This window comes from Patagioenas fasciata, chromosome 4 (assembly GCF_037038585.1).
Source record: "Patagioenas fasciata isolate bPatFas1 chromosome 4, bPatFas1.hap1, whole genome shotgun sequence".
Lineage (NCBI taxonomy): Eukaryota > Metazoa > Chordata > Aves > Columbiformes > Columbidae > Patagioenas > Patagioenas fasciata.
The window spans coordinates 42239736-42528093 of record NC_092523.1 but is presented as its reverse complement, the minus strand read 5'-3'; the positions used below and the strand labels follow the sequence as shown (position 1 = coordinate 42528093).

The window sequence follows — 288358 nt, the reverse complement described above, 5'->3', positions numbered from 1 at the left end:
TTTATCCCTTCTAATGCTCTGTGATACTACTTCAGTATGTATTTATTTCTGTAGAAATACCAGAGTGTCTGATGTGTGTTTCCTAACCCTAGCACATTTAATAGCACTTCTGAGAGAAAAGGTTACTGTATGATGGGTATAATATTTTACTGAAGACACAATGAAAAACAAAAGGAACAAAAAGTAATAAAATCCTTAGTGCATCTTAGAATCTTATTTCTTTAATGATGTGTTGCATGATTAGAAGAAAAAAAATGATTAGGAGAATAAATGTACAATTTTGGTCTTCTAATTAAAAATATATCTAAATAATGTTGCATTGAAGCTCCTTTTTTAGAGCTTCGAAGAAGTCCATTGGGTTCTGGTCCCTGAATATTATGCTAGTGCAGGTTTTCCCATTATGGAAGCCCATCTGTACAGCTTTTCGGCCAATAACTATGTGTTCTTTTCTAACTGAAACAAAATGGCTTCAGCAGCGCCTCACTTTCTGCTACCTTCACCCACACACAGGCATGCTGGGCTGTGATAGCATTTGGCAGTTTTTTCAGATGTTTCCCCATAATTACTTGTGCCTATTTTCTTCTAAAGTTTGCCTCTGCGAGAATGGTTTACAATTATGTTTACAGGAACAGTGCTCTGTAGAAGAAACCCCAAAATAATGTAAATGTTATGTTACTAATTTATTAGCATCTATTGTGCATTTGGAGGTAGAGTTAGTATTAGGAGCACTTGTGTAAAGAGTCATGGTTCATAATATGAAGCCTGAAACACAGTTTCTTTAAAGCCCCTAAATCTGAGCAGCACTAGTCAGCTTGTCATGGCAGACAGCTTGGTAGGTTCGACAGCAAGTGCCTTTTAAAATTTTCTTCATAAGTAGGCTAATAAAAACACTCACCTCAGCCCATGCTGAAGCTGTACACTACATTGCTGGTAGAGAAAAGCAAGGGCAGCAAAAAATCACCTCAAACACTAGACAGAGATCAACATCTAGTGTGTGCTGCTCTGCTCTCCTCAGCAGCCTCTGTACAGCTGTGAAATCAGCACTATTGGAGTGGCAGTCCCACCTGGACACCAGCGCTGGTAAACAGTTCACATGGAAATCTGCAAAAAAATAGAAGTAGCCACCCCTTCTCTGCCTTTGGGCTTTCTCTGCAGCAGCTATTGTTGATATGACACTGCTGTGTTCATGGAGGTTGAACAAGCATTACAGGTGATGGCTGGACATCTCTCTGGAGGGATGTGCACAAGAGTGATGTTGAAATATGACCCCTCTGTTACTGTACCTCTTGTCTGAGAGTCTAAAAGTAATCTCTTTTCAATCTTCTGTGTTGTGAAGCATGCAGTCAATATATGACCTGATCAGTGAGCTGCCAGCCTATGTTTCACTTTAATTGTTTCCTCGTAACTAAAACAAGAAAATCACAAACCATCTAATTTTATGTCTGAAGTGGAAAGACTGTTCCTTTTGTAATGCTTTCTCAGCTGAAAATACACAGCAAAATAGATAATAATACATAGGAATCAAAACACCCTACATACACTTCTTTCTCTGCCAAGAATATCAGGGCAAATACATGGTAAAGTGAAGTCATATTAGAACATGGTCACATAAGAATAAATATTGAATAGAAACTACATTTCCCTTCATCACCTTGCTCACCTTGCCACTACCAAGAAATACTTGGTAAGCTTCCCTGCTGTTAAATTCAGAATTCTTTGCTCTTTATCTATATTTGATAAAGTATGATGTTCCAAGGTTTACAAGCTAGAAACCAAGTGTCCTGGGAGACATGCATTTTTCTGGAACAGAATGCAAGAAATAAAACACAGGAAAGGATGTCTCTGGAGTAGAAAAAGATAAAGCTCATGAGGAGGAACAAACAAAAGTGGCAGGCATATGTGGCTGTGTACACACATTCACAAAACTTAAACTCTGCAAACTTTGGTCTCCTTCCCAGAAAACTTGCTGAAAGGGAAGCTAAATTTGAAGTTCAGTTGAATGTGTGTGATAGTGGACCTTGAAAAATTAATATTTCCTGTTCCCAAAGTCGATTAATCTTTTAATGGCATTTGTGCATTCAACATCAGAGATGGCATACTAATGGTTTATAGCCCTACTCAAGCTGTTATTATTGGCATATTTGTCCTGCAATGCATAATCTTCTTGGCAATTTGAGTGTGGCCAATAGTGATTCTGGCTAATGGGTGTAGATGCAAGTGTATGTAGAAAAAGTTCATCAGATAGCTAAAGCCTGGTAGAATTTCCATTACACGTGATTTTGCTGGTAGGGTTTTAAATATTGGTGTTTAATAGTTCCTTTTCAGTGGAAACCTCTCAAGCATCAGTCTTCTGTTTGCAATTAAAACTCAGTAATTTGGGATCTAAAATACAATGTTCCATGATTCAAGTTATATTTGTACCTACACAGTCTGAATTCTTTTTTGTAGATACAGGTTTTGGTCTTGATTTGAAATTTGGTTGCTTAAAACCCACTCTAATTGGCAATGGGAATAATAGTGATTTCCTTATTCTGTGTCCTTTTTTTTCTTCTTTTTTAAAACCCACCCCAAAACATCCAAAGCAACAGTAAGATCAAATTTGAAACCTCAGTAAATGCAGTTTCCAAGTGATTAGTGTATGAGGAAGCCATTCACAGATACTTAGCAAATGGAAGAGTTATGCGAGGAACATAAAGGAACACAGCAATCAGTGGAAATCAGTATCTTTTTGTATGACAAGTAAGGAGTATATCCTTTCCTCCACTTGATCCTATATTCCCACAAGTGGAGATCCTTGCATGCATCTCAGCTGGGCCTGAACTGAGCAGTTCTTGCCTTCAGTAGGCTGACCAGAACAACAAGGCTCAAGGATGTGCTTGGGTTGTATATCTTTAGGGCCTGCTGAGCTCTGCAGAGCTTGGCAAAGCTGTGGGAGAGCCCAGGTAGTCCCCAAAAGTCCCATGTTAGCAGCACAGGATCCAGAGTCATGGGCTGTGACCCTTTAGGCCATCAGCTTCCTTGTGACTCATTTCTGAGGAGTGGGGTGTCAGGAAGGTGGCTTTCCAGGCATGGAAAAATGTAGCTTCTGGTTCAGTGTTGAAATACCCAGAAAGCCCTGGTGTTGGCATGTGGACATCTAGTCCCAACAAAAAGGATCACGGATGATGAGAAGCTGCATCTTTACCACAGGACTTCTTGGAAATTTTGAGCTGTACCCCACTTTTGTCTTATAGCCCTTGCCCTATGTGCCCTGTATGTGACTATCAATTTTAAATTTGTACCAGTTTTGTTCAAGCAGCTTTCATGTGCCAGCTCTGCTGATGTCTGCTCATTTTGCCACTTGAAAATTCTCTTAGAAGTAGGCCTATAGATGTGAACATGGCCCTAGTGCTGAGTGCTTGTTGGGCAGGATTCTGATCGCTGTCAGTCTTGGCACACAGACAACGGTGGATGTGTCTTTTTGTTGCATGCTGCTGCAGTGGAACATGAAGTCAGGTCATGAAAGGGCATAGCACAGCATAAGACACGCTGGCATATTAAGTTTGGTCAGGCTGGAAAAAAGAAATTGCAGTAGGATGTGTTGACAGTTTCTTTATATTTAGGAAATCAGAACATACTGTCTTCTCATTAACATTTACATTTCTTTAACACAATAACTAATTTGCCAGGCAAAAAGTAATAGATTGGTATTGGGTGGCTGTGGGAGAATGGCATGTGATATTCCACTATGACAGCGTAAATCCAGCTCAGAGCTACTACAGCATTTCAATAACTGTTGGCACAGGTGGCAGCTGAACAGTGGTTTCCAAGTCAGCACCTGCAGGATCCTGTCTAGTTTGGTATTGGTTTTTTTGTTTGTTTGTCCACGAGCTTAAGAAAATTTCATAGTTACTAAATTAACGAACTTAGTTTCATCAGCTATTTGTTCTTAATCTGGAAGAAACACCTCAGCAGTCAGACACTAAACATTTTGCCCCACAGCATAGCACAACAATCTGGTTGTATCAGCGGGGCCGTCAGTCAGAGGTAACGAGCCTGCATGAAAAACGTATGTGCCAGGCAGGAACATCAGGATACACATCTGATACTAAAATGGTTCAGATAGTCTCCCGTAATAGTGTATTGTGCACTGCATACATATTCAAAGCATTGAGACCAGGGCAGGCATTCCCACTTCCAATTTTTAGTAAATTAGTCTCCCTATGTTTTGAACAAGTGCAGGAGTGCTTAAAATGCTATGTGTCTTTTGAGGTTTATTGAAATATTTAATCTTATAAAGCATGTTCATTGAAAGCAGATATTGCTGTCATCACTACAGATGCAGTTCTCATCACTATATCACTGACAATTTCACTAAGGACTCATATCTGAATGCTTTGTCCTTACCTCTCTGAGCAGAAATACAATGGGATTCAAAACCCCTCATTCTCATCTTAAATATATTTACTTTTTGCTACCACATTTTTAATGTCATCACATATAAAACGAATAATCTTTGTGACAATTTTCTTTATTTACATATTGCCAAGCTTAGATCACATTTGGAGCTAACCTTATCCTTCAGCATCCAATCCATTTTAAATGTATTTAAGTTTTCTTGATCAGAAGCACCTTGCTGCTGCTCGAGGCATTTATACATTATTCATAAAAACACATACAAAAATTATATTGGATCAATATTCACAAACCAGCAAGGCTTCAAATAACATGTAGGCATTTAGCTCTAAGCTATTCAAGTCTGTTCCAGTTTCAAAAAAAACTATTACTTTTAAATCCTCATAAATCTGTGGGAAATGATAATATTGATCCTTTTATTTTTGTCTTGCTGCACATTCAATTTGTATCCCACAGAGTGCACTATGTAACTTTTCCTGAAGCAAAAGGTACAGGATCATCTATACAAAAAACAGCTATGATATATTGTATATATAAAATAACTTTATAGTCGGACAATGATTAAAAATAAAATGTGCATTGAATTAATCTCATATTTCTGTGTTCCTACACATTGTCAAGAATTATTGAGTAACGTGCTTATCGAGAACTGACAGAGTATTACTCAAACATTGACTTTTTATTGCAGCTTCAATCTGGATTTATGCCAAAAATCTCTGTTATATTGTTATTTTGAGTAACAAGAGGCATTTATAATACATTAAAGTATGAACAAATTTTGGAGGCAACTTTTATATCTCTCTGAGGTCTTCAGTATGCTGAGATTCTGCAGCTGAAGTCTTCCAGGCCCAAGGATTTCTACAATAGTTAGATTTTGTGTATTTTACTTATGAATTAGGTATTTTTCACTTTATGGAGACACTTTTTAGGTACTCCCAGACATTTTGAGATTTTTAGAAAATTCTAGGTTGGCTCAGAAATGGAATCACAGTTTCCTGAAAAACTAAAAATTATACACGTATGCACAAAAAATCCTTCTAAAGCAGAATGAAGTGGTGAAATTTCAGGTGGAATAGGTCTGAAATTCTCTTTTGAAGAAGTCATAGCATTTTTTTCTGCTGCATTTGCAAGCTCCCCACAATGTTGGGAAAACAGTAGCTATCCAGGGAGGATTTGAACACTGGTCCTTCTGAGCACCTCTGGTACTAGAGTGTCCACCTCTTGAGCAGTTCTGGAGTCCCAAAGCTGGAAACTGGTTTTCAGGCTTTCAAATCTTGAGCAATTTGCCAGAGGAATTGCAGAGGAACTCATCACGCAAGCTAGAAGGAAACCAGGTACATTTATCATCAGATCTGTCTGCTTTTCATAGAAATATTGTTGGAATTAACGTATTTTTGAGAAAGTGTTGATTTTAAAGGAACTGGCGGTTTTGTTTAGAAAACCATTCTGTCAGAAAATATAGAGCTGTCTCTAATACCCAGTTTGGCTGCCATCCTTAGAAACAGTTGGGGAAGATCTCAACATTTCTGCATGGAGAATGTTACTGTTTTCCTTTGTAGAGATGAGTTAAACCCTCAGTTGAGCTTCAGTCTCCTTTGCCAGAGACTGCTTGGAGAGACAGGTTTCCTCTGCAGATCACACTTGTACATTTGGAAAAAGCAATTTTTCCCCATATCTGTTGCAGAAAAGACAAGCATGTTGTTAGGCATGTAACTTTATCATTTCAAGCAACAGCAGCAGGAGTCTTTTGTTTTTGTTTGTTTGTTTGTTTGTTTTGTTTTTGGTTTTTTGTTTGTTTTTTTTTTTGTCATGTTTTTGTTTGGTTTTTTTTGGTTTTGTTTTTTTTTTTTTTTTCTTGTGCATGTGTGTATGTGTGTGCAAAGGAGGTGGATAACAGCTTATTCCTCCTTCTCTATTTATATAAATAGTTCCAGAGACACTGATGGCTCTATGCCCTATAGCAATGGCTGGTTTTGATTTTAAATCTGCTGTAAAAATGGAGACAAGTGCTATGCTTTTTAAACACAATTCTCATTTCTAGCAACAGAATTCTGAACAGAAATAAAATTAGCTTGGTATTGCTTCTATATGGGCCTAGACTGGAAAGACAGGATGGCCTCTCTTTTCTTGGTAATTCTATTATCAACTCAGTTGATGGCTTACAGTCATTGCTGTTTTTTCCTCAACACAGCGTTAATAATATCTTGACAAATTTGAAATGTTTTAGACAAAAAATTCTCTAAGTTACAAGGTCTTTAGGCTAGGGCCTACATAATTTTTGTGTGTATGTGCTTGGTGTACTGGTGACATTCAGATAGATAGCAATGCATCCATAATCGCACCCAGGTGATACATCTGTATACAATGTTGTAGCAGACTGTCAAAATTCTGTGCTCTCTCTTTTGAACAAAACACCGTGTAAATACCTCGTTGCAGAGTGGACTGGTCACAAACTAAAGTTCTATACTGAATTCCAGTAAAAAAGGAATAATGGGTTTTGGCATTGAAAATTCAAATGCCTGGCAGATGGAATGTGTTCAGTTTACAAGCAAAAAGAAAAGTATTTTCTTATATCACCAGTACTACAAGTGAGGCTTGTTCCTGAAATTCAAGGAGGGAATATTTGGTTACATGCCCACAGTCATAAAGATGTTGCCCTTTCTGTTGCACTTAAGGAAACATTGATTTTCTTTGGTCTTATTGTTGATTTAAGTAAGAAGTAAGTGAGAACTGAAATTGAAATGGTGAGATCAACTGCTCAGTTTGATCAACTACCTGACTGACCAGTGCCTTCTTCACATAGTCTTTCATTTATTCTATTTATTTATTTATCTATTTATTTTAGATTAATGCTGCATTTTGACACTGACATAGTCATGATTTAAAATTCTGCTAGTGGATGATGTCAATTTTCATAGCTTTTCAGGAGTCTTTTAGTGATAGGAATAAATAAGGAATAGAGAAGGAATACTTCAGGTTAAATTAGGTCTAGTTAGAAAAGTATTTTTTCTCATGGAATAGTACAGTTTTTTTTTTTTTTCAGCCCTACATCTCCAGTTTTGAATTTTGTTTTCCCTTTTCTCCCTCATTTGGCTGTTGAATAATAATAAAAAAATATATGTGTCATCTGGGAATTTAGTGTATATGGTGCCTTTTATTCAAACTTTTCAAAACTTTGTCAAGCTTAGAAGAACAATTATGTGAAAAAGAAGTTTTAAAACCATTCCACTATTTACTTGAAGTATGTAGACACTTTGAAAAGACAAATGGAAGAAGTGAGATATGAACATTATTAATTTTATTGTAGCTAGTAACAAATAAAAAGGGGGGAACAACACAAATTTAAAGGTTAGATATTTAAGCATTTGTGCTTTCAGTGTTTTGAATTTTTTTTGTTGTTTGAAAAAAACCACATAGCTTTAAAATTTGTAAGTATTTGCTAAATTGTTTTGCAATAACTTAAAAGGTGCAGAAGAATGGGGACCATTTTAAGATTATTAAGTATGAGCTTAACTTGGTTACCTTCTCAGCACAGTCTTGTCCAATTTTCAAGGACCAAAACAGACCCAGCAGTGACCTCTCAGTAATGTACCTCCACTTATATCAATTAAGCTATAGGAATCAACCCCAGCTGCTGATCTGACATACATGTAGTCCCTGTCACTAACAGCTATGAACAAGTTTTATTCTTGTTATCATTGAAGATCCTCACAGTTAAATTAGTTCTAACACAGAACACCCAGGAAATGAAATTACTCCAGTGACTGAAAATGTAGCCAAATAATGGCTTCTGAGCCATTAAATAAATCATATTTGATTTCATAGCAGGATAGAACAAGAGACAAATAATTGAAATATATTTCTGCCAGTCTCAAAAATTTTGAAGACACTTTTTTGTTGTTGTTGTTCCTTACAAGAAAAAACCACAAGAAACTATGTAACTTGTCCATGTCTCTTTTTAAGCAGCCTATTAATGTGGTGTACTGACACTTGATACAGCTTTTGAAGTGGAGTTAGCTGCATACTTGGGAGGAGAAAAGCTTTTTCAGTATCTCATTTTGTTTTGCAAAATGCAAATTACTTTCACTGAGGAGTCAGGGACTTTTGTGTGTTGTTTTTAACAGTGATATGTTTGCTTATTGAACTTGACACATTTTTTTGTTCACTTTCTAAAGCTACCTCATAACTAGCTTTAAAAAATTCTGTCCACAGTTAAGTATTGCAATATGGAGTACTATAATAGATTTGTGACACATTATTATGAACTTAAATGGAAAATGAATGTGCAGTGGTCAATATTGACCACTTATGTAGTGCTTAGTTTTGAGTAAAGAAAGGTTTTCCTTAAGACATTCAGAAATGAAAACGTTATTTAAATTGTTGACATGTTTCAATTGTGTTTCTAAGAAGTATGGATCAAAAGGTGAAAACAGCCATAACACTCATGCAAAGTGGTAACGTTTTTCACAGAATTTCAGTATGAGTAAACCTTATTTCTTCCTGTAGAATCCACTGGGTCCATCTTCCCATGCAGAACTAGCTCCACTATAGTGCGAAATCGGTATTCTGTATATATCAGCTCCACCTCACACTGAAGTCCCTTAGTACAGTATTCTTTGGCTGTCATTCACTATCCAGAAGCCAAGTCATCTGTGTTTGTGTAACTTGGTAAAGAGATCTTTTGAAATCTATTCAGTTTAAAGGAGCTTCTGCTTCTGGGTCAGACAGACAATAACTCTTCTCTTTACTGTAAAGCCTTACATGCTGGATCAGTAATTCTAGGCCATCTGAAGAATAATATCTGAACATTATGGTATCATTTATGTTTTCCCAAGGAACTAAAATGATTGCCTAAAGCATATTTCTCAGTCAGTCTTCAATGAGGTTGGGTTTTTCTTTTCCCCAGAATAATTCTCCCTTGAAAATTTGAGGCAACATAAATGAATTACATATGTAAAGACTCAGATTCACATGTCAGCTTATCTCAGCAAACACTTAAATCTCTGTCTACTATCCAGCAATGGACATACAAATGTAAGAATTCATTTGTCAATGTAGAAGACTCAGGAAAAATGTGCCTACCATCTTGAAATTATACATAACTATTTTTGCACTAACTTTCTATAAATAATAGGCATGTATATGATTATTTCAGCAAACACTTGCTAGCACTTTTAATTTAAATATTCATGTTTAATACAAATCAGGTGTTCTTTACGTCATGCATTGAAAAGGTGTTCATCTTTCCCAATCAGAAATGTCTAGGTTGTTCCTGTTCTGTACGGGAATGGAGCTTTAAACCCTTAAATAATTACATTCTTTTTTTACCAGTGATGCCAGTGATGTCATTCTGGTATGTGATCAGGTTACAAAGAAGAAAATTGAGACTTATAAAGTGATCACATGGTATCTGTATCCATGTTATTTAAAATAATTTTCCATAGATTGTATTTTACATAGCCTTAAAATTTGCCTCTAACTGAACAACAAAAAGCAGAGCCTCTGGACTTTGAGGTTGTAAGCCAATCTGAGAACTCTGAGTTTTGCTTTGTAGGAAAGCTGAGATTCATCAGCTATTGGGATTTGAAGCACATGTCCCAGGTTTTGCTACTTAAGAACAGGCACCCAAAACATATCACTGGAAAACAGGAAAAATCGATTCTGAAATATCTACCATCAATGCCTGAAGGAGAAAATGAACAAAAAAAATCTCATATTTTGCAGTCATGTCTAGAGATGTAAAGTGGGTTTTCTAGTCCATTAAAATTTTGCTCAGATGTTTTTAGTCTGGACTGGATAGATGCCAGGAATTTTCTAATTTCTGATAGAAATTAGCCAGAAGTTCCAAGAAAACTTTGTTTTGGAAACATCAGGGCAGGCATGGTCTTTCCATGCCTCTCTGGTTATGCAGCTATGTGATGCAACTGCTCTATTAAACTGGCAGGCTTGCTTGGTTTATCTCTGTGAATGTCATTTGCAATTGACCATAGGAGGAGGTCCTAAAATCTTTCAACTCAAGTCCTGGGTGAGTTCATTCTAGGAGAATTTGCAGCTTGTCCACTGACAAGCACGAATTCTCACTCACCAGAGCTACAGAGCTTTGGGTTGTTCCTGGATTTTTCAGATTCTGAATCTTAGTGCTGCAACAGATAGCCCCAAGTGTAATAACAGGGAAATAAAAAAAAAAAAAAGGAGGGAAGAAGGAAAATTCCAGCTAGCCTCTCAGTGGAGTGAATTAAACTTAGGTGATGCATGATTTAGGTCCTGTTATTGGCTAGAAGACATTTCATTTTTCCTTAAATATTCTATAAATACATGGAAATATTTATCTGAACAGAAAATCCATGTTCACCAGGATGTTACCAAATGCTTGACCTCACTCAGGAAGATTGAGAAGAGTTAGTCACTGACTTAAAAGTAGCAGTTAACCAGGTACTAGTGACAGCATTTCATACAAATCAGTTTATACATTTGGAGTTTTAAAAGGACCTATTTCTCATGCCATGTTTCTGTAAGTGACAGTGAGCATAAATTCAAAAGAGGAAGTTTCATGGGAACTGGCAACACATTAGACAACTCACTGGATACTCAAAAAGACATGATTTCACAGGTATAAAGACACTATGCTGGACAGAAAATAGGCTCTTTGTAAGAAATCGTTAGAAAGGTGCTACAAAATTGAGTACAAAACAAAACAAGTTTTCTGATGAGATGAAATAATTAATGCAAATTAATTTATCTTAAATGTTTAAAAACATGTCTGGCTAACATGAAACCTAAAGACTGATTAATACCAAGACAAGCAGAAGATGTTTTAAAAAAGAAAAAGGAATTCCACTTCTAGATGCAGACAGTAAAATCATAGACTATCAATACAGAACAGGTAGAAATAGGTATTTCTATTCTGTATTTGGAACTAAGCTACAACTTCAAAAATTTATATAGTAGAATCACATTATAAAATAATTAGAAAATTTACATCCTGCAGTAGAGAGGAGAATGAAACAGCATCTGTTTCCCCTACTGTCCCCTGGACTAATAGACCAGGATAAGTAATATTAGAAGAATTAACAGAGCCATATAACCAGCCACTTGTGTTTGTATGCTTTTTTTACGAATCTCATAAGTTATTATACTATTATGTGGTTTATCTTTTAGTCTAGTTTCCGCTTCTACCTATCTTTTTTTTCTTTTTTTTAAGGAGAATTTACTCTAAAGAAATTTTATGGAAAGCTAGAAAACATACTTATTTCGTGGATATATCTATCCCAGTCATTTAGGGATATTGGTCCACATGTTGAGGGGCTGATGGGCAGGGCAGGTCAGTTTCACAAGCTTTTCTTTATAATATTCCATTAATTTTTGTATTGTTATTATTGTCTTCTAGGAATATTTGAGATGGGGTATGAGTTTATACTATTTTCTTTAGTCTGAAGCTGGAGCATTTCCTCCATCATTTCAGAGCTGAGACATTGAGTTCCATTGGCCAGTAGACCGCAACTAATTAGCAGATGTCAAATCACAAACCTCTCTTATAGAAGTCATGGAAGTGCTAAATTGGCAGAGATTGAGATGCAGTCACTGTATTTAACTGATGCTTTGCCTTAACATCCTTCAAGTCCGTGATCAGACATATCCAAATGTATCACGCACCTGCTCAAATATATCATGGCTTAGACAGCAGTATGTTTTTATTGAATCCAGTCCATGCAAATACCCTTCCTAGGGGTAGCATTTTACACAAATTATATTAATTTCTTTCATGAGTTGTTTAGGCAGGAAGTGAAGTCTCCTGTAGGAAAAATAAATATGATCTAAGATCATAGTTTTTATCTATTGCATTTCAGCCAGGAAAAAGATCAAAAATGCTTATTGCGTTGCTGATTAAAATAAATAGCTTTAGGAATATCACTGTCAGAGGAGTCTCCTCTCCATTTGCTAGTCATTTCAGCTAGAAATGTCCCTGCTATGTTGTGCTTAGGTCCTGACCTTCTTGTATTTTATAATAAAAGGATGTTCTTGACATTGAACTCTCTATTCAGCATGAAGAACTACTGTTAAATCTTATTTCCACTGTAAAAGGTTTCTTTTCATGTTTGCCTGCCATGTCCTTCTGAGCAACTGTGATATACTCTGTAACCTCTCGTGGCTCACACTTTATTACCAGAAATAAAACTGAAACAGCTCTTCACCTAATTTTGTCTGATAAATTTGGCTGTATTTCTCTGAGGTAAAGAGGTGGCAAATTTTAGGTGAAGACTCTATAATGAGAAGCCTAAGCTAGTAAAGCCATTTATATTCAGTTATTAGAAGATTATGAAGAGTTCTTTTCATAATGAAGAATTAAAATGAAATTAGATGGTGGGAGTGTCATGAGCTGGTGGGCAGAAGAGCTCAAAGTAACAGACAAGGAAGAGAAACAACCTAAAGATAATACACTCCCTCTCTTGTAAATGCTGACTGGGGATAATAATTCAGTGTTGGCTGCTGTGTGCCAGTTGCAACTTTGGCCATCTCCATGTGGAGCGTGTGAACGTGGTCCATGGGCATTGGTCCTCTGCCTGTAGTGGTGCTCTGTGTAAGGCTCAAAAACTGCTGCTTGCATAAACAGGATTTGTGATAGGTTGCAGTTTCTGAATGCTTTGGAGGCACCTTGCAGCTGCACTTGAACCTAGTTGCCATTTTTGCTTTGCATCAGTCATGTTTTACAGTATGGTGTTATGTGCCATTGCTTTGTCACAAACGAGAAGTAGAAAGTTGTAGGGCAGGAGAAGGAGGTGAGCAGCTGAAGATGGAGAATTAAAGAGTGTAACTTGACAAAGGCTTGTAGGAGGTATGTTGCTGGAGAAATCATATTGTGGAATTATACTCTGAACATGGAATTAAACACAGCTGCAGTGGAGTTTCCCAACCACTGCCAGACTTCCATGACAGAAGTTCACCTGCAACCAGAAGCACCTACCAGCATGGATGTGACACTGATCTGCATGTACGGCTGGATTATGGGAAATCTGAAGGCAGTGATATCTTTCCAAACTGTAGAAGTTATGTGCTCTTCTGCAAAAAGCTATTGTAGAGAGCTATTCTGCTGCAGACAGGATTCTTATCAAATGCTTATATATTATATAATATTAATATAACACTTGATTCCATAAAAGTAAATTGTGTTCAAACTAGTGAATCAAATTATATTAAAAAAAAAAAAAAAAACATGTTGAAAGGACGTTGGCTCAAGAACAAGGTTGGTTGATTATTTAAAAAAGGTTATTCTATTGTCTTAGTTACCACTGCAGAATATGGTGATCATTATGAATTTGCTGGTTTAATGTTTCACTTTAAGAACTTTCCGACAGAGTTGCTTCCTGCCCAACACATTCAGCTGAGTCTCCCCTGGGTTTTTTGATTCATAGGTACAACTGTTCCTCTGACGTGCATAATGTCCCTGGCTGTAGGAAGCTTTGGCATTAACAGGTACATTTCCCTCTGAAGCCCAAGAGATTTCCACTGAAGTTGAGAGCTCGATTTTACTCCTGAACTGGAATAGGATCTAAAATTTCCCCATATAGTGCAGCTGAGAACACATTGTATCTTGAATCTTTGTTTGTCTTATAACTAGAAATCATATTTACAGCTTACTGTGAGTATGGTAGCATGGTATAGGGTTATAATTGAAAAGGAAAACATGATGAATGACCTTGTGTGCTATCTTCACTACTATTTAGCTTTGATGGTTTTACATGTGTTATTACTTTCTAACAATTTAATCTTGTATATTTGCCCTTGAATTTGTCACTAATGTATACAACGTTTGTTGGGCCTTTTTTTCCCCAGATAAGGAAAAACTTTGTTGCAGAACAACAAGAAATTTTTTTTTCTTAAATATAACTGCTTTGATCCAGTAAAAAAAAAAAAAAAAAAAAAAAAGCTGTTGTCATTATTAGCAAACCCAAAGGGACCATAAAATTTTCACTGGTACCCAGATGAAAACATTTGCTTTCCACTCAAGCTGTTATTTTAAATCTGTCTAAAATTTAAATAAGATGTGTTTGAGAAACCTTGTTGAACTGATGTTTTATTTAGATATTTTTTATCTGCTACTGAATACAGATTCTCTCTATAAATTATACTTATGGGAAACAGTTTGCTTTTGTCTCCAAGCTCTTTTGCATTTAGGACATAGAATTAAATCAGTAGCAGTTCTCTTGCAAAATACCTGTTGCAATAAGGCCATGTTTTATTTTCTACTGGTTTTAATAATCAGTGCTTTCAGTATTTAAAAACGTATTTGTAACTTTCAAAGGGGATTAAGCCATTGATATTAATTTAATGAAATCATTAGCCTTTCCATTTAGCATTAGGAATTTAACATTGTGCTTCTGAGAAAGTGACCTCCCTATAAATCGGATCAGAAAGAATCAGAAATAGAAATTCTCTGGAACACAAGGCAGAAAGTAGGGAATTTCTGCCTCGCTGAGCAAATTGCCAAAACCACCCTAAAACAGGATATTGAAGTTCACTAGATTTAAAAACCAAAGCAAGCCCCAAAACTCAAATTAGATTGAATATTCTCAATACTAATTGCTTGGCTTTTACCTGCAGAATATATCTGTTACCCTTTTCTCCATTCACTGTCTATAACATCTCAGTTTTTCCTCTGTCTCTGTAAACTTCTCAAGATGCTGTTTTCAGAAAATGTGTTTTTAGCACATCTTTGCTTCCCAGTTGTGCTCTCCTGTCATTCCCCTGTTAATCTCAAAGACTGTGCATGCATGTTCACATCCAGTAAACTTTTTCCCCAGTCTTGGAAATTTCTTTCAGGCTTTTAGCATGATAAACTTAACCAGAAAACCAGATAGATAAGGTGGGATATTTTGTTGTTTGGATACCATCAGTCATTTATTCTAGACTACAGAACACTTTTTTTTCCCCTCTCCATTTTTCTCTTGAAATGCATAGGGGTCTGCACTAGAATCCTAACGTTAGTCATATATGTGTTCAATGGGTGTCATGGGTAAGGCTGACGAGTAGTGTTTGTTAAACTGCTAGTGAGGAATGTAGCATTTTCATGTTTCAGCACAGACTATGTCTGCTGTTACTAGAGAAAAAAAATGTTTTAATACCAGCTGCAGAGAGATGGTATGCATAGGGCCTGGATGTTATAAATGTTTAGCTCTGGTTTAGTATAGTATCATATATACAAGTAATTCCTGTAAGAGGCAAGAGGTCTTAATTAAGTTAGAGCACATTCCTGAAAGTTAACCTATGCTTTTAAGTGATTTTCCAAGTAAAACTGTTTCCATGAATGAGGGCCTTAGAATGCAGGTCAGTAAATACCATGCTTTTCCCTGCTAATGCCTCACTGCGGAGGGACGAGCGGAACAGAAGGGTCTTTCTCCAGCCTCAGGGAACACTCAGTTATTCTTGCCTCCTTGCCTTGAAGATGGCTGTAGTTAGAAATCGCATGAACGTCCTACTTTATGAGCTGGGACCTTCTCCCAGTTTAAGAGACAGTTTATTATTATGAAAACTTGTAAAGAAAGCGCATTATTTTTCAACATGCTTAGAACTTGGAATGAATTTTGATTATTTTAGGTGATGACACTTTTTCAAGGATATTTCCATGTTGCATTAATATTTTCCATAGGGTATCTTTGTAAGTGCTTGGTCTATTAAATGGTGAAGATATTTTACTGAATATACATCATATGTGGTGTTTCTCAGATATCAAAATCAGGCTTCTCTTGTTCTTGTTGAATTGCCTGTTACTCTTACCACATTTTAATAAGAATTTGTGAGGAAAAGTCGTCTTTGAAAATATGACTTAATGAATTAATAAAGCTTGAGTCAACATTGCTAAATCCTGCCTTCTATTTAAAAAAACTTTTCTATCAAATGTTATTTTCCAGAGGAAATTGAATACAAATACACAGCATTCATCTTCAGCATGATTTTTTTTCATTATGGTCTTTGATGACTATCAGGATTTTCTTCTGGTGATTACCAAAGCCGAAGCTTTAAATAAATCTTTTCAAATAAATAAGTGTCTATTGTTATGTTCAAGTGCCTGTGTGGTGAAACCCTTCTCCTGAATAAACTTTGCTTGAATTTCTGTCACTTATTTATGTGGAATTTTATTCTGTTTGCATATTTCAATCTGATGTTTCCTCCTGATCTCTCACGTTTCAACAAGTATCAAAATTAAAGTACCAAGCACTTCTAATTGCAACTTAAAAATCAGTCTGATATGTGCAGAGACCAGATAAATGTACATCAACTCAGGTTTCTCATCAGCATTTCTGATGCCATATACTGAGGCAGGACAAAAAAAAAAACAGCATTGGCTCTCAGCAGGGGTAGCTTTGAAGAAATATTAGACAACTCTTGGGTCTTACTTTTCAACACGGATCCTCTTCATATACCACATTCTGTGAGTAAAAGAAACTGCCCCAGTAGAAGTACAAAATTTAGTCAACATAAATGAACCTAAATACATTTTTAAAAGGCACTTGCTAAATTAAGGTTCACTACTCTCCCCATCCCTTAGCAACCCAGATCTGTAGGCAAAAATCGGTAGCATGAACACTGCCTAATACTAGTTCACACTGCACCATTTTGCTACTGTCAAAAGTTAGTTACTTTGTAATATCTAACATTTTTCTTCGGTTAGTCTGACCACATTTACTAGCCAGGAGGTAGAAGTGTACCAGTGATTTTCCAGATATACATATTCGTTGCTTTAGATGCTGACTGTGAACACTAAGCTTAGCAAACTGTCTCGATGCAAGAAATGTGTTCTTTTGTTCTAATGTTATCCAGTGATTTGGTTAAAACACAAAGAGCTGGCTAATATTTTTCTAATTATTTTGAATATTTCTTACACTTTGTAACTTTTAAGCTTTTACATGGATTTTTAAAGCCCATGGTTGTAAATTAATATTGATTTGGCACTTAACACTTTCACACAAGGGTTCTGATACTGCAAGTCTTTTCAGAAATTATCTGACTTACAAGAAAGGGTTTACAGAGCAGGTAGCAGGGTTGTTTGATGTGAGAACATCTGGTTTAGTACCAACATAACACAGTCACATGGAAGCAGTACCTTTCCTTAAGCTGGCATTTGGCTTTGTTTTGCAAAATACTTATTACAGAATTTATAGAAGATAGTAAACATAAAATGTCTCTACAGCTTAACATAAAAACTTCTGTATGGTTTATTTCAATGTATAAATTTGTTTTCTTGCTTGTTCTCAAGAGCTTTTAAAACAACAAAGATATGAACCTCTCTATTCAAATATTAATTAGATGTTTCTTTTAATATTGACTGTCAATCAACCCTGTAAGTTGTCTACTGAATTATTCCACCTGTGATTAAAGGGTCTTGGTAACGACTGTTTTCAGGAGTCATGCAAAACAGTCATCAGAGCATAGATGGAAAATGAGATTCCTCAGTGTCCTAGAGATGCTGCTGATAGGAGGGAACATATACCGCAACTCAAGGCCCATTGCCTGAGCCTAAACTTAAAGTCAGACTTCATGGAACAAGTGAACGAAGAAAACCTACTTCACTGACATTTTTTTTTTTTTCTTTTTGGGACGGGGATGGGACAAATCCTAATGCAAGTTTGCTGGCTGATTCCTTTTTCTGAGCTGTCACAACCAAACAGCACCTTTCTACTTTCTCTCTTTCTAGTCTCTCTGGTGTCTGGTGAGGATGTGCATGGACATGCAACAAAGATGTACTAATGAAAGTCTGTTACCCCTTAGATAGTGTCACAATGATTAAGGCTCTCACTGGAGGTAGGAAAGGTTGCTCAAACTCTCTTCAAGTTTCTCTGGCTCAGTGAAGGAAATGAAATAAGACTTTTTGCTATTCTAAATGAGCAACACAATACTTCGACAATCCATATTTCACAGATATTCTATAGTAGTCCTGCAGTATTGCCTTTTACACAGGAAACTGGACACTTAAAAGCCATCTGAAGCTGAAAATCATAATGTAGTATAATTAACCAGCGAAGCTGGCAAAACTTCACTTTCATTTATGGTAGGGAAAGGTGGGCCACTCTCTTGACACTCTCTTGATTAGATTTATGGGCATTGGTTTTCATCTTCAAATTCCTTGTCCTTTTACTTTAAAAAATAAATTTAAAATGCCTCCCTTGGTGTGTGTGGGGAGAAGGTTCTGGATTGCATTTTTAAGGTTCTTTCACTTTTTTTTTTTTTTTTTTCCCTTGTCTGGGGGAAAAAATGGGATTTTCTGTTTATTTCTTTGCTTCAGGCTGACTTAGGATGTTTTCAATTTTCAGTCCAAACACAGGAACAAAAGTCCTCTCCAAATCTGCCTCACACCCTTAGCCCTCTTTCTGTAACTTTACACCGGAACAGAATTATAAGCCAGTTCATATGGTTGATAAGGACAGTATGAAATTTTTCTAGTATTTCACATCACACAAAACTAGTAAAAAAAGAAAGGCATTTTTTCCATTTTAATTCCAAATTAAGACAGAAGAATGGAAAATGAAACCTGTGTGTACTGAAGAGCAAAAACTGACAGGACAGGCAAATAATTTTCCAAGTTTGCATAGAGCAGAGATAAAGCATTATAGCAAAATGGTGCCTTTAAAAATATAGTTCCTTGAACCTTCTTGCTGACTTGAATTTCAGCCTCAGCGAGGCTCAAGATCTTGCTAAAGAAATGTCTTTTCCTTGTTGTTTGTGACAGGAGAAAACAGCACTATTAATGACAAGAAACTATTATATTAAGGGAAATATCTTGGCGTTTTTAATGTAAGAAAGGAAGTAAATCATGGTCATATGTACCTTTTGTCCAGCTCAGATTTATCTCTATCATGTTGGAAGTTTTTATTCGGAAGTCTGTGTTGACTCTTATGATTAGGGCCAGAAATCCTACAGCTGACAGGAAAGTGACCTATAAATAATGGTCTATGATGGACTTGTCATCTAGTCACTAAATGAAATATTCTAGTACCCGTTTCCTTTGTCTCGTTTCTCAGTTTCCGTCTTCTTTAAGCTTATTCCTCCTAACTATCTGGTAGGAGTGGGCTTTCTTGGTCATGTAAATGTATTCCATTTTCACCAGAGAAGTACCACTGAACACATTCTTGGAACAAAAATATCAGTTGAATACAATTGCATACAGTTAGTATGCCAAAGTTAAATTTATATATGTACTTTTAAAATGATTGTAAATACATGTAAGTGTATTTACCTTCCCTCCTTTTTGAAGCAAAGGTGATTTACTACAGGAAAAGGAATTATAAATTTGTCAAAGTGGCTTAGCAGACCAGGTATTTCCTATTGAAATTACACTTGGTTAATGGAATAAATCATAATGTTTTTTGTTTGTAGTTGAATCTCAAGGATAACTTTTTATCTCATATATCATTCAGCTCACTGGTTTTGAGTAATTCAATGCATACACTTTTCATTCTTCACTTGAATCTGAATTTTTCAGCCTATGTCATTTTCTGTTGACCTACAGTAGAACATATGCTGTGATCTGTGCCATGACCATTGTAATGTCTGAAAAATGATTGGAGTGATTAGTACGGGTATTTTAACATTATTCATATGTGCATACTATGCTTATTATCTCATTTGCTTTTGCAAGGTTGCACATCTCCTCATAAAAAGGTCACTTCTTGGACAAGTTGAAAATGATATGTTTCAGCTACAGTGCTGCAGTTCTTTGGCTCATCTGGCTGGTCACAGACTAGCCACACAAAAGAGGAATCATAGCTCATAACTGGAGACAGACCTGTTCCACTCCTCTTTTTCTTTTGTTTAGCGAGCTTCAACAAATGAGAAGATAATGGCAATAGACTGTGAAAGGCATACTTGCAACAGTGCTAATATTAAAAACCCTACAATTACCAATGGTGGATCAACTTTCTGTTTCTTTCCTTCTCTAGTCAGCTGTACAAAACAGTCCTGGAGACTTAGAGTGCAGTAGCTAGAGGAAAGTAGACAGAAACACAAGACAGCTGATATAAATAGTTGCCATAAATGTATATACTGAGGGAACCAGTGGTTTCATACTTGTGCTCCAAGCCTTTGTGTTAATGGATACAACTGTGTCAGATGGAATAAGCTACATTTCAGCAAAACTCTTCATACTGGGGCATTAACCCTTTGTGTCCTATTTACACACTATTACCTTGATAGTCTGAATGGCACATATAGTATTAAAAATAATATTAATATTGAAATAAGTTATTATCACTCCCTGGTGGCAGAAGAAAAAAGCACATGAATATTCCCAGTGAACCAAATGTGTCCTTTCAGACTGTTCAGATGGCACCCACACAACTAAAGGAATCCACTGCATTCAGTACCTGATTTCTAACTCTTCATCCTTTTGCAAACAAACCTCTTCACAATGTGACAACCATCTTGCTACAGTGAAAGCATCCTAAAGGTATAGCTTCTCATCCAGACAGCTAGTGTTTAGTTGCTGCAAAGGATACAGGAAATGTGATGTTAAGAGTACACAGCCTACAATGAAGTAACTTGGTACATGAAAACTTTAATCTGTAAGAAAACCCTTTATCTTAATATTAATTGAAGGAAATACGGCCTTTGGATTTGTCACCATTTGCCTAGTTGAGAGGACCTAAATTTCTTCAAGCCTTGGCTCTGTAGCACAGGATCCAAAATTTCTATAGGAGTACTTGGCTTATTATTCATCTGTTAGTAAACAAGATCTTTTCCAAGTAATGGCTGGGCATTTCCTCATTTGTCCCTCTGCTTTTGTAACCTTTTATAAAAGGATTGGAAAAATCCCTGATTTGTATGCTTAGCTAAGAAATTTGAGATTTTGAACCACTTCTTACTTTCCTTTAGCTCAGGGGTGTCAAACTCATTTTCACTGGGGTCACAGGAGCCTCGTCATTGCCTTCAAAGGCCCAAATGTAATTTTAGGACTGTCTAAAAGTAGGAGTAGTTATAATTAGGTAATCCTAACATTGCATTCAGTCCTTTGAAGGCAAACATGAGGCTCATGTGTCCCCCGTGAAAATGAGTTTGACACCCCTGCTTTAGATGCATCATTTAAAACCACATCTAGTAAGCAGTTAGAAGTCAGTAGCACACCAGAAATATGTAGATTTTCAATGATGCAGAAAATAGAGTTTGAATTTCTTGGTCTTACCATCCCAGAGATTGTTACTCAGCAGAAAATATTTGTTTACAAAAAAACTTGCTTCTCCAGATAGAGTTTCAAGGTGGAATCAGTACAAATAATTTGAAATTCTTTGTCTTTTTAGCAAAACAATTTTAACACCTGATTTTCTGATTAACTTACAGCACTTGTCACAGCTTTTGTATTATTCTTCAGTTCTAATATATTTATTGAAAAGCAGCCTGTGGAGTAATGTCAAATAAATGCATATTTTAAACAAGAGCGGGGGAAATGTAATTTCCCACCCACTAACATGTTGACCATATATTCAGAAGTGGTATTTGGCAGGAGCTTTATTCAGTAAGTTATGAACAGCTGCTGCCCACTGTTTTACAACACCCCCTACACGGGGCTGCAGCAAGAACCTGCAAAGTCTACAATTGCAAGGAGTCCAATATTTGAGATCAGCAGGAGACCTATGAAGCTGGCAATGAACAAGGAAGATGCAGATCTCTACTCAAGACTGAATTAATGCTGTTGTGATGATTTGAAATCAAATTTTAAAAACAAAACAATAAGAGATCTGGCTCTACACAATCTGATATTGCCATGCAGCCTGAGAGCTTGCAACTGTATTACACCAGCATGCTTGATTGTTGTCATTGTGCCAGAGATTTGATACTTCTGAAATTCTAACTGGGAATAAGAGTAGATAATATCTGAAAATAAACAAGAAAATGAAAATTTCTGTGGCAGACGTTCTTTGCCATGTCTTTGGATGGGCAGCTGAGAGACTCTGCAGGTTGCTGAGTATGAATTCCATAAGACAAGAATTATACAGTACTATTAATACTTAGCAATTTTTGTCCTGAAATCTGTACAACAAACTGAGTATTTTCCCCCTACCTTAAGGGTTTAAAAAACAACATGTACAGTGTTTAAGGAGACATTTTGGAAAAGGGTGTGAAAAATGAGTTTGAATCTCAATTCCTTGCTGTGGGAGAAGCCCAAGCCCACATAGGAATTGATCTGGGAAAAGCAAACACACAAACAACAACAACAAATCCAAACCACTGGAAAGTATTCCACTCATTCCAATTGGATTTGAAACAGACCTACAAGTCAGCTACAGATTGCAGAGAGATGTAATAGAACCCTTCCTACATGCTCTAGCTAATAGCCAAAGCAAAACAGTGCCACAGTAATTGCTTCAGACAGGTATAACTTCAATCAAAGGAGTGATCTTTCAGATATTGTAATTTTTCCCCAAGACACTACAAACCATTCTAATATAATAAGAAATATGAGCTGATTTTATGATATTAAAAAGTCCTTAAATGCATGACCTTTTAACCTTAATTAAAGTGGACACCATGGGGATGCTGCTGGAGAGAAGCACCTGCCACAGATATGACTACCATGAGTTACAGAGTGTAGATTCCTCTCTCTCTGGATGGGATATTGCTTAGCTGCAAGAGAAGCTCCTCTGCAACTTTGCTCAGTTGCTTTTGCAATGTCTGAATCTTGAGAACTGTTGTCAATCTGCATGAGCAGCATTGATCTGTGTGTGCAGCCTCCCATCACGGTATTGCTCTGATACATGCTACTGTAATTTCCTTGTAATATTCTATACCTTTTGCAGGCATGTTTTTCTGAAAGTGTTGAAGGGTAGAGTCCTTATGGGTCTGGTGGAGGATGCCAAACTGCAATCCTTCATTTAACAGAACTTTATGAGCAAGGATGAGATGCTGCTCCCTTTATTCCATTCTACTGCTCAGTATTTCACAGCAGACCCATACCCAGGCCAGCAAAATCCACTGGAGGGCTATTTTTCCTCTCTAACTTGTGCAGAAGTAGAAAAACAATAATTAGAAAGTGTAATGATGCCTTCTGAATAGGACTTCTCAGTGCAAAGTGCAGTCCAAAAGACATTGGGAGAAAAAAAAAAAAAATGAATAGTGCTGTAGAGTGTAAGGTAACAGTAGAATAGCATGAGTCTATAGGCTGGTTGTATCGAAACAAACATCTCATTAAAATGAGGCACATTTGTATAACCAGTTTTACTCCTTGTAGTTCTCAGTTTTAACACCTGAGCAAATGAAACAGCCATTTGGGTGAACATCAGTTTGGTTTCTAGTTTAGTGCAAGGCCATATCTAATGCTGAGGCACTGTCAGAAATTCTTTCCTTCAAAACAGTCTTTCATGAAATTACTTCTGTGTCTACAGGTTTAGGAACATCAGCACTGCACTGCTGATCTTTTAGACTTCGGCAATACAATAAAACAATTACAAATTAGGTGGGGTTTCCCTTTTGCTTTAGAGATCTTGAGCACACCTACTTCCATCCTGAAAGCAGCTACTTAACATTCAAACCACATAAGGGGCAGTTAATGTCCTAAGAACAACAGCAAATCCACCCTAAAACATTTTGGAAAAGCAATGGACAGGCTCTAATTGCTTCAGCAATGTCCATCAACCATGCCCCCCCCCGCAATCTACAAAATCTAGATCTAGCCATGCCCTGGCCAGTTGTTTCAAGATTCCAGGGCCCAGCCCATTGAAACTAGGTACATTGTTTATATTTCTATGGTAGTGCATGTTTCAATTCACATGCTAGTTTATTGATGGTGGAAACATGTAATAGAATTCAAACTTATCTGGTATACAGTTGCTTTAAAACTGAGTAAACTATATTGAAATCAAGGAGACATTTCAGGTGAAACATGCTGTTAAAATAGGGTAGCAGAGAAATCCTAAATGAAAATTGCAAAAAAAAAAAAAATTAAAATAGTTTACTTATCTTCAAATTCTTGGTAGTGGTTTGGTTGGCTTTACCTCCCTCCATGCTTCGTAAGAATGACATCTGTTCTTACTGATAGCCTGCAAACTACACATCTGCTATCAGGATTTCATATCGGGTACCTACTGTCTTAATCCTGTCTTGTTTACATACTTCAGGTGTTATGTTTCTTTTTGAATATATAAGCTCTTTGAAGAGAAGTTTGTACAAGATCACAGACTCTCTGGACTTCAGACCCTCCTACAGTGTCTCTAGTTATATCTATATTTGTGTGTAGTTTTGTGTTTGCATATATAGCAAGTTTAAAGCAAGTTACAGAAGCTGAGTCGTAAGAAAATATAAGTGAAATGAACTTAAGATCATGGGCTGACTTTGGGCCTAGAAGGAACTTAAAGCCCATGTCCTGTTGAAATCTGACTTTTTCATCTACAGCAGGTGGTTCAAAAAATTGCTCGTCTAGTACATTTTAGCTTTGAGCTGTCTACTTCCAGAGAGATGCATAAACTTTATAAAACAGATGGCTACACTGACAGCTTGCCAGAAACCTAGGGACCACACTTAGTCTACATAAAATCATGAACATAATCACTATTTATTTCTATTCATAACACCTCTGATAACTGATTGAACAGAACTGCTACTGTTTAAACTCAGCAGTGATGGGTTTTATTGTAAAAAACTGTGGGGGTAAGTGGTGATGAGAGTCCTAGCTAAGACCTTTTCAGGTAGCACCTTAGATAATCCCTTCCTAGTCCGAAAAGATGAGGAACCTTGGTAGAAATAATTTAATCTGGTATGCTGGCAATCCATGCTTCAGTCCTCTGAAACAAGGAAATGGGATTTCCTGACATGATGTGCCAATGCAAAATGCATTACATGCTAATAAGGAAGGCCCTGGTCCACCCAGTGCCAGGAGGCTCATTTAACAGTTTTGTTAACATGGTTTTCAGGGGAAGGTACACTGTTTCTCTAGCTCATTAACCTTTTCTGTGTTCTGAATATGCTGGATAAAGTGGAAAAATATGCTGCAGGCACCGATGTACATACCAGGTGTGAGTAAGACCAATAGTTGCTTCTTTATTCAGTGAGAGTCAAGTAAAAAAATAGATGTAACAACCATTACTTACTATAACTTTCTGCTGACATTCAAAGGCAGAAAATTTTTTATTTCATGTTCCATCTTTGAACCGTTCAGCAAAGCTTGACTATTACCAGGAAGAAATGACACCTGAATCTCAGAGGTATATACATCAGAACAGAGCATATTATAGCTGCTGTTCTTAACAGGTTTTTGAGCAGCTGCTGAAGCTGAAGGAATGAAATATACATTAAACAAATGTAGCATTATAGACCAAAAACTTTTGTCCTAAAAGGAGGCTGAATGCATTGAGTATCATAGAGTGTTTACTCCTTATGCTTTCTGCACTTGTTCAAACAGCAAGACTTCAAGGCAAACAGCCAAGAAGGATTCAGCTGTTCAGATTCCACAAATCCACCATCCTGTCATGGGCACTAGGCTATGCCTTTGCAGAAGAGAGCTTGATTGACAGTTCAGTGTGATGAAGCATAAGCTCAGGGTCTGGATGCTATGTCTATCAGTAGCACAAAAAGACAAAAATTCTTTATTAGTGCATTTTGAGCTACATGAAGCCTCATGTGCAGCCTGACCTAGAGCTGACCCTCTGCAGATGCAATAGAGGTTTCTGGTTAGCTTGTTAGGCAGCAAAGGAATCTGTCTGCTGAGTGAAGCTTGGGGCTCTCATGCAAAGTACTGTCGGAGAAGGAGTCTTTATTAAGCTCTTTTTCCAACTTTGAAATCTGTGTTTGAGAGCTGTCTTTTAATGACTGATGGGGTTTGCAAGGAATCCCATTGCTACCATCCTGGACATGTGTGCAGTCCTGGCCTGCTAAAGTACTCTTGGCTGCAAGAACGGAGTTGATGATAATCACCTGGTTTTGCAGGGTACCACACAGACTAGACAATATTTTTTTTCCTCAGTCTCAATACTACGATCAGTTCTCTACAAGCCAAGACAAAATATCTCTGGGCAATCTTCATAGGTGTCTGAGCCTATACCAGAGAAACATTATTACCATGTTGACGAAAATTAATTGGGCTGGGAGTTACCTACCAGATTTTGCAATACTATAGTTCCTGCCACAAGTGCTGTGACCTCTTAACTCCCAATGCCCTTTAAGCTCTGTAAGTCTTATTGTTAAGGGATTTCCAGCCCATCCCTATTCATTACCTTGGAAACATAAACAGAAGCATTACTGAAAATGTCTAATAATGAATTTAGCCTAAGCACCCTGCTGGGAGGCATAGGAGCATTATTATCCCCATTTTACAATTGAAGAAAAAGTTCCAGACTTCAAGGCTGTCCACCAGATCTCATTCTGCCAAGTCTGTCCTGCCTGTATGACTGGGCTATTAACTTGAATTCCTCTGTTGACCACTAATACAACAGAATCAACTGTCAAGATAGGTGGTCTCTCATGTAATCACATTTGAAACCTTTGAGGCTCACTCTATATTAAAAACAACAGTTTAAATCCTGCCCATAAACTTGCCAACAGTCACTACAGGTTTCTGCAGCATCAGTTTAATAGTCTCTCTGTGTGATACACTACTTAATTAGAAGGTAGAATGAAGCTGCTGGAGCTTAAGCTTCTGTATCATCTCTACAGGCAGCCCCTTTGCAAAGCCCGGACTTGACTGTGACAATTGCACTGAGAGCTGCATCCTTCTCACTCCTTCACAGCAGAGATGAAAAAGTCATGGGTATCTCACTTTTCCATGTGGCTCTGGCTAGCTGGAGAGCCAGTAAGATGCAGCATTCTTACTCTGAGCATTGAGAAATCAAGGCACTGGTTTAAAAATAATGAGATTTTAAACAGATACTACTGTTCTTGTTCTTTGAACTTGTCTTCATGTTTTGTGTGGAGTGTTCATGTTTTAAAGTATTTCTTCAAAAACAAAAGAACTTCAGGTTTGGTGGGTTTCTTCAATGATGGAGAAAGTATTTGTATAATATCTTGCATCTTATTGCATGGACTTCAAGAAAACATCACAATTCTGCTCAAGTCGCAAGGTATGAAAAGTCCTCTCTTGTAAGCACCTTAGCCTCTGAGGAGGTGGCCACAGAAAACCACATATTGCCAATAGCACAGAAATTAAGAAACTATCTCATGGGGGAGAATGAAGAATTTTAAAGTCCATTGCAGCTGAAATCATTTAGCAAAGCATAAGACAAGTGAGGCAAGTTCAAAGAATGCTTGACTCCATAGATTCAAGCAGTGAATGCTAGGCAGAAGGAAGATATTTAATTAATGTTATTTTGTACAGTTCTAGTCTGCTTACTACTTTTCTGTTAACTGAGGCAGATAAAATGATCTGTGAAGATATGATACTGCACTCTAGGCAAAGCGGAATGTAAAAGAGACATTTTGAAAGGAAAAATTCTATCCAGAACCTGTGCTTAACGCAAAGAGAGGTACAGCTAGCAAAGGGATTCACAACATAAAGCTGAACTAAGCTTACTCTGACAATATGGGACTAGACTGTTCAGCATGGTAATCAACACAAGTAACACAAGTCAGACATCTGGAAAAAGAAATGCACTAAATGTGTTTTGTAAACTGGGTATGCTCACCACGAACAAAAAGGACAATAGTACCACCAACTTAGATGAATGCTTTGTAGCTGCAAGTGGATGAAGTTTCAATGAAACATGAGTTGACAACCAACCAAAAACATGTAGGATAGCATTTCCTTTAAATTATAGCATATAACATGACAGCAAAGTGCTGGAGAAACCTCAAAAAATATACAGGTAAATTAAAATTGAGGACACAAGGAGGAAAACTCCCACTAGAAGAGTATGTGAACCACTTCTGACTAGGTATTAGCTCAGAAGACACATACAAAGCTGCTAAGGATAGGAGCATTCAGGGCTGGGTTAGAAGTCCATAAAGCCTTTGATCTCATGGAAAGGACGTACGTGTTAGAGTGACAGACAAATGCAGTTCCTGAAAAGCCTTTGACAGCGTTTTCCTGGGAAAAGGACAAAAATCAAGAACAGAACAGAGGAGTTCAAGCTTCCCATACATTAAATTACTCAGAAAAAAAAAAATAAAAACACCAATAAAAAGAGAGAAACACTTCTGTAAAGAAAAGAATCATGTATGTATAAGAGAAGGAAGAGATCTGAGGACAAGGCACATGACATGTATTTGTGTATACTTGATAGATCATCAGAGCTGTGGTGAGTACTATTTGAAAAAAAATGGGATCCATGTTTGTTCAATGCATCCCTTCTTAAACCTTTTCTTTACCCCGTCACTTGAGAAACAAGGTGTTTCCAAGTGTTTCACAGGAAAAAAAAAAATGAAGACACTGGGAAAACAGTTTCTCAGACAGGGAGAACTAAGTGAAGTGGTGTAAAGGACTATTTTGGAAAGAGTTTGGACTGCTGCATAAACAATGACAAATCCAGGGTGCACTTATAAGGAAAACTAAAACTAAGTTGTTAGCAAAATACATGGATTCTGTGGCATCTGAAAGGGTTCTGTGGTAAACTACGGAAAAAAAAGAGCGCTTACCATACTTACTAAAAGAGTAACCTGAGTGTGCTGTTCAGAATAGATATCTAGAGTACATGAGAAACAATTCTTATTAAAGAGGTTGAGAAATGAGAGTTAATTAAGCTGCAGCCAGGAAGGATGTGGAATATGGTATAATTAACCTTAGCCTATTATGCTTGTGCTGGCAGATAGGTCCAGGAAGAAGGCTTAAAGTGAGAGGAACTGGACAGCTTTAGGAAACAAGAAGCTTGTCTCAAACTAATGCTTGACTGAATCAATAGGTCCAGGAGTTTGTGTACAAGTGTCAGGATGGCCTGTTGCAGCTGTGGGCTTGCTTGTGAAGAAAACCATTGGTTAGGCCAAATATTTATATGAACTGTACTCCTTTTAAAATGTATTTTGAACACTATACATTACAAGTGGGGCTGTATTTTTAACTCCAGCTTTCTGGTGATGTAGCAGAAATGTACCAGAATTCTCTTGAATGGACCTAGAAGCAGCAGGGCCAGATTTGTAACCCTGATCTGTGGGCAAACTGTCCTCTGGGGAAAATGGCTCCTGTTAGAAAGGCACATCCCACCTGAAACACCTGCTTCTCCTATTTCAGCATTAGGGTGGCATAGTTGTTTCTAGTGTTCCAGTCCTAAGAGAAACCCCCAAAAAATAACATGTTGAACTAGAGATGGATTGCTAGTTAGAAAAGTCAAGGAACTGTTGTCATTTCTGTGTTTGCAGAGTTGTATATCTTATATATGAATACTACATTAATAGCATTAAACGTAAGATGAGGAAATTGATGGTACTGCCTGGGACCCAGAAGTGCTGTTCTTGCTCCTTTGTGGTGACATTTACACTAGTTCAGTGAATAAATGTTCATTAAAACAACAGAAACTCACCCCTGACAGCTCAGTGACTTCATCACTTTATGGGAAATTCAGGGTAATAGTTCGCATCACTGTTTTCACCTAACCACCATGCTACCAGGCACTCTGATCTGAGCTTTTCTCAGTCCCTCCTGTATAAGCTCTTTACATCTGCTTTAAAGCTATAAATACTCAGATATACACATGTCTACGGTAGGTAGGGCACCTGTTTAAGTGCTTCGCTAGATGGCTAGTTACTTGGACAAATGAGAGTGCTATTTTCTGTGGAGACCAAGAACACATGTAATCACTGCGGTGACTAGCACAAGTTGAAGCAACAGCCTCTCCCACCCAAGAAGTGAACACTGAACCCTGATCTTCACCCACATTCAGAGCATTTACTTTAGCTTCTCTTACCCCTTAGCTGGAGGGTTAGCCTATCTTCCTTTCTCTTCCAGAAATCCAGTTTCTATAAACCCAAAACTTTTCTAGCTGAAAATTTTCAATAGGTTAAATTCAAACTGATCAGTCATTTGGGATGAACAAAACTATGCATTGTTGGTAAATGAACCACTTGTCCAAGTTACCTGCTTCAATCTGTGTGAGAGCCTCTTACCTGTGTTTTCATCCACAGAGGCAATAACCAAAACTTCCACAATAATGCTGCTCATGAGGTCAAGACCCTTACTCAGGTGGTAATCACAACATGGCTTTCAAAGCTCTGTTTTCTTGAAAGTTGTGTCTAGTATTTAAGAAACTCCTTCAAGCATTTGCAACCTAAAAAACAAACTGATGACGGAAGTTAAGAATGCCAGTCTTTACTCCATTTGAACTTCACTGTTTCGTAGAAGCGTTCTGCTATAAATCTTCTGATAACTGGGAGCTTGGTGCACTGTAAAAGCTGTACTAGGAGAAATGATGATGAATACTGGCAGATGATACAAAGTGAAAGGAATGGAAAGCTCATGGGAGGAAATAATGACAGACAGAGTCAAGAGCAGAGCTGAGAATTTGGCACTTGAGGCAAAGCCTAAATGAATTGTGAAAGTTTCCTACAGTAAAGGATGCAGCTGTCTCATGTTATCCACCTAATCTTCCATCTCCAGGAGCAAAAGATCTTTAATGAATGGTGCCAAACTTGTTCTCCTTGTCTTGCATGTGTTGAACAACACTCATAATCTGAAATCTGTCCAGTATTTCTCTTTCTAAATATCATAACTCAGTCTTCCTCAGATTTCCTGTGGTTTTACTCTGGGGGTAAGCTGTCCATTCGCCAACCTCGTCTTCATCGGGGAAGCTACACGCCGGTTAGGTCTACCAGTATCCTTCATTGTTTTTACGTCATAATTTAAAACAAACAAACAAACAAAAACCAAACAACTGATAATGCATATTCTGTTCTTCCTAATGGCTTCTAGATCTTTCTACAATACCAGCTAAAACTGAACTTTATATAAATCACTAGCAGGACTACAGTCAGTCCTCATCAAATATTCACCTCATTTTTTTGATAGAGTGATTAAAGGGGTGTAATTCAAGATGAGGGTTTTCATGGAGCTGTGGGTACCCTTCAAAATACTGGTCCAACTTTCTTATATGCTGGTAGCTCTTGTTATTCCTACTGTGGTCAAGACAGAATATTTGTAATAACACATATGGTATTCTTTTAACTAGCAGGTTATTAATCAGAGATAAAGAACTGTCTTAAGCTGTACTAAAGAAACTCACCATGTGTTTTCTTGTTCTTGTTAGTAAATACTGGTCTGGATTCTGTCTAACCTTTTGGTCAGTGCTTGGCTCAACACTTGTCTCAAATGGAGGGAGGATGATGTCAAATGCAAATGCAGTTGCCAGCAGCAAGTGCTCCTCTGTGACCTTTGAAAATTTATAATTTTCTTTTTTAAACAATTAAATAGAAAAATGTCCCCTGACTGGGTTTGGGTTTATCAAACTCAGTAATGACATAGCATATAATATTAATATAGCTTTTAATCTTATGCATCTAATTTATTGGTGCCCAGTTTCCTTTCTCTTGACCGTGTACATACATAGTCTAGATATATTGACAGTACAAAAATAAAAATGTTTATTAAAGGTGGTGATCTCCACTTGGCCAGAACACCAAAGCTTTTGCTTGGATAGGTAGGTAGCAAACTTGTGTGAGAAATAGCACATCTATTTATCTACACATTTAGGATATCTATTTACCTTTGGTGTTTGGAAAACCTCATGTAACACATGTAGCCTTAGCATCATTTTTCATTAAGACCTGTAGAGTCAGGAAAGGCTTTGAACACTCATGACAGAACCCTTAAATGACCAACGGAAAGTAAAACTCTATGTGCTTTCAACTCTTTTTACAAGTCTGCTTGTTTTGAGAGAAGGGTTGGCCAGAAAACAAGAATTCTATTTGTAAAACTATTTAAGGTTTAAGATATACAACAGTTTTGCAATGGAACGTTCACATGACCTTTCAGAATTTCTTATAGGTATTGATTCATTCTGACATACTTAATTACTTGTTGTGCAGAAAACTTTTCTTGGAGTATGGGGGATTCCATACTCAAAGTCTCTTTCCTGTAGTATATAACGTTTTTCTTTTCTATCATTTTAAATATACAAACATGTATACGTGTATACATATATACAAAACACCAATATTTGTCCAATGGACAAAATGGTACAGCTCTTACAGAACAGAAAAATTTAAGCCAGGCAGCAGATGGAATCTGGGACTGAGTCACCCTCAATCCCTTCAAGCAATCAGGCTATTTAGCTATTTTGGGTAAGGCTCTCTGATTCTGATCAACAAGTCCATTCTGGACTGAAAATACCTAGCCAGTAGTGCTGACATTGAAACCTGCATGTTGATTTGATAAATTGTCAATACCTACAGAATTTTTAAAGCTTTTCATCAACCTGGCAGTGATTGTCTTCTGAAGTCATAGTTAAGGTAGATTTAAGAAACTGTTAGGTTTTAAAGAACTTCTTTAAAAAGTCAGTCTATTTTCCTTCTAGTTAAACATGCCTCACAAAACATAGAGGTGTAACTATTGCAACCCAAGAGCAGAAATTGATTCAACTATGCTTATAGAGTATGAAGGTACATAATCCAAGACTTATAATGTCTTTCCTTTTCTTGCTACACTTTAAAAAGATTTCTTTCTGATTGTTGATTGGTGTAAGTTTATTGCTGAGAGTGTGAGGAAAGAAAAGAACTACTTAGAAATTATAAACTGCATTAGCTTTATAGTTTATAAATCCTTTTAAACACACTGTAAGCATTCAGTATCCAAAGTGCTGATGTCTTCTGAAAAATTGCCTCAGAAAAAAAAAAAAAATTGGTCCTTAATTGTGGGTGTGGAATACTTTGCAGTTCTGGCTCTGACCTGAACCCCATTACACCTAGTGATACTCAAGCACTGACATATGAATACACTCTCACATCAGCATCCTATTTCTATTTGGCCCAGCCAGCTCTTAGAAAAACAAATATTTCTAACCCAGCATAATTTTCCTTGATTCTGGCATGAAATGAGCAAGCAACAGCATCTGATGGTGTGAAAGCACTCTGCTTTCTCTGCCTTGTCCATGTCAAGCAGCAGTCTTCCACATGTTTTCGTGACACAGTCTTGTAGGAGTCAGCAGAGTGCTGTATAGACTTTGGCCTGAACAGCTGGATGACTGACTGAATCTGCTCACTGACTTCAAATCACATGTTATCAGTGAAACCTTTGCTGCTGTGTTTCCTTTCATTGTGTCCTTGAGCTGACCATTTCCTGCTCATGTCCTTTAAGCAGAGAATATACAGAAGATCAGGGTCAACCCTGACACTGCAAACGCTTCACTTATGGTTTGGGAAGATAAAGCTGTTGTTTTAATAACGTTTGAACAAACATAAAAGTTGCCTACACTTCTTTTTTTTTTCTAATACAGTCACAAAGAACGAATCATAAAAATTTCCTTCATCATCAATTTTTAGCCAATATTGAACGGATTTTTTAAAATGTGGTGTGTGGTTCCAGCTGTGATAAATGCAAGCTATTGCAATCTGTTGGAGGAACCAGAATGTTTTATAATGACCCCGCACTGTAATCTAAGCCAAGCAAATATAATGATTCACCCAGGGAAGATAAATTATTGCCTGGAAAAATGCCAAAGCATTTTAATTTGTAACTCCAACATGTCTCTCTTGGAACCCATTGTAAAGTGTCTGCGATATGAAGTATTTTCCAAATTGTTATATAACTTCATAATTCACAGTGTTTTTTTTCCCCCTTCCTCATCCAGCACACACATACATGTATTTAATTTAGACAAAAAAATGTTTTAAATAGCCACTTGAAAAGCCCTTTGCTATAACCCCATGGGGGAAAAAAAAAAAAAAATTACCATAGTTTTTTCTGTCAGTAACATTCTAGATTTGAAGTTGGAGCTGCAGCAGGTGTCAGAGGGCCACTTGTCACCACAGCTTGGAAATGTGACAAGTTGTCAGAATGGGTTGGATGTCCCAGGCTGTTATTAGCCATCTGTTTGCAGCTCTGGGCAGGTCAGCTGCCTGGACTTGACCAGAGCCACCCCTTAATTATAGAATTTACAATTCCAGCCAATTTAGAGCTGATTTTGCTTATTGTTTATAAAAGGAAGATGTGTCACACAGCACGGCACTGACTTGTTTCTGGGATTTTGTGGAAATTGTGGCGTACAATTTAGGACTTGCCTGCCGGTGGCTCCCCTGAGCACCGAAAGGGTGTGAGTCTGTGCACTGCCTGCCTACCTTCACTTTCTGCGACTGCTTTTCTAACGTCAGGACTTCCAGCTGCGTAGGAGAAGCTCCCGTTTGCCTGTGTATGTTTTGTGTGTGTCATCCTTGCAGTAACCAGACATGAGGTTACCCTTGCTGCTTGTGAGTGCTCATCTTTGTTCCCGTAACTGTTCCCAGAGAAGTCACTCCTCAGAAATGTGCATGGTCATTGACTAAGAGTGGGATACTATTGTGTCCCGCTCCCCTAACAGAATAGTAGAGTTTCACCACGTTCCTAACATTTCCAAGGCCAAGCAAGCACGTGAGAATAAGATAGAGAGAACTGCATTTTGATAGCTCTAGCAGGCTTTCCCTTTTTTCTCTGAAACTCATTTGAAACAACTCTGTAACTAATTAGAGTTACGCTGCATGCCAAGGGAAGTTGTGATGAGGTAAGGTTAAATAAAAAAAAACAATATTTCAATACATTGCACAATTTGTTAGCTATCTAAAATATTTTCTGATGTTAATTGGTATAGAACAATATTAATTATTCTGCTTTTTTTTTTTTTTAACTCTTATTGTACTAATACGTCTTTTAAGAAACTAATGGCACACCTAAAAATCCTGAAAAGTATTGTCAATAATATTTTATTGTACTAGAACAGAAAAACATAACATTCAGTTAATTTGATTCTAACTTCTTGTGCTCTTAGTTTTCTTTCTGGGGAAGAAGTGTGGGCAATGAAAATGACGTACTAAATTTTACGTTCTTCTATTGCTTATAATATATTTTCGTTATTAAGTAATAAAATGGACAGGAACATGTACTGTTTATTGGAATGTGATTCAATCTCACTTTCACATCTCTTTTCCCTAACTGGCCAGCACTACAGCTGTAAATAGCTATTGTGAACCGGCATTACTCTATACTATCACCTTCTCCTTGTGTGATTACAGATTTCAGAATTCTCTCACAGTATATTAAAGCAATATGAATTGACATGTCCATTGTAATTTTGGTTGGAAGATCAGGCAAGAAAAAGCTCTTCTGTTCAGAAATGTTTTATAGGGCACATTTCTATAATAAGCTCAGATCAGTCATTGTACTTTTGCTTGTACTGTAATGCACCTCTGGAGATCAGAGGCATGAAAGTTTTAAAAAAATCAGTAGAAGAACAGTTTATATATTTTATATATGATGTATATCAAAATACAACATGGACACTTCTGACTTCAGAGAGTATAGTTCTATTGAGAGTTTCTGCTAAGATCATGATACCAATCTTGAGCAAGTTGCACAGTTCAAAGAATGTTTAGATAGAATTCAGGACCCTTAGCTGAAGGTACCCAGGTTTTATGTTTACAATTAATGGATTAGATCTATATTCATTGTACACATATGGCTCTGCACATGTCCTACCTACTTCTCAGTGCAATTCTTGGTTTCATGAAACTATATGCAAGATTTGGTGATCTTTTCTTCAGGGGTCACTGTTTTCCTCAGTGAAATTTCTCTTGTTCTCACCTCTTTCTGTGCCACTCATTTTCACCTCCTTTAGCATTCACACAAACAGGTGTTGGGAAATTTCTACTTATCTGCACTATTAACGCTGTGGTATTAGAGTGTGACCATTATGCTATCACATATTAATCCAGACAAGTTTTCCTTGGAAATAAGGTGAACGATGGTTTGAGGAGCAAATGCTGCCCCAACAGCTGGCCACCTGCTCCCAGCCCAGCACCCAGGACGTATTGCTGTGTGCTAGGATGGAGAGCAGAGAGCCAGAAGCTGCTGCCCAAGGGGAGGAGAGATGGGTCTGCACTTTGATCAGTGGTGGATGAGGATAAATTTGGCAACCAGTGGAAGAAGGAGGTAAAGGGCCAAGCTGGACTGGCCTTGCAAGCATGCTGTATCATAGACATACCATGCAAGTCTGAGCTAAGCTGTCTGCTATGTAACAGTGGCTCTCGTGATGGCAGTTCTTGTCAGAGTGATGGCATCATTCAGAACTGTACGCAATGGATAAAGAATGGTATGTTAAGTTGGTGTCCTACAGTACGGATGTCATGATGACATGATCAGCTGTGGGCTGAGTTTGTAGGTGCTCTTAATTTATACTTTCTTGTGGCTTTTTCTGTTTTCCATTACTATAAATTAATTAATATCAGAAACCTTTATGTCCACATTACCAAACTTTTCTTTTTTTCGTGCAAAAGCAAAAGATGAAAGCTAGTTTAGAAAAGTGTAAATTGAATATATTTTGCTATTAAAGTTTTTCACTGTTTTAAGTTTCAACCTTATTGTTCTGTTACTTATATTTATTGTGGGCTGTGCTGTATGGTAGTAGAAAAGACTGTTCAATGAAATTTTCTATGGGAAAAATTAGTTGCAAAAGGAGGTTAGTGATAGGATGAAGCTTAATGGTTTTAAACTGAAAGAAGGTAGATTTAGATTAGATATTAGGAAGAAATTATTTACTGTGAGGGTGGTGAGACAATGGAACAGTCTGCCCAGAGAAACTGTGGATGCTCCATCCCTGGAAGCGTTCAAGGCCAGGCTAGACAGGGCTTTGAGCAACCTGGTCTAGTGGAAGGTGTCCTTGTCCATGGCACATAAGTTTGTCTCGTGTGTGTATGTATGTTAAACTCACTGTATTTCATTCAAAAATGAAAATTTAAAAAATCTTTTTTCGTTATGTATTAAGTAGAAGTATGGTTTCAAAGATCTGTTTAGCAAAAGATTTTGACTTAATTGGAGCAGGGAGTATCCAAAGTCATGTTCTGTCTGCTGAAGGATAACTAATTCATAATACAGTCTTCCCTCAAAGGGAGGAGATTTGTATTTCCTAGTAATAGTGGAATGTCTGGACCACAAAATGAGCCTTACAAGCCCTATTTTGAAGAAACCTCTACCAATACTGGATTGTCACAGTATTGTTTCCTTTTTCTTCTGTTTTTCATGCATTATTTGGAAGGGAGGATCACACAACATAAGACAACAGTGGTGTACCATAACCACTACTGAAAGAACTACAGTCTGAGAAAAAGTGATCACAGGGAGATGGAAGGTATTCAGGTAGGAATTACTGAGAATTTACCCTCCAAAAACTGAATAAACATTCATGTTGGTTTTCATTTTAGTTATAGTGGGTTTCCAGTTGCTGCTGTGATTCAGTATTGCAATTGGATATCCAAACAAAACCAGTTAAATACCTGTTACTACTTGTTCTTTTTATGTGTCAAAACATAGCTTGATCTGCTAGGAGCCCATAAATATAAATATCAAATTTTAAGGCTTTTTTACTCTGAAGTTGAGAGTCTTTAGAGAGTAAAGCAGATTTTCTTTTGAATTGTGGTCATCTAGTTTTACATCTGCGAGGTCCTTTTCTGGGGAAGAGCTAAGTTTCATTATTAAAAGCAATAAAGAGTTCCCCTGTCAATCAAATTAAGCAGGCTAGAAATCAATGAAAAACAAAAAATATAACAGCGTCAAACTACGCCACCAGCATTAAGCACTAATTGGCCTAATTTCTAAGTTACAACTTTTATTGTAACTTGGCTATGTCTGTCAGGCTGGACTGAATGAACACAAAACGTGGCATGAATATGAAATCTTTGCATGGAACTTTTTTTTAATTTTATTCAATATTTTTAACTCTTAAATTTGCAGTAGTGAAAAAGAGAAGGTCAGATTTCATCATTGCTTCCTCTCTTTCAAATAAGATCCATATTGAAGGTTTCGATGTTTATCATCTATCAATAATATGAACTCTAAATATGGATTGACCATAACATAATAAAATAAATCAATGAACAAAAACTAAAGTATTACAAAAGTCTCCATGTGGTGACTATGCTTAACAGGATATTTACATATGAATAGGTCTATCTGTATGCAAAAACATACCTCAAGCTGCACAAATTATTCACAAGTGCATTTTATGAATTGAACCTCCTTACTCAAAATGATATACTGATCCAAAGATGTCTTATACTATATTTTGCTCTTAAGCTCTCTTACTTTGAATTCTTGAATTTAGCAGCCATTGGATATGTCAATTAAGTGCCTAAGGATCAGTAGCACCTCAGATCAACACATATATTTCAGAGCTAACTGTGTCGTGCTACTTCTTGCATGATGGGGAAGACTTTCAATCCTGGAGGTCTTTGTTTTAATGAATCAGAGCCAGAGCGTTCTCCACATTCAAACACAGAATCTTTTCTTCCGCTTTTGTAGTTTAATTACATACTTCAGCCTCCTCCCCAAATATCTAATTTCATTGAAATTGTTAGTAATTCTATCTTGACATATGCAGATATATTGGAGAAAATAGGCTGAATGTCTGGACTTGTTAGTGAATTGGAAAATCTATGTCAAATTTGTCTTTTGAAAGCATGAATTGTGAGTTTAAAGTGTAAAAAGGATGGTTTAAATTGTGTGGTTAATTCAAGTTCCTTGAACCAGTTCCAGTCATCTTGTCATTTTAAAAATCTTTACTAAGATTAAAAGGATTTCATTTAGGAAAGCACTGGGCAACTTTTGCTCAAACTGTCAATAATAGCAGCTGCTTTTCCTTTATGAATTATCTGTAAAGTAAGATGTATTTGGGAGCTTTCAACAGAAGAGAAAACATTACTTGCTATAGTGGCAAGTTCTCCATTTCACAATGTAGCACCACTTAAGGGTCATTGTGTTCCCTTGCAGAAACACATTTGCACAACAATTGTTTAAATGCAACATAATAGGACAGGGACTTCTGTATTCCTACTTTGTCTGAGTGCGATGTAGCAGATGAAATAAGAGTGTACGGGGTGACCAGCTGACTCTCTGTGGAGACAAAAAGTAATCTCTGGACCAGTTATGGATTATAGGCCATGAAACACTGAACAAAGGATCTGTTCATTTCAGCTAAAATTGAAGATTTCTATCAAACTGTTTCAGCTCACTGTTTGCTGCCTAATATTTGTGGTCAGTGACCAGATGACTGAAGAAGGGAAATCAGAGGTTTGAGAAAGCCCTGATGAACATTCCTAGGCGTGAGCCTTTGCACGAGTACTCATGAGACTTCTTGTTTTCTGCAAGCATTTTGGCTAAAAGAATATTCACATATTTTCTGAAAATAAATACAAAAGGTCATAAATACCACTGAGGTGAATTCATGGGTTTTAGTGTAATACATATCTCTTAGTACTTACTTTACTGTATTCACCCACGTCTAAAGAGTAACAAGGGATCTCTTGGAATGCAAATGCTCTTTACCAGCAGGAAAACTATCAAGAAAATGTATCTGTTGTAGAAGGTTTCATACCTCTAGATCTGAATTTGCCATGTATGTGAAAAGATAGAAAACAGAAAAAATGTTGAAGTAAAATTTCACTGTGCCTGGGAAAGGCTGAAGTAAAAGAACATTAAAAGTAAATCATTTTTAAACTGTGCAAAAAACACTGTATAAACTGCTAAATGCTACTGAGGGACTGGATGTGTTACAGCTGCAGCTGTTGATTTGTGATGTTACGGCATGCAAATGTTCTTCTAGGGACAAATACACAAAAACATTAAAATATAACTAATCTTTAGAACGTGTGATATGGTACAGCTATAATTTGTATAAGGTAGAATTCTGAACCATGTAAGAGAAATCATTAGGAATTCTTCACCTAAAGTTGCTGATGTATGCTATCTCAGAAAACTGTCTTCAGAAATATTCATTTTAATAGAAAAGTTGCTGTTAGAAAGTTCCTACATGTATTTTAAATGATTCATCACAGTGCTGCAAGCAGAGGAGGCAAATAGGAGCTCTGGGGACTTGCTGGACCTCATTGACTGAACACTGAACACCCATTTTTTCTTCAGTCTGCCAGATGCTTTGTACAAACTGCTGAGCTGCTTCTAGAAATTAAATTAAATGGGATTTTTTTAAAAAACCCTTTGGTTTTCATAATAAACCTGCATTTCATAAGAGCCTGTTAATACATTCATGTATTATCATTTACACACTTCCATCTATAAATGAGTCTTCTTTTTTCTCTTTTTCAAAAAGAAATGAAAATGTAGCAAGTATTTAAAAGAAGGGACTTGGTTTACAGAGGTGCAGAATGTCCGTAGCTGTTGTATTCTTAATAAATGAAAAGTTAATAAGATGCTTTATAAACCCTTTTTATGACAGCAGAGCAAGTAAAAATTTGCAGAAAATATTTGATGTGATATACAAAATTGGGACTTTCATAGCATTGTGGGAGGCTAAGGATGTTATGCATCAAAATGATTATTCTTAGACAAAGGTTTTGAATTTTTCAGAAACTGACATAATATGGCATTCTTTCAGCTGCAGTCATATACTGGTCACGGATATATCTTCTGAATCTCTCCTTAAAATTTACGTTGAGCTAGAAAAAGTGAAAATTAAAAGCATCAGGGTGATATGGAGAAAATTATTTACACCTTGTATTCAGATAAGGGCAAAATAACCTTTTTCCTTTGACATTCTTACAATTTTTTGTTAATCTACTTATGGCCTGGGGCATTCTTATTTGAACACCCTTTTAACACTGCTCAGTATGTCCTTCAACACATGCACTATTGCTATCAAAAGTTCATTGTTTTAGAAACATTTTATTAAGATTCATAGCCTTTGAACTTTGTATTGTTATCTGCCAAAACAAAATGACAATCAAATAATTCTCACCCCCTTTTTTTTCTGTCCTTCCACTTTTTTTCAACTTCCGTGCTTTTCATTACTACTGTTTCTCTGAAATGACTTTATCGTAGTGGAACATAAACAAGAGATTAGGTATCTCATCTGGATTAGCTTCACAGCCTCTCTGCTTTTCACCCCCAAAAAGCTCAATGACCTGCTGAAGTACAGTATCAGCTGAGTTTTCTTTGGCCAGCTTGGTTCACTTGACTTGACACTAGCAAGATCAAACTACAGCAGACTGTCAGCATAAGGGATATCCTTTGAAAAACAGAAGTTTTTCTTCTTTAGAGTCAGATTTTTCCTCTTTTCTCCTTTAGAGTCAGACTTTTCCTCTTTTCTCCTTTGTATTTTGGATTCCCCTTCCCATCTTCACAGAAAGAAAAAAAAAAAAAAGTGCCTTTGTATATCTATAGTTGCCCTTACAGTGTTGCTCTGCAATACAGCGATGATTATATACTAAATACTTCAGCAGAAATTACAAATATATTTCAAAGACAAAAGTAACATTTTTTTCTGTATTTTAAAATTCAGATCTCAAAATTAAGCCAATTATGCTTTTCAGTTTGCAGTATGTTTAAGTAACTGAAAGATGACTCCAGAAAGTTATACTAGTTTCAAACTCTGATATCAACATTGCTTTTTTCTTAACTTCGTTGTAGGAATGAGTAATTAATTAATTTTGAAATACTGCTCTGCTAATAAAACTAGAAAAAAAACGTGTGCGCGGAAAAGCTTTCCTCAGTAGAAGACAAGGCTCTTCTTTACTGGGGGAAAGCCTGTAGTTACACAACGTGTCTGCCTTTACACATACCTTCAGACAAAAATGTTTGCATGGTTAATGGTTACATTTGCTGTGATAATGACAAGCACAGTAATGTTCTGTCCCTCCATTGAGGATTCCTTCTCCCCCCCTCAGAAAAATGTGTCTAAATATTCTGTTTGGTCCTGAGGGTACTGTGAATTCTGAACAGGGTATGGCTTTCCAGTCAATTCATTTGTTCTGCTCATGCAACTGCACTGATATGAAAGGATTTCAGGGAAGAGCTTAGCTAATGGAACCTGACTGTGATGAAGGTTTGCAACCGTTTTCCACAAATCTTGAGAAGAATTCTATTATGACCTGGTAATTTTTTTTTTTTTTTTTTTTAATTAATCTGGAAATGGAACTCTGTTGTTACCGACTGTAAAACTTGGGACTGGGTAAGATATGAGACTTGTTGAAATATAGATAGTGCTACAGTTCAGAAATTCAGGGTTAGAAGACTAAAAATTAGAAATGGAGGTTGAATGGCTTCTGCTGTTTTAGGTAAATCACATAGATTTTATACAACTGCATAGACTGGGTGGGAATCCAATGGAATTAATAAAAATAGAATATTTTTATTTGAGTTTTCCTGGATGAACACATAATCCATTTATTGTTATCCTGCAAGATATGCCAGCTTTTTCTGTATGCCTTGTAACTTTACAGAAGAATAAGTTGGATACACAAGGAAGACCTATAAATAAACATGTAGCTTGACAAGCTCAGCAGGCTGTCAAAGAATATGTTGACCCATTAATAAGTGAGTGGTATGAATCTTATAGCTGTGATGTCTATGAATTCTCTTCAGTGAGCTGTGTATGACACTATTGTGAAACAGTTATAAAATATTCAAGTTCTAACATTTGGAAGTTTACTGAAAATTAACTTTAAAATAGCAGTTCTTTTAGACTAGTAGATAGCAAGATAGCTGGAAACAACATTGCTATAAAAGAAATTTTATTAGTAGAAGCATAATACAAAGAATTGTGATATATAAATATAGGAAATATGTCTATAATAGCTGAATCTATATATCATGTGTGTATGTCGTTCGAAAGGTAATGTTATATGATCCTAGTTTTTGCTTGTAGGAGACTCTTTTTTTGCTTATAATGATATTTCCAGGAGACATTATCAGCCCCTAAGTAGGAGGACTGGTGATCATTGGTATAACCATTATATATTATGGCATATAAAATTTCAGAGAATAAGTTCCCACTTCTGAATGATGTCTGCAACACTGTTGTAACCGTGCCACTTCGTGATAAGTCTATATGTAGGTGAGTAAGAAATAAAATGGGCAAAATTTAATAGTTACAACAAACCAACTATCAAAGGCTACTGTCCATCATCAACAAGCAGGCACCAGTGGTTGTCTTGAAAATGCCGTGGGCTCAGCTCCTTGCTCTAGTTCCTGATCCTTCAACCATAGCCCCACTCTTAGAGTGTACTATTTCTATCCAGCTTCTGTTGCGGACCACCTAGGCTGGCTTTGCTTCAGGCTCACATATGCTTTCTCAGTGACTCCCAGTGCTGTGCCTATTTTCCCCCGTGCCTGCCTTGGGGTTGTGCTGTTGACTTGCTTTCCTGGCCACATGGACTTCCTCCCTTAATCTCAGACAGCACCCTTATTTTGCCTTCTCACTCCAGTTTTTCACCTTGGTTTCCTGTGAATATAGTACCTAACTCCTGAGTTACCTGGAAACCAGTCAATGCCAGATTCACCTGCCTATATGCCATTGTAAGAAGCTCTGTCCTCTCAGCAAATGCCAAAACCAGCCTTGAGCTCACCCCTCAGTGTCTCACTCTCACAAAGGAAGAAGCTTTTACACAGGAAATTAATGCATGATGGGAGCCACACGGAACAACTTTGCATTTATTTTTCTTAAATAAAACAGAAAAATAAAATTGCTCTGTACTCTTTTTTTTTTTTTTTTCATTGAAATTGGTGCACAGCCTGACCACAGAAAGGAGCTGGAACCAAACATTCCACTTTACTCAGCATAAAGGGTCCCCACGTTGCCCAGGCAGATGGAATATATGCTTCTCTGCACAATATGTGACTTTGTCAGCAGGAATTTCCATCATTTTAAAAGCAATTTAAAATGCATTTTCATATTAAATTCGTTGCCAAAACTTGTATTAGAGATATTTGTTTTCCTTCATGCAGACTTTCCAGACACATCTTTCTCTTTTTGAGATAACTGATACTGGGTGTGAACTGCTAATAAATAATGGTGAGTTGTGTTTTGCTAGTCATATTATTATAGCTAATCCAATAAACACTGAAGTGGCTTGATTTGATTACAATATGCTACATACACAGAAAACAATGCTTTAAAGGAATAATACATTTTGAAGAGGTTCTGTCTGTTCAGTATATCCTCTGAAAAGGCAGCCTACTGAACCAACGACTATTAACATACCTCTCAGTTTTAATTTATTTTTTCTTTTTAGCCCTTGTAAACTTATTGTAAACTGCAAAGAAGCACACTCACCTGTATACAACTTCTGTACAACACCCTGAGTGACCAGTAATAGAGGCAAAAAATCTCCCTCTCATAGGCTACTGCTTCTTAATCTGATCCTGGAAATGAAGGTATTGCTTTAGGGCTATTAAACTGTTGGTCTTCAAGAGAAGAGGAAAAACTTTGCTATGAGTGATCAACTATAGCATGATGGTCACCTTTCAGATGGACAAAATTATTTTTTTACTTGGAAACTTTGTTATTAAGCCAAAAAGAGTCAAATACTCATTCTTGCTGCCCATATTACAGAATGAAGCTCTAGCTTAAGATGGTCAGCAGTTTCATCCTAGACCAACCCAAATAAAATCAAATTTTGGAGTCTTTATGAAAAGAAAATAGCATAGTTCAGATCTGGGGAGAAAATTTTAAGTAAATTGCTCTTGGCTAGTAAAAGCTAAAGCTTACACCATAAACAATCACGAAAATATAAGTAAAACTCATTTACATTTTTTATAAACTCTTAGGGTTGGCCTAAGAACTGAGTGTGTTGATACATTTTTCATTACAGATAATGCAGACAGGTGATCAGATACTCACCATGTTTTCCTAAGTGGTAACGCAGCCCACAAGCTGCATAAGCTTTGAGATGGTCGCATCTGTGGAAGAGTAATCCTCTTTTACAGAAATAAAAATAATAAAATCTTACTCACTTCTGGGGAGAAATATAAACAGTGATAAAAACTGACAGTGTGAAAAATTGACAGTGAGAAAAATTGACAGAGGGATACACTTGATTAGGGGTGTTGATCTGATAGGAGTTCTCTAATACCTGGAGCAGAGGCTATTCATGAGCATAACTGAACAAAATATGACCTCTGTTACAGACGTGTGATATTCTGTTCTCTTTTAAAACTTGAATGGAACTGAGATTTCACCCTCACTTGGCAGAAAAAGATACCAGGATGAGAAAAAAATATATCTTAATACACCCAGGCATTCTCGGATACTCAGGGAATAAACCTATATTTGGAAACAAAATAAGGAAATCAAGTATTTGCTTCGTCTTTGATTTCTGTGGCACTGACTCTTTTAAATAGGCTTCCTCGCTGCCATTCTTAGAAGGGGAGGAGGACAAAATGTAGTAACCATGTCAGATGCTTACCAATGTACTCCTAATTAGAAACTATAGCCAGGGCCCCACATAGTTTGTTGGCTAGGCTATCTACTGGTGGTGCCTACAGGTGACCAACTTATATCCTTCTCCCTTTTTCAGCTATGTCTGTTAGTTACATAAGACAATGCTGAAGTCACAATTTCTAAAAATAGAATTTGATCACCGAGTTAGTGGTTTCATTTGTTCCATTCAGCCACTGCTAGCCTGACACATTTTATTTATTCCCTATTAGATGAATGGAACAGAAGCAGACATTCAAAAGGAGTAGCTTCCTGGATGACAGTTATCCCGGGCTCTGATGGTGCTTCTTATTTTCCAAAAATACCTCACAGATGAGCAGATTCTGAAGTTCTCAGTTTATGTATCTATGTATCTCTTTTAGATATGTATCTAAAAAAGGCTGATTTTATTCAGTTCATGGCACTTTGATAGTGTAAGTTGATAAAGGAATAGAATCCCATTTGAATTGAAAGTACTTTTAATAAACACTGTAAAGTCTGGAAATATTGTAGTTATTGAACCTGAAATAATCAAAATGATGTAGGGATATTTGTTACTGATTTAATGCAGTTTCCTCTTACTTCCAGGCTCTCAAAATGAATATGCAAGTGATGATATACCTGTAAAATCTGTGGATAAGAAAGAGAAGTGTTTCTGATACAGGGAGCCTTTTAATATTACTACAAGCCTTTTATTCATACAGTCATAAGGATAGGTTCACAATCTGTACAGCAATTTAACACTAATTTTAGTTATATTCTAAATACTTTTGCACACAGGGTACTAGTATCCTCCAGTTCTGTGGATTTGTATAACGACTTTTTAAAACTACAGCATAAAAATAAGCTTTATTTTCATTTGTTGCTATTCTTTGCTATACCAATAAGTAAAAGAGAAAACCCATTTCTTGTTCTAATAGCTTTCATTTCTTACAGCCATGTTGATGTTCCAAAGTCTCTATTGCAGACCAAGTCAGATAGTCCCTGGGTGCTGTAGAGCCTCTGTCTAATCCATTTTTCCTTTGGGCATAATGTGACGTCAGATGTACAACTGTTTAACACCAGTTGCTTGAACTGAATGCACTTTCTTTTTGTTCCTTGTAATTCTTGAACATGTTTCTGGGAAAAAACTTTTCAGTTACCAGAGAATTAATTTTACTTACACAATGCTACCAGATCTAATCCTGAAGTAGTTCATTTGCTTACTCTGCCTTTACGAAGCCAGTGGGGATAACAATGGGTTGTAAAAAGCCAATTTCCTGCCCTGGTGCTGACTGACTCTGGTCTCTAACATTAGGCCTTAGTGCGACCCCTCCCTAGGCAAGGCAGTGGAGATCTTTCTGCTGCAGAGCTGTAAGAACATTTATAGTTGTATTTACTGAACAGGTTTTCTGGTAAAATCTTTTCTGCTTTTAGAGAAGAAGAGAAGGGTAGGCAACTTTCATTTATCTGCAATGACTACATATTATGTGCAGATGGCTTCCTGTGCTGGGTACATTTCTGATCATAAAGAGAAAGCCAATGAAGATCAATGAGGATGTAGTTGTGAGAGAGCTGAAGAGTCATTCCTGCCTTCAATTCTGCACCACTTCCTAATGTGACCTTTTCCTCTGTTTTACAGAATCTTTATAACCAGGGTCAATTTCTTGGTGTTTAAGACAAACAGGAAAATAACATTCAGAGGAAGAACCAAGTATGTTTTAAGGCTCTTCTCTGCTGGAAGTGGGAAAAGACAGAATGGGGATTTGGAAATGTCAGACAAGATCTTTGTATACAGAGTTAAAAATGAATAAGTATTACAAAATATTGGTTCGGGATTCTAAAGATCTGCCTGTCTGTTCTCAGACTGAACATGCATGCATGCTTAAAAGGTATGAATTTGCTACTTGTGAAATATTTTCTTTTTTACTCAGTATCACTCTGCGTAATAGGTCTACAAGATATACTTCCATGCACTGCTATTTTGAAATTACACAAGGTGAAATACTCTTGGCAATATGTTTTCCACCCCTAAGCATTAGCAACCCAGCTGAAATCATGGCCAGTCTCATTGCGGTCAGCTTTGTGGCCAGCCTTTTTTCTCTTTCTTCCCCCATTTCCTTTTTATTGTGGAAGAACACAATAGAAGCTTCATAAAGAGGAAAATACTTGTATTTGGGGTGGACCAAACACTAATTCAAGACCAGAGATGACATTCGTACAAATAGCAAGATATAAAAATCATGCTCTTACCTAAAAATATCTTTGCTTGCCCTAGAGGTGCCATGTAGCAAAAGCCTAGGCTAATTCTTTTTCCCAAGTTAAATTATTCACTATAAATGACCACAGATATTTAAGGAAATATTTGAAAAAGTAACAATGTGGGAGGATGCTGCTTATGATACCATCTCATCTTCTACCTTTTTCTCCCTTTTTCTTGCTGTAATCACAGGTTGCACCCAGGCACCAAAGAGTGGAAAACATTCACCCAGAAGTAACAATGGAAGATGTGGGCTTGAAAGCCTCATTTCCTCGGCAGCTTTGCTAACTATTTTTCAAATGCCTTTGCTCAATCTGACCAAGGTGTTTAGGTTAAGCTGAAACAATGTGGTTTTCCAGAGGCAGATGACTGCAACAACTGGCTAAGATATTTTGCTGAACTACTCACTATTTTCAAGGTATTAAATTTTAAATTATTTGGGGCACGTCGGTGCTGCACTGCAGAAAACACCAGGGACAAAAACATATTAAACAACTCTAGAATTATTTTGCTATTTCTAAGGCATGCATGAGCATTGAACGCTTTGATAAAGGGATCTTCCACAAACCACTTCTGAGACAAGCTTTGCATTTCAGTACTGAGATTACTTGCTCGAACACGTTTTCCTTAGGTAAGTGTGTGTGTGTTAGCCTCTGATGAAGTGTGAAATCTCACTGACTGTGTAAGAAAGTCATGAGGAATCCATCATATTTAATAAAGACAGGGTTCCTGGCTGCAGGAATATGCCACTACAATAGTAATACAGGAAGAAAACGCAGATGTGATTTGGTATGGAGTCAGGGTAGCTGCAGGGGACTCTGATGATATTTAGGTCATGAGAAAAACAAGAATTCTGCTGTAGGTAAACAGGGCCTTGAACTCTTCCCAGCTAATGACAGAGTTACTTTGATGCACAGGCAATGCTTATAATGGGAAATTATACATAAAAATCCTTCTTACCTATTAATGTACATTCCTACAAGTTCTGTTCATTTGTTTGTAAAAAGGTGAATGGTCCCATTGTAGCTGTCACTATGGGAAAGGACATGTGTGAGTTAATTAGAACCAGCTTTGTAAGCCTCAGTTCCTATTGCTGTTGCTGCTGTGATCCAAACACCAAAAATACTGTTTTAGGAAGTATCAGTGAGACAATATTTCAAGTTAATTTAATGAGATTTTTTTAAATATGTATATAACTTGTCTTTCTCTTTCTTTTTCCTGTAAAGAAAATGAATGTCTCTGTGGTTCCCTGTGAGTTCTAACAAGGATCCTTGGAAAAATTAAGATTGTGTTTAATAAATACCCATTTAGAAGGAACCATAGGCAGCCCAGCAGCACATATGATCTAGTACCCCAATGGACATTAGATCACTACTAGCATCAAGTTAGTGATTCTCACTCAAACTTAATTTTGTTGCCTTCAAAAACCTCTGAAAAGTAAAAAGCAATTTTAATAGGACCTTGAAACACACAATAATATCCAAATTAGCATTAATTTTGAAGACTGTTGCATTTAAAGAAAAGCTGAAATATTCAGGAGCTGAAGTATTATCCTGTTAAGATCACTTAGTTGAAAAAGAAAAGGACTCCAGAGTAACAGCTGCTTTTGCCCTGATCTCTACATATTTTTCATAGTTTGGGGAAAAGATTTTATTCCTTTTTGCTGTAAGAATTCTGCAGGTAGGCAGTCGACAATTTAATAGAGCAAAAGGAGCTGTTGGACTGGTGCAGTGTCAGAACTGACCTGTACTTGTCTGCTAATCCACAACGAGGTCATTTTAGAGCAAGAGCCAATGCAATGTCAAAGCTATGGTATAACTTAAGAACAAATGTGGAAAGAAGACAACCAACCAGATTGAAAATGAACACTGAAATAATATAAAATCAATCCTGAAAATAAACTCTTTTAATTTAAAGCAGAATTAAATATGCCTGCGATTTGACAAAATGTACAGCTGGAAGAGGACTAAAATTAAAACAGTTTATTCAGCATCTGAGGTTTAATATATGGCACAGGTTATTCTGTAAATTAGTTTGTAAAAGTCAAAGTTAAACTTGTAGATTAAGTTTAAAAAGCATTTGTTTGGTGGATCTAGATGTACTGAGAGGGGTCAAGAAACCTTTATCTCAATGTGAGTATATTATCAGACAACCCTATATCACCCCATGCTGTGACGGGAAAGCAGATAAGGTCTTTGCCATCTGTTCTGAAGGTCCTGAGTTTAATTCTCCATGGGAGTTAGTACATGGTGCTGGTAGGAGGGAAGGAATTCATTTTGGAAAATGTTTATCTTTCCTTTGGAGAAAAAACACTTTTTACTTAGTCTTATTTTATTCAGAAGAGATTTCAACTGATTTCTCTGCTTTCCTGAGGTTTCCCAGTGAATTGTAAATTAAGAATTCCTATAAGAAGTAAACTACTATAGGAGGCAAAGATAGTTATTGAAAGTGCATTTTTATTTTATTTGGGCTTTAAAGCAATGTATAAATATGTTGTTTATATTAATAGTCACAAATTCTACATATGTACTGCTTTCTAGAACTTCATGATGTCTTGATGATTAAGCTCCATTCAGAAAAAAAAAAAAAAAATTCTAATGTCTGAAATGGAAGGAGCAAATTGGTGGTATACAGCAACTGGGATATTCTTCAAAATGTTGTTTGTTAGTTTCTTTGTTTTACTTTTCCTCCAAGTAGCAAAAAAATTTCAACCTGTTCATCAGAAGAAGAGCTCTTTACTCCTAGTACTTTTCTTCCAAACAATGAACAAATATAGGACACTATACTCATCAAGTCTTCTCTTTCTTATCTTTCCCTACCAAAGACATTTTAAACAGATGATCATAGGTGTCAGTCATCTAGGGCTACCACCTGTTGACTTCTTCAAGAGGGTCAAGTGAAGGTTCAGTTAAAGCTGTGCTAAAGACCCTGTTTTCTCACTGTATTTCTACCTTTTTAATTGTGTACACAGACATATCTTTATGAAATACATGTATGCGATAAAGATTTTGCACACAGGTGCAAAGGCTTGGCACTGGTTGGCTATTTTAGAGGCTTTTTAATAACAATATTCTTCTTTTTCAACCAAAGTTAACATAGCCAGAAACACTCATTAATGTAAAGTTAAGCTGAATTTGTAAAAAAATTAGTCTCCCTACTCTCCAGGCTCAGAGTTTAATGACTTTTGCCTATAGGATTGATTATGGGGGGGGAGTGATAATGGTATACGAGGTGGTAAGTGATTCTGTCTTGTGCGTATTGATCTTCTTTGAGAAGACACCTTCACAAGAGAGGCAGGAAAGCAACACAGATGAGCTCATGGAGGAATGGGAAATACAGTTGCAAAGCCCTCCAAGTCTAGAGTTATGCAGCTGTTTCATTCCAGCTGGGAATACAGAGATGAAAGGAGCTCTGTACTCTTAAATGGTGTCTCTGGGGAGAGGGAAGGAGACTGTGAGGGTAGAGGGATACAAGCAGGAATTACGAGTCTGCTGTTCTTGCTGACAGGGTCAGATGTGAGACATGGACATAGATCTCAGGGAGTGCAATATGAAGAAATTAGACTGTTTCCCCAGATTCTGAGGAACAGTAAACCACAGGGAATGATAGACAGTGAATAGATGCTGGACTGGTGTGTACACATATACAGGCACATTGCAAGAAGAGCCAGAAGCCACGAATGCATTGCAAAAAGCAAGTTTTATTTTAGTTACCTCTCTACTGGGGGATCTCCAAAGCCACACCTGAGCTCCCAGGCAGAGGTGACACAGGTGCTGGTCACTTCAGCCCTGCTGGAAGATCACTGGGCCTGCTGAGCTCGCCTGTATTTCGAGGCTTCAGGCAGGCGCAGCCTCCCGCTCTTTCTTACAACAAAGCAGGAATCTCAGACACTGTGATAAGGTGCCCAGAGTTTCTCACGGGCCTATGTTATCTAACACAGAGGTTGTACTCATCAAGCACACAAGGTCAGTAAAACAATTAGTGTGATGTATGTGCTTTTTCTACAGACAGGTGCAAGTCACTTGAGCGTATTTACATTTAACTAACCTCCTCGCCAAATCTTCTGCTACATTCCCATACAACTGGTTTTAAGTTCTATCTTACAGATACTGCTAATTGGGTAATGCTTTGATACAAGGAGTCTGCCAGGTGCCAGTGGCATAGCTCCTACAGGGAGCTGGGATAGTTGTCACTGGTACCAATGACCACTGCTATAGCTTCACTTTCACAAGCTTTGGCTGTGCAATTGCACCCCAAGAGAATTGACAGCTCCAGGTATGAGGTAGGTTGTAGGAAAAGTGAAGTTATTTGGCTTGACTTCCACAAGGCACTATAAAGCTTTTCTTTCAGGAGACAGTGAGAAAACATCCCAGAAGAAAAGAAGACTTATAATGAGAGATCTAAAATCTCAGGAATATACATAGCTATTAATCTGGTTTCCTCATAGTAAACTGGTTTCCCTATACTAAAAATGTTTATTTTCTATGGTTCACGTGTGCAGAGTGACTGAAAGTTGATTACTTACACAAGATATTAAAAAACTCTTGGAATAACTTTTTAAGGTACATTTTCAATTAAATCACTTTTAAATATTATTTCTGTTGGTTCTGATCTTAAATAAATAATAATACTTTAATGACTGTAATAGGATTCAGGTTTATAAATGTATGTAATGTTTTTATTTATATTTTAAAAAAGCCCAGATCCTTACTGTTAAAAGGCATAAATTGAACAGGACCAATTGAAAGGTCCAACACCAAGATCTGTTCTTATAATCAGGAGTGCTTTTGGATAGAAAGAGCTTCCAGAAGCCAAGAAAACATGTTTTGATTCCCATCTGGGTTTAAAGTCATGGTATTTATGATGCTAATTTATTTAAGTGCTTATAAAAAATTGGCCTTTGTGTATTAAAAAATGTAATCATGGGCCAAATACACTCAAAGTTTAGATGTGTCCCTGAGTCTCTTTGGTTTCAAGAAAAATTGAGGACTAGGGGCTTTTGAAAATTCATTTAAACACCTTGTTCAGCCCAAAAGCTGAAGCCTAAGTTTGAAAATTGTGACAGAGTTGTACATAAAAAATTAATGCAAACATTATGGAGCTGGACCTTTGGATAGTTTTGCTTCTGTAACATTAACTATTTGTCAATGCTGAAATAGTTTATTTTGAGATGACACATATTAATGCTACAGGGACTGGTTTTTTTTCTTCTAAAAACAAGGTTTTCACTTTATTTCAGGATAACAACTCTATTTGTTAAAGTTAGCAGGATAAATTACATTACACACTTAAATATTAATTTTTTAAAAATAGGTTTTCTGCCTGTATCCTTTTTATTAAGTGCTCTGCCAGTATGGAATTTTATGAATTAAATAAATATTAATAATTTCATTTGTGATACTTTTCAGTATAGTATTACTGTAACATGAGATTGAAAAGCTGTGATGTAATTTGCATAACTCAAGAAAAAAAAACACAGTGGTTTAAATTAGATTGTCAAGCACCTTTACTTACGTTGGTTTAATTTGTGAAGTTAAGGAAGACAAAGGATAAGGCAGCAAAGGAAAGCTCTGGTGGTGTGGGTAGTGTACCTGTGACCTCTGTGTACAACATGTTTATAGTTACACTCATAGGTGGATTTATTTATACTCTCTTTCACAGCTGCTGAGTGTGAGAGCAGGACATACTGTAACTAAATAATACTACAGCTGCCTGAAGATGAGATGGGCAGATTGACTGCACGGTTTGGATGTGGAAGGACTTGAAAATTTTCATATTAAAATTTTCTTATAAATGACTTTAAACAAGAAAGCAGGTACTGATGGCGAGAATCTTTGCTGATCTGTTTTGGGAGTGGATTTTCTGAAATAACCATTGTCAAAGCCATTGTCAGCTTGGCCTGGTAAGAAGAAAGTTTTCCCATCTTTCAGGCAAGTGCTTTAAGCCTGGGGCTATCAGGCATTTTGAAACAGAGATCTCCTGGGAAGAGACTCATCAGGCCAAGGGAATTAATGACTCTATAGCTGTGTTACAGTTCAAATAATACCTTACAAACATGAAACATCTTATCTGTTTGAGTTCTGTGTCTCTGGACTGACGTCAGACCATTTGTCCTTCTGTTCCCCAACTCATCTTGTATGACCTTTTGAATAACGGCGAAAGAATATTGGTATTGCTCCAGTTTTCTGATGTTGACTCAAGTTATTAAAAACTCTCAGCCGGAAAATAAAAACAATCAGTCACAGTCCTCTTGGAAACTCTTCTGGGACTCCTGTGTGAAATTTAAAAATATTAAACTTTAGTTAGCATATGTTTTTTTTGTGTACCCTGTAGTTACTGGTTACTCTAAAGAAGTTCATTTTCCTCTAAGATGGAGTATCTTATCCTTCTTCCCAGACATAAAAAAGCAGTGCACTGAATAAGCCTTTTCATCCATCTGTACTATTAAATAGTTTCTTTTTGCTTTAGTCAATGCCAAATACACATACTTTCTTGATCTTCTCAGTTTGCTTTATAAATTTTGCCTAGGTTATTAATTTTAATTTATACAGACCTTCTGTATATTTCTTCTGTGTAAGAGTAACACTTTTCAGAATCACAGCAGAGCAGCTCTGCATAGAGATACGGGAACTGCCTGCTAACCTGATGGTTGCAATATCCCTCTGGGAGAGGGAGGCTCTTTTCCAAATCAAACTGACCGAGCATGTGAGCTGCAAGTAACCTTCAGCCATCAGACACAGCCCCAGCAGTTTCTGGACGCACTGATTATCCCTCTCCCTGATTAACCTCTGTGCAAGTCCCAACGTGTGGAGCAGAAGGGTAAACAGAAGGGTTTTGGCTGGCAAATCACTTTGATACTTGGACTGGAAACTTACCTAGAAGCTGAACCTTCCTTCCTGCTGACTGTCACTTGGAAGATGTTGCCTGACACCAGTATTTGCCTATTTTGTGTTGCAGAGTTGGGCCTTTGCCTTTACTAATTCTGTCCCTCATCTGTTCTCCCCCTGAATCCTTGTGCTCTTTCATGTGATGGCACCCATATATTTATATTTAACTTCCTCTATGCGATTCTGGTTTATACAATGGGTCAATTATGAGTTTTGAATTTACTGGAAATAGTGCACACATTTCAGCATGTCATCTTCAGGAAAGGACAGTCAGTACACTTAGGTCTTCACCCATGCTCCAACCAAAGAGAGGAAACAATCTGTGATCCACGCTTTCCTTGTGAGCCCCGGCTACTATCGATTACTGTGCAGATGAAATACATCCTGGTGTCAGCACCTTTATCCAAATAATTTTTTTTCTTTGGATTATGGCAACAAAATAAAAACAAGGCAGGAAGTACCCAAAATAATAGCGGTATGAGTGCATATCATACTACGCCAAAAAAACCTTGGTTGCATATGCAGAACTAAGAACGATTTTGATGGTTTTCTAGAAACAGGCATTGATAGTATATGATAAAGCTAGAGATAGTGTTTCATTTGGTGCAATCAGGAAATACTTTGAAAGTGGAAATATTTAACATGGAAGAGAGGAGACATTAAAGTAATATATTTTTATTGAACAGCTGGCTTTGTAGTTTATTGGTCTGTGCCATGTGGCCCTTTTCTGGCACTTTCTTTAGGTGTTGCAGGGCATGGTATTCTCAAGTATCCTCACATATCAATGATAGTTTGTGGTGTTTTACAGGGGAGAAGATCAAGAAGAGGACCACAACCAGAGCCCATGACTGTCTGTGTTACATAAAAGGAAAGATTCCAGAAAAATATACTTGTTGGATATGAAATAAATTTCATCAGAAGAAATCTGATACAGTAAGGTGTTACATATTCACAGGTAGAGACCTAAGTGGACAAGAGCACGAAACACACTATCTTGCCCTTTCAGTCACAGAGCTGTATTATGGATGTTGTCTGAACATACACTTCTACCAGGAAAAAAATGAGCTCAAATCTACTATATGTGGTTGAGCTGTTGTATTTTCAGGTTTTATGTTAGGATTTGGTTGTGAGTTTGGAATTTTATTATTCTCTTTTTATTACTTGAAACAGTGAAGAGGATGAGGTGTTTGCACTGAAAACTTCTGACGTCTTGCTGCTAGGATACCGCTTCTTTTTTTCCAAGTCTTCTATCAAGGAAAATGGAATATAATAGTGTTTATTTTTTTATTCTATCATGCATCAAAACAGAGTCATGAAAACTGGTGAAGATTTCTTTAAATCCTGTTTTTTTGACTTGCTGAAGCTCTCTGAGCAGCTCAAACTCAGTACTTGCGCATAAAACAATGGTTATGTTTTAGCTAAAAATCACTTGTTTGTCGCTATTTATATTTGGCAGACTACATTTTGATATATTAAAAATAATTAGATCTAACCTGTTTGCACTTTCTAGGACCTTTAAGTCAAATGTGCACTGTATGAACCCCAAACACTCATTTCAAAATCCATACAACCATTTTCTAAGCATTGAACTACTTCAGGGAAAGGGAGTAGCTTATGATTTATTCACTTTTAACTTATATTTATAATACTACAATAATTGTATTTGTAAAGAAAATTGTTTCAGGAATTTAAATACCTAAGATGAGTTGAAGTGATTAATTCAATGCTTTTATAATTGCAAAAATATTTATAAGTAAGCATGTCTCTAGTATAAAATCTGTTATGTTTCAAGATAATAAAGAGAATAATATCATCATATCGAGGAATGATTTGGGTTGGAAGAGACATTTAAAAGTCACCTAGTCCAATCCCTTTGCCACAAGCAGGGACATCTTACACATGATCAGGTTGCTCAAAGCCGCATCCAGCCTGGCCTTGAACATCTCCAGTGAGGAGGCATTCATAACTTCTCTGGGCAAGCTGTTCCAGTGTCTCACCACCCTCATGGTACAAAAAGTCTGCCTTATATCCAAGCTAAACCTACCCTCTTTCAGTTTAAAACTGTCACCCCCCCCCCGCCTGGTCACTATAGGCCCTGGTAAAAAGTCTTTTTCCATCTTTCTTATAATTCCCTTCATATATTGAAAGACCACATAAGCTCTTCCTAGAGACGTCTTTTCTCCAGACTAAACAACTCTAGATCTCTCAGCCTTTCTTCACAGGCAAAGTGTGACAGCCCTCTGAGTATTTCATGGCCCTCCTCTGTATCTGCTACTAATAAGTAAAGTCTACTTTATTAAAAAACAAACAAACAAACAGACAAACCCCCACATTTCATTCTGATTTATTAATCATTAAAATACCTTCCATGCATAACTAATTTTTTTAACTGCTTCAGTATTGTATTTCCTTTGAGTTTGTGTGAGTGCTTTCTAATCAGAATTACAGTTCAATTACTTAACATTCTTCCAAGAGCAGCTCCTGCATCACGAAGAGGACCAGGAAAACACCCATTCTTCAGAGAATTTAGCTCTGTTTTGTAATATTAGAAAAATCTTTTAGCGAAACCAGGGGTGAGGAAGTTGATAATTTTTTCGCTCTACGCCAAACCTTTGGATGAGAAGAGATATTGTTCCCAATTTGTGACACCACATTAATGAACTAACCTCACATGCTGAATGTTTTTGAAAAGTCCATATAAAGAGTACCATTTGTCGCTGGCTGAATGAATCACAAAATGCATGTTTATGAACTTTGGTCATCTTCTCACTTAGAGAGCCCATTATATATCTTGTTTTTTAGTGAAAATATATAAATATATGTTACTATTTTGGAAACAGTCCACTGGAGTAATGGAGAGATGTAAAAATGCTATGAGAAGCATACTTATCCAAAGAGCACTATTTATTTTATGTAAGCAGCCATCTCTTGAATCTTTAACAGTTTGTTTTAATGACTTAATTAAGACTGGGTTTTCTAGTATTGGAATAGCTGTCTAAGTACAGTCACATAAGTCATGACACTGCTTTATTTGCTCTTCAGTCTGAAAAGCAGGGGACTGTGTCTAAGCTTGTAAATCCTGCTTGGATGTGCTTCACAGAGAGGTTCAGAGGGTCAGGTTCTGAATCTCTGAACAACTTTGGGACTATAAAATCTCGTGTAATGCTAGGTCAGAGTGTGAGTGGAGGTGGTTCATGGCTGTCCGCATCTAAGTATTCACACTTAGGAGAGTACAGCAAGTAATATTGGGGGTGCAGTCAGCAGAGCATCCCAATGCTGTACCACCATTACCCCAAGATGATGTGTATCAACTGTGCTTCTGGATGCAATTTCTTGTTATAACAGGGAAACACAGAAGATTTTTGTCATAACGATATTTGTTTGATTCTCTGTACTGCTCTGAGTGCTCAGCACATCAGAGGTCTAGTGTCTCCTGGCATCCATAAGCCCTGTGATATACTTTCATGATGAGAGTTTTCTGATTGCTTTACAGACATTGTTGGTTCTTAAGTAGGGAAAAAGAGCCAAAACACAACTGAGAATAAGACCTGCTGCCTTTTGTATCAGATGTGATCCAAGACATGATCACACTTTCTGATATGAAAGCTTGTATGGCACTTTGTAAGAAAAGGTGTCCTGGCAAAATTAATGAAACAGCACCTTAGTACAGTCCAAAGTTCAACTGATAATGGCACTATTATTCACTATCTGTGCCACATTGCTTTGTTGTGTTGCTGTCCTAGTCATCACCTGTGCTTCACCCTAGATATAACTGTGCAGAAGCTGATGAAAGTTTTCCTACATAGCTTCACGAGAATGTAATAAGCTTTAACTAGCTATTTTTTGCAAGGTATTCTGTGGCTCTGGATACAAAAAGTTCCTTTAGAGATTCAAAACAGTAACATATCTTTCTTCACTGAAAGCTTCAGTTGTGAGCGCCTCAAGTTACAGCAGCTGCTTGGATTTATATGATTTATATGTGAATATTTAAAAAAGGCATCATTTGCAGTATTGTTGGACATTATTCTTAATTTAATAAAGCACCACAATTGTGTATGATCTTCACACTGACAGCCTCAGAGACATTTAAAGTAGGACCAACTGCTGAACACCTGTGACACCTCTGTAAGTTGCAACCCAGAGCTCACTGCCTAAGGAGAAGAGGCGTCTTGAGTTCTCCCTGGGTCCTCTCAGTTCAGAGGATCTTAAATGACAGAAGAATGTGACTTGGAAACAGTTCTTGAAAGCAGAGTTCCAAGCACATATGATGGAAAAACCTCCAGGAGTGAGGAACAGAAGTTTTTACATCCTTTATGTTCTGTTGACTCTTGTTCCCAACATTAATGAGTTCAACTAGAGTTGAGGAACTTGTTCAATATTGCAGTCCCCAGAAGTTTACATTTCAACAAACATAAAATATGAACAAAGGAGACAAACAAAAAGAACAGAGAAAGGAAGGATATGGCTTCAAACAAATGAAGCCAGTATAACTCAAAATACAGCTAAAGAAAGAGAGGAAAAGTAAATCCTTTAAATAAGCAATATTAGTCACAAAGTCCCAAATGGATATGGGAAAAAACAAAACAAATTTAAAAAAAAACCAAAAAACAAACAACACAGCAAATGAGAATTATTCATAGAAGCTCACACCCTCCTCTGAAGGTTGCAAACTACTGAATGTGCTGAGGCTCTGCAGCCCCTGCTTTCATTACTCCATAACTCCAACAGTAACCATAACACTTGTGATAGGTTGAGTGCACTAACAGGCATTAATAGCCTTGAGTAGCCTCACCTGGGACTCTCACCCACACGCCCTCTGCCCACAGATCCTGGAGCTCTATTTAAGCTCAGGCCCTCAGTGTCTTTTTGAGTTATGCTGGGTTGGTCTGTCTGCATGGTGATTTGTTGCTGGATCTTAGACTTACATTGTGGGTAGTTCATTCCTAGCCCTGTCTCTTGGGTGGGCTCTTCTGTTTTATGGTTTAGCTTTATTTCCAAACTGTTCTTTAGCTGCTCTTTACTGGAGTGTTTGGGTGGGCCCTGTTTCCAGGACCCTGTACTCTAGCTAGTGTGGGCATAGCCTTTGCTGAGGTTGTCCTGAGCTCTGGGGCTGGTTCCCCCTTGCAGAGTGGCCCTGCATGTGCTGCTCCCTGAGAGCACTAAACATAAGAGCCCAGGCATGCTGAGGCAGAAAACATGAGGTATGACAGTCCCAAATCTGTTTCTTTGGACCTTCAAAACAAAATGCTTTCGGAGTCTAGAATTTCAGGGAAGAGATGTTTTTCAAAATGATCTCTTTTGCTGTGGAATGGCTGTCAGGACTTGCAGAAGATCCAATGCTTGAGAAGAGTCAAAGAATTATAAACAACCATTGTGTGTTTCAGGCATTCAGCTTCAAAACACATTGCACATGTACCAGAGACTTGATCGGGGGAGGGTGAAATAGTGTCCACTTTATGAGAGATTTAGAAGCTTAACATAGCTAAAATAGAGCTCTCAGAACAGGCTGAATTTCCTTCAGATTGAAATTGCTGTTCTATGTCTTACTTGACAGAGCACCCAGCAGAGAAATGGCTAGGCTGGGAGCGGTTTCTGTAGGATATCTCTGTTTGTCAGGTAGGCTGCTGGCCTGAGAAATGTGGATTAGACTTAACAGCATCCTTCTGGATTGAGCAAGTGTATGAGCTGGTGGGAATCACAAAGCAGGATTTGAAAACAGTTTAATCTGGCGGAATTTCATTAAGATTGAAACATCTCTGGAAAACATTTAAACATTAATGGATAGGCAAATTGAGAATAGAAAAATGTTCAGTAAACACAGCAGTGTTGTTTTTCCCGCTCCAGTTGGCTCTACTGATAATTCTCCTTGTATACTATATAGTAGTAGTTGGTATGGTTCCATGTGGCTGTTTTTTTGGCTTAGGATTTTTGGTTATTTTTGAATGTCTTTGCTCAGGACTGCTGATGGCTATATTCAGAAAACAATATTAAAGTAACTTGTGGTCTTAATCACTTAAGAGTTAAGGAATAGAATTAAGGCTGTTGAGGCCATTATAGTTCAATCCCCATGTACATTATGAGATAGTCTTTAATTACATGATCTCATTCTTTGTTTTCCCACAGGACCCTGCTTCATTCAGTGCACAGGATGAACAGTGCTTGGAATGAATCAGCACAACACAATGAGAGAGTCTGTTGTCTGCAGGACTCATCTCAGTTGTTGAGGAAGCTGGGATATGTGTTTTGAATGATTTGGGATGTCAAGAAAAGAACGGATGGTCTTGTAGCTGAGGAAACTGTATGTTGTCCTTGAGAATGAGTTTCTGTCACTGCCTCTGCCAAAAAAGACACTGTGAGGTACTGTTTTGGGGGTGATTTTTTTCTTAGGTAACCATTAACTGTGAACATCTGATTTTCCTAGAAACTTCAGGGCATAGGTCCACATTCTGTACTACCACAATCAAACAAAATATTTAATTCAGTGAGTGCTGTTCATTCTTGCACTTTGGGGAAAATATCGCGTGCAGTCATAATTAAGAAATGTTTTACAACAGAGTTGTGCTTTTAGTACTTCATATTCTGTGCTCTTAACAGAACTATTTGATGTATTAAAATTACCTGTATATACATACCTAACATTTACTGAACTATTAAACAGTAAACTAGGAAAAGAGACTAATAGTAAATCAGTCTTTAGTATGTGTGGATATGGAATACCAGTGCAAGCTAACTAATATTTTAAGTACAAGTTTCCTAATTTATAATGACAGTCTATGTTTATCTTTGACACTCACCTGTATATCCTACTAAAGTAGCTGCAAACTGTCTGTGAAGGACTTGTTTTGTTTTGCAATCTCTTTGAATAGTCCAGTTTATTTTCAGTTGTAGGGGATTATTTTAAAATCAAGGCCTAAATGAAACTGGTGTATCAGCTTCCACATATTCAACTTGCATCTAATCTGTTCTCCAGGTAACTCACTGCGGTTGTCCATTCCATTTCCATTTTAACACCTATTTTTCAGCATCAGTCTAGCCAATGCTACATTGATGTGGGAAGAATTACATTTTACTTATTCTAGAACAAATTAGAAGCATTGCAGTTGGCCTCTGCTCCCATGTAGCTAGGTCTTACTTCAGAAGGGCCTTATCAATGAGGAGAAAGGTCCACACTGTACTCAGAAGTTGGACTGCAAGTTACAGTCTGCTCAGAGGAGTTGTTGCTAAAATGTGAATATTATTTCTCTAAACCATAGAAACCAAAGAAATAATCATAAGACCAGAAAACAACAGCAAAAAGCCTTCTCTGACATCTTTAAACTATAGCACCTTCAGTAATACAAACAGGGTCTCTATGTTATAGCTCAGAAGGAGATTCTCAGCTTTCCAAGATATTCTGTTTCTAATTGTTGTGCTCTTCTGAAGTAACTGAGCTGGAAATAACTGTGGTGTTTTACAGTGGAGAAAAAACCCTGAGATTTCCAAAATTTTACTCCCATTTTATCTTCACCTATTACATAATGAAATGTAATGGCAGTATATTAGTAGTCTAAAAATATTTATTTGTATGTGAGCACTTATCCCTTCTGTTGTTATTCTACAATTTAGCAGTTTGGTTTAAGGATCTGAATGATTTTTTTTTTTTTTTTCAGTGAGGGTTTGTATTTTGTGTTTGCTGTTTCTTATGGTGAAGAGTGAAGGGAGAGATAAAAAAGGGAGATCACTGACAGTCCTGCTGGATTCTAATTTTTTGTTTTTTGAGTCATAACAGGTTATCTTGCTTTTTAAGTAGTTATTCATCATAGAAGATGGGTAAAATAATAAACTCACATCAGATGTTTTTACTTGAGTTTTTATTCACAGCAATCAACCCTAGTCCAGGATAATAAAAACTGATGAGCTTTATGAGAATATTCCAGGGTTGAGGAGGGTCAGGATGTGGCTGTGATTGTGGAAGTGTGTCTACTCAGCACAGATGGGAAGAGGAATATCACTGCCACTGCAGCACAAGTACCCTGAGCTTCAAAGGAGCAAATCCAGCTGAATACGTGAGGCTTCCAGCCAGGGGTGTTCTCATAAAAGCACAGCTGTGCTGTGTGCCACATTGTAAGATTTAGCTTAAACCAGATTCCTCCAAAGCAACGATATTGGGTCTAGAGAGTAGAGAATGACTTTAAGAAGACTAGTTAAGTCATAGAGCTTTTTCTGTCAGGCTTATGCCTTATAGTAAAGTAACTCCTAACCTTCCCATAATCTTCTGAATCTTATGTTAGAATCAAACTGTATTCTGAAAAAAAAATGGGGCTTGTGTACCTCATCTTCAGCTTCTATCATTAATTAAGAGTAAAAACTATGGGCCATTTCAAATGGTCAGAGCTGTCTGTTTCCTTAAATCTTTCTTTGGATAGATTCTGAGAAGTGCTACTTTGAGTTTTCCTATTTCCTGTATCAACTATAGCAGTCTGTATATTAGGTGGAAAACACTATTTCTAAATCTGTCATGACAACAGAACTTTGTTCAAATAAATTAATGCAAAAATAATAATTAACCTTTTTGGCCTAGTGTTACCCAGAGATGTAGAATACAAAAGCAGAGACTGTGTCACACCAGGTGACATCAGCTTTTCCTTAACACTAATATTAGTAGCAAGCCTGGGGATGTAGAAAGTACTGCACAATTCATTACCGTATTTCTGAATGATCAAATCTCTTTGTATGAGAAAGGCTATAAATATTCTTTCTTTATTCTGCAACCCAAGGGCAAATCTATGATAGAGACAAGATTCTGCAGCCACAGATTACAGAAAACTCAGCATTCTACTGTGCCATTAATAGGAGCTTCTAAGTACTTCTGAGATGATCTAAAAATAAATCAGTGCAGCTCTTCTGTTTCATAGACAAATTTATTAGAGACATGGGGGAAGGGAGCAAGAGAAGAGAAAAATGCATATGCAAACAAATTTTCAGAAACAACATTTTCTGAAGAGTGTGTGTTATGCAAGTAGGCAGGTAAGACTTGGACTTGAGTAAATACCCGATGTCAAATCCACATCTAAATTAAAATGCAGTAACTTGCAAATGCTGATTGTGAGCCAGCCAACACTGAGAAGTCTCTATAGTCAAGGTGCTTGTCACTTGTAGTGAAGAAGGATAATTCTGCTCTAAATAGATTGAGGTTACTGCTCAAAAAATCTCTCAGCTGTTCCTTTTCACTTACGAATAGAACAACTAAAACTGCCTGCAATCTATGGATTGAAGTAGGACTTGACTTTATCAATAGATAATGGTATAGCACTAGGGACAAACTTCAGTTCAAACCTGTAATGCAAATGAAAGATTGAGCTACTGGGACATCCCCGAGATGTGGATTTCAGCACACTCTTAGACAGACAGGTTATGTGCTCTATTTTGAACTGCCTTTGAATATTAGATGGGTTTTCTTCCTTCATTATTCCTCCTTCATGACTGTGTCAGAATCTCTCTCCCGATTTTTCATGTGGTTCTTGAGCAGTGTGTAGCCTTTTTTCCCTTGGGCTGATGCTATATTTGTTACTAAGTTAATTATTTTCCTGTTACTTCTATAGGAAGCTAACATACCCTTTCATGCACTTTTTGAAGTGGACTCTCGGAAGAGGGGCTCTCTATTGTTTTGATCAAAAGAATGGTCAGGATTATATGTATTATTTCAAAAAATGCTAATACATGCTTGAGCTTGTAATAATGTCATCAATGTCGCTCTTTTTTTAACTGGAAATACCTTGCCTCAGTTGCTTCAATTGTATTTCTGTTTCTTGAGCGTAGGAGGTTGATAACAACTTTGACTATTAAATCCATATCTTCCATCACTCTTTGTCTGAGTTTCCAGAAATAATTCTTGTTATTGCCCTTTATTTATGACCTTGCATTCTGTACAATTGATTTTCATCCAATTACTATTACTTTGGCTCCCAAGGTCATTGACATTTAGTATGATAGTACAGTTCCCTTCTGCATGGCCAGTTCTTCTCAATAACATATTATCAGCAGATCTCAGTGGCACACTTTTATTTTGTACAGTAAGTTTATGAACATAAATATTAAATATTTGCCTCATGATGGCTCTTTGAGGACTTCACCCAGAAACCTATAAGAACTTCTGGTTCAGCATTCCTCTACAGTCTGTGTAAAGAAGGCAGATTCATAGTTTACTTAGCTTGACTGAGTTGTTACTCCTTGCAATGTTTGATAAATATTTACAAATGTTCTATGAACCTTGTGTTTACATCAATAAGGATAATATTTATGCTGAAAATAACTGGAATGGAAAAGAGGTTTTAAAACCGAAAACAGGTGCATAGGAAAACAATGCAGGGTTTTTTTCTGCAATTACTTTAGTTGCACCTGTGCAATATAGTTTAAATCTTATGCTGAAATTGGTAGTGAAAAGACAAACTGACAGCAGAAAAATTATCTTTCATCTGGAAAATGACAAGTCTGTGTTTCTTCTTTCCTTGAGAAGAAAAATATACAGTTCTCTACAACAATATAAAGCAATGCTGACACCTACAGAGAATGTATGTAAATATCAAGTTAGAATTTGCATTTTCTGTGAGAATTTCCAGAATTATTTGGTAAAAGACCAAATGATTTAAAGCAAACTTTTATATCTGCTAAGCAGAAGATAAAGATTCATTTTTCTTTGGTAAATAAGATACAACTTTGAACATTAACCATATGCTTTTAAAATGATATAACTTTTAGTAATGTACACTTCCAACTGCTTTTTTTTTTTTTTACAAATTGATTCATACAGCTGTGAAGGACCCAATAGCCATAAACCAAGCCATCAACATGATGCACATTGCTGCACAGAACCTGGTTTACTGCCTCTGGTGGGCTGTTTCCCCTTGCCTCCCTCACTGTGCCACAACAGGATTACATTAATATTACCGGGGTTTGCAGCTTCTGTGCTCGGCCAAACAGGTCTATAGAAACTTCTATGTACTATATTGCCCATCAGTGGAGTAAAGTTAAAGAAAAATTAGCCTAATGTATTGAGAAGAGATTACATAGAAGAGACATAGCTCTTTTATTGGGTATTTTTTCACCAGTGTAGTAGTACGAGTTACGCGAGCTGTTATATTCACCACACTAGCGCAGAAAGGTGGACTCCTCTCCTTCAAAGCACATGATAGATATAGCCTGGACCCAACTCAGCTTGTGAACAAAAGGAAAAAAGTAGGAAGACTGAATGACTTCAGAGCCTGCTTTGGAGTTTAGGGTTGTGGTGTTGTGTGTGTGTGTTGTTTGGTTTTTGTTTTTTGGGTTTTTTTTTGTTTTTTTTACACCCATAGAGAGCCACAAAACAGAAAGCAATACTATTCATTGAAGGCAAGTAATAATTATTTTGATGTAAAAGGCTGAATAAACCCCCTTTGTTCTAGTCTTCTATGGCTGCTTTGGAAATGAATGTATCACAAGGTATTAATAAGTGTCTTTGAAAACCATGCACATTTCATATTTTGGAGTATTTTCATCTGATAGAAAACAGTTCTTTACTAGTCAGATTGTCAAAATCTTCCCATTTGAAAGCAAAGTATTTGCACTGGTTAGTGCGTATTTTCATTTCTATTAGACAGTCAAAACATTAAAGGTCAAGTATGTTTATTTTTAGAATTAGAAATAATCATTTGCATGTTTTATTAAAAAATTGTATGATTGAAAACAGTGGACTTCCTCTTTCATACTGTAACTGTGGCCTTAAAAGTGTGTATACCATGCTTACGTGCATAAACCAATTTGATACAATTTTTTGTATATAAACACACGTATTGCAATGCATATACACGAATACCAAGTTGATCTTGGTTGAGGGAACTGAACCAAGTTAAGAATTACCCTTTCTTCTTCAATAATTGCATGTTTACATTTTCAGCTTTTAATTCATGTATGTGTTTAGAACAGAATCATTGTTTTTAAACTTCATTGTTCTGGTGGATCTGAGCATGATGACAACAGTGAAAAGCTTAGCTTGTAATTTTAAATGCTGTGAGATTAACTTCTCACCAATGTTTTACTAACACTGTCTGGCAAATGAATATTGTTCCCATACTGATTGTTATTTGCAAAGGCTTAGGCCTTACAGGTACATAATTAAGTAGAAAAGCTCACTGAAGCGTAACTGGCAATTTTTTAAATTATTATTTTTTTTTTTGTAACATGCGGAAGATGGATGCTGTCCCTCACTTTCTCCATCCCTTGCTGTGAGAATTTACACATACAGCAGCGTTTTGTGAGGCTGCAATACAATCAGCACATTGTTTCAAAGCACCCAAAGTCAACGCATTATTATGTTTTCATAGTAGCTTGTTACGGTCGGTTAATGGGGAACGGGAAATCGTTGGAGCTATGTTTTGCCCGTGACCTGGAACCAGTCGGTGCCGTACTGGAGCTGCCGGTGCGCGGTGCGCGGGAGAGCCGTGGCGGGGGCGGCTGCTGACCCGGCTGCTGACCGGGCGCCCTTGGCTCTCACTAGGGGTCGCAGGATGCCCAAAAATCGCAACCTCCTGGCGGGGGCAAGGATGCCAGCCTTCCCTGCCGGCTACCTGCAAAGCCATCTCTTGCAGGCTGTGGGTCAGCCTTGGAAAAACAGGCAAATGCCACCATCGTGCCCTCTCTCCTGGTCTCCTGGTGGCTTGCTAAAATCTGAGGGTTGTTCAGGACAAGAAGCTCGAGTCCGGCAAGGAGACAGCATCTAATTGTTATTAAATACATGTGTCAGGTAATCCGTAAGAAAGTCCTAATGCTGGTACAGGTGAGATTATTTTTGTTGCAGAGTTTAATCTGGATATTAACTGGACACTTGGCCAGGCAGTGTTTTCTGTATTATGCTCATTAAATGCTTACTGTTGAAAATTAATAATTAATTTTATTTGTAAGTACCAGTCTTCTTCCACAGTGAAATCCTTGAGGTAGTACTGCTGTTCCAGTACTTCACCTGATTAATTACATTGAGACTATCTGAAGGACTACATTAAAAATGTAGGCCATGGCAACAATATTCCTTGTGGAAGTTCTGGTACTAAAATATAATCATAGGTTGCGTTTCAGAAGGGAGCTTGCTCATCTGGTCTGCCACTGCTTTTTAAACCAAACTTCAGGCATGTTCCTATGTCTTTATTTCCCAAACAAACACATATTCTGTAACTGTGGTGACAGTGAGGATGTAAGTTAGAGAAAGAAGTGTAGCAAACAATAACAGAAAAACCAAATTTACCTATGAAGAGAATTGCCAAGCCAATCTGTTCATTAAAGTAAATGGAATTTGGACAGGAGTAGGCAACTCATTACAAATGTATCAGGCAGCCTTATTCTGAGTCAACTGAAACATGTCAGTATCAAAAATTATATTCAATAAATAGTTTGACACTTGACACCAATTGAAATAATTTCTTACAAAGATAAGACTAAAAATGAACAGTCAGTCTTGATTTCTAAAGAGAGTTGAGTGATAAAGTAATGGCTTTTCAGCATATTTGTGTACACATACAGAGAGAACAAAGCAGGCTTAGGAAGGAGAAGTAGTACTAGATGAGCTTTCCACAAACTGAAGACTATTTGAATCATTTAGAAGTCATGAGTCATCACTTAATTACAGTTCACTCTTAAAGCAGAAGGATTTCTGACTGTTTCCACTCTTAGTAGTTTGTGCAAAATTTGAGTGTTTATGTTAAAAATTTTTCTAGTATAGGGCATCTGATAATATGTCTTGTTGCATTTATCTGCGATGTCTCTCCTGCAAACCACTATACGTGTCACTTGCTGAAAAAGAGGATCCACACAGATATAAATTTGCTTATGGTATACTGAGTTAAGGGTCTTTTTTTTTTTTTTTTTTGTTGGGAATGAAGTGCAGTTTTTACATGGTAAGTATTATTTTTTAACAAGTAAAATGCATGTGCGAACACATACTTAAAAATTTTACCTGTTGTGGCACTTCTACATAATAATAAACACAAGTACAAACATACACCTTGATTCTTATGCTCCATGCTTGAAGATTCTGAATTGTTCATATATACAGTGTTTTAAGACTGAACTCAGAAAGTAAAGGCTTCTTCTTGACTCTTCAGATCTGCAGCACATGCAGAAAGTAACACAGTACTGCTTTTGCAGCAAGACTGGACTCTGTATTATATGCAGCACAGAACCCTGCATGTGTAAGTGGCGCTTGAGATGCCCTTCACCCTTTTCCTGGAAGGCTGAAAAATTTATGTAGAAGGTTGTTACACATTCTAGTTTAATTTTGGAAGCGTTTTGATCTCAGACTATAGTTTGCGTCCTTTATATTATGGATGTGTGTGTGTGTGTGTGCATGTATATGTGTACACAATTGCCAATAACTATCTCTAGTCATCTGTGACGTTTCTAGTATTGCAAATTGATTAGCTTTGAGGGGAGGGGGCAAAAAACTAATTGCAAGGGTGTAGTGCTCTAACTGTGCTGTAGGAAAATTCTCCTGAAATGGTCGTAAATTGAGCTCAAGTTGTAATGCATACATATATTCTGTGTATATGTGTAACTACTGTAAAATGTGTATTATTTACAGCAAATACTGCTTGATTGGTGTTTGCACAAAATTGTCACCTTGGTGAGTGAAAGAGCATCCTTCTTTAAAATACAATATAATTCCTGAACCCTCCAGGTAGAAGTTAGTAATTATCGCTTCATGGTACATGTGTCTTCTTTTAAAAGAAGCTTATGCTGCATAGTCTAGGAAAATGTTCCATTGTAGTAAAAAAAAAAAAAAAATTGATAATAAGCACAGTGCAAACAATTTTGGAGTTGGATAATGTGAATGCAATTAAATTAGTTTTGCCATAAACATTTATGATCTTATGCCACTGAAGATTAGAAAAAGGTACTAGCTAGGCTGCCTTAGGTATATGAGAGTTTTTCTGGATAGCTGCACCATAAAATTCATTGGGTATGATACTACCAGTATTAATGAAATATACATTAGACAATGTTGAAAGCAGTAAAAGATCTCTGCTGTGTGGAGAACTTATGTAAACATGACCACAAATAAAACAAGACTAATAACTGCAGGACAACATTGCTGTCACTGATGGTGCTTGTATAATAGTTTCATGCTGCTTTCTGTAAGACAATTGCCATTCTTCCTCCTGGGAGCTGGTGATACGCCTGATTTATTTTCAGTGATCTGGAGTTAGAAGAATACATTGTGTCTATGTAGAAAACCCAATTAGGGCAGGGTTCCTCTGTTTGATTTGATAGCTTACCTCCAGTTTCAGTGTTACATATTTTCTGCAGTAAGTGCCAGAGAGGTTATCAGAAGCGATAAATTCCAATGTAAACTAAACCAGAGGTTTTTCATCTGAGCAGCATGTGGCTCAAAACAGTGAATCCTGTTCTGCAAGGTGCTGAGCTGCTTCATCTTCCAGGAATGAACAGAAGATCAAAATGCTCAGCAGTCACTCAAGATCAGGCTCGTTAGAGGCTTTTTTCTGTCAAAAATGAGCCACTGACTCCCAGCTATGTGACAGTATGCTGAATACTGGAGGGTAAGATTAACCCTGTACACCTAGTCAGTCTAATAACAAATGTCACTGCTCAGTCTAACAGCAACATTTGTTCATAGATGAAGGCTGAACAGGTCTAGGAGTAGTAATATCATTGTTGTAGTTTATTAAACTTACATTACTATATAGTTGCCAAAGAAACTTATCTGCACCAGCTACGAATGCCTAGAATGAAGACTGGTAAGTGATCCTGTTCAGCTCCTATGCAAGTCAAACACAAGTTTGCTGTTGACTTCGACAAAGAGTAGCCTCTTACAAACTTGAGAATTGAATCCTGAATGTTTTACCAATTTGTAAAAATAAACTACAGACTTCAAATAAAACATCTTATAGCTGGCTTTTTTTGAATGCTAGACAATAAGCTAAACCAAATAAAATCGAGTTGGCGAACATTTAGATGTCAGTTTTCATCTGGCAGTCTCTGTCTTCTGAAGATCTGCAAGCTAAGGTCTATTAAGCTCACAGACTTGGTTTTTTTAATTACAAGGAGGGCAGGGTGCCTCCTAATACTTGGAATGCAGCTGTTTTCAGACAAGTGAATATTTAATATGACCTCCTATACTAACCTCCTCTACCTTCTAGCTTTGAACATTGCTTTAACAATTAAGCTCTTCTGGCCCTGTGTTTAAATAGCTGTCCACAGCTACTGCAAATTGATTTATGGCTTGATGAGGATCAGGGATGCTGAGTAAACACAGAGAAGTTTCTAATTTAAGCGCTGCACCACTGGTTTTGTTGCTTGATTACTTATTTTAACATCAGTAAGTGTTGTCAACATAGTTTTATTCTTTTTTGCAGTTTTTAGAGCATTAACAATGCAGAGGCTGTAACACACATGTTATAAACAGTCTGGTTTGGTGTCTAATACTAAAACTCCCTTACACTGTCTGCTGATAGATGTTTAAGTTGCTTGTAAACCTTTTCTTAATTGTAGAGATTTGCTATGACATTTTCCATGCAAGCTGAGTTTTAGTTTTCATTTCTTGTTCTTCAACCTTTCTTTTAGAATATTAGCTTAAAATATCCAGATATTTGAAAATAAAACTTGCAAATACATGGCTTTGCTCAATTAAAAACCATAGCAATATTTTTAGAAGGGCTTCAGTATGCTTAACTTGTAGGAAAGGTAGTTAAAACTCGAGGAGAGTGTCAGCCCTTATTTCATGGAATGTATCTTTTTTTTCCTTTAACATTACTATGGACTTAAGCATCACCACAGTCAGCCTTGAATATATGCAGCTTTCTTACCTGAGTGTCTCACCTGCATTGACATTTTATATGTTCATCTTAAGCTGTGCCTTGCCTGGATTTGCAACTTAATTGAGAAGAAGTGATTTCACATGCTTAATGCACCTCAGTAGTACCTATGGGATGAGGAGAGGAAAGCTGTCTGACTTGATAGACAGAGAAGAAGAATTGATCTTGCAGCACTGTAAAGTCAGCACAAAGCTCCTGATAAAGAATGAGGAATATGATTAGGAGAATTCAGCAATGGGAATGGTGGACATATTTTGGGACAATAAAATTGCTTGGAAAAGGAAACTGGGCCTGAGAAGTAACAGAGTGAAAGGAAAGAGGTAGATGGAGGATTGCAGACAAGCAAAACTGCCTGAACAGCAATACAAGGGCTGGAGCTAGGATAACTCTGTAACTGAGAAATAAGGTCAAGGAGCAAGACTAACCTTGTGGCACATACCTGGAGTAAAGAACAGACAAGGAAGGTGAATGTCAACACAACTAGAAGTTAAATCAGGTGAGAAGGCATAAGAAAAGGATCAGCTAGTGAAAACAAAACCACAGAAAAATCAACCCTGCACAGCTGAAGGTGAATCTGAGAGTGAGGAGTCCCAAAATAAGATTAAAGAAAAGTGCAACTAGGACAGGTGGAACTGGGATGAAAATCAAACACTAGCATTAAGTAGGTAAGAAAAACAAAACTGGGGTGAACAGCCAAGACTGAAGAGAGAATGAAGGCAGGTTAGAAATAACAAGCCAAGATAAGGCAAAACATGGACATGGGAAGCAAGCAGATGGGAGTGTGCTATTAAAAAACACCCTCTCCCAGAGCTTGGAAGGGATCCCAAGATTCGCTGTCATTCTTCTGCCAGTAATAACTGTGAAATCCAGTGGTGAAGAGAGACACATTTTTTCAAACACTGGGCCAAACATGGAACTACCTACCCGTGCTAACAGGTACTGCGTGGAGGAGCAGAAGTTTCACAGTGGTGGATGAATTATGTGGGTGTCAATAATGACGGGGCTGTTGCTGGCAGGAGTCTGGTCATGTTTATTCTAGAAACTGAAAGAAGTATTGAAAAAGAGGACTTATGGAAAGAGCAATGGTGTCTAAAGTCTCCAGAGAGCTGAACGGCTTGAAATTTGAGTCTTAGCCCTTGCCTCTGCTGCAGCGTTTCTTGATAAAGCTGGTTCAAGGCTTTTAAATCGCACTTCTTGTTATTTGCTTCTCATTTTCAGATGCCTGAAAACTCCAGGCTTTGATTAGAAGTAGTTCTGGATACTCAGTGAGTAAAATTACTGCAAGTAAAACCAGTGGGATCCAGGCCTTGAAGAATTAAGTTTTTCTATAGTGCCGAGTCCTGACAGGCTTACAAGACATTAAACCAGGCAATCTGTAACTGCTTCCTACATGTAGTATTCATATCCCCTCATCTGAGTGGTATATTATGAAACTAAAGCAATTAATATTTTTGAAGCACATGAATACTGTAGCAACAAGCTCTGTAAAAAGCCCATGAGGAAATTAATAACTCTGTATGCAGAGTAGGATCTGAATAAGCGTGTAATGAATAAAGCATGGGGCATGTTTTCAAAAATAAAACAGAAAGCATGACATTGAAGGACTCCTTGTTAATTAAGCACAAAGATCTGTCACAAAAAAACGTATGTCAACATGCAATGAACAACCTTCGTAATAGATGAGTAGATGTGGGAGAAAATGGAGAAATAAGGTTCACAGGTGAGTTTACTGCTGTTAAGATCATGAGGGCTTGATTTTTAGCTTGAAAAGTTTGATTTTAGTTTATATAGTTTACTCGGTATATATTTATGATTGTATATATACCAGTTTGCTAGTGCAGACAGTCTATTTGCTACGATGCACTTTCAGCTTCAGTATTTCCCGACAGAATAACGATTTGGGGAACTGGGAACTACTTAAACATAGTTTCAGCTGTTTCAGAAGTGCACTAGGTACCTCAGAGACAAGGAATGGGTTTATTGGGAAAAAAAGCAGGAAGGTAAGCAGCTCCCGCTGAACTTCACTGTGTTCGCCTTCTGAAAAATCCCATGAGTCCCAGCCCCAGGGAGCTGACCAGCCATGGTCTTCAGCCTTCAAAGCCTTAGGCATGTGCTGAGCTTGACGTCTGTGAATAAGCCCATTGTGTCCACCCACCTAAAACTCCATACGAGATGGAGGCCTAAGCAGGAGACAGATAGCCAAAGAATGAGGAGGAGGTGTGAGCAACGATGTTTCAGATGTATTTTTTCAGTTCTGTGATTGTGTCTGTCTTTCTTACATACTTGTTATTTTTTTTTGAAGCTCTTTTTGTGTGTGTGTGGGAAGAGCAGAAAAGCCTCCAGCTTTCTGGATTAAATATATATATATTTTAATACATTTTTTTATATATATGTATATATAAATAACACCACCACTTTTAACATAACTGCATTCACTATTATGTGTCCCTGTAATATGCCCCAAACCAGGAAATTTAAAGGAAAAGGGAAAATGCTTGGAGTTTTGTTGTTGTGTTCCTTTGGTTGGTTTCCTTCCAGCTTAAGCATTCTGTCTTCCTGGCTATGTGTTCGTTTCTTTGGAAACGGCTGTAGGATGGATTTTTGATTGACTGTGTTGTCAGATGGATTATAAAGAGTTGTGAGCTTTTTGGAATGGTAGACATGAATGTGTGATAAGAAAAAAAATATTTTGTACTTAAAATGTTTCAAAATGTTGCATCATGAAATAATCTAGATTGAATATTTAACAGGTTACTTAAGGTAAAAATTTTGGTGGTGGTTTTTTTTTTTTTTTTTAATGTCAACTTGTTTGTTTGCTAGAAAAAAATTATCTAAATATGAGGAAAGGTTTTTACTAATGTAACTGATCAGAATATTAACACCTAAGCAATTTAGATTAGTGTTTTGCAGAGCTGCAATTCTTTATTTTAAACAGTAATTCTAATGTGTAGCTGTTCTGGATCACAAGCAGAAAACAGCTTTTACCCTGACCTATACACACATTTATTTGTTACAGCACTTATTTGCCCAGATTTCTGCATGATTCCCATCTAGCACTTCGGAGTTCGTTTCCTGTCTTAGTCAGGGCTCTGCAAGGCCAGCTGTCCTCAAGGCTGCAGGCGGCTGGTGCTGCTCTGCTTGTGCTGGTGATGCTGAGGTCGGGGGCAGATTGCTGGCTGGAGGCTGAGGCTGACGTCAGTGCCTACCTTGTAGGGAGAGTTAATCTCCTGCTGGAGAGAGACTCTAATAATCTCCTCACTGGGGAGACTGGTGTGTTAAGGATTGCATGTTGTACATTCCTCTTCTGGGGCTGTAAAACAATCAGCAAAGTCACTGTTTCTAAAGCTCTATTGACAAATACGTGTGCTTGTTAAAGGTTGTTTCTTTTGGGGTGGAGGTGCATAGGGTCATGAAAGAAAATTAATTTTTTTAAAGGTGTGCATGCATGACACAAGACTGAGCAGAATAACAAAACCAGGTAAGAGAGGTGTGATGTGTGAAATAAGCATGTAATTAAAGACACTGTAGGATAAATTAACTCCTTTGTGGACATAAAAAAAGTAATAGAAACTAGATTTTGGATTTAATCAAATGGTTTTCTGTAGCAAAACACAGCCCACCAAACCATGACACTGTGCAAGTGAAGGCAGTCATCAGCCCTGACACTGCTCTGATGGATTGACAGGAAGAATCTCTGATAACTTCCTTGGAGTCGGTTCCAAGTGTTTGGGGTGGATGGTCACAGAAATTACACTGAGGAAGAGAGGAAAGGAACAGGCCAGAAGTTTCTCAGGCTTTTCTATGATCTGGTGTGTGGTGCTTTTTGCAGGCCTTGTAACACACAAGAAACAACTGCTGGGACAAAGAACAGTTATTCCTTACCGAAAGCTGCTGCTTTTCAGTGGCAGCTACTCATTCCTTGACTTTCAACTTTGAAGCAATGAGACTAAGTTGGGAGTAATGTGGACACAACCTGGATGCCAAAAATGTAAGGTAGCACAACACATGTATGCTTCAAAGGCACTGATGTGACTCAGCGCTAGACTTCTTAATATACTGTTACGAAGCTGTTATTACCTCTGTCTTAACCGACCTTTCCAATTTTAATGATATGAACTCTGAGAGCACCTACCTATAGCAACGCTAACCCTTCATGCGCAGGAGGGCAGGGGCAGACGGAACGACTTCCGGCGGGCAGTATAGTTTTTGTCTCGTCTTTACCCACCCCGTTTTTGGGAGCAGCTCAGCTTCGGTAGCAAGCTGTGCCAGCCCGGAGTTTGCGTAACTGCCTTTCGCCGCCGGCGCTGCCCCAGTCTCCCCCCGCCTCCTCGCTCTGCGGCACCTGGGGCGGCCCGCGCCCGCGTAGCGCAGGGCGGCTGCCCGGGAGGCGCCGCGCCCCGAGGCAGCACTTCCCGGCCCGCCGCGCCGCCGGCTTTGCCTGCGCTCCTGGCACAGGCGGGGGAAGGGACTATCTCCGGATTTCCACCCCTGCGACAGGGGGAAGGCGGCCGGGAAGTGCTGCGGCGAGAGCGAGCCTGTGCGGGCTCGGACGTGAGAGAAGGACGCAGCCACTTCTTCGCGGCAGCCCTTTCAAAAGTCCGTGTTAAATGTGACACCCCGGCGAAATGGGAGCAGCAGAAACTCCCCGGTACCCACCCCTCGTCCCCCCATCGCCCTTTTCCATGGAAACTCGTAAAAGGAGGAGGAGGAGAGTTTGCTACGGAAAAGTCTCACCTTGGTCTGAAACAGTTTCAGGCGTTTCTGCAGGATCGGAGCTGCCCCTCCCGGGGGAGGGGAGGAGGCAAGGGAGGGAGGGAGATCTTTAGCTACCTATATATATATATGAAGTTTGTTTTTTTCCCGGCTTGAGCTTATTTTATTCCATCAGCACGTATCTCCACCCCTCATCCCTCCTTCCCCCTCCCTCTCCAGGTTTATCGGCTGAAATGAGGCTTTGCGCGCTGATCCCTTCTCGGGCTTTAAAACAAAACCCGGCCCCGCGCAGGCGGCAGCGGCTCGGGGAGCCTCGGCACTGAAGCGCGGCGGGGCGCAGCAGGATACCGCGGAGCGGAGCGGAGCGGGGCGGCGGCTCCCGCGGAAACTTCGCTTGGAAAATAAACCTCCACCACTTTCCTGGAGATCCACGTGAGAACAGGAAAGCCTGACTGCAAGATCTCAGCGCTGCTGCAATTTTACTTTTTGTTTGCCTTGATTATTTTTTTTTCCTGTTTGTTTGTTTGTTCTTACTTTCATTTTGGAACCGGTTCCCAGCTGCTTGGCTGAACTTGTGGAGACCAATGGACCTTTTTATATTGCCTTCCTCTGTTTTAAACAAACTATGGACGCTTAAACTTTTCTCTTTCCCCCTCCCCCTCGCTCCTTAACCCCCACCCGTCAGCTCATGGGGCTAACACTGCAAAGCAGCCGCAGCAGAGGGAGAAATACACAGCCACTGATTTATTTTCCCGTCTCTAAAATTGCAGTTAATTCTTACCGTCCTCCTCATCACCCGTTCTTTTGAGCTTTTTTGGCTGCCGGGTGTCGACCTGTGCGTTGTTTTATCTGATCTCGATTCTTTTGTTGTTGTTGCTTAAATGTCATGCACTGCTTATCTATAGAGAAAGCTATATGGAGATAGAGGCATATAGTGAATGCGCGTGTGTTTCAATAAGACTATCAAGAGAGCGGATCAGAAGCAGCCCGGATCCTGACCCTGACTGTATGAATAAGTAAGCAGGATGCTGACGACTGTGTGTTAGTTGCCTCTAAGGTTTTCGTAAGTTAAAGGGGGACGGAGGAGGGGGGTGGGGGGCCGGGTGACAGAGCAGAGACAGACCTTAGAGTGTTTGTGCAGAGGAGGAGGAAGCACTGACACTTTTCTCTGCGCCCTCCAGTATAGCTGCTGTCTCCCATCACTTGGGCTCCGCGGCTTGCTTTAGTGCACAATCCCCCCCCCACTGCCCCCCGCCTCCCCCCGCCGCTCCCTTTTCTTTCCTTCCTTCCTTCCTTCCTTCCTTCTTTCTTTCTTTCTTTCTCTTTCCCCTTCTCCCCGTGGTAGTTTGCTGATGTGCAGCCCGGATTCATCTTCTGGAAGCAGCAGCGGGACCGGAGTCGGCGGGGTGTGGGCCGAGCGCGGAGCGGGACGCGGGCAGCGACTGCCGCCGCCTACTCCTCCGCCGCGGGAAGTTTGGCTGGGGTTTGACAGAGGCGAGGGGACGCCCTGACAGACAGGATCTCCCGGCCTGAGTCCACCCCCTGCGCCCACCCACACACCCAGCGATTTCTCCCCGGCGAGGTGGCTGGGGGCAGGAGGGGTAGCAGCGCTCATGCTCCTCACTCTGTGTTGCACTCGTCTGACTGGGGCTACCTAGAGAGAGCAGCGTCTCTCGGAGGAGCCTCCAGGTGGGAAAGGAAAAAAAAAAAAAAGGCAAAACAAACAAACCAAACCCTAAACCCCAAAAAACCTGTGGTTCCTCCATCCTTTACCCTCCTTTCCTAAGCCGGCGTGGACAGCTGAACCGGCCACCTAGTTCATCTGCACCCTGTCCACCACCTTTCGGCCCGAGGGAGGATGAAAATGCTTTGCTGGAGGATGGCACTGTGGCTGGCCGGGTGGACTGTCTGTGGGAAGCCTTCCTCCTGCTCTGGCCTTGATTATGACTACACTTACGATTTCACTGAAGAGGATAAAACTGAGGCGATAGATTATAAGGATCCTTGCAAAGCCGGTAAGTGACTTCGACGTCTAATACAGCTCCCCACCCCCTACCCAGCTGGTGACTTTGTCTCGGCTTTATTTACGGCGATGTGCGCGAGGGGGGGAAGTCCCGGGCTCACCTGCTCCCTCCCGGGGCAGCAGCGATAAGTGGTAGCCGGAGCCTTGCGCCCGACTCCCTCACCTGGGGAAGGTATCCGGGACATGCTTTTCTGGGACTTCCAATTTCCTCAGAGCCTCCGGCTTAGCTGGGATTGGGGTGCGGCGGCGGGCAGGGCTGGACCGGCCGCCTCCGTTCCACGTCCCTGGCGGCGTCGTGCCGGCCGCGGAGCCCTGAGGGCAACCGGAGACGTGGAAGTTTCAGAGAGCATTTCAGCTGGGCTCAAAGGTTTCGAGGCGGGACCGTGCCCCGTAGCGCGGAGCGGCTGGGCCGAACCCCGCAGGCGGTCCGGAGGGTGACGGCTCCTGCCGGGGTCCTGCCAGTTCCCGGGGCGGGAGCGGGTGCCGCCTCCCGCGGGCTTCCTCTCGCCTTTCTCCGGCTCAACCTGTCGCCCCCGGCCAGGCACCCCCACTCCTCGGGCCGGCCGGCCTGGGCGGACCTGGGGCGGGCTCTCGGCTCCGGGCGCCCTATGAATATGTATATGATAAGTGCACAGGCCGAGCGGGAGTAGAGGATGGAGGGGCAGTAGAGGGGAAGACAAGGTACGAGGGCTAACTGACTGCTGGGTTTTCAGCCCTGCAAGTCCACGCGGGTGTATCTCATAAGCCGCGTAGTACGTGGTGACGTTTGGTCTTTTCCAGCCTGTGCTGTGGGGCCGCTGCGGTGCCCCTTGCGAGCTCTGTGCCAGACCGACCCCTTTCTAAATTGTGAGAAGAGTTGAGTTACAGTCCCTTCTCGCCTTGCAGAGCAAATGAGTACATTTCTAGAACGTTTGCCTTACTGATTCAGGACTTCAGCCTCCTTAATACCGAGCACAGTTCTTCATCCTTTAAAGTTATCAGCACCCATCACACTGACCTCAGGAACCGAGTTCACTGGTGTTTCACTAGACAAGTGTATGTTCATAATGCTATTTTCCACCCAAAATGTGTGATGAATAACAGTGGTGGTCCAGTCCTAACAGCTCTATTGTTAACTAAGTACTCAAATTTTCCAGCAGCCTTCTTTGCATTAATTAGTTATTTTATATTCTGAAAACTAGTTCAGCCAAAGGTTGTGTTCACTATGTCTGTGTGGTTTTGTTTAATTTATTGAGGAGAATGTGGTGAACATATATGCCAAATATGCAGACACTATGTTTTTCTAATCACAAAAATATTTTGTTCGTAAGTGTGAATTGTTAGGTCTTACTTGCTTACAACTGAGCAATGCTCAAATTCAAAAAAAGCAGAAGCAACTGCAAACAAGACATTAATTTTTCACAATTAACACTCACGAATATATATAAATAAGTAGTCACAGTTAACGTGAAGTCTTCAGGTCTGTAATTCTTTTGGAGGATTTATGTGCATAATTTCTTATAATGAGAAATGTGTAGTTACTCAGCTGTGGAGTTTTTTTAGTACTTGTTTAACAGTAGGAATAATTAAAAATTATAATTCACGACACTAAGTGTTTTAAGCTTATGCAAGAGAGAAAGACAGGAGGAAGAGACTCTGCAACATGATCAGTGTTAACAATTCCTGACCATAATTTCATTTTGTTTTGTTTGGAGAAAGAGACATTTGTTTGCGAAGTTTGACCCTTTTAAATATTTTATAGAAGCTCTCACTGCTGCTGCTTCTTCATGAGGTGCTTAGATACTACTGTGAGGAGAAACAGGTAGATGCATGAAGAGTTAGTTGTATGTAGTTCCCATTAGTCTCAAAAGCAATCACTTTGAGGTTTTCTATTCAGCAAATAGCCTCCGAGAGTATTTCCCAATTACTTTTCCGGCTAAACCTTCCCTAAAGACTTTTAGCCTGTGAAGTACTACTACCTGATCAAAGGTGATGGGGATAGTGGGTGCTCAGCAGCGTAACCCAAATGTGTGTTCTCCCTAGGTCGAATCTTACTATCTGGGGTGGGTTTTGTACTCTCATCAGTAATTTTACTGATATCTGCCTTTAGGATGCTTTCCACAGTGAGGCCCTAAAGAAGGACAAAGCCAGGCTTCACACTTAGGCGTGTGAGGTGTTCACACTCACATTTGTGTGGCTGCTCTGTGTGTGAGATAACAGGATGAAAAAAGATAATTCTTGTTGAGATTGTGTTTGGAGTATGCAAACTTTCTGTCTTAGAAATAATTAACACCTGCTTTTACTGCATCTTGAGGGCCTACAGCTGAGGCTGTAGAACTGCTTTTCTTTTAGCTGTTCAGACTCATAACAGGTCCTTAGGACTCAGGACTTAGATTCCAGATGTAAGTGAATTTCTACAGCTTAGCAAAATAGGGGGATGCCCAAAGTCAGGGTATGTCGCCTACTCACATGCTTCAAAAATTCCAGTGAGCTCCATGCTGATTTTACAGAAGTGCTAGAATAATATGACCTACTGCAATTTGTGAGGAAATAAAATGCTTCAAAACCAGCCATAACTAACATCTCCCAACTATGTTAATGCAAGATGGATTCACCTGTCTTTTAAGTTATTTGCAGTGTTTTTCTCCAGTGAGAATTTTTTGCTACTTAAATTTTATTCCAGAGATCATAGGAGAAAACATTTATAGTCTTGTGACAGAAAGCACAGTACATGAGGCCTCAAAGCTGTAGATACATGTAGTTATAATTCCATATAGATAACTCTTTATAGATACAGTCATAAGTCAATCAATCTTGAATAATCTTTTGGTAGGTCCCTTTTTTCCTATTTTTCCTTTTTGTAGAAGAGCTGGAGACGTTTACTAGGAACAGAATGAAACAGCCTCTGAGGTGTTATTTATAGGTATTCTGTGGAATTATTTATGGGTATTCCTTGCGTATTTCAACATTTTCATAAGGAACTGATCATTTTAGCATCCCACTGTTCCTATGACTTACAGGAACAGTGTAGTGCAGGATGCTATAGAGACTGAAAAGTACATTTTCTTACAATGATTCCAGCTTTGTGAAAAATCTGCAGATAACAGGAGTCTGACAGATGCACAGTAGAGTTAGGATTTGTTTCTGGAACTGGTATTTCCAATTGCATCTGAACCAGCAGATATTTTATACAAGAGCCCCAAAGCTCAGTCTCAGCAGTGAAGCCAGAACCTTGGGAACCCTGGAATAAGGGCTCCAGGGAAGAGAAGAGCCTGGACAAAAGTTGTGATGGTGTTGAAGAGACAAGTATTGGTAAAGAAGCTATTGACATTGCACAGATGAACTTGAGCTGTGTGGTTTCCTGTGTGTTTGTCTGCAGACCTTTAACCTATGTATGAATTTTGGGTCATGGTATGCCTCCTTATAACAAGTATCCTGGAGTGCTGTAACAGTGGGATATGATGTAACACAGTTTCTGTGCTTCTGATGTCTCAGATATTTCCTCGTGTCTCTCTGCAGGATATTGCCCTCAGTGTTTACCATTGTGAAGTTCAAGTATAAGGCATTCTTAGTTCATCTTCAACATCTAATTTGCTAGAAGATGTAAAACCGGGAATGCTGTACTCAGTGCAATGTTGGGCTTTAAAGAAACTAAGAACATAATCAACATTTGTATAAATCAGGTATTACTCTGAAAAATAAAACACATAGTTAGATTTACATGGGCGCTGTCAAGCTTTTTGGATTACAGCATGCATCTATGTTTATTTGTGGATTCCTGAAGTTTTGTTCTTTCTATTCTTACCACAGCTTATAATATGTTAAGGATATTTGTTGAGAAACATAAAGAGTGAGATGGGTAGGAAATAATTTCACATCCTGTAATACTTGTTCATGGTCTGCACTTAGTTGATATTAAAGTTTTTTTGAAGGCTTTAGTTTTGCTTCCCCAAAACAAAACAAAGAGAGAGAGAGATACTCTGGTGTGATCTTCCAACTAAAATACTGTGAACCATGAGAGATGAGGCAATAAGTCTTAGTTTTGTTGCATATCCACATCACTAAGGACTGTTCCAGCCTCTGAACAGCTGTCTGTCCTCAGATAAGTCAGATAAGTCTCTTGTAGCATTTATTCTGTGAGGTGTTTCACTTCCTAAAAAATCTTGAAGGTTTGGGGAATAGGCTTGAAGTTGAATTCCTTAATCTTTATAGATAGATAGATAGATAAAATATCCCCTGCCATCCGTCTTGTGGGCCCAGAATTTCTGTCTTGCACTGGGAAATTTTTCCCAAGGAAAACTTCATTGAAACTTTCACATTCTCACTGTAGTTAGTTTAGTTAGTTTGGATTACTTTTTTCTTTTTTTTTTTTTTTTCCTCACAAAATACTTCGTTGTGATTTTTTCTTTGTTTCAAATTGTGTATGAGTTGCTTGCCATGGAACAGAAGCTTTTCATTTTTTTTCGAGTGAAGCTAGATACAAACTTGAAAAGGATAATAATGAATATGAACAATCAGATTTACAGCTTCTTAACTTGGAAGCTGGTTAGCTTGCTGTTTGATTAAGAACAAATTCTGTATCTATGTGTGCCTTCTTGAAAGTAAGAGAAAAGTAAGGAAGACCATCCTTAAATTCTCACAGGAGAACCCAAGGAACTCTTTTGGTTCCTTTGCACCTTTATAAATAATTTAAAAAAAAGAGTTTAGATTGTCTGTTACAGGGGCATTAGTATTTCCCACCTTAGTCACTTGTGAAACCTAGTTATATTTCATTTGTAAAGTATCTGAACATGAAAAAGCTAAAAGCAAATATTAAGTATAATTATTATATGGTGTAATCTGTAAGTGCAATCTAACTTGCTTATTAGTGTTGTAGCAGCAACCTTCTATACTGCTAGAGTTGTGTTTTTTGTTGTTTTTTTTTTTTTTTAGTTCATCTTGTGTTCTGGCACGCATATTTTCAACTGTAGACATGCTAATTGTGTAGTCTGGTAATATGAACATTCTTAAAACCTCTCAGTATACATTTTGAATCTGTTGCATGGTCTAGATAATTGAGATCTTTCATCTTTATATTTCAGTCATGCAGTAAATTCCGAAAGTTTTGTTGTGCAGTTTGTACTAATATAGAGGTTCTAGTGCTAATATAACTTGCCAGATTGACAGAACTGTGACTATTCATGTAGTAAATGCATAGTGTAGGCAGCTAAAACAGAAACAAGCTTTTCTGAATAGTTGGTCCCAAATGGCCTTCATCCTGCTGTGGATAAAATTATAGGGTCAATCAGACTACTGAAAAAATTAGTTTTTAAGTTGCATTTCTTTTTCAGAATTCTCCACCATTACTTTATCCATGGTGCCCCTTAATGTGGTGTCTTGACAACTTTGAACGAGATTTGTGTGAACAGACAGCTCTTTTTCTCCTCAGCTTCACTGCAAAGACTAATTCAATAATGAAACTCTGGGAAAACTATATTAAATGAATATATTTGACGTTCTAACTTTGTGAATGTCCTTCCATACCAAAGGCTCAGTTTCACATCCAGACCACTTTCCATAGGGATCTGTTTCTGAATATATTTCCGGTGTGTCAAACAAGTGACCTGCAAGGAGCAGTATTACATCATTGCAAAACGAGCCTAATTGACAAATCTAATTGAGCTTGGAATCAGGTCCCCCAGGCAAGCTCAGAAACATTCACCACACCTGGATGTCTGCCTTATGTCGTTCTTATTGCCCCTCTGGAAAACAGGGTTGATAGGCTTATGTCATAATTCCATTCACTACTTTTTGGAGAGAAATGCTCATGTCTGTGGTGCATGGTATTGGCAGAAGGGCTGTAAAATGGAAGAGTCAACTTCTGGATTTCACAGGCACAGGGGACCTTGTGGAGGAAAACAGACCTTTTTTTTTTTTTTTTCTTCCTGGATGCATTACAATACTCTACATTTTATAACAGTGAATAAACTAAACAACAGGAGAAATCTCTGTTCTTTGTTTAGGTGATCTGTGCTTATCCTTAAACTGAGATAGGTTTATATGGTCTAGCTTTAGACTCATTAAAAATGTTATGGTTATACAACACTACCTTTTTTTTTTTTTCCTTAATTTTCATTTTTCTTTTTAATATACCTGAAGGAAACACGATTCAAAGACTATTCCAGAGCAAAACTAAGCTTTGGGTTTTTCAGTAGGATGGGCAGCATTTCATAGCGTTTTTCAGACTTTTCTCAGCCTCCTTAGCAACTTTCTAATCTGTTTGTTCCAGTCATTACTGAATGCAGTCCATTCCTTCCATTCTTGACCACAAACAACCTCTGTCAACCTCCCTGCTGCATCCCTTCAGAGCTATAGCAACTGAAAGTGTGACTAGGGAAATCTTTGGGTATTTTTAGTTCTCTTTTCTCAGGATATTTTTCTTGGCTAAGAAGGAGCTAATGGCTAATCTGTTAATGTGTTTTAATGCATATTCATTCTTTGCTTGCTGCTCATTTACTTGTTTCCCTGTCATCTCTTTCATTGTTCCTATGACAAGTTTCCTTGCTTCTGCATTTCCCTCCAATGAATGCACTTCCTACTTGCTTTTCAGCTTTTCCCCGCGCTGCCTATCCAGTCACCTAGTTCTCTTCTTTCTTCCCCCCACCCTACCCCGCCTTGACATATTCTTCTCCTGCTTACAATTAGCAGTTATTCCCTCCAAATATAACCTATACCTTGTCATCAGGCTTTTTGTGAGATTGTCTTCTAGTGCTTTGGCAGTTCTGTAGCAAAGCAAGTGGGCTCCTACACTCACAGCTGGAAATGAAGAAAAGAAGGAGGATGGATGGGCTGTGTATAACCACCAGCATGCTATAGAATTGTAGAGTGGTTTGGGTTGGAAGGGACCCTCGAAGGTCATCCAGTCTAACCCCCCTGTAATGAGCAGAGACATTTTCAATTAGATCAGGTTTCTCAGAGCCCTGTCCAGCCTGGCCTTGAATGTCTCCAGGGATGGGGCATCTACCATCTCTCTGGGCAAGCTGTGCAAGTGTTTCACCACCTGCATTGTAAATAGTCTCTTCCTCATGTCTAGCCTGTTCTCAGAGGCCTTGCACTGGAGTGCTTAGTGGGCTGCCAGTGATCTGTTAAACACTGTACGTCAAACCCTGAAATATCAGCTTTAAATATCTATTCAGAACACACACATGAATATTCTGTCTCTGTTGGACTCACACACTTAAATATCAAGACTTGAAGACTGTCCTTGCTGAACAATAAAAATGAGAGTACTAGGAGTACTTGAAGTGTAAAACTTGTATAAATAGTAATGCACCAGCACAGGTTGAGCTGGGGAGTGCAAAGGTGGAGGCTGTGCCATGGACAGATGTAGAGGGTCTGTGTGTGACACTGAATAGGTGTGCAACCCATGTGAGCGGTTGCTATTGCAGACTGCTTTGGGGGCAGTTCCTACCCATATAGATACTCTCAGGTGGCTTTTATTTGGATTTTTGCCTGAGTAATGGTCTGCAGGTACAAATTTTGAGTGGCTATAAATCTGTGAGCATCAAATGTCTGAGAATATTTGAGTACAATCAGATAGCTCTTACAGAGCAATAATGTGTCAAAATGTAGGTTTGTGGGTTTTCCCTTCAATATTTAAAAACAGAGATTGTCAAGATCAAAACACCAAAAAAAATCAATTGTATTCTAAAATAACTCATAATTTGTTTCTTGAGGTGTGTGAAAAATGATGCCTAATAGGATATGCAGTGTGTATTTAACCAGCTTCTTTGCTAAATGTACTTTATTGAGAGAAAGTCTATCAATAATTGACTAGGAATTTATTTTGAATTTCTTTTATTCCTGTTGAGGGTCGTCAATTACATTGCACAACAACATGCTTGGTCTGAGGTATCCTTTCAGTAATTTAAACTATATGAATATTCTTAGCAACAATTTCTGCTACATGAAATACTTAAAATTATAATTTTGTTTAAATATTGTGTAAATTATTTGGGAGGTTTAATTTTAAAATAGTCATAACCCATGCTTTAAAAATTGGTGCTACCCAGCAAAATAAATTCAGCTGTGCCAGGATTGTCACTATCAGTCTAATGGCAAATCTTATTGGGACTCAAACTTTCAGGGGTTTCTAGGTTGGTATTCCCATATCTCATTGACAAAATACCAATTTTTAAATATTATATTAAGGAATAATAAGTATTCGAACTCTGTCTCATCAGGAAATAATTAACAACATCAGGACACAAAAATACAAATGAAAGATGTTTATTTTAAAATTTATTTTCAGTGCATTTAAATCTGAATTTATAAGTTATCTGTCTTGCTGTCATGATGAATTTTGTCTCTTTTCCTACAAATATGGAATGATAGAGATACACTGTGCCTTTGAAAAGTGCTAGTATCTCTCCAGCCGCATTGTGCTCCTTGAATGTTGTAAACTCTATAGTGGAGTTTAAATATCAGCTCTTGGAAGAAGTGAGGGAGCATGGACATCAGCTGAGAGGGATGTATAATATCTAAAGAGCAATGCAGATGGGTTATATTATTCTCATGCTGGTAGCAGCAGTTAAACATATTCCCAGTAGTAATTCTATTTATTGTCAAACAAAAATGAATCTCTTTCGCTGGTGTCTGACATTTTAATAGATGCTAGTTAGGTACATTCTTGCTGTTGTGGGTATTGTATTGCCAAAGACCTTCAAAATTTTTCCACTTCCCTAATAAAGTGAATAGGGCATAGTGATTGTGGAAAAAGTGGCCAAGAGGCACAGCTTCTCTATGTTTCCAGATGATGTACTCAAATAAGTAAAGAAAATAATTTCAAATAGTTCTTATATAATGTCAAGATTTATTTAAACAGTTTGTTTGCACAGCCAATTATATTTGCTTTTGTGAAGAGTAGTTTTAGAACAACTCTGCGGGTGTGAGAACATGATGATGAACTGCCCAATTTCTCCATCTGGTAAAATGTCCTTATATTTATAACAAATTTGCATACATCTTCATTTTTACTTGTACTTGCTTTTTTCCCCCTTACTCAACATTACTTTTACAATTGTGCTTTTTCTTCAGTTTTATTTGCAGGTGAGTTAAGCTGTACTACTCAACAACTTTTTCAGTACTTATAATTGTCTACTTCATCCTGTATAAAGTTGTATATGCATATAGGCAAATTGATAAATAAGGTATTTTGCGTTCAGGCAATCTACTTAGCCCTTTTCTGACTAAAAACATACTGTGTTTCTGTGCAAAACCACTAGGATTATGATGAAGGCATATTACCCATCTTTTCGTGACCTTAATTTTAGTACCAGGATCTTTGATCTGTCCCTCAGCCCATCTTCTTGTCATCACATAAACTGCTCAGTCTTTCTCTGCCTATGCAGCTATTCAAGACAATTGAATCAGGACTAAATTCTGGAATCCTTATTCTGTTGTTTATGATGCATCATAATGGTATTGTGTTCTGAAAACTAATAGAGATTAATCTTCCATGTCTGAAAAATAAATTATTAGGAAAAAACCCCACAAACTCACAACAAACCCTCAGACAAAACAAAACAATAATCACGCCTATAAATAACCAAGGAATCAGATTAATGTGGCTGTTTTATCCCACAAAGGTTAGATTATTCGAAAAACTGTTAATGAAAACAGGGTAAAAAGATGGTCAAGTTTAAAAAGAAAAGGAAAGAGAAGGGACGTTATTATCATGTACAATTTCAGAAGCTATACCAGAAGACAAAAAAGAAAATTTTTGTTTCTACTCAGTCTGTTAAATTCTGAAGTGGCAAATTCAGAACTGAGGCAAGGAGATATGTGGGGTTTTTATGCAACCTTTTTTTTAGATTGAAGTCTGCTAAAGGATTCCACTGAGGCAGTATTCAGATATACGATATGACGTTTGCATAGATAGCGGGGGTATCTGGAGCTCTGATAATTAATAATGATAACGATAACATTTTCAAGTGGACATTAGATCAGTGTTCAAGTCAGTCTTTACTAGCTGGAAACGGGGGTGAACCCAAGTGTGTGGCAGATTACCCTCGTCTACCCACTGCAGACTCTTGTTTCTTTCTGAGAAGCAGCTGGTGGTGACTGCTGTCAGAGACAGGACCTTGGATATAGTCCAGTGTTGCAGTTTCTTTGTTCCTCAGCCCACTCTAAATGCTATTTCAAAAACTCATGTCTTGCAGCATGCCTGAAAGATAAATGCAATTTGGCTGTTTTGGGAAGTGAGTGAATTTCAAAGCTCAGTGTGGCTGTAAATGCATTGACCAACTGTATTTGATGAAAAGGAATATATGCAAGCACACAAGAAGAAAACTGCATTTACCTAATGTATATAGATTCTTATGGGTCCACTGGAGCACTTATATACACTCTTATATTTAAACACGTGTATGCACATGTTCACCTGATTACCTAAGGAAATATCCTTGAAGCGTAGATGCCTGTAGAATTATATGTGTAGGATCTTTAAGGTTGTGTGTATGGGTTGTGTGGGTAACTTTTTTCTTTTTTTTTTTTTTGTTTTTCCTGTACACTGAGAAACATCACATTAATTTTTGTATTAAACCTGATCTAGAGGTTATTGAACTCAGTGAGAATGCTTCCACTTATTTTAGAGATAATATTTATAGATGAATAAGTAACAAAGTGCAGAGCTGACTAATTTACTCCTGTGCACTTGGGCTATGGCTTGCTTGTATTCATGTGCTCACATGCTTTGCAGGCACATTAATGAAGGCAGTTGGATTTTTGCCCCAGTTTCTGTAGTTGTCATCACTAACACAAGAGTATCATGAAATCTTACATTCAGTGACCTTGTGATTGCAGGTTCTTTCTTGCTGGACAGGGGTGTGAAAAAAATCCAGCAGCTTGTGAGAGCATCTGATTTTTTATTTTTTTTTTCCTCTCCCCGCTCATAACAAGCCTCAGGATAAGACTGGATTTAGATTGCTGCAATAATTTCTCAGCCTTTAGAGATAACTTTCTTCTTGTCACAGCTGAATACTTTATTAAATTGTTCAAGCTGATGAATTGCTAAACATGCTGATGAACATGATGGTTGCAGTTGCATATACAGTTCCTTATCTGTGTAATTTTAAAAAATGTAAAGTCAAATTTAATAAGCCATGTGTTACAAGATACATCAGGCACGAGAAACTGGTGTCAATGTAGTTTGTAACAATATCAGCCAAATATGTACCATTAGCTAGAGTTTGACAAACACTGAAAGTCTATTTCAGTAACTTACAATATCCCAAAATTGAAACATTTCCAATCCCAGAGGCTGCTAGAAACTTTAGCTTCTTTAGATCTCTTTAGAGATCTTGGAAAACTAGGAGGAACAGGTGCACTAATATCCCCATTTATTTAATAAGTTTAAGAATTAGTTAAAAGGTAAAATAAAAACAGAGCAGGAAGTGTGTTTTTTTTTCCAAAGCTATGTATATTTTGGATGGATTGCAAAAACTCTAGATTGCAGCGTAGACCTAAGTATCCTTATGACATACCCTATGTGTAAATTGTGTGTTTAACCACGTAGTTTGTTACTTTTGTGTTTTCCAAAGGCTGTTTTCTTTCTGATGTTTTTTCTTCAGTGTGCTGAATTTTAATCATGGCCTGAGTGAGAACTGCAGGTGATGAGTCTAGATTTGGCTGAGGATTCTCATTTGAAGAAAGTCCTTGGCTTTAGTGATGGAGTTTTCTGGAGTTATTTGGCCAGGAAAGGAAGGAGAAAAATCTTTACCTATAATGAAAATATTGTCTGTTTACAGTTTCTAGATCCTTTGATCCCTGAATCGAAGGTATGGTAGAGGGTGTGTGTGGTTTGTTTTTTTTTTTGGTGTGTGTGTGTTTGTTTTTTGTTTGTTTGTTTTTCTCCAGTCCTTTATCTGCATCCTTAAGGATGAAACCCTTTCACACAGGAAGTACAGATGAAAATACAGAAACCCAGTTGTTCAGGTCTTTTGGATATTTTCATTCATAATACCTTAATGTTATAAGAACCTGAATTAAATAGGAATTGTAGTACTGATGGACCACAGTTGGCATATCTGTAGAAGTGAAACTTGGGTAAAGAGAATATATGGAAGAGAGCCAGATACAGTGATGCTTCCTTGATCAGTAACTGTGTTTATGGAGATATGCAGATCTTGAGGGGGCTAAAACTAACACATTAGAGAGAAATGCATACTATTTTATGATAATTTAAGTCAACAATGTGTAGAACCAGTTAAAGTCATGACAATTTTTTCAACGTGGGCACAACTAATTTTTCTTGTCTATTTATTTATATTTTTTTAAAGTGTCTTTTAAATTTGTTTAGGGTATGGTACAGCATTCCATCACATATAAGATATTTTTGCTGATTCATCGATCTAGTCATTCTGAGCCCAAGGTTGTATAGGAGGTCAAAGTTTTCCTGAATTATTTAGAAAGACATGATCATAGTTATATAGACCTTTTGTTTGTCTTTCCGAATTATGAACAAGCTTAGACTAAAGAGTGGCTCTAAGAAAAAAAATCAACAAAATTTAAAGTAAATAGTAATAACTCAGTTCTAATTACATAATTTTATAGAACAAGAAGAGTTATTTGACCCTTGATTTCTGCTCACATACTGTGGCTTGGCTTCATTGACTTCAAATGTCCTAGGTCTTATCAGCAGAGAAATTATCTCTTCTCCTTCCAACAAGCAGATGATGTATCACAGAAATCAGCAAACATGTAGATAAGATTTTGAATCCACTCGCGTGTGTTAAAGAAACAAGTTAATGTCCCCATTCTTACATGCTTATCAATTCTGATTCCTTTTAGTTCTTTATGGCTGTTCTGCTATCAAGATAAACCCTTTCTGCAGCTGACTGCCCACTGGAAAGAAGCGCACACAAGACTTGCTCCTGCACTGATGGAGCTACAGGGACCCCTTGTGCCACAGGGCACTGCTGAACACATACTTCACCTTTCCTTCCTCCTCTTCATAATCGGTCTTGGATTTAGTTTTCCTTCCTGTTTATTGTCTGAAGTGCCACAAATATTGGCATTTAAATTGGATAGGTCAGAAGGAATAAATTGACATTGCAAAGTGCTACATGGGTTACCTGCTAGGGGAAGCCAGGTAACAAGGGAAAAACTGAGATGCAAACAAGAGGTGAATTACCCTGTGCTGAGCCCTCTGCACTGTAGATAGATGGTTTCCAGCAGAAGCTTATGTGAGTGCATTTTGACTGCAGATCAAACCACTCTCTGTATTTAGCTGTTGCTAAGGTAGTAACTTTTAATTAAAAGTTGCATGTGATGCACCTATCAAAATTCCTAGTGGTATTTTGTTCCAACATATTAAATATGGATGAATTGTTTTTGCACAGATCTTTTGGTTTTGCTCTCGTACACTGCTGTGGTTGTTCAGTGCCTCTTCCACCCGGTAAAATGCCATGTCTGAAAGTTTGTTAGAGCTTTTTGTTCTGTAAGGTTGGTCTAAGAATAGATAGTTACTTTCCTTGTGAACTTTGAGTGTCATCTCTTTGGACCATTGTAACTACAGTAGCACTGCCTTGTATCCTGCCATGGGGTACAGCAGATCCCGTAGGTGGGATGTGGAAGAGCCTGCATGAATAATGAGTTACAGACCCTGTGTTGTGTTACATGGACCATGGTATGGACTGTACAGTAGGGAACTATGCCCAGGGCAGGGACACACAGCAGCCAATGAAAGGTTTGGTTTCTTTTTCTTTCCTTTATCATAAAGTAGTGTCCTCATTTTTCATCTGATTTGTGTTTCCTGGCATCTTTGTGCAGGAATACTAAATGCATGATGTTTATGTACTGCAACTTATAAGGCTGAATTCTTCACCCAGGCTGCAGTACCTTTCAGGATCTCTTGTTACTTCTGATGAGATGCATGGTGTTCACCTTAATAAGGTCAGAATTTGAATGTGAGAAAAAATTATACTTTGGGCCACTTTACTGAGACTTACTGGAGGTATGCATTACAATGGAGGCAAGGGGTAACCAAGTAATTCGTGGGTAATTAGCTTTTTGGTGTTTCGTGAGGTTTTAAATATATATGTAGACATTGCAATGGAGGTTTCTTTTCAAAGTGGCATTATGCTAGACCAATTTTTCAGCATAAATAGCTGTTTTTAAGAAACAGTTGTTGTTAATACACCATACAGAAACAAATTATCCGTGCAATTTAACTGGGCCTTTTGAACTGGATGCGAAGGAAAACTCATTTAAAATGCTTTTGACGATTTTCCCCCTCTACAGGGGGAAATTATACATAGAGAAGATGTTGTAGCGAGGCCGAGCGTAGAGGAACTGTTCTGCGCTGTGAGCCAAAGGACATCATTAGGAACACTCCTATTATCTGGGAGCCTGACTTCCTGTCTCAGTTTCCTCGTGGGTCTCAATGAATGGCAGAAGAAATGGAATACTTTCCTGCTTAGCCAAAAACTCTGCTAAGTGACTCCTTTGGCTGTGAGCCACACTGTGCTCGGGAATAAATCCTGCAGCTCCCCCCTGAGTCTGGAGGCCACTTGCTGCAGCTTCTAGGGACCGGTGGAGGGAATTTTAGAAAACTTGGGGTATCAAGACAGACCCAATCTTCCCATGAATGCCGCAATCCCTTAGGTGTCCTTTTGTACATTCTAAAACTTTTTATTTTGTGTGATAAAGAGCAGTAGATGCATTGACATTTGTTAATGTAAACTGCCGTGAGGATTAAGTGATGTTGAAGATGTGAAGTGTGGTAGGGTTCTACTACAATGAAAATACTGTAGTGTGCCTTGCAGAAAGTGTGAAATATACATTTAAAATAAAAATACTTATTCAGTTCAATAAGTTATTTTCTGGTTTTGTTTTTGGTTTTGCTTGTTCGTTTTTCCCCAAAATTCTACTACATGAATCAGTGTACATACGTAAGTTCTTTTTATTATAAAGTATAAAAATAGTGTAATAAAGATTTTTTGTATGCCTCTTCAGAACGAACGTAATGTAAGTTGTAGACATCCTATTAAGTGTTGTTTCCATATATGATGCATCTGCCATCCTCTATGTACAGGAGAGGATTTTTAAATAATTTTTATCTTTTTTATTTTTTGTCTTTCATACATTTTCTCTAACACGCATATTAAAAACCAAGACACTCAGAATCCTATCCTAGCTCTGATTTAAATTAAAGCCACAAAACCACCAAAATTTCTGTTCAGTTGTTACTGTCAACTTCTATACTTCCTATTTTAACAACATTTGGCATGTAAGAAACTCACAGCTGACTCAAAGGAAACTTGGCGAAATGTACACCATTTCCCAGTAGCTTTTCTCTATAATAGAAGAGATACTGGAACAGTATTTAATAATTTTTGGCTTGTTTTTCCGCATGTATCCAGGAGGAAAATTGGTCTTGATTCACTGGAGACAGGAAACGCTCACCATACTTAGCACTCGGTATGTGTCAGCTTTCAAAGGACTCATTCTCAAGCAGCTGTCCAGCTGGAAGTTTTGGGGATACATGGAAAAGAGTACAGAAAAGACTTAACAGCTTGCAGGGCTTTTTCCTGCTAGTTTGTCTCTTAGTTTTTACTGTATATCTCTCATTCAGACTTTCTGGAATTTTAGTGTAAACTTAATTGGTATGACTTTCCTGGAGGACCTTCAGAGAGTGTGATGTGAAACAGCACTTCTACTGAAAGAGCTGTCGGCTTTTTCACCTGCGTGGGTGCAATTGTGCCATCCAGGCTTGACATCGGAGTCACTGTTGCTTTCAGGGAAGCAGGACTGCTGGGTTATGCGCATCTTGTCAACTGGTCCTTTGGTCTGTCTTCAGTCTCCTTTGTAAAGGTGGCAAAGTGCTTTCTGACAGGAGGTCCCCTTGGCTGACAAGCAGTGCTCCCTGTGTTGATACCTGTGTGTTTTGAGGCTTGGCACAAGGGGAGGCAGATTGAATGGCATTTTCTGAGAGCTGGCTACAGAAGAAAGGTGGAGACTGCCATTTTTATGGCAGATTTTTGATATCAAGGTCCTGATTTTGAAAGCTGAAACTGGGGAGATCTCATTTATTCCCATTGTTCTTCCCTTCTGCCCCCCACCCCAGAAATACCACTTTGCCCTTTATGTTGCCCCTGAGGGACGGTTCTCTCCCAGCCATCCTTTCCCATATTTCCTCCTGATTCAGAGGAAGAGGGAGAAAAGGCTCCTGTGTTTGTCTGCTGTTCCCAGGGGACACCAACGTGACACTGACGGCTGTTCCTCATCCCTTGTGTGCATTGCACAGAATGTGAGATTTTTAACTAGCCTATTGGGGAAACGTTGATGTGTAGTGTTAATGTGGTTACATTGTTGGTATCCACAGTTAACAATTTCTGGTTGTTGTAAAAACACATCATATAGTTCCACAGAATAAATGAAAAAAAAAAGCACTTCCTTTGTAAGACTTCTTTTGAGCTCCAAGGAGAGGGAACACTAAAAGGTGCAGAGTGCAATATGAATGTGCATTTGCATATAGCACAAATGTATGTATATTGTTTTAAAAGTGTGTGTGAGAATGAGATACATGGTAACTGAATTTTAGGAATCCTTGTATAATTGGACAGTAAATTTGATCATTAATTCAACATAACAAATTCAAATATTCAAGTTCAGTTCAATTTTCATATATCAATCACAACAAAATAATATTAAAAGCTAGGACATGATTTAGTTAAAACTGCTGCTCAGAGAGGAATAAAAAAAATTTGTTAATAGACATGGAAATATGTTTATGCCAAATATAAAACAATTGATGGGATAGCACACAAAATGTTGCCTTGGACACGGAACTTGTTGGAATACTAAGTTCGCCAATGACACAAAATTGCAAGGAGCTGTTGACACACTTAAGGGCAGAGAGGCCCTGCAGAGGGATCTGGACAAATTGGAGAACTGGGCAATCACCAACCACATGAAGTTCAACAAGAGCAAGTGCTGGATTTTGCACCTGGGACACGGCAGCCCTGGCTGTACATGCAGGTTGGGGGACGAGATGCTGGAAAGCAGCTCTGCAGAGAGGGATCTGGGGGTTCTGGTTGATGCCAAGTTGAACATGAACCAGCAGTGTCCCTGGCTGCCAAGGGGGGCAAACCGTGTCCTGGCGTGCATCAAGCACAGCATTGCCAGCCAGGCGAGGGAGGTGATTGCCCCGCTCTGCTCTGCACTGGTGCAGCCTCACCTGGAGCACTTGTGTGCAGTTCTGGGCACCATAGGATAAAAAGGATATAAAGCTACTGGAGAGTGTCCAGAAGGGGGCTATGAAGTTGGTGAAGGGTTTGGAGGGGAAGCTGTATGAGGAGTGGCTAAAGTCACTTGGTTTATTCAGTCTGGAGAAGAGGAGACTAAGAGGAGACCTCATCATGGTTTACAGCTTCCTCACAAGGGGAGGAAGGGCAGGCGCTGGTGTCTCTGGTGACCGATGATAGAACCCAAGGGAATGGCAGGTAGGTGTGCCAGGGGAGGTTTAAGTTGGACATTAGGGAAAGGTTCTTCACCCAGAGGGTGGTGGAGCACTGGAACAGGCTCCCCAGGGAGGCAGTCACGGCCCCAAGCCTGAGAGCGTTCAAGAAGAGACTGGACAACACCCTCAGATACATGGTGTGAACTGTGGGGTTGTCATATGCAGGGACAGGAGTTGGACTTGATGATCCTTGTTGGGTCCCTTCCAACTCAGGGCATTCTATGAAGTACATGCAGTACAGGTCTACAAAGTCAAAATACCTGTGTTATTCGCACTTCTTGCAGTAGCAAGTCTAACTGTTATAGGAAGAGTCAAAATCAGCTTAAGTATAAGGCCAGGCAGTTTCTGTTGTGTTCAATTGAAATCTGCCCCTGCTTTAGCTTTAGTTAACAAGCATAATATATTGTCAGTGTTTCTAATAATTTTCTGTGTAGTCAATTTTTATGTTAAATTATAACTGATAGAAAATGGTAAGCTTGATAATATTTTCTTGTAGCAAGTACTAGTTTGCTTCCATGTTGTAGGGCTTTCCTCCCCGCCATAGTTTTATTTTTATGTAAGAGAGGCTATTCTCACACTTGTGATCTAAAGTTACTCCTGCAGTTAAATGTAGATGTTCTTTCAAGAAGAAAAGTACAATAAAAATTCTGCAATTGCACGAACAAGCAGGCCAAAATTTTCTCAACTATTTACATGGTCTTCATCGTGACTTTTGAAGCAAGGATTTGGGTCCATTATTGGATATTTAGCTTTCGGTGAGGTGAGTAATCTTTGGTCTGTTATGTTGTACGAATATTGCACATCATCATGCTATTTAACTGTTTAATCTGTATTCAATGTGTCATATTTATCTTATGATATTACATTGCATCTATAGTCTACCTCAGAGGGGTTTGCTTTCCTGATGGTTGGTTGTGGGTTTTTTGTGTGGTGTTTTTTTTTTTTTTTGGTTGTTGTTGGTTTGTTTGGTGTTTTTTTTTTTCCCTTCTCCCCTCCCAGAGAGTTACTAATTTGCTGTGAAATGAATCTTGCACAGAGTATCTTCATGTCAATTTTCTTACAGTCATGCAGGAGGAAGTAGATCTTTAGTAGACACACAGTACTGCAAGTTCATGAGAGAGAGTAGTGAATCTGGCCTATGGATTGATTGATTTTGATTTTTTTGAATATAGGTAGTAATAAAATGTGAAACTTATTGATGCACCCAATGACTTGTCTGTGAGGAAAGCTCATCAGTGCATCACAGGCTGGTAGAAGTCTAATTGAGATAAAAATATTCCTAAGGAGGACTGCCTGAGGGAGATTGTTGAAGTTTGCCCCAACTGGAGCTGTCAAGTTTCTGTTCAACAGTAAACTTAATAGAGTAGTAAGTAACTGGGTAGTTTTAAAGTTATTATTGCAGTTGTTGCTTGTGTAATTGACGTTGTACTTTAATTCTTACATATATGGGTAGTTGTGGCAGTTTGAATTCTTTTTACATCATCAGCTTAGACTTAAGACAGTTACAGTACTAACATATTTTGGTTACAAAACGTCCGCTTCATTTATGCTATTGAAATGAACATACATGGTTACAAGGTGAGACGTTACCCTCAATGAGCTCTACAAGGTCAATTAAAACTGAGGGTGCTGGGACATTAGTACGTTGACACAAAAACAGTTTGATAGGTAAGTTGTAACCTGAAGAAGTGCGTGAGCTTGAGTTTTAATTGTGAAGATTTTGCTAATATAAATGAAAAACTAGGAAATTGCTGTCATTATTTATTCTAGATAAAATCTTGTGGAAGTGTTTGCCAGCTGCTTCACTGGTTTATCAAACAGGCTAATATTAAAATACGTAAAACCTGCCTGGGAGACACTTTTGTGTTTATAGGTGACTTGCCCTAAAAGCTCACTGTTCTATATAGCATGCATATTTTTTCCTGGAAACAAAGCATGTCTTTATTTCTATCCACTTACTCTAATTGCAGAAATATGTTTGTGGTGTAGGAGCTCATTTTATAACAAAACAAGCTATGCCAAAGCGAACTTGCAAGTACACAGTAAAAATGTTGATAAAGGTAATAAGGACATTACAGAAATTGCTTGGTCTCCTGAATATATTGCTTCAGGCCTATTTCTCATAGAGAGAAAATAAACCCTCTGTACTCAGTAGCAGTACCAGTTAACATTTCTTCTGTAGCTTAAGGGCTGAGTTTTGTCCTCAGTTAAATCAGTGGGAATTGACTTAACATCCACTGGCAAATCTGTCTTGGAACTCTGTTACATTAATAGTTTGGATGAGATTGAGTTGACTGCAAGGGAAAAATGAGCTGTCAGCCATATCTCAGCCAAACATAAAACATCTTTATCTAGTAATAAAAAGATGGGTAGTATTGAGCTAATGCATTGATGGAGTATTTTGTGGGAGAATGAAAGGAAATTCTCCAGTGAAGTGTAATATACAGCTGCCTTCAAAACCACATTTTTATTTATCAGTAGGAATGTGTCTGTGCCAAATTGTCTGCTCAAAATTGTAATCACCAGTTCAGATTTAGCAGGCGCTTGAAGTGTATTTGTTTTTGTTTTGATTTTTCCAAAGCACACTGCTTAAGTTACGCACACATCATAAAAGACAACCTCTTTACCTATATATATTGTCCCCACTTTATCTTTTACTTCTGCTTTAAAGCATCAGACAACCACTTTATCAAGGTCACTTTCAACAGACCCTTGTGTGCTCCTAAGTGTTGAATATTCACTTTGAACTGCCCCAAAATCACCCTCACCAGTTGGGCCTTCTGTTTATGGCTAAAAACCATCTCTGGTAGCTTTATGTCATGCAACGTGAAACGGTGAAACAGCTGGTTGTTTCTGTGTCATGTCTGTCATCTAGGGTCTTACTCTCTGATCTCCCTACATGGTTCTTAGCTTTCAGCAGCAGCAAGCAAAATGTCTGCACTGCATGTTGCCAGCACCCAGTGCAAATACTCGTGCTCTGGGGACTCCGATTCTCTGATACATAATGGTGAAGATGGACTAAGAGGGAAGCACTGTAAAGCTGAGACTTGTGGAGGACTCTGAAGGTTTGGTGCTGTGGGAAGATAATTCCTGTTGTTCAGCCTCTCAGCGCTTCGGCATGGAAAGAGTCATGAGGACTGAGCAACATGTTGGGACAACCTGCAGGACAGTGGGGAGCTGGATGGAAGGGAAGAAAAAGAAATAGTGCCTTTGCCATGCAGTTGTTGGGTAATTCCTAAAAAGGCTAAAAATCATTATAACCCAGTTAAATGGTTCCCCACGCGGTTGTTCCTTTTGTGTGCTAGGGACAGATTTTGATACAAATGCCATATTGTAAAACATACAGGTCCTTCCTGATGGTTTGATCACTTTTCCAGTCAGTTGTAGGTTTAAAAGGAAGTGTTACGGTTCCTCACTTTCAAAGATGCATATCTTGTCTTTCACACTGGTCCTCCTTGTTTCCCATTCAGGACAATGTGTAGGTTTGTTGTTGGCTTTTTTCTAAAAAAAAAAAAAACCACAAAAAAACCTAAAAAAAACCCTTTGTCTGTGTACAGACCCTTTTTAGATCTCTGTGTTAAAATGCTCAGCAGAGGTCTTCAACAAATCCTGGGATTTCTGTCCCCTTCTCTTTTAGGGGGAAAGTGCCAGAACTCAACCTTTTATCTTGCATTTGGTGAATGGAAATTTGGACAGACTTTTTTTTTTCTTTTTTCTTTTTTAAATTTGATCAGGCACTCTCATTTCTGAACAGTCCCTGAAAGCTTTTATTGCCCTCCCAGCATATCACAGACATCTTTCTCAAGAGTGCACCTCATGGCGTCAAAGCTGTTGTGCAGTCTGGAACTGGGCATCACCTTTCAGTTTGCCCAAGATGCAGGCTTGGTAATAGAAATCCCAGCCATAAACACTTGAACCCTGACTTCTGGCTAATCAGCTGAAGTTGCTGTAGTGTAGGTCTGACCCTTGCCTTCCATCAGCACAACAAACGCTCCATAAAACAATAACAGATAAGTAACTTCCATCTTACAAGCCACACTCATCTCCACAAAACAAAACTGCTGTTAGCATGTCTCTTTTATATACAGTATTATTTACTTTTTTTCAAATGGACTTCCCTTCCAGAACTTGTAAGTTATAAGGTTGTCTCTGGTTTTCTTGGCTATATTTAGAAAGTTCCAATTATGCTTTTCTTTTATTTTTTTGTTTATGCTGGCTGGAAGAACAACATTAAAATTTTCATCTCAGGTTGAAGCATAATTTGGTGTGATTGCTCAGCTTCTGATCTCACTACCAAGAACGTCTTGTTTTAGGAGTCGATAAAAATATTTGGCTCTGTTTCACCTCAGTCACTCTTGGCAGTTCTTCATCTGCTCTTCTGGGGTTTCCATCTGCTCTTTTATTCTGCAGTTTCTTCTTTAGGCCAGCACCAACAAGTAAGTGAAAAACTCACTCATTTTCTGAGGGTATGGGTTGGATGCAGGTGCTATTCTGCATCTTGGTCAGAATCTTTCAGTAGTTTATCTCATTGCTGAAGTGGAGAATATGGCAATTCCCTGTGGCTTTGAGTGTTCCTTTGTTCTTCCTCCCTCACAGGTGTACAATGATTTAACCTAGAGCTGTGTAGATTACTTAAAAACCCCTCAAACCAACAGATCTATAAAATAAAATATGTCACAAGGGCTAAAGAAAATATTTTTTATCTGATGGTCTTTCTAATTTAAGTCCTTTTAGTTACAGAACAAAGCTTGTGAAATGTTTGTGAACACACGTGAAAATAGATCTATTAAAAAAACTCTTGTCAATTTTTCTCCAGTAATTTCATACTTGTCCTGTTATTTAAACACTGTTAATTAAAAAAAAAAATCACAACTCATAATTAGGGTTATTGATGCTGAATAATCATTTGGTCTCAGCTGATTAAGCTGCTAACTAGCACCCTACACTATATAGAAAAAAAAACCCACACATATACATGACTGTCTGCTTACTTCTGTATTTCGCTTTCAAATGTACTTTCATTTCACTTTTTTTTTTTTACTTCTTATGTTTTCTTTAAGATTTTTTTTGTTTATAGAAAGCACAATCAAAGTTTCCCTTATCATCTTGCCAGTGAAAATGCAATTGTAGTTGTGTAGTGCTTGTGTATAGAAAGGCATTACATCATAGTGAAAACCATATATTCGTTACTTGTAGGAGACAGCTTGTCTGAATGTAAAGCTTAACTGGAAGGTTTAGAAGGTGAAGTAACAGAAGAAGGAAGAACTCAGTAGTGAACAGATGCATAATGAATTGATTCACTCACTGCTTTTCCCACAGTTTTTTTCACCTGCTTTTGTAATGTACGTTTTGACATACTGAGAATTCACTTAACTGTAGGAAAAAAAGAGTCCAGTTTCTTTCTGTCTAGCACTGACATGTATGACAGACTCCCACTGAGTTAGCAGATCCTTTTGTTTGTTTATTTGTTTGTTTTTCTGTATAGAATGCTGACAACATATAATGCAAAGCTTTTTAATAACTTTCATAGTGAAAAAGATTAACGAACAAAAAAAGTCATTGAATACTGAGAAATAAAAACCTCTACTAGAGAGAAAATGTAGGGAGCCTAAAAAGTATTTTAAGCTTTAAAAAACTAAATTTATTAGCATGTATTAGCAAATCAGCTATTCACAGTGTTTCTGGGCGTAGTGATTTGAGCACGGCTGACAAAATCCAGGGAGGAGAAATGTTTCACTGATTCACCTTTCATTCCTTAACCCTCAAATCCGCCTAAGTCAGCTTTTAATGTTTCCCACCGACTCTGAAAGTTGAAGGCAGGTGGTTATTGCTCTCCCAGGTACCTGTGCCCAGTGCGCCTGGGGCAGCTGCTGGAAGAAGATTCTTATCCTGTAAGTCCTGGCAGATTGAGCAGGAGTGCAGGTAGGGGCACTGCATCAGTGCCCAACAGGGCTTGCAGACCTGCTGGCTACCACCGTGAGCCTCTTCGCCAGTGTAGTCTCTTCTCTCTCTCTGTACCTTGCTGCCTAAGTAGAGCTTCCTTCTTCTATCCATTTTAGACTGTAAGAAAGTACCTGTTACATGGAGGCTGTCTGGGATGCTGCCTCTGTCATATTTTCCACAAACAGAAGGGGAAAAAAGATTCTTCCTTTATCAGAGGGGAAATTGGTTCCCAGATTTAAGCCCTAAGGATTTAAATTAAACTTGGCAACATTTGGTCAACCTCTTGTAACAAGAATCAGTTGCATACCCCTACTGCGTCATCTTCTGTATTGAGAGGTGACCCAGTTTCCACTCAGTTGATCATGCCATAAACAGGATATTGGAGACAGGTGCTTCCCATTGCTGCCACCAGTGAGTCCTGAAAGGACCACTGCCTGCCAATGTCATGGTCAGTGAAGGCTGGTGGATAGTCTGTTACCAGGAGGAACTGTAGCTGTAGGGAAGCCAACAGGAGAAGAGCTTTCCCACACCGGTGGCAGGGAAGAAGGGGTGAAATGAAAAGATTTGTTTCCTCGCTTTTTTGGAGGAAGTGTGGAAATTACTTTTTTTTTTTTTTTTTTTCAGTTCCTAAGGACAAGAACTATTTCCAAGTGAGGAAGATGTTTTTGAAGAAGGCACTCACGTGAAAACTGACTGGCTTTGTAGTACAGCTTAATGTGGTAAAACTGTAAGAATAGGCTGAGGAAGCAGAAGCTCTGATCAGAGGTGTATTTACTACTTCAGTTTAACTCTTTGCTTAAAAGCATGGAGAAATTTTGCTGTTGGCTTCTGTACAGCCAGAATGGGTCCTTTGACACTTTTGTTTTACTTATAACTAATGAATTGTTGTCCTAAATACTTTTGTTCTGACTCAGTATAAAAATCTATGGTGCTCAGCATCAGTGTTTTTAATATACTGGGTGTCACTGGATTGCAGTGTAAATCATTATGGACATGCGTATGTAATACTGCCTAAAGGACATTGCTAGGCAGGCATTAAAGTGTATCAGTGGCTCTGTGGGTTTTGTTTTGTTTTTATGATTTTTAGCTAACTTTGTGGTTGGATAGCAAACATTTATAGCTTTGAGGTTATATCTGCCTTGAGTCCAAGAAATTCAGTGTAATAAAATAATAATATTCAGAGAAGGTGCTTGCTTGGAAAAGATTTGAAGGCTTAAGGGGAGAAAAACAGCCTTCCCATGGGCTCTGTTTTTGCTGTGTATAATTTGTGTATAATCTCATCCTAGTTATTTGTTCTACCCTATTCATGCCAGTAGAGGGATAAAAATAGGAGCTCTTCACAATTATTTTGTTTCTAAAGTACCTGAGGGCTTCAAATGAAACGTGTGTTGCAATTTATCTGAAAAAAAGAATCTCTTGCAAACTTTGCCCAGACAAATTCTGTAGTTGTATGGGTAGGTGTCTGGCCTGGGAGATCATCTGTGGTGACTCAGTGCATATGCCGATATGTTGCCATTGACAAAAATGGAAATTCTGCTGCTGCTGTTAGGAGCTGCTTCAGGAGATCTGGCCTTATCAGCAGAAAGGCTGTTACAGTTCTTGTGGAAGTATTCTAGCACTGGTTCTAGGTGGGAAAGTAAGCTTCTATGAAAATTGTGGTATACTTTATTCCAAAAATCTTCACTTCTACTACTGTCTCAAAATACAGCATATACCATGATGCTCACTCAGATACTCAGGTATCTGATATAGACCAGAAAGGTGTTACAAGTTATGTGGGACCTATGGGCAGGTATATTAGTTGAAAAAGAAAAAAAAAGAAAAAAAGAAAAAGACTAACAAGTTTCTCGGTAAGAAAATGATATGTTTCTGTAAAATTGATGTTAATAGCTTTTCAGTTGGCTTCATGAAGTAAATGGAGCTCACATACAAATGTGGTTTTCTGCTTTTATATGCTTGTCTCTTTAGAAAGATGCGTTATGCAAGTTACAGAGCAGGGTTTGAATTTCTTTGTTTCTTTTTTATTTCTCCTTTTAGTCCTTCCATAATATCCAATATTCTTGAAATTACTTCCTGAGTGGCTCAGAGCTCCCATGTCCTCCTCCTGGTTTCACAGAACCTCCTCCTCCCAGTCTTCCTCAGCTCTGAACTTTGCTTGGGAACCAGTTTTGCACAACAACAAACCCCCTTCTGGCTACACATAGACACAAAATACTGTCACAAAAGAAAACAACATGCCACATGTGTGAAATCAAGTGCAAACACAAGAAAATCTGTTATTGCCTAACCCCTTGGCCTGTTCAAGGCATGATGTGCTTATCTGTAGAGTGCCTTGCCCATGTATGGTGAGAGATCAGGTCAAATAAATAAATAAATAGCCCAAACTCTTGAGGTCTTTACTGTGGCAGTAAATTAAAGTAAACGAGAGTTTGCTTATGTAAAAAGCCAAATGAGTATGTCAGAGCAATAATAAGATGATGGAAAATACTTTATCCAAATACACTAGTACTGAAGAGCTACAGAATGCTGATGCCAAACTCTGGATCAAACTGAACGCCTACGACCACAGCTGACACCAGAGACGGGTGTGGAGTTCAGAGAGAGCCAAAAGTGAACTGGGATTTTTCCTTCTAGCAAAAGGACTGTATTTTGCATATATGCTTTATACATGAAATCACACAGGAGGTAATGAAACTTCTACTAGCTTTTCATCTTTTTTAGAAGTTCATTGGATGTCTCAGCTGCAAGGGATAGTCTACAGAGAGCAAGGAGAAGATTTCCCAGCCACACCAGGAAGGTATAGGTAGTATGAAATCTCTGGGCTCTCCCAGTAACAGTTTTGCTTAGTGTTTTGGTTGTTGGTTTTCATGTAGAGCCAAGTAAAGTGCTGGTGTATATGAGGGGAAATTGTGTCTTACCTCTGAAAATCTTTGTTGGAAAGTGAAAGAGGCATATAACACAGGAATGTACTTTTCTAATAAATGGTGTTATCTAGTATAGCAAAAAGAACTGGGATTTGTGCCCATATCTACCTTGTGTGGGTGCTCAATTGTATTTTATGCATCTCCTTACACTTAAATCAGTGTCCTGTTTCCTGAATGAAGAAAGGAGATTCCCTTCTGCTCTTAGGGAATCTAGATGGTTGTTATTGATTACCAAGCAAGGAAGAGGAGATGAAAGGGGAAGAATTGAAGGCAGGAGAGAAAAATCTGTGAGAAAATAGACACAGGTATGGGAGTTATAAAATAAGAAGAAAGGAGAGAAAAATCTCTGACATGTATTGATCTGGATATGCAAATAGGAGTAAGGGAATAGAACAATAAGGGAGAAACCAGTAGATGAGTGAAGCCATGTCTCACATTTTACACTAATATAAAAATATGAAGAAGCTATAGAAGAGTTTGGAAAGGAGCCTGGAAGAAGAACACTATGAGATTCAAAAGGCTAAGAAACTAAAGACCTTCCAGGAGGCAAATGACATGACATGGAGGTGTATGGAGTCCTTTACAAGCCATATGGGTTGTGCAGTGGCTGGCGGAGACAGTGTTAACTCTTCCAGGAGGAGCTGGAAGCCACAGCTCAATGCCCTGGCACAGGGACTGTTGGGCACCTGGTCAGTGAATGAAGTGAGGTGGGGCTCAGCCTTGCAGAATTGTGGTTTTCTCCCAAGGCATTAGAACGGGAGCATGTGCACTGTCATCCACACAGGCTTTTTTTATACAGAAAAAGGCAAGAGCTAGTGGAGAGAAGCTCATTATGCAGATTGCTTGTACGCAAAATTTGTTTTCACAAAGATATTCTTTTGTTCGTTTTAATTAGGCATAAACTGTGGCAAATGAAATCCCTTTTGCTAAGTGTAATTTTTTTGCTGAATAATGATTTTTTTTTTTTTTAAATTTGTGTGTGTTCATGTGGTGCCTGCATAGATTTTGGAAAAAAATATTAGTCTAGCAAGCAGTGGCTTGCCTAAATTACAGTGTTTTAGTTCAGTGTGGTGGCAAAATGGGCATCCATTTCTTCCCATCCTACACACAGAATGGTTAAAAATCTCTGCTTCCTTGTCGTGCAAAGATAACTGTCCTAATAACTGTGAGTTTAGGGCAAGCTGCTTAGTGAGGAGTAATAAGAAAAAACCTTGTGTACCTAAACTGCAGTTCATTTTGGGTGCATGGTCCATCAGGCATTCTTCTCTCAGTATCCTTGTAGCCTACACCTTTTGAAGAGGGTGTGGTAGCACAAAGGCCTTGTGTATACAAGAAAGGTGTAGTGATTAAATTAAGGAGACTTAGAGATCAGTTTAGTTAAATGAAGCATTGCCTTCTTTAGACATTCTTGCTCCAGTTTAAGAGCACCTTATGCTAATGTTTCAAAGTTAAATCAACATAAAACATTCTTAAAACAAAAAACTTCAGCAAACATGGTGTGTAAACAGCGTTAATTAGTCAAATCAGTTGCTAAAACAACCCTCTCAGGAACAATTGAATTTTGTATATGAAGTTACTTCTTCTTAATGCATTATTGTAGACACAGCAGAAGATTATAGATTAAGATAGGGTTGTTAGTTTTGCCTTGATAGTACAACTATCAAGATTTGGCATGAAAAAACGTTTGCCTACCCGTCTCCCCCTCACCTGTCATTGATGCAAAATGCTGAATAAATCTTTATACTTTTATGTTCTAAGGGGCTCTGTGTAGGATGATGGGAAGACAAAGCATCTTAAAAGTTAGTAGGAATATTGATGGTAAACTCGTTACCACTTAATAGCTTAAGCTGAGAGATGAAGAAATATGTAATCCAATTTGATTTTAGCTTGTTTGGTTTGGAAATTTATGTCTTTGTACTCTTGAAAAATGAGGTCAATGTGTGTGGAAATGAGTGACTTAATATGCGCTATATTTTCTGATAGGGAGGATATTTCTGAAATAGCATTTGTGGAAAAACACATTCATTTTTGTCTGCCCAGTTGAGCGAAAAGTAACTCTTGCCAAGTATGGATGAGTCATTGCATTTCTTTATATCTATTTTACTATAAGCATTTAGCTTTATTACTTTTTTTGATTTTAGAACATGTGAACAGTAAAATGCATATTAAACATCTATTGGTGTGATTTGTGAGTTACAATTCTTGGGTGAGCTTTAAAATATTTGAGAGTATACCTACCTACCATTTGCACAAATCAAGGTTTTTTTGAGGATAAGACAAGAGAAAGACTGACTGAATGCTACCATTGAGGTGACCTGAATTGACAGAGTAGGGAACACACTAACACAGATAGTAATTCTGCTGAAATTTAAATTAGTTTGGTTTTAGATAGAGTTAAAGTCTGCCTTATAAAGAGTGCTTCTTGAAATGGGGATATTTTGAAAGCATGCTTACTAAGCACTGATCTGAGCTTCTGTCTAGGTGTCTGATTTTTATCACCTGTGTTTCTGTGTTCAGAATAAGAGGAAACCTGAATAAGGTAGAGCATGTGAAAAGCTAATGAGGCTGAATTGGTTATACAAATTCAGAGAAAGATTGCAAAAAGCAGCCGAAGTATTTTTTTTTTAATTATGAAAGCCTCTTACATTATAAACACAGTAAGCACATGCTTTAAGTTGAATCTGTTATTCCATAGGTATTAGAAACAAGTCTAATCTTTTAAATTACATGGGTGCTCTCAGTAAACCACTAAATTTTTACAGTGAAGACTCTTGTTTGTCAAACATTATTTTATCCAGTTTAGTTGACAAAACAGAAGTCTTTTTGCTGTGAATAAGGGCCTGGTGTGATAAGATGTTTCAAAAATTCCTGTTGCTAACCACTTTAAATGAAGTTAAATTTTTGTATGCTCCCTAAACCAGAAAGACAGTAGCTTGTGCTTGTGACTTGAACTATTCTTCTGCTTGCCCTGTAGCTGTAGTCAAATCATCAGAGTAGCCAAGGTGGACCTGATGAGTGCTGTTGAATAGAAGTGGTAGGCATGGTCCAGTTCCTCTGACTTTCCAGGCCTGTTATCAGTGAAGATAAGCAGATTTTTGTCTTGTGGGCACTTAGCATAAGTCAATAAATAGAGCTTCTGTTGATATCCTTGGCCAGTTCTGTTGGATGTTCTTGCCACTAAATATTTGCAGGATCAGAATTTATCTCAGGACATTAGTTGGATGTGCAGTGTTTGATTCAAATAGAGATTATGCATCACTCTCTGCATTATGCTTCTGAGATCAAGCTTGAAGTTATCTGTGTTTCACAACCTCTGATTAACAACTTGTGGAACAAACTTCTGCAGTTAGTGGAACTATAGAATAAATATTTATGTGACCGCATTTTTAATTCGCGCTTTGTAGGTGTGTATAGAGATCACTCTTTCTGCATAGTTAGAAGATAAAAGTACAGTGACTTTATTTTAATATGTGCAAATTTAATTATTGCAATTATTTTTTTGTTCGATTGTTTTTCATTTAACTTGGAATTAAGCAATGATTTACAGTGTCAGTAATTATGTGCTGTAAATAACTCTCCAGGTAGATGTGACTGATTTATTAAAGATATGTGACTGATTTATAAAATATAGGTTGCAATACTTAGAACAAAGTAGACAAAATTGCTATTCTTAAATGGATTGCAAGGTAACTACTAAATTAAAATATGAAGTGAAAAATGGTCCTAAAATTTCCCTGAGGATCTGTTTTAGGAGAATTTGGTCTTTTCTGTGTCTCCTCCTGTATGCTCTTCTGATTAGGTATTCACTGAGGGATAAACTTGAAAGGATTACTCGTGAACAGGCTAGTGGATGATTTTTTTCTCTTGGATCCACATGATGGATTTTGGCACTGATAATCTGCACAAGTGATTGCTAAGAATATTTTTCAGATTTAGAAGTTGCCCATCAACTGTGATACCAATGCTCTTGCACATCTAAAAGGAGAAATTGTTAATAATTTAAAATCAATAAGATAAATGCTTTTTACCTTTTGGTGAATTTGGATGAAAGTATTCTGTAAAATGTTTTGTTTTTCTTCACATAGTCTCTTAAATACCAGCTGGCAGAGAAGTTGCCAGTTGCCTTTTGCAGAACAGATGATTTTTCACAGCAGTTAACTTGATTCATTCCATAGGTATCATTTTTCAAGGAACAGACTACAGCAAACATTTCTAAAAGTAAGGATTTTCCCCTTGACTCCTATCAACACTGAGTCTGAATTGATGGAAGCTTGCAGACCTTGTTGCTCGCTATGGAAGAGTTTCTGATTTTCAGTCCCTTTTGTTTATCGGTCATCATACTGTTTGCATTAGTGCCCATCTTTTCCCCTCTGCACCCTTCTGTCCCCCTTTAAAATGCATGGTTAAATTCCAAAGACGGCAAACTTCCCTTGTGCTTGAAACTGTAATTTCTCTCCGATATATGTATTATTTTTTCCCAGCTCTTTTCTGTCCCACAGCTGCCGTCTCCATCACCACGTTGTGCATTAATTGCTGGACAGCTCGAGTGCCACGGCAGGCGCCTTTGAGGGAGCACTCGTGCCCTCGCCATGCATGCCTGCCTCCCGCTGACGCTAATGGGACTTAATCACTCCTATTGAAGGGGAAATAAACCACCCAGAGTCTGTGCCACCACTTCCCCAGTGTACCTGATTGGCACAGCGTTGTGTAGGTTGCCCCTGAATGCCTGCCCTTCTGCGCAGAATAGGAACCTGGTGTCAGTTTTGCTGTTAAAATATTGAGGGGGTGTTGATCCTTTATATGCTGAGCTTTGTGACCACGTCTTGTGCTTTCTCAGTTTCAACTAGCTACAATCTATATGCATCTGATTTTGTAAATTCCTTGGGGTTGTGGTTTTCTGGTTTGTTTGGGTTTGTTTGGTATTCATTTCTTTGTTTATTTTGGTTTTGGCCACTGTTTTTATTTTGAATTCTCTTATTCCCGAAGCAGCAAGGATGCTTTGTTGCTTTGAAGTGTTATAGGTTATACCTAGCTTTCCTGATTTTGGTGTTACTGGTTCTTTAAATGTTAGCCCTTTTGTCTATTATGCATTAGTCTATTTGCCTTTCATCTTGACTGTTTCTTTTCAAGGATTTAAAATACTGTTGAGTTAAGGATTCTCACAGTAGATGGTAATGGAGAAATACTGCTAAGTAAGTTTGCTTAAGAGTGCTGATTAAGTAAATGTTTCTAAGTCTATTGCCTTAAGATAATGTTTACAGGGGCTTAATTTTCCTTCTTGTAGTAGAAAATGTAGTTTTAATGAACTTGATTTTCATTTGTCAAGCACTAGGTTTTTCGTACTTGGTATCCTTAAGAAAAAAATAGTGATACTCTCATTGTTCTCAATAAAATAGATTAATAAATTGTGAGAAATTGTGAGATTAGGCATTTTAGCTTCTGATCTTTACAGATTTCAGAATACCCTTACAGAGCCAAAAAAAACCCTCTGATATGCTGGTGTTTCATGCTTTGCTTTGAAGTACTGAGATTCTGGGGATGGATTCCAGGTAAACTAAATGGCTCTTACATACAGAATGTGTTGTTTGAAAAGCTGTCTTCATTAGTAGGAGAGTGAGAGAGTCTTCCTTGTATTTAGGCAAATCAGTAATTTAGTGGGTAGGTTAAGTTATTCTCTAAATTGAAGTCACTGAAGTTTTGCCAATTAAGACTTTGTGTGATATAATAATTTCCATGAGATCTTGTTTTTCATCCAAGGACCTTAAAACATTTTCTAGATGTTAATGAGGCTGTGTGGTGTTTCTCTGAAATAGAAACGAGTACTCAAAGAAGTCAAATGATGCTTTTAAGACTAATAAGAAATACTCTTGAATTTTAAGCCCTGCTTAAACTTTGAGGTAATGTTGCCATTCAGGCCACTTTTCATGAACTTTAACAACTGGAGAACATGTAATTTTCATCATCTTCCAGCTTCGTAGTGAGTCCCAACGTTGTACTTTTAGGACAAATTGATGATTGTGATTGCGTGTGTTCTTTTTGGTTCAAAATATCTAAATAGTGCAAGGGCTGTCCTGTGGTCCACTGAAGTGATGTTTTTTATAGCGTAAGATGAAGGTTGTAGTGGGTATATGGTGCCTGCTCTGCAGCATGTCAGGAGAGAGGAGGTGAGCCTCTCAGGATCTGAGCTGGTGGGATATGAACACTTGTGGTTTGTTGGGAAATGGTCCCTGGAGTGAACTATATTTAAGACCAAGCTAAAATTTTGTCTTGGAAAACAGCAAGCTGGAATAATTTGAAACAGAGTGAGGTAATGAACTAACAGGGAGTATGGATAATCACATGCCCTGAGATCAAATTTGTTTGCTCTGGTCCCTTTTTAATTCAGCAGTGTGAGACCAGAAGTGCATGAGAATGCTGTTTTTTAAATATCTCTGAACCTACTGGGGTAAGTGCTGAAGTTTTTGATAGGGCCTTAGGACAAACTTGTCTAAAGTAGAGAGCTTTATGTATGGTTTAATTAATTCAATTACTTTTTTTTTTCTGTGATTGTTTTTAAATAGTTTAGTGTAGTTTTTATTTTAAGCTCACGTCTTGATTCCCAGTTTGAGTTAGTTCTGAAGCTAACCGTGCTTTTTTTAGACCAAATATTTTTTCATGTTTGCAATTTTTTGGTCTTCTACTCCTTAGGTAATTAGTCTAAAAACAGAGAAGATTCTGTCCCATGTCCAATGTGGAACCTTGTTGCCAAAATTAGTAATTACCAGCAAAAATTATTTCAGGGGACTGTGCAATTTTTTATGAAGATTGAGACATAATTTTGGCAAGCACCTTTAGATATTCACGTTGCTTAGTAGTAACTGTAATTATTAAGGCACGTACCAAAAAAAAAAAAAAAAGAAGAAAAGCATATAAAGTTTCAGTTCGCTGTTAGGTTAACATTTCAAATCCTAGAAATGCCTAAAAAGACGAAACAGAGATAACTATTGTATCATAAAATATGCAGAATTCTTTAATAGGAACTTATTGCAGTGTTATTTTATTATCTCAAATTTTTTTTTTAATCACCTACTCATGTACATCTTTATAGTCTTGTATTTTCTGAATTGCACACACACCATGCTTGCCTGATGTATGAAAGATCAGTTACATTGCCACTGCCTCTTCTGCCTTCAGTGAAGAACGTAATTATACTGCAACAAAGAAGGCACAAAGTTGCATATCCATTTTCTGTATTGCATCTGAAAAATACTGGGAAGGAGATGTGTCAAAGCATTAGAAACACTTAAGGTAGCATTAATCTCCCTTAAGGTTAGTCTTCTAGAAGACAGGTGTTTAGTTTAAGTTGGTCATCTCTCATCCCGCTATAATGAGCAGAAAGAGAGAGGTGGCATTATCAGTCAGTCAGTCAGCGTATTTTAGATGTCTATGTTAGACAGGGGTGCATGAAATGCCAGTTTTTCTGTTTCTTCTTGCTGCAGGGGTGAGTATAGATGCCTTGGATCAAATAAGATGCACTTTGGATACTATTGAGTTCAGAGGAAATATCTAGGCTTCCCAATTAAGTAATCAGGTATTCTGTTACATTAAAACTGTCAGTGCAAATGCGTGTTTACCATGTTAAATTGCATAACTGCTGTTTGATTTAACGCTATGCAGACAGATACAATTTTTCTGAGCCTTTCTTGTAAAGGACAGCCTGTTGGAAGCACAATTTCTGTGCGCTGGATGTTTCTTCACCATTGGAAGCTTGGTGACCCTTTTTTCTCTTTTTCAGTATTCCCTGGTTTTGGATGTTTGGTAGGTCTTGATATTTTCACATTGAATAATGGGTTACCAGAAATAAATTGGCATTGAGACACTGTTTCCAAAGATTTCCTGGTCTGTATTTCCTGATGTTCTTAACTCAGTGGGGAGAAGACCTGGCTCGTGTGCTCTGCAGTCAAATTCACTTATGAAAAATAAACATATTTCTTTTTAGAAACAGGTAAAGCTGTTAAAAAAAAAAAAAGCATTTTAATCATGTTCCTCAATGATTCTTCTATGTATTCCATATTTCTTCTGGGATCTATTATTGACTTCATCCTCTTAGCAAAAGTGAACATGCTCTGGCAAGAGCTAAACTCTTCTTCCTCCCGAAGAAAGGATGGCTGAAAAACAAGAGCTTCTTTTCATAAAAATAGTCAATATTTTATGCTGAACAAGAGAAAACTCAAGACTTTAATAAAAAAAATAGTGTTTAGCTCCTCATCCTGAAAAGCAGCTGGGAAGGAAAGAAGTCTCTGAAACAGCTGGTAGCCCTCTGTAGTCTGCAAGGTGTTTTGTGGTATGGTTGTCAAGGTGGAACTGTGGGGTAACCCTGTTTTTTTTTCAGTGCAGTGGAAGTGGAAAGGGTTCCTCAGTGTTTGTATGAAAACCTTAGATAACGTTGACATGATTTTTTCCTATGAACTTTGCATTTCCTTGGTGTCATTGTGTACTTCCTGGAAGTTAGTTTTTGATCTGCACTTAATGCTATTTTTGTGTAACAGCTAGTAACTGCTGTTTTATTTTGTTTCCAATTTGTTTTGGATTCAAGAAAGATGTTTATTTTGATAATGAATCAAATATATGAGTATTTATATATTTTCAAATCATTCAAGAATCTTAGTGTTCACTTCCACAATCAAGAATAAAGAGTGGATGGAAGCACAGAATTGAGGCATAAAATTAAAACTGTACAGAAAAAAAAAGAAAGTTTAGGACATAATGGAAGCTGGGGAAAAACTACATGCCAATTGCAGTCCCAATTTGGCTTTGCATGTTATTGCTTTCAGTCTTCTCTGAGCATTCATAGCCACATGTCTATCTGTCCATCCATCTACCACTTACCTGGAACACAAGAATCACTTTGGGCAACAAAGACAAATCTGTAAACTCTGTGTGAATTTACACACATTGTGTAAATCACCAACTGTACTTTGTAGTTAGCATTTAGAAGAGAAAAGGCCAAGGAAAGGAATTACAATTCCATTGTCATTTGTAGTTTAAGTAAATGGCAAATATTTGTGAGTTTGTTCACAAAGTTTTTCCTGTTTTCAAGTACATATAATCATATAAGTATGAATGAACACACCCCCTTACCTCAGCATTTTTGTACAAAATTCCTCACAGATAAAATATTAATTACACTATATTTCCAGGTTACTTCCACAAAATATATGGACAAAAAATTTTCTGACTGTAGCTTTGAAATTTTTATTATCATTATTATTATAGGTGTTAGGAAGTGATACAGAGTATTAAGTGCCCTACATGGCAATTTTAGGCTATTGCAGTCATGTTCTGATGAAGGCTTTGATGAACCTGCCAATAAAGCCATCATTTATTTATAGTGCTAGCATGTCTGCTGGATAGTGGGCTGAGCTTCACAAACACACTTTGCATAGGCTTTCTCATAGTTAAATAGTAATGTCAGCCAATCATGACAGGTTTTAGATTGGATTTCAGCTACTGATTTCAGAACAAAATTTGGCTTTGCTGCTGCAGAGGTGTCCCTTGCATTGTCGAGTGCTCTGGTCTGTGTTACAGCATTTGTTTGTTCTGCCCTCTGTGTCTTATTGTAGACTTAATGAATGAGGGTCACAATCCTCAAATGCAAATTCCTGCAAATACACCATCTGTAATTTTATGATTAGAGTGGGTTACTACACCTGTATGTAGACTGTGTATTGTATTTGGTATTTTAAGATTCCTTTGACTTTTAGGGGAGGGCGGGATAGAGAAAAGCTAGAGGAGAAAAGGCCCTAGAGCTATAAAAAACACCTTTTCTTAATCCCATCCAATTTTATTCAGATTTAGTTGAGTTTAAACTGTTCAGACAAACCATTTCCCTTTGCTTGCTTATTTTTCTCAGGAAAATTGTGTCAACCTGCCAAATCAATGCCTGAACGTGGCAGTTCCAGGGAGGGGGTCCCAGGCTGCCACTGAAGCATTAGTCTGCGTTACACTGGGAGCTGACAGAGCAAATAGAGCAATGTGAGTTGGAGGGAAGCAAGTGAGTGAAGTCCTACCTCCTATCCTTAACTACATCCCCACAGCCTCTCATAATACCTCTTGGGAGAAAAAGTTCTCACAATTCCTGGGAACCTTGGAGAGGCAGACAGCCTGGCCAGGCTTACTCCATAAAACCATAGTCTCGGCAACCCTTCTCCCTCCTTTGGGGGCAGAAATATGTGGCATGGATCCCACCTCCAGGGTGGGAGAAAAGAGAGGGATAAATTGGGCCAGGTCTCCCCTGGCTGCTGCTGGAGTTAACACTTAGCTCCAGGGGCCTCTGTGGGGTAAAAGCTTTCCTCTATTGCCAGTTAACGTCTTGCATCTTATCTGACAGAAGTCGGTGCCATAATTTGAGGCTACAAACCGTGACGATGGTTGCCTGGTCCTTGTTGCTGTCCATATTAGAAACTCACCTTTATTTTCACTTTTTAAAGGAAATCACTTTAAAATAGCTTTTACCTGTTTTGTAATGGTAGGTAGTGAAAGCATATTATGTCACATTTCTCAATGATGTAGCAAATTATTTTGTCTTTAAAAACAGTACTATAACAGAAAAGAGTTAAAGTGGCTGTATATCTGTTATTTCTGAATTTAGGTTCTTGTTACTAATGTTGAAAAATAGTTTTGTCCTAATCATCGTACATCATAATACAACGACCAAAATAAGAAGCAATGTGAAGTACTTTATTTTGTGGTAAAACTTTCCTTTAAGATATAAACTTGTGTGAAATATCACAGGAGGGTCTGAAGAGCTTCAGCCCCACTAAAGGGTTTGTTTCAAATGTACACTACAAGTGAAGTTTAGGTAAAACTAAATGTTATCACGAACATTGCTTTATTTGCAAAACAACCTTAGTGTTATATCTGTTTCTTGAATTCATTAGTTAAGGTCTGTTGGCAGACCTTATACAGAAAACCATATGAGTTTTACTAGTGGGATAGTCTTACATTTTAAAGCGATGAAATGTCTCACAATGGCTAGATACTTATCAGTTTTACAAAAATTGTCTTAATGAATTATGCTATCTCTTTCTTTTCAGAAGGAGAACTTTTAAAATTCAATTTTATCTAAATGAAAGGTCATCTTAGCATACAATTCAGAGTAGTTTTTCTTCCAAACAAAACACCATTTAATTTTAGTACTGCCAGATATTCCTGTCCATGTTATTGTGAGGAAAGACATGATGTGACTATTTAGCTGTTAGCTTATCTGATATTATCTTTTCTATTAAAGAGCAGAATGCACATTGCCAACCTTTTGTTATCTAGCTTCCCAACCACGGTACAGTATCAGGTTCTGCCAAACTGGCTTACGTTTTGCCAGCGCTCGCCATTGACTTCAGTTACTTTCTCCTGGTAGTCTGCAACCTGCCTCTTAGCTCTAAATGTCACATGCTCTTCTTCATTCATGCTCCCTATGAAGAGTGATTTTAATTGAAATTGTATACAGAAAGATGCAATTGTGCAGGAGAAATACAATTAAATTTATTCTAGGTATAGATACTTTTGAAAAGACTTTCATAAGTAAAGAAAAACATTCTTGATGTTTGTATGCTATCTGGTGAGTGGAAAATAGGAAAAGTTACATAAGAAATGTCACGATCTAGAGGATCTAAGAAATTATTCTAATGCCTTAAAGCACATTTCAGTATGGACTAGGTTTTTTCCAGGTGTATTTGCGTAACATGTATCTAAATTTAGCTTTCATATTTTACCTGCAGGCATTAGTTTTTCAGATGTAATCTGACCCTTTCTGCTTTAATTAAAAAGACACTACAGAAATAATAGAAATGGAACACAAGTCAGTATATGAAATGCCAACAATTGTTACATTTAACTGGTTGCAGGATATGTTTTTTCAAGTTTCTGATAAGGTGAACTGCTGTCAGATTAAAACTATAGTGTCAAACGCACCATTAAACGACCTCCGTGCTGTTTCTGAATAATATTTTACTATACATTTCCAAGAGAGTTTTGCTTTTTAAAGTGTTTTAGTGCAAGTAAAATCTTGATATATATCCTTGCAGAATACATTATGTACAATTAGAAAAAAAAATATTTTTTTCCACACCAAATGAAAGACAATTTTTGAACTGCTTCCATAGCAGGGTAGAAATTCCAGGCACTCAGACAGAAAGCCAGCTCTCTTTACATTATTCTGAACAATGCAAAATCCATAATATTCAATAGCATAGTGTACCTACATTTGATAACAATGTGCTGTTGACTGCTAAAGAAGCAAGGAGTGTGAGATCCAAGTGTTGGAAAAGATGTGTACATAGCTGCACACTCCAAGTGTACACTAGTGTACTCTAGCTAATACTTGCTGGTAGGAAATTAAACATTTATCTTGGGTAGCTACTTATCACTAAGTATTTGTTATGATTTAAAACTTGACCAGCTTTTTTTCTTATGCCTTTTTTATGGCGACATGACTTCTGTTAAGGGTTTCCTTTTCTTTTTCTCCCAAATGCAAGCTACCTTGTCTTCCAAACAAATTGGACCAAGGGCCCAGTCACGTTCTTTCCCTTTTTCCTGCTGAAGGCTGACATGGGATTTTTGCTTTGTTGTAGTATTTCTCTGTTGAAGCTGAGGGTGCTTCTGAGAGTTGCATTTTCAGTAGATAGCTTCTTCAGTGGTGTGTTATTAATGCCATTTGTACAGTGCTCCATGTTAAATTTCACCTCATTGATTATCATAATACAGAATTGCTTCAGAAGTTTAGTTCTGCCCCAGTGGAAAATACCGAAGATGCCATTCCTGAAAGCTGCTTTTGCTTAACTGACAGATGACTTTGCCAGATCAAATAGTTTGACAGGAAAAACACAAGTGAGCAGATCAAAACCGTTCATTTATCTGTCCATCATTTGTAGCCAAGAGATTTTTGCTTTTCAGATAACTTGACTGCAAGTCAAGTCTTGTTATGCATGTCTTTTTTGTGATTACTCTAAACTCAAGGATCATGAGATTACTGTGAATCTTTACTGTCATTTCCTGTGCCATTCAGAAAAATAAGTCGTATTTCTGTCAAGGCATCTGAACCAGCTGAAACCAGGTGCTAAGGATTTGCCCTGTCTTTTCCATTCAGGTTTCTTGGGGTACTTTGAAGGTCTAAAGTAGAAAGTGGTGTTAAGTATGTTGGTCTTAACATAGAAAAGTCATTCCAGCTGGTACCAAACCTGGTCAGGAGTGGAATGGCTGCATCTTGTGACAGCAGTTTTTGTTGTCAGCTGTAGCTTGCTCACTGACTAGCTGATTGCCACAAATACCTTCACAAGTTTTTAGGTGAAGCTAAGCTCTTCTGCAAAGTGTCAGGCATCAAGGACAGCCAACAGAAGCCAGATCTGTGAAATGTAGGCTCTTTGATGTGTTTATCCTGACCTCTCACTAAGCCGTGAGAATGAAAATGCTTTGTCAATTTGTGTGTGCCAATTAAATAATCCTATGAAACTGTCTCGTGTGACTGCTGGGATTTATTTTCTACAATTGTTAAATGTCATAAAATGTTTTACAACAAGAATTTTATTTAAATGCTATGGACAGTAAAGAGCAGGTTTTCTGAAAGCACTGGAATGTGTATATTTGAGCTAAATATTAAAAAAAAAACTATTGATTTTGCCAAATTTATCCTCTGAAAGAGATGAGAGAGGTTGCATATGATAATCTTCAGAGATGAAGATTATGAGAGCAGTCTGTTATTCCAGCTGCTCATGCTAGGTGCATGTTTTATCTCTAGCTTTCTTGAAATGGAGATGACTTTTCTCTTCCAGAACATTAATAATGTTACTATTTTCTTTGATCAAGAAACTAGTTTAACTTTTGCTGGCTGCTGCTTCTGATAAACTTGTATAAGAGTAATTTTCTTTCTTCATGGTCTCTTTTCCAGATACTGTCTCCTTTGTACTGCCTCCAAGGAGAGCCTTTGCTCTTCTGTGGGGTCTGTAGAGTGATGACAGTTGTTTCTCTTCCTTTTATATCTAGGGACTGAGTTTGCTTCAAATATTTGGGATGGTAGTTAAGTAGGCCATAAAAGGGCTATTTTCAATTTATTATTCTCTTTTGTGACCGTCACATTAAATGTTTATCCCTCCTTCAAACTGCCTACTAAAATTCTATCAATTTCCTTGCTTTCTATTGTCTGAAGATGTCACAATGTCTACTTGCAATTCATTTTTTTTCTAGAGTGCGTAATACAGTCTCATTCTAGGAGCACTTCAGGAATCATGTAGTTAATACGTAAATTCACAAAAATGGTAAAAATCCAGGATAGCTCAGTATTTGTACCCTTCTGCTGAAAAAAATATAGTGACTTGGCAGAGAGTTTCCTTTCTAAACACAAAACGTAATAAAGAATATTTAGTTATGATCTTATTGGTGTTTTGTGGATGCCTTCCTAGCTCCATGATGCATTTTTCCATAATGGTGTGTTATGTGCAGTTTGAATTTTCCTGTTATCCATTTCTATCTGTTTGCTTTGTATTTTGTCAGCTGGACTAAGAAAATTCACACATTGAACAAACTTTTTCTCATTACTATTGATGATCACACCATTTAACATAGTTTCTGTTAAGCTAGGTATACTGACTTCCTCAGGTCTCTTATTGTACTCCTGAAATTCATTTGCACGAATCCTTTCAGAACCTATTCCAGTCTTGTTTGCCAGGTAAAATACTTACTGCACTTATACACCATCCCTCTGTTAAAATATGGACCGCTTTTTGATCCATAATATTGCACTGAAAAATCGTGTTTACCTGGTTATTCACGATTCTGCTAATTCCATGTCCAGCTGGTAAGCGGATAAGTAGCAACTTGTATTGTTTTTCTCCAGCTGCATCCCCAATGTACCTCGGGCTTTTCCACACCTCTCTCCCACATTGTTTCCCATGGCTTGCCAGCTTGATAAGACACCAAGCAGGTTCTGTTTGGTCAATGTGCCTAATGCTTCTCTGATGAGGTGGCCAGAGGTATGCATAGGCTGACAAGGTCGCCAAGAACTGCCTCCCGGTTGCCAGTCAAGCCAAAAGGTGTGTGCTGCTTCTTGGCTGCTGTTGAACCAAAGTGTTGGTTTGGAGGTTATATATAATGTAGGCCCGAAGTCCTTTTGGGGAGTGTGTTTTCTAGGATACTGTCTGGCTTCCTGTAACGTGAGCTACAGTCTTCCCAGGTACACGCATGTTTGTGCACGTATTCTAACATCCACCTGAATTAGATTTTAACTGTGGTTTTGGACTGTTGTGGATTCAATTTAGCAATAAGTCCAGGTCACTCTGCGTTTATGACCTGTCTTTCCCATTGAGAGATTTACGATAGCCCAATGCCATTTGCTGATTTTTCCTAAATGTTTCTATATATTCCTCTAGTTGAAAAATAGTTTTATAGCTTAAGCTAAGATGTAATTCTTGCAAGAAAAAAGATGCAGCTGAGTGATAGTTCTTGTAGTTCATTATGCCTTCTTTTGTCAAAGGCCATTTTTATTAATTTAATATGACCAATTTTATCTAATGCTAATAATATGGAGATAACTGCTTCAGTTGTGTATGGAAGAAATATTTAGTTTCTGACATGAAATTGTAACATAGCTACCAAATTAAAGAAAAAGTTAGTTTATCAATCTTGTATTAACCTAGAGTTTTAAGTCTTAAAGTAATTGTTTTTATCTCTGAGTGTAAAGTTTGTATGATAAGTTAACTCCTGCTGTCATTATGCCTTTCTTTAAGAATCCATTTATCTTCATGACTTTGCTAGAAAATTTAAGCTATAGCTATCTGTATCTTGCTGTGTAGTAGGACTTCAATCATTTTGATTTAACATTATTATTATTATTTGCTAACATGAAGTATGCTATCAGTTAAATGCTCTTACAGAATTATTGCATGATAGGAATTCCAGTAATACTGTCAGAAAATCGTACTCTGTGGCTTGATATATTTTAAACTCATATAGTAGAAATGGACTCTACATTTGCTTTGTGGTATTGGTTTATGAAAACTGAGTGGCAGTGTTAACATATTTTTCAAAAAATACAAGTCTAGAGTGAAGTCAGCAAGGTCAGCTTCAAGTTGGAAGTATCAAAGAAAAAGCTTTCAATAGGAATAGTGAAGGGAATGTGCCAGTTCTTTAAAACGGTCATTGTTAAATTATGGGAAGTTGCATATGATGAAGTTGATGGTGCCACCAGGGTTCTGAATTCGGTAGCTTGACCACTTATGTATTTCTATATTAACAAAAGCTCAGAGTGAAAATTTTATTGCATTGCTAAGTGCTGTGTTGTTAAACACATGAACTTCTGGGTACGTCATGATAATTTTAATTGGATATATGATCAGACTTTTTATTTGGATATGATTGGACTTTTTATTTGTATACTATTGGACAGAGAAACTGGAGACTAATGTGGAAAAAAAAGGTAGGTATGTTAGTTCATAAATTGTGTTATCATGTTTTGTAATTTCTGCTTTCAGCCACTTAGTATTTATGTTTTGGGGGTGAAATAACAGGAAAACCCAATAAGATAAATGAACCAAAACCAGCAACTTTAATTTTACTTCTATTTTGGAGAACCAGGAAAGAATAGGAAAAATCCATTTACCAAATGGAAAACTGTGTAATCATTAAGAAAAGTTATTTTCGTACTCCCATGATGGAACTAATGATATTTGATCCTATACTTGAAGAAAACATATTTGTTGATCTATTGGCAATAGTCTAACATATTAGTGTTTTTGTGTTCCCGCATGAAGCTTTGCTGAGATTGGGGCTAGAGGTTTTCTTTCCAGGCAATGCTGTCAGAGAAATCCCCTGGGGCAGCTCTCTGACAGGTGGCATGAGATGCTGTGTAATACAGTGTAACTCTCTTCTGGGTCCTGGGAGACAGAGTATGGGCTGGTTACTGCCATTAGTTAACTAGTAGTTAGTGGTACTCCTTGTTCAGTACAGTCTGTGGAATTAGAGCAATGGCAGCTGTATTTTGCTTTTCAGGATTTTTGTTAGTACTGAAAGTATCCCTGTGGAGTTAGCCGAGCATGTTATTTCTCTCATGCTTGACCATTTTATCAGGATATTTTTTTTTTTTTGGTGCAAATCCAATAAATAACATTTGAGGCATCACAAATTGCCACAAATAAATTGGATCAGTCCAGTCACTCAGGCATAGATCTGGGAACAGAATTATTCAGTTTAGTGACTCAGAAGCTTTTTGGTATTTTCTTCCAAATGAATGGAGTTGTTGCAGGTCGTATAATACTGATGCTTGTTTTGCAGGTTTTTGTTTTAATCTCCTAAAATCCACACTAAACAGAACTTCAATCTACTGAACTTTCTTGAGATTTGTAGGAGCCTTGCAATCCTTTCCATCTGGTTTTGGACTCTGCAGTTCTAGCTCATTTTCTCTATGTCCCAGAAATGTGATGTTCCCCTTTGCCAAAGCCAAACAAGACATCAGAAAAAAAAAACCTAGTCCCCAAATCCCTTGTGCTAACTTCAGCTCTGATTCCTTAAAAAGCTCCAGAATCCTTTCCTGTCCTGCCAGATGTTCCTCCCATGTTTTGTGAAAACAAATGAAGTCGTTTTAGCACATGAAGATGTCTTCTGTTCTTAAACTTTGGGTTAGGTCATTTACTGCTCTCTGAAGTGTCCCTTGTGCTTTCATGAATTTCTAAGACATTTCTCAAAATCAAAGAGTTTTTAGGATGCCACGAAGACAGTCTTCTGCTATATTCACAATCGAGAACTTGGTTTCTTCTTTTTGTCTGCCATGAAAAAAAAAATCTTAAGTCCTGTAGTACAGTATTTTTTCTCTTTCACATTGTGTCTTGTAGATTACATGACAGTTTTCCATTTGTTTCTATTCTGCCTTCAATCTCTTTAGCTATTAATTAGTTCTAAGGTTTATATGTCAGCTCTGCAGTTGGAAATGACTGAAATTTTAAAAGATTCTGCTGGTCTGTTTCTACTGATTGTATTAAAAAGCCGAACATCTCTAAAATGAGGCTTTTTCCTCTTCAGGGATAGAAAGAAATGTACTTTCAGAACTAGACAACTGCAGGATTAATTTATGTCAGTGATTTTCACATCCATGAAGATGCTTCGAACTGCCACTTTTACAATTTAATTTTTATATGACATTTGAATGAGTTCTCCACTTTCTACATATTCATGTCTATTTATGAATGGTTTGCTCTGAAAGAATAAAAGAATAAAAAAAAGAATAAAGATAATCTAGGAGTTAAGGAGCCTATTATATTTTCTGTTTCCTAAATTCTTAATAGTCAAGGAGTTTTGAAATATTAGAGCTCAGATGCCATAAACTAAATAGCAGTCCTCAGAAAAGAGTGATATTTAATTTGGCAGATTTGTTCTGAATGTTAGCTATATTAAATATTTGTGTTTTTCTCTGAGCTTGAAGTAAGCTTAGTATTTGCAGTATCTTGTGTAATTTCTATTTCCAGAGACATATTAAGAGGTTATTTCAGGCCACCCCTGTGTTGCTGTCAAAAGACACACCCCTCATGGCCAGCAGACCGTGCTAGCCCAGGGTGAGCTGGCTAGAAACATCGTGTTTGGCTCACGTCCTTTGTTCCAGCTGCTGAATGTATTAAAAGCCATCTAAAAATACTCTGAGACTAATTTAGGCAGTAGCATCTTTATTAATTAAAAATCAAAGACATTAAAACCATTAAATACTTAATATCTGTCTTCTCTGTATTCATGCAAACAACAGCTGTAATTAAGACTGTTGCATTTGCAATGAGAGAAGCAATGTCTGTGAGTGGGATGGCATCCATGGTACGCTGTTCCTGCTAACATATGGGCCGCTATTACAAAGCACTTTAAGAAATCTGGTGGTAAGCAGTACATAAGGAGCTGCAGTGGCTTAATGTAAGCAAGTAAAGAAGAATAATAGGCGTGGAGAAAAAGTCAGGGTCTGTTATTTGGGTTGGCTCTTTAGTGTTTCTATTTGACAAAGTAAAATGCCTTTTAGAATGAGGATCAGCATGAGACTGACTTTCTGGAAATAAGAAGCTTAACCAAGGTGTAACTGTTTGCTTTCTTTTAAGATTAGTGAAATTCTTGAACTTTTACATAGCTACCATTTTACACCACAAGATTGTCTGTAATAAAATCCATGAGACTTGTGTTTTTCATTGTTGGATTGCTTTTTTCTGAATTTGCTTTTGGTACGTTAGGCTGATAATCAGTTGCAAACAGGTAGCAAACTCTTAGTCCTTAGGTAAAATACCACTGTAAATATGCACAATTTAACCTAATCAATTTTGTGGCAGCTTAGGGTGGCAAGAGTGGTTGCAGCCTCACAAGTTTGGGAACAAAGGCAGTCTTGCAAAGAAACTGTAGGGACAGGAGAAAGAAGCAACCATGTATTTTCTCTTTATCTCCCTCTCCCCTACCTCCCTGCTTAAGTTCTGTTGATGATATTAATACTCAAATTACCAACAGTGCCAAAACCTAGGAAGTGAGTAAGTTTGGACTGCAACACATATAATTTTCTTCAGAACAGGGTGGAGATTCTGCTGGCTTACAGGAGAGTACTCACAAAAGGCTAATACACTTTATTGTTAAAAACATGGATTTAAAAAAGCTTTCAGCAGGTACGCAGCAGTGGTTTTGTATAGCAGAATAGTTTGTCAAGAGGGAAAAAATACAAAACTGAGATGAGGTTTCATTGTATCAATCAAGAGGCAAAATATTAGAAGAATTGTTTAAATTTTGTCTCAAGCACTATCATGGCTAAAATTGCTCAGAACATTAATCCGTTTAAGATTCAGATGCATGGAGCGTTAAATTCTAAATAATAACTTGATATTGGGCATTAGATAACATCAATGATTTTCCGTTGTACAATTACTGTTGCCTCACTAACTCTGAGGATATTCTTTCAATTTCTGTTTTACTTGCTGTGTCCAAAAAATAATAGGCAGCTGTGCAAAGTCTCCAAGGGGAAAAAAACAAAAGCAAAAACAAAACCCCAACAACAAAAAATGCAACCCAACCCCTTAGATTACAAACGCTGGAAAAAAAAAATCAGTATTCGGTAACAAGCAAGCAAAATAGTTGTGATGAATAGTTTGGGCTCATCATTTCTATTTTAAATCGTGACGTGAATTGGATGATACAGAGTAAAATGATCATGCTTCCACTTTTTAGCTGTATAGGCTAGAATTTGTCCACTGGTAATAAAAAAAATGTGGTAGAAGATGTCTATTGAATGTGTAGACAGGAATATAGAATTACGTTGATCCAACACCCAGACCTTACTGTATTAAGCACAGGATCATTGCCAAAAAAAGCAGCATTAAGAGCTGTTTAGTCCTTTTCCTTGTCTCTTCCGCAGAGCCAGGTCACAGAATGATGTGCTAGAAAGTGAGATGGAGTGACTTAAGTGAGGTTCATAACAAAAGTGACTGAAACAGGAAACTGCAGCTGATAATGGAAATCACTCCTGAAGCCTAAATAAAGGTTTATTTATATACAGTTTAATAATTCTCCATGTTTAAATTTAAGACAGTGCGAATAGAGCGACATTTATTTAATGTGGTATGATGAGAATCTTGATCCTGAATGCCAGATAATCCCTCAGATATGTCCTCTCCTTTCTGTGCCATTTGGCTTTCTGTACAAATCTTTGGTTGCATTTCATGATTATTCAGGGATTTTCTGTTTTAGAGGTGTTACTTTAGCTTACTTGGAATTTTATGTCTGTGAGAAAATGAAATGCATTTTTTCGTTTCCTAAAGATGAGGAAAAGGTACAGGAAGAGACCACGTGCTGCTACATTATAACATTAATGTGACATGCTTATTATATTCTAAGGCAAAGTTTTAAAGAAGGTGTTGCTGTATAAATATGTGGCCTTCTATTGTCATAGCAGAAAAAGTTACTCAGGGAGTTATTTATTACTGAGTTCCTTGTCCACTTCAGTAACAACCTGTAGCACTAGAGGGAAAACATTATGGTTGTGAAATTTCTTGAAGAATGGTATTTCTTATTTCCTAAGTGAGATATCTTAGCTAAACAATAATTCTGCTGCTCTGCAGTGTTTTGCTCTGCCGGTTCCTGCCGTCCTTGGGCTGAGCTCAGTCTCTCTAATCCTTGCATCAGGACTCTTCCAGGAGCACCATTCATATCTGACTTGCCTGAGTGTCTTTGGAAACAGCAAACCCTCAGGAAAACATGCTTGCAAAAAGCTGAAGACCTCGGAACCACTTACCTAAAACACTTCTTCTCTTGTAATGTATATAAATTTATTCCTTCAGCTATCAGAAACAATAATTTTTCACCCTGTGACTTACTCTGTTACTGAAAGTCTAGGATGTTAAATTGAAGTTGCGACCGAAGCTGGCTTGCCCCACATGCTCAGTAATCTATGTGGGTGAATTCTGAGTGTTTTATTATTTTTTTCTTCATCTTTGAAAAGGTTTTTTTTCTTTGAAATCCTTTCTATTCAATAATAACTTTTTTTTTTTTCTTTTACGATCTCGAAAGTTGAAAAGCATATGAAGGATTTTATCTCTGTCTTCTGAAATACAAACATTTAGGCAGAGTCTGAAATTACCGTGATCTCTCCAGCTCTTCCACCTCACTGCAATTTTCTCTCTCATTGAAAAAGCCACACTTTTTCCACTTTATTTTTTTCCACTTTGTAGCTCTCTTCCACTGTGCTTCATTTGATTTGATTTCCTTGGTTCATTCAGCCTCTGCTGCTTGAACCCACGTGCCTTTTCTTAACGACGGGAGAGGAAACATGGACCAGATTTGTAGTCCTGATGGTATTTGCTCTAGAACGTGTATCTCACAGCTTCCACTTGATGTTGGAGTGTTCCCTTAGTACCCTTTCTGTGTGACAGTCACGTGGTGAAAGTTTCTGTGCTTGTTGAGAGGTCAGGGTGCAGATGCCTAAATCCAGATTCCTTTAAAGTTTTTAGTTTGCAGCTAAATAGCCCGTAAAGTGCCTCTGTCCTCACTGGGTCACATGTGGTGTTTCTTTTTTTTTTGTTGTTGTTGTTGTTGGTTTTGTTTGTTTGTTTGTTTTTTGTTTTTGTTTGTTTGTTTGTTTGTTTTGGTGTTTGTTTGTTTGAGTTTTTTTCCTTCCTGAAGTGAGCTTTTCTAGTAACATTGAACCTCACTTATTGTCCTGAGTTACATTAGTATGCATTGGGTTGAACACCACAGCACCCATTCTCTAGGAAACAAAATTAACTTTATTTCCACTGTCTGATGGTTTGTTTGATAATTATACTGCAGTTTCTCATCTTCTAGCAGTGCTGTTACCTTCCTTATCTTCTGAGGCTTCAAGACTGAAGCATCAGCATTGTCAAACTAGAAACTGATTTGTGTTTTGAACAGAGAGTACTGAGTACTACACAACAACACTTCCTCTGTCACCAGATGAATTAATGTGGGTGAATCTATACATGTAAGCTTCTAGGTCCCTTTTTACTTTCTGGTTAGAAGGAAAATGACATTTCAAAACTGCCCAGTAAAACAAGAAAATTATTTTTCCCTTTAATAACCATGCTGAACTGATTAAATTCAGTTTCTGGGACAAAGAAACTAGTACTGTCCTCAAGTAATGCACAGTTTTTTCATGGTGATGAAAGTATTATTTTAATTTAAAAATGCCTAAGTCTGCTCTGAGTGAAAAATGTTGTTAATCATGTGGAAAAGTTGTGAAAGGTATGGCACTTCACTTATAAAATGTAGTTTATTTTGTGAGCCTAGAAAAGCTATTTTGACCTGAAGTTTAGACAATATGAGGAAAATAAAAAGCTGCTAAACATCAGCTGTGTTATACAATATTCTGTATGAAATAGATACAAATGATTAATATGGGTGTATTGGCAAACAATAAACTAGTTTGTTTAATCCTTTGGCTTGTGCCATGCATAATCAATTAGCTTGGTAATTCACTTTGTTTGGTGGTGCTATTCTGTTTTCTTGGTGTTCAAATGAAAATGTCTAAGGCTTGCATCTTTGGGGAGGCCTTGTTGTGGCTGCTGAGTCTGTCTCAGCTCTAACAGCTGTTTCATGTAGGTAGCATCCTCAGACTGACAACTTTCTTTCCAACAAGTGATTTTCTCCACACATCTATATGTAGATTATTTCTAATGTTATCTGTTTTCTCATTCTTTGAGGAACAGAATTCAATTCTGTTCTTAATTTTTATTCTTAGCTTTAAAACAATGAGTTTTGTTCTTTCTAGTTCTAGGTACTTATGTATTTTCTGTATTTTTAAAAAGATTTCACTCTGAGTGAAGATTTTATCTCACGGAGCCTGTTCTTTCTACTGTGAGAAATCTTAGCCACATAATTAACTTTGTAGATCTTGACCCTAAGGCTATTCACGGGATAATGGAGTTTCAAAGTAAAGTGAAGATGACTATTACAGCATTATAGTGGTCATATAGGGCTAACTGGGGCAATTATGACTGTTGTGATATTATAGAACTGAATTTCCCCCCGATGTATTTTTCTAACCTTCTTAATAAAACTAGCTATAGCACAAGAAGTCAGCATTTGCAGGTAACTGGTGACAGCAAAAAAACCCCATGAGCCCTCTTTTACCATGCCAGAATCCACAGCCTGTTATCACTAAATGAAAGATTTGCAAATACTGGAGCTGTGGCTTCTGCGGGGGGGTGACATGCACCCTTCCCAGGAAGAGGGATCAGTATTTCCTGCATTGCCCGTGTTACCCCCATGGCAGAAGGAGTGACAGACCCAGGAAATGACGGTACCTCTTGCATGTGGTTTCATATAAAGCAGCTCAACATTTGTTGTGGTGAGAAAAATTGGTCCTGATCTTTCTGAGAGCCACTAGTTTCTTGGTGTGACTTTCCTTTCAAAGTAGTTGATAACTGCTCTTAAGAAAGGATCATGTTGTCATCTCAAGGCATATCAGGGATAAGAGGGTCATTAGGGGCAGTCAGCATGGCTTTACCAAGGGTAAGTCATGCTTGACCAACCTCATAGCCTTTTATGAGAATGTAACAAGGTGGATGGATGATGGCAGAGCGGTGGATGTGGTCTACCTTGACTTCAGTAAAGCCTTTGACACAGTCCCTCACAGCATCCTCACAGCTAAATTGAGGAGGTGTGGTCTAGACAATAGAGTAGTGAGGTGGGTTGCAAACTGGCTTAAAGAGAGAAGCCAGAGAGTGGTGGTCAATGGTGCGGAGTCCAGTTGGAGGCCAGTATCTAGTGGAGTGCCTCAGGGGTCAGTACTGGGGCCAATATTATTCAGTATATTCATTAACGATTTAGACGAGGGAATTGAGTGTACTATCAGCAAGTTTGCTGATGACACTAAGCTGGGAGGAGTGGCTGACACGCCAGAAGGCTGTGCTGCCATCCAGTGGGACCTGTACAGGCTGGAGAGTTGGGCGGGGGATAACCTGATGGGATTTAACAAGGGAAAGTGTAGAGTCCTGCATCTGGGTTGGGGAATGACCTGTTAGAGAGCAGTGTAGGGGAAAGGGACCTGGGGGTCCTGGTGGACAACAGGATGACCATGAGCCAGCACTGTGCCCTTGTGGCCAGGAAGGCTAATGGCATCCTTGGGTGTATTACAAGGGGGGTGGTCAGTAGATCGAGAGAGGTCCTCCTTCCCCTCTACTCTGCCTGGTGAGACCCCATCTAGAATATTGTGTCCAGTTCTGGGCCCCTCAGTTCAAGAAGGACAGGGAACTGCTGGAGAGGGTCCAGCGTACGGTAACAAAGGTGATTAAGGGAGTGGAGCATCTCCCTTATGAAGAAAGGCTGAGGGAGCTGGGGCTCTTTAGTTTGGAGAAGAGGGGTGACCTTATTAATGTTTATAAATATATAAAGGGTGAGTGCCACGAGGATGGAGTCAGGCTCTTCTCAGTGGCAAACAATGATAGGACAAGGGGCAATGGGATCAAGCTGGAACACAAGAGGTTCCACGTAAATTTGAGAAAGAACTTCTTCTCAGTGAGGGTAACAGAGCACTGGAACAGGCTACCCAGGGAGGTTGTGGAGTCTCCTTCCCTGGAGACATTCAAAGCCCGCCTGGACACATTCCTGTGCGACCTCACCTAGGCGTTCCTGCTCCAGCAGGGGGATTGGACTAGATGATCTTTTGAGGTCCCTTCCAATCCCAAACATACTGTGATACTGTGATACTGTGATGTTTGGTTGTGTGGGTTTTTTTTGTTTGTTTGGGTTTTTTGTTTTGGTTTGGTTTTTGTTTGTGTGGTTTTGTTTGTTTGTTTTTTACTCTTTCTGCAGTCTAAAACTAGAAATAGTAGAAAAATATAATAAAAAAGTTAATAGCAGGATGGATAAATGGATCTTTTTCAGAATATTTTTCTGTAGGTTTGTTTTGTCAGTATCTGGCTTGAGCCAGTATCAGTGATGAAAATTCTTAGAGTAGCTTCTTCCTTCCCACCATAGCATGCAGACACCTTTACTGCTCAGCAGTGTCCTCTGCATTTAGTTCAGCAGTTAACTCATTACATGAGGAATGATTTTTACCAGTTACAAGGTCTGTGTAGTTGATGATGATCTTTCATAAAAGAAAAGAGAATAGTCACTGAAAGTCAGGAAGCTTGCCAGGTTGAACAGTTTCACCAAGAACCAAATATTTCATGGAGGAGTTGTCCCATTGTTAAAAAACTGGTCCTTAAAATACCTTTCAGTATGTTTAGGAGTGAAGCTTGTCCTTTTACCCAAGATTGCAACTTCTGTGAAAGTAGTCCTTGCTTTCTTGAAGGTATTTTTTTCATTTTGTACTAATTTTAAAGGATTATGAAAACTGTTCCTCTAAAAAGGAAATAGAAAAAATGAAATTGAAAAAGTTGCTACTTTCAAATTAAGAACAAAGTAAAAGCTGTACTTAGCTCAGAGGAAATGGATATCTATAAATCAAGATTTATGCTGTGTCACAGAGGAACATCTCTGTCAAACTAGTACCTCCTTTCACAAAGTTCAAACTCTACAAATGCCTCTTGTGGTAAGTGAAGATTTTACCTTCATAAAGAGTGTCACAAATACTCCATTTTCCTTGAGAGTATTGCTTTGCATTGGAGAGGTTTTCTGCTTTGAATATGCCCAGTGCTGCATGCCCTTAACCCATAGCCCATCTGTGCTATGATCTGATTGATGTGTGCCTGGGAGGGGTGTCTGGAACCTGCTGGGTCTGTAGGATGGGGGAATGTCTCACCAGCAGTTATTTCTCTTGTTCTGTCTTTGGCTCTACAGGTGTTTTTTATGTCCACCGTCTGGTCATACCTGGTTGTTTTTATGTCATGGTTGGATCAATTTGGTACCAACTTCCTGCAGAGTTTGGAGAACAGTGCAGAGGAGCTGCAGTGAAATACTATGTACCACAGATGGGGCTCCACAAGTGTAACTTGTCCCCAACAGGGTTGTTGCCTTTTCAGCACCCTACCTATAAATGTGAACGCATGGTGAAAGGAAGGAAGGAAGCTAAAAGCATCATGCATGGGGAACACAGGGGAACTTTCTAAGAGTGGGTGACATGAGACAGTCATGAGTTGCAGGTAATGATGTCAGCAGGGAAACTGCATCATTTAAGATTTGAGTAAATTGCGTTTGTGCTTCTGAGGTGACATTACTGCCATACACAAGCTAGCTGATTTAAGGATAACTTTAGATGTTGCCAAGACATGCCACATTGAAAAAAACGAGGTAATGTACTTCTTGCTGGTTTGCAGTCTGGAGATGTTTGAAGTATTCTACCATAATGATTTTCTTTTCTGATAGACCTGAAAATGATACATTCTTTAGGGAAAATAGTAGCTGTTTGTTTAGAAATTTGAAGCAGGAGTCTTGAAAAATAGAACTGGTATGAGTGTTGATGAGCTTGCTATTTTACATAATTTACTTTTACAATATGTAGGAACATGGAAGGAGCCAATCAGAGGTGTTATATCCCTTTTCAAGTGTGTCTATGTGAGCTTTTTCAAGTAAATTAGGAGGTTTTACTAACACTTGTCATAGTGACGCACAGATTTGAAAATGATGCATGGTGAAATTAATGAAGTAGCTAACTTCTTGTTTAGGTGTGCCTGTGAAAATAGGCTGCCTTGGTCTTCTGTTTAATTTTGTTGAAGATTTTTTTTTCTTTTTTTTTTTTTCCTGTCATATTTTTGTTGATTGTAAAGTCAAACTGATTTGGATGATTATCAAACATTTTATTAAATTAACTTCAATTTCAATTCGTAAATTTCTTTTGAAAATCCTGTGAGCTCTATATAGTAACACAGAAACTTATTACACAGTTATGACTGAAGGTAGCACTTACGATGTATAATGATAGAAAGAGGTTAGGGTATGGCATGCACTCTTATACGTGTGGCTGCTGTTTATTTGCACTGTCTTGTTCTCATTGTAATGATTTCTAAGAAAAATGTATTGCACCTGAAAATCTTGGAAAGGCTGAACAGATTTGAAGACAGTGGGAATACAAAATCAGGTTAATTATAGTAGCGTATGTTGTCTTGCCTGTAATGAGATGAATTTGTTTTTACTTATTTAGCTCTAATTTTCCTTTTTCTGTTCAGAGTTAGAGGCAGTTATGTAAGCCTTTGGATTGTATGGAACAAAATGACTCACCAAGATAGACTATAATGCACATAACTGTGTTTTTACAGGGAAGTACTCAATGAGTCAGCTATAGAAGAGCATACTAATTGCACTGCTACACATGTGGGTTAGATGAATATCTACCCTGAACCAGGGTCACCACACTTTTTGGCACCTCTTGCTGCCTGAATTACTGGTCAGAATTTAAAAAGTGCTGGGTGTCCTACCTCCCATTGAAGGATATTACAGAGCTCTTCAGATTTCAATTTTGCATGCAGTTAACTCTAATGTTTTTGTTGTCCATTCTTGGCAGCTTCTATGAAGGGGATGAAGCATAATCTTCTTGTGCTTTTCACTCCCAGTAGCATATTAAAATCTGAGGTTTTGCTTTTAAAATGTCCTCTAGTATTGCCTTAATCCTTTTGTTGATATCTTTTTGGTACAGGAATAAATTCCCTGTCACAATTCTTCATCTGCTCACAGAACAAGAGAACACCTGTGTGGCCGATCACAGTTTACATCTCAGTTTGAGAAAGTCTAAGAAAGAATTTCTCTCATCTTATTTTCCACAAGTTTTCCCAATGTGGGAAAGCTGAACATTTTTCTAGCCTGCCCAGTCAATCAGAACAAATCCTGTGATGAAAATCATTTGCAGATGGTGGTGGGCTCTGCCTGTGCCCGGCTCCCAGAGCTGTCCTTGGTAGCTGCTGTGCTGGGCTGACCCCAAGGCAGAGCTGTTTTTTTGGTACTAATATCATTAAAAACACCATCAGGAATATATTTTATTAAAAAATGGCTGTTTGTGATTTGAGTTTTAAGCACTAATAATTCTAGAAAAAAATTGTGAAGGAAGTTTGATGTAGATAATTTTGTTATTGCAATTATAAGGAATATACTCCTGTATGTATTTTGCAGACTCACATGCTAATAGATATTTCAAATCCCAGAATGAGCCATCCTAACACATATTGCAGCCCCATGGATTTAAGCACATAATTTCTCCGTTGTTCCATGTACTTTCAAGCATCTTTTAGAAAGTAATAAAAGCCTTTTTTGTCCTGTGCATGCTAATTGATTAATATCATGTACGTACATCCATATACTTAAAAGAGTTTTCATCTCTCTAAAAAAAAATATTTCATATCTGTAGCAACATATTTTATTCCTTTGGAATACTGGATATTTGATGTGGTAATGGCCTTGCTGGAAGAGAGTAGATTAGCAAAGGGAGTTTTGTGGGTGAATCTTAATTATTTATGATAAAATAATAGTTCCTGTTACAAGTAGTAGAATGTAGCTGCAGTTCCTGTGCATGATCTGTATTTTATAGATCATCTTATTTTTCCTTTCGAGTCACAGTACTTGTGTGGTAATACTAAGGTGTGTTTCTGTGGATGGCAGATATCTTTTACAACCCACTTATTTTCCCATTTATTTTCATGCTTGTGAGCTGATTGTTTACATGTATAAAGCACTTTGCTGCTTTATATGGCAGTGTTTTGTCTTTTAATAAAATAAGATCTTTTTGTAGATGATGATTGGCTGAGGGTTGTATGAAGCAGAACTGCATCTGCTAGTGAAGAGTACTTTCTGTTTTAAAAGCTCCACGTAAATCCTCCTCCACTGTTACAGAAAAACTTACTTCTACTGTATAATCACTTTGTGTCCATTTTTCAGAAATTGACGCATGTATTGTGTTAGTTTAATTTTTGTAAATGCATAATGTAGTGGCCATGTAAAAGATAACCCCCCCAATAAAAACAGAGTTGCATGATATTGGGCATAACAGAGTATGTACCCCTTTATCAAGAATTGGACAAAAACATCCATTTTCTTTTTTGTTAAGAACCTGTATGTAATAAAAGATAATTGAAACACTTTCCTCCTGTAATTAATACTGTCTCAGATTTTCAACAGATTTTTATTAAGTTTATTGTCAATCATCTTGCATTTTCAAATTAAATGAAAAAACTGCCTGTAAACATCGAGTTTTCCTGATCCCTGAATAGATGGGTAGGACAAGAGATAATATGAAGTACCCTGAAATAAGTGCAGTTACATTAAAGTTCTGTTTGGATAATTTTGAAAGTTCTCCCATCCTTTTATTTTTTTCCACACTGAGTGAATTGGTTATCAGATTCTTGTTAATTTTCTAGATATTACTTACGAATTAAATATCTGCGAAAAATGAGGGAGGTGAAGAGCTGACCAGGTCAATTCTGTCAGAAGTTCCTTAGAGGGAGCTAATAAAGCTCTTAATCCTAACATGCTCTTAGCGAAGTCTTTAGCATCATGCCTTGCATACCCAAACAATCCTCTGCTTGCTTTCTGTGGTTTAAGATTGGTGTGTGACATGATGAAGTATACAGACTGACTTCTTCAGATAGTTTCAGGCCATAAAAATTTTAAGGCAGGAGATAATATTAAGGTCTTCTCTTGTTACAAAGTAGTTTTACACTTACACAGGCATTCCAGAAAATTAAAGGACAATTTTAACAGTTGTGGGGGACACCTGTTTTTATTTTTTTTTTTTGATAATTCAGATGGGGTTGTGCTTCAGGCTTTGAAGGGCAGAATTTATATTCAGTGTTGACCTTTCACTGGCAAAATAGATGTGTTTTTTAAAGGGCAGTTGTCTGTTCCGTTTTTGTCTCAGTTCCTGATTGTTTTGACTATATTGAAATTAAATAGCATACAGTTACCAGTGGTTTCTTCTGCTAGGTATATATCTTCCTAGTTTCACTGAAATTAATTCATAAAACCACAGGTTTATTTAAGTAAAAGTGGCAATTATTAAATTGTTGCTGAAGTCAAATGAGTTCTATCCAGGTTTCTGCCTTTCATCATGTATGTCTATTACATGTTTGTCTTTTTCTGTAAAACAGAATTGCCTTGTGTCAAAAAAACAGTGGTCTGAAGAAAGCTCTGAACTTTCCATTGTACTTTTAAAAATGCAATCCTATATATTTCTTCAGTGTTAACTCATACTTAGTTAATACATTAGAGAACCCAGCTCCTATTGGTCATGCAGATTACTTGTTTACAATTAACTCAAACTTGCATCATCACTTACTGTTATATTACCACGGTTATATTATTGTTAAACTTAACCTTGCACCTGCTTGCTAATAAAAAACTATCTAGCAGTCCAGATGATTAATTAAAATAGCATGGCTTTGTTTTCCTTTCTAACCCAACAGACAAAGTCACTATACCTCGCCTGAACACTGAGGTGTATTTTATATGTGTGCACACAAATTTTTATGTCAAACAAATTCACAGGGTGTAGACTTTGCTATTTGTGTTTTCATGGCAAAATAAATGTTACCACAGCAATGTGCTAAAGATACATCATCAAGACTAGGGAAGATATTTTCCACCATTTTTTGTGCTACTTTATTATTTTTCTGAAGCTTGATTTGCCTTGGGTTTTCATATTTATATATCAGTACACACTGAAACCAAAAGGATTTTTACTAGTGCATTTCTGTCAGAGAGCTGTTTTTTGCATCATCTGTTGTCAAATCAGAACCTTTCTTTTGTTAACTCTCAATATTACCAGGAAAGAAAAACAGGCTTGTTCTTAAGCTTTAGCATTTCCTTGAGTCTGGTGTGGACAACCCCTGTGACCTCTGCTGGGGCACATCATGTCTTCATAGACCAAAATGTTAAGTTTCTTCTTCTTACCATTATTTGTTCTTGTTATTAAAGTTTGCAGTCTGTCATTGTGCTTGTGCAGTGGCCCCTGTTATGAATTACATCCAAGAGAGATCTCTAGAAGTTGTCTATCATAGTATTGATATTTAACTCTAGTCAGATGGAGACTACTGACTTTCTTTCCCTCACTGTTCAAAACTCTGATGATTTGAGATTTTTTTTCCTAGAAGCTGAAGGAAAAAAACAAAACAAACAAAAAACAAAACAAAACAAAAAACCAACAACCAACCAAACAAAACACATCTAGAGCTGCCACTAGCTCTGCCTCTTGACCTGGTGGTAAAAACCATCGCTGGCGAGAGCAACCTAGCCAGAGGAGAGATGTCCCCAGTGTACTCAATGTGAACATAAGGAAATAGTGACCCTTGAAAGGAGAGTGTTCAGAAATGTGTTGCAAGTGACTGAACAGTTTCAGAAATGGTCTTAAATACTTGTACTTTCTAAGAGACATTTTTTGTGTAAAAATTATATACATGGAAATATTTATGTTTAAGTAAGACATAAGATGTTGGTTATGTTTTTAACTGAAAAGTTTCATTTTCATTTTTGAACTCTTTGAAGGTGATCTATTTTTTTAAGGTGATTTACATGGCAGACCAGAGGCTTTTTTAATGCATTTTCTCCTAATTGCCTTGCATTCGAGAAAAATAATGGAGATAGGAGGAAGTAATGTAATATCTGGGAGTTCTTTAGAAATCTTTTTTCTTAAGTAAAGAGGTTTTTTTAAATGGATTTGATTCAATACTAACACATGTGAGCATCAATAAATAAGAAAAAAGTAACTTTTGCAGCAACGTGAAACTGCTGAGAATATTGTCTGATGAATGGTCTCTACAACATTATATAGTGAACAGACAGAGAAAAACAAGTAGACCAGAGAGAATGATTTGGTAACAGTTGGACTTTGCTGTGGAACTGTATAATGGACAACCAGGCAAAGTTAGTGATGTCTTCCTGGATGGGGGAAAGAAGGGAGAGAGTTGAAGATGACACCAGGATTGAACCCAGGGTTTTTGTGAGTCTGAGGGGACAGATAATAGAGCTATTGATGGAGGCAGTGAAGAGAGGGGAAAGGAAGAATTTGTATCAAGATAATAAACAGCCACTTCAGCTCAGGTTAATTGATATATGCTCTGTTGACTTCATTCACAGCAGTTGAGGATATGGCCTGTTGAGTTCAGCTTTAAGGATAAGTTTAAGTTGACAGGGAGGTCTCAGGATAGAATCTCAACAAAAGTAGGCAGAGATGAAAGACTGAGGTTATAGATCCCAAATTCTTGCAGGTGGGCCTATGTCTTGGTTCATTGAGTTGTGCAGCTTAGGGAAGATGACCTAGCTATGCAAAAGTCAAACAGAAAAAAAATGAGAAAGCCAGAAAGATAAGAGGAAAATAGAGCAGAAGAAACCCACCAAAGAGGTCAAAGAAAGGTTAAGAAGAAGAGAGAGAGGCTGGAGCTTTGAAAAGCAACGTATTTGAAAGAATCCTAATAATAGAGATTATAAATGGCATGCATACAAATCAACCAAGAGGAAAATGAAAGTATTTTTTCACTCAGTTAAACAGAAAATAAACATATATAATTCTCTGAGGCAAACATAATGTAATATGGAATCTGGAACATAATAAAAATTACTTCAAATTCTCATTTTCAGGAAAATGTGAACCAAATGTAAAGGTTGTATTTTCTCAGTGCTGTGTGCTTGAGTTCAAAGGTCGAATGCTAACTTGTTTCAGTGTCCTTTATGCTTTGTTGTATTTACTTTGAGAAAGCAGCACAGATGCTGAAAATTTGTTAATAAATTGATATTACAATTAAATGATTGTGTTTAGGCAATGTGCAAAGAAATTAGAAAGATTGTAGGAGTTTAAGAGAATACTGAAACAAAGTATTTGTCTTTTGCTATGTAGTTTCTTCATATAAAAACACATATCAGTAAGCAAATATATTGGATATAAATAAATATTTGTCATGTATTTTCCCAAGGGTTATAACATGACATTATAGTCATCAGATTGGTTTTAATGTCGAAATAAATTCTTTAATTAAATTGAGCTCTTTTTTATTTAAAGCTGTCTTTTGGGGAGATATTGCCTTAGATGATGAAGACTTAAAAATCTTTCAAATTGACAGGACAATTGACCTTACGCAGCACTCCAATGAAAGACTTGGCCATAACACAGGTATGATATTTCAAGTTTGTTTTAACTTATTTTTCCTGTTATTTACTTCTTCATAGAAGGTGATCTCTGTTTTAAATGTAGAAATTCGGTATAATGTTTTGGGTAGTCTTAGTTCACACTTTTAAAATGTTATTAAACAATGAGTATAAATTTGTTTTAAAGAAAGAAAGACAAAAGCTAAAATTGTAATTTTTATCCTGGTGTTTCTGATTAAAAATAGCTTGCTGAACAGAAGAGCAGAAACTGGTAGGAACTGTGAGTCCACTCTGCAGATGGTCACATGGGAAAGGAAATTGTACAAAGCTTTTCTTTTGTTGCTAAAATTTCCTGATAGCAGACCTCAAATGTCCAATGGAGAACATTGGTGGAATCCTGGAGGCGAGGCTGGGAGTCTTGGGTTATAACCCTTCCTTTTGCTCTGTTTTCAGTTCTTTCCAGATTTGTAGTCAGATATAGAAACATGACAAGACCATGTCATCCTTGCTAGAATTTGCCATGTCTAAAAAGCAACTATTTATCTGGCATTTTAATACATGTTTATTTACTGTTGTTAACATACAGTACATGAGTGCCAGAAGCTGCAATCTGATTAATGCAGGCAGTTGGATATTCAGACAGACAGATAAGGAGATATTATTTATGTGTGAATATATATGTACGTGTGCGTGAGAGAAAACATAATTTGTATCTTCAATGGATGTCTATCTAATGTCTAAAACCAGCTATGCTTTCAGGTTCTGATTTGTAAATTCATAACGAGAATTTGTAAACTTTCAGTCTGTAGTACCAAAAATGGTAAGTTACTTAGGAAAAGTATGGGAAAAATGTTATTAGAAAATGTATAAATGCATAATTTAAATTTATTTTCTGTTAAGCATGTTCTTTATGTTCTTGAACTGAGCTACTATTACCTTGATGATTCCTGATTTGTGGAAATAAGGATCACTGTGAGGAGTGATCAGAAAGGAATTTTTCAGATCAAAGAATCAATTTTCCATTTAACCTTCCAGTATTGATATAGAAAATATTTTTAGTTTTCTTAGTTAGACTATTTTAATGGAAACTTAAAAATGTATTTTGTTTCCCTTTAAAGCCACTTGTTTTTTCAAGGCAGGAACACCTTTGGTCATTTCTAGATCAAGACTGGATCTTAAAATGTTCATAGACTCAGCAGTTTCCCTGCCCCCTTTTCCCCCAAACAAATCGCTTTAATTGGCTTTGAAGGTATTTCAGGCACTACTTGTGCTGAGAAAATGTAGAGAGCAAGGTCAGTCATTTCCACTTAGAGTGGATGCAGTCAAGTGATTTCCTTGGCCTGCTGACTTTCCTTTTTCTTCTTGCTTTTCTATTGTTTTCTTTTTAACTGCACAGCTTTTTTTTTGCTTTTTTTTTTTTTTTTTTTCAATTGCCACAGAAGGAGTACAGATTTCTGAGCTGGTTTAATAATATTTAATATTCTACTTGATTTTCTTTCCTTACCTGTCTTGAGATTCATGCGTTATATTTTCCTGTGGACAGTGTCCTGTTCAGGATATTGAGTCATCCTATTGAGGATTAGTGATGCATTTGGATCAAATTTTTCTGCATTTATTGCACAAGAGAAATCCATGCAACTGAATTGTCAATGCGACTGAGCTTTGGGAACAAACTCTGCTGAAGTTAACTGTAATGGCTCTCAGTGAATCCTCAGCATTCTCAACTTTTCTGAAAAGAGAGTTGGAGAACTCAATTTTACACTTTACATATGTAATTATTTTTCCAAATTTACAGCATTTTGACACAGAAACTAGGAGTTTAGCCTGTTTTTGCAAACTGCACAACCTGCTGTGATCTAATTTACAAATCAGTAAATTGCCAACAAATAACTAGTTGATATTAAGTAGCAACTAGAAAAGGAATTTAAAATGTCTGTAAAATAGAAAACAAATTCACCTTGGCTACAGACACATTGACAATTAATTATGAGCTTGATTTCTGAGCACTTTCTGTTGTTGACCTTCACAAAGTAAAGGTGATGTCAGGTAAAATGGTTAGATAATTGAGTGTAAATCACCAAGATGGAGCTGTGGAGTTGCATTTTTCTTTGCAACTATTAATTAAAACCCCTGAGGCTTAGAGGCTCTGATTCACATTATGTTGACTACTCCTTTTGATGAGGATTATCTACCTGGATTTGCAGGGTCAGATACTTAATCTGTGAGCATCTCAGAGTATAGATCTGTCATTTTATTTGTCATTTTGCCCAAGCAATATGCATAATCATTGTAAACTGCAACAAAGTTAAAGCTGATAAAATTGTTATATACGTATTATTGTGAATCCCAACTGTCAAAAGCAGCCTCCTTCTCCTGCCTCAAGTGTGAGGTGATGTAGCAAATATGACTTTTTATAAATTTTTTTCTAAACTTTCTTAGACTGTGGTCTGGCAAAGCTGTATATTGTTAATGTAAGACAGATTTCTATGTGGCATACTTGTTTACTTTTTCACTAAGTGGAAGATGCAGGCTGTGTTAACAGAGAAATTATAATTTAATATTTTTCTAGAAATAATGATAGTGAAATAGTTCTTTATGTAAATAATGGTATTTTTTCTGTTATGTCTGTGACAGTTGATGCTTTTAAGGATTTTGTAATATTTTTTTTTAGAATCTCCAGCTATTTGCCTTTTTTTTATAAGATGAATGTTAACATAAGAGGCAATTGCATTAATGATGATCAATAAAGGGAATGGAATTGTTATATTCTCTAGTGTATATTATAGTTACCATGTAACTTGATGGAAAGGAATGTGTTGAACTATTACCTCATCTATCTAAAATGTTTTAAAAAATTTGGAAAATTTTTCTCAAGGGACCCAGCAACTATGTGACAGTGTAATCCAAATAATTAGGCACATTGTTATTCACTGAGTATCCACACATACTCACTTGCCTTATATGGAATTTTCTTATCTGTAATATGATTTTTAGTGCTCTTTAATAAATATGTTTTCCACATATGTATTGAAAATTTTTATAGGAAGTTGGGAAGGGTCTTTTTAGTGGCAGTTGGAGGTTTTGATGATCCTTTTATTTCTATCTTTTTACTTTTGCTGCTGTAAAAGTAGTTTGAAAACTCTCTTGTCCTATAACAGATATTGAATTTTAAAATACAGCCTACTACGAACTTCTGAAAATCACAAAACTTTCTGAACAATTCTGAATAAATTTTTTTGACTAGTGCAGTATTATAAATATTATTTCTTTTGGTGTACTCGTGTTTGCAAAGGCACCTGCAGCCACAGAAGGATTATACGTGAAGGGAATATGTGGCAAATGCATCAAATGTGTGCAGTAAACCTAGAAATGTGTTGCGTTTTTGTAAATAGCACAGTAAATATTAAAATCAACTACTTAATAACAGTTTTTCTTGCTCATTGGTTGCTGAAATGAAACACTTATATATATGCCTATGAGGTCCTACTGCAATATGCACCAGTGTATGATGTTTCAAAGCCTTTAGAGTGCATTGGCGTCTATTTGCATGCTGACAAAGAAAATCAAATATTTTACAGTAAAATCAGCCATATTAAGTTTGTATCAGGTGGGTGTTGGTTTTGTGTTGCGGGTGTGTGGTTTTTTGTTTGTTTGTTTGTTTATTTTTTGTGGTTTTTTTTGTTCATTTGTTTGTTTTCTTTCTCCTGATGAAACTTTGGATATTTTCTTTCACAGGAAATTTCTGCAAAAGTAAGGCTTTTAGCTGTCATTCAATATGGCTCTGAGGATGCTGAGGTCACCAGGAAGAAAAAAAAGTTCCAAATAGTAATTAGATGATGTAATTGTCCTGACTTGTCTGAATAACAAAGACATGTTGGCTTACATTCTGGAATGCATATTAGAAATGTTTTCACCTAAAATGTGTTTTTATTTGATTGTCAAGAATACTTGAAGAATTTGTATATGAGTCATCAAAGAATGTTAAACTTCCTTTAAGATGCATTGCAGTTTTCACGGGGTATTTAGGTTATATAGTTATATAGTTGCTGTAGGTGTAAGATTCTATGTTTGTAACTTTTGTAAAATTCCTGAAATCCTTTTTCTTTTTGTTTTGTTTTATTTTTTTAAGGTGGCTTTGGAGAGCATGGAATGTCAAAAAAACGAGGTGCCCTCTATCAGCTTATAGACAGGATAAGAAGATTTGGCTCTGGTATTTTTACTGTTTACATTAGCAGGTTGCCTGATGTGATAATGTATCATGAACATTAATGATGATAGTACTTTAGCACTTTAAAGCCTTTCTGTATTAATACTGGCATAAGCAAACTGTAAAATAAATAGTACAAGAATAGTAATGAAGTATTTGCTCTTTGTTGCATTTTGTTAGAGGTCTATTTCCAGCATCAAATCTGGAAGCAAAAATATGTAGTTTTGAATCTCATATTAAAAATTCCTTAGCCTTTTCATATGGCTGTGTTCACAGTTATCAGCTGATGTCAATACAATGTCTTTTCAGTGCAGGTAGGCTATGCTGCATAGCTGCTAATTTTACCGAGTGTGTTTGGTTTTTTTTTGTTTGTTTGGTTTTGTTCTTTTTCTGGATCCAATTGGGGCATTCTTATGATTCATACTGTGTTTGAAGCATTTATGGTATGTTACACTGAAAGTCCACATTTTTTTACTAATCATTCTTTTGTCAGTATGAACATAATTGAATTCAGCAGGCTATGTAAGTGGAATCCCCAATAATACTGGTGGAGTTTACTCACCGTATTTGATGCAAGCAGATGTCACTTTAAAGCCTTGAAACCTCCACCTCAACAAAGAAAACATGTGAAGCTCCATTGTAATCACACCACATTATGTCTAAATGCATCAATGCCTATCTTGTAAGATTAACCAGAGCACAGTAACTGCCTTTGCAGATGTGCTCTGGTATACAGTCTTCATCCTTTATATGAGAATTACAATTTTTGCATGATTGTTTGTCATCTTTTGCATACAATTTGGCATAAATTTCATACTTCTAGTTCAAAAGAAAGTTGATAAAAATACTTTTGAGTGGTAAAACATCTATATTAACATGCAGTGTCATTCAGTAATGACTGCATTTTAAGCGTGACAACAGTTTTTTTCTGAGGTTTCTGCTTGCATTTTAGACTTCAGTGTAATTCTCATTTATTTACTTATAAGGATAAGTTATTTGCTTTACCTGAGTGTTTTTTTTAACCCTGAAATTTTCTCCATCATGCCTGATATACTTTGTGTGACATGTTAGCTATTACAAAGGCAGGCTTGGCTTTTTGTCCTGTGCATCGAGAGCTTTCTCCCTGCTTTGTGCCATAGCTTCTTCCCTTTCTTGCTTCTGCTGCTCTCCCAGCCCTGGGACTTTGCCAAGATACCATAGATGTGATCCTGCCCCAGAATCCTCCCTGATTCTGACACAGCCATTAACACTTGGGTGGAACTGGTATCACAGGTGGTACTCACAGAGGGAAGGTGTACCCTTCAATGAAGAATCATACTAACTTATAAATCGCTTCAGAAGAAGCACCTGGTATGGTGTGCAAGTCCTTGTCTAACTATTCGTATCCTCTTCTGTTGTCACAGTAAGTTTCAGCTGATTTGGGAAAGATTTGCCTATAATGGGATGAATGGTGGTAATAATATATCTGAAAACAGTAGACACTTGTCATCTAGAGAAATTCCAGCCATGAGTAATACTTATCCATAGGGTTCCAAAAGCTTGTTTACTAAAAATGTACGCTTGCAACCTGAGGAGCTGTAGGGTTACTATGAAAATTAAACTCGTGTTTTCATCTGAAAATGTATCTACTGGTAATTGCTACAAGGGATAGAGATTGGAGGGAGAAATGATCACCTCTAACTTTTTCCATGAGTACACAACTTTGCAAATAGTTTATCTACTTTTTCCTTGTAATTCCTAGTGATAACAGCCGATCTTACACTTCGATAAATTCTTTCTGTTCAGTGTTTTAAGGATGGTCATGCACTTGCTTTTTCTAGATTTTTCAGTAGAAATGAAAGGAACAGTTAATGTCTTGATTACTTTGGGTCTGTCTGAAGTCTTCCCTTCTTTGCTGGAAAAATCCTAATTTATTAAAGAAAAATACACATGGACTGAGATTTTAAAAATTATTATTATTAAATGAGAAAATTTAGATGAAATTATGTAATGTGCCTTCAAGTTGACAAAAATATGTGCGACATGTTGCTGTAGATGTATTTGAAAAATTAAGACTGTTCATTTCAAACATTTATCAGAAAACTAAGTAATAATGAACTGTTGCATAACAGCAATGTCCTACTTTTAAAGGGCATAAAGAAATAATTTGACCTCCTGGAAAATAATTGTTCTCTTTTTTGTGTGTGTGTTCTCATTCAGTGTTTTAATTATCATTACAGGCTTTGAGCAAAATAATACATCTAAAGGAAGAACTACTGTCAAATTCTCAGGAAAAAATGAGAAAAACCGATTTCCCAGAGCTGCTACATCTCGAACAGAAAGAATATGGCCAGGGGGTGTCATTCCATATGTAATAGGTGGAAATTTCACTGGTAAGCTTTGTGCTTTGAATGGGGAGAAGAAATAAGAATTTTTTTTAATTGTCTTTTTTTTTTTTAAAAAAAAGGAAAAAAAGCTAAAGACATACTATGGAGGTCAGTAGAAGAGTTTCTGTTGGATCAGGCCTCAAGTACGTCTGTTCTGAAAATATTAGTCATACTTGAAAAAATTGTTCCCAAAGGCAAGCTACATAATAGGAATGGATAGCTATGTTTTAGAAAGGGGTGACTCTTTTTCTTTGTCTAATATTTCTTGTTGCGTGGTTGTTTCAAGAGCCTAAGTAGCACAAGGTCATGAAATCTGTTTTTTTTAGAAAACGCAGGATATTTAGCACAAGAATATAGCTAATTTAACTGGTGTGATGTATTCTGCTAAACTGATTTCACTCAACAAACTGACTCAAGTGTGTTTTGTAATTCCTCAGTTTGGTTTTCAGATGGGTACACGCAGACATTACGTATGACAAGAAGAAAGACTAACTTAAAAATACATAGAATTCGTAGCAGAAAACTGTAGAAAAGGTTTAAAACATTTGTTATCTGAAAAATGTAAAGGGACCAATATTAGTATGGATGTAAGAGGTAATTTAAAACAAAAAGCGAAGGAGAAAAGCACACATGGATGGGAAAATATATGTAATAATATTTATTGTGCACAATAATACAAAGAATCAAAATAAATATGCAAATGCTCACACATTGTATGCATATGTATATGGAGAAACAACAGCCTTTCAAACTGCCAACTGCAGTCAAACTTTTAGGTTGGCTCTTTACATAGTACTATAACAAATGTGACCTTTGCTTTAGGATTACCATCTTCTGAAATATGGTAGAAAACTAAATGAAAGCATATAATGTTAAATATTTTACCTTTTTCTTAATGAAAGATAAATTCTAAAGCAGGGAAAATATTGTTAGAGATAAAATAAAAGAGCAAGACAGGATGAAATAACCTTCAATTTTTAGGATCTGACATGATTTGATCTTGCTTTTTTATTATTACTTTTTAAAATTATCCTGTCCTGTGACATCTTTGCAAAAGTCTGCAAAGTGGATGCATTTCTGGTAGCAAACTCATGCCAAACAGTACCGTTCTTTGTGGATTTCCAGCTCAGAAGCAATACAGCAATATTCTCAGATGTGGCCTCCAAGTTGATAACCCTTGTCTTTTGAGGCAATGAAATCACATTGCTATATTATCTGAAGTACTCTGTAGTAGCTGGCTTGCTGTTCTGTGGTGAAGGCTGACCTGGCTGCTTCCTCATCTAGAGTACAGTTTTGACTGCTTCTTAGCGTGTTTCTTATTTTTTAAACAAATATGTACGTATACTTAGTGTTGTACCAAATCAAGAATTTCCTGCTTATGGTGGATCATTTGATTTCTGAAATATTTTGATGCAAATAAGTGGAGACTGGTTCCTATTTGAGACAGCACTATTAAAATCAAATGCCTTGAGTGGTGTTCCTGTTTACATGGCTTAGGTTAAATTGGTCTCCAGATTTGAAGGCTGTAGGATTTTTTAATTATTATTATTACTTATTCCTTCTGGCTAGATAGCTAGGATCCAAAATTCCTCTTCCCCCTGATAATTCCTCTTCCACTTGATAATTTCATCTGGGAAATTGCTTAGTAAATATTATGTTAATGCAGGCACATAAGCAACACTATACTTCTGCTGTCTTCCTCTGGTGTAACATAGCTATGCTTTTTATTGCAGGTTTTATGTTTGCTAAAGTGTGTCAGGCACAGTTGGTCCCCTTACAGGCAGATATGTTATGATGAGCTGATAGCCTGAGTATGTTTTAATTGGAATCTGGCAGTACATGGGACTGCTGGGACACAGTATTTCATGATCCAGTGACTCCTTCCAGGCCTATAATTCCTAGTATTAAAATCTGATTTTAAGGAAGAAGACACAGTTAGAAAAGTCTCTTATTTCAACTCATATAATTATTCTTCCAGGCACTCAACGTGCCATGTTCAAACAGGCAATGCGGCATTGGGAAAAGTACACGTGCGTTACATTTATTGAACGAAGTGATGAAGAAAGTTACATTGTATTTACATACAGACCATGTGGGTAAGTGTGTATGTATGGTAACAGATACTTGAACTTTCAGTGTCTGGCCATGTTTGTCAGCTTTGTAGTTCTAAGTGAATATATACTTCATAGAAAAATGAATAGACAGTCACTGCATTTAAATGATATGCGTGTTCTGCTTGGCTTTAAGTTCAGTGAAAGCAGTATGTATAGTAACTTTTTGGTGCTATGCCTCTTTTGTCTATTTCTAGATAAAATGATGTTGCTATATATATGTAACTATGAGACTTTTGTATTTCGCTTTCTGTCAAGTTTTTAATATTTATATGTATTGTTCCAAAGATATTTCAGGCTTATTCTTTGTTTATTTTTAGATTTCTGCATGCCACATGTTTACTGCTGAATTATGTATGGACATGTATCTGTATTCCTTTTCCAGTTTAATTGTTGTTAATTGTAAATTTAACTCTTCTGTTGTTAGACAGCCCTTGCTGAGATGCATTTAACCAGCATATTCATGATCATTTTGCAAATTCCTTCTTCCAGGTCACTGATGTATTAAAGTGAACAAAACAGGTTTTATTACTCATTAGTCCAAGCTTTCCACTAATCACTGTGTTCCATCTTCAGATATTTCTGCTCCAAATGCCTCAGTCAGCTATGTTTATTATTTATTCCACTCAGACTTCTGAATTTCATATAGTGGTCAGTGAACTTCCTGAGTACACTATGTTAGTTTTCCAAGAAGGGCGCTTTCTACCTGTGGAAATATTGTACTTATGGTAATCACCTTCAGTTTGGGTTGTGGGCTCCAGAGTGAACAGCTCTCTATCTTGCTGACTTCTTGATTGATTAACACATTGCATGGCTACTTTTGAATTTTTATGGGATAGGGTTGTGAAAAGAAGTTTTGGGACCTCTTTGGATGGTAGGAATGATCCTGAATGTGTCTAACTATAGCTTATAAAATTACAGATAGACTTTTCCATTTAAATTACCCCAACATTCTTCTTAAGGCATAGAACAATGTAAAAACACCACCACCTAGACTATTTTAAGAAAGGCATCACCTTTGCTTTGTAAATTTTGTGAGCCACAGATCCTTGCAGTTGAGGAACCTATTCTATGGGAGTGCTTGTGAACTTGCCTGTCACATTCTTGTGCTCCCGGAGGTCTGCTGTATTAGACCCCTGTTAGAAATGGTGCTGAGTGAAACGAACTTTTGTTTTGACCCAGCATGGCTGTTATTTTAGTTATTGATGCAGCCTGTAAGATAGGATTCTGGAATACTGACATACAGCTGGAAGAGAAATGCAAAGCAGAGAATGATCATAATTGTTCCCTGTACTTGCAGAGGTAAAAAGCATTGTCAATTTAAACAGAAGAGTGTGAAAGATAGAAGTGGTCTCTGATGCTTTAGAAAGACGTATGGGAATATCTACAGAGGTTTGTTTTTGTGAAAAGTAAATTCTGCAGCTTCAAAGTGCTGAAAGATAAATGACAGAAAATCACTCCAGCCAAAGTCACGTCAGTTCCTTACGCGGGTTGATGCTTCATGAGATCAAGTCACCTTAGGGTGAAAGCTGGATTATAACCCATTTAAACCAGAAGGTTGGAATATACTCAATATCTACCTTCAAAGTCAGCATTATCCTTTACAGTTAATGCTGTTTTATTTGTGGGTACTTTACAAATTACAAATAATTTACAAAGGCTCTAACAAGTTTAAAATAAAAATAAGAAAGAGTGTGGCTATGAACAGTCCACCAGTGATGAAAATAACAAGCTAAATGGAAGGGGCTGTTGAATTACTTTTTTGGGGATCCTGAATCCATGCGCCATTTCAAGAAGAGTCAGATAAATAAGAACACATCTTCTCTGGGTGAATAGGAACCACTGTGTGCCAGAGATCTGCATAGAGTGCTGATGCAGGATTTACTGTAGAAAGAGCCCAGGCAAAAGTGACACCAAACCTATGCAAATCCTTTCTACTACGTGGTCAGTCACATTGAAATTAATCTCAGTTCTCTCCCATAGCACCCTGCTGTGTTGGTTTGCTAGCACGTTGTGTCATTATTGTTTGCAGTACCACGGCAGCTAACATTTACAGATGAGGGAGACTTTATTGTAGTTAGCACTGTTCAAATTAAAAACTAAATGATAAACCCTGCCCCAAAGAGCACACAGTCAAAACATAACACGGTTAATGAAACAGAAAGTGGATACATATATGTGGAAATTGAGATGGCAATATCTACAAAGGTCTCAGGTGACAGCGTTAGCACACTAGCCAGTAGAGTGTTATTGAGCCTTTGTAAACATTAAGGATATTTTGAAGGAGCGTAATGCATTACTTCATGGGATGCTCATCCCAGATGGGCAGTGATGAAAAATACAATATTTGAAATATAGCAGCTGGTTATCAGAAATATATAACCTTTCTAAAGTTGACGGTTTATGTATCAGCAGTAAATGAGAAATAAGTTTTGATTATCACAGACCCATAGGTCTTCAGTGGATCTCAGAAAGATGTCTAATGTATTCTTAAGACAGAAACAGCTGCACCTAAGTCGTCGCTGATACACGCCTGTCTAACGTGTTTCTAAAATCCTGAAAAAATGGATACTTCACAGTCTGCTAGGAAATGTATTGCTTCAGTGTCCTTAATATAAGAAATGTAGGAAGCTGGGGGCAGCATTTTTGGTCATGGCTAAACTGGATATTTTTTGCTGCAATTAAAGTACTTTACCTTTTTTCTTGCTCATCATGGCTATAGAAAAGAAATTATTATTTCTTTTTTGAAGGAATCTATAATATGCTTGGAGATTGTTACTATGTTCACCCTCTGTTCTATTTTCTTTTAGGCTAGAAAACTCTAATTCATTTAGTCTTTCCTGGTAAGTTGTGTTTTCTGGGCCTTTGATCACACTGTTACTCTCTTTGAGATTCTTTTCAACTAATCCAATCTTCCCTGAAATTGAGGACCCCAAACTAGGGCGTGTTTATTCAGATGAATCATTACTTCTGCTGAGCCAGTGTTAGAGCTAATTCATATGTCTTGCAGTCTCTCCTTCCACTTAGGTTACCCAAGCATGGTGCCTTGCTGTTTCTCAACAGCTGCCACGTTTGACTCATGGTTGTGGCTCTGAATAAAGGCCAGAGTTCTTTCTGCAGCACTGATAACTCTGTCACTGGTTCCAGCATCTGATGTCTTTTATGCATCCTGGGACACAAAACAATTCTATATGCCCTTTTTCAGATCCCTAATCTGTTAAAAATTGCTATAAAGTCCAGGCTTGTTTTCATTATATTTAGCAGTCTTTTCTCAGGCTGCAAGTTTTAAGAGCATCTTCTCTAGCTTCACTTCACATAATATTCCAATCAGCTTTATACCTCACTTTATATCAGGGTCCTCTAGTTTGTTTGTGGGCAGCTTGTGTGGAGAAATATCAAAGCTTTACAGCTGGATCTCTCCCTCCTATCAGTATAATTTCATCTGTTGCTGTCTTAAACTATAATTATTTGTCATCATGTCTTATTTATTTAACCTGATTTTGAGAACAGTTAATTATTGAAATATTGTTTCTTAGTACAGCTGAAGTGCTAACTTAGTAGTTTGAAATTTTGTAATTACTGAGAGTCATTTGTACCCATTACTTGCAGATGTGAGAATAAGAATATAGTATTAAGATACTAGTGCTTATCATTCTTCTACCAAAACAGTGTACATTGACATTAATATCTATTACAGCATATATTTATGCAGCTAGTTGATTAGAGCAAGTAAAACTCTAATTTGTAAACAGGTTCAAAAAACTACTGCTTCTCTATCGTTTTATTGCATGCTATCAGATAGGAAGTGCCTGAGGACCCAGTAACTATACTCTGTATGCAAAGCCAAAAAAGGGGTCAGCAAACTGGAATGGCCTCTAGTCACATGCTCTTAATAAATATTACTGAGTACAAGATGAAGCTTCTTTTATACAGTGAGACAAAAAAGAACAATTAGTCATATTGTTCTGGCATCGAACCATGCCTTTGATCTGCCTTCGTGGCATTTTTTGTTCTCCACTAAAAGACTTTTAGGTACTTATTACTGACAAGATTCAGATGACTTATTACAATCACTACTCTGTCCTCTTGTATGGATATTTGACAAAACTGTTTGAGATACAGGAAAATCAGATCTCTTTCATGTGCTTCCCTGAACATTGTAGAAGGAACAGCTTCTGAATGTTTTAATGTTTTTTGAACTTGCTAGTGTATTAAATAGGCAAGCTCCTGAAGCTGGTGAAATAGATAAACTCGTTGCCTAAGGTGAACCTTTTTCAGAATTCTTCAGCTTTAAGAAGGATTACAAGTTATGAAAGGTGCTCAATCACTTCTAAGGAATGAGAAGAAATTCAGAGTTGTACTAAATAATCCGTGGCTTTAGGGCTGACTCATGCTCTCAGGTGGTAATTAGCTCCAGCAGCTGGGCCTCGTCCTGCCCACAGCAGCTGACATGTCTTCTCTGCTAGTTGTGGTGTGGCCTGCAGGATGGCTGTGACCAAGGTGCAAGTGACCGGTTGCCATAGTCTAAACCACAGTGCTTTAACATAAACGGAATGAGGGGTGATCTATGTTAATACACTGGGAGAGGCAGCTAGTAACTGAGGAATGGAATCAGTTGGCTGTTCTTTATAATACTGTGGTAGTCATCTCCACTGAGCAGGTGAAGAAGCACTAGTCACTTCTGGCATCATAATAGGTCCTCTTAGGGCAGTGAATCAGAGCATTTAGTAACCATGATTGTATTGATCCCTGACAATAAGCAAATTCATCGAGCCAGGTCATAGCCAATATCTCCTTTGTACAGAATGAGTTATATTTGTGATACAAAGAGGTGTGTTTTTCTCTAGAAAAAAAATCTCTGCTTTAGTAAGATTTTGTTCATTAATTCTGTGAACATTTTTATCTTGCTTTGTGTTACATGTAGGTGATGATATGCAGTCCTAGAATGCTTATGAAGTTCTGCCATTTTTCATCTACAACTTCACAAAGTCAGTGCAATGGCAAGCTGATGTTGTGGTCTTCGATGATTTTTATATTATCACATGCTGAAGAGTGCAGCTTTTTAACATGTGCAGCATTGACTCTACCTGATTCTCCATATTAATTTAAGAACGTTTTTGACAGTAACTGTAAAGTAGTATTAGTTGAAAGAATGAGTGTATTGTTCCAGTCATTTCACTTTCTCTCTGTCATTTGTTTCTCTTTGCTTGCCATCATTGATCAGCTAGACTGATTAAAGGGAATTAGAGATTCATAAATAGTTACTGTCTCCAACTGCTGTCTGGTGCAATAAAGATTAAAGAGATGAGAAGCTTAAAAAGCTTCCAGTTGACTCAATTTAGGGGGCATGACAAGTGCTCATACATCGCAGAAAGGTCTTGATCTTTTGCCAAACACACCTGGGGTCAATCCCGTGATATTGCAAATTAACACATTTATTTAATTATTTATTTTAATTTTCCTTACCCTTTGACTAAGTGTGATTCTTGAAGTGATCAGAATCTTGTAGCTTAATTGGATGAATCTGGTGTGCTTGACATGACACTCAACCTAGCAAATCCCAAAGACCCTCTGAGTGTGAGTTGCTGCTGTTATTTTAAGACTTGTTGTTAATTCCAATTTTGTCATGTAAAGAAAAAAATATATTTACTTATAATTTCTGAGAGGTACTTGAAATCTGTTAAGTAATCAGTGTAAGTGAATTAACCGTACTCATCTGGCTGCTTGTTTTTAGGAGCAGGCCAGTTTTAAAACATGATTCCCGATGTCCTGGGTTAGAGGTGGTCAGTATTAGACAACTTGGAGTAATACTATGTAAAAGATTCCAGTTAAGTTTTGGTCTTCTGAAAAGAAAACATCTTTTAGATGTGTCAGATGAGGTACCCAAAGTCACTACACACATTTGATAATACCCAAATTATCTTTTTTTTTTTTTTTTTTAGAACAGTAAAATATCAAATTATTTTTGCAAACACCTAAAAATCTACCTGATTTTTGAAATAGCACTAAAAACTTTCAGAGGTGATCTTAAGCACTTCTGTTTTGAGAAACAATCAACTTTTTGGTATTGTTAATTCTATTTGGTAAATTGGTTAATTAAATATTTAAGATTTTCTTGTTAAAGCAAATTGTCTTAAAGTGTCATACTAGCCATTCTGTTGTTCTGCTATTATTGCACAGCTATAGCTTGATCTTTTCCAAGATATAGTGCAAAATCTTGAAAGGTTAAACCCTCTTTTGATTCAAATGAAATAAAAAGGACGGGAAGAGATAGACTGTAGTTAAATTCTTGCTTTATTTTTTTGCCCTTGTTGCGAATAGTGTCAATAAAAGCAGAACTGGAGACATCATAGGAGGCACTATTGGGAATAATAATTTTTTTTTTCAGTTTTTCCTTTTTCTCTCTTTGTCTTCAAAGTATCTATGGAAATTTTTAACCACCAAATGTGTCTTTTCTAGTTGAAGCATGTAATATACATGAAGTCAATAACACAGGCAGGTTAAAACTATTGGAATAGTATTAAATATTCCACAACCTACATTCTTAATAACCTATTGATTTGCTTTAAGCTGTGAATAATTATTAATGTTCTTTAGTTCTGCATTGCAATTTTTCTCTATAGAGTTTCCACACAGTGGTAAACATGAAGAGTCAGCAGGAGTGTTTAAACTGTTTTAAACTAAAGGATTTGTTCTGCCTTTTCATAATTATATGCGGTTATCCTAACTTTACTTTCATCAATCTCTAGCACTGCCATCATATGTTCTATTCAGATCATAGAGGTTTTGAATTACAAATTAAATTCCAGGTTTTAAACAAAAGTGTTTTAAATGTCTTCAGTCTCCAAAGTGTATTTTGCAGGACTGTGAATGAATGGAAAACTAGATAGGTTAAAACTGATTGTGTGGTTGGGCTTAGCGGGTTGTGGTTAATGGCTTAGACTCAGATTGTGACTGAAAGTGCAGTGTTGCAAAGGCATATCCTGGGACCTGTCCTTTTTAACATCTTTTTCAATAACCCACAAAGAGGTGATGACACATGCTCCCATCAATTTTTGCAGATGACACCAAGCTGGGAGGAGCCAAATGGTAGGCTTAATAGCAGAACTGTCACCCAGAAGGACCCAGGCAGGCTAGAGGAACTGACCGACAGGAACCTTGTGAAGTTCAACAAGGGCAAATGCAAAGCCCTGCCCCTGCAAAGGAAGAGCAAGATAGGCTGGGCCCTGCCAGGTTGGGGAGCAGCTGTCTGCAGAGGCCGTGGAGCAGTGAGCTGGGCAGAAGCTGGCTGTGGGCCATGACAGCAAAGGCAGCCAACTACATCCAGGGCTGTGGGAACAGAAGCACAGCTGGTGGCTCAAGGGAAGGAATCATCCCTCTCTACTTGCCGCTTAATAGGTTACAGATAGACACTACATGCAGTTATGGATCCCCAGTACAAGGAAGATGTTAATAACCTGGAAGGGCTTAAGCATGAGGTCGCCAAGATGCTCGGGAGATGGAGTACTTGTCCCGTGAGGAGATACTGAATGTCCAGGGGTTGCTCAACTGGAGAAGAGGTGTCTTCAGGGGGACCCAGCAGCAGCTCTCAGTTCCTAGAGGGAGGATAGCAAGATGAGGGAGCCAGGTTCTTCATGGTGGTGCTTGGTGGGAAGACGCAAGGCAACAGCCATAAGCTGAAGCAAGGTTATCAGACTGCATGTAAGTAGTTGAAACACTGAAGCACATTGTGCAGAGGGGCTGTGCTCTCTCTATCCTTGGAGGTTTTCAAGACCCAACTGGATAAAGACCCGAGTAACTCTGGTCTGACTTCATATCCGACACTGCTTTGAGCAGAAAGTTGAACTGGAGACATCCAGAGGTCCCTTCCAACCAAAATTATGCAAGAATCAGTGGAATTTTATCCATATTTAGTAGTCTGTAATGTGAATTTTCACAGATTATATGCATTTTGGGGCTTTCTATTTTTAAAGCAACCGTCAGGCTTTGTTGGTGTATTTTATCTCTTTGTACAAGTTAAGGTCAGTATAGCATAATTACCATAATGATGTACATGATTTTAGCATGGGTGGGAAGCCTTAAGTCATTGAGATCACCTAATATGGAAATGATGACGTGCTTTCACAGCACATTAATTACTTCGTCTGATTGATTTTTGTGTTTTCCACCATGATTTCCTGTTGACTGCCAAGGCAAATGCCAAACCTTAGTCCCCACTTCAAACTGTTCAAAGATAAGGAACAATGTTTTTCTGAAAGATTTGAAGTCTGGGACCTAGGAACTGTGTTTGATAAATTTTTTCAGTGTACATAATGCTGCTGCCTATGGCAGTAAATTGGGAATTCTATACTGAGGATAGAAGGTCTTTAATGGCTTTTCAAATTAATTACCTTTTCTGAGAATAAAGAGTTACTGCAAATTCTACTGCCTTTAGCTCAGGGTACAGAGAATATACTCCAGCAATCCCTTTTTGATTGGATGGGACAGTAAATAACATTGGTAGGAGGTTTTAAAAAAACAACAAACCACAAAACAAACCAACGAAACAAACCCCAAATCAACAAAAAACGCAACAACAATAAAAACCAAAAACAACAGCAAATCCCAAACCTTCTTTAGTATCCAAGCACTTGTTTCCCCAGGATGAGCATGAGTGAGTAAGAGAGTGCATGAACTATGGTAGTTTCCTTATTGCACAATAGAAACATATTCAAATAGTTGAGTGACTAGTGAAAGATAAAAGCCCAGGTTAAAATTATATTGAAAGTATCTCTAGTGCTTTAATTGTGTTTACATATTCATCTTCCTCTTCACCTGTAGCCATAATATGTATTCTGCAAACATATAGTCTAAAATATATATTAAGCAAAACCATTTCAGTGTGTCAGGTGCAAAGGTGAAATACACTATGGAATCATGAGATAAAATGGTCTAACTGCTCTAAACTTTGGTTTTAATCTTATCTCTGCTATCTGTTGCTCCTTCTTATCACCTGTGTTTTATTTTTAGGACACATCTTAAGGTAGTTTTTCCATTACTATTAATTATGTCAGTGTTTGTAATAATATTTCTCTATTATAAATATTGTAAATAGTAATTCTGTGTTAAAACAGTTTATATAGAGTGAGAGAAATACACAGAGCAATACACATGGAACAGTAACATGTAAACCTTTAACACTGACACTGGGACAGAATTATAGCAGCGAGTCTAAATTGCCAGTGCCTTGAAGAGAGCTATGAAGGGAAGACGCCTTGATAAATTGATTAAACATGATATTGTACAACTCTAGCTGAAGCACTGAGCCAGTTCAGTGGTATGGCCTAAAAAGGTGATTCGTAACCTGTACTTGAAACTGTCTGAAGCAGGAAGAAAATAGTTAACTTATTTTGAAGGTAGTAATACTTGAGTAGTAGTTGAGACAGCAAGGAATTATTGTAATATTAACAATAGTTTTTCCTAACAGTATTTTCAAGATAGTTTTAAAATTCATGATGCAACCCTCCTAGGCTGTACTAGTAATATTTTCCTCTATAAAGTAACTTGTATAGCCTTTATAATAATAAGATATTACTGGCATTTTTGGTATATGTGTCCTTGATTTGAACCATTAGTGCCAAATCAGTATATGCTTAGTAAGGACAGGGATTGTGAGCTAAAATGTCATAACTGCACTTCCCTAATATTAATATTTTAAAATCCTAGTTGCATTAGACACAAAAGTAAATGAAAATGACCAACCAAGACTGATCAGCCAACTAACCAAAGTGAAAAGTCTCTTTGCCACCACAAAACCTGAAGAGGAGAAACCAGCAAATGTTTTCTGTAGAATTTAATCCACTATTGGTGTTGTTGCCAGGGCTTCTCTTCCTTTATTGCTCACAGAGGTGTATGAAGGATAATTCTCCACATTAGCATTAACCTCCTCAAGGACCAAATATATTCTGTTATGTAATTGTTGTATCAGAATACGTTGGCTTCTTTTTCTTTTTCTTTTTCTTTTTTTTTCTTTTTCTCTTTCTTTTTCTTTTTCTTTTTCTTTTTCTTTTTCTTTTTCTTTTTCTTTTTCTTTTTCTTTTTCTTTTTCTTTTTCTTTTTCTTTTTCTTTTTCTTTTTCTTTTTGTTTTGCTTTTTGTTTTGCTTTTGCTTTTTCTCTTGCTTTTTCTTTTTCTTCTTCTTTCTTTTTCTTTTTCTTTTTCTTTCTTTTTCTTTTTCTTTTTCTTTTGCTTTTGCTTTTGCTTTTTCTCTTGCTTTTTCTCGTGCTTTTGCTTTTCTGTGTGTGTTTTGTTGTTGTTGTTGTTTTGTTTTAAAAGAAAAGTGAAGGAGAGAGGGTAGAGGTGGAGGTAATCTGCTCAGTACAATTCTGTTCCACCTGACAGACTGCAGAATTTACAGAGTGGAGATGGGAAATCAGGCTTTTATTAAGGAATATAATGCTGGCTTGAAATATTTAAGATATTCAGAGGTGACAGAGAAACAGCTTATGAAACCTGAAATTGTCTTCCATTTTGGTAGGATTTGCTTTACTCTCCTTTTGCTAACATAGTCAGCAGACTTTTTTTCAAACCGAAAACCAGACATCTTGGATAAATGCTGACAGCGTGAATGCTGAAAGGGGTATCTCTGTTCCTTAAGTTTACATTGGAATCATGAAAGTGCGGTGGAACAGGAATGAAACATGAGAGCAGTTGTGAAGCAGGTTTTTTTAGGGTTGTTTGTGTTGCATTTTTTTCTTGTGAAAATATTACTTTCTGGTACTAAGATTCCTATTGCAAGGAAACAGGACTGTGAGGGAAAAAAAAAAAAAAAGCTCACAAATATCCAGAGCATTCAACCTTCTAATATACTGTTTTCACAAATGACATTGTGTGTTACCCATAGCCAAAGAAACAAAAAATGAGGGGGGATTGCATGGTGGCATCACAGGATTCCGCATCTCATTCAGGATATCTTCCTTCTGTATTTTCAGCAGCATGCTAAGTGAATCTTTTAAAGGGCTACTCTTTCACTTGCATCATTTCTGTACACTTTGTAGATGGAAACAATGAAGTAGGGTGACTTTTCAGATAAAAATAAAGCAAACTTATCAGAATTGAATGACCAAGAGTCTGGTCAGTGCTGTCAAGATGTGCACAGAGGAAACCTTGTCTTCATTTGTTCTTTCTGCTTCCTTCTGCGTGCCTCTTGAGCGTGCACAGGCAAGAAAGCAATGATATGCATAGGTGAGATGGTATTTCCAGTCAACTTCATTGATTCTTTGGGTGAACAGAAATTTCCATGAAATTTTGAGATACAAGCCCACAAGCGGCGATTCTGTTGATCATAGCTAGCATCTTTTAAGAAGACGTTGGGAAAAATAAAAACAAACAAACAAAACAACAATATTCATGTGTCCTGTATTAGATATTCTGAATAATAAGTTGTTCTTGCACTAGATCTAGCGTTTGTGAGACTGCAAAAATTGCATAGTGTATTGTTGTGCTGATTTTTGTAATATAATATTTTCTCATATCTTAATTGAATTTCATATATGGTTTGTAGACATATGCATGAAAACTTTCATGTGTGTTTGTTTTAATTACAGGTGCTGTTCTTATGTGGGTCGAAGGGGAAATGGTCCTCAGGCTATATCTATAGGCAAGAACTGTGATAAATTTGGTATAGTTGTCCATGAGTTGGGTCATGTGATAGGTTTTTGGCACGAACATACACGACCAGACCGTGACGACCATGTCACCATCATTAGAGAAAACATCCAGCCTGGTGAGATATTCTGATAAGTATTTTGGAAATGAAAAAAAGATCTGTTTATTTTTGATGCTTCCTTTATCTGCACAGCTCTCTTAAGATATTAAAGAAACTCTAATTATGAATAATTTGTAGGTCAGGAATACAACTTCTTGAAGATGGAGCCTGGAGAAGTGAACTCCCTTGGGGAACCATATGACTTTGACAGCATTATGCACTATGCCAGGAACACCTTCTCAAGGTTGGAGTCTCAGGTTATACCTTTTGACTTTTAATTCTATTCCTCACTGTGAATGCTAATGCTTTTTTGAGTACTTCAAAATCACTTAAAATATCCCTTGCGATAGAGTATTATAGCAGTCAAAACACAGCTTATTAAAGTCTGAATAATTAAATTGTTTTTAAACATTTTGTTTCTGTTCAGTTTCAAAGCAGCCTTTGATCTTACTTCAGTTCTTTAGATCATAAAACAAGATGGAAATATCTAGAAATATCATTTCACATAGTATTCGTTTTCTTTTTGTCTCCATAAAAATCTAAATTTAGAAAAAACAGATGAGTGAAATGGTCAGGAATTTTATGTGTAACATGATCTGCTCTCTTAAAGAGAAATCTTCTTTGATGCATAATGTCTGAGTAACTATGGATTATGTAGGTAGAACATGTTATGGTATTAAGACATCTGCCATACTAGCCGCAGGCTTTGCTAAGGACTGCAATTGTCCATTTATAACAGTATTGTTTGTACAGATCATTACTGTCATCAAAACCATATAACAAAAATTTCTGTTGGTTTTACTCTGGCCTGTTGTAGGCTGATCCATTCCAAACTCCATAATAACTCATGTGGGGCACACTCTGAAACTCTACATGGTTGTGGGGAGCTGGACAAAGAGCTGTTCCCATGGGTTAGTCCCACTCTGGAGAATAAATGAAGAAGGAGTCCCCGGTCTCCTGTTACGTTTCATACCAAGATGCAGTTCAATTAATTACTCTCTAAAAATACAAAAGCAATGTAAATTAAAAGAAACATTAAAAAAAATGGCAACAAAAAGTGCTAGTTTAAAAAGTTATACACTTACTTTTTTTCTTTTTTTTTTTTTTTTTTTTTAAATCCAATTCATGCATTTTAAGGCAGAAACACTAGACAATCTAAGTCTTTGAAACAGGCTGAAGAACACCAGAAACATCACCAGCTTTTGCCAATTTCTTAAGCTTGTTCTCCTCAACATAAATTATATTATTAAAAAAAAAAATCCTACCAAAGTATGTATTCGGCATACACATAATTCACCCCTGATAGGGCATGGGTATGAGCCACATGAGGTAGATATGAGTCACACCACTTAATCCAGTTACAGATACCATTACCTTAAGGAAGAGATTATAAGAACCTATATAAAATGGAGTAGTTTAACAAGCTGGAACCCCTTGAGTCCTAGGGCAATGACAACATCAAGATAATTTGACTCAAGGGCCCTGATCTCACCACTTTCCAAGCTGGCAAAAACTGATAGTGCCATGAGTAGACATGCCCTGCCCCAAGGTACAAGAGGTTGTTACTCCATACTATTTAAAAACAACCAGCAAACCCTTGAAGTCATGTATTGATTTGTACTGATTTATCTTGAAAGCATGAGTCGTGCTTAGTGTGGCATATTGCCAGCTGTTTGTTGTGAGACTTTACTCACCTGGATAAGTAGTATAAATCACAAAATGTCATAAAGTTCTAGTCACACACAATGATGTTGTTCTTGCTGTATTAAAACTGTTACCAGTTGTTCCCATATTAAAATGTTTCCCATATTTAAGAAAATATTGTTTTCACATTTTTAAAAAAGATGAATAGCACCAGTTTCAGGTTGTACTAAAAATCAGTGGAAACTAAAATCATAATTTGTAGATACAAACACTTTTTAAAATAATGATGTACCTTATTTCTAGAAACTGAATAATGCCATAAGAAGTTTATTTCACTGTTTAGATTAGGGTAACATCCTTTTTGCAAAGTTTCTAGTGACGCCACAAGAAATCTGACTGGGTAAAGAGAGTACTATGTACCTACAATACTAAAAATTTTTCATTTATTCTAAATTTAAATAAAAAAATCTGTATTTATAAGCAGTGTTCCTAACTACAAAATCTTTACTGTTAATCTGGTTTTGGACCTACATTATGCCTGAAAATGTCAATTTTACTTTTCAATAAAAGCCCTACCACTATACGATAGAGTTAAAAAAAATAGAGAGAAAGGAATTAATCTGTTAAATGTTATTTTATAGGATTTAAGGTGTTTTCAAACACTGTAACATGATAATATATTTTGCATCTTGTTGAAAATTTGGGAAATTTTGAATAAAACTGCACATTTGAAACGAGTGTGCTTCTCTATTTCATCTAGTCATTTAGGGCATATATTATTAAAGTCACATGTGGCAAGTTGATATATTTTATTGTAAACAAGCAGAGGGCTGCAAGTAAGCATTTATGTTTCAAAAGCAGCAGCAGCAGCTAGAGTGGAGCTAGATCTGTTATAATGCCTGACAGAATGATTGGCAAGAGTTCCTGACTTTATCTACTCCCACACATTCAAGTTAGACTTTAAGACTTCCCATAAAAACTTTGACCTACTGCTGATTAACAGAAATAAAAAGCTGATATGTTAATTGATGTACTGAAAGAAGATTATTTGTGATAACTTTGTATAAAGTTTGCCAATCTGGGAAATATTTAAGACATGTTTTCTGTATTTGAAGTTCTACATTTTACCTTCTTATTTATGATGCCAAATGTAAATTCTAGATTTAGAAAATAACAGTTTACATTCATAAAACTCAGAGAGTTTTATGGCAGAAACCTGATAGGGTTTTTGGGGTCTATTTTTATTTTTTTTTTTTTAGGGGCATGTTTCTGGATACCATTCTCCCTTCCCGTGATGATAATGGTATACGACCTGCCATTGGCCAGCGTACTCGTCTAAGTAAAGGAGATATTGCACAGGCGAGAAAGCTGTATAGATGTCCAGGTATTTCACCACAAACAAAAACCACATACTAGCAACTGTTTGAGTCGTTGTTCAAGAGGAATGTTAAACTTTTTGAGTCAGCTGCTTAGTGGTCTTTTTCCATGTTGGCAACTGATGTAGGCAGTTCAAGAATTAAATAATAAAAAAACCTTGTAGGTAAAGCTCTCTTGTATGCAAAGCACTTAAGGACAGATAAACTTTATGAAACAAGACCTTTTTTATTTGAATTAAAGCAGAGTGCACAAGGACGACATTGAATTGTTGCAATCAACTCTGAAAACATTACATTTTTGGAAAATTTGACAAATAACAGGCCAGGACAACTAAGTTGTAAACTTTTATGGAGGAACTGGTTAGAACTTATTACAAAATTTCTACGGTTTTAACAGATACATTTAGTATTTGAATATCTTCTGCCTAATTCTAGTATCCTATAATTTCAATGCATATTAATGTTTTATCTCAAAATAATGTTGGGGTAGAGTTGCTGTCTGTCTTAGAGACATGAGTGGCAAGTCTGGAGTAACCCAGAGTCAACCCTGTGTTGCTTGTTCTCTGTTGCTATTTCTTCACTCAGTGTTAGCAGTATGGTGGAAATCTGAAAGCAAAAGGGTTTGCTTTCCTCGCTGTAGTTATGGCTAATGTCAGTTTTAGCTTTTGGTGTCAACTGAAGCAGTTTAGAAGTGACATCTCTCAGCAAGAATTTGCCAGCACGGTCCTTGTGTGAGGTGAGAAGTACCAGCTCTGTGCCACATAGGTTTTACAGCCCTCTTGCTCCTCATGGGAATTGATGAAGTCTTAGTAACTATTTTAAGTCAGATATATAGCTACTTTTTACCACCTAATCAATACAGAAGGACTAAAAAGAGGGATTAGGACTGAAATGATGGAGCTGCTTCAAATTTGTATCAGCAGCCGTGGGATCTACTGAAGATCTGGGGCATCTGATGTGTGTTTTATGTACACTGTACAGCTGATATATGCTTCTCCTTTGTGCTGTAAGTACACTGAATCATAATGTTCTATATACCAAGAACATGCACAGTGCTTCTGGGCCTACCATAGGAGAAACCACTTTAACATATTTTCTTTAACAACTGTTCTTTTTGGAGTAATATTTGCTGTTTTCTTTTGGTACAGAAAGTACTGGAACAATGACATCCTTCTTGGCAGTGGTATTTCTAATAAGAGTACACAGAGAGCAACAATTTAATAAACATAGAATACATTTATATTTTCATAAAAGATGAATTTTGGAGACAAAAGTAATCTATAGAATCAAAACCACCATGAAACTAGCTAGTATCTTATCACATTGACTTAAAACAACATAAGCTTTTTACTGTATCTATAATACTCTAAAATGCACTTTCAGTGAACTGAAAAAGATGCAATGTGATTTTTGAGCTAATGTTCTAACAGTTGTTTAGAGGAAATGTCCTTTTTATATAATTCCTGAAAATGTGTAATGATGAGTTATCATTTCTTTCAAAGTCTTGAAAGTCTTGTTGAAAGTTAGTTTCACAGTACTGTAATCCTATGTTTGTTCAGCAGGAGTGCACACTTTAAAAGTAAGCTATTTTTTGCAGCACTGGTGAACACAGGTTAGCAGGATAATAAAAATGAATGGTGGTTGCAGGATTGTGCTCCTTTTCTGGCACTTGGCTTTGGCAAACTTTGAGACTGAAGATATTTGTTTTCTACCCTTGCTTCGGTAAACCAGTCCATAAAAGAGCGTTTTAAGAGACTGAAAAAGGCAGAAGGTTTTGCTACAAATTTTAAATAGCATACTATTTTTTATGCTATTTTTTCAGTTAAGATTTTTAATAGAAGCTGAATAACTGAATAACACAATGTGAACTTTAACATCCAATAAAGAAAGCAGCTCTCTTAAAATTGCATGGTACTTGTGATCTAATAAATTTTCCAGCAAATAGTGACACTGCAAATTCAGACCTTAGGCTTTTGGATTTGTGAAAAGAATCACGTGATCATTGTAATGTTACAGCAATGAAATATCTGACACTGTGTTGTTTTGAAGGGTGTGCTATATTTCCTATTTTGGACAAAAGTTGCTAATCATGGTGTCTGCTTCTGATAAAACAGCAGTGAATATTTCAAACATTAATATCTGCATTGTTTCATGTGTTTATTTGTACTACCTTAAATGTAATACAATAAAAATACAGAAAACAATAACTTAAATCAGTATTTTCCAGAGAAGCACACATCTTTGATAAAGTATTCTGTGGTATTGTGCATGTTTCCTTTGGACTTCTAGTTATTCCCGCAAGCAGCTTGTGCTCCAAGAAGCTGGCTGCATTTTCTGGGGCCTGTGAAAATGAAGTTTAGCTTGGGAGTACTGGACAATACAGCAATGAGGCAGCTGAGGAGCAGCTCCTGGTTTGTTTTAGCTTGTGAGGATATTCAGGGTCATTATTCAGGAAAGGGCTTAGTGACTGAGAACCAGTTTTGATCTTGGCGAAGACAAGACATGAGATTTGATAACCTGTCTTTCATCAGCTAAGTGCTGGGACTCAACAACCGAGCGGAAACGATTTTGGTTTAACTTTTTCTTAGGAATTTTGTCAAAGGAAAATATAGTTGCTGATAAGGATCTGTTACATTTCAATACTGAGTTACGTTGTTACACAATGGAGTAAAGAAAAAAAAAAAAGGAGAAAACAAGCAACTAGGTTGAGGGTCCTTCCTGTGCCACTCTTATTCTGAACTTTGAGTGTCTTGGCATTTGAGAACAGATCTTGAACTTCAAGGCTGGATGTATTTCAATGGTTTTCAGACTGTCTAATGGAGTAATAGAATATGTTTTCTCCTGGTGTAGCTACTGAAATTTCAACACAGGTCTATCTTTATAGTTTTACCTGGGAATTGTAGTTGATTTAAAATTAATTTGTAGTTTTACAGGAGAAAGAGAATACGAAAGGGAAGTGATGGAGAAGGATACTCTTAGGTAGAAAGAGAGGACAAGGAATAAGTGAGTAGAGTGGAACTGAGTAACAGATGGGAAAGAAGGCTCAGACTGGCAGAAGAAGGCTGTTCAGAGGAAGCAAAGGTAGATGGACGAAGTTCAGCAAATTTATAAATTGCCAGGGTCTGCGACAATGTGGAAGAGACCAGATGAAGGATACCTAGCCTGGCTTGGGTTTTGTGCTGTTCTCACTGTTCCTCAGGCTTAACTTGCTGCAATCTCTATTTTATTAGAAAAGAGTGTTCGCCTTCAAACGTCAGCCCTTATTCACTACTTACGGAGGATTACATTTTCTAGATTCAGATCATCTCCCTATAACTATAAAGGGGAAAATATTTTTTGAGCTCTGTGGCAGTTTTATATGCCATATATGAATAGTTGTACAGACTTGGATCCAAGTAAAAAGTATTAAAGAACTCTCTTTGGAAAAGGGTAAGCTTAAATTAGCTGTATATGACAGTATGTACTTGCTAGTGCTGTGGTCAAAGGAATGAGAGTTGGTTTCCTAAGTGTCCTGGAGAATCTGGGCTTCATCATTTGCAGGTTTCACTATAATCCTTAATTGAACCTGAGTGTGTGTGTAGACCAGCCCAGAGAGGTGTTCTACATAGACTGTGTAATTGAACACTGCCACAGGGTTCACTGGTAGAAATTGCTTTGTATAAGCATACAATGTACCTGCTGTTTGCAACAATTGCTAATCTTCGCAAGGAGAAGCACAGAAAGTCTTATCAGAAGTCTAACCTTCTCAAGATGTAGAACAGACAGGAGATTGGGTTTTCATTGGAGGGTGTGGGGGTGGAGCTAAAGTGACATTTCTGCAAGTAGTCTAGCCTAGTAAAACTGCAATAAGGCATGACATTTGGGAGAGGGGAAGGAAAAACATCAGAGAAAACATTGGCAATGTTAATAATTAAAAATGAAATATAAATGTACAAATGCTTTATAAAGCAGAGGCGTATAAGACAGAAGTTTAATTTCTTCTGACATGAAATACAGTAAGATTAATTCTTAGAAAATTTAAATACACATCCCATACTATCATTTTACTTCTACATTTCTTTCTCAAAGTGGAGCCTATTACTAATGGACTAGATGATCTTTCGAGGTCCCTTCCAATCCCTAACATTCTGTGATTCTGTAACATTCTGTGACTGTCACAAGCTAAAATGTTTATAATATGACATTTTATAAGCCTAATCACAAATAATGCAGTTTGCCACAGTTCAATGATAGAGAAAACCCTTAAATTCTCTAGTGATGGAGTTTTAATTGTTTCATTTACTATTGACCCGTTGCAGAGGAATATGCTTTTAAACAAGAAATGCCAAAATATCACCCTGTCTACAGCAGCTCTGGAAGCCAGCTTGGATTTCATCCCATAGAAAATTAATTCAACTATCGACTGGTATAAGCTCTTCTTGTTACATTTCCCTTGAGTAAACAGGAATTTTAAATTAAATTGTAAATATGGTGAAATACATAAAACCCAAACATATTTTATAAATTCTAGTTATGTTAATTCTTATTAGAAGTTATCCAATTACATTTTTTATGCATCCCTTGAGTTCAGAAATATTTATGAAAATTTTGATTTGTTAGAGAGCTCTCAGGCATTTAATATAGATATAAGTTAAATTGTTAGATTTACCAGCTTTACCCTATATAGCCTTATTCTGTAAGTCCTAGAAAAATAACATGTTCTGTGGCAGCTTTTTGTAACTTAAAATTTGTACTTTTATGGCTGCATACAAGTTCGGACTATAGACCATGGAGTGTTATTAATACTCTGAAGAAAATAATCCTACAGTCTGTATGAGAGAGAAAAATTCTGAAATGTTTTCAAAAATGTAAAGCTCTTGTGCTTAATTCATTGGTGTTTACTTTTATAATGGGCTAATTTAGGGACTTAACACAGTAAGGGGCAGTAATGTCAGGGTCTTCCTCCTCTCCTTTTATTAATTACAGGGCTGCATTTGAACTGATATCTCATATGTCCTACATGCTTTATAGCATTTTATTTGCTTTCATACTTCACATTATGTGAGCATGTGTATTGCATGACTTCATAATCAATTTTTGTGAGTCAAAGTTAATTGAAAAAAATACAATGTGAGTGGAAGAGGTTGGACAAAGGCTTTCTCTATCTCTCATCACGTCATCATCTCAAAGCTTGCTTAGTAATGGTAGTGCTGTTGAAATAGTTATAGCTAGCACCAACAGAAGATACACTAAAGCTTGAGATATGGTTGTATGCCTCTTGTACACTGATGCAGTTTAGTCTCAATGAGCATGCATGAGGAGAAGAACAAAAGAGGGCTCTAAAAGCGGTGAGCAAATACTTGGATCCTCACGGATCTCCAGAGTCTTGTGTGCATCTGCTGCACAGGACGTCTCTTTGGGCTCAGCTTTCCTTTATTCCTGTACAAGTTTACAGTTTTACTGCTGGCCTTATCTTAGGTGCTTTACATATGCACTGTAAGATACGATACAGCTCACTAGCACTAGGGGAACCCAGTACAGTACTCTGCAATTTATTTAAGTTTGCATTCAGTGCCGTGTTAAAAATAATTTGTGGTTAATTATGGGCATAGCCTTTTCACTGAAAGGGATTTTTACAGAAATAGTTATTTAGCACTGAATACCTTTTGTGCATGTGTCATTTACTGTGGCTGCCTGCAATTTTTTAAAGATAAAACCACTTTTTTTTTTTTTTTAATGAGGAGAGGATTTTTTATTTTATTTTTTTCTTTTTCTTCCAAAGGACATGGTGAAGGTGACTTTAGTAATTTTTTTTTTGGCGGGGGGAAGCTGCACCAATCTTTCTTTTCTCTCCTCACCACAAGAACCATTTCAGTGTCAGAGAGCATACTTAATGCCTTGAACGTAGCTTATGCCTGGTATTACAGTGTAGTTGTCAGATTACATTTTATATGCATTTTAACAAGACAGCCTTTACAGCTGTGTTGTCTGTCTTTGTCATAAACAATCTGTTCCTTTGTCCCCTTCTATTTAAAGATTTTCCAGTTCATTTATAATTCATTGAGGTTTTGATGATACAGTAGTTCACCTGCTGGCAGTGGTAGCACTGTAATTTGAAAGCACTGCAGATCTGATTACACTGTCAGTCATGGGATAATATTCTCAAATTCACATCTCATGTATCACACCTGCAAAATCGATGGGTGAAACAACTTGATTAAGGTCAAACAAGATGACTGAGGTATGACACCCAACCAGAATCATTTTTAGTGGTGCAGAATGTCAGGAGGTTCCAATGCTATATTTTAGTGTGAAAAGGAATTATTAATCAGTCTGCCAGCAGCTAGTAGCATGATTGGCAGGTCAAATATGGGTGCTGAAATCATCAATAATAAAGAAAATAAAAGCCTTTGATATTTTAGGACTTTACATTTGCTTTGCATTATTACTCGTGTCTACAAATCACTATTACAAGAGATTTTGTTGAATGTAGAATTTAGTTTTCTATAGCAATGTAAATGAGTGACTTTAGGTCAGATCAGTCTCTTGTGGGCAAAGTACTAAATTAAATTAAACCACTGATGAAATTCCAGCGTGATGCTAATCATGCCGTGCCAGCTTTTGTTTAACTTTTTAGTTCTCAAAGGATGTGTCTGAGAGTGTGGCTAACATTATTTTTTTTTTTTTCCACCAAAGTTATATGTTTAATGTTGTAGTTGATTGACAGCAAAGACATTTTTAAGACGGATGTAATTTGGGTTATGTGAGCAGACAGCACACAATTGAAAAAGTTAATGGAATAAAAACATCCTGTGCAAAATGGAATGAATCTCAGACTGGCTTAAAATTGTTTTGAATAAATCATAAAATAACTAGTCTGTTTTCCATTCTGCATCTGCAGTGAGTTAAATGTATTCTGAGTAGATATTGGAAAGATGCATTTTTCTCTTAGGTGCATTCAATTTTATATTTTTTACTCTATTTTATTTCTTTCAGCCTGTGGAGAAACACTGCAGGAATCTACCGGCAACTTTTCTTCTCCAGGATTTCCAAATGGTTATCCTTCCTATACACACTGCATATGGAGGATCTCTGTGACCCCTGGGGAGAAGGTACTTTAACATTCCCTCAAATAAACTCATAAACAATTTTTAAAGTAAAGCGTTGTGTTTCTTTAGCTCTTCATTTAAGTTTAAAGCTTCCCCATTAACTGAAAATGGTGGTATGCCATAGAAAAGTCTCTTAAATTAGACCATGAAGTGTGCGCCATTTACTTCACTTTGGTCTGTGGCATTAAAACCACATCTATTCAGTGGATCTTTGTGTGAAATGAAGTCATTATTTCAATCTGCTATGTGTTTGCATCATGAAATATCTTCAAAACTGGCTTCTAATTCAGTTGGTAGCTGGGTGGAAGAGAGAGTGCAGGCTCCTGGAGGGTGTCTTCTCCAGCATGGGCTCAGGTGAGCTGACTGAGCTGTGGGGAGCTGATAGCCAGGCGCTGCCTAAGGAAGATCTTAGTATGCTGAATGAGGTTTTTTCTTTCTTAAATGAAACAGTAATATAACAGGGTAAAGAAAATGTCATTTTAGGTATTCCTTGGTATCATTCCAGTGCATATACTTTTACTTTCTGGGCATCAATTTTAGGGGAAAAAGTGGAAAGAAAAATATTGGCTTGGTGAGAAGGTTCAGGGAGAGAAGTGTGCCATCCTAGTGAAGGCAAAACCAGTTCTTCTTGTGTACATTTTCAAAATGTGCTAGCTGAATCTTGTTTTGCATTATTGGCTCAAATATTAGCCTACCTCAAAATAAACAAGGGTAGAAGGAGTGATGAGAAGTTTCACCTGAGACAAAACATATAGGACAAAAAAAGAGTTTTTTTGCAAGTGGTGGCCAGTATTAAGCAAATACAACATAAGGACAGAAATATATAACCCAGCACCAGCCTCAGTACTGCACAGTCCAAAGAGGAAAACCCAGCATTTTCCTCCAGATATTTCAGTCAGTTTTGTCATTTGTTTCCCAGTCCATTCTGGACATAGTTTTCTTCTGATTGAATTACCTTGTTCTATGTTTCTTTCAGGTCAGGGTCCTGGTAGACACCAAGAATATATATTCTTGATGTACTAATAGATCCTGAGGAGCTCTAAGAGCATATGCTACTGTGGGAGAGGAAAGCAAAGTCACTTGGAAAGCATTTGCCCTTCTCTGGGCAAAAGCCAGACACAGGAAGAAAAATAAACACATTCTGTGCTGGGAGGGTGTGGGTGGCTCTGCAGGTTGGCAAGGAAAAACAAATGAAAACAGATGAATAAGAGAAGGTTTGCGCAAAAGATGCAAATTAATCTAGATAGGTAATATCTCCATTGTTTGTGTTTCTTCTTAGACACTACTGTGAAAACAACAAAAATGCCTTAGCCCCCAGCCATTTATTTAACTATTCCTTAGTTAAAAAAATTAAAAATGTAGTGTTCAACTACAATTATTATTGGCTTTTTAAAACAATATGTGAGTTGGAAAATGGTTGGGCTTAGGTATTCATAGCATATTCCAACTTCATGTAAGTTTATCTCTGGCTATTAGTGTAATTGTAGTATATTTGTAAGACTATTATGTCTTGAGATTGTAACCAGTTCCCTTCTCATCCTACCTCCCATCCCAAATGGGGCAAAAGACTAAACACAATTTTCTAATTGAAATTTGATGTGCCAAGTCATGTCTACAGGGCACTGTTCTAACCTGCAGTTCTCATAGTCTCCATATACTTCAGTAAAAATTACGTAAATTATATTTGTGCTAATGTCAAAAAATCTATTTTGTCAGTGCTGTTCCCATAGAACATTGTCTGTCTTGAGGTGAAGGACCCTATTTGCAGCAAGTACTTAATGTGAATAGGAGATAGCAGAAATGACGTCTAAATCTTAAATAATGCATATCTTAAGGTACCTTGGACACATTATGCTCAATCCCAAATTTTCTTAATAAATGATGATAACATATTCATGTTGTGAAGGGAAAATAAAAACACATTTAATTTTTTATTGTTTTGTTTGCTGCTTTGACCCTGATAGATCTCAGGAATGTTGTGCGGAGGTTAGAGTATGTCTGAGTACATCACATCATGTTCTGAAACATCAGTGAGCACTTCAGTCACCTAAAAATAAACTGAAAAAGCATCAGTCCAGATTGTCTAGTTCTCATCTCTTATTTATTGATATTTAACGTTGTACTGTTTGAGCATAGTTTAGAGGACTTCTGTTCTATCCATGCTGCCTTCTGCAAATACAGACACTTCTGATCTTTGATAGCAGAAAACTCAATGAAGGACAGGACTTCAGTGGTATGCACTAGCTGCAGCATTCCTTTTATTGGTAGACATTGTAAATTGCCAGCCCAACTTAAAATGTGTGCAACGCTATTATTAAAAAAAGGTAGTTCACTAATATTTTATTTTCTCTCAAGGTTTAAGACTCTATGGTAAACATCTACACACAGTATATCTATACACAGTAAAATCTCTAGAGGAGGATGGTGTTAGTAATACTGTATGCCCTCTGCCAGGGTGAATCCTGCCTTCTGGTGTGTAAAAATTTTGTTGGCTTAGGGAGTTGCAACTATGCCAGTGTTTTTTTTTCGAATCTGTGCTTTTCAACAGCTTACATTACTTTCCAGTTTTCCTTAATGTTTTATTTAACCTGAATAATAAAATAGGACAGATAAATCCTTGGTTGATAGGGGAAAATTGCTACTTACAGAAAACTTAGTTAGTTCTATGTGGTGTTTGCTGTATATTTTGTGCTTTCTTATGCCAGGTAGTAGTAGGTATGATATATTCTCTCTGAAGCTGCAGCATCACAGTTGAATCTACTGTGTAATCAATAATTCCTTAATTGTGCTGACTAACACCCATTGATTGTTTTTCTCATGAAGACTCAAACATCCTGTCCCCTTGAACAAGCTCTGCCTTGTCTGTAGCTCTGTTTAATACCTTGCAAAACTGGAAATCAGAATCTTAAATATATTTGTACTTGTTTGGTTCCTGACCAGAAATCCTGCTGTGACAGATTGAGGGTTCTGCCTATGTACAGCTAATGAATTCTGGTCTATGTTAAGGAATTGCTGTATCATGGAATACCTTGGCATGTCAAAGTGAGAAAAGGTTGTGAAGGTTATTTAATATAGTTTCAAAAGAGGGGACCATTAAGGACAGTGATTAAATTTTAATGGTTTCCATTCAGATAGCAGCACTTTGAGACAAATGGCATGATCACATTTAAGTAAAATAATCCTTTTCCCAACTCTATTCTGGCAAGTAAGGTTTGAAAAAAGACAAATTTCCAAAGGGAAAAGAGAGAAATCTGATGTTTCAGCTGTGTCATGGAAAATGGAAAACTTGAGGCTGTACTGGTGACAGACCTTCAGGCTCTACACAGCTGAGCCAATGGAGGAGGTATAGGATGTGGCTTCCACAACTTGCTTGCAACAGAGCCAGCTGGGTTAGTTTAAGCAGCTGTGGAAGGTAGCCTGACCTTAACCCAGCTGTCTGCATCTCAGCTGGGGACAGAAAAAAGCTCCTTCTTGTGAACCTCTTCACAACTGGGGTGAAGTAAGCATGGGTGGAAAAGGACGAGGAAACTGCTGAGGGCAGTAGGGTTTGCAAGTAGTATGGCTGGGTACAGAGATACCTACCTATGGTCTGAGAAACTCAGCAGAAAAGGGTTGCATTTCCAAAGCATCAAACTAATGTTGAAGCAGACGTTCGTTACATATAGATCTGAGACTAAATTATTGTCTTCCGTTGTGGCTCTAAAATGACAGAAGGAAGGGGCCAAAAGAGAGAGGGCAGACTATATTTGTTGCCTCTGCTACGCTAAAATCGTACGAAAGCTGCTTATAGGGAGTTCCTGTGGAGAACACAGTGCTAGAGGCAGACTGCTGTTTAAGAAACCCTTTTGCAGGCTTTGTGGATGTGATAGCAGCTTGTGGATGTGTATGTTTGGCCATATTCAACCATCAGAACCGGTATGCATTTTGTCAGTGTTGTCCTGATGGGCCTTGGCATGCTTTATGTCCCATAACTTCATACCACAAGGCTGTGGTTGCCAGCAGAATGTGCCTCACTGTACAGGACTCCTGGCTGTTGTTTATGTGTAGCCTTACAGATTTTTTCCGTTTCCTACAGCATCATGGCAGTAAAGGTGAAAGCTGAATAGAATCACTTGTGAACTTGATCTTCCAGCCAGTCAGTAGTGTCAGCACTAAGGGTTAACAGAAGATACAGCATTTAAGATTAAATCAGAAAGTTTCCCATTCTCCATTAAAACAAAAGAGATTTTTGAGAATGTAGTTGCTCATATGGATGTATTCAGTTATTTTTTGTGAAAAGTAAGTGAAAGCAAAACCATTGCTAACCTAATATTAAGACACATAGTGTTTTGCTATGAAAGAATGTCTCCAGTTTGCATTGTTTGGAGAAGAGCCTTATTGTGACTCTACCAACTAACCTACACACCCAAACATTTTTGCCACTGTATTATATTTAGATTAGCTTCATCCAATAGCTAATAGTTTTTATCTTCTCAAAATTCAACAGTTGGAAAAAGTTCTGCCTTTCTGGTTTAATATTGTGCTATGTTGTGGTTGGAAACACACATGGTACCTTCAGAGGAGATAGAAGTAAACCATCTTGTCTTGACAATCTGGGCCTGTTGTTTCAGTTATGGTATTATATTTCATTCTTGCAGCTGGACTAAGGGTAAATTCCTCTCCTTTCAACTGACACGCACAGCTGCTTCATAGGCTGCCATTGAGATGTATTTTTGCAGTGTGAGGTATATGCTACTGTGGAGCAATTCATGTTTACTTTATAATAGCAGGTTTCAGTTGTGAGTTCCCAAGATCACAGCTAAAAATAAAACCACTTCTATGCTAATATATGAATAAAGATTTTTAGTTAGGTTGAAACATTTATTAATTTACACTGAGGAACTGATCTGGGAGAAGATAAATTCTTTTTCCAAATACACCTAAATCTAATGAAAGGGTATGATTTAGAAATTATTTAATAATACAAAATATGAATGATTTTTAATCTTCTTGTTTGGACTAATCCCTGAAATTGCAGGCCATGTTGCTAACACTGTCCCAGTCAGTCAGGACCCAAATTGTAGCTGTTGTGTCATCCTGTGGTCCAGGACGAATCCTACTCCTTTGTTAAAAGTGTAAGTTTATGGCAGTTTAGTATCAGTATTTCTAAACCAAAGTGGGCTAATGTAGTGACCTAGGGTAGGCCTGATATTATGTATTGAAAATATGCCTGTTTACAGATGTGATCAGTAAAAGTGAGAGTCCAGGTTCAAAAGTTCTCAGATTTCTCTATAAAAAGCTTTATTTCAATTTCATCAAGAGTCATTAAGGGACTGTGTACCATTTGTTTTAGTGGTATTGCTTTCAGCATTCTGGTCCGCTTTTGTCAATATTTGACTTGTCTGAAAGTAAATTATCAAAACAGTAGTGGAAGGAAACAATAACCAAAATAAAATTATAGTTTTCTTTTTACACCTGTCAGTACGGATTATAGACACAATGGAGTGGACGAAGAATTGGCAAGAGAATTATCAAATAACATACTTAAAATTATATTAGCACATTATTTTACCTTATTAGCATTCTCAAACTTTTTTTCTCAGTGAAAAGCTCCCTGTAAGAATGAAATGTGAGTAGTCTGTCTTGAATCTGCTCATATACTTAAGATTAAGTAAAAAACCTTTAATGTTCCCAAACAACTTCTGCTTACTATAAGAAATAGTTGAGGAGAGGCTAATGAAGTGTCTAGGCAGTTGAAATCCTATTACGGGTGACCACTATGGCTTCAGCTCTACAAAATGTTGTTGAGATCATTTTGTTTTATTAACCACAAGTGATTTAATTAGGTGTTCTCCTCTGCAGATTGTTTTAAACTTCACCACCATGGACCTTTACAAGAGCAGTCTCTGTTGGTATGACTATATTGAAGTAAGAGATGGCTACTGGAGAAAATCGCCTCTGCTTGGTATGCAACTGTTGAATGCCGCACTGTCCAGTTACCACAGTCACTCAGTTCAGTGGACTTGCTTGCTGTTGAACTCACAACAAACCTCTTGGGTGTTAGGTGTCTAGAATGTATGTAAACTTGGGGATGGGAAAAACTCTAAATGGCTTCCAATAAATGGTTTATTTGACTTCAGTGCTCAAGCCTTCCTTTCATTGCAGCTTCCTATGTGGAAAGGTGAAAACTATAGAATGTGCAACCTTTTGCTTATGGTTGTTAAAATATGAAGTTATCATAGTTTTGTTCACAGAAATGGGGAAATAGTATAGAGACAAATCTGTAGAGCATGTGGTGGGAAATCCACAGAGCACATGATGAGCACCTGCACTGTGGCTGACGGCACCCATTGTAGAGTTGTACTTATCAGCTCTGTTCCTGTACTTTTAAAATTATGAATAGAAAATTACTTCAATTACTTATTTGCATGCCCTTCCCTGCTCTTGCAGAGAAAAGATGTGCAAAGTAATGATGAGTTAAGTCTCAAAGTTGCCACTAATGTGCAGGAAGCTGCAGCCATTCCTAATTCAGAGGGCTGGTAGGAAGATTTCATGCCCTGTAATGCCACTGCCCAACCCAGAGGCCCAGTTTGACACCCTGTGATCTTCTGTGATGGAAACTGGGGATTTCACACCGCAGGAAACATGAATGTCTCCACCTTCTGGGGTCAGCTTTGTTGTTGTTTTTAGAATGAAGATTAACACTATTTGTTAGCATCTTAAGAACCACAGTTTTAAAACAGCAAGAAAGAAAGAAGGCAGTAGATACATAGGACAACTTTCTAACACTAGTGCCTATTTTCTCAACCTTAAAAAGAAATGAAAAAACAATTAAGACCAGATGGTAATTGCCTTTCTTCCTGTTGTCTTCTCTGTTACCTAGATAAACAGAAATTTCACCTACATAGGCTGAATTTAAGAAGATAATATAGTCTAGGGTCATTTGGATGCTAGTTTTTAAATCTCTTTGGTCCTTAGACACAATGTGTGGTATTACTGTGACCTAGATTATGTTCCTCTCTTAAGGTTAGTACTCACTTTCCACTTCCAAAATGCGTGGCTTTGTATGTATAGAAACAATCTATAACAATGATTTTTCTGCTCTAGTTTTTTACTTAGATTTGTGAACCTGACTGCAATGAAAGGAAGTGCTGAAAGCTTTATAATAAAATCCTTGTGTATTAGATCCTGATCTGTAGAAATAAATGTGTTTAATCAAAAGTGTGTGAATAGTTCCACTGAGTTGGTTATGCTACTTCTGCTTATAATGTTAAACACTTGTATAAACGTTTGCAGCGTTTGTCTTCAGAAGTGGCAGAAAATGCAGTTACTGGTTGCATGTTTTTAGGCAGGTTTTGTGGTGACAAACTGCCAGAAGTCCTCGCATCCTCCGACAGCAGGATGTGGATTGAGTTTCGCAGCAGCAGCAACTGGGTTGGGAAAGGTTTTGCAGCAGTTTATGAAGGTAAGCCTCTTACAGCCGTAAAAAATAACTTGATTATGGAGGAAAAATATTAACCATATACCTTTGGATATTTAAAAAAAAAAAAAAAAAAAAGTCAGAAATAACCTCATATGAAATTGGTATTTTATTGCTAAAAGAGATAGTAGGTGTTAACTTAGCAGACAGTACATTTTGAAACTCTTCCTGTGATCAGATTTCAAATGACCTTGTTTCTACAGACACCACTGCTGATAATCATAATCATTTTTACCAGTCGCTTAATTAACTAAATGTGAATGTTCTTGTGCTTAGTGCGTGGGAAGCTTTCTTGAGTACTTTCTGTTTATTCTTCAGAAAAATCTGACTTAGGTTTTCCATATGCTCTGGGATTACTTAATAGAGACACTCCCACACATTGAGTCTATTAGCAACTCAACATTCACCTGTTTAAAATAGAACCTGTTTTCTTAAATATTGAATGTGTGGTAGTAAACTTGTGATTTAGTTGATATTCACAGACTTTTATATGGTTATCAGTGTGGACCCTGAAAAGTGCATCTACTTTTCATGAAAAATTTCTGAAAACTGTAGGCATGTTTGGAGCTATTGGAAATGCAGGATTATATTTGCTAACTGAAATACGTATAGTGGTTTAAATGTATTGTGTTTTCAAGAATTTGGCCTTGGTAGACTTCTAACATCTTCTTCAGAATAATCTTATAATTAGTTTTAAAAAATGGAGCATAAATTGTCGATTTGGGCGTGGGGAACAGAAAATGGTGTCATTTACAATATGAATTTTATGCTTTTATCAGCTATTTGTGGAGGTGAAATCCACAAAAATGAAGGCCAGATCCAGTCTCCAAATTATCCTGATGACTACAGACCAATGAAGGAATGTGTGTGGAAAATAACAGTGTCAGAAAACTACAATGTAGGATTAACCTTTCAAGCATTTGAGGTAAAGCCTTTTAACTGATCTCAGAAAAGCATCTAGTGGATAAGTGACAATGACACATAAGGGAATCCTCATTAAACCTGTGAATTAATTTAAGAATCCTCTATGAAAAATAATCTCCAGAATCCAATTCTACTCTCCATGAAACCTTCCTTTCTCCAAAACTTTTCAAGACTAAAGGTTTTTCTAGGCTATTGGAATGTTTATTGACAATAATCACAGTTTAAAAAATACATAATCCAGTTCAGCAAGGATGCTCTAATATTATGTTAAACAAGAAAGGACTTTCTAATCTTTACTAAAGCTTACTGTTAAAAAGGAATGTCTATTTGGAAAGAAACTACTGTGTTTTTTGGCTTGTCTTTTGAGAAGAAAGAAAGAAAGAAAAAACCTACTTAAATTCAGTTTCCAAACCTATATTTAGAGAGGAAAGAAAAAAGCCATGATGAGTCATACTTATGTGTCTTTAGCGTACATCTCTCTGTGTATAACATTGCTAAACAGTGGTAAACAGTTGTATAACAAGGAAAAGTAACAATTCATATGTCTTTTTTATACATGCACAGTACACTGGTTTGAAGTTTGTAGATAAATTTAGTAACATACTTTAAGTTCACTTGTTTAATTTGAATATGCCTCAGCAGTAATGGCATAAAGAATGTGTTTTTTTAATCTAAAATTTGTTTGCTTTACGGTACACATAGATATAAACACATATATTGTAAATATAGATATAATTTTCAACCTGTAATTATAGTCTTTCAAACAGAGTTCAGGGGTATGGCACATTTTTGCTATGGCTGATGAAATGTCTGAGCATGAGATAAGAAGGGTTTATGAATATAAACAATGGAAAATTTAATAGTTTCATAAATTCTATATACTTTTCCTTTTTTTTTTTTTTTCTATCCTGAATTAATGTTGGATCTAGTGTAGACAAGATCAACTCTCCCTGCCCAAATGCCATTCAGACTCTGCATGACCTGGCTCAAGATTGCTTAACGTAGCATGTCAGTCTCTCTTTTTAAGCACTGTTGAAAATGAAAAATGTTTTCAGTAACTTTACATAATTTACTGAGTAGATATGGAGCTTTTCTAGTCTGCCATTGGTGCTCAGTATTTTTTTATGTGATCCCAAGAGAAATGGCACTGTGCCTCTGTATATGAAACTTGGTGCAGTATTTGATCTCCATGCAGATGCTCAGCATTGATCTACACGCGTGGTACATTATTGCTTGAACTGACCTCAGTTCAATATCACCAAACAATGGGTTATTTGCAAGCATGAAGATGGCATGTTCATGCCTCAACATACAGAAAATAGAAGCAAATCACCAGCAAATGAGAGCACAATTTAGTAGGCTAGTGGTTAAGGCTATAAGAATTGTAGAGTTTTCCCCTAGACTGTTTAGTATTATGGCACTCTCTAGAGGTGAAATGTGTGGACTGATACCTCATAACAAGAAAGGAAATTGAGCAGAAGTATAGTTGACTGGTAGTTTCAAGTTAGTGCCTCTTCTTGATGTATTTTCCAAAAAAAAAAAAAAATAATAATTCCACCAGTGGGGACTTGAAAGGCACATACTTTTCCAGGGAGAATCTGTGTTATGATTCCAGAGTGGCAAGAGACCCTTGAGCACCAAATTAGGTGTCCCAGAAAGGCACAAGACTTCTGTTAGATCTGTCTTTGTGGTGTTTCTTATTGGCTCATCCATGAGGTTCCTCACTGAAAGTGAGATTTGCTTTGGAAACTGCTCTGCAGTGCCTTGCCTAGACGTTTGCTGCTGGATCTGATTTCCATTTCAGGTCCAAGTGCCTGAACGTAGGTGTTCTGTTTTTTGGTACTAAGTCCCTCTCTGGACAGAATCCTTGGTGCATTGCCCAGTAAAACAAAAAGTTGTTTAAAAATCGCAGTTCTTCATGTCAACTGAGATCAAAAAAAGTAGATGTCAGGCCAAAGAGTTATTGCAGCGTGTTTGTGAGAAAATTACTTCTCTGGCCTTTGAAAGGTACAGTTAAGTAAGAGGTATTCTCATTATCCATATGTAATGCTAGAAAAAATAACTGTATAAATAACCTTCACTCTGAAATGAAAGCACTAGGGAAGCTGAGAATTTCAAACTGTATCAATGAGTCATCTTGTTTTGCCTGCTGTGGGCAACGCATTTTCTGCTGGGTGTGTGATTACCCTTTCTTATTTGGCTACCTGATGGGCAGCTACACTTCCCAGTATCTAGATGACAGCAGAGATGTTGGGACTGCTAGCTTCATCTTTTTACTTCTTTGTTATAGTAACCTCAATTGTCTTGTTCTCTGAAAATTAGTGCCCCAAATCAATCAATCCATCTATCTATCTATCTATCTATCTATCTATCTATCTATCTATCTATCTATCTATCTTTTTTTTAAAAAAAAGAACTTTTGTTGGCACACAGTCTCCTAAACTGAGACAATCCAGAGCGTTTGTAGAGCTGAGCCATATTAATCTTCCTCATTTGAGTGGCCCTGTTAATCTTTGTGCAGATAGAGTTCATTTAAATTATTCTTATATAAGTCAGGGAATAAACTTTATCTGATATTCTGATTCCACTAGGGATATATCCCAGCTTTCATGACTCTAACCTCTATGACCTGACTCAGGTATCCTTTCAAGTACTGAAATTTGACTCTGTCAATAAATAAATTAACAATGAAAAAAAAACAATTGGAAGATTTTTCCTGAAATATGATTACTACCAAATTTGCTCTTGAAATCCTCTACTCTTATTTTTTTCTTTCTTTATATTTTTTCCCCTATTTATTTTTTTCTATTGGGGGAAGACTACAAAACAAAGGTAGTCTAGAATTTTTGAACAAATACATTTGCGTGTAAAGTTGTTGTTTCTGGTTTTGGTTTTTTTTGTGTGTTTGTGGGGGTTTTTTTGTTTGGTTTTGCTTTTTTTTCAAAACCGAAACTATGTGCAAGGAATTTTCTTTTCTTTTTAGAATGAATGTTGAGAACATACCTGGCTTCCCATTTGACCAGGAGATTTCTTAGTGTGTTCTTGTGCTTATACTCCGGTCTTAGGATTTTTTCTGGCATTTTCTCAACTTAATTCTCTAATGCCATTCAAATTCTGGGTTTCCTCTGAGTGCTTGATGACCTGATGGTTTCTTTCATTCTCCTATACGCAGTGCATTTTTCTGTAAAACTTGTTTATTTATGCTTTTTTTTTTTGCATTTGCTAACGTTTTGCATATTCTTTCTCATCTGCATGTAATATCAATCTTGTGAAATTTTAATGCTCCAGTAAATAAGGTTTACAGAATCAGCTCACTTACAACTGAGAGTCGTTTCATTAACTTGAGAAGATTTTCTCCCCTTGTAGTAGGAAGAAAATGAGGCTATTTCAAGTGTAATAGATCTTTGTATGGCAGTGTTCCCAGACGACAATACCACATCTTAAAACCTGAGGTACAGATAAGCAAAATATGTTCTATACTAGTTCTTTTTCAATGGTTACCAAGTGCCTCCACCCGCAGTTTTCATTTCTCAAAAATGCAATACTTATCTGTTATAAATAAATGTAACAACTTAATCTCTTAATATAATAATATTGATAATTATAATAACATCACTTGCAGTAGCAGTACACTAAAAAAAATGAATATGGTAGAATGGCCACCTTTCTAACTGTTTTGTTGAGCACTTTCTAAGTTGGCTGATTTTTATAATCTTAGGAAGTTTAGTGACTTACTGCTATGCAAAATGTAGTTTTAGCTGTTGTCTTCTGACAAAGATAGAGTGATTCTTAGAAAAGAAATTAGCAATTCACCTCATTGGGAGTTTGGTACAGGTAACTTAGAGCTGCACTTGGCTTGTGAAAAATCAGATTTTCCATATTACCCCACAAAACATGGAAAACATGAAAACATGGAAAACATGAAAACATGGAAAAAGATGTCAATTAAAAGTCTTGAGTAGTAAAAAGACCACAAACACATGGGGAAAATACACAATTCCTTCATTGATAATAATGATCCTTGGACCAGCTCACTTCTTTCTGCATCAGAGTGCCAATGATTTTTATTGAGATAACAAGGCAGCATTTGTTTCAAATTGGAATATGATGTCATGTGTTTAAAATGTATTACTTAGATTAATGAAAACTTGGAATTGGTATTACAGTGTCAAAAACTTATCAGTGCTCAGGTAGGCACGTGCCTGATCAAATTAGTTGGAAACGTACAATTGCCATTGAAGTCAGCAATGAGTAGTTGCATCCCAGATCTTCTTGACTTTTCTCAGTCATTTCCCAAACTCTGGCCCAAATCAATTCTTGAGCAAACAGCTAAGAAATCAGAGTAAATGGCAGTATGGATTGTGTCAGAGAAGTGAGTGAGAGAAAATTGCATATGTAAATCTTGAAGAATTGGAAAGTTGGAAAGAAGACAGACAAATTCTGTGTGTAAGTGCTATATTTTGATGCCATTAAAATGAAATAAAATCGAACAACCTCTTCCCCCAATTTTCCCTCTTACGAAAAAGAAGCTGAAATCCTAATGTGCTAAATGAAATCTCCTTAGTCTGTGATGGTTACTGAGCTTAGTCTTGGTCATAATGCACAATTAGAGCAGAGTATTAGCAGCCACTTGTACTAACTGTGCAGCTTACATGCAAATAAACCTCTGTCTTGAGATAAGATGTTGTTTTTTCTGGGTTTGGTTTGGTTTTGACTTCTTAGTCATTTTAATAGAATTTGGATGTGTTGAATTGAATTTGAGGCTTCTGCAATGCTTTCTCCCTGACTATGGTCCTGTCTGCCCCCCAACCCTGCCTCATGGATTCAGCCACTTAGTTGAACAATAGTTTCCTTAGAGGGTTTATTTTTGAATGCTTGGATTTAGTTAATTCTTTTATAGCTAAGATGCTATATTACTTGAGTAACTTGCAGCAATCCTGTAGTAAAAAGGAGCTTTTAATTCTGTTGGGAAAGATACTTTCTCAATAAAGACAAGCATCATAAATTATCTGTGTTTCAGATAGGATTATATTCAGGCTTCTACTGCTTTCTTCTTTGTTGCAATTCCCACTCTGACTAACTCTGTAAATACTATTATGTAAAGAGCACAAGACTTGCTACCCAAATAGAAACATACACATCCACTCACATGCTGGTCTATGTTTGGATGTTATCTGACAGGACTTTTAAGTGAGAGGTGCATTTTCAATTGTTCTGGTTTCAGTAGATTTCTCTATCCAAAGATTCACTGAAGTTAAAAGAAGACACTTAAAATCAGGAACTGTGCATCAGAAATCAGACACATCAGCTGCAAAAAAGTAGCGATGATACTTTCGTCATCTGTTCTACTGGCTAATTAATGGCTGATAATTTTAGAAGTGTATTTGGATCTAATTCTACAGATGCCCCAAACCCTAAATGCACTGAAATTTTTTACAGTTACCCTACAACATAGTGGATTTTGGCAAATGCAAAATTTTGCACTGTGTTGAAGAAGAAGGAAGAAAATAAAATATTGATCATCACCTGAAACAGTATAGGTTGATAATGTCAAAAAATGTTCTGGTATTAAAATTTATTTTTTTAATATTTCAAAACCAATTAATATTTCTGACCTGGTTAGTTGTTGAATCATTAATTTTGTATACTTGAGTGTACACGAGAAAAGATGACTTTACTTGAACTAAGAGTAGGAATTTGACAGAACATGGGGAAGCTTAGAGGTGAGCGGGTGCTTTTTTAGTTTCATTTTTCCAGTTAGACTGTTGTGTTCAGTGTAATAATCTCAAAATTATTTATTCTTCTAGAAAACAAGTGTATTAAAAACAGTCCAATGATACTTGTTCTTTTTCATATCTTCCTGGTGTTTGAACCCTAGACAGAACGCTAACCTTAACTTCGAAAAAGTTCTATTCTGTATTAGCTGATTGATATTTGATATTTATGGTCAAGTTCAAGTAGGTCACTTCAAAAAATATTTTTTTACAGATTGAAAGACATGATAACTGTGCATATGACTACTTGGAAATTCGAGATGGAACGAATGAGAACAGTCCTTTGATTGGTCACTTTTGTGGCTATGACAAGCCAGAAGATATTAGATCTACCTCTAATACCCTGTGGATGAAGTTTGTTTCTGATGGAACTGTTAACAAAGCAGGGTTTGCAGCTAACTTTTTTAAAGGTAAATGTTAAAGCATATTTTGGGACCTGTGAGTTGATTATCACTTCTTTTTGAATGAGAAAAAATATTATAGGATATGAAAAATATTTTTCAACCTACTTTTTCTAAAATCAACTCTGTCCTGTCTCCAGCATATTTTTTTACCTGGACATGAAATTTTATCAAATCAAAACAGTTGAGGTATTTCTATCTCCTTGTAAAAGGTCCAAAGATTGAAGGAACGTATTCAGTGCAATTTCCTAGATTCTTCAGGCTCAAATAATCGGCTTAGTTTCAAAACACCTTTGAAACATACCTAATCCTATAAAAAATGTTTGTGGTGTGGGTTTTTTTGTTTGTTTTGGTTCTGTTTTAATTTTATTTATATTTGTGTTATCAGATATAAATTTAAATAGCATAATCGCGATAGAGGCAAATGGGTGTTTTGTCTGAATGTTGTGGTATTTTTCTGATCCTTTTGCTGCATTAGGCTGTTTTATCAATTTATTACTTCCTGTGAGCAAGAAAAAAAATACAGCTGAGAAATGATACAGTGGCTAAAGGCCTCACGGTCTTCCTCTGTTTTGGGTGGGCGGGATAAGGGAGGTGGGACAGGTGTAATGCGATTGCAGATGTACCTGCAGCAGTTGGTGCATGAGGAGGTTGTAATTCCTACCCTGTGCTACCTTTGGCTCAGTAAAAGCCACTAGCAGTGGTGTGGCCATGGTGACACCTGAAATACAGGTCATGCCACAAGGAGAACCTTTTTGCTTTTTTTGAAAAGCCACAAGCTGAGGCTTTTCTTACCCTAACTGCTAGTTTTCAGTGTAGGTAATCGTAACCTTGAAGGCTGTAGACATGAGTGGGAGCTCTGTTTTATTCTGAAGAAACTACTTGTCCTGGTATAAGGAAACGATATTTTAATGACTGAGGAATATTTTAACAATGAATCTCATGGGTATACTTCAGAGCTACTACAGATAATACATTATTCCTTTCCCTCCCCCATCACTGATGTATCTTCTTCCCTTTAATATGGGTAGAATGAAAACCTGGGATTTGAGGATTCTGTTAATCTGTTTTTGAGTATGAATTCAGGATAATGCACAAATTGATTCTGTGGGAGATAAAGTGCCCTTCAAGTGACCCTGCTGTGGATTTTCAGTCTTTCTTTCAATACTTTATAAAACCTTTAGATTACTGCTGCCTGAATTATTGTATGCTGCCCACAAAGTACTTATAAATTAGGTCTGCAGCTGTCAGTAGGTATTGTTGTAAAAAAACCCACCCAAATCCCACAAAGAACAAATTTTCATTTTCTTCATTGCAGGTCTCCTTAGCATTTGAAAATGCTCTAGTCAGCAACCACAGTGTGCTATGTAGTGCACCTTAAAATGGCATGTGTACAGCTTTCTGGGTTAATATTGATCCAGCAATTACAGCTGAGGAAGGTAACTATTTAACACATTTTTGCATTCTTCCCTGTCTTGGCAGAGGAAGATGAATGTGCCAAACCTGACAATGGTGGCTGTGAGCAGCGCTGTGTAAATACTCTGGGCAGTTACCAGTGCGCCTGTGATCCTGGCTATGAACTTGGTCCTGACAAAAAGAGTTGTGAAGGTACAGTGTGTTGCTGTGTTATGGGCTCTTAAAGCTCATAGAGTGCCATGACTGAAACACTACACCTTTTGTATGCTCTGTCCTAGCAATGTGAGACCTGTGGAACCTGGCCTGGAAAACCAGTGCTCCCTTTTAGCAATGGTGCCAAGAGTAATGTCGGTCCCCAGCAGTCGTCTTCATCTGATGTCTGTCACTAATTTAGCTTTACAGGTGGTGCTGTTAGTCGATTGGGAACAATGCAAAGCAGGACTTCGTACCTTCCCAAACCACTCATTACATCCTTCATGTTCATTAAAGCAGTCTTCCACCACGTGTAAGGAGACATTTATCAGCAATGTGCCACTGTCTCAGAATTAGAGTATTTAATGATCCCTCTGACCACCTCTGACAGGGGTGTGACTGGGAAACTGGCTGATTTGAAGAGCAGAATCCTTTATTCCTGCTCAAGGCTCAGGGAAATCCTCCTCACTCCCAGTCAGATTGTGGACTTTTCTTGCTGGAAACAAATTCTACATTTCAGGGTGAGCAAAGCATGTTCAAGTAATCATTTGGAGAAATGAAAACCTGATAAGTGGAAGTCTGTGTAAACATGGGATTGGACTGAGATAAGATTTTGCATTCCATACATATTTCATATCAAAGGAAAGAAGGAAAAGCTCTTAATCATTACGTGCCAATTATTGTTTGATTTTTATTCATAAATATCACCAAACTCGGGGATAGCACAGATAATTCTTATCTCAGTTCATCTGTTTATTTCAATAATGAGTGGAGTTTGAAAATTGGAGTGCTTGGAACTACAGTTTTCTTCTGATGTGATTCACTGGCTCTCTTCCAGTTTCCCAGCTTTAATTCAAAATTTGTCACAATTTGGGGTAGTTTTGCTTAATTTCTTTGCACTTCTTGTTCTTTTGCTTCTGCTTCTGAGGAGCTGGTTTTGTTTGTTTGGGGCATGTGTGTTTGTGTGATGCAGTGAGAGTCCTAGATTTCAGGTTTTGGATTCTGGCTACAATCAAGCTGGTTGGTTTTTCAGTTGTTTCTTCCCTCTCCCTCCTCCTTCCCTGCTTCTTAAATAGTGAACACTTTGGAAAGATAATTTATTTAGATGCCTGCATATTAAGCAGTATGCAGAAAGTAAGGTTAAGCTAAGCTAAGGGATCCATGAAGACAGAGGTTTAATCTCTGGGCCTTTGATCACCAGTCCAAATTTATGTAAGGAATCTGGTTCAGTCTGCCTGCTGACCTGAGTCAGAATGTTAGGGAAGAATACCAGTCTTTCACAAGACTCTTCCCTCTGCCTTCAGAAGTAAAGAAGCAATGCTTCCCCATGACCCAAACAGAAAAGTAAGTCTAGCAAAAAGAGGAATCAATACAGTGCAGCATGGAGCAAAAACACTGAGCTATCCCTAGAAGTGTATATGCAGTTGTTCCATATGACATAGCATGCACTATGTGTAGATACTACTTGGGACTGCTAAATTAAAATCACTGTGTAGTCGCAGTGAACATTATGTCTTTGTTATAGTTTGGGAATTTGAGGAGTGACCTAGCTGAATTAATTCACACAATGCCAGAGTAGAAGCTTCTAACTCAAATTCTGCCCAATGCTTCATTGCAGTGTTGACATGCACAGAAAATTACTTCATGCTGGTCATATCCAAATCTCGCCTGCTGCAGTATATTGGAAAGCTTTAAGGTTTTTTTTCTCAGTATTTCCACTTTTTCTACCATCGCCTCAAGGAACAACAGAGTGACATTGATAAGCAGAAACTGAAAACTAGCTGTAGTTGTCCTGACGCAGACTGGATCCTTTGGGAATATAGCTTGTGTCATCTGAGTGAAGTCTCTAAACCTGTGCCTGTGGTTTTTTTGACACATTGATGTGTGACCCAAGGTCTTAGCCACCCCGCCCCACTCAGATTACCTATATGTGTCTTCTGCTTGGAAAGCCAGCTGCCAGGAGGAAGACTGGTATGTGTCTGAATCGCTCAAATGAGCCCTGACACAGAAACTGGAGAGAGTTCTCCCAGTTGTGTTGGCTGAAGTAAATGCAGTGTGTGAGACCTTCAGCTAGCAGGAATAGCCAGTTTTTAAAGCAGTTAGCATTGGTGCAGAGCAGTTGGAAGAAGGTGGAGCTCCCCCGCAGCCAGTTCTTTAGATTTGTGGATGATTTCCAGTGCTGTCACAGTGCTGTAATGGTATGAATGGAGCAGAGAGTGATAAAGAAACCCTGCAAATCCTATTACTTTCCTTTTTTTTTCTTCTCTCCCTTTTTTCTTTTTCTTTTTTTTTTTTTCCCGCAGATGGAAAAGGTTTATATGTTTATCCTTAGCTATCTGAACTGCATTCACAAGCATAATACAGTACTGTTCTGTTGTATGTTATTTCCAAATATATGAAATATATGCCAAATAGGTATTTTCTCTATTGCTTCAACATCCATACTTCAGCAAAAGTAATTGTGACTGAAGAGTATATGACTGTTATCCCTAAGAAGTGACCCTCTCTAGTAGGTTACAGGAGACGTATACAGCTATTTGAGCTGAGACAGGTAGGGCTGATTCTAGATCAATAATCAAGAAGAGAAGCTGGGGAAATGCCAAGTGCATCTTAAGTAGTCTGTCAGAAGAGGGGTGGTCAAGGTCCTGGGGAGGGCAGTGAGGTCAGAGGACTTGCATGGGAAAGGCTGTGAGAGAATAACCAGAGTCTCTGGAGGGAAGGGAAAGGAATGGATATGATAACGCATTGTGTAGTCTTGAAACTTATCTCTGTCCACAAACCTGCAAGCTGTTCAAGATAGGGTCTGTCTCTTTCTCTTTGTTTGCACCAGGCACGATAAAACAAAATTCTGATTAGTCTGTCTGGGCATTACAGCAGTATACTTAATGAGAGGACTGAATCTTCTCAGCATGCTTCTGTTTATGGTAAAACACGGTTGCAGTCAAGAAATTATGCTCTCCCTTTTAATTTTACAGCCGCTTGTGGAGGACTCCTGACAAAGCTAAATGGGACTATAACCACACCAGGGTGGCCCAAAGAGTATCCTCCAAACAAAAACTGTGTGTGGCAGGTGGTTGCCCCAACACAATACCGAATTTCAATGAAGTTTGAGTTTTTTGAATTAGAAGGGAATGAGGTAAGTAACTGTGAACAAATAGCTGCACAATCTGTTACACAATAAACAGTTTCATGAGTGTTGAAAAATAGATATTATCTTATAAAACCTTTGCTGACTCTTCATACGATGACAATAACCACAGATATTCCTGTTTTCGTTTTGAGACTGTTTCTGGATTCTTTCAAAACAAGCATGGAGAGAATAGCTCTCCTTTACATATCATCTAAATGTATATGTATTACAAGAAATTTAAAAGAAATGTTCTCTGCTGAGTCTCAGTTGACTTTTTTTATCAACAAAGTAAAACAGAGCAAATGGCTGAGGCATATTGGAAAGAATTCAAGAGAAGAAATTCTGGAGAAACCAAATCATCTTTTCAGACTATGACTACAAAGAATATACATAAGCTGTGGTTAGTGACGGAGCATTTAAATAACTACAAGTACCTCGGTGGGAATATCTTAAAAAGAGCAGTATTGGAAATAAGGCACAACAGGACTGTGTAGCAGTGTTTGAACTGGGCAGCCGCGGAGGTATGGAGGATCTCATCCTCAGGTGGGGAAAAGGGCAGGGCAGAGAATTAAGCAAAGTGCTGGGGGTTGCAGTGATTTTTGGGTGCAAATTGGCAAAATATTGGTTTCAAAATCAAATTTTTAGCCTCTGTTCTGCTTCCTAGACACCAGTCTGTCATACCATTAAGTCTTCTTGCAGCACTCCAGCTGTAATGTGCTGTAGCCTTTGAGCTTATCTGTATATTCTTCATATGATGTTAAGAACTCAAATCTCATTACATTATTTCTGATTAAACAAATTTGTAGGATTATATTTGATGTGAAGATGTGCCATGTTTTGGACATGAGATTTGAAGTGGCAAAAGCCGGAGTTCCATTTATAACTAAGAAAAAACCCAGCCATGGCATCTCCAAAATATTTCAAATTTTTTTGCAGAGGCAGCAATGTGAGATTTTTTTTTTTTTTTTTAAATAACTTAAGGTCATTACTAAAGTCCATGAAATTCCAGCTTACTTTTAATGATTTATAATATGTTAGATTCATGTCCTGTTATCATCCCTACGAGAACTGCAAAAGGTGTAGTAAAAGTCTTAAAAATCCCAAAGAATTTAAATTGAATTGCCATTTAAACAAATTATAAAATATTTTTCCTGCAGTTTCTTGGTACTTAAGCCAGATTTGCAAGGAAGACACCTGAGGTGTAATGAAGTAAAATGAGTTTTCTAAGATCATGCAAGATACATACCTAATGCTTTTCAACATTTAAAACTTTGGTTTGATCCTCTCTTGTGCTACTAAATCAGCTCCAGCTTTATATCATGAAATAGTAGTAGTAAGAATGGTACCTCTGAAAATCAGAAGAAACACATATAATATCTGGAACATTCTAATATATTGTCAGAGTGCAGACATAAAATGTATTCACTTGGCAAATGATCTAATTTATTTTTAGAGGAACTCCATTTAGGAACAAGTTTAATAAGTCTTTTCCAATACTACAATTTTAATATTTTACGTTTACATTTTACAATTTTAATTTTGCATTTAACTTGTAATTTTTTTCTTAATACAGTGTAGTGTGAAAGGTATTCGACCTATATCTGAAATTACATCTCATTTCCAATCTAAAGCTGTGGATTATCAAAACTAACCGCTGATATATTGCTGAAATTGCAGGGATTTACTAACATTGTGAGCTATATTTGAAAATCATATGCATTAATATGAATTTATCTTACAATTAAGATAAATCAACATGCAGCAGTAACTCAAGTTTTAGAAATATTTTTGTTATATACAGTGTATAAAAGTGGTTTCCACTGAATTAGTTGCTTATCCAACTCTGCAACATATGGAAATTGTTCTAGTGACAATGAAAATTTAATCTACACCTAGAAAGTATTGTATGAAAAAGACCCGGAAACATTGACAATCATTTAATGTTTCATAGGGAGAATAAGCGAAAAAGGCCAAAACATCCTTTTGTGTAGTTCTTCTCCAACTCCCCTGACATCTCTTTTTTTGACTAGAAATTGTGATTTATCAAATACGTCTTGGATTTAATGGATGATCTAAGCTCTGTTTGAATCCCCCTGGCCACTCTTTTCTCTTAATTGCAGACAACTGGGACATTTTTGATTAAATGATTGATAGTTGAGCCTAAGAAGCTTAGAAGTTTTTAGGTAGAAAGCTTTAGGTTGCCCAAAGGATTATACATTGAAAGTATTATCATGAGTAGTAGGTCTTGAATAACGCTTTTTTATTACATTATTTTATGTTAATTTTAAGCTTTTAATGAAAATGACATGCATCAGCCCTCCAAATTATAGGTATGCCACTGTTAAAAAAGATGTGAAAATTAATATTTAAATATTAATATTAAATAAATATTAGATAATTAATATTTAAGGAAAATTAATATTAAAAATCTATGAGGTGCAAGCAGTAGAGGGTTTGTAGGTTCTGGGTATGTGATTTATAGTGCAAAGATAGGTATAATTCTTTGGGTGAATATTTCTAGATATTAGATATTTCTAATTTTTACTAATATTTCTAATTTCTAGATATTTCTAATTTTACTAATTTTTTCTAATTTTTACTTTTTAGATTAAGTGGAACCATTACTAGACATGTTGAAATTTAGATACTAAACACAGAGTAGTATCTATCAAAATACAGTTTTGAATGTAATGCATAGTATAGCTATGCCTTAGTGACCTTAAAATATTCTTACACAAAATCAGTGAATGTTTGTAAGCATTTACAAATGTTTTCAGAGCCAGGGAAAAGTGGAAAAAAGATATTATAAAGCTATTATTAAGCAGCATGTACCAATCTGAGTTCTTGTATTTGTAAGCAACTTTATGCTTTTCTTTCAGTTAACAAAAAAAAAAAAAAAATTCTTTCCTCAGGTTTGTAAATACGATTATGTGGAGATTCGTAGTGGCCTTTCTTCTGATTCTAAACTACATGGTAAATTCTGTGGTACAGAAGTGCCTGAAGTTATCACCTCTCAGTACAACAACATGCGAATTGAGTTCAGATCTGACAACACTGTGTCAAAAAAAGGCTTCAAAGCACACTTCTTCTCAGGTATAGAAAATCACACCTTTGTACCTCTGAATACCTCTGAGTATACACTGATTAGGTAGAGTGGATACTATATTTCTGTATGAAAGTCAGTGACTTTATAGTTTTCCTGGAAGCTTTGAATTTGTTTTATTTATGTAAGCATAAAGTGCTCTCCTGTCTTAAAATACTGTTCTGAGTGGTAATGTCTGTAGAAAATATGTGGAATGCATATATATATTTAAATAAGAGCAGAGACAAATAAATTTTGTGAGATGTGGAGGAAAAAAACCCAAATTTACTAAGTGTTACTAAATTTGAATTGGGTCTAGTTTATCCCAGTATTTTTTTTTCAAATCCCAGTTGTAATGTGATGTGAATTACATACTGTGTACAGATCTCTTAATATAACGCATTAGCTATGAAATTCCCACTTTGTACTACAACATTTGTTTAACATTATGTGTACTTTCTTGCCAAACTTTGCACTTCTTAATGTTTTGCAGAAGAACAGAATTTTAGGCCTTGCTCTTGCAAAAATGTGTGTCTTTTTAGTTACGAATGTAATTTCACTGAGGCAGATCAGAGTGATGGAGGTTTATAACATCTGAGGACATGTATCACTGAGTACAGTTAGACATGAGTGAAGCTGAGGTTGTGAGGAAATATTTGCATAACAGTGGTCTCTGCAGTTACCCATTGGGAGTAGAATATCATAATCTGTCTGTGGCACGATACCACCTGGTGTTAGTAGGGAAATTTCGCTTAGTGTTTTTCTTCTGTGTATATATACACACATATCTGCATAGCTATGTTGTCTTGTGTAAAACTACACAACGAAACAGTCCTGTCCACCCACCTCCCCAAACTGAAAGTCAACCAGCAGCATTTGGCATTTGAATTCTGCCACAGTTTTTTTTTTTTTTTTAGCGTAGCTAAAAACCTGAATCCTGACTATGTTTAACATGTAGCAAAATTTATTACCAGGCACTGTTATTAACATTTGTTTGCTAAAATATTTTATCAAAAGCAAAATGAAATAGTATTTCATTGGTTGGTTTTAATAACAGATAACTATGACCAAGTAATAAGAATCAGTAAATTGTATAAGTGATATGGTCCGGAAAATGAGAAGAATACCTGTCAAGATTCAAGTATATTATATGACATCAATAATGTGTGGGTCTTTTTTTCTTGCATATGATTATTTGCATTGCATTGAAGTACAATACTTTGAGTACGTAACTTTGTACATAACTTTGAATTAAAGATACTTCAAAGTTTCAAAATATGTTCTTCACAGCACTGCTTGTTTCACATCCTCTTGCAGTGTTTCTTTCCCCTAAAAAGTTTCAGGGTTGTGACTGGACTGAATAGATGATAGCATTCATCACCTATTCTTCAGTATTGGGATGTCTTAAGCTGACTTTAGAGGTTTGGTTTCTCGTAAATAACAGTTTTAGAAGTTACACATTTATGATGAGAGAATGTGGCAGTCAGTTACTTTAAAATGGGGCGTCCCAGATTATATAAAAAACAATCTGGAAAAAGCATCTGATTTAAAATAATGACACTGGAATGTTGTATGATGCAATGCAGTTATTCTTTTTACGTGAAATCATTTTTTCCGTGCCTAAAAACCAGTGAGTAGTATTGGGTTGGTTGATTGTTTGCCCAATCAACGAATCAGTTTACTGATGATAGCTAAATGCCTCTTTAGAATCTAACCTTATGACTCAGGAAAAAACACACAGTGTCTAATTAGTAGAACTGTACTATATATGTCTAGAAAATTTAGGCAATATGAGCATCAGTTTAGACTTCTGATCAGTAGTATTATTTTGATTTTTTTTTTTTTTAAGCAATCATGGAAGAAGAAAAAAGGCTTTTCATCTCATACAAATAAATTAGCAAACATTTTACCTTCTTTAAAGCATCTTATTTTTTTTCTAATAATCGTTTCTCTGGTCAAAGTCTTTCAGATCCCTCTGTACATAATTTTTTTTTACTTTTAAATTTGTATTTTACATTAGGAAGACGCTTTCAAGGTCTACGTAGTATTTGTAGTAAATAAGTATATGCACAAAACAGAGTCTACTCCTAGAATCACACAACTAGTCATTTCATGTAGGCCTAGTAGTGCCAGCAGGATTCATCACATATTTTGACTTATTAAAATAATAAGCATTGTCATGTTCTAGTTCTAAAAATGGCCTGCAAATTAATTTTGTTACATATTTTCAGGATCTATACAGCGGTGTCAGACAAGACTGGCAATGATAGCTTTGTATTTTGTGTAATCTCTGTCGTGCAGAAGTTGTTTTGTCAACATGCTGAACATTTATACATTTGTAGTCAGTTACATTTCGGTTTTCTTTAAAGTGATGGTTCATTTTCACATATATATTTATTGTTTAAATGATCTATTAATATTGTGAGTGGGTTCTAGGAAGATATCAGGGCAATGCTGCGTGTTAGGGAAAGACTAGACTATAATTCACAGAGTTCAAAGCATCAGGTTGTAATCCTTCACAACCATTATTTCCCCTTTCTTTTTCACTTCTGAATGAAATGTTCTTCCCTTTCCTCCCTAGGTGAAAACAAATATTTCATGGTAATTTAAAAAGTATGTTTTAAATGACACCATTGATCAGTAGAATAAATTTATTAGGCAGGGACAAGTCTGAACTAATGTGGGTTTTTTTAAATGAATAGAAAGGTGTGATGTGTCCTGGATATAGTGTATATATATAATCCCCTTCAAAGAAACATAGTTTCATATAAACATAGTTTGGGTCTTTAAGTATATAAACTTACTGAATGCTTTATAATGCATTTCCGCCATAATCTCTTCTCTCATTTCATATGAGTTCAGATACTTTGCATTTTATTTTTATTCTTTCTCATTCCTTTTCCAGTTGTTATCATTCTAGCAGATTCTATTCTTCTGTGTTATCTGGCTTTCCCCTTTTGAAAATATTTCCTGATTAAAACAGAAACTTTGTAATGCTTGAGACAAATCAAACTTCTGAACTTAGCATCTAGAAAGAGGTTGTCATCTCTGAATAATTAATCAGACAAAACACTCATGGCTGTCAGAAAACACTATAACTTTCTTATCCCTGAATTCCTTAATATGGACATAATACGCTATTGCTCTGTCAATGAAGAGTGGACTTTGGACTTGAAGGATTTTGACTTTTGGGACTTGATATCTGATCACTGTTCAGCTGATGAAGTGAGGTTTTTGCCTATTTATATACTTGTCTTCAGAATACAATACTTTTACAATGATATCTGTGGAGAAATACTTAGTGCTAATGTCTTAAGATACTTACTGGCAGGCATTTAATAGTTTTATTAATTTAATCACAACAGAAATATGTGTAAACATTTAGTTATAAAGACATACATAATGAAAAAAAAAAAAAAAACAGTAATTGAGTAAAACACTGCATCTTGCAGTCTGTTCACCAGTAAAGGGCATATGCAGTAATCAGGAAGAGAGAGACAGGTAGATAAATCAGTTTAGTTAGAAGATGAGGAGCTGTAGCATCTTCCTCAAGCACAGCTGAATAACTTTTTTTTTTTTTTTTTCACAACTCTTTCGGTGGTGTATTCTGCAGCCACAGCTACAGTTGAGAAAGCATGGCCCAGCTCCAGCTCAGATGACAGAAAGCACTTTTGGGTGGCTGGAACCCACTGTGATAAACTGTGAAAGCAAACAGTGGCACAGGGCAACAGATGACTTGCATTAGGAAGGTATTTATGTTTATATAAGACAACATGTAATTACAATTTTTGGCTGTAAAATGGTGCTAACAGCCAGACAGGTGCTACTGGAAAGTGAGAAAAACTTTTTTTTTCAGCATTCTGGAAATTTTACATTTGATGGGATAATTCTGAAGAAAGCTTGGTTGGGAGCTGTTGCAGTGATCTAGCCTATCTCCAGAGACACTCTTGTATATTTATAATCAAGTTTCTTGGATAAAGAGAAGAATCTAGAGCATCATGTTATATTACTTTTTTAAAACTTTCAATAAAACTTTTTGGAATTGGATATTAGGCTTCTAAATGAAAAGCTTCCAGTAATTAGGTTTTTATTCTTTCTCCCTCTCTCGCTCTTTCTTCTGTTCTCCTCTCTCTCTTCTGCTCTTGTTACAAGACAGTGACCTATTCAGTCTACTGGGCCCATAAGACTAAAGAAGTGTAAAATAACTCCATGATTTTATATTGGGGAAGAAAAAATATAATGATTTTATATATATATTTCTGTGATGTTTCCAATAAGGTAGCCTATTGATTTCTTTAAATCAGTCTTTGTGTAATGGTATGTTTAGTACCCAGTGATAATATGTCACTAAACTGCTTCCGTTTATCATAAGTTTGAGTTACTTCATGATTCTCTGCATGTTCATTCAAAACATACATGATGCTTGTTGTCATATAGAAATGGGATTTGTTGGGACATTTTTGCTTGGATGATGATTCATTGAACAGTTAAAAAGAGAAAGGTAGAATGTTTCTAGCCTTGAGCAAATTTTTTGGAGCACAAACTCATCTCTGGTGCCATCCTGGTACATTTTTTTCCACAGACAAGAAAGCTGCCTGCAAAGAGAAAATTTTTGTTTTTGAATCTTGCAAGGACTTGATACAGGTCCCTTCAGGCCGAGTACGTATTATTCACAGACTGGTGGCCTCTGAGGGTCTCAGAGGTACGACCATTTGTCCTCTGAATGATTCAGCCTAACATTTTGTTAAGAATGGATCTTTCCCTGTTCTGAGTACTGAAGCGAGAAAAGAAAGTATCCATTCAAAACTCAGAGACTCATTTCCATCTGTCAGCATAACAAATGGCTTTGTTTTTACATGGCAAAACATTTGTTCCTATAACTAATACAGACTAATTGTTTTTTTCATGGATTTTGAAACTGGGCAATCAATTTGACAGAAAGTCTGTTCCAAATTGTGAAGTGTGAGGAAGGCTCGTTCAACAGTTGCATCCTTGATTAACCATGTAAAAGTAATTATTGTAGTTCAAATGTGTTCCAAAGCTTTTCCTTTCTACCTTCTGTCTATTATTTTCTCTCTGAGGAGGCCCAATGTGGGACTGCTTGCTTATGCACTTGTCTCTTAAGAGATTATTTTACAGAAGACAACTTTATTTAATGTTGAAATATTTCTCAGTATTTTCACACAGTTTTGTGGAAGGTGAAGATGAACAGGGCTTTTATTTAGAATTTGTGTACCTACTCTGTACTTAAAAGCCTAACTTGAATGCATTTTGAGCTTGCCTTCCATTTATTTTGTTATTTTAGTAGAAAATTAGAAACTAATGCTTAGGAAGGGAAATATTGAAGAGTTTTGTTCTCATTATATCTAATTTCTCATTTGCTTGTTACTATTCTTAATTTGCAATATGGAATTAATTTATGGTAGTGCTTGCTTTTGCAAAGATGGAAGATTATAACTTTTCTTTGAAATTAAGTGGATTTACTACATCAATTTTGGACTTGCATTGCAAGGTGCATAAGCTGTATTGTGGAGCTTTTATGCTTCTTTCACCATCAAAATGACAACTAGTATAAGTCTCTGGATGTAAGATTCTGGGAGCTACCTACGTTTTCTGCTGTCTCTTAACCTTCAAATCTGTTCACTTCTGCAAAAAGCTTCCAAAAACTTTCAGTGCACACAGATTTGAGATTTACAGGACACAATGCAGTGGATACTGAGTTTGACTTGCAGAATTTATCCGTAAATGCACATTAACACCGTGTATTTTAAGTATAAACTGATTTTTATGGAAAGACCTGCAAGTCAACGGATCAAGTGTTGCATACATTTTGTGTGTGCAATCGTAACGCAAACTTCCTTCATTGTGTTACTGAATATGAGTGAGAGTAAAGGCAGTAAATGCATGATTAAAACAATGAAGAGAGACTTAAATTATCCGTAGTGGCTTATAATCTATAGAAATCTTTGCTGTGCCTACTAAAGTCTGAAACATCATGTGTTACCTTTTTTGGAGATAATGCTCATTGCTGCTTTGCGAGGTACATGAGGCTGAAGGAGGTGAATGCTCTGCATTCCAGCCCTGCAACAACTGGACCTCTGGGATGATCGCAATTCCTTCACACTTTCTCCTCCTCTCTTTTGCATGTTGAAATGACACATTTTGTAAGAGATTTTTTTTAAAGATGCATGTGTGTTTATATATACTTATTTTTATATCTCAGGATTTATATATGTGCATCTATACATAAATACAGGTATATACATGTGTATACATACATACGTATGTGTGCAAATGTATGTACATGTCAAGAGCAGTCTAACTATTTTAAATGGACCAGCTTCACCTAAAATGACAGCAACTGAATGACATAGGAGGATGGCAGCTGAGGTCTCTTGGTAGAATGACAGCCAGTTAATCTAGTTTGGCTTTTGTCCATGTGATGAATTTGTAGCTGTTTAATGCAGGTCATATTTCCTCCCTTACTCTCTGCTTTGCTTCTAACACACTAAAAGCTCTTTCGAAGGATTATATGTTAATAAACAGAACTGCATGTTACATTGTAGACCTCCTTGGAATAACTAATGCCAATTTCTTTTGTATGTTTTTCAATGAAATGTTTTTCTTTTGTGGTGTTCTGTAATGTCCAGATTTGTTAAAAGTAAAGCACACTGTCACTCTGCTGGGGAAAAAAAAATCAACTTATTAAAGAGGTTTATGTTAAATCCTTCTTTTTTTACATGTTTAGTGTGCGGAACTTGAAACCCTTTTTGGCCTACATGTTCCTTTCAACATACCACCATAAAGTTGTGGAAGTTGCATGAAGTCAAATACTTTATGTGTTGTCCATAAATTATACTCCTGTTTTTTTACTGAAATTAAGCTTTGAATGGGACATTTATGAAATTTTTACCAGCTAGAAGACTTGAAAGAATAAATGCTGGTAACGGTCTTGTCTCCTTTGATTTAGCTTGTTTGTTTTACTAGTGTTCCTCTCCCTTAGGAACTATCCCTCATTTCCTAGAAAGATGAGACAGACAATTGGTGCCATGGTGCAAGGTTGTAGGCTGTGCAATGAGTAGCTAGAACTAAGGTACCACAAAACTGCCACACTGAGAAGAGTGACTGTGCCCTCTGGACTCAAACAATGTGCTAAACCTTTTTCGTTTTGATAACAAGGACCACTGCTAGCTCTGATGCTCACCCAAACTTGTTGTGTATTTCTTAGACAAGGATGAGTGTTCGAAGGACAACGGTGGCTGCCAGCACGAGTGCATCAACACGGTAGGAAGCTACGTTTGCCAGTGCCGAAATGGATTTGTGCTACATGAAAACAAACATGATTGCAAGGAGGGTAAGTAGTTAGGGATTTGAACGGTTGATTATAGGTAATGCAGGCTTAAACATTTGGGCTTAAACACTCTCCTGCCCCCCTTTCCTGTCACTTCTATCCCCAGAACTTATGTGTGGCTGAGTTTGAGATCCACAGGAATACAGTTTGGAAAACTTGGGATCATTGTTACAGAGTGCTACTTTTAATAGTTCTGTGAAGTGCAGAACATTTAAGCCTGTGATAGAGTATTTATCAAATGCTATATTAAAGACAGGGATAGAGTTTCTGGAGAGAAGCCTGGTAAAGTTGCTCCTATCTGCATCAGTTAGTTTCCTTGCAGTCAGCTTGAAACTGCATCTGCCCTTTCTGATTTTATTTTAGGGGACATATTCAGATAATCTGAATTCCAATCAAGTCTCTATGCATCTTCCTATTTGCTGCTCAAGGTGTGGCTACCTCCAAGTAAACAGTAGTTTTTGAGGACTTAAGCAGAATTTATATTATCTGCAAATTAACCTCAAGCATGAAGTGTCATGTGAGCTACTGTGATTGCTCAAGGCTGTATTCTAGCATGGGTTTAATTTACGAGTAAAGGTGTGCCCTTTGTGAATCATTTGCATTTTCTTTGGTATTGGAATGATACTTGCCTGCTCTGAAAGATTCTTGTTGAATAATTCTCTGATACTTATAAAGCAATTTGAGATTGTTAAAAAAGATAGAAAAATGAAACTAGTTTATTTCTTTCCTTCTTTAAGTTTTAGTTCTCTGCATTTATTCACAGAGATGCACTTCCACCGATTCAATTACAATGTGAATGACTAAGCTGTTCTTGGTACATAGTCACAGTTTAGTCTTAGCTGTTCTCTAGTCGTATAGATGTCCCTAGAAGCTGTGGTCTAGACATCAAAATGGTTGGTCTGTAGCTGCAATAAGAAAATTAGTGAGAAGAGAGATAAATAAATTGTTCAAGAAATATCATTTGAAGTTGGACTGACACGATTTCTCATATGGGTTTTCATACTTACTTGTATGTAGAATAGGGGGAATAGCAAAATATTTGATTAAATTTTAATATTTCTGTATATTCCATTATAATATTTGCTTTCAAAAAAAACCACAAGCCACCCGGAGTAAACAACAGTTTATGTTATGCAACAAGCAATAAACAAGCATACTGGATTAATTGCCATAAAGTATATGCCAAAGGGGAAGAACATGATTGTGCACACTGAAGAGCACACTTAGCTGTCTTCCTAAAGATCCTTTCCATTCAGGAGGTCCCCTGACAAACAAAGAGTAGTTTTCTGGCTACCTGTGAATGCCCAGACTAACTGATGCTATCACTGTTGGCACAGCTGAGTGTGAACAGAAGATCCACAGTCCTAATGGCATCATCACGAGTCCCAACTGGCCTGACAAGTATCCTAGCAGAAAGGAGTGCACATGGGAAATCAGTGCCACCCCTGGGCAGAGGGTCAAATTGGTGAGTTTCTGCCTACTGACTTTTTTCTCTTTTCTTCCACCAAACCTGCTTCTCAAATGACAATTTAATGATAAGAACCTGTTACTAAACTTTACTATCAGTTTGCAGCCCAGAGGTAAACTGTTTTAAAAACCTGTTGACTCCTGCCATTTCCTGACCAGCTGTGGCTACTCAGTAACATAGAGCTGTGAATTTGAATTTGTGGTGATTGTAAATACTCTGGACAGCAAAGGGCAGGATGAATACTTTCCTCCTGTCAGACTTTACTATATCGTTGTTGCAATTCATAAAATTTGCACAGTTTTTTTACAAATATGGCAGAGGCCATTTACACAGACAAAATTAGAAGTTAAAAACAGTCCTCTCCACACATCTTTGGCATTTCTGTTCTGTACTTTTCAAGGAGGAAAAGAAGATACAATACCGAAGAATCTGGACTTCTTATTGAAAAGTGGCTCCAGATTTTAACATAAGTAGAAGAGCAGCCTAAGCAGACTTATGTGACCTTTGGATTCAGCTGGCTGAGGACAGTGCTGGTGGCTGAAGGCAGGCTAGCAGAACTTGGGGAGCTTTGCTGATCTACTGAGGTTACGTAGCCTCCATATGAAACCAAAGGCACGGACTTGCCCAGGGGTTTTTCTGCTTTGAGCTCAGCCCCAGTGTTCCTTCAACCAGAGTACTCAGAGAACAACCACAACAAAAGGTGGCCTTACATATTTTTAAATCTGATAAATAGATTTCACAAATGCTTTGGGGCAAATAAAAAGAGAGATGTTTCTGCTTCAGAGAGGTAGAAGGAAAGCCAATATTGATGCAGGGATGAAAGGAATGTTGCCATCTCATAACTGTTGACCTTAATCAAAAACATAGCCCTGTTACTGGTGCTGATGTGGGATCATGTATTGATCCCTGTTCACCAGAAGTAAAATGGTCGAGCTGTTCTGAAGGGTATGGGGGTGGTGGAAATTGAGTGGTGTGTGTGCTCTGTCTGTTCAAAGGGTGCAAACCAGGTTTTTGATTCAGGTGGCCTTCCTACTGCCACTTCTGAGCAAGTGTTGTTCATCCTGGCTGAATAAACCAAAAATTCCAGCATTCAGATTTCTTCAGTGAAATATCACATGGTCTGTTTTAAAATAAAAGGTTTTAGAACCTGAAATCTACTTTTCTATGCAAGCCAGTAGGGTCAATCTACTAAATTCTGTGTGTATAGTATCTTTGAAGTCTGTCTAGGACAGCAAGATGCCATATCAATAATATTAATAATATTAATATCATGCCTCCCCTACGGATAAATATTTTTTCTTGGACTTTCACACCATATTTAAGTTTGCTCCTCACATTTTACTTAGTCAAATTGAAGAAGGAGAGAACTGATTTCTTCATGGTAACAAACCACATGATTTGTGAGACTGTGCTTAATTTTTTGAGAAGGATGTGTGTACCGAAACTAAACTTTTGTTGTGATTGCTCTCACTCTGATGATCATAGAAAAGTCTATTCCTGAAAAGGCTAAAACTAAGCATTTGTTGTAATTGGGAAGGCTATGAAAAAATGAAATGTATAGATAAAGATTGCTTTGAAAACGTATGTAACAGGGAGAGCAATTTTCATAAGCTAGTCAGCCGGATGTTTAGAAGAGACAGACTCAAGTGTCCCATTCAGGCAGCTACCCATAAGTACCACCAGCGTATCTACTCAGTTGAGTGCTATAGATAGAAAGGACTGGATGTTCAGAAGCTATATGTAACGTTTCTGAATACCATTCCTACTAATGAGATAATCAAAACGGGGGCCATAGTCATGGTGGGGTAGACATTCAAAAGTATTTGTCCCAGGAAGGTGGAGTGTGATTTAATTATATTACCAACTTTGTGAAATCATCTGTGAACACTGTTGGCAGCAACTATTCAGTTATGTCCAACTCTAAGTTTGTGTGAGTTCTCCTCTTTCAAGCCCGTTCTTAGTCCACTCCTGGGAACGGAAAGCTTTTAAAAAAATTGAGATCATCTCTGTGTCCTTTGAAATATCAGGCATTTTGAGCTTATGAAAGACTTGAGATCTGCTTTTCCTTTAAAAAAACAAATTTCTTTGATTCTCTTTGTAATTGCCAGAATCAACTGCTAGAATCGCAACATATTTAGGACTTTTTTCTGTTCTTCTTTGTGGGACCAAATATAACATGTACTGTCCTCCTGCAGGCTTCGGAATCCAAGTGATAATTCAAATATTAAAAATAATAGGTGTGTCTTTCACTTCATGGTATGAAGTACTTCCTAGAGAGTGAATTTTTTGAACTGATGAGAGTGAACAAAATGGATATCATTTTCCTCTAAAAGAAAAAGAAGTTCTGCAGGCTGCTTTTGGATCACATCTAGTGCTCCCACTGATTTCAAGTTGGCTTGATTGAATTCTATATTTAACTAACTCTCTAACTAACAGTTAGTCTCTCAGCTTTCTGTTTTGTTTTTTTTTTTAATCCTTCAGATTTTTTTTGGATATAAATGACAACACGTACTTGGCATCATAAAAGTAGGATGTCTGACTACAATTAAGAGCAGCAGGAGGGGCTGCTGTACAGCTGTTTTCGCTGCCTCCGCAGTTCCAATCCCTTAATTTAAAACCCCCTAACTTTCCAGTGAAATGAACCTACATCCACAGCACCATGCAACTCTTCACTTTTTGCAAAACAGAAGTGTTATTCTAAATATTCCGGTTCTTTAGGCAAAAGACTTTGTGTCAGCTATTTATATTTCCTTTAGGTCAGCTGTTTATATAAATTACCATTACATTTCACACTGACTGGGTTCCACAAGGGATTCAGCAGGTCAGATTTGCTTTTGTGTACCAGATGGAATACATAATTGACACATAGGTATGTTGCCTTCTCAGTGTTGACGTGAGAAGAAATTGCCAGATATTAAGCTTTAGGTTTCTTGATGAAATTTATCCCGGTCAAAAAGTCTTATCTGAAGTCTCTTAGATGTTTCCTTGAAATAAATTTGTTGATACCTGTCCAGTCTTGGAAGACACTATTCCGTACTTGTAAAGCAGGTATTAGCTGTATATTTAAACAGTTTCTGTAGGGTATGGCATACACTTTTCAGAAATGCCTTTGGTTGGACGCGGAGTTTGAGAAATTTTAATTCCAAAGGTTTTTAATAGTAAGTTGGCCAGGCTTTGATCCAAAGGACTTGCAATTTTTAGTAGGCCTGAATTTGTCCTTGCAAGCCACCATAAGCAATGGAGAGACTGAGAATCCCTAGAATCTCAGAAACTATGATAAATGTTTTGAAGTACAGAAGAAACATCACATGTTTGAAATGAAGTAAACTTTGTGAGCCCCAGTTTGTATTCAAACTATACCAGCAATTTGAATTTTCTTGGGAGAGCTGAGGACAGCAAAAGAGTGAAGTTTTGTAATAAACAGTCAGCATAATATTGTTATTTTTCACAATGAATTCACTAGCAAAAAAGTGATTGTAGCATGAAGGGTACAGCCTGAAATATTGTTAGTATTGTAATAATAAAAAATAGATCTCTAGATATTAAGTAGAAAATATAGCCTTCATGAGTAGCCATTCATGTAGAAAGGTTATTCTCAAAGGCTTTAGTTGCCGTGTAAGTTTGGAAAAACAAGAGGGGGGTGCATTATGTTTTGCAGATGTTTCAATCAGTCCTCAACTGTCTGAGGAACCAGTAGTTTCTGGATTTTTGCTGTTTTGATGTTCTGTGAAATTTGGAAGAATCCTACAAACAGTACAAATGCAAAAGAAAAGTGACTGTATTCTAGATTTACTATTCTCTTATGGGTATTTGTTGGCTATAAATATTCTAGTCCCTTTCTATATGAAGAGGAATCTTAAAGTCCACTGTCCTAATTGTTATTCCACTTTCTCAAAACCAGTATGTTATTCAAAGCTACGGGTTTGTAGGGGCAGTAATGTTAAATCTGTCAGTTCAACTACATCTAATATGTATTCTGGAACACACTAACAGTACATATGTACCATAGAAGTACAGTAAGCACAGTACTACATTGAGTCATTTTGCCTTCTTTTTTTCCCCTCAGACCTTCAATGAATTTGAGATAGAACAACATCAAGAATGTGCTTATGACCACTTGGAAGTGTTTGATGGTGAAAGTGAAAAATCACCGATTCTGGGACGCTTATGTGGCAATAAGATACCAGATCCTCTTATTGCTACTGGAAACAAAATGTTTCTCCGCTTTATTTCTGATGCGTCAGTTCAAAGAAAAGGCTTCCAAGCAATGCACTCTACAGGTCAGAAAAATCAGGATGTGCTTTACTAATAATTTCTCCCTTGTTCTTTAGTGGAAGATTCGTTTGTAAGAATGGGATGAGCTAACAGATTAGACAATGTTACAACTGAATCTAATGAAACCTTGAGAACAGCAGGAAAAGTCTGAGATTGCAGAAAGTATTTTCTAATATTTTAGACATTTCTTTCTCCTCCTCTCTCTCCCTCATAGGTAAGCAATTGAAAGACTTTGAAAGAAAATCTGGTAAAAAGAAGATATTGGCATAGACAAAGAGATAGTAGAATTCATTCCACTAGTTTGCAAAGCATTCAGTAGCTTGTCATTGTATTTGTAATGGCAATGCTTCACTGGGGCATGTGATGCACTTCCATTACTTTCCTGTTCTAACCTAAACAAAAGACTGGCTTTTGTGTGAACAGCTATTACTTTCCTGTAGAGCTAAAAAGTAAAAACAAGCCAAAGAAGAAAAAGAAAAAAACAATGCTGAAGACTTTCTTAGGACCTTAAGAATATAATCTCCTTCATATTTACCATTTAATTTTGTTCTTTGGCAGAAAGCACTGAAATTACAAATGGTGTTTTGCAATTGCATTGTTAGATTTCTTGAACCGTTTTTGTAGCATGTGCATTATTTCCCCGATGTTACTTGGCTTACAGTGGCCCCTAGTGCCGAATCTTTAAACTTCCAGTGCCTGCTGTAAAACGAGGGGGTTTTGAGTGGGTTTTTTCATTTGTTTTCTTCTTAAGCCATAATGTCTGTACTCTTCAGAGTTCGTTCTGTATTTGGCAATGAATATTAATGCAAAAATATTTATAAATATCTGTTCTAGTAGATAAGTTTTACTGACAAATAACAGTTATTAATAGAAGATAGTAAAGGTGATTATTCACTGTTAACATCATGTGACATTAACCAGAGTATTCACTAAGTTGATGAATAAACAAATCCTCATATATCAGTGTTAGCATTTTCTCTTTTTTTCCCCTTCTGCTTTGTTAAGAATGATTCTAAAACTTTGTTAATTTAATTTCCCTTTCAGAAAACAACAGTAGGCAGCAGTATTTGAACTATTCACTCTTTATGATCTGGGCCTGGAAAGTGAAAGTTTAGCTACCTGTTATTAAATTTGTTTTTCTTGTGGAAGATCCTATTTTTACAAACATGCTATTGTTTGCCTTCCCTACTGCAGTAAGCCCTTCCCTTAGATGGAAAATCAGATAACAGCAGTAATAATTACTCATTTTTAAATTTCTTCGGGGTAAATAGTTAAAGTTCAGAACTCTTGTTAGAAACAAGTGTTGTAAAACTACCATCTCATTTATTCTTCTCATTTTCAGTTTGCAGAATTGGAGCAGTCACTATGTGAAGGAAATTCAAATGTATATTCCCTAGCTTTTAAAGATTACTAATTATATTATGACTTATTGGATTTATCTGCTGGGTTTTATGTGCCTTAACTGTAAAAACTTTCTTTGCATGCATAACAGTGCTTTTCTGAGAAAATCTGAAGAATAAAATCTGCCCAGTTTTTGAGAATGTTGTAGAAATTATAAAGTTTGCCTTCATAACAGAGGACATTTATTTCTGCCAACTGCTGTTGCACAAACTTTCCACTAAGTTGACCAGCACATGACCAGCATGTGCTTTGAGGTAGTGCTGGGATGAGAGACAGCTCAGATCTTGCAGCCTTTTGCAGCAGTCTTGAGCCAAACACGGGTGCTCCGTGGGAATTTTAGCTTTGCGCTTGGAACATGTGTAAATGAATAGATATCTAACAAGTGTATAGACAGTGGATTTTATTTCCCTATTTCACTTTTTCAAGCAAATAATAATTGACGGTGTGCAACAGAAGTAGGTAATGTTGTGCTCAGTCCTGCGTAGCTGTGCAGACAGGCAGAGAGAGCTGAGGAAGCTGCTCCTTTTGCTTATGACCTGTTGACAGAATTCATTCAGGAGAAGGAAGGACTTGTGTAATATAGCAGCAGTGAAAGAGTAACTGTGTGCTATGCACAAAGGCATCTGTTCTACTGTATTCCTGGCATATTCATGATTTAATGGCCACTTATTCTATTAGATCCTGATGATTATATTGGTTTCCCTTCTGTGACACTTTTTTGGCTTGAAATACTTTCTGAATTCCAAATTTCCATTGAATATTTCAGAAAACAGGATAAAACTGTGGCATCAGAGGCAGTAAACTTTCAAAAAATAGATTGGACACAATCTATTGCTCCGGGTGGAGCAAAACTTAAAAAATACTGGTTTTAAAGTGGAACACAGTTTTAGAAAGAGATCCTGTTATATTTTCCCCTCTCGAAAAAGGCATAACCCATCCGGAAGGAATTTATAAAAATGCTTCTGATAGAACCTTAAACATCATTGTTCAGGGAGTGATTTGGTTGCCCTAATACAGGCACCTAGTTCCCTTCTGGAGGACCTCATTTACAGTACCTGGCCTCCAGCCACTGCTGCAGGAGATTGCAGGTCTGTTGAATGGTATAGGTCCAGTTCTGATCTGTCAGCCCTGGGAGGATGTCTCTGACGAATTTGGACATATCAGATGTCACTCAGTTTAAGACTCTGTGTTACTTCCAAAATGACTGTAATAATTCAGTATGGCAAAGCTGAATCAAATTTATAATCTTGTTTTACTAGTTCCCGTACTGTGCATTTAAACTTTTCCCATCTGTCCAGCTTGTTAAACAATAGTTCTGGTATCAAGCCTGCACAAGCGGTGCTGTGTGGCGCTGCTCTGGTCTGTGCAGACCCATCACAGCCTATCCCACACATCCTAATGCAGCGCTGTATCATGCAGGCTGCATGTAGACTTTTGAAACTACAACTTAGTCCTTAAGAAATTGAAAATTTACTTGTAATTTGTAAAAATGAGACTTAATACTAAAATATAAGACTGTAATCTATGGGAGAAGGGCAGGGGAAAGGGGATTGCCATTTTCTGTGTTGTTAGTATGGCTATAACTCTCCTTTAAGTTCCTGTCCACTGTAGCAAACAGAGAAAAAAAAATGCAGACAGTTCACTAAACATTTTCTCCTTGACAGTTGTTCTGTGTCTGAAGCAGGGCCATGTTGGCAACAGTACACAAAAAAAAAAAAAAATAGGACAGCAACACAAAACAAAACCACAAAGGATAATAAATCAGTATATTAGAATACCAATGAGAAATAATTGTTTGACCTGTCTAACTTGACAAATTTTCTTTATCATGTGCATATTCCTGCTCCGGCAGGGGAGTTGGACTAGATGATCTTTTGAGGTCCCTTCCAGTCCCTCACATTCTGTGATTCTGTGATCTATCTGTTGTTTAAAAGCAAAAAAGTTTTGAAACTTCAGATTGAACAACAGATCATGCATAATGGATTACTCTACTTACATAATTTACATTTCCTGTTTTGATTCCTTCATTTCCTTATTAAGAAAAAAAACCAAAAAACACGTGTTTTTAAAAACCAAGGATTTGGTCATTACTGTCTTCAATTCCCAGCTGAAATGTGGCTCCTCACAATATAACCTTGCAGTTCTTCATGTTCAGTGTGAGTGGAGTCCAAGACAATGTAGCAAAATTCAAATATCCCTTCACTGAATCTTAGAAATGTTTAAGTCTTGCAACTTGTTTCAGGTTATTATAAAATGATCAATTTATAGTATCTACACTTGATGAAAATGCAGATGGATTTATCTGATCATTTATAAAAATTGGATCTACACTTGTTGAGTCCCAGGTTTTGGTTCAAGCTCATTTGCACTTGATGCTTTTATGGGTGCTATAAGGGATGGTTTGTTTCTAATGAGAAAACAAAATTAACTATGCTGTTTTCATTGAAATCTTTGTTCCTGTAAAGTAAAAAAGACTCCACCCATCTCCTTGACACATAACAGACAATGCATTTTTTTCTTTTAAGTACAGTTTTCCATCTGTTGTTGGTTACATTGTAATAGCACTTTTAATTGGCAAATGCATAACATCTCTATATTTAAGTTACTGTAGAAGCTATATTCAGTGACTGTTTAGGATGGAATACTAGTTTTCATTATAGCTGCTGAAAATATTTAGGAAGGGTAAAGTAGTAGCTACTGTGTATGTATATGTGTATATATATATATATATATATGTATAATTTTTTTTTCAGTACATTTCCAGCAATTTGTGTTCTCCAGCAAAGTGGCTAAAGAACAGCTTATTCAACTATACAATGAAGTTAATTCATATTAAATTATAAAATTTTGAGCAGTTATAAAAAAGCTCTAAAGCACCACATACATTTTGCTACTGTGCACAAATTGAAATTTATGCTGAAATAATGGGTTTGAAATAAGGCAGGGATCTCCTGCTCAGGACTTGCCTCAAGAGCAGGTTTTCAGCTACGTGACTTCCTCTGGAAGTAGCAGCTTTCTCCTGGCCACAGTCATTTGCAGAGGAAGACCTGATCACATCCATGAACTATGCAGCAACAAGCCAGTGAGCTTGGCAATGGTGTTGAGTATAGGGCAGGGTGTCCAAGCACCGCATGGTGGTTAAAGCTGTCACTCCTGTGAAACACAAGGCTTTTGCACTTGATTGTTGGCTACATGTGTACTAGAGTTGATCCTCCCATGCCAATTGCAAAGAATGTTGTTAACCCACCTGGAAATGTTGTCACCACCGAAACGTGGATGCCCCAGTTACCGTACTTGCCTTGATGACCATAGGCACCTCTCAAGTGCCTGCACAAGGGACATTCCTTGTAGCTTTGGTGTTCCCTGTCTTCTTGTCTTTCACTTGAAAATTAGAAAATGTGATCAAGTCCCTGTAGTTATAAAACATAGTTTATGTAAGAAAAACTCAGAATGATGAATTTGTATTCATACTGGGTAGTACTTCACTCTATACCTTGTTTGAGTGACCCACTCGTGGCATAAGAATGCACTCATCCTGAATAAGGCCAGGTATCTCTGAAAATAAAATGCTAATTGACACTGACTGAATAATCTTCATCCTTTTTTTTTGCCTCCTTCCATTTAGAGTGTGGTGGTCGGCTGAAAGCTGAAACCAAGCCCAATGATCTGTATTCACATGCTCAGTTTGGTGATAACAACTATCCAGTCCAGGCGGATTGTGACTGGCTCCTGATGGCAGAGCGCGGCTATCGAGTTGAGATAATATTTCAGACTTTCGAGGTCGAGGAAGAGGCAGACTGTGGTTACGATTACGTGGAGCTCTTTGATGGCCATGATAAGACAGCTCTGAGACTTGGTCGATTTTGTGGATCTGGGGTAAGTAACCAGGTACAACAAACAGAATAAGAAAGACAGGGCAGAGGAAGGAAAAGGTCAAGAAGGGGTGAAGTTCAGTTACTACACCTTGTAATGAAGAGAGTTGATTATCTACCTCAGATTATTTTTTTTTTTTTAATAGAAATTTTCAGGCTTGTAGCACAAGTGTTCCCTGGAAATATTTTAAAAAATAAATATTCTTATCTAGTTTTTGACCAAACTATTGTAATCTTATGTTAAGCTTTAGGTGGCTGACAGTGGAGTGTTTTATCGTCATCCAAAAAAAATAGTTAGCACATTTTTACCTTACAGAGAGAAAAATGCATTGGTGTTGAAAATTGTCACATTAAAATTCTTTCAATTTGAATGAAGAAGTCACATTTTACAGGGAGAGGGGCTCTTGAGAAGCATTTATAATATGCTCATCTGTTAGTTAAATCTGATTTTAGGAAAAAAAAGTGCTCTTAAATTGTGTGATCAATATGAGCCTTAAGAAAACTCTGTCATCCTGTATACAACTCTGACACATTTAAACTGTGAGGCATGGAGAAAATTATCCAGGTGACATTCTGAAAAGGATGTATTCTATTTCTCCTATTAGACTTGCATTGTGCTATTGGTGACCTGCCTTATGAAAGCTGGTGCAATGATTCCACAAGTCCTCATCAATTCTTTCTATGTGTGCAAATGGAAGCACACTTACTTTTATGCATACATTTGCCTAGAAAGGATGTTTGAAAGACTCTGCATGAGATGTTAGGATCTTTTAATTAACCAGGTGACACTTTTTTGATTCAGCCACAGTGCTGGATCAAACATCTCAGTTGTTCATGTGACCTGCCTGTAAGATGGCTTAAATACTTTTAGGCCATTTTTGAACACTTAAAGTTGCAAGAAAAGTGCTGTCACTGAACTATAGAGAAATGCTACAAATGAACCCAGCATCTGCTAATTTACACAAAAATACTTTTCTTTGCAAGTTTTCTGGAGAATGGCCCAACCTTGGCTGGATTTTTTTTTTTTTTTTTTTTTTTTTTTTCTGGGGGAGGAGGTGTTGCTGTGTTTTATTGTTTTGTTTTGGTTCTGACAAAATATAGATGAACGGCTTCAGTCACTTATATGACTCCAGCAGAACTATAGAAGGCATCTGGGATGAACAAAAGAACTAAGAGCTTTGTTTTCTTTGTCTCATAAGAAAAGATTACAGAGGTGCTCCTTACTAATTGTCGAAGTTAAATCAAATTCAGAAAGTATGATGCCACATTGATTTATATTGTGTGAAAACATGCCTTTCAGGCCCAGACCTCAAGACTGAAAGCATGCACATTAATAAAAAGCAAAAAGTTATAACAGATAATTTAGAAACTTCTGCCAGCAGATAAAAATTCAAACGTCATGATTTAAGCTGACCTCCAGCTTTAATGAGTTTAGATTGTCATGTCCTCACTCTGCCTCAAAAATTCCTAGTTTATAATTGAGAGCTGAATGAGATAGATACAATTATTCTGTCTGATGATGTCAGATGGCACCATGTGAGACCCAGGGGAATGACATGACAGGGCATAACAGGAAGAGAGAAAAATCCATACCAAAAAAAAAGTGAATGAAGGGAATAAATACACAGAGTGGACAGATAATTTATTTGTTTATTCATTTCTTTTAGCCACCAGAAGAAATTTATTCAGCAGGGGAAGCGCTCTTACTTCACTTTCACACCGATGATACAATCAACAAGAAAGGATTTCATATACGATACAGAAGTATAAAATATCCAGATAGTGTGCACACCAAAAAATAACGCAAGAACCTCTATGGAGAGTGAAAAAGAACGCACAGTGGAAAGGAAGGAAGACGTGTCTCTTTTTTTTAAACTGAAGTTATTAGCACAAATGTTTTGTATGAATTCAGTTGAAATGAAGACTTACAAGAGCAGAGACTGAAATAAAATAAAAAAAGAAATCACCTATCCCAGTGGAATAGTCAAGATGATGATGTGCAGGCTCCACACTTAACTACCTGTGCAACGCTTGTGAAAGGACTTTGCGTGCAGGGAGGATACAGTAGCTTTTCCTAATGGTTTGACATTTGTTATAGATGCGTGCAGATTCAATCAGTTGGATTCAGGGGAAGTGACCCTACAGACCCTTCTTCCTCTGACAATTGTATGGTGTTCAGGAGGTAAAAAAAAAGCTCTTTCAGGTCACACACTCAAAATATTGTCCTTATATCTAGTTGCGTTGACGTTGTATTCTGTATACAGTGTGTACAAGGACTTGGAAGAAGATATTAAATAGGAAGGTCTTCCTGCATTGTTCTGTATTTTTTACAAATTAGTCTGTCAGGTTATCAGTGTTTTCAAACTGGAAAATCCTACTTCTGAAACATAACTGATCTTTAGAGTATTTTGTTTTACTAATGACTGAGAAGTCTGAACTGTTACATTGGTCATCACTAGTTGACCAGTTACTAGTTGACTGAAGTTGAACAGCGTAAGCATCTGAAAATGTTTGGTTTACTGGTTAAGTAAGCTATCTCTGATGATGTGCTCTTATTTTGCACTGAACATAGAAAGAGACTGAGGTGAAAAGGTGTCCTGAATCAAAATCTGTATTCATGAGAAACAGAAATAGTCAAGGATCACCTGAAACTCCTCCAACTGACTTTGTTTTCAGCAGTACCTTTGGAACAACTACTAAGCTTTGGACCCTTTCGTGAATGAGCTAATTGTCTGGCTTAGCTACTCAGAAATGAAGCTGCAGTAGTATCCAGGAAGGAGGTTTCACAAAGTGTTTTTTTATCTGGAAGTTAGAATATCTGTGATGGTGAGAAAAAAAAACCAAAACAAAACAGACCCAGGATTTGTTTGTTATCAGAAGTGAATTCCTATGGTGCTATTCCATGAACATTAAAAACAAAAACAAACTAAGAAGTTTTAGACTTTTGAGCCAATAGCTTGCAAATCATGAATGTCTCACTACGCCTGGCTGCATCTGGAGAAAGAAGGCTTTACTGCTCCAAGGGAGAGTGGGTTGCAACAGCAGTGCTAGTCCTGTGGAACAACTACTATTATTGCCTTAGAATCCTCGCACACAGTCAGACAGATCTTCCTGTAGATACTCCTCTAATTTGAACACTCGGACATCTTAGCATACGCTAACAAAAGGATCTTCAAGCAAAAGCCCCATCTGCAGAATGAGATCATCTGCTGTAAATACAGTGACCTGCTTTTGATGTAGAGATATGTTACGTTTAGAACTGAGATATTCTATGTGCTTTAGGCCAAACATGGCTTTAGTCATAATGTATATGCATTATGTAAGTATTGTGTGAATGAGTGCTCCAGGGGAGTGAGAGGTATTGTATGGATGGAAAATTAAATTGTTTCTTTATGTGCCAAGTTCTATCAGGACCCTGTTTGACTGTAGCAACTTTTCTTTAAAGGCTTCATAGACAGATAATGAGGACTTCTGGTTGGCAAGAATCAAGATTAAACAAAGTATTATGTTTCACTTAAAAGAAATATTATTTTGATATCCTTTGATGTAAGTTGCTACTCAGATTAGCTTAGTTTCTGTTACCTTATTATGAACATACATTGGCACTAATAAATCTGATCTTTTTTTTTATAAAAATAAAAACCAAATGTCTGTATAGGTGTCTTTGGTTGTTTTAACAGCACTATTGCCGCTCATATATTACCATTTTCCTTTCCAGACAGTTTATGTGTGTGAAGTTAAAAAACTGAGTAACTTCTGTGTTTTTGTAACACTGCTCCACTATTCTTTTGTTTGGCTTGTTTTTTTTGTTTCAGGGTGTTTGCACAAAAAGTTAACTGCAAATATTTTCCCCAAGGTCTTTTACTACAAAATTCAGGCAGAAATCTTCAGGCAGAAGTCTTCCTTTTCTCTAAATTTGTTTTTTTTATTCCTCTCAGGGTTACTATGACAGCAACAGGGCTAAGCCAAGATTATTATTTTTGGAAGGGTTAGTTGCTGTTGTTGATTCCTGCAGGTCCCTGTATAAATCCTACTGTCCCATGTTAAATAGTACAACTGGAATAGCCAAGGAAGAAGGTTAGACTGGACAAGCTGAGGGCAAGAATACCATACAGTGTATTTCCAAGACACTGAGGAAGGTGATTCTTTGTGGTCATATCAAAATATTGCTTTTGAGCAAAATGTGTCTGGGATTATTTCAGGTGGAATATGTAGAAGTTGGAAGAGAGTTGTTGTAACTTTGAATACAAAGTTTAATTTTGTTTCTCTAATTGCTTATTCCCTTGTAGATCCCATATGCTTAAGAGTGGTGAAAATGAGGAAGGTGTTCCTAATGATTAAATGATTAATTTAATAATGAAAATGATTAATTATGATAAATGGGACATATGGATCATATCTTTGCATTGCCCATGATCCTAGTCAATGCCTCATGGTGCTGTCAGATGCTATTAAAAACATAGTTATTTGCAAATCCTATGAGGTTTCTCCTGACATAGCAAATGTCACATATTCAGTGAATTCTGGACGTATGCCTTGTAAGTAGCCTAACAAAAACAAAACAATGAAAAAACATTCTAATGAAATTGTGAAAAGCAATGTGGGTTACACCCCAAAAAACCTTGAAATGGAGAAATTTGTTCACAGTGTATTGGGTGAAGATCTTTCCTGTTGAGTAGTCAAAAAACTAAGACAAAAAATCCAATGGGCTGGAGATCCAGCTTTGAGACCTGGTTAAAATGCATTTACTGGCAACACTTCCAGCAAGGTGAAGATGATACTTATTCTACTTCCTGTGTGACATAAACTTTCTTGACTGTGGGTGAGTTGCTGGATTCAAATTAATTTTACTGTAACATGACATGAAATTTTCTTCTCAGATACATAAAGAGTTTCTGATGTGTGCTGAGTGTTATTCTTTAATGTTGTTAAATTCAGCATAAAATGTTAAGTTGACAGAATATGCTGTATCTGTGTGGCTGACTGGCTCTTGAAGAATTTAGGTCTTTAGCAGAGAAAATTCTGTGATGAATACCATGCTCAGATAAGAAGGAAGATAAGTTTGTGAAAGGCACTTCTTCCATCCTTAGAGAAAAAAAAGTATAAAAACCATCGGTGAAAGTTAATTAAAATGTCCTCATTACATAAGAAATGTGAAAGGACTATCTGAAGTGAATGAAGCAAGACAGGTGTACACACAGCAGATACTCTGTTCTTTCCTGGTACTTTTTTATAATCTGCAACATATTAATTTTTGAGTAATCTTGCCTTACTCTGAGAGCCATGAAACAGCAAGTTGGCCTCAGCATGGATGAGAGCCTGATCAGATCCTTAACACAGTATTGCAGCATTACATTTTCATTTAATGCAGATTGCTTTTGAACCACTGCAAAAAACTTTATTAGTTGGGTGGAAGCTTTACCCACCTGGGGAATTAGTTTTGTAATTTTACTATGTTACCAGGGGTGCAAGTGACACACCTAATTTGTTATGATGGAGGAAAAGACTGTTGACCTCACAGGTTGTGTGCTGGGCTAACTCTAGCTGTGCGCTGCACCACCATAGAGTGTGGTCACTGCTGAAGCACACTGGAATCTTTCTTTTATAATTAAGTGGTTCTGTTCTGCCAAAATTTACAGATCTCAGAGTTCAGGGACCTGGTATGAGTATGTAATTTCAGGAAAGTATCCAGTCTTAAAATAGACCTGACCAGTAACCAGAGGAGAATTTTCCTTTGACTTCAGGTCTTAAATTGAGTCCGGATGAATAATAGGAGGAAATGGGTTTTATCACAGTAACATATGTGATCATACAAATTGGCACAACTTTAGCTCTTATTTTGATTTTATCATTGATTATTATGATTTGATTATTAATTGATCAGTCAAAAAAAAAAAAGCAGCAAGAACAAACTAAACACTTGGAAAAGGAAAATCTAAAGATATCACACATAAAACTACATTACAAAAAAAATACAGATGTAATCTCCAAATTCAACACCATTACTGTATTGCTTTCACTTACCTGAAGGAAGAGTTGGATGATGAAATACATTGGTTAGTGAATTTTTCAAGCAAAGAACTGAAGACAACGTAAGGAATTACTTCCTTTTCGTTCCTAATGATGCGTATCTTGAGTAACTACCTGTTTGTGAGAGGGAGTCACCAGGCTATAGCTTTTACAGGGTTTTCTTTTCTCCTCTAACACTCTCAAGTTTTGCTGCTCTAAGATGAATACTTGGGGCAACAGTTTACCTTATTCTTCATGAACTAATTCAACAAATCAAAATAATATACACCTACTTGATACAGTTGTTTCATGGACTCAGGGTGAATGAAGCCTGATTAAAACAAAAAGAACAAAGGAAAATGCATTTTATTGGTAAATGTTCCCATTTCTCCTGAGTTCAAAGTTCAAAAATTCTGAGTTCAAAAAGGAAGCAAGTTGTTGCAGTTGCAAAAAAATATTTAGGGTATAGTGGTATTGAGTGAACAGGGAGAGGAAACATTAGGAAGGCTTGGGTCCCTCTGTTTTGATTCCACCTCTACAATTGTTTTCTCTCACATTTTTTACTTGTAATCTGTCAGATCCCATCCTAATCCAAGATTAAGTGATATGACATGTAGTGATAAAGGTAAGATTTTTTTTTTTTTTTTTCCTTCAGTGTAGATATTCTTCCAGTGTTGTTAGGACACCTGGAAAGGATCACTGAGTCTGGATATATGTTAGTGTTTACCATGTGATAGAAACTTCTGAAATACAAGTAATACTAACAATCTTTAGGGATGTATAGTCTTCTAGGAAATGCTCAATGACCTTTCTCTCCCTCCATGGTAATGCTGGAATTGATGCTTTCTAGGCATATGTCAGGTAAGTGGTCACACAACGAAATGCAATGAAGTTATGATGGAAAAAGAAAAGGACAATTTGGCTCTCACACAGCATGTGACTCCCACAGAGGAGGCTGAAATTGTTTAGAGCATGTTACAAGAATATATGTAGGAGTAAAAGAATGAATTTGAACAACACAGTATATAAGCTGAGTGTGAGGAGACCTTTGCAGTGCTGGAGATGGAATAGTTTCCCAGGGATGACAGTCATGTCTCTCAAGCATGAGGACCTATGTTGTACAGAGCATTGTCTAATGAAGCAGGAACAATACTCGAAGGTGCTTGTCAATTATGAAACTGTGTTCAAATCTGTGCAAAACATTTGCTATCTGATCATTGAATGTAATAGTAATAACAATACACTTCTGTACTTAAAAGACCTGAAGTTAGTGAAGACAAAAGCACTTTTATTATAATAGATAGAAAACAATAATGACTTACATCTGCAACTTGGATATTTCTAGTGAAAATTCTACTGTAGAATCTTAATATACAGCTGGTGCTGACAGTTACTGAGATGCCTATACTACGCTGATGTTCTAAAGATCTGCATGGCCAAAAGCTGAATTCTTTGAGACATCTTGGGATATTAATATGCTTGCCTTTTTAAATATTGTTGCTGTCTCTTTGGATTATCAAAATAGAAATAATTTTCATCAGTAAAATCCTGAGACTTGGCTCTGCTATAGAGGAAGACCAGACATAGGTGAGAATATTATCTATTGTTAATTAAAAATTCTCATTTTTATGGTGTCAGCAAAGGCTGTGATATAGCAAAGATACTGAATAAAACATCTTTTGAATATTTCTAGATAATCACAATAGTAAGTCAATTTTTGACCTTTCAGTGTGAATCTTCCCTGAGATTCCTGCATCATTGACACAGTATTTTTTGAAAGATGCATTTAGAAAGACAAATCCTGAATTTTTGAGGTAAGTTTGACTTGTAGGAGTATAAGAATATTTTATTGTTAATCTGAGTTTAAAACTGTTTAAAGAACGGCTGTTCAGTTATATTGTTGAAAGGATTTTCTAAAAAAAATTAGGTTTAGAGAGCAGTGTAGGGGAAAGGGAGCTGGGGGTCCTGGTGGACAGCAGGATGACCATGAGCCAGCACTGTGCCCTTGTGGCCAGGAAGGCCAATGGCATCCTGGGGTGTATTAGAAGGGGCGTGGTTAGTAGGTCAAGAGAGGTTCTTCCCCTCTACTCTGCCCTGGTGAGACCACATCTGGAATATTGTGTCCAGTTCTGGGCCCCTCAGTTCAAGAAGGACAGGGAACTGCTGGAGAGAGTCCAGCACAGGGCAACAAAGATGATTAAGGGAGTGAAGCATCACCCTTATGAGGAAAGGCTGAGGGAGCTAGGTCTCTTTAGCTTGGAGAAGAGGAAACTGAGGGGTGACCTCGTTAATGTTTACAAATATATCAAGTGTGAGGATCACAAGGATGGAGCCAGGCTCTTCTTGTTGACAGCCAATGGTAGGACAAGGGGTAATAAGTTCAAACTGGAACACAGGAGGTTCCACTTAAATTTGAGAAGAAACTTCTTCTCAGTGAGGGTAATAGAGCACTGGAACAGGCTACCCAGGAGGGTTGTGGAGTCTCCTACTCTGTAGACATTCAAAACCCACCTGGACACATTCCTGTGTAACCTCATCTAAGTGTTCCTGCTCCGGCAGGGAGATTGGACTAGATGATCTTTCAAGATCCCTTCCAATCCCTAACATTCTGTGATTCTGTGATTAGGGTCTCCCTTCGTGGGTGGATTATTAGGCAGGCAATATCATTAGTTCCGCCTTTGTGCTGGTTTTTACCCAAGGAACTTGGATTGGTTGGTGTATTTGATGGGTATTACTGATAAAAATAAAGAAGATACTTGGAAGTTGGATTAAGCTTTATATTGGCTTTATACTGAGGACTACTGGACCAAAGGCAACTGATAACAAAGAGATTTGTCTGAAGTAAGATTATATATGTGAAATCAGCTCTCTTCCTTTTCTTGAGGACAATGTATATTTTGTCTCTTATGGGAAGCCACATATTCACTGCTTTTATCTAAAATCTGGAAACAAATGACCTTGAAAGAGTGAGTTGGAGAAAAACAGTTTTTGAATCTCTAACCTTCCAGTGCTGAAAATTATTTGGGATTCTCATGATGTATCTTCATAAGGAATTCCTGAGTCTGAAAATGTCTAAACAGGATTTCAAACTGTAGAGTAGAACCACTGAGGGAGAATAGAAAAAAGGAAAGTTTGTGATTAAATATGGTGGTATTATTGCTTCTGCAGAAAAGAGGAAACCTTTATTTTTTTATTTTTACTTGTGATTATGATCTTCATGGCTATAAGACTACAGAAAATATTCCAAATGTGTCCTTTAAAATCTCTTCTTCTGGGTGAGGCTGTTGAATGAAGAACTTGAATGAAGAACAGCTGTTTGCAACCTGAGATGAACCGTTCAAGTGGAAAAATGAAAATGTACACTTTGCCAACATCCTCAGTGCTTGATGTCTCTCCAAAAACAAGGGTTATATTTGCCTGTTATGGCACTTAATGAAATACTTTGCTCTGATACAAGTCACCTGAGGAATACTTCAGAATTTATTGTTCTGTTTCCTACTTAATTTATTCAAATGTATAAGAAATACAGTGGAAAATCAGACCTGAGTTCATAGCAAAATTTATGGTAAAATATCGTCAGGACTGCTTAATGAAACAGATCTCTGGCATGAATAGCAGCGTTCTGAAAGACAGCTGCAGTTACCCCAATCTACATTCACATCTTACTTGCTCTGTATTTTGTCATGTTTCTTCACTGAATTAAATCCCCACCCAGAAAATCATCACAATTTTTTTTAAACTTGGTTTCATCTTTCCCTCTTTCCCACCGGATTGTGGTTTTTTTTTTTTTTTTTAGCAAAATGATCTCTTCTAGACAGTTGTAATTAACTGCCCTTAAGTAGGCATGAGGAACAGAGAGACCTTGTTTATACTCATTTCTGCTACATTTTAGTGGGTAGCATGGCATGGGTTTTGACATTGTTTCCTTTGATTATTCCCTTATGGACTCTAAAATAAATTGTGAGTGCTTTGAAGAGGGTATGTTGGATTGACTGAATATGAGTGAGTTTTACGCTGATCAGCTGACTTCTCTTATTTCATTAATGTAGACACATCCGTCCTATTCCTACATGTCTGAAATACATTTCAGTCAAGGATACCTCACCAGCTAAAACTTAATTCTCTAGCGTGTCCCTGTCCTTGCAAACAGAACAGTACAGGTTGCAAGCAGGAAATCCCATGAGCTTATTTGTAGAACAAAGGATCAGATAGATATTTTGAAGATGCTTGAGTACCATTTCCTGATCTGTCTCAATGTACTTTAAATGCTTTCTTCTTCATTTTCATCATTCCTTGCCTTGAGGGTCAAGATTTACTGAGATTGTGGTCTTGCTTGAAGATGAGGGAGGGCAATTTTTACTAGACCTTGCAGTTCAAGTGCTCAAACTTGTTTAGCTTTGGATCATATCACAAAACCTTGTCTGCTTATCTTGACTTTTTCTAATAGTTGATATTGGCAAGAAAAACCAAAATTCTTATGGGGAAATGTGTTTTATTTTAAATGCTAAAATAGATGAAGTTATAGTAGCTGCTGTTTTAAATCCACTTAAAGGTAACAGATATACAAAAAGAAATAATATTCTTTCAGACTCATTCAACAAGTGCAACATTATAAACATGCCAGTCTATCCTCTGTGGAATTTAATGGATGATTTAACCTGGCTAAAATTAATATAATTAGACACACACTTTTCAATATGCACTTATGCCTAGCTCAGAAATCATTTTTTTAAAAAAAAAAGAATGACATGTTTGTGGGGCAATTTGGTACCTTGTCAGTTGACTTCATTTTAATTCTGAGAACTCTTTCACATTTCTGCCAACACAGGCTGTATTTTGAACATGGAGATTGTCCACTTTCTCTACTGAGTTCTGCTTTGATGCTCTTTGGTCAGGAGGATTTCCTGCCTCTAAATTAGTGATAGAAAATGGGTATATACTGAACTTTTCTCAGTTAAACACAGTGTGCTTGGGCCAAAGTGAGTCTCCACTGAGACATTCTTCTGGGCAAACTGATGAATCAAACAATGTATCTTGATGTGCAGAGTCTTTGATCACCAGACGGTGACCAGAAAGCAGAAAAAGGAAATAAAGAACAGGATTATAATGTGGATCTTTCACATGGCTTCTGAAGGAGAAAGAGGAAAAAAAAAGGGGGAGGAGGAGGGAGGGTGGAAATAGAATCAGACCAAACCTAGAAACAGAAAATTAATTACAGGAGTGAGAGAAATCTAGTAATTCTAGAAGAAAACACACAAAAATGACCTATAATTTCTTAATCTAGCACTTTTCAGTTGTGAAGAATATGTGAATGGTAGGATATCTGAGGCTGAGAAAAGCATGAAGGTGTTTTATTTCTTTGTCTGAATCTACATGCAACCAAAGAAACAGAACAGTTAAATCATGACCAGAAACGTGGCAGAGTGCATCATCTTCAATGCTATGTACCTCTGTGGCTCTGTAGAAGAGGCTGACTTTTGCCCTAGTCCGGAATAAGTCCAGTGCCAGAGGACTGATGAAGTCAGGTCCTGAGGAGGAATTATGAAATTCTGCACCAAGGGAGCATTCCAGGCAAACTGCAGATGGAAGTGTTGGTTGTGGCTAGGCACTCCACAAAGTTGCAGTGACATTTGTAGTGGGAAAGGCATTTCATTGAGGTTTCTTTAAGTGGCAGGAATGCTATTCTTTCCCCCATGTTTCTGACAAGATGATCATTGTATATTCCCTTTCTCTATCTGCTTTTGGCTTAGATTGGTGGATGAATGACAAAGCCTGCCAAATTTCAAACAAACTTTATGATCACACTTTTGTTCTGTACAGAATGGATTTAATTCTTTCTACCTTATTTTCTGAAGTCTACAGACTGCTGCAGTCTTCTCATGGTCTGTGCCAGCACCATGTGTCATTCATTTAAGATCATGTGATCAACATGGGTAGGCTATAGTCTGATTTATAGAGCTGCTGATTGCTATTAATGAGCATGGGATTTCTATAGTAATTTTATTACTGTATACCATAACAGGGCCTAATGGCCATATCCACAGTCAATCTCTGTTTTTTGGACATCTGTTTTACATCCTACTACCCTATCCAAAATACCTGTAATGCGGCAAAAGCTCAAAAAAAGAGATAATATTAAGCAATTAATTAAAACTGGGAAAGAACTGTTCCCACAAGTAAAGTCACTGTTACTTTAGTTTGTTACTGTGTGCTGCAAATATGTAAATAACAAATTTCATTTTGTCATGAAATACTATTAGCTTTTACTAATTTATGTGGTAGAATTAACCGAAGTATCATGTGGAATTTTTTTGGCCATTCCTTCAGAAGTCAAATCTTGTTTAAAAATACATAGACACACATACAAGTGGGACAACGCAGTCATTGGGATATCTATGGTAGTAAGAAATGCAACAATAACTATCATTGGATTTCCATATTTGTCATATCTATCATGAAATAAATCGACGGTAGCTTTCCTTTGGAATTTGTGTTGAGAAATCCCTGATAAGAAACTGCTTTCTGCACTTTTTTGCCACTCCACATTGTCTTTAAAGTTGCTATCAGGACGAAAAATAATTTTGCTTGTATGTATACAGAGTAATCTAAATGAACAAACAAGTAGTCGGGGGGGGGGGGGGGGGTGCTTTCATTTATTTACATCAGTTCCTAGCAGGCAAAATTTCAGGTATTTTTCCTTTGATTTTCTATCTTTAAGCCTATCAGTTCACTTTTTCTTTTACCCAAAATGCAGTTTGTCTATTTGTATCGTCAGAAGCAAAAAAGAAATATTCATCTTAGTGGCAGTCAATCTTTTCTCCAATTTTACTTAAATTCGGTTTTCAAGGAAGACATACATTTTTATCTGAAGAACAGTCTTTTCTAATCAAAATTTGGAGCACATTATGATTTAGTGATTTCCTTCTCCCCTGTCTTAAATATTTATTTAATCTGAAGATTTATTACTATTATTCCTTTGATTCTTAAGCCTGCACTTCGCTTGGACTCCAGAAGGCCTTTCTGTTTTTCTCATTTCCTCTAAATTCAAAGATAGTCCATATTTCTTAGAACTCTAGTTCCTTATTTATCTGGCTGTCTATCATTGTGTCTCTTGAGACCCTAAAAAGTCATGTCTTTTTAGTTCTCTGCACAGCTGAAGTAATGAAGTTCTGCTCAAGGGTTGTGCAGGTCAGAATCTGACCCTTGCAGTTTGTCACTCCACATTCTTCCAGAATTAAAAAAATTTAACACCATTTATCTACTTATTTTTAACACCTGGATCAATGCCAATATAAGACATCTCTGAAATTTAGTATAACCTCTAAGTCCTAAAGGAAAAAAGATGGCAAGTCATTTGCAGGAAGCACTTATAAATACATTAGTAGACTCAGAGTAAAATAATCTTTTTTCTTTTGTTCAAAGGAACTTTTCACCTCCTCTATCCCATTCCCCTATGATTCCTTAAATAAGTGTTTAAACTAGTGCTATTGGCTACATGCAAACAGTGTGCTGAAGCAGTCTTGAAGCATCAGTGATGTGGAAAAATAAGACTGAGGTGGGAAGGGTTGTTTAAAGTTTGCCATTCTTAATGGGAAAATGAGAAGCTGTTCTCACGGAGTTTCAGTGAGTTGGACTTGTTTCTTGTTGAAATGTTGCCTACGTTTACTGACTATCCTATAATTATTCTCTTTTTTTTGCGAGAAGTGGAGCAGTGCCTGTATTACGGTGGATGCAATAAGTGAATGGGGTTGATACAGCCCTAAGTTCCCCTTTGCTTCCTACTGCACTGGGATTAGGCCACACAAAACTGGAGCATTGCCTCAGTTTCTTGCTGCCTTTCTGTATCTGGCACATATGCATATCATATACTTCTATATTATAGCCACCCTTGGGTCTCAGCAATATGCCAGGGAAGGAAGTAGAAGATACAACCCTCTACCCTGTCTCTTAAATCAACACCTACAGCAATGGATTTCGAAGTAAGGAGGAGAAAGCCATGTCCCAGCGACAGAAGGGATTTGAATTGCCATACAGTAAGGACCCAAAGGGTTTTTTCTCACAAATGAAAATTCTTTGAGGGAGATTGCATCCGTCTTTCATCTGGGTTATTAGCTGTGTATCTTATTATTTGTAGGGAATCAGCAACTTCATTCAAAAGCCTTAATGAAAAGCTTTTTGCTTTTGTGACCCAGGCCACTGACCTGGGCATTATGTTCCAATGTAAGAAATTTTAATGTCTAGAGGGACTTATGATTGTATCACAACTATATTTGCTTTAATGTGCTGGGATAATGAATTTGTACTAATGAATTGTGATTTGCTATCATTTAAAGTAGCAGGTGGAGTGAGTTGTCTGCTGCTTTCCAGGTATTGTTAGTCCAGTGTGAAAGTACACTCTTTTCTCTTTAAGATTACATTGTGGGGTTGGTGCCCAGTATTGAAAGAGGAAATTTTGTCCCTATATTCCCGCTCGAGAGAAATGGCTCGCTTGTCCTCTGTTGAGGAAGATGGTGAGGCCTTAAATGGATCAACCTTCATTTTAGTGTTATTTCCACCTTGTTCTTTGCACTCTAATGACTGCAGAAAGGGGGTCTTCAACTCTGCTGGCCAGGGGCCTATGAGGCTGCTTCTGCTCTGATGTATTTGGATGAATACGAAAGGAAGAAAGTCTGTCATGAATCACATGCCCACAGGAAAAGACAAATCAATTACTCGACTCAAGGACACAAGTTACTGAGTCAAACATCTGTTTACACCTACACACAAAGCAGCAACCTTGACTTATGTTCATATAGGGTCAGGGTGGGAAGACAGTTGATGATTTTCTCCTGGAGTATGAGATGAACGAACACACACAACTAATGTTCTGTCTAGATGCACTGTATTTAATATGGAAGGCTTAGGTGGAATTTAGGCCACAACACGTAGTAATACTTATCTCCTCCTTGTTCTCAATGGAAGCAATATGAATTTTTCCATTTAATCAGTGCAAAATATTAAACTCAAGGTGCTCAATAAGCATAACTGAGAATACATTTACAGGCAGTCCTCAGATGACTGCAGTCTCCTAATATTTCTCTCATGTATCTTGTAAACAAGATAGCTGACTGAAGTGCAAGTTTATAAACCTTGGCCTGAGGTATGTGATTTTCTTTTTACAAATGCCTCTTTGACCAGTGAAGAAGGAATAGCCTAGGTATTTTTTACAAAAGGACTTGGATGTTTCTGTCTTTCCATCTCTTAACCACTTAACTCATAATCCTGTGTGTAATGCTATTACAAATACATAGATAAATACTTCAGCCTTAAGCTGTATGCACTGTTTAAATAATTTAGGAATATGTTATTTGCCCAACAGTGACTGTGGCTTACAAAACACATACAGAGCTGAAGCTTCCCGTTTCTCTTCATCATGTATGCTGACAGCTTTCGTACAATAAGTGTTTTGTTATAATCTCTGGAGTAGCCAGCATTAAAATGAATATAGCAACTTCTCACTTCTACATCGGAGGCTGTATTGAATGAACTCCAAATGACCTGGATGTCCTGCTGTTCACATCTAATTGTTTTCTGTGAGGAAGGCAGTTTACTGAGGGCATTTCAGGGAAGGGAAGCCAGGAGCCACTGGCTCAATGAGTTTTTCAGTTTTTCAGATGGTGTGTAGATGAGCTAACAGTGTTGGCTGGGTTCAGAAATACGAAATACTGCAGTCAGCTGCTGCAGGCATGGAAGGGATTGGAAGGATTTTGAGAAAAAGGTAAAAACTGTATCTCTGATTAAAAAAAATAGGCTTCTCATGCATTTTGCTAGAGTTTTTTTGACTTCTAAAATCTGACATTGATGGATTAGAGATACAGCAGTGAGCATGTCTACTGAAATTGATTGATATACATCAACTATTTCAGTTGCAACTTCAATCTTACTTTGTCTTTGTGTCTCTTATTTATTAAAAAGTAAAGAATGTCTCTTATTTAAAGCTTATTTTTGGTATTTCACTTAAGACATTTGTATAAAACTTAAAACTGAGATGAAAGTGCTCACAAATTAGATGGTGTTTTTATTATATTAAATCTACATTAAACATGCCTGATACGTGAGAAGAACTGAAAATGTATATAAAATGCAGTGCTGTCTGCTGTCTAGGATGGTTATTTCTGATTAGTACCTACCCAACATTTCAAAAATTGGAGACCTTACCATCTATCACATTATTTTTACTCTACAGATTGTATGAAGAAAACAACCCTCACTCTTTTTTTACCTTCCAGTTGGTCTTCAACTTTGAGCAAATGAATTACTGAACTGAAATAACCAGAGAGCAGAAGGAATTACTGGGGACAAAAGCTAGTTTAACACTTCAACAAATTCTGTTTTAAGATGATTAGCCAGTGGCTTCCTCCAGCTGACTGTCCCTGTTGCCCTCAGAGCAATAGAAGTGCAACGTCGCACACATAGATGTTTTTTAACACATTAACAAACTTGGAACTTTATAAGATTTGCTCTAAGTTCTTTTTTAATGTTGTCTTTTATATGGAAAATACATGTATTTAAAGGTCTATCTTTTGTTTTATAGCTTGTTTACTTTTAAGCATTGTAATAGCTGTTTTTGTACACTGTTGGTACTATTTTTGTCAGTGCTATGTGGTCTGACAGGACATAGGTGCTAGCGTCTCTTTATCCAGAAGTCTTCAGTCTTGCTCTTCTTTTGTAGGGAATGAACACAAGTTTGACTGAGACCTGGCAAGGTTTATTATCATAAGGACAGTCCTTGGATGGTTGTTTTGCAAAGGTGTTAGTGTATGTATGCCTGGCAGAAAACAGTGCTCTTTTGGTTGGTACAAAGCAGCATGATTTTTTGTTCTGTGATTAGAAGAGTGTCCACTGACCTAAACCCGTGCAGGAGACTCCATTTGTACCCCAGCCATCCCCAAGTGCTGCACCTGTCCTGTCTCGTGATCTGCACATTCACATTCCTTCCTTATCCTTGACCATGTACTGTCCCGTGCTTAATAAAACTGTCTCAATTACTTACTTTGACAGGACTGTGTATCTCATAACAGTTTCTTGACCTTGTTAGCACTTTCATCTTATGTAAACAGTTCTGTAAACACTTCTTGTATTGGTCACGCTATATGAAGTCCTTTCTGGTCGACACTTAAGCAAAGCTTTTATTTGAGCAGTGTATGATCTGAGCTATACTCCAGTGAAACTGGTACCTGTGATACAGAAGTGTACCCCAAAAAGAGTGTTGTAGTAATTTAAGATGGTGTAATTTTAATTTAAACCATGGTAAAAAATAATGGTATCTACATGTTAATTGAGATATATATATATATATATATATTTTTTTTTTTTCCTGAAAAAATAGAATGAAACTGATCTCTTTAAAGTTCATTATTTTGTACAAAGGGAGCATCCTTATCCATTATGTATATTGTCGTGACAAATAATATATATCAGGTTTAAAAAGGGGTGCCATCTCTTTTGGATATACATTTTACATTTTACACCATAAGTGATCATCCAAGCATATGCATGCACTTAGTACGTAAATCATATACAAGTCTAATTAAAAGCCTCCTCCCTATACTTCCAAATCTCAGCTGAAAAGACAGGACTGATAATATCTGTTCATCAGAAAATTGTGTAATTGGGTAAATAGTAAAGAAGCTCTCACATTGGTAACTTATTAATTTTATTGGTGGTTGACTGTATGGTTGGCTAAATACTTGAGACATGATCTGAATCTGGTTTTGGAGACAGAAAGGTAATTAAAAGATTTAACACAGTTTTCTAAAGTGTCCAGATAATTCTAAATATTTATACTCTCTGCATGTATATAACACAAATATGTTCAAGTGCATACATCAAAAGAATGCTATTAAGATTGTAGCAGGAAAGAGTAATGGAAAGTTAGAAAACATCAAACTTAACATTTGATTCAATAGTATTGAATTGCCACTTTCCCCCCTCCACCTGCATATGGTTTTTGTTAAATCCTGCAATTATCATGATTACAGACCCCTTCGTATTCAGCGCAAAGAACAGAAAGTCCTCACACCACGTGTGTGACTATTTTATTTCCCCTGTGCAGCTCAACACTTATTTACTATTCAGTTGTTCTCTGAGAAGATTTAACAGGTTTTTACATAATCTATTTTTTTCCCATTTCATCATTTTTGTATTTGGATGGACTTGTGTAAGGATGACTTTCTTTTGGGTACGTCTGCCTTGACAGGAGAAAAAAAATTAGCCGTAGAAGTGAGAAATCATGGTGTGTGTGTCACACACTCTTGTCTCAAAGAATTGTGTTGCTGTTAGTGATTAAACGTAACCAGCAGTCCTTTGGCAGGCCTAATCAGTCAGGGGAAGCAATTACACCCTATTTCTGTTCTTCCTGTCCAGATGAGCAGGTGGTTGTGATGAGATGCAGGAAAAACTGTGAAAGAGGTGTTCTGCTTTTCACGGGAGGGAAGAGGCCATCAGGTCACTTCATGGTTTTGGCAGCCTGCGCTGGGTACACTCAAGACCTTCCCTTTCAGCCCATAGCAACACCCGTGACTTGTGGGGCCATGCAGGACTCAGGGCTGAATTCCTGGCTGTGTTTAAGACAACTGCTCCCTTTTTATTTGGATTTTAGTTTAACTCATAACAAATTCAACGTTTTGACATCTGTGTGTTTTCCTCATGACCAGGGTTACTTTAGATCATCTTACAATAAAATCCAGTAAACACAGAGTATTTAATGAAACAAAAAAGACACCTTTTACAAGTGTGACTCTTGTGAATACTGAACTCGATATATTAGAAATATGATGCACATTATGATTCTTATCTGGGTTTTGTTACTTGTTATTTGTTTATTTGGGAAGTAAGGGTTTGCTCACATTTTTCATGTTGATAGTGACCTTCCTGATTTGATTTAAAAACAAATGGAGCAGAGCAAATTACTGAGGCACCCAAGCATGTTCTCAGCTTTGCCACACTGAAACATTTGTTTATTCTGCCGGGCTTTGGGAAGGCAGCCCAAAGGCTTTGCAAGATTGAGAACAACCATAAAAGATGGAACAGGTGGGAATGCCTGATCTTTCCCTGTAGTAGCTCTTAATATGCCACTGCTGCATCTTTGGGGGATTTTTGTAAAATACGTGCATGCCAAACAAAATAAAAGCAATGCAGACTGTATGTCAATAAGGTGGCAATACAATTACTTCTAGATGATGCTCCACAGTACTGCATCCATCTGCTCCAATTAGGTGAAATGAGATGTACTCCAGTTTCTAATAGTTAGATGACGACAGAACACATGAGTATGCATGTCAGAATTACAGCTTATCAGAGGCATTATTCAGATCATTCCATCTTCTTTTTTCTTACCCATCTTCATTCTTTTCAGGCTTGCTGAATACCACATCACAATTCCTAAACACTGCAACCATGAACATATCTTTTTAAGATAACCCTGAGACATATTCGCACAGGCTTTTCCCAGTCATTTAGAGCATCTTTTAAAAAAAACCCTGTTCCTTGCTATCATTTTTGATATCACTTCAAATGTAAACCACGAAAAGAGAAAAATAGTTTAAGGAAGTTTCCAAAATAATTTGCTATCTAAGGAATATCAGCATAAATCTAAAATAATAAAATTATTAATATGGTTTTGGTACATCTCTCCACTGTTGAATAAGGTTGCTCATCTCCATGTCATATAATAGTTATTACTTGTAACTACTGTTAGATTTCTTATCAAAGAAATTTTAGTTGCTGGACCAGAAAATTTAGATTTATACCCCTACCATCGGTGTAAAATCACAAAAAGTCTGAGAACAGGAGCGTGTATGGATTGTTAATGTGGTACAGGTACACCTTCAATGCATTTTTCAGCTAAACTCTTACTGAGGTTTTAAATCAACATTAAAGCTGTGTTCTTAAATTTTTCATGATTGCACGTTGATATATTTCACAGCATTGCTTGGTGTTTTGTACATACAGTGCAATGTCAAGGAGTAGTCTGGTGTGAAAAGCTATGCAAAATTGTTGATGAAAAATTGTGTTATTCTTCATTTCTTTCCCTACCTCCCCGTGTTTTTTCAACGTTGTGCTCTGTGAAAAAAATGATTTTTTTTTTAATGTGCTAGAGTGGGAATTGCCTCAAATGAGCAAGAGTTTTCCACTGGCCTGTGAAGTTCCATAGAGATGGGAGTGAAAGCAGAACTCTGAACAGTCACCTCAGCTCACTTCACTTGGCAAAGAGCTAATGGAGATGCTTCTTCACTGGACCCGGTAAGTGTGAGCACTTCTGTAGAAGGTGAATGTATTTTTTTTTTAAAGCTTTTGTACTGGAAGAGAGATCACATTTTTTTAACTTCCAAGAACACCTGACCGTAAGTTATCTGTAATATATTCTCAAATTAAACATCTCCCACAGGACTTTCTTGTTAAAAACTCTATTAAAATTAGAATCTAAAATGACAGAGTGAAAATTTAAGCATACCAGCTGGGTATGGCAAAGAGACTTTATTTAGCCTGTTTCTGAGCAATGTAAAATGGCTTCCATACTACCAGGTTGCTGTTGTTAAGTACCCTTTGCATAAAGCTGGTTCTTTCACTGCAGCCCCAGAAATCAGTAAATATCTGTACACAATATCCTTGAATTTTATGAGACTGTACCTCTAAAGTCATGCCAGTGCAGATGTGCTGAAGTAATTTCTTAGAACCAGAGGCGTTAGAAAATCAGCATCAAGAAAACTAAATAATCTGTGTTTATTAGTTACAGTGCAGCAATGCTATGAATGCAGACCTACCTACCTGTTGCTTTTAGGTCCAAACTGTTCATACAGAGTTCATGTTTATCATTTACATATACCAGCTGTATTTACTACAATCATCTGTATCTGTATTCCGTGTCCCGTTGGATAGTATAAAATTTAAATCTGCCATTCCTGTGACTTCTATGTGCTGAGAGGCTGGAAAAAAAGGTGAATGTGTTATGTTGCATATCCTACATACTCATGTCCTGCAAATCAAAGGCCTCAACAGAACCCCCTCTGCTGAAAAACCTTTAAAAGACTTTATTAGAGATCATAGTGGTGAGACTACACAGCCAACAGTTTTTAAATGACAGCTTAGTTGAATTTAGAGGCAATTCCTTATTTTAAGTTAATGGTCTGTAAAACAGCCATGAAAAAAATCACACTGTTTCAGAAATAGACTGCAAATGGAAGAACCAGGCATCTGAAGCATCTGAAGACATGTAACCCTTGTGTAAGGATAGAGAAGCCAGAGCAGTCTCTGAGACTTGGTACAGTATTCTGAGCCCCAGCTGGTGAAGGCGAAGATCACACATGAGACATGAACCACAAAATGCAGTTGCCCCTCCATGTGCAAGAAATATTTTTCCCTATGAAAACAGCTCCAGTTCAGCCAGAGAAAGTACACTGCTGTCTCATATGCAAACCACCTTTCACATTGCCCTTGAATAACGCACATAAAGCTTGGTGCAGATTGCCCAGTGTTTTGTAGGAGAACCATGGGCAAAACTGGAGTTCTTTGAGAAATATTTTATGCCTTAGACAAGCAAAAATCATATTGACAACTCACCCAGGGCCGGTGCTATTATCAGCTTCTCAGCTTCTTGACCGAGAGCAGAGTTCACGTAGGAGTTTGTTAGAGGTGGAGCTGCTGTTACAGTAAATCCCGTGTAAAGATGTACAGTTTTCTGTTAAGAACCAATTCCCTCAAAAGCTTTTCTTTCCTGACTGGCTCAGAAATATGGCAAAAACTTCTTGATCAAGTGGGCTTAAATCCCCTTTTTGATCATGCCAGCCATTTTTCTATTGCAAGTGCGGAGACTCTCAGAGCAGCCCTGTGTGGCTTCTGGGCACAGGAAACCCCATGGAGTACATTTTCCACAAGCCTTTGAAGATGTAGTGAAACAAGTAGCTTTTATAAGAAAAGACTGGATAGGAAGAGGGAGGTCAGTGGGTATCTTAGAAGATGAAAACTATTCAATAATGGAAGATAACTTTAAAGACTATGTGAGGATGAGAGGTGTTTAAGAAATGAAGAAAATAGCAATGTCTATAAGTGTAGTTAGAGGAAAGAGAAGCTCTTCAGATCTTCAGGCATTTGAGGATAATGTTTTGTTTTAATTAGAAGGTGAGTCCATGGAGTTACTGGCAATACCAGGATGATAAAGGAGGACACTGGATATAGTTACTTGCCCCTCAGTGCAACATGAGTTGATGACAGGATTTAAGGAGGCTGTAACTGTGGCAGGAGATGAGGAAGATGCAGAAAATAGATTTGTGCCAGGCAGAGAAATCTCTCACAGTTGTCCAGAAATCCAAATTGTATGTAGTAAGACCATAGAAGTGGAGTGCAGAGATTGTGGCTACATTGTAGGACCACATTAGAGACTGGAAAAGAATGATGAGAGCAGCAGCTTTTTCTGCTTTTAAGGCAGTCAAGTATGTAACCTTAACTATTAACAAACACCATACTTTATGGGAGAGTATACATTTTAAAAATTGTAACAATTTCAGGCACAGCAGGACTCAAAAGTGAAAGCTTTAAACAATCAATTATAAAAGCAAAAAAGTGAAAGCTTCAGACACAGTAAAGATTGAGGGGCCCATGCAAGGCTTCTTGCTTCCTGCTGAGCAGAGCTTTAATGAGTCACGAGCAGGGGAAGGCAGCTGTGGTGGTGAATTCAGGGAGAGGACACTTTGGGTTTAATTTTAAATTTATTCTGAGAGGGAAAGTTCCGGCTGGGGTGTGAGGTTGCTGCCCAGCTGGCAGCCGTGTGTGGGCAGGACTTACCATCCCATCCATGGGAGTGAATGTGTGTTGCACGCTTCTTGTAGCTGCCCTGTGATTTACTACCATTTGCTCAATTGAAAATGTGAGATCTGCTATTGGTTTGGCTTGTGACACCACAGGATTTTAATAACTTGAGTGGCAAACCTGTCAGTGTGTAGTATGATCCTTTCAGTCAGAATATCTACTCTATTATATTTAGCTGGGACTTTCAAAGGCTGTTCTTGTTAATATGCGTTTGTGTTTATAATGGTCCTTTTGTACTTTGAGATTATGAGTACCTGCTTCCTCTTTGAATGTGTTTTTGCTACGTTTCCCTGGCATTGGTCGATTTCTGGAAACAGAGTGCTGAATCCTTGCTATTGACTAGCTCAGGAGGAGGAAGTCTGTCTCCTTTGCTCCTTAGAAAGTCACCATGGTTGACATGCAGATCTTACAGGCTGCTTTGCTTCAAAGTATAAGATAGTCAGAAAAACAGTGGCAAATGATAAGAGGTAAAGCAACACCGTCTGTCTTATTTGCCGGGTTTGAAGGATTTTGACCCAGAACTGAATAACATAACAGAATTAAAAAATGTGCACCCTTCACAAAGATTCCTGGTCATCATTCATCTCTGTCAGACTTACTGTACAGTAGCTCTGACAGAGAAAACCTGAGTCTGGAAAGCCTAGAAATTTCCATGGCACATCCGCACAGAGGTTGAGTACTGTACTCCTGGAAAATGTTAAGTTTACTGCACACACATTGCACAATATATTCACTCATGCAACATATCCTGAAGGCTTTGGATTTACTGCACATATGGAAAACAGCAGGTATTCATATTTTCCATCTGGGAATACACTGAAAGAAATAGAGCACCTTTAGCATTTTTTTTTTCTCTAAAAAGATAGGGTCTCTCTTTCCTTGAACCACAAGGATCCAAAAGGATCCTCAGCAATAAGAACAGTTGAAAACAACCTGGGAGACTGCAAATATATGTGAATTTCTCCAGCACAGGCAAGGCACTTTGGGTAGAACTCTTCCCTGACCAATTGGTATGAGGTGACTAAAACACTGTAAAATCAAAAGTGAGAAAAGACAGCTAGAGTATTTATTTATGTGTAACAGGACAAGATCTGTTTTACATCTTCAAGTAAAACTGATGTGCCTTGTCACTGGTACCAAGATAGAAAAAATATGGGGGCTTTTTTGTCAGAAAATTCAGTGGGAATTTTACTTAGTGCAAGTAATATTTTAGTACTGTTGGAAGTGTCTAGACTTTTAATGGCTAAGGGTTCAGCTTTTTTTTTTTTTTTTTTTTTTGATATTTAGTCAATAAGAATAGAACAAATGTTTTCAGAACATTTAATCCTCTGCTCCAGCGTGATTACAATGTCTCAACTATTGCAACTCCACTCTTCCCACTCTTCACAGCAATAAATAACAAAGTGACATTGTTTCTCTGTTTTCCTCATTCTAACAGAATGTCTAAATACATTTGAACAAATTTTTCCTATTTAGATTTAGAATCCAACGGCATAGTTTTAGTTTTTACAATGCTTGGTGGGATATCCTTCTGAAATCTCTGCAGGATCTGAAATTTAAATACATGTAACTTCCCCATAACCCTTACAAGTGGCATCAAGTGGGCAAACCAATAAGAAGCGTGAATTTTGAACGTTTTAAGGTCATATTTTTTTATATGAAACAACCAGAATTAGCACAATTTATTTGTCTCCCATAATTATTTATTTTTAAATATTCCCTCATGATATTAGATCTACTATTTATTTTCGTGTGCTTTTTTTTCCCTTGTCAGAACATTTTCATTCTCTCATTTTTCTTATTGTCTTCAGATGGCTTGTATTTGTTCCTCTTTTTCTTAGTTTTCTTTTTTCTCTCTGCTGAGCCATTCTCCAGATAACCTTTTCTCCCTTTCATTTCTAGGCACAATATTTTAATTGCCTCCTTAATCTACAGACATTTCCATTTGACTTCCTCCATTTTCTTTGCATAAGAGGTCTCAGAGGTACCTGAAATCAGTGACCCAACTGATAATATGAAAATCCGTGCCAGGGTGGCCTCTTTTTCTTTAAGAACAGATCAGAATCAAACAAAAGTTGTGTTTCTTCATTTGCTGTTTATTCCTCTCTCACATCATAAATATTTATCTTGTTTTGTCTGACCAAGACCTAAGAAATTAATGCCAATCTGATAAAATATAGAATCAAAGCTCATATAGTAAGTTTAGTTTGCAGAAATTTGCTAACAGTGGCTTTTGCCTCAGGCATTTCGAAGCCCTGCCATAAAATTTTGTTGCACTAGATGTCACTGTTATACTTCCTAAAGTACGGTGGACATAACTGCAGTACGACCTCATGTTCTAAGACACTTACAAACCTCATATGTATCAGAAGGTACAACCAGGAGAGCGTTTTAATACCATAGTGCTGCCTGAAGTTATTCTTTTGTTTTGGTTTGTGTCTAAGCCATTGCTCCTGTGTAGAGAATGGAAAATATTTATTCTGTTCAGAGCCAAGGACACCCTAATCACTGTAGATGTGAATGCTCGTCAAATAATTTCATTGCAAATGGGTTATAGTCCTCAAAAGGAGATTTGTAGATGTGAATGACGCTGAGAAATAGTACAGCAGTTGCCAAGCTGGCTAATGAAAAGTAGAAACTTTGCTTTGTCTCTCTGCTTTTTAAATGCACAGAGATAAGCCAAAAGAAATGCAAAACCATTATTTTTATGGAAACTACTAACATACAAGCAGGTCAACAGCCATACTGGGCTTCCTCTTCGGCTAACCTTCTAGCTGAAGGTAAAAAACCTGGTGGATGTCAATCCTGGATAAAAGTTGCTTCCAGTATCTGAGAAAAAATATTAGATGCATATCATATGCAGTGATTGATAAGACTGATTTCTCTTAAAGTTGAAGATTTGTTCCAAGAAAGAGAAAATTTCTGGATATAAACGGAGTTATGACTGATACAAACACGTTTGCTAAGGCTTACCTGCTTCTCTGATCTAGCTTTGCTCTTCTTCCACACACACCTGACACCATGGCAAACTGTTCATCCCTCAGAAATTCAAGTAGATTTATTTGTACCTGAAATAATCCTCTGTTTTCATCTACCTTCTGGTTGTTTCTTCTCCAGTCAGTGGTGTATCTCTTGGTTTTTTTACCTCTTGCTCATTCCAGGCATTCTTTAGTTATCTGCTCATACAGCCTCCATCACCCACCACTTATGATCATTTAAAACCAATACAAAGCCTCATATCTTTCTTTACAGCCTGTTGGATAAGTAGTTCTAATACTATATCTGTTTAGGAGGTGTGTGCTCAGCCATCTCTGTACTTCTCAACAGGTAGACATCAACGAAGTTTGTCATGTCGAGGGCAACATGCTAGGACTAGATACTTGCTGCTATGGAAAGAGGTTGCAAGTTGAATTTTGGAGCTACATGTGGAGCTATATCTGACTGCTTTTGCTGCCTCAAAATTTCTGGTGTTGGCAGTGTTATATACACTATATGGAAAGCCATAGCTGCTCTGTCACCTCTCAGGGGTACACTTCCAGAAAACAGCCTACCTTGCCTATGCTTATAGGCAGTTGAGTATCTCTGTATGTGCAGTATGTATGAGAGAGAAAGGATTGAATGAAAATAAGACATCGATTTTTTCAACAAGGTCTGAAATAGATAGTATTTCAGGTCATTCTGCCTTTTCTGTTCATGCTCTGCACTGCCAGAAAATCAGGGAGAACAAGTAGCTCACATCCCACTTGGAGCAAAATTAGCCCGAAAATATTTTTTAGATTTCTTACATGTTTGAAATCCTACATACAAAGATTTTCATTGTCTTTGTATATGTACCTTACATGAGGATCTCTGATCATTTTTTACGTCTGCTTCAAATGTACCTGGAGCTTTTGCATCTGCTACTTCATTAGCATTTATTAATGAACTGTATTATTAAGCATCACTAGGCTTTTCCTTTGAAATTCCCTTTTCCTTTACAATTCAACATTTTGCATGCAGAGAAAAACACCCTTCAGTACCAACATTAAGTAGATATCCAAACTTAATGCCTAAAAAGAGGACATAATCCCACTAAATTATTTCATTTCACTTAGTTGTTGCATTTGAAAGAAAGCAGTTTGCAGTATTTATAGAACAGTTTGTACATAGAAGAAATTAATGATGTAAGAAACACTTATTTATTTTATTTTTTTGGGAGACTTTCATTGCTTTCAGCTAAACAAAAGCAGGGACATTTTTTGATTTGATCTTTCATCTATGCCAAAAAACTCCAGGAAAACCTAAATGCACTCTCTGTTCCACCTGTTGGATAACTGAATTAGTAATATGCTTGAACGTTATCGCCAGGGAAAGTGGGGTCTTCTCCAGCTAAAAAGCTTCACTTATTATTGTTATAAAAAGTGTATTGATCAAAATTATAGAAGAGATTATACTTAATTGTGCTTGACTTTCTTTAAATTGGAATGACTTTTACTGTTGAAGTTTCACAATATGGTCTTTTAAGAGCATTTTCCATCTTTATGTGCAATGTGCAGCAGAGTAACTACATTCCTAGTGAGAAAAAGACAGCTCTCCCACAGGTATTATGCCATTGTAGCAATTACCCCGAACAGTAATGGGCTTCAGAGAATTAAACTCTGCTTCCTCTGAATGTGGATTCCGAGCTGCATGTCTGAACCATTTAAAAAAGCCAAGTTCTTCCAGGCAGACAGTTTATTAGTCAGCTGAGTGCACAGACCAGGACCAGAGGGCAAACTTTCACTTGACTAGGTCACTTCTTTCCTCTTTACCATATGCAGTGTTTATAGAAGGAAGAGAATTTTTAAAATGACTCACAAATTTCCTAGATTCATTGGCATGTAAGAGATTTCAATCCAAGCTACTCCAGCAGTATAAAATCCATAATTAACTGACTTAAGTTTCTAGCTCCAGTATTCCTCTGTAAGATCTAAAACCTTTTTGGTTGGTGGCTTTGTCTCTGTGTTCAGACATTTCATTTTATTACTTAACACTTTTGTTTTTATAGACTGTTAAATCTATACCAATCTTGCAAACAGTGTAAATTTATGCAGATTTGAAGGTGTGTTTTCACTCCGAATATCATACAAACTATATGTCCTTCTTAACTGAGTCCTGTCTTGCCCCATCTTTGCTGAGGGAAACAAGTTGGCTGTTACTTGAAGCTGCGCATGCTGCTGTAGGCTGTGCATGTCCCTGTGTGTGTGTTTGTTCTTTCCTTATGCCCAGATAGCAGATGGCTCATGCAACAAGCCATTGAAGGAGTTCAGTAATCTTGGTCACATTTAAAGCGGACCGAAGACAACAGCAAAAATAAACAGACTATGCTGTTGTATATTACTGATGAAGGGAACTAAATGTATTTCACATTATAGTAAAATTATTTCCAGATTGTGGTACAAAGCACGATGTCTCACAAAATGTAAAATATAAAACGTAAGTTATCAAAACCCTAACTGAAATTCCTCTATAAAAGGAGATAATAGTATCTTCCTGTCAGCGTACAGTACAGTTTTCAAGTAGTTCAGAGTTGCTTTTACGGAAAGTTTAAAATAATTCTTGGGAAAAATTATGTTTGCTATGAACAGATGCTGCCTAAACTAAACACATACAAACCTAAATGTGTCTATAATATACAAATTTTTGCCTTCAAGTAAATTTGAACTTCTATAAGAAGTATGAGAACTTCTTAGTTCTCAACTTAAATTCCTTCTTACTGGGCTCTTGGATTGGATGTTTGCTGATATGAAAGTACAGCAGACACTGACATTTATTAAAAGCTGTGTCTGCATTGTATCAGGGGTGTGTAAACATTATAGAAAATATGTTCTTCATAACATTGATAAAATAGCGGTATTCCTACATGGACAGAAATAATGAAACATAGGGGTTTTTGTAGTGTTATGATTAATTACAGTGATCTTGGAATTTTTCTCTATAGGTTAATGCACATATACCATTCAAATTTTCTTTTTCAAATAGAAAGTAGTCTCTGAAGAATGCAGTGAAACTTAGGCATGTAATTAAAGCTATGCATACAGGCAAGTACCTTGTCAAGTAGTCATTGTTAAGGTGTTCAGGCCCTGGGCTGAGGTTGGGCTAGCTGAGCAGACCACAAGAAACTGCTGGACACAACATGAGAAACTGCTGAACGTAAGCAGCACAAAAAGAAGCTCACAAAGTTATGTCCTAAAGCCCCTTGCGGAAGGACAGGACTTCACAACTAGTTAAGTGGAAGTGATGTGAGACAGTCACACTCCATGTACAATTTTAGAGGAGCATTGGCGACATTTTGGGGAGTGCAGTCCTGCAAGGCCAACAGCACCTAGGTGTAACCTTGTCAGTAATACCGTGTAAGGCTGAGGTGACCTAGGGAGGGACTAAGGTTGGTTGGGGGAAGAACTAGCATGGAGAAATTGAGAGAAGGGAGGATAAAAGAGGCCTGTGAACTTGAAAGTGAGCTGATGATTATTATGTTAATCAGGCTAAGCCCAGTGCCTGATCACTGTGGGCTTTTCTTCTTACTATTAAGTTCTATTATTCAATATTTCCTCTGTGATTTCACTCTCTATACTGTGCGTGTGCACACACGTGTGATAAGCATGTAAGAGGTCCAAGTGCCGGCAACTGGAAAAGAGGTCACAGGTGCCTTTATTTCTGGAAGCCAACAACCAGAAAGACTGGGGATTTGTGTGTGTTTGAGTCCTCTGTGGGTGCATGTTTTTGTGTAGTATTCTAGGGAACTTCCATGTGCCCTCACTGGTGAGTAAGAGGCAACATGCATCTGGAAAGACCCAAGGTTTGAGCTGGTGACCAGGCAGGGGGCCCAGGGTTTAGGCATGGAAACTAGAGGGAATTAAAGCTTGTGCTATCCATGAAAAAGTGACATGCTTTGTGAATCTAGAGAGGGAGGAGGAGTCTGTCTGTTTTTATGAGGGAGCTCCAAACCTGATCAACTAGAGAGGGGGAACAAGCCTTTGCTATCTGTGCTCATGTCTGAGTAAGACTGGGATTTTCCACAGGTGATGGAAAAGACAGTGCTCTGCCTGTGGGAGGCAAAGTTTGTATTGTGTGTGTGTGTGCATCTGCATCTTGCTGTTGGCCAGACCTGCAGATGGGAAGACCATCACCTGCATCCGTTGGACTGGGTAGCATAAGCCTCCTGGGTCTGAGGGTGCACAGCATTTAGCTCTGGCAGGTTGAGGAGGGGGATGCCCCAGGTCCTGAAGTGCACAACTCAGCCACTCCTTAGCAGTCATGGAGTTTAACTTCAGTTTCATGTTAAATGCATCCTTACCAGGATTAGCTACAAGAGACAAGAATTAAGAACCCCTTGTCACATTGCTGAGGACTGAATAGACTTGCCTGGAAAGGGAGAGGTCTCTTCCTGAATGCATAATATTTTGTGCTACCTTTATGAGAATTTACCAACTCTGAGAAGGATTGATTTTTTTTACCTGGACAGTTACATTCTGTTCTGGAGGGAAGAGCTGTTTGCCTAAGCAGGCAGTCTACCAGAAAGCATTTAGAAATGGGAGAAGTGCAGCAACAGATATTGTTGTTTCTTGTTATTTCTGCTGCTTCTTTGGCACTTGATGATCTACGGTTTTTTTGCTTGTTCTTCGTTCTCTGAGTAACAAATGCTTATTGCTTCTAGCAATCTGCATAGAGAAGGAAACAAGCACAATAAATGGTGGGAAAGAAGACTACAGCTCTTAGTCAGGTTTGGTTGGTCATCCAAAATTTCCTTAAAAGAAAAGGAAAATGGGACCTAGGAAAATGCCAGTGCCCAGTTTTCTCTTTAGTGATCCTTTTTTACTGTTTTTCATTATATTTCATGTTTTTCATACAGGTGTTTGTTACAAACTGATGCCTGTAGCGGAAGACTGAGGAAAAGAAACGGGTGTAGAGTTACAGAACGCATGCACAGTGTATGAAAAACTAAAATCACAAGGTTTCACAGTAGCACATTTCTGTTTGTAGCTGGTGTAGGTAGCTGTGGAGATAGTGGAGACAGTAGAGCAAGCAGGAATTAGTTTCATTGTTGTTTCTTTTGGGTTTGTTTGTTTGTTTTTAACTGAGCTACCCCTTGTTTCCATTTCACATACATCAACAGTTGCTTCAGGGTTTACATTGCAGGACAAAGATGGGTGGTTACCTCAGTGAAACCCATATTTTGTGAAAGAGGTGAGACCATGTAAGAAGAGAGGTATGAATTCACTGTTAATCACCTGCATTGCAAGATGCACAATGTTATTGGGCAATGAATCACAGAAGAATAACTAAAGACAGTGTGTTTTCCTAATGTCATGCAGATTGTACAAAGAAAACAAGATGAAGATGGAAGAAACATCCACAATTCACAAATAGATGTAAGAGTTGCAGGAATAGTGATGAGCTCCAGATTTAAATAAGGAGGTCAAGATAGATGTAGACTGTATTACTTCAGTCTTACCTGGAGCATAATCTAAACCTAATATTATCTATTTTGGAAAAGACACCACTGCAAATGTCTGTAAGACAGCTAAATTTAGGACATACCAAAAAAGCATGTGCCTGTTTTGGCCTTCTCCTGTCTTCTCTAGCTCCTAAACAGCAGCTGTGGTAGAGGAATAAATATCTTAGTAGGCATAAAATGATTCTTCAAGATGAAAATTTAGACCCATTCAACAGTGTCAGTGGCTGATCACAAGCTTACAGTTGATACAAAATACATTGTCACGCTTACATCTGTCAAAACCATAAAAGCCCAGCAAACCTAGATGTTTTGAGTAATGGAGAGGGTAATGAAGCGAAAATATCTAATAGTTGTTGTTTTCTGTTTTCACCTCCAAAACACTAAATTATATATTTTTATTTTATTTTTCTCCATTTAGCTGTCAGTCTCTTCAAGTACCTTTAGGAAGGTGTGCCCATCACACCACACATCTGTCCCTTCTCAAATGTCCTTCTTACCTTCAAAACCTGCTTTTAAAAGACATTTTAACAAGCACATTGTGACACAAGTTTTGAGGATTATTTTTCCTGAGCTTGCTGTTTCTCCACCCAGCAGTTCTGCCTCTCTTAGGTGCAGATACAGTGCAATGGCTGCCAACAGTGCCAAGAGAGATCCCTGACAAAAGGAATGAACTCAGATGAGTCCCGCTAAGACTGGCCATTTCTATGTAGTTTTTCCCATGGGACTCCTCCAGTCTCTTACATATAAGAAGAGAAACCGTTGTGTGAATTGCCCATAGAATGCACAAACTAGGTGACATCTAAAAGCTACAATTCAGTAATGCCCCTTTCTCAATTAATTGTTTATATTTCCTACAGATAAAATTGCAAAAGTCTTGAAGGCTCACAAGGCCTTGAAGGCTCAGGGATTGAGGCTGGCTCTACCATGGTAGCAGAGAATCATGCTGTGGCAAAGAAGGCTCAGACAACCAGCTGTGTGCTAAATTAGAAAAATTAGTGCCTACTTGGTGTATGTACCAACACCTAATCATGCTGGAATTCATAAGCTACATGAAAGCTCTAAAAGTGTAGCTATGAGAATTTGTGGGGCAAATGTGTAAATAAGATCCAGTGTATTCTAGTTTGATGAAGGCTACCTATACTGTAATGTTGTCTCACAGGATATACAGCTATATATAAGGCTCCTTTGATGTTCGGCTAAAGTTTTCCCTGCTTCTTTTATTACTGTGTCTAATCCATATCTTCACTTCTGTCAGCCCACACCCAGAGTTCCTTAAGTGTGTTATTAATTCAGTGCTGAGCTGTGGGAATTAGAAACACGTAATTGAAAGTTCTGCATCACCTGCTGCAGGAGGCCCAGCTCCTGTGCTTGGCTAATTGTCAAAGTGCTAATTGATAATGGCAATACTGTCTAAGCACAATCCAGTCCATGCGGGGGGGCTCAAAAGTGGCACTGTGTACATTTTGCCTATTAAAATGCATTCTCAGGGGAAATATGCTGCTTGTTAAGCTTGTGCATGGGGTAGGGGAAGGAGTCGACTCAGATGAGAGCCAGCATTTTCCTTAATAGGTAGGAGAAATAGGGGACTAAACATTTGGAAACAGTAAAATCTTGGGCTGTATGGTTATAAGCGAAAGGAGATCCTGCTCTCTAAAAATGACTCACACTGAAGATCGGCGCAGTTTTTGAAGAAGTGGTAACATGAAACACACATGGTTATGAACACGTAATCTTGTCACAGGAATGCTTAGGTGGTTTAAGAAATGTTCTTGTTTATTTGTGGAAATAGGAATGACACACAGTAGGGAGACAGATTTTCTCAAGCAGAAACTTTCTGGTTTGTGACATACAATAGAGTCCCAAAGAAAATAATATTTTCCTTTTAGCAGAAGCTTTCAGTGCAAGCAAGAGATTTCTCTTTCATCAGTGTCAACCACATTGTGGCAAAAGCCTTCACTGCCCACTTGTTAAGTTTCCAAAAGGTACCCTTATACATTGACCTATGATGTCCCTTCTACACTGGAGAATTGTGCCATAAATAGCCACAAAACTGCTTCGTTATTTTCCTTAAAATTTCCCTCTACTACTTTACTCTCTGAAAACCTTGAGCAAAATACATTACTGATATAGAAGGTCCATTGTTGTTAATCTTGATCAGTAAAATTCCATTTCTGTCTCATCCAGGAATCATTTCTGTGTTTACCTGGGAAACTGAAAGCTCAATTATTTCAAAATGTCCACTCTTTTTCATTGTCAATATCCACCTGTTGTCTCTTGTCTTGTATGTATGTTATGGAGTCTTTGTGCCAGATGATGTTTTTCTATTTTGTTTTTGCACAACATCTAGCACTTTAGTGAGTGGGTTCTTCACAGAGGATTGTATTCATAAATACAGTATAAGAGGTAAATTAGAAAATAACAGTGTTTCTTTATTTTGTTAGCTCTTGTTTTCTCTTTATTAACTGAGACACTTTGATAGTCTTTAAATACTTTCCACAGTACCTTTCAAACACTCCCAAAGACTTCATAAACCTGGAAAATATTTTTGTTCCTGTTTTACCACTAGAGACAAACAGAGAGAAAAAAAAATCATTTGTATATTCAGCAAAATAATAACAAATGTGGGACATAAATTCTCCTTTTCCAGTTTTTTACATTAACCTTTCTGCCACAGTGCTACTCAAATACATAGTACAAGCTCACACAGACTCTCATTTCACTCTTCAGGCAGCTAAATCTTAGTGATTTTTAATGCCTACAGAATAATAATAAAAAAAATCTATCAGTTAATGTGACCAAGGTAAAGGAGATATTTATTCTTGAAAAGAGAATACAAGCTATAAAGATGTTATCTAAACAGAGAATAAAGAGCTGGGGCAGGATAGGACCTGAAGATGGAGAATGGCAGACAAAATGGTCCTGACACAAAAGTAGCTATGGAAGAAACCTGAAAAAACATGAAGCTTTCAACTCCTTCAGTTGAGTAATCTCGTTTATTGAGATGAAATGGAACTAATATCGAGTTTGGTATGTGGTCCTGCTTGAAACTTGAAGTTTTAGAGGAAAATCTAAGCAGAAAAAAAATCTGTTGTGCAACCTTCTGTACGTCTTTTTTTTTACAGAAACTACCATGAGGATTTTAATAGAGAGCCTGGACTTACACAGAAAACTAAAGAAGGTAAATACTGGGGAGATCATACTATCTTGATGATTTTCCCAACATACTTGTGCTGTGTCAGTGGTGAGAAAGATGCCAGCTGAAGGACCCCTTATCTTACTAAGGGTTACTTATGGTTCGCACTGTAAATGACAACTTTTTTTAGAAATCCATTCCAAGACCTGAATCAACTCATTCTTGAAGAAGGAATGGACTACATTTATTTTTATTTTATTTTTCTAAAAATTTAGTTTTGAAATATTCCTGAGCTGCCAGGAATGGTAGCTGAGCATCCAGACTATATGATGCCAGTTACTAGGCTACCACGAGAAGTTACCAAGCAAAAAGTTAAACCAGCACAAGAGAATGTGCCACATTGATGTGGCCCTACACTTCCCATTGTATCACTCTGTTAGCAGTGGAGAGTCTTGAATGGAGTTAGGGGGGGAGACGCTAAACGCAATAGCAAAATGAGAGAAGAGATACTCGGGTTAGGCCAGCAAAAGAGAGGGAAAATTGCTGTTGCAGGGTTCCAGTGTTAGAGCTGATTCGGGCAGACTGAGTGTGATGTCTTTATTTAGCTGTGCCAGGAGGAGCACACGTGGTATCATAAAAGCTCTGAAGTGTCAGCCTTTGATGTTCAGGAGACAGACTCACCTCTCAAGTGGAAGTACAGAACATAGTATTGGTGGTAGAACATGTAAAACTAGCAATCTGAGGACAGCAATGACAGACATTAAGCGGCATGAACCTTGTTGAACAGTGAAAGATCACTTAGACATTTTGGCTTAAAAGAAGTCTTAGAATGCAGAGTTGATATAACATTCATAGCTTTATTTATATTTATCAGAAGGATGTCTATCCTGAAAATTATAAACAAATAAAGCAGCAATTAAACAATGACATCTTTTTGTTATAAAACTGGCTGCAAACTTCAATGGAATTTGCTGTTTATGCAAGGTATGCATAGTAAGGATGTTTGCCATAAGAAATTGGTTTTTATTCCTAAAGATTTTTTCAGATATGCATAAATGTGTAATAATTCCATGGTAATTCCAGGCCATTGAAAGTTTAATTCTATAATACAGGCTCTTGGAGAGATTATTTCTGCTATTTTATCAGCGTGACCCTGGAATCTTGAACTCTTATATGAGCTTAGTTCTAAATGTAATTTCCTGCTGGCTGCTAGGATCAGTTTGAAAGATTCAGTCTTGTTTCTGTGTCATATTATTTTATGAGCAGTTGAATGTCAAACATCTCTTTATGTCACTAACAGGAGCTGCTCCCTTAACTTTGTGAGAAAAGTAATGACCCTGTAAATCAATTTATGGCTGAATATGTACTGCTGTGTATCCATGCTGCTACCTGATTGATTCTGGTTGTGAAAGTCACAGTGGAAAATACTTAGCTGTCATTATGTATTGACAGGAACAATTGCCATAAACACAAATACCTCCAAGGCCCTCAGACAGTTTTCAGAGAACTGTCCTCATCCTTTAAAAGTAAGACATTTTTAATATCGGGAAAAACAAAAGCATGTCTTTTAAAACAGTTCAAAGCAGTGTTGTCTCCAAACTAACATGAAAGCAAGCACAGACATATTTGATAGTTAAAAGGTATCAGTTAGAAGAGCACATCAGCATTTTTCTGGAACACTCAGCAACAGCATTCATAGGGCATAGGATTATTCTTTTTTTCTTTCATGAATTCAGCATTCGTGACATAAAGAACAGCAGACTAGACATTCAGCAGAGGGCAAAAGGACGGAAAGTCTGTGTAGTGTTTTCTTGAAGCAATGAAAACATATATCACAGAGAGGGCTGATAGGAGTCTTGTTGATGACTAGAAGTCCTGGCACAAATTACCTTGATTCAGAGATCATCAAGGTCTTCAAAAGGGAGAGAAAGAAGAGGAAAATGCTAGTGATATTCTTAGGGCTCTCACTGTCTCTGGTCCCAGAAGCCTGTAGGAAAATACAGATGTTAATCTAGGAAAGAGGAAGAAAGATTTTGTGTAAAGCTATGGTTGTGCTCTTTGATGATGGGGGGGATGGGGATGGAGAGAAGTGTGTTCTGGTGGAACTTGTCTTCTGGGCAATGCACTAGGTCAGAAACTCCCAGCCACTCGCTCAGTGAAGGGTCAGTAAAGGATGAAATGCCAGGAAGGAGAGGACAGGCCAGCACAAGCTGCACTGACTTTAATGATATGGGGGTCCTGGAGCAGACACAGAATATTTCTTGCTTCAGCGTGCATCTGTAGGATGGGGCTGCCAGGAGGACCTGGAACTGCTAGTCGTAGATCTATATGGGTGTGAGCTCTCTACACTGAAGAGCTGATAGCTCTGGTCACCTCAGTTCCTCCACTCCCCTGATGCTGGAGGAGACCTTTCAGCAACACAGCATCCACAAAGCAGACCAATCTGTTGGGAGCCATCACAGTGGAAAAGTCTGACTTTGGGCTGCATAAAAAGATTCTGGGCTGCATAAAAAGATTCTGGGCTGCTGTCAGGCTTTCCAGAAGTGTGAGCAATATGAGTTTTAAAAGAGTGTCCATGGGGTATCCTGTAGGTAGCCCATAATAAGGCTGAACAGAAAGAAGTAAAATATTTAGGGAGATTATAAGAATGTCTGCTGATGTTTAGTTGCCAGTCCTAGAGATGGAGGAATAAGAAGAACGAGAAACACCTCTTTCAGAAACAAAATCTGTAGATCTTTTTTTTGCTGAAACTGTGTGGGATAACTCTCATGCCCAGTATTTTTAAATAAGCATTTTTAAATAATAGATTTTTTTTTGATTTTTTTTTCTTCTTAGAAGACAGACAGTGAGCAAAAGAAGAAACTAGGACTAATCATCCAACTGCCTATTACTACTTGAGTTACTACTGATCGGTAGAAAAGAAACATCAAGGATCATGCATGGCACCCATCTCAGCTGCTGTAGGGTTGTGTCTACTTTCTGGGGCTCCTCCCATGCTGGCCAAAACAACAACCATGCAAATGCCAGTTTACTGATCTCAGGAACAGCAACCATTATGTGTACTCTGGACCTTTCAAGCTTTTGCATGAGAATTGAAAAGCAGGATGTGTCTACAGCTGAACATTACTAAAACCTGCTGATACAAGAAGGTGTGCCTTCCTTCTTGCAGTAGGATCTTCCTATACAGTTCTACTACCATAGGTAAGAGCAAGAATTGTTCAGATTCCTTGCATCAAGTTACAGATGTCAATTGTTGCTCCGATAACGACTAATGACTCCTGAAAAAATTTCAGTATAGGAGAGTCTCAGAAAAACAATGTAAACTGAGGACTCTGGCTGTGTCACAATTATCTTGTATACAGAAGAATGAAACTTTTTAATGTTATCTCTTATAATCCCAGAAGGTGTTGTGATAGAACCATATAGAATTAAAGGAACTCACATTGAATGGATTAAAAGCTGGTTAAACAATACAGCTCAGAAAATAATTATGAAATGTTAAGAGTAAACTATAAAATACAGTAGTCTTATGTTTCTTATTCCTTATGTCCCAAAGAATCTTGTCATGGATGGAAATGTAGCCATTGGAGTAGACAAATATTTTGAAAAACTGTAATCCTACTAAGATTTCAGGTGACAAAGAAATGGTGAAAAGTGCTGGAGAAAGTCCATACATTTGGATGTCTTCACACAGGGGCCCCACCTGACGAACATTAAAGAGGCTGAATGCAAATTAATGTATCTAGGAATTAAGACTGTAACATGACCTTGCAATATGAATTACAGTATCTTGCAGGCTTTAAAGATTATGTGAAATTTATTTCCAGTACACTGATGTTACTAAAACACTTACATAATAGCTCTAAAAAGAAAAGCAGGAGACATAAACTAAGGAGATGACATTTTCTCTGATGATAGCAATATAAATCCCAGCTGTCTTCAGAATAAAAGTTGAAAATGTTATTTGTTTCATGGAAATCTTTTACAAAGCATTCAGGAATGATTTGAAATTTGAAAGACACTGTCCTTTAAAGCTAAGAACTCAGTGGAGTTGATCGAGATATGCACTTTGTAACTGAAGAAGAAATCTCTCATGATATTTGACTCTTGATAGCAAATATCTAGTTGAAAGCTGCAGTTAGAGAAATTCAGACTCCAAATAAGGTGCACATTATTAATGGTAACACTACTTTATTTATCAGTTTACTTAGGAAAATACTATTCTATCAATACTATCTTGGGTCATTAAGAATAGAACACAAAATAGAAGTGCTATAGCTCAAAACAGTATTGAAAAATGTAGGCCTTATTTGATTATTGTGTTGTACAGCATATGAAATGCAGAGGGTTTGATGAGATGGTTTTCTTACTCCTCTCTAGCTTCAACATTTCTGACTCTATAAAAGGTGGCCAGACTGGCAGCCCTGGAGCATGATCATTTCCCTCTATGTGCACAGCAGGTACCACATGAGAAACACCAGTGCATACATCCTCCCTAATAAGCCTGAACCTTCCTGTAGGGTGCAGTTCTGTGGAAAAGAGGATGATTTTCTGAGAGGTGCCCATACTGCAGGGGGACAAAAACGTTGAAGGGGCAACTAACAAAATCTGGGATGCTGTCTTTATCTGTGAAAAGGAATAATTTTATTAGGATTTAGACAGAGGACCAATTCATATAGCCACTAATGGTCAACAGATGGTAATTACTACTGGCTGCTAAAAGCTAGGTCAGATTTGAACCCAATGACCCAGAACTAAAATGCTCCATATGCCATCCCTGTGCTGCCTGGTATGCTCAGTAGTCATGACTCACCCACCGAAATAAGGCCTTTCCCCCAAGCAGGAAACCTTAATATTCTCAGTTAGATGAAACCACTGCTTTGACATTTCTGCTTTGCTGTTGGTTTTAGCTCTTGCTACATGCTGTTTATCACACTTTAGTTTTAACCTTGAGGTGACAAGAGAAAACAAGACACTCTGTGAAAGAGAGGAAGTCATGGAAATAGTAAAGAATCTCTTAGAAGAGAAGCTCTCCTTAAGTCCCAGTCAGCCCATGAACTAGATATTAGGTTAGGCTTTCCTTTTTCTTCTCACAGTGCCCTTCAAGGTCTTTTCCAAGCCCTCAGGTGTTAACCAATTGCTAGATGATATCAATCTACTTGCATAGTACATTTAGTTGCAAATCTTTTGGTTAATTTAGGTTGAAACAGAATTTCATCAATTAGGTAGAATTTGCTAAACATCTAGCTGGTAGGTGTTCATTAACCACACAGTGACCACCAAATACAGCTTTCTGTGTCTTGAAATATACAGGGGTTGCTTACTATTGGGACCTGTAGGATATACAGCAATATATATACCATCTATATGCTCTTCATCACTATGGCATCTTGTGTTTTATACACATTCATACAAATACACAGTGTTTTCAGGCATAAATTTTCTGCAGATTAAGAGTTTGGAGAAGTTACTCTGTAGTAAGGAATAAAATGCTTCTCAGTGAGGTCATAATTACTAGGGAGGGAAGTTTTCTGTGTGTAGGACGCTCTTCAGTTTGCTAACAGTCTCTGCTGCCAAACAGCACACCAGAAGGTCATTAGAAGTCCTGGCCTAGGCTGAACAGTGACTTTTGATTGTCCCACAGTACCAAAGCCATACATTTATTGATGCCTGTTTTTTCCAGTCTTCTCTGGAAACTACTCTGAACTGTTATAATATTTATGATATGCCATCTATGTGATTAAGAATTTCCCCAGTAGGAAACCACATAACTTTTACTATGACTGCAGATACAGGATTTACTTGGAATCAGATCTGCTGAATGCTGAATTTCTGAAAAATAGGTATTGAATCTTTTATATAATTGTGTTTCCTCTACCTACTATTGCTAAGGAAATACCTGAAAATGCATTAGGTGTCTCCAAGCACTGCTTCTTTCTATGACTGCTGCAGGGTAAGCACTTTCATTTTTCTCTGCTGTGGCCTCTTTCTTTACTGGATGGCATAAACCTCAAAAAGTTGAAAAAAACTTGTCTGCAAGTATTTTATATCTGTACTGCTGTATTTTTTTGGTTTTACTATATTTAGAGTGCCACAGCCATGTATTTATCCTTTCCTATATCTGTGTGGCAGCTGAATAGATAATGTGAAACTTCCTCTAATTTTTTTTTTTTTTTTTTCTTAGGAGCTCATCAAATTTCAGCTAAAAGGCAAATATATGTGTTTGGTAGTGAAACAATATGATCCTGCATCAGCAGGCCTTATTTGAAAAATTAAAATGAAGGAAACAATCCAAACAAAAATGTTTTAATACCCAGTTTTAGGTAATGCTACACATGAGAAAGAGCAAGCAAACTGCAAAATCTGCAGCTTTATGTGTGAGAAAGTCAGCAATAAGATAATGAGCCACAGAATTATCAAAGAGAAAAAAAAACAAAACCAATGAACCAAACAAAAACCTCAAAAAACAGAAAAGTATTTTCACAAGTAGTTAACTCTGGACTGCAAGAAGAACTAGAAAGACTTGAAGTTTCCAGCAAAGTAGCATAAAGATATACTGGTTGATACAAAAAGCAGAAAACTCAGAGATACTTGTGACTGTCCTCTTCAGCTGTCAGACTGAAAGGATGAAATTCAATCTTCTCTTGAGTATTACCACAAGGCCTATGCTACTTTTAGTTGCTTTTTTGACACAAGAAAAATTATTTACTCATACTTAATACCAACTAAATTAGAATAGCTAGTTAAAGCCTGTATAATTAAATACTTTTTGGCTGAACAGTTTGTGTTTCACGTAGTCTGTATGGCCTTTATTTAACGCCTGTTGCTATGGATAGGGTCCTTGCTGTCACACATTTTGTTCACCTGTCCAGTGGCAAAGTATTTAGGATAAAACCCTCACTCCACTGATATCAATTAAATACACTTTTTTGGTGGATAGGACTCAGGTCTGATTCTCTTTTCATTTGACAATTCCCTTTGTTTCATAACGCTCAGTACTTAAGCATCTACAGTTGTCTGTACTTAGCATGAATAGGTCTTACTGAGGTTTCTTTTGTTGAAGAAAAGAAACTCCTGAATAGGATTGATTTCTGTGTCAGATTATAATTCTTCACTGAGGCTTATCACAAGTAGTCTGGATGCACCATCCTAATAACAGCTCAGACAATATATTATAATAGTTATGTATGATACTGTGTTTTTATGTAAGGTTGGAGGCTGTTGAAATGAAGCACACTTTTTTTAGCAGAGCTATTTGCACCTTCTGTTAGAATAGTTAAGCACTATTTCCTTCGATCATCAATCAGCTTCCGTTTGGAGAGCAGTAAGTGCTCCTCCTGCTGTCTTTGGTGTCACTCAGTATCTTCTTATAAGATGTCTTGGAGCTAAGCTCTCAAGCAAGGCAATTGTCAACAGCAACCATGAGCCAGAAAGACTTAAAAGCAGTAAAATAAAAGGCTTAATTCTTTGAAGGAAGTTTAATCATGCAGTCACTCACGAAAGAATAGAGTAATTAGAAAAAAGTAAAAAAAAACACCAAACAAACAAAAACAAAACCACCACCCTACATATGTCACTTCAAATGACACATAGAAGATTTTACAATAGACAGGAGAATTTTCCACCTCATCTGCCTTTTTTTTTTCCTTTCTTTCATTTATTTTTTACATACTAACATTTTAAGTAACATTAAATCATTTAATAAGAATGTCAAAGTAATTGTTCTCTATATCTGCGTACCCAAACACTGACTCAGGCACAAAAGATCTGGCTGTCAACCAGCACAACTAAAACACTAATGGATATCATGTCTAATCTTCATGCGCTACAGCTGGGTCAAGTGCTTGGGCACAAATTGATGGTTAGGCTAGTGCTGGATTTCCAGTTTTCAACTGATGTCTTAATTCCTTACGCAGACTGTGCCTGAAAGATAATTACTCTTTTGCATGTCAGCTCATTCCGAAGCTGCCCTGTATTCTGGGACTGGAGAAAACAGGCAGAGAAAAGGGAGGGGGACTTGGGGGGTGCCATGGCTGCTCTGAAAATGCAAAGGTGCTGAGATGAAATTGGGCATCCACAATGGAAAAAATATGACTAGAGAATAATTAAAGATGGCATTTTGGGGTTACAACTGTGGAGTGTCTGTTCTAACCAAAATAAAATTAAATTAAAGCTGAAAGAAACATCTGCACATTAAGCCCTATTTAATATTGATGCTAACTGAAGTATGGATTTGAGTGAGCTTCTTCCTAAGGTCATTGCTTTGTTCCACTGCTTTATTGTATAATAAAAAGGATTTCTACTTAGAAAAGTACAGTAATCACTCATGTATGCTTCTTCACTCTATTTTGAGAAGGAAAAAAAATTATTTTCCCCTCATATGCCTCTCTCAATGATGCCAAAGTAGTCAGAGACCCTACTGAAAATGAAAGTATAGTGCCCCAGCAGGAAAAATCCCCAGTGTTTCAGGAGAATTAATCTCTATTGTTTAGTTACAGCTGATATGTTGAAGAATTATGTTAAAAATGCTTTTAACCAAAGCTGTTTTCTTAGACATATTGATTTACTCCACCCTTTAATTTAGTACACTTAGATGGTTAAGAATCCTGTCCTGACAGCTTTTCTTACTGGAAATCTGATATCCAGGTTGTTAACAAGAAGTATCTTCTCCAGTAGTTACTTGGGTACCAAGTGGTATGTATTTAAATCAGATGCCATGGCTTATCAGAGACCTGCACATCCTCCCTAAAAGAAATTAAGTAGAAGCACTTGGTGCTGAACACAATGAAGCAGATTCCTCATTACTGCAGCAATAAGAGAGGAAATACTGTTCCCACTCTTTTTACTTCCAGGCTTCGCGGAACGTCACCTTGCCTGGTGCTGCAATCTGGTCACAGCCTAATCATCCCAAACATTTTCTTTTCCTTGTCTTCCAAGTTTCACAAAGAAATTCTGAGAGCTGCCTGCATACAAACCCAGTAATATTTGACCACTTAAGGCAAAAGTGCCAGGTTCTTCAATTTTATGTAATTTCACTAAGGCTAAACTCTTACAAGAGTGCCAGAGTGAATAAAGAGTTTGAGATTTGATTCACAGAGGTTTCTTTCAAGGGTACAGGTGTTTTTCAATTAACCTAGAATATTAAGCAATAGAAAGGATAGTGTGACCTATATTTTATGAACTTATTAATTGCAATTCAAAGGGAGGCTATATAAACTCTTAGAGCTGTGTACTAGAAATTCCAGAAACAGGTTTAAGATATACAGACTTATGAGTTACTTCTTTGACATCTAGAAAGCTGTTCCTTTTTTTTTTTTTTTTTAAATCATCATTTCTATGTCTAGTGAAAGCATATTTTATATAAATTTTTCTAACTGAAATACAGGCAATTTTTCTGTTGAAATTTTTGCTGTCTGCATAACAGTTTGACTTCTTATTGAGAAGAAGCATATTCATGTGAGGCCACAATGAAAATTTGATATTATCCATGTAAGATTTTACTCAGATTAATAGATATTGTTGCTTTAGTTGATATTTTCTATGGCTTTCCCATTCTCCCCATGTTAATAATCTGGTAGGACAATACTGGTTGAAGCACAGTTTTAGGTCTGACTTAGATTACTCTCATATTAGACTAATTGATTTTGTAATGACAATGAAGAAACACTTAATTGTATCTGCTATAGCAGTTTTGTTTTGATTAAGGCTGTGTTTTTAAATCTAGTCTGCTGATCGTCTCCACAACCCATGCATTGCTGTCACACCAGGGAGAGGTGGTGAACTGCACAAATTAGATGCCTTCAGAGGAAAATACACCAGAAGTTCTTGTAGAGCAATCCCAGCCCACTCTGAGAGATAACAAGCACTCAATCTATAACACCAGCCAGAGCCCAAATGTGCATAGCTGAAATGATCATTAGCACCATCTCCCTTGTTCTTCAGATCCAATCCTGATGAGCTACAACTCCTGTTAATGTGACATGGATATTGCTGGCATGTCAGCAGCTTAGGCAATCTAGATAGAGTTGCCAATTGTGAGACAGAAAGATGCCATAGATCACTGAAGTGCTGGTGATCCATCAGAAGGTGGGTGGAAAAAAAGATCACACCATACACATCTATTCCCATAACGGCAAAAGGAACAATAAGAAACCATTATTTCAAATTCAGCCTAAATGTTATTTGGTTAAAATAGTGGTAATCAGTATGACAATGCATTAAGTTTGCATTAGTGACAGGGTGTGGGTTTTTTCAGGGAAGTCAAGTAGACTTTGGACTGAAAAACATTTAGAAATACTATTCTTCAAAAGGCTTCTGGACAATTGTCTCATCTTTGCCTGTTCAACATGACCATGAAATCACTGTGTTGATTATTAAGGATGACACTGGCTGAATTTACTGGGAGTGTGAGACAGTATCTGGACGGGAACAAACTCTGAGTGAGGGTTAACTGCCTGCAGCTCTACCCAAAGTACATTTCAATAAGGTTGGTAAATGAAAACAAATAAACAACAACAAAACCAACACAGAAGAGATCACAGCAGTTTTATTCACTTCTGTGAGTAAGAAAATGACTATGCTATTGTGTTAGAGGTTCAGCGCATACTTGTCATCACATGGCTGGCTACAAGTAGACTAGCATGTGCGTATACTTTGCCACTCACAGCTGATGAAGTTTCCTATACAAATTAGCTTTACAGCAAATATTTCTGTTCTGGTAACTTTGGCAGAAGAATATACCTACTTACAGAGAGAATGGTCTTTCTGTAAGGTCCACTGCTAAAATTTTCTGCAGAATCTTTCTGCCTCCTTCTTTCTCCCTGTGCAATGCCAACACACTAACAATTAATAATAGTTCATTTTAATTAAGTTAATGCAATTAATAAATGTTAAAGCATTCAGTGTTACTGTGTCATTGAATATGTTGTTTTAACGATTTGTTTAATGATGTTCTGGCTTTGAGGGAAACTACCTTCTGATTTGTGGGGTTTTTTTCCAAGGTATCTAGCTTTAGGTGTATTTTAAGACCTATTGAAGCTAAAAAAGAGATGAGGTAATGCAAGGTATTATTTCTTCTAGTTTTGCGTTTTACTTCCTTTGAATTCCATTATTCCAATTTTTTGCACTGGTTCCAGATTTTTGAACATTCTTATCAAAATTTTATAAATGAAATACATAATCCAATGAAACAATGAGAATTCTCACATAGATATGGGACTAAGGGTAGTCTTCTGATAATGGAGGTTGGTAGGCTAGTGCTTATATTATGACACTATTTGAATTGTGGCAAATCCATTTATTTTAGATAGTAGATGGAATCCTGCTCCTTTCTGCCCACCTGTGAAATTGACTGTCTCCATGTATTGATATGTAGAGGAGTGCTTACAAGCCTTTCCTTAATCATTTGAGGGAAAATAATCCAGATTAGTATAAAACACTTATTTAAATTGTGAAGACTAACCTGGCTGATTTTGGCTGAGGAAATGCAGAAGAACTCAAGTGTGGGCATGTAATCTTCAACAGCTAGAGAGGAATGATAATAATTTGTACAGTGGACATTATGTTTTCTTTTTTTTTAATAGGAAGTAAAAATTTCAATCTTGGCATGAAATAGTTAGCATGGGCTTTGTCTTGTTTGTGTAATCCCTCTATTTCTTTTATTCTTTGTAATGTGAGTGCTTTCTAATTAAACTGAGGATGATTAGAATTAGTGGTTCTTTGCTTTATTTTTTTTATAGCCAGAGTCAATAACAATGTCCCTGCTTTCATGTTTCCTTTTCTGTCATCTTCGATTTAAAAAAAACCCAAACAAACACACTTTTGAAGGTCTCTGCTCTGATGCTTTTAAGACCAGCTAGAATCATTCAGAGATCTGGTGCTCCACCCACACACATGTTAGAAGAGGTGTTTTGGTTTAGGTACAACTTGCACTCATGGAACATACAGGAGAAACACATTTTGAATGGAATGGGAGTGGATAGGGGTACTTTAATGAGTCAAAGCCATTTCTACCTCCTCTTTCTCAAATTATCATTTTACAGGTAAGCACACTTGAGAGGAACAATGATGTCAAATAAGTGCTAGAAGCTTAAAACCCCTCAGTTGTGATTCTGCCACTATTTGCAATTTGCTATTTGAAATTCAGTGGGTTATTCATGTTTGCTTGAAATTATTCATCCTTAGCATAAAGATAAGGAAATATACAACATCCAACTAACAGAAATATTCCGATATTGAATTAATTGTGCAGTTCTTTCATGAGAAAAGATATTTCTGTATAAAACTCCAAGAATCTATCCCTACCTTGAATTATTGAGAGACACTTACAGACATTCTGTCAAGGTAAATCAAATTAAACTATGACTGAGATGCTCCTATACCAGGTAAGTTCAAGATTTTGACTCTTTTATGTGTAGACAAGCAATAAAAACATTAATGTTCCATGTTTTCTTATATTAAAATGAATTGTAAACAGTTATTTCTATTCAGAAACATCAACGCTGTTAAAAAAAGGGGGGTTGAACAATAATATTGTCAAATTATACTAAAGGCTTTCAATAAAATTTCTGGAATTATGTATGTGTAAGCTAAGCAGAATTCAGTAATTTTTCAAAAACATTACTGAATGGAAACTGAAGAGTCCTCTGGACATTTCTGTATGTGGCATGGTTGTATATGCTATGCTGTGATTAATAAGTGTTTGAAGCAAAAACCTGTTAATCTGCCTTTGCATATGTCTTTCAAAGTTCTTTCCTGAGAAGGAGGTGTCAGCAGGCTTGCTGGAATACTTTCCTCATTAAATAACCCAAAATAAAGTTAGTAGTTACATAGGATTCAGATTCCCTTCCTCTGTCTGCATTTTAGAATAGTTATAAATTTGGGTGAAGAAACCAGTAGCTTATACCTCTCAAGTTCAGTTCCAGAATGAAGTGGTTTTGGTTCTGCCTCATACCTGCCAAGTATTTAGGAAAACATGAGCAGCTCTTCCACCCCAGGTCTTCTGCAGATTAGTCACAGCAGTTGACTGATGATATTCTGGGAAGTCACTGCAACCTGAACGTGACAAATAGTGGTGATAACTAGAACACTGAACCCAGAATTCACCTGTCTGCATTCAACTGCCAAGGTGAAATGCTGATATACATTCTGTAGGTGCCCCTGTGTCATTATGAAGAAATTACTAGACCACTATGACTTGGGATATTCAGAAAGTAGAAACTAAGAGCTAAACAATAGTGAAGAAGTAGTTAAGAACCTACCTGAGTGCTCACAAATAGATTTGGAGATATTAGAAAGTTCAGGGTTAGTTTTTATGCAGAGAAAATAATTACTCTGTCTTCTACAGGCCTTTGTCTGGTGTCAGGTTTCCTCTTCTGTTTCATCCTTCTTTAGTTCATCTACATTTTGGTAATCCATAAAGCACCTTTTTGCACAGGAACTGGTGTTGATTAAAATGTTACATTTTAATCGCTGGTTTTAGGGTACTACATATGTATGGCTTCATTTTCAGTGGTGCTGTGAAATTTCATCTCTGCACACTAAAAATTATTTTGAATATGATTTTGAAAGAGAAAATTTGTAATTTAGGAGAGCGGTTTAGGCCAAAATTCCTTGGACACCTCCTCCTTGAAACATCTTCAAGAATTTTGTGTTTTGTATGAAGATATGTTGCAGTTCCGCATGTAGAGCACTGGGCCTCCTGGGACATGGTTCCCAAACTACCAACCTGTTGAGCACTGAGACATCAGGAGTATAAGGACAGGGAATGCTGAAGAGAAGGAATAGCTTTAGCCCAGCATCCAGCTGTCATTCATTGCTTCTTTGATAGCATGCTTTTATTTTATACATTAAAAAAAATCATTTTCTTCTGCCAAGCCTATGTGTATGAAAACATCTGACATTCCATCTAACAGGGGGCAGTGATAAACAAATACATTAACTAGTCATTATACTCAAGACTGATATTCACTAAGAAGTGCAAGCAACTCGCTTTACACATGGTTCATATTTCATATACCCTAATGATTTATTTAGAAACCCAAATTTACATGTGTTCAGAAAGGTCTACTAGAATGTGCTCTGTACTTTTTAGAAACATTGATCTCTGGTCACAATCTTAAACTTAGTTGCTTCTGTTTCTGCTTATTGTCCAGGGAGAGCTATAGTATACCAAAAGGAGATAGCTTCTGAACTTTTGTCAAGACACTCTCATGAAATTGATTGTAGCGTCTTGTGCTGTATGATATTAACTATGTGTGGTTGTATTTTGCTACTTTTGTCACTGGTTTATGCTAATCTAATTCTTTTATTTGCACTGCAGAGTATTTTGAGATTCTTCCTTGTAGTGTTACAACGTGTAAGGTATATCCTGCCACTGTTGGTTTCCTCAAAGCCTCTTCTGTGATAAATTGAACATTATATCATATCTCAGTTTCACAGTCAGCAGTGTTTCAGTGTATCATTTATCTATTTCTTTCCATGGTGATTTAGTTCATGAGATATTCTTCTATTCTTTCTTAACAGTTGTAAAGAGTATACAGAACATTAATTCAGTTGAAGTGTCTCCTATATGCTTATAAGAGACATTATAATCACAAACTGGGAAGTTCCTAGGGTTTGTTGTGTGTTTTCTGCTTCTGCACCCTACACCTTATACTCCTTTTAGAAAACAGCCATTTACCTTATTTACCTTTTTTTTTTTTTTTTTTTTTGCTAGCTACAAGATTAAATCAAAGTCTGGTATTGTTCTAGGACAATTATCAGAAACAGTTTGAGAATGGGGAGTAACAGATTCTTTTTTCCTGACTGACTTGAATGCTGAGCTTTGGAATGTAAATCTGATTTTATATTTTAGGCTGTAGGGGCAAGTTTGGGTGGTTTAGAGCTGTTTATTGCATTTAGGAACACTTTCATGATGAGCCAGTATAATGTTTGTTTTTGGATGCAGTAGCACAGCTCGGATGCAACTGTCCTCTGGGGCAAGGAATGAAATGTTGTATCCAGTTCAACAGTGCTTGATGCTGATTTTCTGTTCTCTTCATGGTTTGGCAGCTGGCTCTGGCTTGCAAGTCTTCAGAAAGGAGTTATACTGTGTATGAGGGTATCCAGTTTTGTAGGTTTGTGTGAAGAGAAGAGAAAGGTATAGGATGCATTTGAGAGCACTTTTCCCTTTAAAACAATTTCCTTAAAATTTAGGAGGTGAGAAAAAAGGAAATCATTAACTGGCATTAATTATTATGGCTGGAAGGACTGTTATCTGTTCACCTTTGGAAAAAAATCCGTGGTTGCAGCAGCGCTGTATTGCCACAGTGCAAAGCACAAGAGCAGTGCAAAAGTATAAATGGCAGGAAACAACAAACAAATGAATGAACAACATAAAATCCTTCTTGGAAAACATGTGCAGGTTCCTTTGGAACACAATGTATATACTTAGCTCAGTTTTCAGAATTCCCAATTAACATCAAATTAAATATGAGCATTTTCTTCCTCAGAGAGTTCATATTTCCTTTTGACATCAAGACAAAAACTATCACTAACCCATGATGTCTATACAAAAACTCTGTTAGAGACTATAAGCCTCAGTGGGTGAGAGAAGAAAGAATGTACAACACAGAGCCTTTGTCACTTTACTCAGTCTGAGGATGAACAAATATAACATATTGTAACTTCCTTCCTTGCTGCCATTGTTGTGTGGAAAAGCCAGGACTCGTTCTCTCCTACCTACCATAAAAGTACAGCTGGGTTCCACCTGAGCAATAAGTTTGAATTGTCCAAGTTCAGCATTTGCAAATGGAGGTGTCTACTGTGTATTGTAAAGAGGGCTGTCTCTTAGGATGTGTGCGTAGAAACCAGTAGCTCTGGCACTTTTGTTCATTAGCATTTGCCTGTGGGTAGTAATCAAAAGTGACTAACATGCCAGAATGGATATTTTCTGCACTTAAAAAAAAAAAACAAAACAAAACCAAAATTAATGCTTCAGGCATTTTGGAATATTTCTTCAAATATCCTGAAAACTGGATTTTCTGTTGCACTCAAGTGAACTCAATAGTACAGATGTTGAGGCGGAAAAGACATACACTTTATGCTTGCACTAAAGCTGATGATAACGTGCACTACAGTGGATGATAACAGATAATAATTCCAAAGGACTGTCAGTCAGCCTTGAATAAGCGGAACAAGGTATGTCCCAATCTCCTTACCTTCTGGCTGACCTTTCTGCAGTTAAGAACTTCCCCACGCTACAAATTGCCAGCTGGGAAAATTTGATCTAGAAGATGTCTCATTCTGCAACAGGAAAAGGAAATTAAAAAAATACTGTAGTTGCCATCATTTTGACAGAAAAGGTGAAGTAACTATCAAATGGCAACTCAACAGTGATGCTAATTAAAGATACTGAGAATATCTTTGCAAATATTTGCATTAACGGATTGTCTTGTATTATAACAAAAAAAAAAATCTTTACATTGCGCAACCTAGAACAATTCTCTCTAAGGAAATATACCTTTTTGAAATGCAGGCATAATAATGCTAGAGTACTTACTGTCATCCAGGAAGGCAATTATGTAGACTAAAACAGCATGACATATCAGCAGAAGACAAGATTTTCTCTGATAATCTCACTTGACCACCGTACCCATAACTGATCTTCAGTCCAGCTCTTCTGTGAGATGATTGATTAGAAGGGTCAGTGCTCAGTTTTATATTGAAGATTAGTTTGATTTATTGGGCACTCTTCTGTCAGGAAAGAAACAAATGTCTTCCATCCCAGGAAGGTGAAATGAAACTTAGAGTATTTTACTATTCACTTATATTAAGCAACTTGTCATCATTTTGCACAGCTGTATTTTCTGTGTAAGCAATCTGTTTTCTTATTTTTTTCTGTTCCTTTCAAATAGTTTTGAAAACTGTTTTTATGTCTAGGATAAGAAGAATTGTAGGAACAGCTTAACAAAGGTATTTCTCTCTGTTCTCCTCTTTTGTCTTTATCTCAGGTAGGCATTTAGCTACACTTAAACTTTATTCTTGTGCTCATCCATACTTTTAAAGTAGATATGCAGAGTATATTAAAAGGATATGTGTTTCCCTATGTAAAACTTCAAAGGTTACTGCTAAAATGTGCTATGCATTGCTGATTTTTAATTCTATGAAGAGAACCTAAGCAATTAAAAGCTGTATTTTTTTTTTCTTTCCAGAAGCATAAACACTATTCTTGCTGTGTATTTTTTTTATGGAATTGTATTCAGGAGTTAGAAATGTAGGTGGAACTATCCGTTTGATATATCAGACAAATAGTAATGAGTTTTAAGCATGAGTGATATTAATACTGGAAGCAGATTTTTTTGTTTTTCAGAGCAAATAGAAATACAACATGTTTGGTTAGCCAGTCATGTTATGTCAGTTCCAGAGAGTAAGTGTGCAGTTGGCTTCTCTTCTACAGTATCATTGACATGCAGGACAATGGTTACACGAGTTTTAACAGATGTAGGACCTTTTTTTTTTTTTTTCTTTCTTTTTATATATGGGAGACATCTAGAGTCACAGAATATAAGATTAAGCTTAACCATCGAAAATAATTGAGTTACCAATTAATATTCTTATAATGTCTATAATTTACCAACTTTGACCATCTGACCAACTCTAATTTTCTCTTTTCAATGTCAATTCCTCCTCTTTATCTTTGGCCAGTGAGCTCCTTTAGCCTGACACTTTTTCAGCTCTATTATATACTTGTAGCCATGGCTTACAACTGAATGTATATCCTAACCACATTCACTATTCAGTAAACAAAGAGTTGTGTGGGAAGAGCATTTTAAAATTGATTGACTGGGATAAAAGTATTCATTGTTCACAAAATGAAACTCAGCACAGCAGTTAATTTGTGACCAGCTCAGATTCTATTATACAGGCCTATTTAAAATATTGTTATTATCATGAGTCCCAATTAATGGGTATAAATTGTTTGCTGAAATAAGGGAAGCAGGATTTTCAGAAGGTTTAATCTATCCATTTCAGTGGAAAACTTGGTAAATCACATCACCCAAGAACAGCATTTCCAATCCATGAGTGTTCTGGAAATAATCTGTAAACATGATGGACTGTTTTAGTCTATACATAGGCAGATCTCTAGTGAGAAATCATTACCATAATTATTCTGCATATTAGATACCAATTTTCTATTATTAAGGCAGAAATTATGTGTCTGTCCTAACATAATTTCTGTATCAATTTTCAGAATGAAAGTAATGTGTCTGTGCTGATAAACTGACAATATTAAAATAGCTGGAAATAAAAATAATGTATCTGTGACAAAACTTCTCTGAAAACTGTTTCAAAGATTTGTTAGAGACTATATTATTCTGGCATTTTTGTTATGCGTTTAATCACATCTCATCTCTCTAGAACAAAGACTTTTGTTTTCAGTCTATAACAGTAAACCAGTCAGCAGATAATGAAAAACAGAAAAAGAAGTCATATTTTGATGAAGAAAGTGTTGTTGAAGGGTTAATTTATTTTCAAATAAAATTTGCTGTTCCGTAAAAAGAGAAGCCTTCGGTGTTTTTTTAAATCGGATTCTTCCTACTGCTCCAACTGTGCTCTGGTTTTACTGATTTTCTCTAGTAGCCAAATCTGGGTGAGATGGTCAAAGATGTACAACTATTATTACTCATCTGAGCTGTTCCATATACTTAATATTGATACTATTTAATACTGATACTATTTAAAAATAATCAGTCCCCAGTTTTATCTACGTGTCTGGTGGACTTTTGGGTCCTAAACCTGCCTCCACTGCTATTAGTGAATATATATGACCAGACCTCAGACATTTAGCAAGCTGCATTCTAAAAATTAGTCCAGATACATTTGGGTTAATGACAATCCAGTATTACAGTCATGAAATGAACTGGCATAATAAAATAAATGAGTGAAGGTCTGTCATATCTTACTATAATGTTAAGCACATAGTAATCATGATAATTTATGGTACAGTTTAATTGATATTTAGCACAAATTGCCATCTAAAGCCATTAGCAAATTGCATGGTAGCCACCATTAACCTGCAATACATTTCAGCCCTTCCTCAGTGATCAGATATAAATCTGCAATTTTACATTCACATCGATGTTTGTTTCTATCTGCAATCCTATTATTTGAAACACTGCTTTGCACATTTTTTCATTACTCATCTTGCACATGTGTAGGTTAAAAAACCACAACCCATTAAGTTCTTAAAGTACTCATCATTATTCTGTCTGAAATATCATAAAGGCATTGAATTCTGACGTTTGTGTAGTTAACTACAGGAACAATGAAAATGCAGGTCCTAACATAGAAAATAAATGATGACCATTTATTTCAGTATTTGTGCCAGAACATTGCATTTTACTGTAAAACAGACAAACTGTAAAAGCTAGTGGATTGTTTAGTTACTGTTGAAATACAGGAGGGGGGAAAATGAACATATTTAAATGCCCTTTTTCAGATTAATGTCTCAGCAAGGTACATTATGTAGTTAGTAATTGTGCTGAATGCAGCAAGTTCTGAGTTCTGTGTAGTGCTAAAACAAACTATTCAAGTAACAGTAAAAACTCAGAAGAAAATTACACAATCAGCTAAATCAAGATATACTAGCCTTAAGTACCAGTATGTGTTAATTTCAAATTGGACTTAAATTCTACATTATTTTATACAGCTAGAGTTGTAATTAGCATTTAATTCTAAAGTATCTGGCTTTGTAGTGAAGCTGGAAAGCTGGACATGTGTTTTTCAACAAAGTGTGTGCTTTCTTTCCTGGCAAACTGGATCATGTCCCTACTGTGTTCCTGTAAATAACACTAGGTTTTCAGATTAATCCTCTCAAGACTAGGAGGGGCACTCCAATAATATTTCTGATTTATTGTTTTGTGCTGGCCATTATCCAGAGTATTGGGGAGGAAACAATTTGCTAAATGCATATTTATGCTGCTACAGGAAAGGGCAAGTAAATTGGGAGTGGTACACTAACATGTAATTGAGAGAAAAAACAAGATAATAATGAAGATAAGGAAGTTTAAGTTACTAGCAACGGTGAGTAAACGTACAGTGTATGTACATTTAGAAGTCAAACCTAACAGATATATTAGAAAGGAACAGAATAGCAAGCAGAATTGCAAGCCTGGACTTCAGCAGGGCAAACTTTGGCCTTTTCAAACAATTGCTAGGGGAAATCCCATGGGCAAGGCTGCTTGAAGATAAAAGAGCCCAAGATAGTTGGTTAGTGTTCAGGGACTACTTCTACCAAGCTCAAGATCAGAGCATCCTGACACATAGGAAGCCAAGGAAGGGAGCCAGAAGACCTGTGTGGTTAAACAGGGAACTGCTGGGTAAGCTCAAGTGGAAGAGGAGAGTTTATAGATCATGGAAGGAGGGGCTGGCCACTTGGGAAGAATATAAGGCTGTTGTCAGAGGGTGTACGGAGGCAACCTAAGGCCTCCTTAGAAGTAAATCTGGCGAGAGGGGTCAAGGACAACAGAAAGAGCTTTTTCAAATACGTGGCAGATGAAATTAACACCAGAGGCAATGTAGGCCCACTGATGACTGAGGTGAGTGCCCTGGTGACAGAAGATACAAAGAAGGCAGAGTTACTGAATGTCTTCTTTGTCTCTGTCTACTCTGTTGGAGGCTGTTCTGAGGAGCCTCGTACCTCTGAGGCCCCAGAGGAAGGCAGGACAATGGAGGAGTTTGCTTCGGTTGATGAGGACTGGGTTAGGGAGCAATTAGACAATCTAGACATCCATAAATCCATGGGTCCAGATAGGATGCACTCATGGGTGCTGAGAAGGTCATTGCTGGAGCACTCTCCATCATCTTTGCCAAGTCTTGGGAAACAGCAGAGGTGCCTGAGGACTGGAGGAAAGCAAATGTCACTCCAGTCTTCAAAAAGGGCAAGAAGGAGGACCCAGGCAACTATAGACCTGTCAGCCTCACCTCTATCCCTGGGAAAGTGATGGAACAACTTACTTATCCTTGGTGCCATCTCAAGGCATATCAGGGATAAGAGGGTCATTAGGGGCAGGCAACATGGCTTCACCAAGGAGAAGTCGTACTTGACCAACTTCATTGCCTTTTATGAGGACATAACGAGGTGGATAGATGATGGCAGAGTGGTGGATGTGGTCTACCTTGACTTCAGTAAAGCATTTGACACAGTTTCCCACAGCATCCTTACAGCTAAACCAAGGGAGTGCGATCTGGACAATTGGGTAGTGAGGTGAACTGCAAACTGGCTGAAGGAAAGAAGCCAGAGAGTCGTGGTCAATGGGGCAGAGTCTAGTTGGAGGCCTGTAGCTAGTGGAGTGCCTCAAGGGTCAGTACTGGGGCCAGTATCACTCATCAGTGATTTGGATGAGGGAATAGAGTGTACTATCAGCAAGTTTGCTGATGACACCAATCTGGGAGGAGTGGCTGACACGCTAGAAGGCTGTGCTGCCATCCAGCGGGACCTGGACAGGTTGGAGAGTTGGGTGGGGAAAAAATATGATGAAATATAACAAGGGAAAGTGTAGAGTCTTGCATCAGGGTAGGAACAACCCCAGGTTCCAGTATAAATTGGGGATTAACCTATTAGAGAGCAAGGCAGGGGAAAGGGACCTGGGGGTCCTGGTGGACAGCAGGATGACCAAGGCCACTGGCATCCTGGGGTGTATTAGAAAGGGTGTGGTTAGTAGGCTGAGAGAGGTTCTCCTTCCCCTCTACTCTGCCCTGATGAGACCACACCTGGAATATTGTGTCCAGTTCTGGGCCTCTCAGTTCAAGACGGACAGGGAACTGCTGGAGAGAGTCCAACGCAGGGCAGCAAAGATGCTGAAGGGAGTGGAGCATCTCCCTTAGGAGGACAGGCTGAGGGAGCTGGGTCTCTTTAGTTTGGAGAAGAGGAGACTGAGGGGTGACCTTATTAATGTTTACAAATATATAAAGGGTGAGTGTCATGAGGATGGAGCCAGGCTCTTCTCGGTGACAACCAACAGTGGTCAAATTTAAGTGGAAACTCTTGTGTTCCAGTTTGAACCCATTACCCCTTGTGCTCATTCTGGACAAGTTCTGATGCTTGCTTTTAGCACCATTTTATTTCAGTGAAACCCTGTAACAATCATCAGGCAAGGTAGGCTTCTTATGTGCATCTTTCTGGACTTAAAGTAGCTACTTCGATGCTCTAAAAACTGCAGAGAGGTTATTGTTAAGCTATTTCTTACCAGTCTTGAAAGAGTTGCCATAAAAAGAAATCTATAGGAGGAGATCACTGTCACTGTATATACTGTGTAAGATATTAACAGGTTCTGATTAGCACATGAACCATAGAAATATCCATGCATATGTATTTCATCACGCAGAAGAAAATAGATACTTCTGAACTTAGTCATCCTTTTGTAATAATTCATTACTGAACATATTTAATGAAAATATGTACTAGTTAAGGAAGTTCAATGACATATAGCCAGACCAGAGCCTCTGCAGAATACTGTGTAAGCACCTTGAAATACATGGGTGTGTTCACCACACAGGACGAGCAGACTAAGAATATATGTATGTCCTTAAACATTAGTATTTATTATTTGTATACAAGTAATGTTGTGGTGTTTGTGTGATTTATAGAATTACAGTTTTCAGCTAAACATCATCTTGTAGATAAGAGAAGCCATAAAGTGATGGTAAACAGAATGTTACTGTATTAGCATTATTTGTGTCAAAGAGATCACATCTTCGTTGGAAGTATACCAGGAAGATTCAGGAGACTAGATAACATTATGTATCAATTCTAACTATTTCTACTTTATTTTCCTTTTCCCTTAAATCTGCATTGTAATTTACATGCACTTTTAACTCAGTAAGCACAGGGTTTCCTTTTGTTGTTGAATGGATATCACAAAAAGGTAATAAAGAATGTGTAAATTCACTGCTTTCTTTGTCTGAGCTTGAAATGTGGGAACAAAAATTGTTATTACTCTGATTGTGGTATTGGAAACATTTACAGTGTTTATTTTAGCTAAGAAAAGTTGCCATGATTTATGAAAATTAGTTAAGAGAGAGTAAAAAAAAAAATAAAAAAAAATCTGTACAGCTCCTTGGTAATATCTGTATTTGCTAGCTTTCTTTCTAGTCTTCATTTAACATGTATGAAATTTAATCAAAGTTTTCTGGATTAAAAATTAGGCATGAATGAATCTGTTCTGAATATAAGATTCTAAAAGTTTTCCTCTACTGTGAATTATATAAATCAAGCTGGTCTCTTTTTTGCTTTTTCCAGCTCCTACTCTGGGCTTATTTATTTATTTATTTATTTCCTCATTACATTGTTTTAATCACCTTAAAATTATCTTGCCTTCATCAAAAGACTCTAAAATTACTGGGTAAAATGTCAAAGTCTGTAAAAGCTTGGTTTGCTCTGGGTTTTGTGACACCATTACTGCATGGTTTAAAAACTGTGAGGTAAAGCTTCTAACAGGAATGTAGTTCTGATGTTATAAATATGTTAATCTCTACCCAATTCATTAAGATGAGCTCTAATTAAGACCAGCTTTGAAGGTAAATTTAGAAAGGGGACTTGGCTTTCAACTGGATCTCTGCAAGTTTTCTTTCACCTTTCAGTTATTTCTGATAGTTGTATAATCTCTGTGAACCTGCTGTCTGAGTTTCGTATTCGGATCCTGTTTCAGTGCTTTAATTTCTGTCAGTAGACTCCTACCTGCCTTCCGCCAGCCAAGTACTGCATGTGCCTGGAACATTTAGCTCTACATGCTGTTGGGAATGTAGGACTACATTAAATAAGGGTTTAAAAGCCTTGATTTTTCAACCTCAGATAGGAATCCGGGAGCCTAGTGCTATGTTCACCCCAATGCTTGGACGAGCATTTTTCCATTGGCCCTGAATTTCCCCAGATTGATTTCTGCTCAAGATTGACAAACTATTGGCAATGCAGTGTGTCTCTAAACTAACGTGCACTATCAGCAGGCTACTCAGTATGATCCCTACTGCAGATTCTCTTTGCAGCCTTCAGCGCTAATACGAATGGGTGTCACAATGCTTATCTCTCTGCCCCCTTCTCTTCCCTTTCCCTTTCTTGTTCCTTTGGGACTACAGGACCCATGTAAACTAGTTTAACTGTCTGCTATGAAACCTTTTGCAAAAGAGTAGTGAATTGCTTCTTATCTCAAAATATTGATATGGAAATGGAGCCATGAAGACACTAACCAGCAAACTTTGCTCATGCCAATGTTCTAGAAAACAGACAGGACCATATTGCAGTAGATTTCCACTCTATAATGTTTTTGCACAAGGCAATTAAACAGGTAAAAGAAGCAGCTTTATGCTGAACCAGGGACATAATGAGTATTTTGCAGAAATATACCGTAGCAGTAGAAAGTTGATTTACTCTAATAATTTTTCAGTTTGTTCTCTTCCAGTTTTCCTTTGCTGTTTTCCATCTAAATTACATTAGTTGCTATGGAAACAGCAATGTCATTGGCATGGGTCTAAGCACACTAATGTCCACTACTACAATAATAAGCCAATTTCTTTAATGATTTAGAATATACAATATGGTTTGTGAGAAACAGAATTTTATAGTGTAGAATACAATGAAAAGATGGCAGGGGTCATAATTTTCGCTTTGTAAAAAAAAAAAAATCATGATCATTCCGTATTATAGGAGTCTTGCCTGAAATTAAACATTAGATGGAATTAAACAATTCTGTATTCTCCCATTTCCACAGAAATAGTGGCAATACGTAATTTAGCCTGAATTCTGAATTGCATAGTTCCCATTATTATAACTTAGAGCAACAACTTCCAATGTGAATGTTTGCTCTGTGAAGAAGGTATTTTATTTTCTAAATCCTTTGTCAAGATGCTTTACACTTTACATTCTCTCACTTGTATGTTTTTCACAAGACCTTGCTTCAGGGTTTTGAAAGTACTTTACCAGTCAGATCTGTGTTGGCCTGTTGCTTTGAGTTGAAGGCAGCCTTGGAATATTCTTAATGCTATGTGGAAATATAAACGGCAAAAAAAGAAAAAAGTTATTTCCCAAATCACCTGTACAACAATTCTACAAAGAGTCCTTATTGGATTTGTAATGAGACTGCATTGGTTGTCAGTATAAGAATTTTCCTTTCATAAGTGACAAAACTCTGTCTGTTGACAAACACATATTAATGCCACTGAAAAATAAAGAATCATTGACCATAATGTCATAGTGTGTCTCAAAATAACCTCACCAGATAGACTGTATTGCCAGAATTTTTTAGATATTCCAACTAAATTGTACCTGTACATATGCAGTGTGTCTCAGTTATATCTTATCTATGTTTTTACATATAACCCCTTCATTTAGAATCTTTGAATGTTGTTTAGGTTTATCTCTGCATGTGGATATTGTCCACATTGTTTGTTTCTACCATCCTTTAATAGTAAAAGGATTAAGTTTTGATGAATCCTGAGTTTTCTAATATGTCAAGTCAAAAAAAGATGCTTTGGATTTAGTTTAAAGCTTACTAAATGGATAAGAAATTCTATAAAGAATAATAAATTTTCACATCACAATATATAGAGTTTTAAAATGTGTGAAAGAAAAATTGCAGGACTTGTCACTTATATGATGAACTTTGGCTTCACAACTGTTTCCTTGATTTGAACAATCAACACTGTGAACTTTAGTCTTTGCTTCATTTGTATAAAATGCATTTGAAATAACAATGCATTTCATTTGAAAGCTGAACATTTGATATCTTGGTAGGTGACACAGTTCTGTTTTCAAAACTGTTGATCTCTTTCAAGTACTTTCATTTCAGATGTTCATTTGCTTGTAGATTGTGTTTAGATTATCTACATTTCCGTTTTATGTGAGGTGGGGTAAGGATGTCTGCAGTCTAAGCCCCTTAAGCTTTGGAATACAGATTTTAGTTGTTTTTATAACACACTATATGAATTAGAGAGAATGCTAAATTTAAAAAAAAAAAAAGTTTTAAAATGATTTTTAAGCTTGATAACACAATGGAACATTAACACCAATAAAAGCCTATAGACTGCATTTTAGACTACATATTTAATGCAACAAATATTCTGCATTATTGAATCTGAAGTCACGTCCAGCTATTGATCTCATTCAGTCCGCCTTCATTTAGAGTCCTGGAAGCCTTTTCTCTCTAAGTGCAATTATTTAAAAAGTTGTTCAACAGATTACTGGCTACATTTCTGTCAGTTTTTGTTGTTTTCATCTGAGCTATTACTGTTTCCTCTCTCACCTCCCAAGTTCTCATCTCTTCCATTTATGTTCAATGGTATTTCTGATATCTTGTTTCTATTGTGTCTTATTCTATTCTCCATTGTTACAAATCAGGGAAGCCCAAGGCTGTTAATCCTCTCTCTTTGAAAGAATGCATTTATGCAGAAAGGCCGGTGTCAACTCTAAACTTCTGATTAGAATACCTATAATTATTATTTTTTTTTTTTTGTAGAATACCTAGAGCTTATTGAACAGCTGGAGGTCCCTGCCAGGCTGTTGCATTATTTACAGAATAATTCTGTATTGGGACTGCACTGACAATTTTAGAGTGGAAAAGTTTTACATTAGGGCAGTTTTCATTTATGTTGTCAGTAGCATTGAACAGGTGGTCATTTCAGTAAATAATAAAGATACATAAGAAAAGAGAAAACTTTTGTTGTAACCCGAGCTGAGTACCTCTTCCTATGAAGAGCAACTGCTGCAATGGCTATTAAGAAAAGAACATAACAAGCACTTCAGTGGTCAAAGATCAACTAGAAAAATTACTTCAAACCTTATCAGTGGAAGTCGAGGTGTCAAGGTTTGATTGCAGGGTGACAATAAACCATGGCAGATGCTTTGTTAACTCCCTCCTTTTTCCCTCCTGCCAGCCCCCCCCCACTCCCTCCCCACTAAGTAAATGCAATAGGAGGGCAGAGAGAGGGCTTGCAAGTTGGAAAAACGTTAAAAATGTTTTACTAATGCTACTAATAAAATAGAGAAAAGAATACAAAATATACAAAACCAATCCTGAATTCCCCATCAAAGCTCACAACTGCTTCAGTAACTGCAGGACAAACACCTGGAAGTCCTGGGTTGGACTCTGCAGCAAACCAGAACTGGATTCAAGGATGCAGGGCCTGTCACTAGGCCTCAGATTTGCAGGGACAGCAGGCAGGGTCCTTCCCAGATGTCAGCCATAGCTGAAGAAGGGCCGAGACCCTTGTGATCTCCCATTTTATATGGTGTTATGACGTGGATGGGATGGAATACTTAGATGGTCAGTTTTAGTCACCTGTTCAGTTTGCTCCTCCTTGCCCCTCTCACTTACGCAACGTGCATCATTATCAGCGACCTTGCATTCCATTGCTATGTCTACCAAAACATGTATCCAACTTAGCTGAAAGGAAAATTCACTAAAAGATGAACTGGTCTTGTTTTTAACAAAACCAAGACACCAGGTAAACAAATTTCAAGAAACACAAAACTGTTCTTCTCAGCTTCCCTTGCGAGATTGTGGGGTTTGTTTGGTTGGTTGGGTTTTTTTGGTTTGGTTGTTTGTTTGTTTCCAGAGAGGGTAAATTGCTTTTTTTTTCCTCTTATCCAGATAAGGATAGATGGAAGGAAGGAAGGAAGGAGGGAAGGAAGGAAGGAAGGAGGGAAGGAAGGAAGGAAGGAGGGAAGGAAGGAAGGAAGGAGGGAAGGAAGGAAGGAAGGAAGGAAGGAAGGAAGGAAGGAAGGAAGGAAGGAAGGAGGAAGGAAGGAAGGAAGGAAGGAAGGAAGGAAGGAAGGAAGGAAGGAAGGAAGGAAGGAAGGAAGGAAGGAAGGAAGGAAGGAAGGAAGGAAGGAAGGAAGGAAGGAAGGACCCAAATTCTGCAACATATTGAGCCAGTCAGTAGACAGATTTGAGATAATTCATTTTATATGGGTACTTATTTAGAAGCTAAAATTTTTTCTTTTCTACTCAGTTTTCCAGATTCCTTAGATGTGAGTCACTTATTAATGGATGCTGTGATGTTATTCAAATCTACTAGTCTCCTTTTTCATAGTCATTGATTTTATTATGGAAAAAAATCTGTTTATTACATTTTAGCTTTTAAAAAAATAACTCTCACGGCAGACATGAAAATGTTATTACATTTTCTTGGAGTTTTATTTAAAAAAAAATCTATCCATTTCAAAAATACAGAAGCAATCTAGTAAAGCATTTTTGTAGAAGGATAGTTCCTACAAGAGGAAATTATGGGCTTTAACTTGGAATTCTTCTCTAGAGAAAAAAATGGTGAAAGCGAATTCTAAAAAAGTCCCTTAAATAAGCAAGATTCCTAATTGTAAGATCAGTAATAACCAGTTTATATTTTTGCCATTTGCTGGACACAGAAAACACAGAGTTTTCTGGAGTACTAGAAGAGTAACATCAATATATTTTTAGTGAAATTTCTTCCTTCACAGAATGCGCATACACCTTACCAACTTGAAGGTAACACACTGTGACCTTTTGCTCTGTTTCTGCATTGCCCTGCATGATAGATGCACATCTCTCCTCCATTCTGTTGTTGACTCTATACCTCCTTTTTCCTCAGTGCAGCAGCTTTTACTGTAAGAAACCTCCACATCTAGAATTATTTCTTTCAGACATCCTGACTCTCAAAGCTCTGCCTGTGAATTTACTCTGTTTTTATGCAGTGAAGTAAACAAAGCAGCAAAATCACCTGATTCTTGGTAAGGACAGGAGAATACTCTGATGCACATGAGGATGACATCATCAGTTGGTGTGGCAAGTAGTTCTTTTACTGATATCATTCTGCATATTTCCTGGCAAGCTCTTTAGCTCTGCATTTCAATAAACCATGACCAAACCTGGATTAGTCTAGGAGTGAGGGGAGTCAGGGTGTTGTTGAAAGGTCTAGACTGAATAGTCATTTGTAGAGCAAAAATTGTTCTTGTTCTACTGCTTTCAGTATTTTGCATTTATATTTTATTGTGCTAAATATTCTGCTACTATATTTATCAGAGGTGGACGATGAAGCTGGTGAGGGGCCTGGAGCACAAGTCTGATGAGGAGCAGTTGAGGGAACTGGGGCTGTTTAGCCTGGAGAAAAGGAGACTGAGGGGAGACCTTATCGCTGTCTACAGCTACCTGAAAGGAGGTTGTAGCATGGAGGGTGTTGGTCTCTTCTCCCAAGTAGCAAGTGATAGGACAAGAGGAAATGGCCTCAAGTTGAGCCAGTGGAGGTTTAGATTGGATATTAGGAAAAAATTCTTTACAGAAAGGGTTGTCAGATGTTGGAACAGGCTGCTCAGGGAAGTGGTGTAGTGTTTAAAAGGCATTTAGGTGAGGTTCTTAGGGACATGGTTTAGTGCTAAAGTTAGGTTTAGGATATGGTTGGGCTCGATGATCCTGAGGGTCTTTTCCAACTGAAATGTTTCTATGATTCAATTCTATGATTCTATTCTCAGACTTCTGCTCCTGAGTGAGATCTGCTAAGAGTTACAAAGCAATTAAAAATCTGAAAGTTGATCAGAAGAGCTGGTAAAACAAACTATTTGCTGTTTGCTGTGCTATACTGATATCAGTCAGAATTTGATATTGTTAGACTGTGAAACTGTTAGGTAATATGTCTTTGACCAATTTTTTAGTGCTGTAGTCTTCACATCTGGTACAGAATATTGCATTATCCATAAAGCACATTCTTGGAGCCCTTAGCAGTATAAAACACTACTGTGTTCCTTATGTGGCAGCTCTGTCACAGATAACACGACTTGTAATTCACATTTATTGTGTGTCTCAGCAGTGGATTACTACACTATCCTATGTTTTTCTGCAGAGTTTGAATTGCATTTTAAATTTCAGGCATAGGGCTAATGGGTCTGGAAAACCCAGTCTTTGACTCTTGATTCCTAATCTGTAAACATTTCAGATTCTGTGTAGAGGTACTAGAAGTACCTATTAACTATGGCATACTAATTCGTAGCTGTCTATGTTTTTCTGTGTAAATTCCTTAGCCTTACTGCAGCAAGAGAAGGCAAATTCTTATCTGTAAAAGCTGTACTTTACCAGTGACTCCATGTAGGATGCTTTTATGTGTAATGCACTGACAGAGTACAATCTGCTGCAAAGCACAGCTATGCTCATTAGTGACAATGTTCATAAAACAATGTTCCAAATAACATTCTTGTTCAACACATCTAAGAGAAAGCTGAAATCTACTAGCAGCTCCGCAGCATTGAGCTTTCATATCCTTTCCCAGATCATGACTTTCTGCAGAGATTATGGGATCCATTAGCAAGTTAAGGTCTTGCCTCCACATTTAATTGCGTCAGTCTGTAGTCTGGTATTTCAAGAAAATAGGCACCAGCAACTTTTATAGAAATAGTGCTTATGTACATATCTAACCTGATGGCATCTTCTTTGGTTCTTAGGTTATTCCTGTAGCATTTCCAAGTTCATCTGAAGCAAAAATCTCTGTGTTTCAAAGGTTAGTATACTACTCTTAGAGCCTTGATATCTATTCATATTTCATGTGACTAGATAAAGACATATCAAAACAACCAATGTCTATAAACCCTAAACAGGAATTAGAGATGTCTATAGAGGGATGGATGAGCACTAGCTCTTTCCCTAAAGCTTTCCCCCAACTGTCCTGGAGATATTCTGTTATTTCCAGACATTCACACCTGTACTATATTGGTTGATCTATGTCACTAGTATGAGGTCAGTGCCTTGCAATAGTCATGGTCATGCTCTATTTTGACTGGCTACTAACATATTCCTGATAAATCCAGATGTGAAAGAGAAAGTAAAGCAAAACTGTGAAAAAAACCCTATGTGAATAAGGGTAGAACATTTGCTTAGTCTGAGAGTTTTCCTTTAGCTTGGATTCAAAACCCTGCTCTAAAGAATGGTGGTGCTAATCAGTTTCCCTCTAGAAAGTTAAAAAAGAGAACACTTTATATGATATAAATTTTAAGCAGAGTCAAAGAGTTCCAGCAAAGCCCTACAGTAATATCCATATGCCCATACCATAGCGCTGGAATGGCCAAGGTTGGAAATTACTATTAGATTGCTAAAATAAGCCTTCATTCAAAAGATAAAAATTAATTTTAGTAATGTATTAATGATCTTCTGTCCTGTGTTTATATTTCAACTGGTTTTAAATTGAGAAGAAACAGGGATTGTTGCAATTTAGAGGCTCAGAGTTGTACATTACGTTTAATATTAAATTCTAAACTTTCAAAGATATTCATATCTCAGAGATAGTTATCTCTTCCTATTTCACTCTTTGCTCCTATCAAAAGTAATAAAAATGTAAATAAGCGAACAGTGCTATCGACTTTTTCAGTTAGGTGGTTTTTAAGTCAAGATAATCAACACTAGGTTGAATAACTAGTTGAAATCTTTGAATCTTTCTATCTCCAACCTAAGAAGAAAACAAAAATATCAAGGTAATTTCAGTTTGTTTTTATAGTACTCATGACTTTTTCCTCTGATATTAAATGAGAACATAAAACAAAATGTGTTCCTCCACTCAACATTTATTTGCTATATAAAGCTTCTGCAATAATGTGCTTTCCTCTTTCATTCTACTTGAGTTGATTGAAAAGTTTTACATATTTACCACCTCACACTTCGCCTGAGTTCATGAATTATGCAATTAACCATGAATGCAATTTCCTGCATTTTACAGTAATAGCTTTAATTGTGTAATGCAATGCTATATAGGGAGCTCATTCACAAACTATAGAACATGTTAGAACGATTTCTTACATGGGTGAGTATTCTTGGGCAAACAGCTCAGCTGAATATGGTAATTAGTGTAAAAAGCTATTTCTGGGCAGTTTTTATGCAGGGGCAGTATTCTTTAGCTACAATATTTTCAGGAGCACTTTCACCATGTTACATGTGAGAAGTGGACCAATGGTTGTTTTGTACATAAACTGAAAAAAATTCTAGTACCTTCATTTTTCCCTCCTTACAGCTTTATAAATATGCATAGACATTGAGAACATGTGATAGACTATGGTGTCAGTAGATGTTTAGCCCTTGTAATTCTGTTGTGGATCATTTAATGTAGTTATCCTCAGTGATGTCCAGAATATCATAGTGGCACTTTATGCTATGTGTTTTAAGTTATGAACTTAATGAGAAGGAAATAAAATAATGGTTTATTTTTTTACTGAGCAATCCTAATGCAGTAATACAATTAGAAATCATTAGTATTTTGCTTCACATTACATTTAGTTTGAAGCAAATGTGAGATCCCTGAAAACTTAATAGCTCTGAGCATACTGTTTATACCAAATCAACAGTAAGACTCTTGCAGAATTCAGCAGAGCAGAGAGCTAGGCCATTATGCAGCACTGTTGAAAATCTTACCTTTCATCTTTCTTTTTTTCACTTGCAGCCTTTAAAAGAAAATGTTCCTGTTCTACTTTTGGCCAACCAACTTTATTTACATTTAGCTGGTTTCCATTTACTCAGAGTTGTTGCATAATTTGTATCTTAAACTTCAAGAGCTTATCTAATTTGCGAAGTTGCACTTTTATCTACTATTATCTACAACAGGCTTCTCTTTATATCAAAGTGCTCACACACTCAGCTTTTAAATTGTATTTCGACTGATCTTCCAGGTCTTTGGATGTTTTCTACAATTAAGAATATTTGAATAGGAGTGGTTAAAAGAAATTTAGAAACATGCACACACTTGTGCTGTGCTTGGAAAGGTCGAACAGCCATTTCAGGAGTGCTCCTGAGATTGCCTGTAATATTGGGAACAGGGATCTTGAAGCAGTAGTGTTGTTTTTCATCAGCTGGTGTCAGTACAGTTCATCCCACTATTCAGCTACCTGCCAGTGTAGTTTGCGCTGGGGTCTCTTGCCTCACTGAGGAGCTGAGGATCAGACACCCTAGGCAGGGTTCAGAGGCCTAAAAAGAGGCATTTGTTGACATTTAGAATGCTCAGGACAGCCAAGAAATCTGCAAGGACAGGCAGGCAGAAGAGTAGTTACCTGCACCTTTGCAAGTGCCCAGCAGAGCACACCCCAGTGCTGCAGGTGACCCCACTTGCTTATCTGGGGAGAGTTGAATCCCACACATGGGCTCTTCAGGAAATGCACAGAGAGAGGATTAGTGGTAAGGCAAGTAAAAGAGCAACTAAATGGGAAATAGTCTCTGTAAGGCAGTATTTAGCTAAAACCTAGCAACTGTGGACCTCAATTTACAGGCTGTCCGCTGTATGCATCATTCTTACTGCAATCCCTGACTTTAGAAAGCTGGTTCCAACTGACATTTCATTTCCTCAGTCTGCAAACTTTGCTTTAATATCACCCATTATGTTTTAGGTGATTTCACCTTCGTAGCACACAAATTGAGTTGCAAGCACAAAATTTGCAAATTTGCATGGGAAAGAAATCAGCTTTTGTTTATTTTTTACATGAAGTTATTTCTGAAAATGTCATCTCTCTCTTTTTTTTTTTTTTTTTTTGTTTTTCCTAGCCATATCCTGCTTTAATAATGAAGCAACAGTTCCCAAGGAATTTTCTGGTAATTATTGGTTTATTATTTAATGGCCTGAGGGAAAACTGAGAGTAGAAAACATTCTTCTAAAGCAAGGAGGAACTGCAGTAATGATAAATCTCTCTGGTATTATTGCTGTTATGAACCATTTTCAGAAGTTTATGATGCAGATGTGCAGGCTTGAAAGCACTCGGATTCACGTTAATGTATTCAGATATTTTAGAATTAACAGCCTTTTGAAAAGCCCTAATCCTTTCCAGCCTACATTTCAAAACAATTGCTGAAGTATTTCATGTTCTTTCTAACCTGAGGTTGTTAACGTTCTGTATGCTTATTCTCTTTCCACATGTTACAAGAAAGCGGGAGAATCGTAGTAACTAGATAGAAACCCCGTCACCCATTTTCCTAAAGTCTGTCTGTCCTGGCTTAGAAACCTAGACCAGTTTTAAGATTAATGTCAAGCAAAAATCTCACTAGTGGGAAGATTATGCTGATGTATCTCCTGGTGGATGCTATGGTCCCTGATCAGCCATGATGAATTCATACTAGTGTGCCTTCTGGGAGGAGCTAAGTAGGTCATTAGCCAAGGGCAATTGGGCATGGACTAAATGCTAAAGCATATGCTCTCACCCCTGCTTGCAGTATAAATAAGATTTGAGCTATATCTGGCTTTTCTGGCCCATGTAGTCAATACAGATGATATTTCATGAAGTCTCATAGAGGTTCATATTCTTCCACGACCCAAAGCTCTCAGTTCACTATGAATGATATCACACTATGGTATATTGATATATGACATGTTTCATTTGCATGTGCCCTTATGGAGTTAAAACATTTGTTCAGAAAGGTAGACTCTGCTTTGGTCAACACTTGCAAGGATTATGTCTTAGTGTGAATACACGTATTGGTAGGGATAGAAGGGGAGGTGAAGCAGGAAGACAAGTTGGCTGTACAGTATATGAGCTGATACGGCCAGGAGTCAGGCAGGACACAGTGCCTTGAGGCAGGGGAAGCTTTCCTGAGGATCCCACTCTTCCCTGTTCCTTTACCTACTTTAGGAAATTTTATTAAGTCTGAAGATTTATAAAGCTTATTAAAGACATGCTGGTAAGATCACAGATTATGTATAGAGTAAAAGAGACAGAGCAATGCATGTATGTTGTTGTCCAGATGCAAAAGTGGTCCAACCATGGAGAAATTTGCCACAGGCAGTTTCTACGTCTACTCCAAGGCTTTGAGACTTGAATAGACACGAGTCAGCTGGAGCTTTGGCCAAGAAAATAAAGTCCACTTGCTCATGTTTTGCTAACAGATTTGAAAAAGGCTGGTAATCCTTTTGGGAAGGCTTTGCAGGGCCATTTCAGGATCCCGCTTCTCTTCCTTGAGCATAAAGCACCTTTCAGGGAGCCAGAAGACTTTAGCAGAAGCCATTTCATTACCCTTTTGCCTGAGGATGATGAGTGCATATTAAATGCCTGTCTTTTTTTTCTGTAACCATTACCAGAATAGACAGTGCTTTCTTCTTCCTCTGAAGTCTGCATGAAATTGCCTAAGAATTTGCTAAATTACAAAAGCTGCATTAAATTTAGATTTGTCAAACATTTTTTTTTGGATACGGGAGAAAAGGCTATTGAAACAAAAGAAAGATTCCATGCAACCTATCTGGTCTTTAAGCTCTAAATAAACTAACTTGTATAGGTGCAGTCTGAATAATTTCTGGGGATAAATGTTCTGATTAGTTTTGGAGAGTTTCCTCCTGTCTTTCAGAGAAGTGCATATTCACTCATTATTGTGAAGTATTTCACAATAAAAAACCAGCATGTCAGTTGCTAGACTAAAACTGTAATCAGAGTATATTGAAGATTAATTTCTTAAAACAGTAAGCCAGCATTTCATACATGTAAAAAAAACCCTGTTAATTTTAAGGTAAGACACAACATGACAATTTTTCTGAAAACAGTTCATGTTTTCATGGAAGTAGGAAGACTAGTTTGAAAATATGTGTTCATTCTTGTGTTCTCAAATGCAACTCATTTTTTGTACTGATCATTTTTTTCTTCCTACTTCCTCTTTGTTGATTACAATGATATAGACTGTGTCTGTGCAGCAATTGTGTTTCAATCCATGGTCACAACTTCTCATTTCAAGATGCATTTTATTTTTGCTCAACCTTAATGGTACTGATAGGTCATTCTGAACCCAGCTTGCTTTAAAATTCTCCTCTATTTTTGACCCATAGCAAATATGGACTGTTTTGGTTTAAAGTATCCTCTCATCCTTAAGATCTCTGGGAAATATTTTAGTAGCAGGAATGTTTTTGCTATAGACAGTAACTAAAAATTTGTTCTGAGCTGAGGAATTCAGCAAGAACGCTGTATTTGACTGTAGAGTTGTGTCTTCATTCAATTGTTTGTATCCTTATGTCTAATTCCTATGTCCCATTGGTTCATTTTAGTTTGTGAATTTTATGCGTGCCTGACTGACTACACATTGATTTCTAAAATGTTCCCATTTCCAGAGTACAAAATCTAAAAATACCACCATGCAGTGTGAATATAGGTTTTAGACGTGCCTTTTTTTCTTGCTTGTCTTTGCAAATTCTTTCCTTTATGCTGATCTAATGTGGTTTTTCAAAATGTATCAGAAGCTATTAGGGAAAAAGCAGCACAGTTAAAACTGAAATTAATTGCTGAAGACTAATGCTTTTAACATAGCTAATATCAATGTAAGTGTTATTCATTCCTTGTTGGATTGTGATGCGACACAACCTCCTCATACTAGCAGGTCTGAGCCTCATGAGTATTCAGTCAGTCTAGGACTATGCCTAATTTAGATTTATATAATAGATCACTGAGGAAAACATGCTACTGCTGAAAGTGATTTGAATATGGGGAGGAACTTAAGCTAGAGTGCTTGGCTGGTTACCTGTGCCTCAGTGTTATAATCAGACTCTCGGTAGTCCAGAGTTTCTCAGTAATTATTAGACTCCCAACAAACTTGCAACAAAGTACTGCAGGGAACAAGCATTCATTCGGTTATGTACCTTACTGCAACTGACTTTTATGATCTCACATGACAGCTAGAGATACTGTTCCCAGCACAGAGACTGTTTTAGAAGTCATTAAAGTATTTTTATTTTTTTTTAAAGTTGATTAACAGGATGTTGGTGTTTAGTATTCTCAGGGTGGGAAAGAATGTACTTAATTTTATGTGAGTTACAACTCTTGTAGCAGTCATATTTACTACAAGTTGTAATATACTAGAGGTTATTTTTTCAGAAACATTGTGAAGCATGTTCTGTAACAAGCCCTGCAACTGCTGCAATGCAATGTTGATATGAGCTATCAAGAGTGTAAAGTAAAACATGTGCTAAGAAGCAGATACAATCAACAGGGGGAGTCAAAAAAATGGGTAAAATTTAACATAGGGATGAAAATCAGTCACATCAGAGCAATGAGATCTATTGGGGAAATAGTGATATCTTAAAGTAGATTTTACTCTCAATTATGTTATAATTTGTAACACATCTTTAAGCAGTCTTCACTGAGGCAGGATGATGGCACACAGGAAAGGATATGCAAAGATGAGTGAGAAGAATAAATGGGCTTGAGAACTGGATGTTCAAAAGTGGTAGGAGTTTTAAAACCTTGATAGCTGAGACACTTTGTCCATTAGAAGGAAACACCAGCAATTAGACTTGCATACTGTGGGCAAAAAAATCATGAGCTCAAACCAAACAGATACGTAAACAGCTAATAGAAGCAGTGCTAGAAAGTTCTTCAGAAAAACCTTACCAGAGTCCTTCATTCTCAGGGTCAAGAGCCAGAAATGATCTGACATGGAAGAAGTAAAAAATCAAGAGTTTTTAAAAGCTCATCATTGAAAAGTAGAGCTACCCCTGTATGGTAGTCTGATCCACACTTCAGTGTATAGGATCGATCACAACTGTAGAATGCTAGAGACTCAACAAAATGAAGGGCTCTTCAACAGGCAATGATGATATGAACACTAGCTATGAGATAACTTGGTAGCTTAAAAGCATGTAAATAATTCGCATTGAATAATACTCTGCACAGAAGATATGGAAATACATATGAGTGTCATAAAACTGTGAATCTGCTTGGCAAAGAGGCCGAGCAGAATTGTGGAGAATGCTGGCTTGTTAGAAAAAACAATGACAACAAAATACCCCCCAACAAACAAACAAGAACAAACAAAACAACAACAACAAAACAATCATGGTGCCTCTGGGAATTTCTTGTGTCCCTTCACTGAGGCAGGTAGTTCACACTTTCTGGTGGAGCAATTTCAATCCATTCTTACAGGCTCATGACTCCGTGGAAGATTGTTACTACTTTTGTTTAGTACCTTTGCACTTTTTGTGCAGGCCTGTTTTGTTTTTGGTTTTGATTGTTTGGTTTGTTTGTTTGTTTGTTTTTTAAACCAGGCTTTTCAGGCACGGAATTTTTTGCATATTAGATCACCTGCCCTCCTACCCATCCAACTGGCCTATAAATCACCCTTTAAGCTCTGTTGGCTTTTTTTGCTATGTAAGTTAATTTCTTAGAGCTTGATAAAAATTACTCCTAAACTCCTGCTATGTGAGAAAGATTCTGCTCCTTGATTTTTGCCTTAACTTTTCAGTCAAAGCACACTTCCTTAAACACTGAAATAAGTATTCTTGATCCACTTATCTAAGGTTAATTTTTTCTATTCATTTCTTTGATCCTTGGCAACTTTTAGAGTAACAGAATTCTTTAAACTCTTAATAGCTATTTAGCTCTGGAGGGAAATCTCCATGATGTGTGAGTTTCTGACAGAATAATCATTTTCATGACATCAGACTCCGATGTTGTAATATTGTGTAAGTGAGCTGGGTAGCTTGGAAGTAAATTTGTGTTTGAGCATTAGTAAGAAATTCTTCTCGTGACAGAATAACCTCATGTCCACAATTTTCTCTGGTGTGATGTACTGGAATTATTTGGATGCTGTATTGCAAACAGAGTCAGATTAACAAAGATCACACTCTTTGACATGCAGAATTGATATGTTTTAGATCAGTGGATTTCTGATCTGAAGCTACTCCTTTAACTCTGAAAAGTCAGAAAAGAATTGCTCTTTTTTCCACCCATTAACACTTACATGGAAATACTCAGAGTTGCATTTCTGTTATCTTGGCAGTGAGTAGCCAAAGGACTCTGGGACAAGCTTGGTGTGCTGCAGAGTTTAGAAAATGTTCCCAGGTTATTTTTTCCGATAGCATGTTCCTAATGTTTGTTTTTTCACTTGTGGTCTTCCCAAATCTCTTGCACCAGCATGTGAAGATCCTTTTGTTTTGAGATCTTTGCCCCGCTGTAACTTGAGGGGCTCATTATTTCTATCTGCAGTGTTTTGAAATTGATTTCTGTGTTTAATAGGCATTGGAAATGGTATTTCACTGGACTTTCTCTTCTGGAAACAGGTCAATGTAAATGTTTTGAACACAGTTCTAGGAACAAATGTTGTTTTTTTAAATGACTTTATTCTTGTCTGAATATAAACCAGCCCTTTAATGTTAACTCTTTTGCATTTCTCTAGAGTAAACCTGATTTAATTTATGCTAACATAATGTAACACCTGTGTGTGCTGGATAAAAACTAGAGTACATAATACTAGATGGAGAAATATCACATCCTAAGCAGAGAAAACAAGCAGCAAAGCTCTTCAGTGTCTTTTAACTTTTTTTGTTGTCATTTTGAAAATAAGAAATCTCTGAAAACAAAAATCTGTACTACAGCTTTAGCAAGTAATAAATGAAGATTTTCTATGCTATTTTGCAGAAGTATGACATACATTTTTAGCCAGTTTCTCATGTGTACTGAAGTCCAATCCATGCAACGAGACTTAATAAACAGACTGAAAGACAGACAACTAAAGTAATTGGTTTTTGATTACTTCATCAATCTGAGAAGTAGTAAATTGGAAAAGTTGTAAACCAGGGGTATCAAACTAATTTCACTGGGGGCCACATCAGCCTCACAGTTGCCTTCAAGGGGCTGAATGTAATTTTAGGACTGTATAAATGTAATTACCGCTATATTTGTCTTCAAGGGGCCGAACAGATAACTGTGAGGTTGACGTGACCCTGGTGAAAATGAGTTTGACACCCCTGTTGTAAACTATTGCACTGCTCATGTATGAAAGAAATAATATACCAGAATCATCTGAAAGTTCTTGATTTTTCAACTAAGAAAATGATGCAAATCTTTTCAAAGAGTACAATATTTGATATAATTCCATTTGGAAAATTCTTATTTTGGTTGGAAGAGGAAGGGATAAGTGTAAGATCTGCATCTAAGGAGTTAGCCACAGGTTACGCTAACAGTGTAGCTGTTTGTTTTAACTTCCTTTTGTGTTTGTGTTTGGTTGGTTGGTTTGGTTTTTGAGCCTCTTTTTGTATTGTATTTTCTTTTCTTTTATTTTATTTTTTCTTTTTTTTGATGTTGCATACTGTATGTAATTATATTCTTGTATTATCTATATGGGGGTGCCAGAATATACTGCAGGAGAATTCAGTGAAAAACAATGTTGATGGGATAAAATTTCACAGCTTAAATAAGATAAACTATGAGAATTTATTTAAGAGGGGGAACCTCATTAACAAGGAAAGAAGCTTGACTTTCCTAATGTATCTGCAAGTCAGCAATTTGGTCTAGCCTAACAAAAATCAAATATGACCATAAGATATATTGCGTGCAAAGTATCTCTGCTGGAGATTGGAGACTACCACTCCCATTAAAAAGAAAATTCTTAATTTCACTGTACTATTCCTTTCTTAAGAAGAAAGAAAAAAAATTGGCCTGGATTACATGGTGAAATTCAAAGCAACAGAGAGCTGAGTTTGCAGAAGTCTAAGGGAGGTATCATAGATTCCAGAGCTACTACTAATGGATATATATCATGGAGAGGAAAGAACTATACAAGATAAAGAACAAAGACCACGTTAAAGCCAATAAGCATAACAAGCATGTGAACATATGTAGGCTGAAAACTGCAGAAGGATTCTAACCATCAGAGGGATAGAGATTATAATCCCAAATAAGAGAAGCAAAGGCCAAATAGGCTACTTGCTGTTAAGGAGGAGTTAAACAAGCTTACAAAACACAATATGCAATGTGCTTGCCTGTGACAGAAGTTGTCCAAGTCCAGTGCAAGTGAGGTGCCTTCTGGTCCTGTTGCAATAAGTCCACATAATTCTCCAGGCTGCTGTGTGCTCCTCAAAACGAGGGACATTATAATAACACTTATGCGACAGACACTGCAGTTAAAGAGATCTTGCAGTATCAGGAAAACAAATCCAAGTTGTTTTAAAGTGAACATATTTCTTGTGGATTATTATCAGCAGTAGGGAAAGATATTAGTATAAGGAAAATATGAAGTTTTTCCATATATGTAGATTGCAATTTAAAATATTTGATGTCTCCATTTTTTCCTATTAATACTGCTTTTAGAGTTCTATTCTTCGTGGAGCTAGCTGATGATGTGATTCATATCTGCTGTTATGGTGAGTATGCAGACCATTGTATGCGGGGAAAAAAGTTTCACATAGGGAAAAACTGTAATTGCATCTGTCCTTACCCTCTCATCCAGAGCAAGGTTTTATTGTCAGTTTCAATGAGAAGCAGGTGGATACCAAGCTCATTAGAAGTGGGGCTGCATGCAGCTGCTTTGGAAAGGATATGGAGAAAAAAAGAACAGAATAGTGTTGTAAACAACAACCTGAAATATTGTTTGTGTGGGATCAATACATGAGGCTACTGGATCCAGCAATGCTAAGGAGAAACACTGAGATTTCATGTCATGAATTTGAGTAGTTTATCATTCACTTGTACTTCCAAGTGGTAGTAAAACACTGATCAATTGCGCTTGGAAAGATGGACAGAAATAAGCTGGCTTGGCCCAACTACAGCTGTAGGTGGTTGCAGCGATGAGAATGGGAATCTACTCAAAGGTCTGGTCTCTCTCACCATCTGGCCCTTTGGTTCCCTAGTGTGTTGACAATGCAGCATCTTTATGAACCTGCTGGCAGACATCGCTTTGGCTTCCACCTTCCTCCCAGGAACAGTCTGCCAGTTTGCAACAATGACAGGAAAACACAGAGCTGTGTTCTAAAGCCATTAAGCTGTGTTAGGACAATTCGGTTCCTAAAGTACCTCCCAGAGCTCTTGAAATGGGACGTACTTGTGCAGTTCAGTCTACATTTTCAGCAGATGCATGAAAACAATCCTGCAATGCAAGGCTGAAGCATAAAGAAAAGAGAAATATTCAAGTTAAAACAAAGAGCTGAGGATGAAACTGTGGTGTGAGGGACTGTTCTGTGTTACATTTCTTGAAAAAAAAAAAACACCAAAACACCAAATCAAAAACAAACAAATAAAAAACCCCAAACAAACAAAAAATCCCACAAAAAACCTACACCAACCAAACACAACCTGATGTTCTGTAGAAAGAAGAAAAGGAGAAATGCAATGTATTAATCTGTTATGTTGGCCTTGGAAAACAGCGCTGTCTTAATTCATTTGTGTTATGTGAGGAGGATGTTACGAAAAGAGTACAAACAATTAGCAGTTCTCCATAATTCAGGTAATCTGACAGGCATAGCAGAAGTATGAATGCATTCCATGGGAGATTGATGTGACTTTCTCCACACCTGTTTAAATAGCCTATGGCATAATTATCAGAGGCCGATTCAAACAACTAAATGGGCTTGATATGATTACATTAGAACAGATTAAAAATATTTAAAGAGAGCTTTCCCTGTGTCTATTTACTATGTTGCAATAATTAAGCACATCAAAAAGTACGAAGTATGCTAAATTTCACCTTCATCTGGGCATGGATTCCTACAAAATAAGGCTTTAGAAGCATTGGAGAAAGCAATGTGGAAACATGAGAAAAATAACTGTCAGTTATAATGTCTGCTCTCACTAATGACTAAGTAAATAAGTTGTTAGAGGTGTAAGTATTGTGGAGCATATAAGATGGAGGCAATAACCCACAACCACATCAGGACACATGGAGCTATTTGTTATTGATCAAAGCCAGCCCCAAATTGAGCACTTATTCCACTTTTTTTTTTTTCCCCATCGATAAAGGCTGTTCTCCTTCAGTCCACTATCCTCCATTTCTTTTTTATCCACGGAGTGGCAACTTTGACTTCTTGTAGAATATTCTTACCATAAAGCCTTTAAAAACTTTCATCCATATTTCATAAAAATCAACAATTTTAAGATCTTCAGTTCATTTTTTCTTTCTACTTTCTTCAGTTATTCCAGAGATAAATGTTTCATGACTGCTTCTGTTTCTTGAGTTGTTTTCTGTCTTTACAGAATAATTGAGGCAGTTATGATACACTTTCTGTAGAAGACAGCTTTGAGGTTATCCATCTCTCTATATATGCTTCATGTATTTATGCTTTTCATTGTTGCTGTTGAGTCTCTTAAATGGGCTAATCTGTATCTAGTGGAATTGTGTACATTATATGAAGAAATTCAGGCATTTTCAGGAGCATATATTTTAAATCTGTTTCAGTCCACTTCCGTTATATCTTTCTGAGGTTGTTTACACATTGTGCTCCCTAAACCCAAGAGATTCTCTAGATTTTCTTTTTTGAAGGCCTAGAAAACTATGAGATTTTTTACAGATCTATACTTAAAATTTTATGCAGTATGCCGAGCGAAGATATTACCTGGAGCTCATTTATTTTTACTAAGACCAAAAAAATAAGAAAGCGGGGGGAGGGATCCATCATGCTTTCCCAAACTATTCATAAGAGAAAAATGCATGACAATACATCTCACCAGAATTCAAGTCTGTATCTCAGATTCTCCTATATTGCTGGATACTCCAAGAAGAATGTGCATGGCTAGAGGGGCTCATGCTGATAAATTATAGATAGACTGAGAACAGTGTAAGAGAAGCAGGTGTGATGTTGAGAAAGTGTTTTTGTTCACAGTGTCAAGAAACTGGCAAAAGGGTGTTGTCTTATTCTTGCTTGGTGGTGACTATTTAGAATAGCCATGCACTTTAGATAAATTTCTTGTAATGCACAGTCCTGCTCACCTTTTCATCAGATATAATTATCATAAGTGTACATCTACCTGGAGAGTGGAGAGTAGTTTTAGGGCAATTAGAACATGCATATGCAAACAAACCATTTTAGAAGTGGAAGGATAGGAAGGAGGTATAATTGGCCCTCAGCCTCCAGCAGGTTCTGCAGTCTGCATGGGACATGCTGCGAAATTTAACTGGAGGGAGCCAAAAGAGGAATGGTTGTGCAGACTGAGTCCTTGCATTAAGACACGGGGCTCTGTGGGATTCCTAGATGGGGGAGAGAGATAAGCAGATATATATATAGAGAGGAAACTAACGATCCTTCTCCAAAGCACAATTTGAAGTAAGAAGACAATATATTCCCCGCTGTTGTGTAACTTGGGGTATAAAATAATCACAGAATAAGTACTGTGTTTAATTTAATGTGGTATTTTTGAAATGAGAATTTATCCAAGAGTTTTCAAGTGAGCTAATACTAGTGATTTTCCTCTTGGAAAATGTTTCCTTCCCTCCAGCTACATATTTAATCACACACATACAACTGTTTGATTACCTATATGTTTACCATAATCATTAGTCAATTTTAATACAAATACAGCTAATAAACGTTTGTCCACTGACAAATAATTTTTTAAGAGAAATTGTAGTTACTAGTGTATCCCTTCATTAAAGATGATATAAAAATTAAATAGAATAAAAGCAGTCAGAAAGTATGCAGAAAAGAATTTGTCATAAACCAAGACACATCTGTGGGGAAATGAGTTCTAATGCTTCATTTC

The 288358-nt window shown here is 37.2% G+C and overlaps 1 protein-coding gene and 2 long non-coding RNA genes across 9 annotated transcripts; 2 read left to right on the top strand and 1 right to left on the bottom strand.

Moving 5' to 3' along the window:
* Positions 1-74535: 74535 nt before the first annotated feature.
* LOC139827809 (uncharacterized) lies at positions 74536-76435 on the bottom strand. The gene is made up of 2 exons (XR_011738809.1): positions 76370-76435; positions 74536-74945 (listed from the first exon to the last, which is right to left on the bottom strand). It is a non-coding gene; the product is annotated as an uncharacterized lncRNA (long non-coding RNA).
* A 109-nt stretch (positions 76436-76544) lies between these two features.
* On the top strand, positions 76545-213146 carry TLL1 (tolloid like 1). 7 transcript variants are annotated; one of them, XM_065837344.2, is made up of 22 exons: positions 76545-77364; positions 78136-78363; positions 138124-138234; positions 142339-142419; positions 144636-144788; positions 146761-146878; positions 158478-158656; positions 158777-158882; positions 161542-161666; positions 168634-168749; positions 174588-174690; positions 176074-176190; positions 176985-177130; positions 183118-183313; positions 184787-184912; positions 187888-188048; positions 190955-191135; positions 198353-198478; positions 199813-199940; positions 204010-204223; positions 209245-209495; positions 211159-213146. In XM_065837344.2, exons 2-22 carry the CDS (start codon positions 78207-78209, stop codon positions 211291-211293), a joined length of 3030 nt encoding a protein of 1009 aa, XP_065693416.1. In that variant the 5' UTR covers positions 76545-77364; positions 78136-78206; the 3' UTR covers positions 211294-213146. The 7 variants fall into 7 exon arrangements, with proteins under 7 accessions (XP_065693416.1, XP_071663824.1, XP_071663826.1 ...); XM_071807723.1 differs by having other exon boundaries at positions 77694-78363; XM_071807725.1 differs by having other exon boundaries at positions 76545-77389.
* A 16499-nt stretch (positions 213147-229645) lies between these two features.
* Positions 229646-247397, top strand: LOC139827918 (uncharacterized). Its single transcript, XR_011739056.1, has 3 exons — positions 229646-229783; positions 243944-243999; positions 246790-247397. It is a non-coding gene; the product is annotated as an uncharacterized lncRNA (long non-coding RNA).
* Positions 247398-288358: the final 40961 nt, after the last annotated feature.

Bases quoted from the DNA above. Each gene is read 5' to 3' on its own strand.
- TLL1 (XM_065837344.2), top strand. From the start codon at position 78,207: ATGAAAATGCTTTGCTGGAGGATGGCACTGTGGCTGGCCGGGTGGACT. The intron at 176,191-176,984 runs GTAAGCCTCTTA...TGCTTTTATCAG, and splicing joins TTTTGCAGCAGTTTATGAAG to CTATTTGTGGAGGTGAAATC. The intron at 209,496-211,158 runs GTAAGTAACCAG...CATTTCTTTTAG, and splicing joins GTCGATTTTGTGGATCTGGG to CCACCAGAAGAAATTTATTC.